This window comes from Dipteris shenzhenensis, chromosome 3 (assembly GCF_047967505.1).
Source record: "Dipteris shenzhenensis isolate YYH24624 ecotype China chromosome 3, Dip_SZ_1.0, whole genome shotgun sequence".
NCBI lineage: Eukaryota > Viridiplantae > Streptophyta > Polypodiopsida > Gleicheniales > Dipteridaceae > Dipteris > Dipteris shenzhenensis.
The window spans coordinates 51669745-51958102 of record NC_141598.1 but is presented as its reverse complement, the minus strand read 5'-3'; the positions used below and the strand labels follow the sequence as shown (position 1 = coordinate 51958102).

Genomic DNA, 288358 nt, shown 5'->3' with positions numbered 1-288358 from the left:
AAAAATGAGAGGAGAGAAGAAGAAAAGAGCAGAAAAAAGAGAGGGAAAAATGAGAGAAAGCATGCTTATGCATGAGCATCTTTCATCCTCTTCTCTCTCTTTTCATAAGCATATGCTAAAGTAGATGCTTATGCTTATGCATGAGAAAAGAGGATGAAAGAGAGAGGAAAAGAGATGAAAAAAGAAGAGGAAGGAAGAGGGGAAAAGAGAAGGAAAAAAAAAGAACCAAATACGGCTAAGGAGCAAACCAAATATGGCTAAGGGGAAAAGAAGAAAAGAGAGAAAAGAGAGGGGAAAAGAAACACACGTATAAAGAATTGTGGAAACCACCTAAGATTAACAATAGTATCATAGCATCCTTAAGAATTAAATTGGCACAAAGTACGATAGTGGCCACCAATCAAGCTCACTGATAACAAAAATCCATACTTAGGGAAGAGCGCTAACCTTGGACACTAGATGCATAATATATTGGGTTAGTAATCTTTCATATAGGTTACCAACATAAGAGATCATACGTAGGATATCAAATTGTGGTCACAAATTTGATTAAGAATGGGACCAGGAAATCAATAAAGCCATGCAACAAGAAAATCAATAATACCAACCACTTACTCCTATACCAGATTGTGTGTCAGACTCTAGTTAAGAACATATGTGTGTGTGTGTGTGTGTGTGTGTGTGTGTGTGTGTGTGTGTGTGTGTGTGTGTGTGTGTGTGTGTGTGTGTGTGTGTGAGAGAGAGAGAGAGAGAGGCAAGTATCAAAGACAAAACAACTTTTAAAGAGAATAGAACAATGCATCATTGGCTAGTTCTAGAAATGCTGTACAACATGCTTATGTGGCCTATATGAATAATCACTGGCAAGAAGCCATGCAACATGAAATCTATGCTCCCTAGTAGAATAGCATATTGTGGCAAGAAGCCAATTGATACAAATTGGCTTTATAAAGTTAAGAGGGAGTCTAATGGTACCAATGATAGGTACTAAGAGGAAGTCCATAGCACATGAAACCTAGTGGTATTGCAAGAAGCCAATTGGTACACAATGGGTTCACAAAGCCAAGAGGAATTCTAATGGCACCAATGGTAGGTATGAAGGAGACAATTGGTACAATGTGGGTTTATAAAGTCCAATCGATACAATGTGGGTTTGAAAAGTTAATGGTGACAATGATAGGGACCAATCCATACGTGCTGCCAAAGACTATGCCTAGCAAAAAGATAATGCCTATGATTTAGTTTTTTACAACTTTGCACAAGTGGAGATAACCATATTATTCCCTTATTGGAAACTAAAGTATGTGTTGTGAATGAATTTTTGGAACATTTACACACTAATTAGGTGATTTTGCATTGCCTAGGGCTCCTAAGCAAGTCCAAGTGCTAGTTTGATTTTCTCTACTTTGGGGGCTTGCATGACATGATTTAGTGATGGCACAAAAAATTTCTACCTCTAGCAAGATGATTTGAAGATGAAAACATTGGCATAATACAATATTAATGTAAGGATAAACTTCTATAATAGGCCTTTGCTATGTAAAGGGCATAGTAGCTAGCATAGATCTTTCAAAATGGGATCCACTACCACATCAATACTTGACCCCAGACTCCCATAATCCATGTTAGTACTTGAGCCCAAATTTTTGGCCTCTTGGAACACGGGAACAGGATTCAACCTCAGAGCTAGGGGTGCTTGTTAAAGTGCTGGTTGCCTCTACACTGGTATGGGTGCCAGTTGGTATTATTGAGATCGAGGTGGGTTATTGTGCATGTTGAAGATGCAACTATTTTCATCATGGCCACTGACTACACAGATATGTCACCACAACCTTGGCAGTGGATTTGCTTGTGCAGTGATCTTGGCTCTTAGGGCCATGCATTCATTAGCTGTATGATTGGCCATGTAGTGTGGACACCATAGATTTTCTCACCGTGGATATTCTGAGGTAGCGGCTGAGACGTGTGAATCTTTTATTCCATGGCCTACATCATTTATTCTTTTAGCTTCATGATCATGGCCTCTAGGCGATCTTCATTAGAGGTTTCAGCATTGAACTTGGATTTTTCCTTTTTAGAGAACTTATCTCATTCACTGGCTCTTCCATCATTACTGCTGGTGTCAGAGTCGATCATGCCATCCTCGATGACAATGGTTGATGCATGAGCAGCACTGAATGTTTCGTAAACTGCTAATCTTTTTCATGTCTTTGTGGATTTTCTTCCATAGGCCTGCAATGAACTAGACCATGAGATACTTAGAGTCAGGGTGTGGGTCACATTTGGCAATTAAGCATTTCATCTTGCCCAAGTACATGCATACATCTTCTCGGCGACCTTGTTCGAGCTTGCTTAGTTGGAGAGTGGGATCATCTTGCAGTCTCTTCGTTTGAAAGCACCTCTTGAATTATGTTTGCAATAGGTCCCATGTGGCTCTTTCTTTCATAAGGAGGTCTAGGTACCATTTTGAGGCTTCATTTTGGTTAAGGCCATGGAGAAGCAATTGACCTTGGTTTCATTGGATTGATCTACACCCGCTCGGCATGTGGCATCAAAATGCTGGAGGAATGAGCTGGATCATCCCTACCATTGTATTTGGGAAGTTCAAGTTTGCCCATGCAGTGTGGACACTATAGATTTTCTTGTCGTGGATATTCTGAGGTGGCGGCTGAGACATGTGACGCTTTTGTTCCATGGCCTGCATCATTTATTCTTTTAGCTTCATGATCATGGCCTCTAGGCAATCTTCATTAGACCTTTCAGCACTGAACTTGGATTTTCCCTTTTTAGAGCACTTATCTCATTCACTGGCTCTTCCATCATCACTGCTGTTGTCAAAGTCGATCATGCCATCCTCGATGACAATGATCATGATCATGGCCTCTAGGCAATCTTTATCAGATGTTTGAGCACTGAACTTGGATTTTCCCTTGTTAGAGCACTTATCTCATTCACTGGCTCTTCCATCATCACTATTGGTGTCAGAGTTGATCATGCCATCCTCGATGACAATGGCTGATGCATGAGCAGCAGTAAATGTTTCGTAAACTACTAATCTTTTTCATGTCTTTGTGGATTTTCTTCCATAGGCCTGCAATGAACCAGACCATGAAGTACTTAGAATCAAGGTGTGGGTCGTATTTGGTATTAATTAAGCATTTCATCTTGCCCAAGTACATGCGTACATCTTCTCGGTAACCTTGTTCGAGCTTGCTTAGTTAGAGAGCGGGATCATCTTGCAGTCTCTTCATTTAAAAGCACCTCTTGAATTCTATTTGCAATAGGTCCCATGTGGCTCTTTCTTCCATAAGGAGGTCTAGGTACCATTTTGAGGCTTCATTTTGGTTAAGGCCATGGAGAAGCAATTGACCTTGGTTTCATTAGATTGATCTCCAACCACTCAGCATGTGGCATCAAAATGCTGGAGGAATTGAGCTGGATCGTCCCTACCATTGTATTTGGGAAGTTCAAGTTTGCCCATGGGGCACCTACCTTGATTGTTATTATTGTTGCCAAAATCATTGCGAGGGTTAAAGAAATTATTGCCCTTCGCTTCAAGTTCAAGATCCCCATCATCACGATGATGCCTGGCCATGTCATGTTAAGGAGGAGTCAAAGAGATTTCCTGAATTTTAGGGGGGGCATTGGAGCAGAGGAGTTGGCTAGAGCGTAGTTGCATGCAGATTTGGCAAGCGTAGTTGTCGAAGGCATTGGCCGGAGCATAGCTGCATCCAAATTTGGCGAGAGGTGGAACGAGTGTCTTTGCCGCAAGTGCAGGTGTTGATGTAGTTGTGTTAGGGGGATTAGAGATGCATTAGTGTTGTAGGGACCATCGTGTTAATAATGTGCCTAGGATTGTCCCACGTGTGTAGGGAAATGTGCTGGTGCAAACGAATCGTCAATCGGAGGTCGCGAAATTTATGAGTGAATTAGTGCGAAAAGGGGCCCACACAAGGGCATAAATTAATGAGTGCTAGGGATGCCAAAATGGTGTAAAATGGGCTAGGAAAATGCCCCTTAGCGTGGTGTTTCTGTGTGTGAAACTGTGGTTTATTAATCAAGGTCTAGTTTTGGCCACCAAATGGGACAATGGCCCTAGGATTTGAGTGGCATTAGACTAGGATTGGTTAGTCTAACTAGCCAGTTATCCTAACTATTCAGTTACTCTATTGTTAGTTAGAGTAATTAGGTCAATTTAACTCAATCAGTTTAGTTGGCCTAATTGGATAGTTAGTTTAACTGACGATTAGTCCACCTAACTTAACTACAGTTTACCTAACTAACTAAGAGTAACTAACATGCAGTTACACTAACCTAACCTAATCAACCAAACACTAGAGTTAGTAAAACCTAGCTTGATTAACCTAAACTAGTAACCTAACTTAACCTAGGTTAGTTTTAGGGTTAGTTTTAATTTTTTTTCTTTTTATTTTTTATTTTTTTAGTTTTATTTTATTTTTAATGTGTGGAAAAAAAAACGAGGGGCAGGGGGGGGGGGGGCGGTGGGACTGTGGCTATGAGGGGGTGGAGTCGAGGGGGTGGGGAGGGGGGTGTGGAGAGGAGGGGAGGTGGAGAGGAGTGGGAGGAGAGGTGGAGAGGAGTAGGTGAGTGCAGAGGCGGGGCATGGGATTGGAGTCAAGTGCAGGCGCAAGCAAGGAGGCACGGTCTCGGCGGACCGCCGGTGGACTTGGGCGTCATCGTCGTGTTGGGCAGCGAAGTTGGCAATGTGAGAGCAAGGATGGCAGAGATAGGGCGGGGCATCAGCGCAACACCGTAGGCAAGCAGTTGCGATGGTCCCTACTATGAGGTGGGTAAGGATTTGAGATGGAGCATGTAGTTTTTAAATATTGGAAAGACTCAGCATGTGGTTTTTAATGATAAGCATAATGTATACTACAATATGAATATGGCAATGTACCAAGCTCTATTCCTTCAAAGATGGTAGATTCCAATGCACTCAACTATAGCACTGACATCTTATCAAGAGTCGATGAGTTCATTGGTACGAGAAACAAAAAGATTTCACAAGTGATGCCTTATCCGGAGTAGATGAATTCATGCTCAATGATATCATTTCGATATTCTTGGGACAACATTGACTCATGAATGAAGATGACTATATGATATGCATGCTCTCAAACTTCTCGAAACAAGCTCATCTCCCTGTATGAAAAAGACTATAGTGAATCGAATTGGAAAAGCCACGTACAAGAAAGCATTTCTATCACGATTGAAAACATAGCAAAGGGTGGAAGTGATGTCATCATTAAATGGTTTTGTACCTCATCATTATACTCAACCTCAGGTAAAGTCTGTAAGAGACCCCATTTCTTTATTTGTGTCATTGATATGGTGTGTAGTCTCCTTATAACACCTTTACAACCTGCACAATCACACAAGACCCATTCATAAAGACTCCCTTTCCTAGAAGTGTCTTCTTCGGATGTCGATGAGCTCAAAGATATCTACAAAAATAACACCATACCTATTACACTATCACAAAATCCTATATCAATGATGAAAATTTCATGAGATGAATCCAAATTGGAACAACTTATGCAACTACTATGTTTTGTCACTATTATCATTGATATAGCTGAATCTGGAAAATGTACTAGAGTTGATATTTTTGTCAATAAAAATGTTGATATTAGTGTAGATATAGAAATGGGCTGCTAACAACCCATCATCTTTCATTACTATTCAAACATTCCTATTAAATCACTAGAGAGCTGATGGGGGAAACATAGCATGTACTCACATAACTACACGTAGATCAGATATCATTATGGTCTCCTTGAGTCTACAACTAGATCCACCAGCAGGATGGATAGGAAAGTTTAGGAGGCCATGCCACCAAAAGAAGATGATGCTAAAGTTGATCTTCTTGACGTGCCGAATCCATAGTACTATAAGGTTGATCTTTTGGTAGGATATTTTAGAATGGAAGAGTAGGAAGGGATGGCAAAAAAGTTTAGGATGGTAGGAAAGTTTAGGTAGAAAGAAGATGGAGTATGGCAAGATAGTTTATCCTTGTTGAGTTCCTTAGATCTCTTGTGAAATGTGCTTTTGGTGTTTTTGTGTCTATGAAATTTGTTTGTGGGAGTTCTAGGATCTCCTTGTTGAGTTCCTTAGATCTTATACCACTCAATGTCATAATAGATGAGATGTTTCGTAATGCCTTGAAGTCATGTGCTAGACCAGGATTTGTTTTTCTAGATTATAATAAAATGCGTACATATCATCTTGATAGAGTTAAACAAACTGTGGAGGACTGCTTGAAAAAAAAGATATTGGATTTTATTCCTACATATGGGTGCACTCTTGCTTTTGATGGATGGACTAGCAATTATGCCAGACCCTTGATAAATGTAATGTGCATTACTCCCAAGGAAACAATGTTTTTGGAGAGTATTGATACGTCTCTAAAAGAAAAAACTTTAGCATATATTGTAAAATTATATGAAAGAGCAATTCGTAAAGTTGGTGGCAATGAAAATGTTACTACATTAGTAATAGATAATGCATCGAATTACAAGACCGCGCATGAGACGGTCATGGCAAAGTATCCCACTCTAACATGGCTACCATGTGGTGCTCATACTCTCAACTTATTGTTGAAGGATATTGGACAATTGCCATTTGCGCAACCAGTGCTACAAGATGCTAACGGCATAGTGAGTTTTATAAAGAGCCATCAATACTTGGATGCAGTATTCAAAGAGCACTCTATGAAGCAACTAACGCAATTTTGTCAAACTAGATTTGCCACTTCTTCTCTAATTCTTGCTAGATTGTTGGAAGTGCATCAAGCGAGACTATTGCTGATAAACAATGGGCAAATTGGCTCGAGAAAAAGATGCAGTATGCAATACCAAGCAGTAAATGTCTGCCTCTTGTACAATCATCATTATTCTAGAAAATGTAGAAAGAATAAAAGAAGGTGTGGAGCCATTTGTGACATTGTTGAGGATGATCAGCACTGATGCCTTTGTTATGGGTAAAGTGTATTGGAAGATGTCAGAAGCAATACGATAAGTTAAAGAATTTGTGCGCTTTGCACCTAGGGAAAGCAACAAGTGGTATATTTGGCCGATAAGAGATGGAAATGCACACTCCTTTGCATGGAGCTGCATTTGCAATACATCCACAACATCAAATGCATGCTCAATCACAGAATCTAGAAGTCATAAGTAGCTTTCGAGAGGTTTGTAAGAACTTGCTTCTGGAGATCAAGGCAGCTAGGGCAACGTTACACATGAGGGGATGGATAGGAGAATATGATAGGTGATGGAAGAGTCATATGCCCATATCCATCTCATCTCATTTTGTACTTGGAAGCGGTGGATGAAGCTCTAAATATGTGGGATGGTATGTTTTATGTGAGGGGATGGATGGGAGAATATGTCAAGTGATGGAAGAGCACATACGCTCGTATCCATCTCGTCTCATTTTGTACTTGAAAGCTAGAACCTTGTGGGCTACAAGTAATGTTGTTGTGTTGTACATGGAAGCAGTGGATGAAGCTCTAAATATTAATAACTTTTCATTCATAGTATCTCCTCTAATAGCTAACAGATCCATCCTAAGCCTCATCTTTCATCGTTTTTTAGTAGTGTCTTCTAACTAATGGATCTATTCAAAGTTACTGCTTTTCTATTTTTTTGTGAAACTCTACTATATGAAAACATAGAGGTAGGTAAAAATGGTGGTTTCCATTGGTCTTTTGCAACTTGTCATGAGGGCTTGGCTTGATGTAAGAGATGCTATTATAAAGCTTAGGCTCTTTATAAGAGCACCTCTTACACGAGGTTGAAGTGTGATGAATTAGAACAAAGGCTCATGGAAATGACCATTTCTATCAACCCCTCTCTTTTCATTGAGTACAACTTCACAAAAACTACATTTAAGCATTAATTTTGAAGAGCTTCTAGTTTTGCAAGGTACTACTCAATATGGATGGAGGGATAAATTTATCTTAGATTTGGTAGAGTTTGGTACAAGATTAACAAACTTATTAATGTTTAGTCTGAATATATCACCATTGATGCCATTAGAGGAGATAATACAAAACAAAATTGAACTATCATTGCACAAGAAATTGGAGAATGATAAAAATTATACAATGAAACAAATGTTTGCCATAATCAATCCACATTATGCACTTAATCCAGATCATTATATTCGAAGAAGAGTATTACAAAGTTATGTATGAAGTTTACATAATTATGCACTAGGTCCCACATCTACCATTCCCTGAGTGCTTGGTCTTGCACCCTACAAATCTATGTTAGTGAGGTCCTCAAGAACGAACGTGTCAATATCCTCAGCTGCATCCAAGTCTCTAAAGGTATGTCTATAGCATGCAAGCTTAGTCTCCAATGTGTATATGCATGCTTGCGAGCCCTCGATCTCTTTGGCTTATGATGCAAGACGAGCTTGTAACTCCTCAGCAGTAACACCCTATTGATGGAGAAGTATGGTAGATGTTGCCAAGTCAACAAGATCACTGTGTGCCTGGGGAGTTAGCACGTGAGGCCTTAGAGGCACGATCTCTCTATTCTCTGTTCTTGCTCGCTTTCACTCTACAAGACGTCCCTTTTCTATGCCTGACAAGTGATGCTTGTCGTTCCAATCCACATGTCGATGCAAGACATCGTAGACATACACCTACTGAATGAAAAATATGGGTATTTGCTGGTTGTTGGGGATGCTCCCTTTCACCTCTATGAATCACTGGAGAAGGATGTGGTCTAAGTCCTTGGTTTGGACTGAGCTGTATGCCACATCTAGGAGCAATATAAAAAACCCCACAAAAATCAACAGTGCTTGGACATCTATTCGGTTGTGCTGACTTTCCCTGAACTGCAAATCATCATAGACCCCGATTAGAGCTTCTGTGGGTCTAGTACTAGTCGATGGTGCACAAATGTCTCAGATCTTCAAGATATGATGAGACATAGCGTACACATCTTGTGCAATGTTAAAAGGTGGGGGATTGGTACACAAGCACTCTAGAGCAATGTGGCAAAATCTTACAATGCAACTCCGCACAGTGTTGGGACTGTCACTAGGTAATGCTAGGGGGCTGTCACAGTGCTTCCTAATGTTGCATGGAGTCATTATTTCCCAATCACAAATGCTCAGATACACTTCCTCGGATGACTCTGAGAAGTGTAGCATAATGTTTTGCGCATGCAAATCATTATAAAGGACATTGTGTTGGTGCATGTAATGAATAGTGCGAACTAATGAACTTAGAATGTCAAATACATGCTGGCGGACCCATGGAGCTCTAGCAGGCATTTTTGCATCTCTGTGAAACACCGGAGATGGTTGCTTTTTGTCATGTTCGAGGTAGATTAGCCATATTTCCAAATGATTTCCATTCCAGAATAGAAATAGTATCATTGGATTATCATCATGGACTAGACCTATAGCTCGGATGATGCCCAGATTGCCCAAGCATGTGGCTTCTTCCAAGGCTTTGGCCTTCAATGCATCAGTGGGCAGAGACAGCTTTAGCACCTTAGATACATAAATCTTGTGCGGATCAAATGGAGAGACAAGAAGATTGTACATGTTGACTGTTCCGCTGTGCCTGTGCCCACAGCCGCACTAGGCATGAGTTGAATGTCTCATTGTTGCTAAAGTAGTATCGGTCGCATGGGTCTTGCCAATGGTGCACGATCATGCAAGCCATGTGATGCGGGTGGTGCTTGTGCAGGCGAGAATGAAGGAGATGGAAGCCTATCTGCTTTTGCAAATAGATTGTGCATTCTTGGTACAGGCGGGTATGAAGGAGATGGAAACTAGTCTACGTGTGCGGCAGGAGACACAAAAGGAGAAGCAAAAGATGTGGCAAAATTTAGGCGTGCATGTGGTGGGAGACATAGACCGGGTGGAGGAATTGCTTATGGGTATGGAAGAACTTGGGAAAAAGGGATACAAGGGAAGACAGGTCAATGCATTGGTGCATATGTGTGGCATGGTTGTAGTGGTGATTGTGGATATGGTGGGAGCAATGCGGCATGTGACTGGAGATGTGGGTGCATTGGTGCTTATAGCTACAGTTGTGTTTGGAGGTGTGGGTCCATCCCATGGGGTCCACTAGGGTTTATCGTATGGTACCACGTGAGTGTAAGGGAGGGGGGTTATATAAGGGAAGGAAGGTACATTTTATAAGGTAAGGTCCTGTAAATAGGGGGTAGATAAGGGAAATTTTCATATTTTATTACACGCAGGTGACGTCTCCTTATTACTACTAGTGAATCCCCCGTGGGGTCCATTGATGGAAGAGAGGACGATGCAGCTCCTTTTCCTTTGAAACCTCGCCATGCATTCTTGATGTACATGACCCTGGCTTCTATAGTAGGACCCTGCCACTTCGTGTCACAGGAGTTAATGTCTCAATCTATTTGACCGACTCTCCAACATGAAGTGGTGAAAATACTGGTCTATAGACTCTACTATAAATATCTCTAGAAATCGATCACGGAAGGCCCTCCTTCCATGCACTGCCATTGTCCTCACCAAATTATGTACACCACTTTCACCATTGTTGAAAGTTGTCTCAATGATGTCCTAATCGACATTCATTAACAAGTGTACATTCTCGTTTTTCAGCACCTTCCTCTGAATCTTAGTGAGATCAGGTTGTTGAAACTTCCTCTTCTCACCCGCGTGAGCCATCTAATATGCAATAAGCTGCAACACAAAATTCAAAAAATAATTCAGTGTGAGGTGCAATAAGGAACTCATTAAGCCATAACAATTAACAATGCAAGCAGTCTAAGAAATGACCTTGGTATAACGTCTCAACTCAAGCTCACATCATGTAACAGACTATAGAAAATCAAAACACAAAAAATAAGCATGTAACCTGCATAAAAAATAACCTAGGTATAACCCTAACCATGGACTTCACCATTTAACACTAGGCTTCAACTACAATACACAACTATCAAGCGATAATTGAGTGCCAAACTAAGTGTCTAAGAGCACATTGCATGATATCTAACTTAGACTACAACACACAACTATCAAGGGACAATTGTGTCCTAGATTAAGTGTCTAAGAGCACATCACATGATATCTAACTTAGACTGCAACACACAACTATCAAAGAGCAATGGAGTGCCAGACTAAGTGTCTAAGAGCACATCACATGATATCTAACTTAGACTGCAACACACAACTATCAAGGGACAATTGATTGCCAAACTGAGTGTGCTTGAAAACATCTTTAAACTTAGATTGCAACACACAATTCTCAAGGGAGAGATGAGTGCCAGAATAAGCACCTATGAAAACATCACTAAGCTTGGACTGCAACACATAACTCTCTTAAGAGAGATGAGTGTCAGCCCAAGAGTTCCTACAAACAAACTTTTCTAGACAAACTGAGACTGCAACACACAACTCTCTTAAGAGAGATGAGTACCATCCTCAGGTGAAAAACAATTATTTATATTAAAATTGAAACTGCAACACATAACAAAAACAGACTACAGCACACAACTCTCGCAAGAGAGATGAGTGCCAGCCTGTCCACACACTAAAATACAATACAATACAAATATTAAATAATTTAAAAAGACTACAGCACACAACTCTCCTAAGAGAGATGAGTGCCAATCGTAAATAAAACAAAATAAAATAAACATTAATTACTAACAAAAGACTGTAACACACATCTCTCACAAGAGAGATGAGTGTCATTTGCAAACAAGGGTCTCGAAGGTACCTATGAAGAGAGCTGGTAGGTACTGTAAGCAAGCACGAGGTAGTAAGTAAGCAAGTAGGAGGTAGCAGGATTGGTAAGCAAGTGGCTGAGGTGCCAAGGAAGACAGGTGATTGTATTCATACGAATATAAAAAATGGTAGTGGCTGCATGTTTATACTATGTTTATTTGTACAAATGAACTGTGTTATTCATACGAATAAATTTATTCGTACGAATAGGTTATTCATACGAATAAAATAGCAAAAAATGTTTGAAACATTTTAAATCGTAAAAAATGCGTATTTGAGTGTTCTTTTTTTTTTTTTTTTAACACCCGAATTAATGCAACTTAGTGCATCAATGTTGAAAATATGCATTTGTGAGCTTCAAGCCTATGTGTGTCTAGGGATGGGTATATTGATACTTTGCATAGGCCTTGATGTGAATATGATTAAGGCGCATGCAAAGTATCATACTAATTCAAGCTCATTTGCATAGCTGGGCATTCATAATTTCTTGTTTAGTATCATGAAATACATGTTTAAAAATATTCATTCGTGTGATTCTAGCATATGTCTATGCTAGGGATGTTTTTATGAAAGCCAAATATATAAATATATGTATATATATATACATAGTAATATAGACATCACAAAATTTCGTGAGTGCAGAGATTTTGAGGAAGAAGGCCTTCTTTCTTAAAGTCTATGCCTCATGAATTATTGTGGCTTTTTACAAGGTCTAGCCTACTCCATGAATTTACATGCCCTTGCTTCATGGTGTCCATTTAATATTTTCACATCGATATTTCCATCGAGATGGCACATTTCCCATCGATATGCATGGTGCACAGTAATACCAACTAGGCCTCTTTTCTTCTTCCCTCGTTTTCTTCTAGCCTCTTTTCCCATTTGAAAATGACTCACATTTTTATGGGGCTATGCATAAATTTTTATGGTACCTCCTTTGAAGATGGCAAGCGAAAGTACGGGAGGAGGTTCGGATGGAGGGAGGAAAAGGCTCTTCGACACTACCTCAGGTAAGGTATTTGAAATGGATGATATGAAATGAATGTTTGAGAACCATAGTGAAGTAGGCTATGTTTGAATGTTCAGGTAGTAGTGGAGAGAAAGTGAGAATGTTACTATGTCGAGTGAACCCATTAGAGGCAAAAATCTCCTTTGTGAATATGAAGAGCATAGAGCATGGGTCAAGGGTAACCCATCTTCCTCCATAACTAGCTCCCACGCTACTTTGGGGACTAGGGAGAGAGAGAGCATGCATCATAAATGCTCAAGCTCAAGAGGCCAAGCCAAATCCTAGGCTTCCACGAATCTCCCCTATGACGTTGATGACCAGAACCACATCGTGATGGATTCACGAGGTAAGAATTTCATAGCAGGATGCATCAACTTTGCAGCTCAGCCTTCAAGAAGGTCATGAGTGATTTTTGAAACCAGCCCTCAAAGAAGAAGGATTGGATACTAGCTTCTTTGAGGGAGGAATTCTCTGTGCAAGAGGAGCAAGAGTTTGACTCCCGATGGATGCTGCATTGAAATCTAGAAAAGACCAAATACTCAAGGCAGCCACAAAAGGAAGGCAAGCCTGCTTAGGCCCATGATGAGGACTCTAGAAGATTGCAAAGAAAGAGTTGAATAAGGAGCCTGAGAAGTGCAACCAATAGAAGTAAGCGGCAACTGCTAACTAGGAAGGCTAAGGTGGGCCAAGCCCAATTAGGCTCGAGAGGAAACGACTCCTTCTTCCATTTCTTCATAAGTTCACTATTATTTCTCTTCTTTTAGTATTTTGGAATATAGAATATAGATCATCTAAACTAACTGTGGGGGTTAAAGGTCACTGTGCCTTTACCCCGATTATGTACAATACTCAAACACATATATAAATGAATTAAAAAGAAGACTAGAGTGGTTCTGCACCCACCAAAACTTGTGTGGCTCTCTATTTCTCTCTCTCCCTCTTCCGTTCTTGCTTCCGTTGAGAGCACTCTCAACTGGTATCAGAGCCTGGGTGATCTAGTTGAGCATGCATGAATGCTTGAAGCTTAGCAGCTCTGTGGGAGGAAGGAGAAGCTCTGTGGGAAGCTTTGTGGGTGACTTTACTTGCATTCGAGTGTGTAGAGACCTTGGAGGAACCTTTGGAAAAGTCTTTTTGGTTTTGCGAAGTGGTTTTGAGAGCCTGTTAAGTGTTTTCAAAGAAAAAGTTATTTTTTGAGCTTTTCCATGTTCCGTTCGATGATAGAGAGACTTGTAGAGGCAACTATTCTTGCTTTTGGTGTCCACTTCACTTCACGAGCTTGGAAACACCTTCATTCTTGAATCTGGGATCATTTCATTGGATTTCTGACTCATTGTGTCAGTTTCTGCGTTTTTCTGCCCGGGTGTTGGAATGCAAATTTGGAGCAACCATTTGTAGATCTATCAGTTCCGGTAGACTCAGGAGGTCCTAAAACTTCTATGTTGCTCATCATTCGCACTCTGGTGGAGTTTACAGACAGCTCTATTTCCAAAAACGTTTTTCAGTCCGTGTGTTGGACCCAGTGATTGAGACCACAGTTTCCAAAACTGTCTGTCCCATTGCGTTTCGGACGCCCAAAAACCCCTACCTGTCAGTTCTTACGCAATTCGGTGGAGGATTTTCAAAGTTATAGATCTCTGTGTATTCGATTTCGTCTCTCTGTTATGCATTTTTCATTCTAAGGTTTTAAAAGCTTAGATTTATGCCACATGGCAGTGGATAAGTATTGACTCCCATTTCTCACTCATCGGTTGGGATTTTGGAGTTTTGGCAGAAGAGAGATATTTGCACATTTTCTTGCTGAGTCCGATTATGCAATGGCACCCATGTTTTGAGGCATCTCAGGTTCTATTTTTAGCAACGGTCATTATCGTGGGACTGTGATTTCTTGAGCATACCTTATGCAGATCACTTTGGTTGTAGTTTGAGCAGTGTGCGCTCATTCATGGTGTGCATTGGGTTGCAGTGGATGATTTATAGGCCATTTGGATGCATTGCGGTCCTTATTGGATGCACTGATAGGCCCAAATTGCCTTGTGGGATGCTATTTTTATGGACGCTTTGCACATGGATGGTATTTTATGCTGAGGGACAGCTTTGACACATTGCAGGTGATGCACTGATAGTGCTATGCTCTCTTGGATAGATATTATTAATGCATATACCAATGGACGGTGTTTATGCTTGAGTTATTTGGCACTTATTGGCATTTTGGATTGCCATTGCAATTGGCATTTTCTTTTGGGCTAGATTTGCTCATATGGATGCATAGTATATGCACATGAGTCAGAAAACACATGAGTTTTGGTGATATTTCATTCTATTGTGGTATACACATTTGCGTGCACCTGGTATTTGGTGTGATTCTCTCTTGTAGGCACTAGCATTTGAGATTTTTCCTTCATTTGCATCATGGCATCCTCTTCCATGTCTGAAAATGAGTTTTTTAGCATTAGAAAGTTTGATGGGACAAACTTTTCTTTGTGGAAAGAACAAATAAGGGATGTGCTTATTCAAAAGAAGCAGATTAAACCCTTGGCAAGGATTGAAGCTAAGCCTGCAAATATGTCTGAGGATGATTGGAATGAGTTGGATGCATTAGCAAAATCTACTATTAGACTTCATCTTGCAGAGTCAGTTTATTTCACAATAGTAAATGAGCAGAGTATGGAAGATTTGTGGAAGAAACTGTGTGCCACTTATGAAAAGGAATCTGCCTCTAATAAAGTTTACCTCATGAAGAGGTTGTTTGAGCTACAGATGAAGGAAGGGGTCTCCATTGCTTCTCACTTGAATGAATTCAATATTATTTTCAGCCACCTTCAGGCTCAGAAGATGAATTTTGATGCGGAGACTAAGGCAATATTTCTCTTATGTTCATTGCCATCCTCATGGGATACCTTCCGTATAGCTGTCAGTAACTCTGCACCTGGTGGAGTATTGAAATTTGATGATGTTGTGGGTAGCTTGTTGGCCGAGGAGATTAGACAGAAGTCTATGGATGGCAACAAGTAGGATGCAGCCTTAAATGTGCAAAGGGGCAGATCACAGTTCAGGGGAAAGTCCCAAGAAAGAGGGAAGTCTTGTAGCAAATTTATGGCACGAAACATTGAGTGTTACCACTGTGGCAAGAAGGGCCAAATGAAAAAGGATTGCTACAAGCTGAAAAGAGAGCAAAAGGATAAGAAAAAGAATGCAAATTGGGGTGCAAATCAAAAGGAAGAGAGTCCAAGGGAGAACAACGTTCTCTTCATGTCTAGTTTATTTGTAGAGTTGCTTACCACTTTAGATGATGCATATTTCCAGGATTGGATTTTGGATTCTGGTGCTTCATTCCATGTTACTCCCCATAGGGAATGGTTCTCCACTTATGATAATGGAAAGACAGGTTGTGTGCATCTTGGAAATGACTATGCGTGTGACATAGTGGGAGTAGGTGACAAAGTTTTCTTTTGCAAATGGGTCTACATTTATTTTGAAACATGTGAGACATGTGCCTAAGTTGACCAAGAGTCTTATTCTAGTGGGTCAGCTAGATGATGCTAGTTTTCACACCACTTTTGGCTTTCAGAGTTGGAAAATTCAGAAGGGCTCTATGCTTTTGGCCAGGGGTGCCAAGTGTGGGACTTTGTATCCCTTACATGTATCCTGGGTATTTGATCATGTTGTTGCAATAACCGAGCAGCCAAGCACTTCTTTGTGGCATCGTAGGTTGGGGCACATGAGCCAGAATGGAATGAAACTCTTATGCCGTTTGGGTTATGTATCGCATTTGAGTTTTTTTGATTTTGAATTTTGTGAGCACTGTCTCTATGGGAAGCAAACTAAATCAGCCCATAAAAGAAGGGGAAAGAAAGAGTTTGAAAAGCTTGATTTGATGCATTCAGATGTATGTGGTCCCATGCCTACACGGTCATTAGGTGGGGCTGAATACTATGTGACATTCATTGATGATGCAACTAGGAAAGTATGGGCTTATGCTATATCTCGGAAGAGTGATGTGTTCCAGGTATTTCAAAAATGGCTGGCCTTGGTTGAGAATCAGTCAGGTAGAATGCTTAAATGCCTATGGACTGACAATGGTGGAGAGTATCTCTCTCATGACTTTCAGCATTTTTGTGATACATGGGGGATTAAGAGGGAGCTCACATCCCCTCATACTCCAAAGCAAAATCCAGTTGCAAAAAAGATGAACCGTACCATTCAAGAAAGGTTGCAATGCATGCTTTCCAATGCAAGTATTTCTGGTGGTTTTTGGGCTGAGGCAATGAAGACTGCAGTGCATGTGATCAATAGATCACCTAGTAAGAGTTTGGATGGTGGTATTCTTGAAGAGGCATGGAGTGGCAAGAAGCCCTCTTACTCTCATTTGCATATATTTGGGTGTGAGGCATATGCACATGTGCCAAAAGAGCTTCGAAAGAAGCTAGATCCTAAGTCTAGGAAATGCATCTTTCTAGGTTATGGTGAAAGTGGAGAGATGGGCTATCGTCTCTGGGATCCAGAAGCAAAGAAGATCATACGCAGCCATGATGTAGTCTTTAATGAGAAGAAGATGCATAAGGCACCCATGAGGGATGTGGAAATGAGGAGAATCACTTTCCAGGATGTGATTCCAACTGCATATGTTGATAGACAGCAAGTTGTCCATGTGCCAAATGTGCAAGAAATGGTACCACCAAGTACTCCCACAAGTATACAATCAAGGGTAGTTGATGGATCATCTATTGGTGGAAATGATGAGCCAAATGTGGCTGATATGTAGGTGGGACAGCAAGCTAAAATGCCCTTGAGAAGATCATCTAGAGTGTCTAGACCGCCTGATAGGTTTGTTCCAGGGGTAGACTATGTGATGCTTACTGATTGCGGGGAGCCTTCTTGCTACAGAGAGGCTATGATGCGTGAGGATCAACGCAAGTGGGAGTATGCTATGAAATCAGAGATGAGTTCACTTATGAAGAATAAGACTTGGGACTTGGTTTCTTTGCCACATGGAAAGAAAGCATTGCCATGTAAATGGGTCTACAAAATGAAGGTCACAAGTGATGATGTGCCTAGGTACAAGGCCCGTTTGGTCGCTAAATTGTTCAAGCAAGAGAAAGGTGTGGACTTTGATGAGATTTTCTCTCCGGTTGTGAAGATGGCCACACTTAGATGCATGCTTGGACTAGTGGCATCAGAGGATATGGAGCTTATGCAGATGGATGTCAAGACAGCTTACTTGCATGGGGATTAGCATGAGGAAATTTACATGGTGTAGCCGGAAGGCTTTGAAGAAAAGGACAAAGAGCATTTAGTTTGCAAGTTGAAGAAGAGTCTCTATGGTCTTAAGCAAGCGCCTAGAGAATTGTCTCAGAAGTTTGATGCTTTCATTCGGTCCAAGGGTTTTAGAAGGAGTGAAATTGATCACTGCCTCTACACTAAAAGGGCTAAGGATAATAGCCTGATAATTTTGGCAATATATGTGGATGATATGCTATTGGCTAGCAAGAATACTTATGAGCTAGATGCATTAAACGCCAAGTTGCATGAGGCCTTTGATATGAAGGATTTGGGACTTGCAAGTCATATTCTTGGTATGCGCATCACGCGTGATCGGAGTAGGAAACTCCTTTGGCTTTCACAAAAAGAGTATGTTACAAAAATATTGCAGCGTTTCAATATGGAGGGGGGGAAGGTAGTGAGTACTCCATTGCCTCCATATGTGAAACTGAGTCATATAGATAGTCCCAAATCAGATGAGGAAAGGGCCATGATGGCCAAGGTTCCTTATGCATCAGCAGTTGGGAGTCTTATGTATGCTATGATAGCTACTAGACCAAACATTGCATTTGCAGTGGAAGTTGTTAGCCGGTATATGGCTAATCTAGGAAAGAGGCATTGGGAGGCAGTTAAGTGCATCATGAGGTACATGAAGGGTACCCAGGAGATGTGCATTTGCTTTGGTAAAGGAGACATGCGTGTACTTGGGTACACAGATTTAGACTATGCAGGTCATGTGGATAGTAGGAGATCCACTTCTGGTTATGTGTTCACCTTCGCGGGTGGTGCAGTATCGTGGATGTCTCACGCACAGAAGTGTGTTGCTTTGTCTACCACAGAGGCTGAGTATGTTGCAGCCACAGAGGATTACAAGGAGGCTATATGGCTTGATTGGCTAGTGGGAGATTTGGGGATTCATACAGGTGTACCGACATTGCATAGTGGTTCCATGAGTCATATTCAGCTAGCACGGAATCCGGTCTTTCATGCAAAGACCAAACACATTGAGGTCAGGTACCACTTCATCAGGGAGGTACTTGAGGACAAGCACATAGAGCTTGTCAAGGTTCATACAGATGATAACCTTGCAGATATGCTGATGAAGAGTCTACCTAGTCAGCGGTTTGAGTATTGTCGTGTATTGATGGGCATTAGATAGTATGCTCACTGTGGTTGTTCCCCCTTAAAGGCACATTGTCCTTTAAGTGGGAGGTTGTGGGGGTTAGAGGTCACTGTGCCTTTACCCCGATTATGTACAATACTCAAACACATATATAAATGAATGAAAAAGAAGATTAGGGTGGTTCTGCACCCACTAAAGCTTGTGTGGCTCTCTGTTTCTCTCTCTGCCTCTTCTGTTCTTGCTTCCGTTGAGAGCACTCTCACTAACATGTGTTCTTGTAAATTTTAGTCCATGAAAAAATGGGCAAAGCATGTTCAAAAGATGAATATTGATATTACGATAATGGTACAACCACACTCTTTGAGATGCTCGAACAAGCCGAGGAATTCGTCCCATTTGTTGATGTAAGATCTTTAAACTACATGCATTTATTTTCAAATGCAAGAATAGGGTTGAACGTGTACTAACCTCTCTAACACGTTGACTTGTTGAACAACCCCGGGATGGAGATGAATTCTTGGAAAAGGCCCGCCATGAAGAAGTAACTAGAGGGGGGGAAGAGGATGAGGAGGAGGATGATGATCGTGGAGGAGACACTGGAGGGGTGGAAGAGGATGATGATGACGATGACAACCATGGTAATGCCAATGAGGATGGGAGTTCAAACTAGTCTACACTTTTATAAATGGCCAAAACAATTTTGTAAAAACACCTTTATATACAAAGGGAAAGATTAGGGCTTGGCCAGCCCTAATCTACCCCTAAAGAAAATTTCATTTCCAAAAAAAGCATCGATATTTATGTCGATACACTCTCGGGATGTTTTGCTAGTGTCAATATTACTGGCGATATTACCATCAAAAGCAGGTCTAGAAAATTTGACAAGGTTGATATTAGCATCAAAATAATAGAGGGACAATTGTTTGCAATGGAAATATCGACAAAATAACAGAGAGACAATCGTTTGCAATATCAAGACAAAAAAGTCAAAATAACAGAGGGACAATTGTTTGCATGATGAAAATATCGATGAAATAGTGTTGATATGTTCATTCATTGACACAAATATCCATGGTAATATAGACAGTAATATCGACGAAGTTGTTTCAACAGAAATATCTACGGTAGTATCAATGATTTTCAAAGTTAAAATTTTAGAAAATATAATATGCATTTTAAAAAACATCAATAATGGGTAGTGATATACTGATTTTGGAGACCTCGATCTTCATGCTAAAGATGTGTGAGACCTGGCTAGGGATGATCAAGAGGATGAGCATTAATCTCACAATGAAGATTCCAATGATGCTTTAATTGATTAAATGATGAAGGAAAATATTGATAGAATATATTTTTGATTGTGAAAACAATTGAATTTGAATTAATTTTTGCAAGGTTTAGGTAGGGTGAATTTGATTTTATTTTTGCAAGGTTTAGGTAGGGTGAAACCCCACACTACCCAAATTTAGGCATGTTTGAATATGGATGCTTGACTTTATACGTTTTTCTAGAAGCATTTTCAATGCTAATATCAACTCTTTTTATAATAGACATACCAGAACCAATACCAATGTTAATATTGATGCAAATATCGCTGGAACTCTGACATTTTAAGTCTTTTTGGCACAAATAACTTACGTAATAAGTGTCAAAGAATAGCATCGCTAATGGTAGCAATGGGAGGGGATGGTTCCATTTTACTTGCTCATCTAGACATAATCCCTAAATTGAGCATGTTTCTCATTTTATTTTATAAAAGAACTATCTAGTTTCTTTTTATAAGGCTCAACAAGGGATCCTTTCTTTTTGAAAGCTCAACGATGAATCAAATATATAGAGGGTACGTTCTTGTCTTTGGAAAACACTCCCTCCTTTCTTGAAAAGGTCAACTCTAAGATTCTAAGGTTGTAATGGAAAACAATACTCTAAATCTTCTTTTTAGGCATTGTTGAAAAGTGTTATAACCCCCATGGTCTAATGGCTTAGGCTTGGTTTTAACAAAATCACAAGTACCAATCCACATATATGACTTGATCTTTAATCATTTGGAGAGGAGATAGTCATAGAAAATCATGTAACCCTATTCGATACAAGTTTTATCATGCAATAAATTGTGGTCATGCAAAATTAAGCGAAGCCATGATTATAGCATCTTGAATATGTACGGTTCATTCATGTGGTGGACTACATCGACATCCGATTCATCAATTGCATTGCAACAATTGGGGATAAGTCATTGAGGATAATATCTCAAGCAAGCTTCAAAAGTGATAAACATGTTTAAGGCTTCATAGCTTGCAAAGGAAAGTATCTTAAGTATCCATCACCTATTCATGGGTGATGCACTTTTAGGGGAGTTAAAAATATCTAAAGCAAGCTACAATAGTGAGAGACGTGATTAAGGCATCATTGGTTTGTAAATGAAAGTATCTATCCATAACCTATTCATGGGTGATGCGCTTTCATTATAATTGAAACTTTCTAATAGCCAACTTTAGAGGCATACCTTTCTCTCAATCTCTAAGATCATTGTCTACACCCGTTCATTCTCTAGACTCTATATTTCTTATAGTTTTAGGCCTATTCCAAACGGATACTTCCATGAAGAAGCTTCTCCAATCACATATTTTCTTATTTTATAGTTGTAAGTTAAGAGAGTGGGAAAAACAAGGATTGATATCTATTGTCATGTTATGGATAACGGAAAAGCGTATCATGTGGTTTATAAATAACCAAAAAGGCTTGCAGGCTGCATTTTCATTGTCCTATAGTACGACTTTTTCGAATGTTTAAGATGGTGTGTGAGCTGTGTTGCAATTGATCTTTGACGCGTCAAAGCATAGCTCGAAAGTCTATCCTCACATACCCTGCACGCGGCTACAATGGTCCACTCTTAAATCTTACACCCTACACCTTCGGTTGGACAACGATCATAGATTGCTTAATGGCAATGTGGAAACTCAACTGCCCACCCGTTTGTCTCAGGTCTAGATTGTTCAGCCGGAAGCAGATCGTATGGTTGCATTAGGCTGCCAATAATAAGAGCAAGAAACGGCAGTGCAATTATCATGCCTGGGCAGCTCCTCCTCCCGCAACCGAAAGTAATGCAGGTGAATTCATTGTTTAGGAATGCATTCCTTTGGTCTCCTCCGGTATCGAGAATTGTTGGCTATGCCCCGCTATGTTTAAGGCAGAACCAAACCTTTCGCGCTCATTCAGAAACGCGTCTCTAAAGAAAAGCGAGTCTGCGCTGATTTGCTTGCCAGACATCGCTGAAGTAACCTCGCAGGCGTGGTTTAAGGGAGCGTAAAAAGCCTCATAGTATACATGAAGCTTTGCGCCCGTTCTCCATTCACTTTGTTGAGCAGCTGAATGAGTCGTAAATAGACCGGATCCTGTACGTTTTTGAGAAAATCATTCTGTGGAGCCTGTTTCTGATGAGATTCCCGAAGTGAGGATTCCTCGCAGGCTCACATGTCTCGGATAACGACACTGATCTCCGGAGCGGAATTCTACATCCTGCGTATAGAACACCTCTTTCGCCATCTTCGGAGAAGATACCACCACCACATCGCGCTGAGCATCCCCTATCTCCTCGCCATCTCAGCCATATTTCTGGGGTTGAGGGCCTCGCGGAACCGCAGCCAGTTGACGAAGGTGGACACGGTAGGCGTCGGTCCACGAAGCTCATGAGAAGAGGGACTGATGTGAAGACGAGGGAGAAGGGGAAATAGGATGAGTGCGGCAACAAGGACGAGGGTGGAGGCGAAGGTTGGGAAGAAATCGAAGGGAGGGGAAGCGGAGGCGTTGACGAAGATGCCGGGGGCTTCGCGCCAAGCCATGGCTAAGGAGGGGAGGAATGAAAGGTGAAAGAAAATGAGAGAGACGAAAGGTTGAAATTCTAGCTATGGCGAGCAAATCAAGCGAAGGAGCTGGCAATAGGAAGCTCCAAAAGGCGGGCTATGGCGAAGTGAAGCTCTGAGTAACACAAGGGGGGTGCCAATGGCAATGATAAGCGTGGGTAATGGCGAGCTGATGAAGCTGTGAGCTATGGCGAGGAAGAAGCTGGGGGCGTTTTATACTCACGTAAACGCATGGGCTTTGACACGGCCAAGGGCCTCTCGGTTGACTGGTCAAATTATCCATACTGGTTTTACTTATAAGCCTATCCTTGACAGCTCCCCTTTTCCGCTTATTAGAATGGGTTACTTGATCGATGCCCGCCAACCACCTTATTCACAAGATTTATTCTATGAGCGTTGCAAGTTTTTGATGGTGGGCGTTAAAAAAACACACAGCCTGGGTTGGAGAGGGTGCCAAACCCGAATCAATCCTCTCAAATCAGGCTCGTAGATGTGTGTCCCCTTCACTTGTTGTTGGATGTCGCCATTGGACATTTTGAATAGAGATTTCTAGCTCCATGGATCTTATTGGCCTTTGTGATGCATTCGAATTATATGTCTGCCTCTTCTTCTAAACTCGGGCTAAAAATGTGCTGCCCATGTGGATAACTTTGGCATTGTTGGGTAGATAGAAGTGACATTGCAGAATTTGAATGCTCATTGAAATCTTGCATGCCTCACGCAAGTCCATAAAGGCACCCATTGCGGTGGAAACACAATACGAAAACCAGATTACACCATTTTGATGTTGGAGCATCCAGAGATGAAAGCCGTAGTAGAATATAGTTGTAAGGAGAGAATGTTTCACTCACCTCGTCTAGAGGTCCATTGTTTAGCACATGACTCCGAGGACAAAAAGTGAGACACAATACAACTATAAGTGGAGAATGTTTTACTCACGTATGATGTCCACAGTTTGGCGCATATATGAGCATGAGTTGGTTCCAATGAGGCCATCCCTTTGTTACGTATTGTGTGAGATGAGGCATTCCTTCAATGAATACAAAAATGGGATCTTCTAGGGATTAAAGGAATAGGGTTTGAAGCTATACATAGGACTTCTAAGTGTCATAGCTCATAGATGAGACTAGGATGGGTTTTTTATGAGAATCTATTTGTCTCATCATTAATCCCATCCTAGACTAAGTGGATTAAGGTGGTGTTAACCCTTGGGGCACCACCCTACGAGGAGCCGATGCTGAGTTACAACAAACTAGTGAGGATAATGCAACTCTGAACTAGAAGGTTGCCAAATTATGGCAAATTTAGGCTCTACTACTGCAAACCCTCGACCAACCCCTGTGGAACACTGAAGGTTGCCTCCAAGAATATAGGAAGTAGCTGATGAAGGATACGGCACTAGGATGGGTGGACAAGCTCGCACTTCTAGCACCACTACTATAGTTTGAATTTAAACCGTGGGTGGTAGCACGAGTGCAGCCATGATAGTCCTAGTAATAGCTACAGTGAGTTCCATTCAAGGGACCTGGTGATGAAGGGCTCATGGAATTAGATTTGGTGCCTACTGGGCATTTTGTATTTGAAGAAGCATATCCTTATGCAAAGTACACCCGGTTACTTTTTGAATGAATCCAAGTTTTGACTGGAGTCACCCCCCCTTGGCCTCTATTTTTTACATATGATACGTAAAGTCTCTATTTGTATTAATTAGTTGTTGGGGGGAGGAGTGGTATATGATGGCAGAATATTTAGGGATAATGAGGGGTGGGGGAGGGCTTCAAGTAAATAAAATATTTAGGAATAAAGGGGGGAAGGAGGGGGGAGTGGTATATGATGGAAACATATTTATTAGGGATAAAGGAGGGAGGGGAGAGGGCTTCAATTAAATAAGGGAGGAGGGGAGAGTGGCATAAATATTTAGGGATAAAGGGGGGAGGGAGGCTTCAATTAAATAAAGGGGGGGGGGGAGTGGTATAAATATTTAAGGATAAAGGTGGGAGGGAGGGCTTCAATTAAATAAAGAGGGGGGGGAAAGGGGGGGGGGGGGGAGGAATGGTATACATGGAAAAATATTTAGGGATAAAGGAGGAAGGGGAGAGGGCTTCAATTAAATATAGGAGGGAGGGGGGAGTGGTATAAATAGTTAGGGTTAAAGGGGGAAGGGTACGCCTTCAAGTAAAATAGGGGAAGAGGAGGGTTTAAATTAAATAAAAGGGGGGAGTGGGAGGAGTATCAAACGTGATCAATAGGTACCTTTCCCTTGATCCAAATCAAGCTAATATGGAGGCACATAATGGGGGGCTAGAATGGAGGACCATAATGGATGGTGGAGATCAACCTTCATAGATGGAGGGCTAGGATAGGCGCATAATGGAGGGCTATGATTGAGGTGCCTACTACATTCATCTCCTCCCTTGGATCTTCCATGAAATCTATGGCCTAGATTGAGGCACCTTCTACATCCATCTAATCCCTTGGATCTTCCATCAAATCTATGGCCCAAATTGAAGCCCCTTCTACACCCATCTCCTCCCTTGGATCTGCCATAAAATCTATGGCCTAGATTGAAGCACCTCTACACCCATCTCCTTCCTTAGATCTTCCATTAAATCTCTGGCCCAAATTGAAGCCTCTTCTACAGCCATCTCCACCCTTGGATCTTCCATCAAATTATGGCCTAGATTGAAGCGCCTTCTACACCCATCTCCTCCGTTGGATCTTCCATCAATTCTATGGCCCAAATTGAAGCACCTTCTATACCCATATCCTCCCTTGGATCTTCCATATAATCTATGGCCTAGATTGAAGTAGATTTTCCTCTCATCTCCTTGGTTAGATCTTTGTTTGGATGAAGGGTAGATATTTCATCCCTTTATTCTTTGATGATATCTGTTAGATCCACCCCTTGATCTAATGGCTTGGAGTGCTTTATCTCAAATTTGAATGTATCCCTTAGATTAGAGATTAGATCAAGGGCTAGAGGTCTTGGAGTGAAGATCATGGATTGAAACTATGGGTTGGACATCTCCCCAACCTTAAATAGGCCTACACATGCCCTTTTTTTTAAACAAAACTAGTCACACACACTAGAACATGTGTGGGTCACCAACGTTAGTTTTTCATAACCATGTTACGCATCAATAGTTGAAACAAGATGAAACTTTATAGGACTCTAATACATGATCGAATGAATATTTTGGCTAGGTGGTATTGCATTTAAAGTAGCATAGCATATTGTTTTAGGATAAATAACAATTTTTGTGCCACACCATGAGCCGAAATGTTTTTTGTAGGGTAAGGCAAATTCATGGCTCTATATCTCATAATGTACCAAGAGTTGGTATTACTCTGAGCCACATCGTACCCAAGCTCTATACCAAATCTTGTTACATGATAGTGGAAGTGAGAGAGGGAGAGAGAGAGGAGTGCACACGATATAGCTACCTGTACACTAAGTGTATTGACAATGAACATGAAGATATACATGTGAACCCCTTAGGGTTAGGGTTAGGGTTAGGGCTTTCCCCTATGCCCTATGTGGATAGTGCAATTTACACTATCTTTAACACCCCCTCTTAAATTGCACTAGGTAAGTAGAGCATGCATGTACAAGACCTTTTTGTGGATTTTATTTGGTGCGTATGCTAGCATCCAAAACTGAAAAGAAATCAGAGTAGCATGTGAGCATAGTGACTACGTAGCAGGAGCATGTACAATGAATACAACTTACGATCCTATACAAGATGTGCATTTCCCTCTCTTAAGTTGTGGGTCATCCTTCGCCTTTGGGAACGAAACCCAAAAAATAGGCCAAAGGGAAGACGAAGGAAATATGCAGAAAGTCAATCTCACCTGGATCACAGAATGGTCAATCAAAAGATGACTACATGGATGAGTGCATGTATGGTTGCATGCTGAACATGTCAAGGCTGAGCATGTCATGAGTCGTCGTAGACTATGCAACTACTCTGAAGAAGAGGCATCCGGATGTGAAGCTAGTCGATGTAACTATGGTGATGTCATCAAGTAGGTTGTGACATACGAGAGTGTCACCAACCCAAAAGAGTTGACAACAAAAGAGGTATGCTGCAGTAGAATAATCTCTGTCAAATGATGCGGGTCAATAGTCGATGTGGTCTAGGGGTTGAAAATTTGGGGCCAAACGTGTAGGTATGATACACTCCTCTGCTAAAGAAGAGGCCCGTACAAATGACAAGGTATGGCAACTTGTCAAACCTGTATGCTCGACTGATGAGCTAAAGGTCGTCTGATGTGTGCATGGCTAAACATCCATCGGCATTAGATGTACCATCTGTCATAGGCTCATCAAGAAGGAGCTAATAGTATAAAGGCCTAGAAGCCTGTGATGTTGATGTAGGGATTGATCTATAATCCTAGATCAACCACTGATGTGCATCAAGTATGGACTGTATACAATAGCCCCATAAGTGCGTGATGAAACACTAAGTCTCCCCAACTTGCACTATGGCTAAACCTGAAGATGTCCACTACACTGGGGTAGGACCGCACTGATGCATAGGTATCCTTGTGCTGAGGAATGACCTATTGATCGAAAGTGGTGGTGGTGATAATTGGATCCAAGGGTACAATGTGGCATAACTGCGCCGATGCTAGAATGTCCTAAAAACTGATTTGTTTATCTATACTGCTCATGGAAAGTATGTCCAGAGATGTGATTGCTCCATATTAGAGGTGAAAGCATCGTTCATGGATGCTGGAATGGAATTACCTAAAGAGTTGGATGTACCGTGGCATGTATCTCTGCATGCGGCAAAAGATGTGAGTGCCTCATACTGAGGACTTACTTGCTGAATAATTTCATGATCATAAGTGAACTCCTGCTAAGTATCTGCATTCATGGCAAAGGATAGAGTCAGATCCATGCATAAAGATGATGGTTGTGCACCATGAGAATTAGACTGTGCTGATATGAGTGGGATTGCCTCGTATTGAAGGCTTACCATCAAATTTGCCTCGTGTTGAGGGCTTACTGCCAAATGTGCCTCATGCTGATGGCTTACTGACAAGTGTGCATGATCAGAAACTACAGGCTGATTCATGCTAACATCTAAAGCATCTGCATTTGATCTGTAAGGCCAATGAGGCTCGAGTCGACATCATACACTAGTACATACCCTGTGGCAATAAATGGTCGAAGAAAGTTATGTTTCCACTCACGGATCTAGTCTAGAGTCATGACTAGTGTATCATCAGCTATGTGATGAGAATAAATCCATGCTGGAGGTGATCTAGTGCTCTGTGCAAGAGGCTTACCTGTGTACCAGCAAGAGTGTCTACCATGATTAAACTATGTGAGAGCTGCCACTGGGCGGCTTACGTGAAACTATCAAAACCAAGTCATGTGACAGCGTATGTGTGCCAAGGATCAAGCTTGTAAAATGAAGATGATAGCTGCATGTCAAGAGTAGCCAAGAGGCTATACAAGGCTGATGTATGTGTGTAGGAACCAATGCCAAAAATAGTCAACAAATGTGATTGTACATGGGTGGCATATGTGTGTGCAAGAAATACAATAATCTTGTGAATTCGAGGAAGATCACTGCCAAGTGTCACACTGAGGATCGATGGGACTAACATCGGTGGGAACTAATCGGGTAATGTGGCAAGGTTGACTTCGCTTGGTGGAGTTGGATCTCCTCTATGGCGGTGCAAAATATAGCAAATGAATTTTGTCTTAATTCATTTTATGTGTTGGGTGCACTGTAGAGGATCAGGAGGTGGTTTCGATGATGAGGATGCAATGATGCTGGCCTATGAAAATATCAAATGTAAAATTAGAGGTGTCAGATGTGTAGAGCACAAACTGGCAAGCAATTTTGCTTTTTGGAACGTTACAAAATTCCCTCTGGAGCAAAAGATACGACCCCCGGAAGGATAGGCAAATTTTGATCCCAAGAAGGCCCAAAAATGATGATGTGGTGTAGAGGGTGATGCGGCAGACTAGTGGTCACATGCATAATACAACTGTGTGTATGAAGAGGCAATTGTTTCTGGCTGGCACTTTCTGTGCTGAGGTGGCACATCTTTAACCTATTAACCACAGACACCCAAAAAAAAAAAGGAGAGGACACGTGGCAACTTGGAGGAGAAGAGCTTGCCACATGTCATTAACAAGGAGCTCTTGGATGGAGGCTTGGAGGGGGGAGGAGGTGGAAAGACAAGAGGGAGGCTTTGGGGAGGAGGTGGAAAGACAAGAGGTAGCTTTAGGGGCAAGGAGGAGATTGGAATGGAGGAGATGGAAGGACACCTTCTAGAGGAAGGGGGAGATGGAAGGTTAATGGAATGAAAGGAGGAGAAGGAAGGTCTCAGAGCCATGGGTTTAGACTTAGCCAAAATTTAAGAATCAAAGATCCACCTTTAAATGGGGAGTGGTTGAGGATGGTCATGCATCTTTTGTTGAGATATCGAGCTCCACTCGCGATATGCCAGGGTGACAGTTGTGCATTTATGTCACCGACTTGTTAGCTACAGATGCGGTTGGTACACCGCCCACGAATAATAGCTGGATGACAACTATCCTTATCTACACTAGTTCGTGGCTCAGTTAGTATGCCACCTTAGTTAGTTGAGTTTGGTTTGAGACCCACATATAGGGTTCTTCTATTTCTTTGTACTAGAGTTCTTTTGGCTTTCACAACTAAGAAGAGAAAAACTGTTTTCAGCCTCCACCTTTGTGTGTATTCCCCCATTGTGTATGTGAGAAAGCTGCAAGTGAGACTCCTTCCCTCTCTCCCACTATCTTCACATGGTATCAGAGCCTTGTTCGTGGTAAGGAGCTCAAGAAAGCAAACCAAGTTCGCAGTGTCTTGGTAAGAGGACCAGTGTTGCTTTCCTTTTTCGAGTTTGGGAGCAAATCTCTGCAGGTAGCACAGCCGGAAGTGCAAGAGTGCACTGTCTCAGATTGAGACGCCCTTCGAGGTGTGGCGAGAGGGCATTATATGGTGTGACTTTATTTTTCTGATTTGAGATCATTTCGGGGCCCGTTTTGAAGGCGGAAGTTCTTCGCAGGCACTCAGAAAAAGGCCCTGTTTTGGCTGTGCGACCACTGCTCGGCTAGTCGGTGAAAAGTTGCCACAGAAATTGCATCGTATGCCTGTGTGCAGAGATATTGGGAGTTGCAGATTCATGCTTATGCCTGTTGATGCAAAATCGTCACTAGGAAGTGACTGTGTGGTGAAATACCACTTTTGTCAGTTTTGCAGATGTGCCCGTGTGAGGCAAAAGCTGTGTTTTTTGCAGTGACAGAATATTTTGCGGTGTTCTGAAATGGCCTCTGATTCTCTTTCACAGATTGTCACTGAAAAGCTTGACAAGAACAACTTCCAGGCATGGAAGTTTAGAATGATGAATTTCCTTATGGGAAAAGGCTATTGGGAGTTCATTACAGGAAATGAAGAAGAACCTGTTCTTCCTAATGTTCCCAATCAATAGGAAATGCAGGCATTTAAAGCATGGCATGAGAGAGCCAGGAAAGTTATGTACTGGCTGTCTATCAGTATTTCGGACTCCATGATTGTGCATATTCAGGATGCAAGTACGCCAAAGGAGGCATGGGATACTTTGGCAAAAATGTACAGCACAAATACGCAAGCCAGGAAAATGCAGCTCAAGCAGGAGCTGCACAATGTGCAGAGAGAAAATATGAGCATCAATGACTACCACATGAAGGTGAAGAAAATTGCGGATGCACTTGCTTCCATTGGGTCGCCAGTGGATGATGACGATTTAGTTTCTATGACCTTGAATGGTCTAGGAAAGGATTATGCACAGTTCCGGACATCCATTGCCATTCGTGAAAAATTTCCTGATTTTGAGGAGTTGATTGCTCTTCTAATTTCTGAAGAGCAGAGAAATGGTGGTGCATCTTCTTCAGCAGGAACTTCAAAAGAAACTGTCTTCTACTCAAAAACTGGCAGAGGTAGAGGCAGAGGTAGAGGAGGCTGATCTGCAGGCCGTGGTAGAAATTAGAATATGCAGCAAACGCAAGAAAACCAGTCCTATGCAGGAGGACGTGGTAACTCTAGAGGCAGGGGGAGCCAAAGAGGCCGTGGTGGATGGCAGAGAGGCCAAAATGCAAACAGCAATGTTGAATGCTACTATTGTGGCAAAATGGGTCATATGGCTAAGGACTGCTATAAAAAGCAGAATGACATTATAAATGGAAAATTGCAGCAAGGCAATTATGCATCTTCTAGTAGGCAGGGTGATGACAGAAATGAGCATCTATTTATGGTGCAGCATATGACCAATTCTGTGACAAGTGCAGAAGAACGAAATGATGTGTGGTATGTTGACTCAGGTGCATCAAACCACATGACAGGTCATGCAGAATGGATGCCAGATGCAAGGAAAATGGAAAAACCAGGATTTGTGGAGACTGGTGATGATACTGCACATCCTATTGTGCAGATTGGCCAAATTCCTTTGTCTATGCAGGATGGGAAAAAGAAATACTTGTCTGATGTATTTCATGTCCCGAACATCACCAAGAACCTAGTTTCTATTGGTCAAATGGTTGAGCAGGGCTTGCAGGTCAGATTCAATCCTCATGGATGTTTTGTTGAGGATATGAAAAATAATGGTCGCTTGATAGCAAAAGGAAAGAAGAAAGGCAGGATGTTTACGCTGGATGCAGACATGCCTAAATTGAGTGCAGCAATGTTTGCACATGGGACCGGTGTAGTTGCAGATATTGATATCTGGCATAAACGCATTGGTCATGTTAATGTACAGCGACTTAAATCAATGCAGGCCCAAAACATTGTTGCAGGATTGCCTAAATTCAAGGTTGCAGAAATGCATAAGGTGTGTGAAGGCTGTCAATTTGGAAAACAGGCAAGGAAACCATTTCCTAAGCATGTTCAAGAGAGTAAAAAGCCATTGGAATTAATCCACTCTGATGTGTAGACTACTAAAGCTGCATCTATTGGAGGCTATCACTATTTTGTCACATTTATTGATGACTTCAGCAGAAAACTTTGGGTGTATTTTATGAAAAAGAAAAGTGAAGTGTTTGGGCACTTCAAAGCTTTTAAAGCTATGGTTGAAAAAGAAACAGGCCTGCAAATAAAATGCCTAAGGTCAGATGGAGGGGGAGAGTACCTCTCAAATGAGTTTGCAAGGTTCCTGCAGGAGCATGGCATAAAGCAACAATATTCATGCAGTCATACCCCACAGCAAAATGGAATTGCAGAAAGGAAAAACAGGCATATTGGAGAGGTATCTCGGGCCATGCTAAATGAAAAAGATCTACCAGATTTTTATTGGGCTGAAGCAGTTGCTACAGCATTTACATAATGAACAGGACTCCCACTGCAGCAATACATGGCATGATGCTAGAGGAGATGTATACTGGTAGGAAACCAGATATTTCCCATTTAAAAATTTTTGGTTGCATTGCCTATGTTCATGCGCCAGATGAATTGAGGTCCAAGTTGTATCCAAAAGCTGAGAAGTGCGTCTTTATTGGTTATTCTCTGCAGCAAAAAGGGTATGGATGCTATAACCCTTCTACACGTAAGTTCACAGTGAGCAAAGATGTTGTTTTTATGAGATGAGCAGCTGGTATAAACCAGTAAATGTGATGATTGATGTAGATGCACAAAATGGCAATGCTGCACAAAATTCACAGCAGCAATCACAAAATATCAATGGACCTGCAGTGTCCTCTAGCAGTGGTTCACATACTTCGCCATGGACAGGTAGATTGAGATCAGGAGAATCTCCTCAAAGCAATGCAGATAGTGGTACACAGGTATCACGAAAAGGAAAAGAGAAGGTAGATCAGCCCATGTTTGATGTGAATGCAGGTCACTCTTATGTGGATGGTGAATCCAGTGGCTCAGAGCAGAGCATTGATGATGAGTTGGGTATTCCTTCTGTTGTTACACCTGGAGTAAGGAAGACTAGGGATGTTTTGAGAGCACCTAGAAGTGAGCCTATTTTGCGCAGGTCTACCAAAGCTAGGTATCCTGTGGATAGGCTGAAATATGATGGATTTACAGCCATTCACTATGCCTATATGGTCAAAGTGATACAGGAACCAGAACCCATTTCTTTTGAGCAAGCCATGGGAAAAGAAAAATGGGAGAAAGCCATGGATGAAGAAATGGATGCCTTGGATGCAAATGCAACATGGGAATTGGTGCCTTTGCCTAAAGACAAGAATGCAATTGGCTGTAAATGGGTTTATAAGGTGAAGCACAATGCAGATGGTTCTGTGAACAGATACAAGGCAAGATTAGTTGTCAAGGGGTATGCATAGACATATGGCATTGATTATGAAGAAACATTCAGTCCAGTTGCAAGGATGGCGACTGTAAGAGCAGTCATTGCTATGGCTGCATCAAAGGGATGGTCTTTACATCAGATGGATGTAAAGAATGCCTTCTTGCATGGTGATTTGCAAGAAGAGGTCTATATGGAGCAGCCACCAGGTTATGTGCATGCTGTTCATCCTGAGTTTGTTTGCAAGTTGAAGAAAGCCTTGTATGGCTTGAAGCAAGCACCTAGAGCATGGTCTGACAAGATAGGACAGTATCTTGTCACTATTGGCTTTCAGATTTCCAAGGCAGATTTCTCACTCTATGTGAGAAAAACAGAGAAAGGGATTATGCTGCTTGTCATTTATGTTGATGATTTGATCATCACAGGTGATAGTGATGAAGACATCCTTCTTGAGTGTGGTTCGGTATGCCCATAAGGCTACATTTAGTTTCTCTACCTAATCAGAATGATGTGGTTCTACTACCTTGGTGAGGATAATGCATAATATTTTGTTGGTGGATTCGGCCTGTCCATTCCCTTGGGTGTAGTAGGGAGTGCTTTTTCTATGGATTACCATAAATCCAGACAAGAGTTCTTGGATAACCTCATTGACAAAATTCGTGCCTCTTTTTGACACAATGTCAATGGGGCATCCAAATCATATGATCGCATTCTTGTATAAGGATCATGCTGTGCTTCTGGCATCTGCCTTTCTAGCTACTTTAGCTTCAGCCCATTTGGTAAAGTAATCAGTGGCCTCAATGATGTAGCATGCCTATGTTCCCTTTGCTACTAGATGGATGGGTCCCACATAATTAATCCCCCATTTTTCAAATGGTTTTTGTGCAATGACTATTGTTAGGGGATTCAAGTCCTTGTGTAGTGGGTTTAGTAGTCCGTTGGCATATATCACAGCTTTTAACATATTCATAGGCATCTGCCCAAAGTGTTGGCCACTAGTAGCCTGCAAGGACTTTTCTTACTATTGCTTCCCCTTGGAAGTGTCCTCGTGAAATGCCTTCATGGACTTCATTAAGGATTGGCATGATCTCATGAGGCATTACACATCTTCCTAAAACCTGGTCCTTGTCCATCTTGTATAGTTGGCGTGCAATGAGTTGATAGGGTGCAACTTTTAAAATTAGTTTTCTAGCATCCACTGCTTTCATTTCGGGGGGTGGTCTTCCTACCATTAAGTACCCAATGATATCTACACACCAAGCTAGAACAGCATCTATTTGAAGAATGTGGCATCTAGCAAGTCATCTTTTACTCTAGTGGCTTCTTCTCCCGACTTGACATGAGACATGTGATCAGCAATGTAGTGTTGGGCACCTTTGTGGACCACTATTTTGAAGTTGAATTCTTGAAGCAAGAGGATCCATCTGGTTATCCTTTCTGTTGTATATGGACAGTTCACAAGACAAACAATGCTTGATGGTTAGTGTAGAAGAAAAATTCATTTTCCAATAAATAGTGTCGAGATTTCTTAACACTATACACCATTGCTAGGGCTTCTCTTTCCATGGTGATATAGTTGATTTCTTCATCATTGAGTTGTCGATGATTGGCAAAGTAGAATGGGTAGTCTTTCTTATGTTCACCAGGTTGGCAAAGCACACTCCCAATTGAATACTTGGAGCCATCAATATGAACATGAAATCAATATTCCAATCGGGAGATATAAGGATGGTTGTTGTGATTAGGTGCCACTTTAAAAGCTCAAAGGCTTGGTCGCACTTTTCTGTCCATAATAATTCCACTAATAATTTGTAAAGTGGTCTAGCTATCATGGCATACCACAAGATAAATCTTCTATAATAGCCAACATGTCCCATAAAGTCCTGTACACCTTTGGAATTTGTAGGAGGAGGCAATTCCATGATGATTTTGATTTTTTCCATGTCAGTCATTTGCAATCCCATGTTGAGAAATGATAGTAGCAAATGTTGATGAAACTTAGTAAGACTCTAATATATGATGGTATAAATATTTTGGCTAGGTTTTAATTTTATTTCAAGTAGCGTAGCATATTAGTTTATGGTAGAGAACCCATGTTTTGCTAGACTACTATAGACTGAAACATATTTGATAGGGTAAGTTCAAATCCATTGCTCTATATCTTGTAATGGATCGAGAATTGGTATGACTCTCACTAATATTTTACCCAAGCCCCATACCAAATCTTGACACATAAATAGGTCTATACATGTCTTTTTATTTTACAATCCCCGTCGTGCACACTACAACACATAAGGATCACCAACGTTGGTTTTTCATAATCATGTGCGGCATCGATGGTTAGAAGAAGACAAAACTTTGTAGGAATCTACTAGGTAATTTCATAAAGATTATGGCTTGTCTCTATTGCATTTGGAGTAGTGTAGCATATTTATTTAGACTAGATAACCCTTTCTTTGCCATGATACAATGAGAATATTTTTGTTCGGGTAAGGTCAAATCCATGGCTCTATATCACGTAATGGACTGAGACTTGGTATGATTCTAATTAATATTATACCAAAGTACCATATCAAACCTTGTCCCAAATATAGATCTATACATGGCCTTTTATTTTAAAGAACCTCGTTGCACACACTAGAACATGTTTGGGTCACCAACGTTGGTTTTCAATAACCATGTTGGACATCAACGATCAAAACAAGATGAAACTTGGTATGACTCTAATATATGATGGTATAAATACTTTGGCTAGGTTTTTATTTCATTTCAGGTAGGGTAGCATATTGGTTTATGGTAGATAACCCTTTTTTTTCCATACTGCGGACTGAAACATTTTTGATAGGGTAAGCTCAAATCCACTGCTCTATATCTCATAATGGACCGAGAATTGGTATGACTCTCAATAACATTTTAACCAAGCCCCATACCAAATCTTAGCCCATAAATAGGTCTATACATGCCTTTTTATTTTACAAAGCTCCCTCGTGCACACTACAACACGTGAGGGTCACCAACATTGGTTTTTCATAGCCATGTTTGGCATCGATAGTCAAAAGAAGACAAAGCTTTGTAGGAATATAATGCATGATGGTATAAATATTATGGCTAGGCTTCGCATAACCTGTGCACTAAGTAGAATATCGTGTACACTAACAAACTACCATCGAACACAAGCTAACTAGCTTTAAAAAAATGACAACTTGGGTTTGTCATGGTGAAAGAAAGTATTATAAGGTTTTTCCTCAAAAGAAGGTTTTTTATTTATGATTTACAAATAAGACCAAAAATCATTTACAAAAAGTAAAAGAGACCCAAGCCACAAGATCTACTAGATAGCATATAGATTTTCAAGCGTAGAAGTAAGCCACATGGGTTGAACCATTGGTCCTGCTTGGGTAGGGACTCGAACAATAGGACAGAGTGTACATCACAACTTCTTGCACACGTGTAGTTTAACGACATTCTTAGAACTCATTACATCCTCTATTATGCTAGATGGGAGCTTTTGTCTATTTGAAGGTTTAAGTAGGGAAGCAAAAGTGGTGGACTTCTTCTTAGCATGGGGACATTACCATACCATCTTCAATATGGATTGCCTTTGGGTGCAAGGCGTCCTTTCCACCCGATTTTTCAGTTATAGCCAACTCCTTTTCAAGCAGCTCATTTGTAGGTAGCTCCTCTCCACAGTGTTGCACCTCCTTTCCAAGCACCTCCTTTGCAGGTAACTCTTTTCCATGGTGTTGCACCTTTGAGCTGTCCTCTTCACCATCTATAACTTCACAAGAAAGACACAAAAGTTCAATTAGCTACCACAATAAAGGACTATTATGTGGCTTTAACCATGCAATACTATATATGTGCACTCAAGTTGTCAAAGCCACATTACAATTGTATGTGAGATGATTGTGTAAGGTATACCTCTTAATTTCCTATCTATCCATACACATGATCTTTCATATACTAATAAGAGGTAATCTTTACACACCTAGATAGGATCATAGGAGGATCATTTCCACACTGGGCTTTAACTATATTGTCTAATACAATACTATCATTAATAGAGAGATATGCTAAGTTAGCATATATGCTAATAACACAAATGTGCTAATAAGCACATATGTTGATAATGGATGTGCTAATAACATATATGCTAATTAGTACATACAACATGGATATGCTAATAATACAAATGTTCTAATATTGAGTGTTAAGAATACAAAGGTGCTAATAATAGACATGCTAATTAGTACGTATATGCTAATAACATAGATTGCTAATAACAAATGTGCCAATTATAGATGTGCTAATAGCAAAAATGCTAACAACAGATGTGCTAATAACAATCTGATAAATAACAAAAATGTGCTAATAATATATGTGCTAATAATAGGTGTGCTAAATTCTAGATGTGCTTATTATAGATGTGCTAATAACAGAAGTGCTAATAATGATATGCTAATAGAAAAATCCCTTGTGCTAAATTATAGATGTGCTAACAATAGGTGAGCTAAATTATAGATGTGCTAAGAACAGACATGTGCTAATAATAATATGCTAATAATAGTTGTGCTAAATTAAAGATGTGGTAATAATAGGTGGGCTAAATTATAGATGTGCTAATAACAATATGCTAAATACACAAATGTGCTGATAATAGTTGTGCTATATTACAGATGTGCTAATAATAGGTATGCTAAATTAAGGACATGCTAATAACACATGTGCTAACAACAGATGTACTAAGAACAAATGCACCAATAACACAAATGTGCTAATAATAGGTGTGTCAAATTACAAATGTGCTAAATTACAATTGTGATAATAACATACTTGTTACTAACAACATACTTGTAGATGTGCTAATAACAATATGATAATAACATAATGTGATAATAATAGGTATGCTAAATTGCAGGTATGCTAATAACATACCTACTAACAACACAAATGTGCTAATAATTACATATGCTATCAACATAGATGTACTAATAATGGTGTATTAATAACATATGAACTGATACTAGCTATAGATGTGCTAATAATGCTATAGATGTGCTAGCACACACATATGTTAAATATTAGACCTATACTATAGGCATAAACTTGAGACATTCAAACTTGGAAGATGCTTCTTACCTAATGTCTACTTGCCAATACTAGTTATCACTATAGATTGCAGTCGACCGAAGGCTAAATCATAGTATCACAACCCAACCGAAGCCTTGCATGTATCATCGATCATGTAATCACATTTGACATCCTTGCATCTAACCCCATGGCGTAGGTTATGGCAAAGTGCAGTGGGTGATAACTATGCTCGCACAGCAAAATGAGCAGTGTCACAACATTTTTGCACTCAAGTGTCATGCCACAACCTACATAGTAGCCTGAGACAATGATTTGGACCTTTCCCTCACATCGTGCAACAGGCGGGAGTGGCACATACATGGCATGATGCTTGTTCTTCATGTAATTTAGCATTGCCAAAGCAAGTGTATGCTGGCCTTGCAGCTCTAACAACCACTCTGATTACACCTCCACTATAGCCTTTACAAAAAAAAATGACAATGGACAAGTTCAAACATTGCAACATCAACATTGGCAATAGTAAAACTCAAGGCTTCCTGCAGCAGGCAATTTATTAAAGTCAAGGATAGATGCACAAACCTCATAGAGAGACACATCATTGTCTATATCTCTAGTCTCATGGATAGATGCACAAACCTCATAGAGAGACACATCAATGTCTATTTCTCTAGTCTCCAAGCATGCCAAATTCTTGGAGATATGTACAACAAGTGTCCAACTATCACTGTTTAATTACACGTGTTTAATTACACGGCACAGCGGAATAGAAACTGAATAAAGAATAGAGAGTACATAGCAAACTAGAGATGAACAAAATTTTCCTTCAATACTGATGTAGTACAAATGATGGCTCCGTCCACCCATGCGCTCCCACAATGGAGCTTAGATGGCGATCTAGACAAATACTAAGTGAAGAGCTACTAGCTGGAAGATCTTATCTGATCTGATACAATGGACTGGGGAGGTCGCCTCTTTATAGCTATGAGGGTGGTAGTCAGATCAACGTAGTTGGTGGAATCGACCAGTCAACCTAGTCGGTGGAGCTGACCAATCAACCTAGTCGATGGAACTGACTAGTCGTCCATGGAATATTCAAGGAATATTTCCTATACCGTCGCCTCGAGGGTTCCTGCCTCCAAACCCCCACCAGGGGGGCCACTGGAGGCCAACTAGCCCCCAAGCCCCAGCAAGAATAAGGGGCTCCCACACAATCACCTTTCTACCATCAATGGTCTCATTTGATAGACCTCATCTGACATGCAAGTCAAGATCCATCTAGTGTCCTGACATGCAAGTCAAGATCCATCTAGTGTCCTGGGCTCACACATGGCTTCTCCTCATATGGGGGCCTTACAACTTGAGCACCTTGGACCATTGGTGGTTACCAGGAGGGTGGGGCATTGAGAATATCTAACAATCACTTTAAGCTTGATTCTCCACTTTGAATTTGTAGAGTCGAGTGGCAAGGATCTTAGTTCCCTCTTAGCTGCATCCATTTCTGTTCTAAGCTATTTTACAAGTCCACTTATGGACTTCCAACTCCTCTTCCTAATATTTTCATCAATAAGTGATGCCTTTTCCTTCTAAAATTTATGTTTTGGTAGTCTTTAATTTAGTAGCCAAGTGATTAACTAGGCTCTTGATCTTTACCTTTGCATTTGGGCAGCTAGCAAGCATAAAACCCCTCATTTCCTTGTTTCTTTTGCCATGCCTTCTAGATTGTCTAGTAGACATGGGGATTTCTTCAAGTAGGCACTTCTCACCTATGTGAGGAATGTCATCAAGTGGCAAAGATTCATCATATGTGGTCTCCCCTATTTGCCTTATGTAGCATAGCCATTCCTTCATTGTTAAGCCTCCACTTCATGACATGGCTATCAACATAGCCACTCTTCTCCAACTCTTCAATATGCTACTCTGCCATGCAAACACCATGATTTTCCTTGCTCAATTTCCATTGGGTTGGATTGCTTTGCATATAACGTGGCAAAATCCACCATTACCTCCATGTTGGTAGGTTGCTGCTTTTGGTAAACCTTATTGTGGAAAAGCATGAAATCCTTATACACGATAAGATCTATAGAGCTACACTTGATCATGTATAGGGAGGGATCCCTAGGCATTTTAAAACTCCAAGCCATTCCCTCTCCAATAGCTTTGACTCCTTTGAGGTCTTGGGATCTCAACTCCTATCAGGCTAAGTCCATATTCTACATAAAAGTCCTCCTTCTTGAGGCACAACCTAGATTGCTTTGGGTACTCTACCTTTGGAGCATTCCATCTGCCTCCACATAGATATAGAAGAGAAATGTTGTACATAAGCATATATACCATGTGAATATCTAGAGAGAAAATGGGTGAAAGCAAGTTAAAGATAAGGTGAAGCTGTGAACGAGAATAGGAAAATTGAGATGGCCTATAATGCTACTAGTGTACTCCTTCCAAACATGTGGATTTGGAGCAAGCGGTAGTGATAGCTAAGTCTTACAATACACAAAGGTTGAGGGCTTGGTCTAGGAAGTCATGCTTGGCTAGGTGGGGAGGGGTACATGACCTCTACACTCACTCGATAGGGGGCGAGAGTGCACCATGACTCATGATTAATGTTTTGTGCAATGTACCCATGTTTTGTGCAATGTAAGTGGAGTGTAAGTGTGGCTTTTTTATGTATGTCTCGTATTATTGTTGCATACATATATATAAGATTGTGTATTGTTATGCATCTCAATTCTATTTGAAATTTACTATACAAAGGTCGGGGTGTAGTCTAGGGAGTGGTTCTTGGTCCATTTGGTCATAGTGTAGAGGACTAAGGAGCACCACAACTTAGGACTCAAATATTTTGAATCTCTCTAAATCTAAGACATGCATCTTATTTTGACGTGCAGATGTTTCTCAATCTTTGTGACATGCTAGTGTCTTTTTTTATTGCATGTCCTCTTTCATGATTACATACACACAACATTAGCCAATATGGAAATGAGGGAAGGAGGGATGGCTTTCCCTTAATTTTTTGTTACTTACCATGAGTTCCTTAGGGGCTAGGAAGAGGGTTGATACTAGGCCAAAAAAGGTTTTCAATGGTGAGGTTTATAAGTGTGAAAATTGATGACGCATGATGGGTGCCTAATATTTTTGATTCCATGAGGCATGCTAAGGTCCTTGTAGCCTGCCATACCAATGCCCAATATTTTCCTCTATCTCCTTGGCAAAGAACAAGTTTTAGAGAAGCAAAAACCAACATAAGACTGACATAAAGAAAGATAGTAGAGAGAGAAATATCCTAAGGCATGGATAGTGGGAGAGAGAGATTTCAGATCGAGATCAAAAAGATAAGGATAGAGAAGTTACAGAGAGATAGAAGAGAGACAGAGAGAGGGAGACACACACTCACACACAGAGGAAGAGGCTCAACTTTTTGTAAATAAATATTGTTGGAGTGCCAGTCATGGACCAATCTCACTATACACATGAATGGTATGCCAAATATAATTTCATAGGAGTTGGGTTGGTTGCAAAAGTCCATCACTACAAACACACTCGATAGGTGAAGCAAAGGTTTTGATTTTAATATCCCTAAGTACTCCAACTGTGGTCAGGCATTGCTCCATCTGCCAAATTCACTACCAATGAAGTACTTTCAAGTTTGGGTTTCCCCATTTCTCCCAACATTTTTTTCTAATAATGCTAACACCATTTTCCCATCCTTATCCCTATCCCTATTCTACACTATCCTTTCCCCCATTTCCCCCTATCCCTATTCTACACTATCTCATAGCTAAACTATCCTCTCACCCCCCCCCCTCTCTCTCTCTAATCCCTCTCCCTTCACCAAATTATCATTTCACCCCCCCCCCCGGTCTGACAATGGTCCTTACGAATGGGGAAATGAGGTTCCTAGTGCAAGCACTAGGAAGTGGGGCCACACTTCCAACATCTACTATACCACACACATTTAGTGTAAGGAACAAAATGGGTTCACTTACCATTTCTATTCCCCTCTTTTAGCATTTTTGGTGTGTGGGGAGACGGTGTTTTGTGGGTGTTTCGGGGAAGGAGTGTAGCTTCCTTCATTTGAGAAAGTCTTCTTTTATTTTGAATAGTAGCCTCATAGTAGCCACTACTTTCCCTTTTATAGTAAATTATTTTATTCTGAATAGTAGCCACTACTTTTCCTTTTAAAATAAATTATTTTATTTTGAATAGTAGCCACACTAATTTTCCTTTTGTAGTAAATTCTTTGTCCTATTTCTACTTGAGGAAGTTCCTCCCAAGAATCATTTTCTTCTCCAAGCTTAGTGGTCATTGCATCGCCTTGATTGACCTCATCTTCAAAGTCCATTGGCCACCCATGCATGATTTGAATATTAGCCATATACCCTTGATTTTACAAGGCCCATTTACTAGACCCTTGTCTCTTTACCCATTAGAGCTTCAAAGGAATTCTTAGATATGATGGAAGGGGGTTCCTATTATTTCCCCTTCTCTCTTCAATTGCAACCTAGTTCTCTCCTCTAGCATGAGGCTTTTCTTGCACTATATCCTCTCTTTTTTGCCCCTTAATAGCCCATTTAGCATTGTTCACTTGAGGTGGGGCGGGGGATTCTTTGCTCTTATCCTTTTTCTAAGGGCTATTTTTGACTATGTGTGAGCCTAACCCATATAAGAAGAAATAATTATAAATATTCTTGTATATAAGAGGCTAATCCTTATACACTTCCCTATACCTATTCAAGATCACTAGAGTACAATCAAGAAGATCTAAGGATAGATCCATTTTGACATAGATCTATGGGTTCCATCTTGGGTTGATGAATTGTTCTTTTTCATATCAATTACTTCACCCAACCCCTAGCAAACTTTGGCTACTTGGTTGCATAGAGAGAGAGAGAGAGAGAGAAAGAGAGAGAGAGAGAGAGAGAGAGAGAGAGAGAGAGAGAGAGAGAGAGAGAGAGAGAGAGAGAGAGAGAGAGAGAGAGAGAGAGAGAGAGAGAAGACAACTCACACAGATATCTTGGTAGATCTACACCCATCTGGAGAAAATCCTAGAGTCCATGGCTCTAAGTATAGTGGTTGATTCCCTAGGGTCCAAAGTTCCTAGTTCAAAGCTTTTAAATCCATTTCCTCTTTTTCAAAGAGGAAGACATAAAACCCCTTTTTGAGAAATATAACATTTGTCACTACAAGTCCCTTTTTTATCCAATTATTTTTTACCCAAATTTCAATAAAGAGCATAGGGGGATAGGCTCCAAGATTAATGCATGAGAGCTCAGCCATGCCATAGATTTTAAGTGAATATCCTCATCAATAAGAGAAGAATTTTGAGTGAATATCCTCATCAATAAGAGAAGAATTTTGTTACCTAGTGCAAGAGATCCCTCCTCCTCCTCAGATTCCTGTCTCTGAAAGTAGCACTCCTATGCCACATCACCTACTCTATTTCATCCTACTGGGGACTCATCTACTCCTTGAGGGGTGGGTGGTGAAACACCCTCTTTGGTCGACTTGAGAGGCTCTCCTTTTGTATATAACTTTGTCCTTCCTTCATCATCATTTCTAGTGAAGATGCTTGAGACCCTTTGGACCTACAGAGCTATGATCATGGACCATCTTCAAAAAGGGAGTTGCAAAATATATACCCTTGAATTCCTTGAGCATGCCCAAGTATGATGACCTTGGCGTTGTTGCTAAGCCTCCTCTTGTAGGGTTTCTACTTCTTTTTGCTTGCTTCCATGCTAGACATAGGGGAGTTTAGGAGAGCAATGACGGTGAGTACTACAAAGTCTTGATCTTTGAGAGAGAAAATTCTCTCATAAGAATCATTGAGAAGTGCATGGGTGAACTAAAGTCCTTTTGCAAATTGGGAAGTGCATGGGTGAATTCATGTCCTTCTCCCAATTGAAGGGAGTGAGGGGAAACTACATGGGTGAACTCAAGTCCTTCTCCTCAAGAGAAAAAGCATTGGGAAGGGCATAGGTGAACTCAAGTCCTCCCAATTGAAATGAGTGAGGAGAGGCCTATCAATATCAAGGTTGTTATTGGGGGAAGGTAGAGGTGGTCTGGCATGTCCCACCACTAGTAGTCTCCATGCTCTCCTCAACCCCCTTGCTAAAACCCAACCTTTTGTCCAAGGGGTTTACATTACCCCCAACTATCGCTCAATCTATGTCTTCATGGCTTGGATCTCATTCTACAAGGGCAAGTATAGTGCCTCAAATTTCTTGTCCATCATGGCATCGATGGCTTGTGCCCCATTCAAATAGTAGATCTAGAAAGATTTTGCATCTGAGATGCAATGCATTTCATAGTGTTGCTTCTTGGCCATATACAAGAAGAATACCACGTTGTGCTGGCTATTCAAATTTAGGATTTTCTCTATGTTGTCCACAATTGCGTTTTGGTAATTCACCGTGACTCTTTTGGCCTTTGCAATATGTACACAAATTGCTTTTCACCATGCTTGCTCCATGTTTATGGGAATTGTGAGAGAGATTTGCAAAACCAATTACCTCATCCATACTTTACAACGTCTAGACAGGCGGGTTGCAAAAAACTTGTTGTTTAGTCCTCAAGGTAGTAGGCCATTGGTGGCAGTTCAAATTCTTTGCGGTCCACCTTGTTGGTGACCCATCTTTTGGCTTGAACTCTCATAGCTCTTGGATTATTTCCACTCTAGTAGTAGCTTCTACTCAAATGTGTGCCTTTGTTGCTACCCCTATGCCTTGGCTCATTAGGGTGCTCGTGGATGTCTTCTCAATGGGGCAGCCTTGACCATAGATGTCTTCTGAATGGGGTGGCCCCTTTTGCTCCTTTTTTTAAGTCATCTTCTCATCTGTCCTTTAGTTTGGAGGGCTCCATTGTCTTTGTGAGTTATTGCAAATCCTCTTCCACTTCCATTTAGACTTCACCTCATTGTCTCCTAAGCCCCTTCAAGATGGTGGACCCTTTTTTTATAAACTTGGCCTAGACCTTCGTGAGTTTAGATCTGAACAGAGCTTTTTACACTTGTGCTGCTAAGACTTTGACTAACGCCTTTAGCTCTAAATTTTCCTTCTTGATCTAGATGTTGTTGGTTCTTGCATCTTTGGCCCAATGTTTTTCATGCTTGTTTACGGGCTTAGGTTCCCATATTGCTAACGTTTTTGGGCTATTAGTAAGGCTAAGGTTTTGTTTTGAGATGAGGCTAGGGCTATAGCTATGACTAGGGATATCGTTGTGGTTGTGATTGATGCTCTTGGGTGGTCATGTAGAAAAAAAATGACTCTCAAGTGCATTTGATAAAAGGATATTTTTAACTCATGTTTAACTAGAAATATATTTACAAAGGGGTGCCGTAAAGAGTATTCTAAAAAAGTTATAGATTTTTATAGAAAAAGGGTGTCTTTAATCATACAATATTCATAGTAGATAAGGGATTTAAAATAAGGACTTGAATGCACATGATTTGTAGGGTATACATAGAGTGACTTGAGCTAAGGTTGGGGCGCAGGCTTATATGACTATGCTATAGCCTCAGTTCACTAAGGTGCTTTTGGTTGGTGACATTGGGATGGGGCCTCACTTTGATGATTCATTAAAGCTCTCATCTAGCATATTCATGTTCAATAGTGGTGGCTAGTCAAGCACCTCTTTGCCCCTTTGGACTAATAAGAAAATATGTGGTCCTATTCTACCACTTATAGCTTTGTTGCCTTCATCTTCTCCACTTAGTCTTGAATTTAGGTGGTCAATAACTTCACTCCCCCTCCCACTGTGTTCAATGCCTTTTTGACAAACACCTTAGGCATGCATGTGTCTAGGGTCTTTGGCTAGATTTTCTCAAAGAGGAAATGGAAGATATTGTTGGCTTTCAGATCCTTCACCTTGCTTGTTGCATAACCTTGTAACTGCAACCATGCTACTTTTGGCAAAAAGGTGATTGCATTTGGTTATGTCAAATAAATACGTCTTCACTACATCTCCATGGCCTCTATGGCCATATCTTTGTTACAAAGGCCCCATGAGAGTTTATGGAAGTCCAGAAGCCTAGTGAGATGTAGCCATTTAATGCTTGCCAAGGGTCAATTTCATGTGGGAGGGGGTTGAATGTTGAAGCCCTTTGGTTTTTGGGCCTTTTTCTTCTTCACTACTATCAATGTGCCTATCTTTTTGGCACCCGTCCTCTTCATTGAGTTGCTCACAATTCAGTCTATGAGTACAAGTTTTTGGAAGATGATGATAGTGTGCAGATTGGATGTTGTGAAGGCAAGAGAGTTTTGTGCAATTAAGTCAAATGTCAAAATGAGAAAGGTGAGTCCATTTAATTTCTTAGAAGGTTTATGTCATGAGGAATTTGAGGTATCTTTTTTTTTTAATGCGAGTTTATATTATCAAGTCAAAAATATAGACAAATGTTTTTACATCAAAAAAATTATGCCCCGTTAGAGATAGTACTATGAGCAGAAGCATCTATCAAAAAGTGGTCGTGATGGGCCACTTGACAGGTAATTTAGTTTGTCTCTTCCTTCGCGACGACATGGGTAACAATTCTAATAATTGTGCCCGGGCTATGCATGTACAAGCATGAGCATTTGCACTTCTAGGCTTTCCCCCGGGCTTCTCTGAGTGGTCATTGCAAGGACTGGAGGGATTGTTCTCTTGACAAACTCTCTTTGAGTACTTTAGCAGAAGTGCTCTCCAGGTCACAACACGTGAGACTAGTCTCTTGAAGGGGGGTGGGCATGGTGAGGCTTTCTATGGTAGGGTGGCAATTTTTTGAGCTCATGTGGGTAGCACACTTTGCGTCACAATGCTCTCATCAGGAGATTCAGGGGAATGAGTAACCTCTAAAGAAGCATCGACGGGAAAGAAAGGGGCAGCATCTTGAGGGGGGGGCGAGAGGTTGTGTTCCTTGAGGAGACAAATTGCTATTCTCTTAGCATCGAGTCTACTCTCTTTCATTTGCATCTCTCACCGCAAGATCACGTAGTTACACCAGCAAAGTGTTCTCTTCTTTTGCCAGGTTGTTCTCTTTCTAGACAAACACTTGTAGCGGCATCTAGGTTTGGAGAGTTTTTTGCAGAATATCACTTCGTTCATGGTTGCATGCATAGATTTAGAAAGAAATCAGTAGCATCAACAATGTTGTCGTTAAAAACTTTTGTACATCGAGTAAACCAATTCGACCATAGCGCAGAAGCATAGATAGCATTCTAGTTGGAGGGAGCTCTACTAGGCGTGTCACCCAGTAGTAAGTATGCATAGTTGAAAGGGAGTCTGGCATGTTGTAACTACATTGAAGAACACAAAGTTCTAGAGAGTCTACACTTAAGGAAGATGTGTGGGATGTCCTCTTGTGCACACCTATGTCTCTTGCAAGTTCCATCCCTGTGACCAATCTTTTGTGCTTGACTGGCTTTCCAAACTCCTTTGTGCAAGATTAGCCAAAGAAGGTAGGACTGCTTCTGATGAGATGTTCTTATCCCACACCTTTTTTAATATATTCTTCCAAGTTCTACTCAAGTCTCTCTTGTGCCATTTCAAGTTGAATGACCTTATTATCTCTTCCTGCCCTTCCACTCAGATAGGGATAGGAGCCATTTGATTTTGCCCTGCCCATCTGAACTCCCTCAAGGATGGCTTGAGACAAAAGCCTCCCATCCATGGTAGGTTTTCTCTTTACCATAGTAGTTGTGTCTTGTGTATCAATCTTAAGTCAAATCTATTGATTCAATACCTGGCTCTCAGGGTTCCTTCATCCAGCCAATTTCTCTGCTCTCGATTCCAGATATCCCCTCAAATTATTAATCCCTTCTTGTTAAGTTTAAAAGCTCCTTTCAAGTCTTCACACCTATAGCTATCTAATGCCTTGAACCAAAAGGAAAAGGTCGAGTTATCCCTCTCCCATATGCAAGCCACTTGTGATGATATCAAGAAGGAATTGGTGCAATTAAATGAAAGATTACTACTTAAAGAGGATCAGGTCCATGCCACATTAGACACAAACAATGAGTTGCAAAACAACCTCAAAGAGGGTGAACATCAAATTCAAGCACTAGAGAAGGAAGGCATGGCATCAAGGGAGATAGTTGTGCACATGAAAGCACTTATTTGTGCATTCGTCTAGATTTTGGGAAAACAGAGTGAGTCTTGGCTATAGAAGGTATCCGCCTTTCTTGAAAAGCCCTTCCATGTGATATACAGGCACGTTGACTCCCATGCTTGCCACATTCCCTTCCAAAGTTCAGATCCTTTGGCGATACAAGTTTCTTTACCCAGAAGTGCCACCTCAAGAGGAATCTGTTTCCAGTGTCTACATCTTTTGATTCTGACTTTTTTAAGGTTGCAAATAATTAAAGTAGCCCAAGTTGAATCGGGATTTTGAAAGGCTTTGGTTACCCCACTAATTCATGAATCTTGTCGCAGACTTCTCAATATCCATAATCCCCAATCCTCCTGAATCTTTGGGCATCATGCAAACTTGCCATTTTACTTTGGCCATTTTGTGGTGGTCAATGTCCCCCCCCCCCCATAAGAAAGACCAAAAACTATTTTTAATTTTTCCCTTACTCTTTTTGGTTGGCACCCAATGGGAGATAAAATACAGAATCTAGGGATAGATGTAGTGATTGAGTACAAACTTTCTTCTTGCCAGAGTTGTGGTTGAGGCCTTGCCACTTATTTATCCGATCCTTGACTCTATTAATTACCTAATCTCACCGATCATTTAACAAGCATCTGAATCCCATAGGGATACTAAGTAGTCTAAAAACCTCTCTTTCTCCTATGACTATGCATCCTTTACCTAATAGGAGTTGGGGAGTCAGATTCCTAGTACCGTATATGCCTATTTTTTTGTGATTCATTCTGGAGCCTAGGGCTATACAAAATACATTTAAGCAGTCCAAAACGTCAGCCTATGATTGCTCATTGTTGTGCAGGGTTAGATTGGTATCGCCAGCAAATTGTTAACAAATGATCTATCTTCCTTCTTCCACTTGTATACCTTTCAAAATTTTGTTGTCAGCCTTGTTCTAAATGAGCCAACCAAGTGAATCTGCTACTATCGTGAAAAGTAAAGGTGCTAGAGGGCAAGCTTGTCTGATTGATCTCTTTAGAGCAAAGCAGGGAGAAGCCTTACCATTAACCTCTATGTTTCCTCTAGCCTGGGAGAGAAGGATGTCCATGTGAGCTATGACGTAGGGGCCTACTCCCAAGTCCTGAAGAGAGGATAGGATAAAGTGCAGATAAATCCCCATTCCAACCTGTCATAGGCTTTGTCAAAGTCAACTTTGAGGAAGCATATATCTTGCTGTGTTTTCTCATCTAGCTTGAGACCTTCCCAAAGCATGAGAATTTCCTCTAGGATGTATTGCCTCTATATAAATCCTTTCTTGTCTTCTCTTATCCACTTCTACATCTTGATCCTTAGTCTGATGGTGGCCAATGCTTTGCCAAAAATCTTATAGCTGGTGTTCAGCATGGTCTCAGCAATCTCCAGTTTTTTATCTCTTCTTTAGGGCCTCCTTTTGGTGTTATCTTGATCATCCCTGTGTTAGTTCTTGGATCCAAGAATCCTTTTTCTTTTGAATCTTGCCAAAGCTCCATGAATTGAGGGGCCACCGTATCCCATAAAACTTGGTAAAATTCCACTGGGAGTCTATCTTCCCCAAGTGTCTTCCCTTTTGCCATAACATCAATTGCTCCTTTTAAGTCTTCAAGTGTAAGGTCTTTGTCTAGGTACTAGCGATCAAAGGGGAAGACCTACTTGATTCTAGTCTGTCGATAGCTTCTCTAGCTCTACACTTTTCAGTCTATAGAATCTCAGCCTCTCCAAGTATAGTTTGGAAGTGGGTCAAGACTAGATCCATGATCTCGTTTGGATCTTGCATAAGCCTCCCATCTTTCTGTAAGGTGTTTAGAGATTCCTTAGCATGTTCCTTTCGGAGAATTTTGAACATTTCTTTGTCACTTTTTCCTCCCCACCACTCTCTTGTGTAAATTCTGGCCTATCCTACTTCAATTTTTGCCTCAGCTTTCAAGTTGTTTCTTGCATTTCTTAGTTGTGTCTGTCCCTGAGGTGAATTTTCATCCTCAAGCCTCTTTACCTAGTCTTCTAGTGCTTGCTGCCTCTTGAGCCTAGCTTTGTCTAATCTTCGTTTAATCACCGTCAATAAGCAACCTGTGCGCTCTGTGGCTCTCACCCATTTGTCTGTCGTACTGGCTATTCCACCGAATGCCTTTTGCCAAATGGAAGTATTTGATTAACCCAATGCTATATAGTAACATGAACATAACTTCCTTGAATGCCATTTTCTTGAATATACTTTGCGACTAGGTTGTCTTCACCACAATGCATCCGCTTCTTCTTGGCCTTTCATATGTTGAATGGCTACCCTCAGACTTGGCACAAGGGATTCCATTGTTAGGATTGCTTCAAGACCAAATGCAAGCTAGAATGTGAGGTGCTTCATCGAGCTTGTGGCATGGAAGTGAAGCTCTATGGAGCAAATGAGATTGTGTTTGATCGTCAAGGCATGTTGCCAGTCGCGACTTTTGTTATAAACAAACCCAGGACTTCAACTAGAAGGTGAAAACAAAACGACCTTTAATTGGGGGACCTCCCTTTCCCTTCATCTACTAGTTAATGAATTTTTGTTTTTTTTGAATTGGAGGGACCTATGGACCTTGAAAGATATCATCACATCAGTGTCTTGAAAATTTGATGTTATCTGCTCTAGGTCATTTGTTCAAGCACCCTTTCATGTGGGGGGATGGCTTTTGTTGGAGACCATTGAATGGTGAGTTGGGACTAAGTGTCGCAATGTTAAACGTGAATGCCGGTGTGTCATGGATGTTGCCCCATATCCAGCGTGGGTGCCAAGAGTGTACGATAAGAGAACTTTGATTATCCAAGGGAGGGAGAGGGAGGCTAAAGGGAGGGGGTGACGGTTGACGGTTGGGCTTCATGGGACTGCGAAACAAGTAATCAACGGACGGTTGACGGTTGGAGTTTTTACGTGGTAATGCATGCATGCGCTAAAATGCGCTTGCACACCCTGCTCATCGCCAGCGGCGTCCTCTTCTACCACCTCTACTTCTACACTTGGCTCGCCTGCTTCCTCTTCTACTGCCTCATCTGCTTCTTTTTTTCCTTCCGCTCCCATTCACACCCTCCCTCAGATCGCCCCATACTCCTCGAAAGCTCCAACACGACTCTTCACCTCGCATCGCTCGATTCCGACTCTTAGCTTTTGACGGAAGCTTGGAGGCTGCAAACTAAACAATCTTCCAACAGGCTCTTCTTGGTGGGTCAGGCATCCTACGATTCCTCACAATCTTCAAGGGAGAGGATCTCGAACTCGCTGCTGCAATATCATAAATTGCAGCTCTTGCTGATCCGGGGCTATATGATTCCATATGCGTAGAAATTATCAACCACCAGATGGGCGGTGCTAGGTCCACCGCAATTTAGACAGCGGCACGTGATATAATTCGGAAACAGGAACACCAAAACATGCTTCGCACAGAACTGCCACCACATGTTTAGCTATAACTTGGCCTTACACCCTTTGGATTGCTGATCTCGGACAGTGGGTTGCTACTGAACGAAGTCGGAGCGGCTGATCGCAGATTTCATCGCACATGGAAGAATCACCGTTGGCGCCAAAGCACTGTATATCTCAATCGACCTCGAGTTCCCCATTGCCATGGTCTATGGGTTCTCGTTGGCGTCAACTACATTCGAAAACCGGTCCTTGCAACCCTGAATCGCTATCACAAACCGCTAATCCAGGAGACGCTGACGACGTTGCCAAGGCCCTGGCCTTTGAGTATCCCTGGCCGATTGTTAAAAAATACTCATGGGGGCTTGGAATAGTCCTTACAGTCTCCGGGTTTGTGATGTTGCTGGCTGCCAGATCGCAAAGAAATTCTCTTTCGGAGAAGAGAGCAGAGACAAAAATACGCGACACACGGAAAGGGAAGAGTCCATTGTCAGCCCTATTTAGAGTCCATCCATGCAGTCCTCTGCCCGAATTACCACTGACTCTACCGGATGGGGAGAGGTTCACTCCCCTCTCTCTTTATTCAAGTCTCGTCAGTCCATCAGAATTAACAATTCGAAGATCCATGGCATGGTCGGAACCTAGCCTGATCAGAGAATTTGAAGCTTACGAACGTACAAGAGCTTATAAGCATCCGAATGCAGAGGCGTTTGAGACTTCGTGGCCTTATCACCTTCCCCTCTGCACTATCCCAAAAAAAGAAGCCCGGATTGAACCGACCTCTGGCGTAGATCCTGCCAGGCTCGTAGAAAGCTCATCGCCTGTCATCTCAGCCCCTAGTCTTAGTTCTAAATGTGGTATAGCTGAGCATAAATGCCAGAGCTTTAACTGGACCCAAGTGAGAATCGATCTTTTCCTACTGTTCTGCATTTTTACCTTCCTGATATATTTCTTCTACTGCGGTAACGGGATGCCTAGGGGTATCATCGATGTCCAGGAAGCCAGGCCCTTCCATCCCTATAGATTTTTCCCTTAAAGTCTCACCTACTTCCATCTAAATTGGAAACTGTCTAAATTGGTAACGGTATGCTTAGGGGTATCATCGATGTCCAGGAAGCCAGGCCCTTCCATCCCTATAGATTTTTCCCTTAAGTCTCACCTAGTTCCATCTAAATTGGAAACTTTTTCCCCAGCTTGGGAAGTCCCTTCGTAGTACGTACTGTGAGTTTCAAGCTTCCCATTTAAGATGCAAATGTATCAACTGACACGAAGTAACAGGACTGCTTACTTAGGGTCAGCACAAACCGCATTTACACGAGAGAATTACCTTCTCGCAGCCATTCTTGAACAGTAAATCTTATACCATCTTCCACGATTCTCATACATCCCAATAGTACCAAGGGGATCTAGTATACTGCTCAATTTCTGTAGTTATGGTGGATATTCGTGAAAAGAGGGGTTGATCCAACTTGGATAAGCCAATGTTCTCTTTGTGTGAATTTGAGGAACCTAGTGAGTTGACGTTCTCTCATATCTTGACTACAAGCTTACGCACTTTATGAACTTCGTAAAAAGAGTCCTACATTAAGCCTCAAGAGCATTGACATCATTACGAACTCATAGGCTTATCATGCACGATGTGTGTCACATAGTCAAAAGTCTAAAGAATTAAGCTTTTTGAAGGGTGATCATAAATGTTCTGCTTGTATGAGCCATGCGTGCACTCATGTGCACTACCAGAGGAAGAAGAGTTGTTTCTAAAAAGTCAAAATAATTATTGATCTTTTGGCATTTAGATCTGCAAATGACAATGAACGACGGAATCTTTTGCAATCTAACATCACATGCAATAGATATATGGAGTTCTTAGCGATAAAGCTCATTAACACATCAAAAAATTCACCATGTGAAGACTTACAAAATTGCAATAAAAGAGACAAGTTTCAAACAAAAATGGCATGAAATAGAAGAATTTCATAGTCTTCTTTATCGCATTAACACATCAAAGAATTCACCATGTGACAACTCACAAAATTGCCATGAAAGAGAAAATTTTCAAACAAAAATGGCACAAAATAGAAGAATGCCATAGTCTTCTTGAATTCAATGCAAGAACAACACACAATGGGGATGGGAGGTGGTAAGACAATGGAACAAATCGCGATATTGGCAATTCAAGCAAAAAAAGGAGACAATAATGGTATTGTGCAAACCACATTAGGTGCAAATGATATGTAATTTTCAGGAATAGAGTTCATTAACACCTTTTTGAAGAAGGAAAGTACTAATGCCCTTCCTTGTGCAAAGAATTACACAAACACCTTAAAATTAAAAATTTCCCATAAAATTAGCATGAAATATAGAAGTTTTTTAATCTTGTTGAATTGGCTGCAAGAACAAAATAGTGAGATAATGGAATAAATTGTGCAAGTGGCAAAGAGAGAGAGAGAGAGAGAGGCGTGAGGGGGGAGGGAGAGGAGAAAATGATTTCTTTCTATTCTTGGTTAATGCTAATTTTTTATTAATTTAATTCTAGTGGCAATTGTCAAATTATAATCATATGGATGCATATCATAAGTGGGAGTTTCAATTGCTCTTAAAGTAAATATCATACTACAATCTATGCCCTACGTTAACACTTGTTCTTTTGCATTTAACTAGTGCCTAATTGCTGGAAATACAAACAAACACATGCACTCAAAGTATGCATCCCCCACATACCCCCTTATGGGCACACATACAAATGTATGTACATACTTAAGTACACACACATGTGCACAAAGTTATATAGTATGAGAGTTTAAGTCCACTCTGTGGTTAGGATCTACTTAAGTGAAGCTTATGTTCCTTTTAAAATATCTTTTGAGATTTTCTTTAATATGCTCATTTCTTGTAAACTTTTAGAATTTTAGTACAAAAAATTGGCCCTTAACGCATGGTTGGAATAAATTCCAAAAATTAATTAGGTATTCACTATCCCTTATAACATTCTCCTAATTATGGCCTTTTGTGTGAAAAAGATGTTATATTTTCAACATTTGAGGGGGTCAACATCTTCTAGAAGGAGGGATGAAAATTTGGTCAAATCCATGTTTGTTTGACTTTAGAAAGTGGTTACCTTGTCTGGCATATACCTTACACTCCAAGATGTTTGCCTTTAGAAAGTGGTTAACATGCTCCCCTTCCTCAAGTTCTCCAGTCCCTTGGATCTTTAGGTATAGTGCAAAATGTTGTTTTGCTAACATCTAGGCGATGTTGTCTTGCCTTGCAAACACCCAATGGCCAAAATGGTAGAACATTTAATGCGGTTTCCAGAAGCCCCATCTCCTACATGTCTTAAAAAGTTTGTATATGGTAGCCCGAGTATAGATTTCAGGGCCAGTAGTACATCCTTAGCATCGTCATGCAAGTTGGGGTCATGCTAATGTCAAAGTCTAGTAGGTCTGATAGGATATTATGTTCCTCCTCTTCCTTGCCATGCTTTATGTGTAAGATTATGAGCCGATAAAAATTAATGGTAGCTATAATGGTCGGATCCAAGACATTTCTATAGGCATGTCAAAACTCATCCCAGAAAGTGCACATGCTAAGTGTGGTTTTCAATCAATCTACTCATAACCATGAAGGAAGCCAGAGGCCATCTAGACCAACTTGCCATGGTACATGGGAACCATCCCCGTAGGCATGAAAGCTCCCACACATCTCAATTGCATCTTATCTTCTTATCTTATGTCTCTTATTTTTAAGACTAACGTGTAGCTCAAAGGTTTAACCATGTGGCATTCATAAGGCCCTTCTCCTCTAGCCTTGATTTTCTCCAACCGCCTCCACCCCACAGAAATAGTTTGGTTCGAATTAGGGTCCCCGCATAACAATGCACATGAACCCATTCATATCTCTCATTCCTTCCCTCCTCCCCATTTCCCCCTGTCTTCCTCCATTGCCCTCTTCCCATATTGTTCCCCTCCTCCTCCAGCTCCTTTCCTCCTCCTTGACTTGCCTCCCCTCTTCCCCTTCTTGCCCGTTCAAGGTTGTCCTTTTCTATCTATGTCTTCTTAACCTTTATTGCAAAAGTCAATCTAATCAGATTGTCTCTCAAGTTCTACATATAAGACAATTTGTTTCCTCATTGCCTCCTTTACAATAAAGAGATTTGTTTCCTTCATTTGTATGAAGAGCCATGCAATTTGCGATTGAGCATTGCTCTTTGAATTGGGATCCTTGGCTTTGGGACGCATGCCCAAAGGAGGCTTCCATGGCACGAGCTTCTCTTTGAGTCGGAGATTTTGGAAAAACTTCAAACATCCACATGTACCCTATGCAACTTCCCTCCCCAATCCAATCTTTCATGTTTTGGGCCTCCTGGGAAAGAAATTGTTGATGCCATTACACTGCCTATGTACCTATGTATCTTCTTCCCCAATTTCTATGGCTTTTCCAATGTTTTTCCCAGATGTGGTGATGCATCTTGAGGAAGTAAGAAGATAGTGCTTTTGCGTGCACACACACACACACACAGAGGAAGAGGGAGAGATCGCTTGAGCTTGGAGCTTTGATGGCCAATGGCCAACAGTCTGATGTGCCAAAACTTTCACTAAGGCTTCGGGCTTTAGCCTTCATATAGAGCAAATCAAACAGCTCCTAGAAGCAATCCTCCCAAACATAGTTTTGTGTGTGGATTTGATCATCATGGCTGGCAAAGATGCTACTCACTAGGTATAAACTATCACCCATGGAGATCCTTTGTAGCTGTATGTCGTCTACAGAGGCTCCCTCAACATCAATATAATGATATACTTGCGTGTGGAATGGATGTGTGGTGCAAAGAAGTAGTGGTTTTCATGTTTATGGTGGACGTTGCCTCCTCCCATCCATGGGACTCACCCCTCTCGTCCTTCGACACCCTCTCTTCATGCTCATCCTCGATCCATAAACCTCAGCGACGTCTTCATTTTGCAGTCACTTCCCTTATCTCACCTATGTCACCACCTAGGCTAGCTACGCTCTATTTACATTGGAGTTGTCAGATCATTTTAAGTGTCATTTTGTGCAAGGAACTATGTGTATCCTATAGATGGCTTTTAGACGGTGTTTTTTGCTCAATAGCCTCTTATTTTCATCATAGAGCCGCAACTAAAGCAATTCTATGCAGAGGTCTTTTATGTCAAGGACTTTGACATAAAAGGCATGCATTGCATAGTTTAGTGGAGGGATAGTGGGACAGCAATAGAGGTGATAGTAGATCTCAGTAGTGTAGTGAGTAGCTCTCAGCAATGAAGTGTGCAACTATAATGCATGCTCCACTTGGTTGAAATGCTAGATAGCAAAAAGCATGGTTCTAAATGTACCAAACAACATCCACTCTGGACTTCTTTGGCCTTTGTTAATGGTGCCTTCCTCCATGATATATGAAATCAAACCATATGGATGTTAAGATGGTGTTTGGTGGGTTCAATAAGAGTCCATGCATTCTTCTCAAAGCTATAAGTTGTTAAAGTATGAGCTAGCAATTCCCCTAAAAAGGACAAGCAAGGCTAATTACTTTATATTTGACTTTTAAGGAGTTTTTACCATATACTCTTCTTTCAATGATGGTGTCATTGCCAAAAGCATTACAATAAAGCAACCTGAAGGTAATGAAAAAGACAGTGGGAACAATGCTAAAACCTATGGTGTTTTGCTGACCCCACAAATTTGAACCAATTTGAAACTTACAATGAGACCGCTAAAGGAAAAAGAATGTGGAGCTTGAGAGGATAGGCCAAAGGAATGTGGAAGTGGAGGAGCATGTGAAACACATGTCTCTAGAATAGCAAAACTTGTCCAAGAACAATGTCTCCAATCTCGAAATCAATTTGGAGCAAGTATTAACACAAGGCAAGGAACCAAGCAACAAAGGATGTAGAGAGCATGATGTGGATGATATTGAATCTTGCAATTACGGAGTCACCGCCTTGCCGAGGAAAATTTCTACTCAGAGAAGGCTTACAAAAGGTGAGCTGTTGAAAGCCCTACTAACATGGCTATTGAGTGAAAGTACTACGATAGAAGGAGAGCCGTTGGAAGCACTGTTGACATGGCTACCTTGGAAGGCGGCAAAGCTTGTGAAAGCCTTAATTAAGATCTAAATGTAAGTAATCAATGACATGCTAACAATTTGCAAAGCATACGCAGTCAAATTTGTTGTTGCACAAAAAGGATGTAACGATGCCTTAAGAATTGTTTGTTTGGAGAGATATGTCAAAAGAGCATCCGGCATTTTTAAGGTGGTGTACAATGGTAGAAGAAATTGGATGACAAACTATGTTTCCTCGTGCACTCAAATAAAGCACAAATGTGTGAGAATTTCATTGCTATCTGTGCATTTTTACCTAGATAAGAGGAGAATATAGTGCATGCAAAGTTGTAAGGCATGTAAGTTATCCTATCAAAGTAGAAGAAAATAGAAATTTAATCTCAAAATCGATTGTTGCATGCTACTATGTTATGTGGACCAAAAGAGGCACCACCATTTCTCTCAGATCTTTGACAGAGCTTCAACAAGACTCCACCGGAGAGACAAGGTCAAATGGAGGAAGGGCATGATGTGGGTAAGGAGAAAAGCAAGGGAACAAATGAAGGCATGACCTATCAAAGTTGAGGTATGTAGTCCTTGGGTTTTATCTCTAGCCATGGATCACAACAAGTGTTGTAAAACTAGTTAATGCCATTGATGTAGTGAGAAGTGCAATCCACTGGAGATGGAAATTGATTGCACATCAACATTCAAAATTTTTCTTAATGTACATCACCTCTTTTATCAGTTTCTAGGCAATATTTTACCTTCTTTCTCTCATACAATAGAACTTTTAGTTAGATTATAGCATTTCAAAACCATGTTCCTATACTTATATAGTAAATAAAGAGCATTAGAATAAGAGGAGAGGAAAAATTAAGTAATATGGAATGGAATGCATGGAAACTTGGAAGGGAACAAGAAGTCCTTGGAAATTAGGCTCCTTGGAAAGTATGCCTCCATGTCCATCAAGGCTTGCACGAACCTTCATTTCACTTGCTGATGGGGGGTAGAATCTAATAAACATGATGTCAAATTCCAAAAGTCAGCTATAGATCAAAAGTTGGGCTGATGTTGTAGAAAAATGGAAGTCTTACCATTTTATCTTCTTATCTTTCTTATTTGGAAGCCTTTGCACAATTCCATCAAGGGAATAACACTCCCTTTTGAATTGCACAAAGGGAAATTTTCCATTCGAGTATACATGAGGAAACATTGATTTTCTAGGCATGTGAGAGTGTGTGTTTGTCTATTTGTGTGTGCATGTACATGTGGGTCTCTATATGTGTGGATGTCTATGTTTATGTTTGTGAGCAAACACACACAGAAATACAAATGCCCATGCATATATATGAAGACACACATAGCACACATATTGCATGCACATGTAGATAGAGACATACACACTCAAACATGCCCAAAGAATCAGAGAAGAATCAACACACATGTGCAAGTGTCTAGACACACCATGACATGTGGCATTGCAAAAATATGCATATACATGTGTAGAGATATAGGCATACACACTCCATACACATGTACAATTACACTAGCATAAATACACTTGGGAGTGTGTGCACACATGTGATACACAAATGTATGTGTGTGGACCCACACACATATATACATATGTATGTAGCAATGGGTTTCCATGATTGAGAAAGAGAGAAAGGAGAGAGAGAGAGAGCGATAGAGAGAGAGAGAGAGAGACTGAGAGACTGAGAGAGAGAGAGAGAGAGAGAGAGAGAGAGAGAGAGAGAGAATAACCAAAAGATTTTTCTTAACTGAAAGCAATGAACCTAGATCCAATTTGTAAATTTGCAAGCGTTCAAATATTTATAATCTAGAATTGTATTCCTTGAAATTCAAGGCATTCTAGGGTGACAGAGGCAAGTCTCTAACCCCCCATCATAGATGGGTCATCCTACTCATCTTGATGAAGAGGATGTGAGGGGTGAGGAGGGTGACATGCAAGAAGCCACCAGACCATTGAAATTTTAAATTTTTCAAAAGGCAGATAGGGGGGTGCACGGGGGGGGGGAGGGAGCTCATCCATATTGTTGTCTCTTTGCCAACATGGACTTAGGTAGTACAAAATGTGTGTGTAGAGTAGCGGCAAAGCTCCACTTGTACTTGCATAAGGCTAGAAATAATCCCTCTTTAAAATCCAACTTGCAAGTTCTACATACGAAATTCCTACATGTGAGTTCTACTTGCAACTCCTACATGCAAGTTCTACTTGCAATCCTACATGCAAGTCCTACATGTGATTCCTACATGCATGTTCTACATGCGAGTTCTACATGCAACTCCTACATGCAACTTCTATATGCAAGTTCTACATGCAAAGAGAGAATGTCTTACAATTCCTACATGCAGAGATAGAAGCTCTCGAACTTGTATAAATACCCCATAATGGAATGAAGTCCACACTCTTTGGGGCATTGTATTGAGTTCTACTTTGGTATTCCAAGCAATTGTCTCAAGTGTCCATGCTCCCTTGCACTCCATGTCCAAAAGCATGTCCTAACCTTGCAACTCCTCCTCCCCTCTCCTCCAACCTTGCAACCCATCCTCTCCTTCTCCTCCTCCCTCCTCCTCCTCCTCCCTTCTCCTCCTCCCTTCTCCTCCTCCTCCTCCCTCCTTCTCCCTTCTCCTCCTCCCTCCTCCTCCTCGTCCCTCCTCCTCCTCCTCCTCCTCCTCCTCCTCCTCCTCCTCCTCTCTCTTCTTTCCCCCATGCTCTTACACCTTCTTCCTCTCCCACTCCTATGCTCCCCCTAAACCCTTAGTTCCTCAACCCTTAACCTCCATGATCTACAAGGGAGACGAGTTCTCCACCATGTACTCTACCTTGAACCTTGGATCCTCCCTCTAACCTTGGAACCTCTTCTAAACTCTGGAACCTCCTTCTAAACTCTGGAACCAATTTCTAAACCTTGGAACCTCCTTCTAATCCTTGGACCTCCTTCTAACCCTTAAACTCCTCCTAAACCCCTCAACCCCCAATGAAAGTGAAAGCCTTCATTACCTCACCATGATGATACATGTTCCTTTTACACATGCATGCACTATGTTTGCTTACCACACTTAAGCCTACGTCTCTCACTGGAATATGACTCAAGGTCCTAAGCTACACGTATACTACAAACAACAACCTCGATATATCTGTAGGTGACAAAAAGCCTCGGAACCCTGCATACTAAGAATACCCTGCTCTTCCTACAAAAACCATGGGAAAGAGCCAACACATATCTTGCTATGAACCAATGTTTACACAAGGTATGGGGAGAGGGAATGCTACTACTCCATCTATATAATAGGCCCTTGCACAACAGGAAATTCGCATCCTCCTAGGTGGGGGTATGGGGATTGCTTCTTAGAGCACATTCTCACTCATGACAACATGAGCAAGATTGCTAGAAAATACCAATTTGTCAGAGATGTTCCCACAAGATGCTTGCCTACCTACCATGCTATAAACCAGCACTACTAGAGATAGGAATTTCAACTCTCCAACTATATATTTTGAGGCCAGTCTATATGGAGACCTACCTAGTCCATGGAATTCCATAAGTGAGACTGTTAGAAAATACCAATGTTGGAGATGTTCCCACAAGATGCTCGTCTGGCCACCATGCTAAAAAGTAGTGCTACTAGATATAGGAATTCTCACTCTCCAAGTAGGCATTTTGGGGCTTGCCTAAAAGGAAACCTGCCTAGTCAATTCCAATTTTTTGTTGGGGCTAGCCTATGAGGAGACCTACCTAGTCGATGGAATTCTAATTTTTATTTAGTTGGAGCTCGTTGAATGCTACTTTTCATTGCTTGCACGTTGCACTGTGGGTTGCAACCCAATGGGAAGTCAGATAATCTCAAGTTTACAAGTGGGCATTGACACAGGGAACATCCCAATGATGAGCATATCCTAGCAGAGCAAATGCCAAATATATGGTGCTAGTGCTAGCAAGAAAAAGCTCTTAGGCAATGGTCATACCACAACCCAAGTTTTGTCAAAGTAATTATAAGTATGGGGTTCACGTAGCACAAAGCTACAAGAAAGCTTGCATTAAGAATAGACATTTGATAAGCTATCTTAAGAGCTGCTTCATACATTCATTTAATAGAAGCATGTTGCACTAAAATGTGTGAAGAAGGCATCTCATTGGATGCGAAGCATGCAATAATGCACCCAAGGAAGTTGATGGGCATTGCTTCCCATTTTTCATGAACTACTTTCTTCACTTTCTTGAATTTTAGTGCCGTGTGATCATGATCTTAGAGAACATTCCCACTCATCACTTGTTGAGCTAAAACAGCAATCGAATGGAAATGCCCATGTTGTGTTTCCTTGGTCTAACAAGCTCATAAATGCCCTTTTGCATGCTCATAAAGCTAAGAACCTGACAAATTTAGAGAAAAGAATGTCCTAAGATTTGCAAGTGGCAAGGTAGCCCCAAAAACCCCAGTTAGCAAGAGAAACAAGATGTTACATTCAAAAGTCTTTCCCATTGAAAATGTGTTTGTGTGTAATTTATGTGATTTTGTTGTAAACTTTTGTAAGTGTAGTGTACATTAGGAAGGATCTAACCAATATGTATTTGGTTCCTTGTTTGTGTTGTTTGCTTGGTGCCCAAATGTGGTCAAAGGAGATGCATGAATTGTTGTCACGTGTTTGATCAGTTGCTCGATGTTGTGATTTTGCATGAATTGTTTAAGTTTAGTGAGGCTGGGACTGAGTTTATTATAGCAAATGTTCAAGTCACCTATGATTTAAGATGAAAAATGTGGTGGAATTTGACCCAAAATCATGTGCAATGCGTTAGTAAGTGCAATTGTATGTGCTTTGGGTGATTTATAAACATTTATTATTGTAATGGACCACCCAAGTCGAGGTAGTGGAATGTTGTTAGCAAGCACTCAATGCCTTCTTTATGGAAGAAATTATATTTCTCAAGGGCTATGTTGTCTTTGTAATACATAGATATCCCTAAGTTTGCGTTGTTGCAAACATGTTTGAAGTCAGTGATCTTGGTTTCCTTGGCTCGTGTGGTGCATCTTAGCCATTTAATTTCTTGCTGAACTATGTCGTCCACCTTGATTTTCTTTTGTTGCAATGGACGCAATATGTATAGGTTTGCAACATCACACACTCAAGACAATGCCATGTAGACAAGTCCATGTGCCTTGATGTTGGAAGGGATGAATGCAAGAGAGTCCATCAAAAGCCCTTGCGAATGATGTATTATTCTTGGCACCAATAGGTTGTATTGGAAATTAGGATCAATACACTGTGTTGAGATGATTTCTTCCTACTTAGAATTCTCATGCAATTTGCAAGATTAGTGTCCATGGCAAAGGAATTATGTTTGTATATAGGAAAGAGTGCTTAAGGCACGTTTGCCTCCATGTTTGGATTTTCCTAAACTCAATCCACCTGACTGGAGGGTTGTTGCCAATGTTGAATTGCTTGAAGATGCCATCAGCTCCACCGTTCATGGGCCCATCACTAATGTCTAGGTTGCCAAAGCACACCTCCACAATCATGTCAGAATTAAATTTCAATTATTTATGCAAACTAGCTCTTGACTTTGGGTTTGATGAAATTTTTATTGTCTTATTGCACATTTTATGCCTAACATTATTTACTTTAAGTATGGTTATCTATTGAGCATGCCAAAGACATCTTCATTATGTTTGTCCTAACAAGCGTTTGTGTAAAAAAGATGTGGAATGATCTAGACCTTGCAAGGTGGTGGCCAACAATACATTTGGTTAATTGTGTTAATTTCCTCAAGATTATGTGCTCCAATGCATATGCTATTTATTTTTGCTCTAGCAATGAGCCGTTCTTTTGTTGCATAGGCTTAATCAACACAAAATGCATGACATTGTCTGCCAAATAGAGGGAAGCATAGCGAATAAGGGACCTCTTAGAGAAAATCCAATTGTCTTTTATGGGAATTCCTTGGCACAAGTCCCCACATAAAATTTTGTCCACGCATCCAAAGGGTTATGCGTGGTTGTGTTTTATTTTGTGCATGTGCATTTCTATTATGATGGAGGTGTTTTGGCCTATCAAGAGATCTCATCAAACACTACTAGCTAGAGGTTTTTGTATATTTGTGACAAGGTTTGAAGCTTTTCTCCTGACAGGCTTTTGTAGTTTGATATTAATAGAGGAAAATGAAGTCGAGAATGTATTGTAGTGCATCAATGTTATATGCTATTTTCCCTGTGTGGGCAAGAAGCAAAACTTTTGGTAAGTCTAGGTCGGATACTTCATGGTGTGAGTAGTGGAATAGGATTGCTTGGACTAGATGCAATAGAGTGAATGCCTTGCCAGTTCTTACATTTTGTAACAAGAACAAACACAATGGTGATTTCTCTCCTAAGTGTTTCTTAAGAAGTATGTCTTAGTGAAAGCAGGAGTGGCACTTATTGCTAGTCTTGGACATTAGCTTGTATGTGAAATGTTTCTATTAATAGAATCAAGTCTCCCTATTACTTCAAGCAATTCATATTTGAGGCAAACTCATAGCCATGAACAAGATCTGTTGACAAAGAAGAGTTGCTTGTATTTGTGATATGTAGATTGGATGGAATCATTTTATTGAACTTCTGATCATTGCTTTCAATTGTGTCTAGTTGGTGCTTCTAGCTATCATGCCATCTTGGGAACTCGTTGTTAAGATAGTGGTTAGTGTCAGTGAAAGGCAAATATATCAGGAAAAGTTCTTTCTGATAATTCACAGAATCTTTTATTTTTATGTAGTTATTAAAACATATTATTCTCGAGCACCTAGGTTTTTTAAGAGAAGGTTATGTGTTGGCATATTCACTAGCGAATGAAGTTAAGCATATACCTTGGAGTTCTTTTCTTCTCATGTATTTGCCTATGACATCAAGGAACAAAATATCATTGTTTTGTGGATCCATCTTCTCCAGTTGGACACGATGTTTAAGCATCATTGTATGTTCATCTTCTAGACTTGTGTTGATGTAACAAAATTCTTTTGTGCTGCTTGTGAGGTAATGACAATGATAGGTATACTTCTTGCTCAACACTAATCTGTTGTGTGTTTAAGATAGTATTTCCCACCTCGTAGTCTTGTTGATAGATGATGTGAAATAAGCTATAGCTCCATTAGGTTCAAAACAAATTGTATGTCTTCGTTTTCTCCCCATGGCTTGGCCACGTTAGTGTTGAAGTTGTTTATGTAAATGTCATTTGGATGTCGTGAAATGAAGAGAGTTGGTTGTGAAATGCTAGATCACAATGAAAGATGTACTCTTCTTCTATTGTGACACAAAACTGGGGTTTGGTTTTGGTCACGTCTCAACCCACAAATTAAAGAAGAGAGAAGAGATTTGGGCACTAGATGAAGCTTAAAGAGACACTCACTCTCTATCTTCTCAGATCAAAACAAAGATATAGACATCAAAGGTGAGGTTGTACTCTAGCATTGGAAATAAGAAAGGTTGAGGGGAAGCATTGATTTGAGCTAATCGATTAGCCCCAAAAGTAAGGGTGAGCCATTGTTGGAAGAACATCTTTTGACTCAACACAATGTGAATTGATGTGAAAGGTGTGAATTGATAGGGCTGATTTAGCTGAATGGGGCGGTTGGAACAAAACATAGATCTCAAAAAGATGAAGATTATGATATCAATTTCATTCAAAATGGATCTTGGAACAGAAAGTTATGACGGTTGTATGAAAGGTTCTCAAAACTACTCCAAACAATAGACCCAACCACTCAGACAACAATAACTTTTATTCTACTAAATGGAACAAATATTTGAATACATCAATAGATAGATCTTGAAAAGACAAAGATTTTAATATCAGTTTCATTCAATACGGAGCTTGGAACAGAAAGTTATGATGGTTTTACTAAAGGTTCTCAAAACTATTCCAAACAACAGACCCGACCACTCAGACAACAATAACTTTTATTCTACTAAATGGAACAAATATCTGAATACATCAGTAGTAGATATATCTTGAATAGACAAAGATTTTATTATAAGTTTCATTCAAAACAGAGCTCGGAGTAGAAAGTTATGACCATTTTGCAGAAGACTGTCAAAATTGTCCATATCCAACTGTAGTTATGGAAAGGGCAACGATCTCCTTCAGCAGAGAAGTAGCTTCCCAGATACATGGCAAATTGAGGTCGTCTAGGGGAGTAGGGAATACTCTTAACATAGATCTAGAAATGACTCACTCATATGGGTATACTAAGCTTTAGAGCTAGGAGAGAGGAGATGGAAGAAGGATGAGGAAAAGGAAGCATGAACTTTATTCAAAACATCAAAAACAAGAAGAGGGGTACAAAGTGAGAGCCTAATGCTCTAGGGAGAAGGGAAAAGATAGGCAAAGCTAGATACAAGTGATGGCATATAACTACGAAGGGAAGAACCAGATTATGGAGAGGGAGGAAAGAGGTCTCTTTTATAGAGCAATTCTCACCCTCCTTCACCTTGTTACATTTTCAGCCAGTAGATTCCTTCACCCCCTGGTGACATAAGGACATGGGTCACCATCAAATGTCCTTTTGGGCACATTTTGACAAGTTTCCCATCACAAGATCCTCATGACTCTTTAAAAATTGAGAAAGTCAAGAGTCTTTCCCCTTGGAGCCCATAGGGACCCTCTCTTTTTCATATGTCAACATCCTCCATATACCACTCTAGAATTCTAGAAGGAGTCCTCTTGACTTTACTCTCTTCCACAGTCCTCTGCATGCCCTCTAGGTGTTTGGCATGTGCTCTCATTATTTTTATACCTTATGGAGGCCGTGCAGTCACGTGGCCCACTCAAAATACATGACTCATTTCTATTTTTCCAATTACAAAGCAAATAATATATCTCTCAAACCATTCTATCCCTATACCAAGGTATTTATAATTCATACCCGTGGTATTTACAATGATGCACTCCACTCATAATCTCATTTGCAATCATTTTCACTAATTATTTTAATTAGTGTCAAACCCACATTAATGATTACATGAAATAAAGTAGTCGACATCAAAATATTGACAAGCTGCAATGAGAGTAGCCACAAAGAGCCATCTCCTGCCACCAACTTCTTCGTCATGCTTCTTGGTTCTTTGTCTCCATGGCTAGCTTTTGTCACCTTGTAGCTTTTGTCACCTTGCGAACCCCAGAAATCCTCCCACAGGTTTCAAAACAAAATATCATTTTTTGTTGTCACGTCTTTCCCCCCCCAGCAGATCCCCGAGCTTGTCTTGGGGGTCTACTGGCCAACAAGGTGGTTGATCATAAAAGAACATATGCCAATACTCACGGGTGCATCCTGGTGTATCCTTGCCTTGATCAAATACAGTGTACCATTGGATAAAGAGAAGGATTTCCTTGATCAGAGGTACAAGATATTGCTAGAGAAATATAAGAAGGTCCTCAATCAAATACATTTTGTGAAGATGTATCATGTGCAAAACTATAAATGCTCTTTATATATTGAAGATAAGCATCTATCTCCACATCCAAGTGAGTAGATTCTAGCAACGATTGTCTATATGCACACAACAATGGATTAGTATACTTGGATACCATCCAAACTTCACTTGAACAGTGTGTGAGATTGACCTCCTTATTGACAATTTCACAATGTAGCTGGTGATTAGCAAAAGGAGAAGACATAATGCAAGCATCTTCAAACTCCAAGTACTCAAGGACCCCTGCATCAGCATCACATATTTCTATGTTCTCCTCTTCCAATAAGGCATCGTTGTTTGCGAGAATTTCATAGCATTCTTTGTCATTTTCTATCATCATCTTAGATTCCAAGTTAGCATCATTTGCAAGTGTCAACATTGCGCGAGCCTCAACATCCTTAGGATCACTAGCATAAATGTCATCCTTCGGGACTATGTGGCTCTCTTGATCAATAGCAAATATGGATTGCTTGCTCTTAAGATGGTCAGTATCTAAAAGGTCAACACTTTCATAATCACATGTTTCAAATGCAACAATGTCAAGATATTCACATGGATCTTCAACGAACAAGAATAGGATCAAATATATCACTGTCATTATCCATATGAGTTGATGCACTAGTTGTGAATGATAAAGGAACATTTTCAATATTTTCATATTCACCTTTTGCTTCACATTCATATGTGTCAACAATCAAGATTTCTTGATCACTACATGAGTCTTCAACAAACAATCCAGAAACTCCTTCAAAAGACTCATCATGTTTTGTAGGAGGAGAAACATCATCCAATAGAATAGAGGTAGAGGTATCCTTATCCAAGGATAGAAATGAATGAATCTTTAATTCCCCCCAGTTTGGCATTTCTTTGAGAAGCTTTTGAGTGGAGGATCCAAACCTACTTGAGGATTCATCTTTTGTTGGGATGACCTTCACAACTGTTAGTTGCTCTATGCTCTCTTCCATTTTCAAAGATCTTGCTTTCCTTTAAGGAGTAGAAGGCACAATTTCACTATGTTTGACTACAAGATTGCAGACCTGAAGTTCTGAATTCTTTTCCTTCACTTGTTTTATTTCTTCCATCATGAGACTTTCCTCTTTCCCTCGTAAGGGAATTTCTTCCATGATTGCTAATGTCTTTTCTTCTTTTTGCTTCAACCTAGGACACTCATTGCGATGGTGTCCCCTTTCATGGCATTCATAGCAAGTAATCCCAATTATACGAGGACTCTCTTCACTCTTATCACCTCTAGGCAACCATGCATTTACCAAATGTAATTTCAGATCGGCAAACTCAGCCATCAATTGAGACATATTATGATCTAACTTTAAGGACTTTTGTACCTGAGGAGTTTCCATCACCTTCACCTAGGAAGCCATAGTCGATGATATTGGAGTAGACATAAATAAGGATTCAGTTTTTAAAGAAGCTTCCACAAACTTGCTCATCTTAAGGTGCTCCATTACCAAAGAATTTTTAGAGTCCCCCATGGTAGAAGAAGAAGCAACAACATGTAAAGCAACCTATTTATACTTCATGAACAATGCCTCATACCTCACTGATAAGGTGGAAACTGACTCTCCTTCCTTTTGGGAAATCTAGTCCAACTGCAATAGTAAGGCATTTGGCGACTCTATCGTGTCAAATCTCTCCTTTATTGCTTTGGTCAACCTTTCCCAATCACTCTTGGGCTCTTCTAGAAAAGCCTCATGCCAAGTTAAGGCCACGCCCTCCAAGAAATTTGAAAGTATTTCAGTTCGCTCCGTCATAGACCAACCTATCAAGCAACATGCTCGATTGAACTATCACAGATAACTGCCTGGATCTTCTTCCTCTGATCCACAGAACACTGGGATGTTGAACACTTTTGCACCAAAAGATGAGTAAAAACAAAAAACTTTTCCAAAGATGACTTTCTTTCCTTCAATCTAACAGGACCGTGCGGTTATGATAGAAGGATTCCAAGCAAAACCTATTCGGCATCTCCACCAAAAGATGTGACACAAAACTGGGGGTTTGGTTTTGGTCACATCTCAACCCACAAATTGAAGAAGAGAGAAGAGATTTCGGCATTAGATGAAGCTTAAAGAGACACTCACTCTCTATCTTCTTAGATCAAAACAAAGATATAAATGTCAAAGGTGAGGTTGTACTCTAGCATTGGAAATAAGAAAGGCTGAGGGGAAGCATTGATTTGAGCTAATCATCGGTCAGCCCCAAAAGTAAGGGCGAGCCGTTGTTGGAAGAACATCTTTTGACTCAACACAATGTGCACTGATGTGAAAGGCGTGAATTGATAGGGCTGATTTGGTTGAATGGGACGGTTGGGACAAAACATAGATCTCAAAAAGATGAAGATTCTGATATCAATTTCATTCAAAATGGAGCTTGGAACAAAAAGTTATGATGGTTTTACGAAAGGTTGTCAAAATTGTTCCAAACAACAAACCCGACCACTCAAACAACAATAACTTTTATTCTACTAAATGAAACAAATATTTGAATGCATTACTAGATAGATCTTGAAAAGACAAAGATTCTGATATCTGTTTCATTCAAAACAAAGCTTGTTGGAATAGAAAGTTATGACGGTTTTACGAAAAGTTCTCAAAACTATTCCAAAAAATAGACCCGACAACTCAGACAATAATAACTTTTATTCAATGAATGGAACAAATATCTGAATACATTAGTAGATAGATCTTGAATAGACAAAGATTTTGATATAAGATTCATTCAAAACGGAGCTCGGAGTAGAAAGTTATGACCATTTTATGGAAGACTATCAAAACTGTCCATACCCGACTGTAGTTATGGAAAGGGCAACGATCTTCTAAGTAGCTTCCTAGATACATGGCAAATTGAGGTTGCCTAGGGGAGTAGGGAATACCCTTAACACAGATCTAGAAATGACTCACTCATCTGGGTATACTAAGCTTTAGAGCGAGGAGAGAGGAGATGGAAGAAGGATGAGGAAAAGAAAGCATGAACTTTATTCAAAACATCAAAAGCAAGAAGAGGGGTACAAAGTGAGAGCCTATGCTCTAGGGAGAAGGGAAAAGATAGGGAAAGCTAGATACAAGTGATGGCATAATTACAAAGGGAAGAACCAAATTATGGAGAGGGACGAGAGAGGTCTCTTTTATAGAGCAATTCTCACCCTCCTTCACCTTGTTACATTTTTAGCCAGTAGATTCCTTCACCCCCTGTTGACATAAGGACATGGGTCACCATCAAATGTCCTTTTGGGCATATTTTGACAAGTGTCCCATCACAAGATCCTCATGACTCTTTAAAATTTGAGAAAATCAAGAGTCTTTCCCCTTGGTGCCCATAGGGACCCTCTCTTTTCCATATGTCAACATCCTTTATATACCACCTTGGAATTCTAGAAGGATTCCTCTTGATTTTACACTCTTCCACACTCCTCCACATGCCCTCCATGTGCTTGGCATGTGCTCTCCATATTATTTTAGTACCTTATGGAGGCCATGTAGTCATCTGGCCCCACTCAAATTACATGGCTCATTTCTATTTTCCCAATTACAAAGCAAATAATATATCTCTCAAACCATTTATCCCTATACCAAGGTATTTATAATTCATACCCATGGTATTTACAATGATGCATTCCACTCATAATCACATTTGCAATCATTTTCACTAATTATTCTAATTAGTGTCAAACCCACATTAATGATTACATGAAATAAAGTAGTCGACATTAAAAGATTGACAAGCTGCAATGAGAGTAGCCGCAAAGAGCCATCTCCTGCCACCAACTTCTCTGTCACGCTTCTTGGTTCTTTGTCTCCATGGCTAGCTTTTGTCACCTTGCAGGCCCCACAAATCCTCCCACAGGTTTCAAAACAAAATATCATTTTTTGTTGTCACACTATCATTGATAGACTTTTCAAAAAAGTGTCAAAGTTATGCAATTGGATGCATGAGTTTTCCATGGAGAGAGTAATATGCTTGTAGTTGGTTTTGCATTTACTTGAGATCAAAAACTCTCCTAGGGGAAGTAAATTTTTTGTCTTTGAAGCGACAACCTTTGTTCTATTTTGGACATGTCTTCTTGTGCTTGTGTCTTTGTTGGTCAAGCCAAATGTAGAAATATCCATTGTAATGTAATTGTATACGAACTCCTCTATTTTTTCTTTGTAACTTTTGCATACATTATTGTGTTTTTAGTCCTAAGCAATCCATGGTCCTATTGGCTTCCAAGTTCCTCTATTTTGAAACTTAATGACAAAGAAAAGGTCTACCACTTTCCCTAAAATTGAAGGGTGTTGCCTTAACAAGCACTTCAATGATTGGAACCTATGGACGTAGTACCTAGCACTTGTCACATGATTACTTTGAAGAAGTTTTCAAATGCTCCCAAATGACGTGCTTGCACATAGGTCCCTAATCATGAGTTTCACTTTGTGCAAGCATGCTAGAAGTACCTAGCACTCATCACAAGATCAATTTGAAGAAGTTCTCTGATGCTCTCAAATGATGTGTTGGCACATAGGTCCATGACAATGGGATTCACTTGTGCAAGCATGCTAGAAGTGGCTCCCTATTAGAGTTTTCCACTGCAAAAAAAGTGACAAAGAATGATAGAGGGCCTAGCTATCTCACCATGCCAAGAAGGTTGTTTTTAAGCTTGTAATCAAATGAGGTCCACAAGCATGCAAAGTCTCAAAAACCAATTGTGCTTTAATCGCATCCCTTAATAGTAAAGTTCTCCCCTGCAATTGACCTGCAATTGACCTTTACACATGCAAAGCCAAGTGGATGACAAGACTTGTGCAACCAATCATTGTTCATGGTCTTGAATAACAAATTTGCTATTGATGTTGCAAAATTTCTATCCTTATGCGTGAGCTCCCAATGAGCTATGTCTTGGTACAATGTCCTCTCAAGTATGTTGTACTTTCTTGGGTGACCATGGAAAATGTTGGGACTGCTAGCTCCTCACAAGTTTGTCTTTGAATATACTCAAAAGCATGAAACTTTCAGATGGTGCAATTGATATTATTTTATCTTCAAAATCCACCACTTGTTGGCTTCTGTATTTGGCATGTACAAGAGTGTTTGTTGCAACTTCTTCTTGAGAAAGGGAGTCCAATGTTTCCATTTTGCTCTCCTTGTTTTGTCTTGGTTCTTTGAACTTTTTCATATTTTTACATGCTCCTCTCTTTAGAGATGAGGTTCTACTTACTGCATTAATAAATTGAATGCTATGATTTATATATCAGAGCAAACATAAGATTGCAAAGAGAGAGGAAAAATTACTTGCATTTCATTTTTAAATGGTTGATGCAAATGACATCTCATTTGAAGAATTACTTGAAACTTAATTTATTTAAATAATAAGAACAATTTATGCAATTCTTCATGGTTGCATTTCAAAGCACATGCCATTAACATGTATGTTTACTCCGTGCAATTCTCCATGGTTGAATTCAAATTTAATTCCCTTTACCTATAAAATCTTACATGACTCATTGTCCTCTACACTATATCATCAACAACTCAATTCTATCCATGAGATGTTTAGTTCAATTGAAATAAGTTCTACTTAAAAATAGAATTGTGGGGGACTTTCTCATTATGCTACATCATCAACATTTCCATTTTGTCTATAGACCTTTGAATCACCAAAAAGTGATCTTCAACTAAAACTAGAAATTGAGAGAGACCTTCTCATTTATCACAAATAACCAATAGAACTATACAAGTAGTATCAAAGGCCTTCATGTCATTTTGATTTTTAATTATGCCAATTCATAGTTTCAAAGTGAAAAAAGTACACCAATTGTAAAAACCCAATGACAGAGAAGCAAACATACTTGAGTAGAAGTATTATGTACATATATAAGTATAGGGGCCTTTCCATAATAAAAGGAAACAATGCAATAGAGTCCTACCCAACAATGTAGCCCAAAAATGCAGCAAGAAAAATGCTCTAAATGCAAGCATAGTAATCGCCCTTGAAGTAGAGGCAAAATGGACAACAAATGGCAATGAGGGGTACCAAGAGAAGGATGGAAATGAGAATTACTACAAGAAAATGTGCTCCCACAAGGAGAGCACTTTGAAATGAGTGGGGAGAATCCAATGGAGAGAATCTCATAGCCCGAGGCAAAGGGACAGCAAATGAGAGGCAATGGGCTCAAGGAGAGGTCTCCAGATGGAAGTAGCAAAATCCAAATGGCTTTAATCACATTGGCACGCTTCATGAGAGAGTACCGGATAGCCTTGAATAGCTGAAATAAACCCTAAACTGGCTAAAATGAGATCTGTATAGCATAGGAATGCACCATATAGCAGTTTGTACTACTGTACAAATCATGTACATGTGAAATTTTTAGCAGTAAATGTAGCCATAACGTACTTGAATAGAATTATAATGCACACATATAAGTATAAGTTTAACATGCATATAAAACCAAGTTCATGAATTTTTTTTCTAGGAGAAGAAAGTTGTAAGGAGTAGGTCTTTTTTATCATGTGCAAAAATTGGGACTTTAAATCATTAATGAATGAGGTATAAGCTTATATAGGCTCAAAAAAGGCAATGGATGCAAAGATTGGGAATTTAGACCATCGGGACCAATTAATTTAATGAATGAGGTATAAGCATGGAAAAGGCTCAAAAAAGGCCATGGAATTATTCCTAAGGCTAATAAAGAAGCAAAACGTCATTTTGTTTATCTAGAGAGGTCAAGGGTAAAGGCAAGAGTATCAAAAAACTGAAAGAAAAGAGATAAAAAGCCCAAGGTAAAGGTGATGAAGATGGAGATGCCAACAAACTAAACCTTATTGAAAGGCTTCAAGAGAGTCGTAATGGAAGATGCTAGAAATGCTAGTGTATCATCTAAGGGAGGGACTCATAGAAGCTAGAAACAATCATATGAGCATGGTACCTAGCATATAAAGTTCTATCTAGCATATGATGCTATTACTAGCAATTACAGGTGCTAACTAGCATAATATGATAGTGTTCACTTTCTGAATTTATGGGGGGGAGGGGGGGGGAGAGACAGAGAAAGGGTAGGCTCTCCAAAATAATAGTAAAGGAACTTGGAACATCAGTACATAAAGAAGAGAGCACGCCCAGTTTCAATAAGGTAAAATAGATTTAGTCAAAAAAAAGATTTTAGACAAATTATCTTTTTTCTAAGGGAAAATTTTTTTGAAAGTGAGGCGTAAAAGGCATCTAATCAAATACTTTGTAATGCCTAGAAGGAATAACATTTAAGAGAAATAATGAAACAATTCCAAACATCATTTACATCAAAATTGTTCGTGGCTTAACCTAAGGTGGAAATTGTTTGTGGCTTTGCATCAAAATTGTTCATGGCTTAATCTAAGGTGGAAAAATCTTAAAATGCCATAACAAGAAGGACCTCAAGAAGTGGTTGCTATATCAAAGGCTTCTCGTTCCAAAAATCTTAAGTAGGAACCAAAAAGCTTATAAGTCTAGTGGTCAGAACAACCCATAGTGTCATAAGGGGTAGGGCAGAGCAATTAACTTTCCAGTACTAGATATTGATAACAAGTGTGGCAAAAAGTATAAAATAAAGGGGTTGTGTTAGGAAGCTCAGCAAGCCTTAGGTTAGTACATCCGCAACCACCATCTTCAAACAGTGAAATAATGGGAAAAGCCACCATCCTAAGCCGCCATCTTCAAAAAGTGAAACAATGGGAGCAACACATAAACTCACCTACCTATGATCACATGAGGATGTTAGAACATAAAACCCTTAAAAGTGGCATCAGAGGCTTTGTAGAATGTACACGATTGATATTTCTATCACACCCATCAATAAGGGTATGCAGAGGTAGGTGGGCTGAGGATATTCACATTTAAAATGCCTTAGGGTCAAACCAAAGCTTAAGGAAAGTTCTAGACTTCTAGTTTGAAAAACTTAATGGGATATGAGATTTAGTCATGCAGATCTACTTCTACTAATGCGCAAGTCATAATTAGGAACCTTAGAGCAAGCTTTTTCTTTTAAAAGAGCAACGATGCACTCTTTGTTAGGTAGATTAGAGCATAAAGTAGTTTGAAACTCCTAACGGGAATTTAGGGGAAAACCCGTGTAAGGGAAGAATTTTTAGTTTTAAAACTCCTAAGGGGGGAAAACACCTTGTAGTGCAGTTCTCCTTCTATTAAAAAGATAAAGGAGAGGAATTTAAAGTAAGCTTCACTAGTTTTAAATGAGAAATATTTGCTAGAGATCAATGTCCCAACCTGATTGGAGGGGATAAGGGGGCATTAGATCATAGGGGGCTTGGGGGGGCAACTTGATAGTAGTAGGGTAGGAAGGAGATTGCATGGTAGGGATAGATTGTGTAGGAGCAATAGGTGGAATGGGTCCCCTAGCATCCCCTTATATAGGCTACTCAAGGGGGGGTTGGTTGGGGCTAGGAAAGGGCGAACTACCAACTCATCTAGCTAGCTATAAAGGGCTAGCTTCCATCCCTAGGAGTTGACTAGGGGATTGGCCATTTTCTCGACCTGCCTGCCCCTATTAAAGCCCCCATTCCTCCTCACTACACTCATCCAAAAGCTTGTTGAAGCCTTCCACCACAGGTAGTGCATCTAGGAGGAGGAGTAGTGCTCATTGTTGGATGTCCTGTAGTGCTCATTGTTGGATGTCTTGTAGTGCTCATTGTTGAGCCTATTTTTCCCATTGATTGGTGGATGAGTATATTTTGAGTTCTCTCCTTTCCTTTTATATTTCCTGTGCTGTGTTTTCTGAGTGAGGTGAGCATCATTGTGATCAAGAGAGTTAGTCTACTTGGAGCTATAGGTTATCCTAAGGATTGAGTGGTTCTATCTTCTATTTCCAACATGGCATCAGAGCAGCCTTAGATGCTCTCATATCAAAGGAAGGAGTTCTTCTACCCAAATGAAGTTAGAAACCTGTTTATTCACTACTCATCCTTCCTCCTCCTCTAGTCATCTTCCTTCTTATACCATCCCTAACTTTGGAGAGTCCAAGAAGCTAGTAGGGACCAATTATCCCATCTCGAAAGTAAAGATCTGGAGTCATCTTGTGGCTTGAAAGTTGTGGAAGCTCACAATGGGGATGGAGGCAAAGCTGGAGGATATAGTATACACCCAAGGGAAGGATTCTTGAGCTAGTAGATCTACATGAACTCAAATCATGGGAGGATAGAGATGCCCAAGACTTGGCATTGATCATAGGAACAATGGTGGACTCTATGATTCCTCATATCCAGATGGCAAATATGTCAGTGGAGGATGGGCCACTCTGAAGGACTTGTGCAAGATATATATAACTTTTTATATTGACTCTATAGCACCACCTCTTCAATATGGGCATGGACGAGGGAGAGTCGATCCATCACCACTTGACAAAAGTCAAAGTGATGAGAGATAGCGCAGTTTCCATTAGCAAGAACCAAGTAGAGCATTTGGAGGAGAACGTCCACACTCTTAGAATGAGGTAGGAAGGAATCAAGAAAAACTTGCTCATGTTTGAGGTGAGACTGTGATATTAATAGCCATATTAGTTAAATCAAAAGAATGTCCTCTTTGATATGGAGTAGGATCATACATACCTAATCCATCGTGGGTGCATTATAGATGAGTGCAAGATTTGATGCCCTTAGTGTGGCCTCTTTGTGCATGTGTTTTGCTTTGTGGTGTTTGTGCATGCAACCTCTATGCATGTGTTTTGCTTTAGGGTGTTTGTGCCTACAACATCTGTGCATGCGTCTTGATTTGGGGTGTTTGAGCATGCAACCTCTATATGTAGAGCTTGTTATTTGCCAAAGTGAATGATCATATCATGGAGACATCAACTGTGCTTGCCTGCTACAGCTATCTATCTAGAGAAAGTAACGGCTTGCATGTGCATTGGCCACAAAAAGAAAGACTATTTGATCGAGGGAAGATGTAGGAGCCTGAGAAAGGGAAGATGTAAACCACTTATGAATGGAGGAAGAAGCTTGGTCATTTTATGACTCTTTTTTAAGATGTATATGCTTCTTTTTTTATGAAACCATTCTGCCATAGTTATTGTATGTTTAGCAACACAATTGTCCTTTATACATGCTATTTTAGGATAAATTGTAGCCATCACATTGGTTGTAAAATATAAGTGGTTTAGGACTAACCACACCCAAAATGGTTGTACAAGTTAAGTGATTAAATGCAACCAGTGTGATGTTTTGATAGGATTTGAAATATTTTTTGAGTACTTTTTAGCAATTCTTTTTAGTGCATTTCTAGCACTATTTGACCACTTTTTAACACTCTTTTTGCAATATTTAATCGCAAAAAGTTTAGCACCTTTTTTGCACTTTTTTGGTGCTTTCTAGCATAGATAAATCATGGGAAAATTTGGCAACGCACATCTGGAATTGCTTGTCTTGCCAGCAAGTTGTGAAATTGTGAAGCAATTATTTTGGGATGCATTGTAACCTAGTTATCTATAAGCTTCTTTAGTTGAGTGTGTCTAATCCTTCAGCATCAATATGTTCAAATATCCTCCATTCTAAAAAATAAAAGGTTGCCTTTCCACATTTCATTGGATAGACATGTTGCTTCACCTTCACTCTCCCATGTTTGCATTTGCCACCACAAATGCATTCAATAGAGTTCCACTCTAAGTCTCCCTTTGGACAAAGCGCTCACTCCCACATAGAGCTTTTGCTACCAAACTTAGTCTCCCTTGCAACACATGATGAGAATCTAGGTGGCCTACAAACTAAGCATTCATATGCAATACATGGACATCTATCTCTATGAAGCAATGTTCCCATATCAATGCTCTAGCATGACTATATCTCAACTCATTCAAAGCTTGCCATGATATCAAATTCTATATGTGTTTTACAACAACACACATTCTTATCTTTGAGTTTTTTAATGTACCGGGGCTTATAATGCTTGAAGCTACTTTACCCGATTGAAAGGTTAAGATTCTCAACAATAAATAAGATTATTAATTAAACTATAAGAACATGTTGTTCCAACCACTAAGCTAATTCAACCATGGACTGGTGGCATGCTAAGAACCTAAACTAAACTATTGAAAAACAAATATTTCAACCATTCGTTTTAAACTATTGATTAAATTATAACAATGTGCAATTCCAACCACTGGGTTGCTTTACTAGTAGGTTTTAAAGCTGCCCAATGGCCTGATAGCACGCTAAGAACATAAATTAAAATATTAAGAAACATGGTTGTTTCAACCACTGGTCTACTTGAAAAATCTATTTGGGCAATCAAAGAACATTCATTAAGCTATTAAAAAACATAGCACATAAGAAATCATTGGGCTAGTTTAGGACAATGACATTAACCTAGTAGGAAATAATATTTCATGCACACAAATCTCTTGCTCTTTTCCGCCCCTACTCTCCTTTCCTCCATGCTCATCAGTCTACTTTTCTACCCCTAATGTTATAACAAAATAGTAATACATGTGAAATATATTGTTGTTTATTTTTGGTAGGTGAATGATGCCACCGGGACATATATGGCTTTCAATATGTCTCTTAACCCTAAAGGGGACCCCTTAAGGGCTATATTGACTTTGGACCCATGCAAAACATAGCACATGGTGCAAAATATGTGTCCTTTGCTTGAGGGGAAGCTGAAGTAGTGCAATTTTGAATGATTACATGGTTGCATGTATGTATAGAATAAGTTTTTGTGTTTTTATATAAATTGTTGTATCCTGTAGTGTTCATGATGCATGCTTCACATGAAGCATAGCACTTGAAATGATTTAACGATCTCATGCAAAATGTTAATTCCATATTTTTTTGGTCTCATGTTCAAGTTTGAAATGTGTACTATTGCTTAGAGTCCAAGTTTGTCAAATTTCGTTGGGCAATGCATAACCTATGGATCAATCAAGTTACCTATATACAATAAATTTCCTAAACCTTACAAAAATGGCTATATCCAAGCTTGCATTGGCCCAATAGTACAAGCTCTAAATGATTGGACTATGTTGAAGCACTTGATGGTTTGATTCAAGTGTAAGATGAAGAACATTACTTTTCATATACACATTCAAATCAAAATGCAAAGGAAAATGTTAATGTGGGTGATATTATCCCTCACAAAGTTGAAGCAATTAGAATTGCTAGCAATCAAGGCATTGCAAGAAACATTTTCCCTTTATGTTCTAAAACTGGCAAAAAAATATTATTAATTGGTCAAATGACAAAGATAGATAGATAGATAGATGGATGGATGGATGGATGGATATGAAATTGGCCTTCAAAAATTTTAGATTTCCATTACAAAACTAGCTAAAGTTAACAAAGTGTTCAAGTTAACATTTATCATTCCTTTTCAAGGAGCACTTTTAACCACTCATCATGACCAAGTTGCTTATTTAAGTAGGTTATGATAGAAGAGATTTGGACACCTTAATTTCCAAGTTAATATCATTAAAAAGTCCAACATGTTGCAAAGCCTTCCATGTGCCTCCTTTCAAAGAGATATTTGTGAACCATGCTATATGTGTAAGTGACATTGAAAACCATTCCCAACTTCATGTCTAGTACACACACACTCGAAATCATTCATTCCAATATCTGAGAGAATGCTTTAACAAAATCTCTTAGCGATGCATTACACTCACTGTTACTCGAGTAAGACTTGGATCTATTTTTTGAAGCAAAAATTAGTTGCAATTAATGCCTTCAAAATCATGAGAGTTGAATGAGTATTGTAAACATCATGACATCAAAAGGCAGCTTAAATAATCTTTAGCAAAATTAATTTTTATAAATAATGTTATTATAGAGTCATTTGGATACATCTTGATGAAAATAGGATTCCTCTTTCTTATAGTGGTTTAGTAAATGATCACCTAGAATTTTGCAAAATGTTGATGGTGCAATTCTCTTAGTTGATCATTTTGAGAGTTTTAAACTCTCCCTCTTATGCAAATATTTTAGATGATCTCAGAAACAAGTTGGATATGGAACCCATAAAAAGTGTTTTCACATGCTCTAATGAAGGATCATATGCATAGCATCTTTATAATCCAAGTTTTTTGATGTTGTGATCATGTGATGATGTGATCAAGGGTGGTAATCACATTTGCAAAATGCATGTTCACATTAATATTCATGGTGGTGACCAAATGACTTGCCCAATTGTAAATGTGGGTTTTATTATAGTAAATGAAAATATATTGCCAATATATCGCTTTTTTATCAATGGTATAATCCAACCCTTATACTTGTGGTTAATTTAGGTCTTCTATATGCATCGGTCCAGCAAGGGATCACTATCTACAAAAAGAATGAGTGATGGATTAATGTGAAACTCATTGGGACTATAGCACCTTGCAAATTAGTAGGAAACACTAAGATATACACAATGGGCCTTGCCATGAACAAAGGAAATAGCAAAAAGAATCATGGCAATACCATGGAAACAACAAGGAAAATGCACAAACAACATTAGAGAACGTAGGCGAACATATCTAAAGAATACAAGTCTATTGTATTGATTGATTACCTCATAAAGAGACCCAAGAAGGTGAATGCAACCTTGCTATTAACCGCAACCATTAACTATTCATGCAAGCACCAAGAGATTGTAATGATATAGTGGAGAAGTAGGAGAGGATGTGAGGAAGGTTATATGCTATCTGCCTTGGAGCCATTTGGCCCAAGTGCTTGTAAAAAGAGAGTGAGGGAGGTGAAAGAGAGAACAAGGGTTAGCCCTCCCTTCAAAAGGTGGATTGCATAAAAGGCCAAAAGGTCGACTTGGTCTTCATTGTGTACTTGCAAAACATTGGAATACAAGCTCTCTCATTGTCTTCATTGATATTTCTTTCTTTCCATTCTATGTTTCCTTGTGATTGCCACTACTCTTCCCTCTTCCCTTCTCTTCCATATTCCTTCCCCTATGCTCTCTTCCCTCTTTCTGTCTTCACTCTTGTGGAATCACACTGACACAATCCGGTAGACACTTGAGTGACATAAGTGTTAGGTGCATGCATACAAAGCTCTCACAAGGAGTTGCTCGGGAGTGGAGACTCCATCAGCATCCCTCCAAGATCCCTACAACACATGGAGTCACATCCGGGGCTACACAAATTTGACACCATTGCTAAGGAGTTCGAGGCATGCCTTTGCTATGCATAATCTTTCTATCATTAACCACCCCTTACACAATGACTTCTAGCTTGACTAGGAGTGTTGTTAATGGAGAATAGGATTGGTGTGAGAAGAAAAACAGCACGTTTGGAGTAGAAAAAGTGGGAACTATCATTTATATCCATAGAGTGATTTTGATGCATTTGAACTTGTTTTGGAGTGTTTTTTTTGTCAAATCATAGGAATAGTTAGTTGAAAGATTGCTAAGGTGTGTATAGTGTCAAATCTCATTGAAAACAATAAAAATGGAGTTTGAATCAGATTTGGTTGAGATGTGAGTGAGTTCCCAGCCACCCCCTAGTAAAATCACCCATTTGTCCACTTTAAGTTGTTGTTTCTTGTGGTTTTTTTATTTGAGTAGGTAGAATAATAGGATAGCACCCTAGTGCTCACAAACCTTGCACAAAAACTCAAAAATTCACAAGGAGCACCAAAACTAGTTGGTGACATAGCTAGACTATATTTTCATTATGTTGTAACGTAGCGCAACTAACTGCATTAATTGACAGCTAGTCAACCACCACCCCCAACCTCACCTAGCTGACATGTGGCATTAAATGGACTCATAATTATCACATCAAAAGTCTACCCACTACTTTAAGGCTAATGCAGTGACTTTGAGGTTGCCATGATAAGGAATCCTTGCTAAAAGTGGTAGCTCGCTACGTTAAGTACCCATTGCATTATGAGGTCGTTTCCTCACATTATCACCCATTGCATTAAGAATCATAAAGCTAAGGAACCCTCATGTTAAGGAGTCACTGCTTTGAGGCTGATGTAACGATCGTTGCTTTAAGCCAAAAAGACACAATGATGACTGATTTTGACTGGAGCAGCTAGGCTAAGTGAGCAACACATGCACCTTAGGTCTTGTAGGGTGATAGGAAAGGACCCAAAGCCAAAAGATAGTGCTTCAATAACATTCTAACTGGCCCATCACATACCGCATTGCCCCCGCATTATCAGTTCCATCTGAGATCTTGACCTTGAGTTCTTATTCAATGCATGGTCTTGTATACACAAAGTCCTCAAGTTCTGAGGACGCAAGGAGATTTGATGCCAAAATGGGAGAAAACCCAAATCCAGGGGCCCCCATGGTTCAATCACGCCCGGATCCCCCACACCTTCAACCATACAAGGACTAAGGAAAATTAAAAGTACCTCCATAGTCACCATGAATAGCGCTGCATCTGGAAGTCATCTACAATGTCACTCAGTAGCTCTCACGAATCTAGGTATGATGAGTAATCCACCACCAAATGCTGAGAACCTAGGCGATGCACCACACCAAAATCAAATTCTTGTAATAATAGCATCCATCTTGCTAAGCACCCTGTCATATTATGCTGCTTCAACAAATATAGCAATGTAGAGTGATCTACATGAAAGACAAACGAGCAGCCTAGGAGATAATGTCTAAAATTTTTCACTAAGTAAATGATGCCAGTATTTGAATAATTCTTTTCCACTGATGACAACCTTTATTTGGCATAATAGAACCAACCAGGGGTTCCTTTTGCATCAATACCCAGCTGATCGTGATGACAAAAGCATCAACAAACACATGGAAGTCTTTCTCCCAATTAGGAGGTATGAGCACCAGAGCTCAACTAATTATAGCTTCAATAAATGATGAGCAAAATTGCCATATAAGCCAAAAATCACAAATGCCGACCATGACATGGTGACTCAAAAATCGTAGAAACTCTTTGGGATTAGTCAAGCTAGAAGCTTACATAATTGTGGCCACTTTGTTTGGGTCTACCACAATACCATCAGTAGAAATTACATGCCCCAACAATCGATCGCTCCAAACCGCAAAGGCACTTCATGGGATTGAGGCTGAATTTTTATAGCATAAATAACAAGGCATTTATGGATATGTTTCTACAGAAGTTAAAATTACTATAAAATAGTATTAACTTGGGATTATATATCTACTCTCGCAAAATACGTGTAATATTTAGAATTATAAGCAAGATTTTGCAAAATATAACCTCATAGATATGCTCAAAATGCAAATTTTGGTCGGTTTGAGTGGTTGAATGACTATATTTGGACATTGGATGTGAAAGTTATGTCACTTTAAAAAGTGCTACGCAAGGTAGTTTCGCCAACAAAGCTTCAAAGGGGTTTCACTAGCAAAACTACCTTGGATGGCTTGCTTCAATGAGGTTTTTTTGGGAAAACCCTTTCATGAAGATAGGTTGAGAGAGGGTTTCAATGTCACCCCCATTAAGTAAAAGTTGTAAGAAGGATCATAAGGGAATTTTCATAGAGAAATCTACTTGCTATGTGGGTTTCTTCAAAAGCCATCCCATTATGTTATTCACCATCCCTAAAGATTCATGTAAAGATTTGTGTATAAAATAGGCATTCCTATAATACTTGGCATATTTTTAAGTGAAACTATGTTTTCTTCCGTTCCATTTTTGCCATATTTCCACATAGTTGGAAGCTTTTTTTTTTCCTTCACTCGAACGCTCAAAAGATTTCACTCGGAAATGGTCATCCCCTTGGTGTGGTAACCACCTGGGATGATGCATTACTCATTGTTGATGGGGCTATCTAGGACTTTCTTAGAGTGGGAGCAAGAATTTGAAGAATGAATGAGGCATGTCACTCCTATTCAGGAGGATGTTCTAGATACGGTCTTTTTAAGAGCTGATGGGAAGTCAAAGCTGGTGAAGATAAGCACATTGCTAAATGCAAAATTTTGGATTACATTGATGACCCTGTTGACCGAATTGATAGATGTCTTTGCATGGGATTATTTTGGTATGTAGGGTCTAGGTCCCAAGTTTTACCAACACCACATCAATTTGAAAAAGATGCTACCACTACAAAGATGCAGTGTTACCGTATGAACCCCCACGTGCCCAAGCAAGCAAAGATGGGTTGGAGCACTTGTTATAGGTGGGCTCCATTCCCCCAATCGGGAACCTAGAATGGATTTTACCAATATTGATTGTGCCCAAAAAGAACAAAAAGTTGTGAATTTATATGGACTACCACAAACTAAATGCCACAATTGTACCTAATCCATTCCCACTACCATATATGGATTCAATGTTGGATGAAGTTGTGGGTCATGAGATGTATTCCTTCCTAGATGCCTTTAGTGGGTACAATCAGATCTACATGGATCCTAAAGATCAACCAAATTCAACCTTTATCATGGCTTGGAATGTTTATGTCTTTACAATCATGTGATTTGGATTGTGAAATGCTCCTCCCATGTTCCAATGGCTGCAGGTAGTGGAAGAAATTTTTGATCCCTATCTGACAGAGTTTATGTGGATTTTCCTAGATGACAGAGTTTATCTGATAGAGTTTATGTGGATTTTCTTAGATGACCTAAGTGCTTTTGGTTCATTGACCAAACTTCTAGAGCACTTGAGGCTCTATTTTCAACAATCTTGAGAGGTATCACGCTAGAAAGGTCTTGTCAATATGATATAAATATGTTTAATAAGTAATTATATATGTATAATATTATTACATTGAGAGTGATTGTGAGGGATGTTTCTTAAAGAAAATATATTTCAACACTCTTTTTATGTAATAACAAGGGTACAAAGGATGTCTATAAACAAGAAAATTTACATTATGTGAAAGTGAATGAGTGACTATTCTATATATTTTTATGATAAAGAGATCTCACTCTAGTGAAAATAAAAGTGTTAAAAACATGTTTCCTAAAGATAAACCATTTTTTAAATCTCTTGAAAAACACACTTGGATAAACCTACTCATAGGTTTTTGCTTGTACAAATGACTCATTCCCACACCAACAAAAGGCTCCTTGATATATTACTAGGCCAAAACCTTTTCCACATCCACCAAATAAATTGGAACCGAATCCCAATTAGCTTTTAAGAACTCCTCTTCTTCATTATCATCGAGACCATATACCATGTTGACAATTAGCACCAAGATAGGTTCACATTGCATCATCGAGCTAGCGCATTGCTCCCATTGGTACCTTGACTCTCTTCTTAGCCTACCATAATGATAGTATGTTATGCTCCCATTTCTAATTAACCCAAGCTTGCTATAACCAAGGCTTACCCAACAGGCAACTGTCGTCCAAAACCATCGCCTCCATGTTGAAGACCACCCACTCGAGCCATCCAATCTCCTGATAGGACTTGAGCATGACAATATTGACACCAGATTGCCATCGATCAAAACTTGCTCAAACTGTCCACCCTAATATTTTGTTGTAATCATTGGAATCTGCATATCGGTTAAAGGTACTACCAAAACAAGAGTGAAAACTATATGGAAAACATTGACCTATAGAGTGTTGGTCTCCATTGGAAAGAACTAATTGCTTATGAAATTGTGGCACCAACCTCAACAACTGACCTAGTTGGATTTGAGTGGTTGTGTCTAAAAGAGATTCCATCCCCGCATAATCAAGATTTGTAACTTCCGGCTAGGCCTCCATGCTCACCTTCAAATTGCTCACACCAACCAATCTTGGATTGTCCCAATGGGACTGGATCTGCTTCGCATTTTGGACAAGATTTGGCTTTGAGAAAGTTGGCACATTGAAAAAGTGAACCTTATGTGTCAGACTTGCTTTCTAGTTCAATGCAGGTGCCCTCACCCATAGAGCTTCCTCCATCACTTACCATTGTTTGCTTTCCTATACTAGCCCCACTGAATGAGGGTGCTCTACTTGGTTGTTGGACCCCACACCTTTGTGTGAGCTCTGGTAACCACATTGACCTCTAGAGATATCCACCGATCATCATCCACTATTTGGAACATCAAATTGCTTGGAAATTCTCCAACCAGCTTTTGTCACTCAGCATTTTGACGATCTCATTCTTGAGCTTCCAAGCACTCATGCCCAAGTTCAGATAGAAAATGAATTTCTTCTATAAATTTTTCCCTCTGCCACCACCACCACATCCATGATCATGACCCGCACCACCACAGCCTCTTAGGGAAGGTGCAATTTGTGAATCTGAATTCCCTTGAGTTTGTGCAAAGGAGACACCTAGATCCTTCTCTGCTGTAATTGGCCATTGAGTCTGCCCTCAAGCTTGCTTGTCGCATCCATTAAAGTGATAGTTCACCATGGTATGCATATTGGTCATGCAAATTGTACACCATTTTGTGAAGATAGTGGGAGAGAAGGAAGGAGTCTCACTTGCGGCTTTCTCACATTCACAATGGGGGAATACACACAAAGGTGGAGGCTAAAAACAGTTTTCCTCTTCTTAGTTGTGAAAGCCAAAAGAACTCTAGTACAAAGAAATAGAAGAACCCTATATGTGGGTCCCAAACCAAACTCAGCTAACTAAGGTGGCATACTAACTGAGCCACGAACTAGAGTACATAAGGATAGCTATGATCCAGCTATTATTCATGGGCGGTGTACCAACCGCATCTGCAGCTAATAAGTCGGTGACATAAATGCACAACGGTCACCTTGGCATATCACGAGTGGAGATTGATATCTCAACACTCCCCCTCGAGCTCAATCCCAATTCCTGCACACCAAGTAGGTCTCTGAACTTGCGCAGCTTCTTTGCGCCCAATGCCTTTGTGAATATGTCAGCTACTTGATCCTCTGTGCTAACATAAACTAGATCAATAAGACCTACTAAAACCTTCTCATGCATATAGTGATAATGCACCTCAATGTGCTTTGTTCTAGCATGATAGACTGGGTTATTTGCCAAGTGTATATTGCTCATGTTGTCACGGTAAATGAAAATTGGCCCATTTGTAGACTAATGCATATCATAAAGTAGCTTATGCAACCAAGCTACCTCACATGCAACCATTGCTACACCCCTGTACTCAGCCTCTGTGCTCGACAAGGCAACTGTAGGCTATTTCTTGCTACTCCAAGTGACTGCAGCACTCCCAAAAGAGAACACATATCCACTGGTAGATCGTCTATCAAAAATACTACCAACCCAATCAGCATCAGTGTATCCATGCAACTGTATCTGAACCCCAGCCTCATAAAATAGTCCATACTGCAATGTGGACTTCACATACCTGAGTATGCATCTAGCCACATCCAAAAGTGGTTTCCTTGGAGCGTGCATAAACTGACTTACCAATCTAATAGCATAGCTCAAATCTGGCCTGGTAATAGTTATATAAATCAAACTTCCTACTATGCGCCTGTACATAGTAGGGTCTTCCAGAAGCTCACCTGCATTTGCACTCAGCTTCACATTCTGCTCCAAAGGAACTGAAATAGGCTTACAGCCTGTCATCCCACATTTGGACAGCATGTCCAATCCATACTGCCTCTGTAAGAGCCGTATCCCACTTAGTGATCTAATCACCTCAATGCCCAAGAAATAACGTAGCTCTCCCAAATCCTTCATCTCAAACTTCTGCTTCAATAGCATTTTCACATGAAAGATATCTTCATCACTATCACCTGTGATGATCAAATCATCAAATAAATGACAAGCAGCATAATACCTTTCTCTGTTTTTCTCACATAAAGTGAGAAATCTGCCTTGGAAATCTGAAAGCCAATAGTGACAAGATACTATCCTATCGTGTCAGACCATGCTCTAGGTGCTTGCTTCAAGCCATACAAGGCTTTCTTCAACCTGCAAACAAACTCAGGATGAACACCATGAACATAACCTGGTGGCTGCTCCATAAAGACCTCTTCTTGCAAATCACCATGTAAGAAGGCATTCTTTACATCCATCTGATGTAAAGACCATCCCTTTGATGTAGCCATAGCAATGACTGCTCTTACAGTTGCCATCCTTGTAACCAGACTGAATGTTTCTTCATAATCAATGCCATATGTTTGTGCATACCCTTTGAAACTAATCTTGCCTTGTATCTATTCACAGAACCATCTGCATTGTGCTTCACCTTATAAACCCACTTATAGCCAATTGCATTCTTGTCTTTAGGCAAAGGCACCAATTCCCATGTAGCATTTACTTCCAAGGCATCCATTTCTTCATCCATGGCTTTCTCCCATTTTTCTTTTCCCATGGCTTGCTCAAAAGATGTGGGTTCTAGTTCCTGTATCACTTTGACCATATAGGCATAGTGATTGGCTATAAATCCATCATATTTCAGCCTATCCACAGGATACCTAGCTCTAGTAGACCTGTGCAAGATAGGCTCACTTCCAGGTGCTCTCAAAACATCCCTGGTCTTCCTTACTCCAGGTGTAACAATAGAAGGAATACCCAACTCATCATCAATGCTCTATTATGAGCCAGTGGATTCACAATCCACATAAGAGCGACCTGCATTCACATCAAACATGGGCTGATCTACCTTCTCTTTTCCTTTCCGTGATACCTGCATACCATATCTGCATTGCTTTGAGGAGATTCTCCTGATCTCAATCTGCCTGTCCATGGCAAAGTATGTGAACCACTGCTAGAGGACACTGCAGGTCCACTAATATTTTGTGATTGCTAATGTGAATTCTGTGCAGCATTACCATTTTGTGCATCTACATCATCAATCACATTTACTGGTTTATACCAACTACTCATCTCATCAAAAACAACATCTCTGCTCACTGTGAACTTACAAGTAGAAGGGTTATAGCATCTATACCCTTTCTGCTGCAGAGAATAACCAATAAAGATGCACTTCTCAGCTTTTGGATCCAACTTGGACCTCAACTCATCTGGCACATGAACATAGGCAATGCAACCAAAAATTTTCAAATGAGAAATATCTGGTTTCCTACCAGTATACATCTCCTCTGGCGTCATGCCATGTATTGCTATAGTGGGAGTCATGTTCATTATGTAAACTACTGTAGCAACTGCTTCAGCCCAATAATAATCTGGTAGGTCTTTTTCATTTATCATGGCCCGAGATACCTCTCCAATATGCCTGTTTTTCCTTTCTGTAAGTGCATTTTGCTGTGGGGTATGACTGCATGAATATTGAGCATGAAGGCCTCCATGATTGTTGTGTCATAGGCACCAACAATGCAGGAGGTCCTTGGGAACGCATGCACATGCATTACGACACACAAATACTCTATATCAGGCCCCTTGCTACAAGAACAAGAACTCAAGTAGAGAGTTGTGGACTGATGCATTTGGATGCACAACATTACATGATGGTAAGAAAACATAGCGGTTGCCAATGTGTAGTGCCTTCGTAGATTAGCAAGAAACACTACACTATACTCAATAGGGCTTGCCACCATGAACAAAGGAAATAGCAAGCATAATCATGGCAATACTATAAAAACATTATGGAAAATGCCTAGACAACATCAGAGAATATAGATGAAGTTATTTGAAGCATCTGAACCATACAAGTTTGTCATATTGATTGATTGTCTTGTAAAGAGACTCAAAAAAGTGAATACATAGGAACAACCTTACAACAGACACAACCACCATGCGAAGCATTTTTGCCTCATGAGATCTCCATGGTGGGAGTATGATAAACATGTATTGTTTGTGCCATAACAGTGACTCAAAGTTGGAGTAAAGTGAAATTGTTAAAGATAGAATACGTAGAACCCTATAGCACCTTGAGTCTTGAATCTTGATGTTTGAAGGCAACCCCATTTGGGACTGAAGGATTAAGTCCTACTTGATAAAACATACATAAGTTGAGCATGATCTACAGTTGTTTATGACAATCCACTTAGAATTAGGTCACCTTGTATACATAAATATTGTAATGTATCCTCACTTAAAATAGAGTACTCAACGGCAAAGAATTATCCTTTTTAGCATGAATTGCACACTATGCTTGTTTCTCAAGTCTCCCAAAAATTCAAGGGACACATCTCCTTAAGTGTCAATAATATATAAGCAATCGAATGAACTTAAAGTTTGAACACGATATTGAATTATGACTAAATTTGTTCTTTCAAATTTCAAGCTTGGGCCAAAACACTCAAGTGGTGGTCTTATAGATTTATAGATTGATGAAGAGCACAAATAGATGAGTTTGGACACATGCCATAGATGCATTGGACATCGTGAGTATCACAATGCGTATATTTGAGCTACTCAATTTTGAATTTATTACGTAACTTTCCTCCATCATTTGAAGCCGTATTATTAAAAAGAGCTTCTTGCACCTCCTCCTTTTCCTCTCTATCTCCACTAAGCCTTTTTTGTTTGCATGATTTTCTAGATCCAAGGGATTTTCTTATATGCGCTACTATAGCTACTTCACCATTGCATAAATAAATTTCTTCACTAGAATACTGTACAACCTACTTTCTCCCTACTTTGAAGGAACTTGGCACTTGCACACAAAACATGTTTTCTTCCTTCTAGCACTTTCTCTTATCCAATCGATCAAGATTGTGCAATATACAAGCCCATGGCCATGCTTCCATATCAAAGGCCTTTTTTCTTTTTTGTTTGAACTGAATTGCTTCTTTTCTCCCTATTGCAATATGCAGTTTCTAATTATTCTTCTCTTTTTAGGTCTACTTAGAGCATAGGAAAGCAAGCAAGGTTGAGTGCAACGTTGCTATCCAAGAGAAAGCAACTCTTGAGATGCAATCACCACCAACAACAATATTGTTGAAAATGTGCTAGTAGCAATTGTAATTTGGCTAATTGGACACACGATATAACACAATTCCAATGAGATAATTGTCTTGCATATGTCATTTTGTTGACGCTCTTCAATTCTATCCATAGAATCAATAGACCTTGCAACATCTAACCTTCTACGTAGAAAAGTTACCACAAAATAAGAAAATCATAGTCTCCAATCTAATAATATTATGGAGGAATATAGATAGCTGATGCACCGAATAAAGAAAGGTGGCAATGAGCATAAACACACAAAATCATTGTGAAAATCATTAAAGAGGCATTCATCTTTCTCTCGTAGGTTTGTGCCATTAATCTCGATCTTGCTAGAGCATGTATGTGCATTATCATCTAACATCATTTACTTATAACATTGTTGAGTAAATGATGGAAGGAAAATGCACTTATGCTCCACTAAGATTGAGGTTAATGCCACAAACTTGAATTAGAAAGATGAATGCCACTATGATGCTTTTTGCAATTGTTTTGTGTGCTTGTCATCACTTTTATTTCTTTGGCACATCAGCTATTTGTATTCCTTTGTACTATTCTTAGTCTTGACATTGCGATTTTCTTATATTGCCATAATTGTGTTATGTAAAAGATGTCGACTAAATGTTACAAGGTCTATTGATATTGTGGATAGGATTGAAGAACGTTAGCAGAACAACATATGCAAAACACTTACTCATTGGAATGACATTGGATCATCTAGCCAAGTAGTCAATTGTAAATTGCTATTGATGGCTTTTCAATATCTTTAGTAGTAAGATTATGCCTAGTGCAGTATTCATAGGTGCTATTGATGATGATTGCATTTTAAGAGTTGCTTTCTCCTAGGTAGCAGTGTCACACTCAAGGAAACTCTCACTTTTTCATGCTCCAAGAAGACTTGGAAGGAGAAGACTAATTAGAAGGATACACCAAATTGCATATTACAAAGGGACAGAAAAATAAGTGATTTGGTTTGAATAAAAAACTAGAGAAGGTTCTGATATGAAAGCATGGCCATGGCCTTACATATTGCACAATCGTAAGCAATTATATAAAAGAAAATACTAAAAGGAGGAAGATATGGTTCATATGAAAATGACAGTTCCTTCAAACTAGGTCGTAGAAAGCTCCTTAGATGTTGAAAATCATTTAGATGATATGGCTTAAAATGATCCAAATGGAAGATCATCAAGTGAGAAATTCAAAATTGTGGAGCACAGATGCCCCACAATAGGCATAAAATTTTTTCATTCTAAAAATTTCATTCCAGCTTTCCATTGTACACCAACAAATTTTCATCTAGTTTATCAGATGTCACTTCATTACTTCATAGTTTGTTTCACCCAAGAAATCTATCCACCTCATTTCCCATGCTGGAAATCTTTGCTTTGGGAAGCATACCAACGTTACAATTAATGATGATGTTGTACAAAAAGAGGAAAATGAGGACCGTTTTCCTCTTTGTAGGGCATTTTTAGAGCATACCAATGTTACAACTAATGAGGATGTTGTGAAAAAAGATATGAGGGTTGTTTCCCTCTTTGCTAGAATTACTGATTTTACAATGAAAGATGTTTATGTCTATTATGGGATCAATGTCCCATCTTTCAATATTTTGAAATTACAATGAGATGAAGGATGAATTAATGAAATATGTTTAAAACTGAACAAGATTAAGTAGTTTACATTGTAGATACCATCTGATGTCATGTAAACCTGGTCATTGAGTAGCTTAACTTAATTTTGCAGGGGGGGAACCAAACTAATACTAGTGCACTTACCTTAATGAAGTTAATGTAAATTTGAAAATTTTATTGCAAATTGTGGTTTGGGCATGGCAATTTTCAATGCAAAAATATAAAAGGTTGGCATATTTTTAATTGAAAGTTGTTATTTTATAGGAAAGTCGACCCATTATGTGCTAGTTTCTATCACATAAGTTATATGCACAGAAGAGGGATAAATAATTGTATAAAAAAGTGTTAAATTTAAAATATAGGGGTATTTTCAAAGTGGTTCATGCCAAACAAACTTCGTTGAAAATGAAATATCATGGTCTATTGAATACAGCAATTCTTAAACCATAATTTTTACCTAACTAATTATAATGAATCACATGCCTAATGAGACACTTGTTGAATTCATCAACTATTAGTCGTTCTTCATTCAAGTTACAAAATGTATGGTGGTACTCATTGTTGGGTTGTAGTTTGTATGTAAGTAAATATTCATTGCCAAATTGATTTGTTTTAGTGGAAATGTTCATGTCTAGGCCAATGTCATATGTTTCCTTGTTGTTGGACATTGTTTGGTTGGATGAAGATGTAGTTGTATTGGATTGTGATGTTAATTTTGAAGGAATTTTTGGAATAAGTTTGTTGTATTTTTGTTTGTTTGGGTCGATGATATGTTTGTTACAATAATACATGTCATGCCATGTAGTTGTATTGTCATCAAATTTTGGTTCTTCATTTTGATAGGGCAAGAACAATGTACACAATTCCCTGTAGTAGTTTTCAGGGTCTGTTTTTTCACTGTAGTTGTTGAAACGAATGATGCATGGTTTTCTCCTATGCTCTGAGCATGTTCTAGAGAATGTGTATTCACTAGCGAATGTTGCCAAGCAAACGTTTTGTAGGTCTAGGTGGTGTTTCAAGTACTTTGTGATAATGTCATCGAAGAAGATGTTTGTGCTTTCTAGATGTAGTTTTTGGAGTTGGTCACGCCTTTTCAAAAGTAGTGTTCTTTTGTCAGGAGGATTTGTGTTGATATATTGAAATTGTCTTGTGGATGTTGATAGTGTTCTTTTGTCAGGAGGATTTGTGTTGATGTATTGAAATTTTCTTGTGGATGTTGATAGTGGCAGAGATAGAGCTAGGCATACTGCTTGTTGAGAACTTATATGTTGGGTATTCAAAATTGCATTCCCTATTTTCCAAATGCGTTCATTTGTAGGTATATTATCAAATAAGCTTTGATCATTGTGGCTTTAACGGCCTCTATTGTTTCCTTGTCTATCTTAGTCATGTATGATGTGTAATAAGAAGCTGCTCCATGTGGATTTAATATGAATTGGACATCTGTGTTTGCTCCCGAAAGGTTTGACATAGTTGTATTGAAACTATTTGTGTAAGCATCTTTTGGTTGTCTTTTAAGAAACATTGGTGGTTGTACGATCTCTAAGAGCTAGGATGTATTCTTCTTCACTCATTTTAAGGGAATGTAAGAATGTTTTGTAGTCCATTGATAATGTGATGTCCTGGTTTAGGGAATTTTTTATTTTTTTTAAGTTCTTTCTAAGATTGTTGTCTTTGGAACCTTCTTCTATGGGCAACAACACTTTTGTAGATGCCATAAGTGGCCGTGGAAAGCCAAATCTGCACATAGTTTTTTCCTTGAAACAAGTTTTATGATGCTTGTGGGTTTGTATATCTTTATGTCTTCATTTGAGGATACACCATATGTTGGTGCGTCTTCCACCCATAGTAGGCCGTGATCATGTTGACTTCCTTTGTTTTGGAATTTGGTTACGAAGACAAAGTCAAGCACATTGCCTAAAATAGTAGGATCTTTTTTTCAATAAGTTTTTTAGTGCTTGGAATCTATGAACGTAGTATTGTGCAGTCGTAATAGGGTCTGATTGTCTCAAATCTTTTTTGTAGTTTGGGTCTGATGGTGTTAGTATGGATGAATTCATATTTTGAAGGCAATGGAGTAATGGTTCCCATAGTTTTTCAGTTGTAGAAATGTGACAAAGAAACTTGGACGTCCCAATTGTCATAACATTGCAAAGAGATTTTTCTTGAGGTGGTACTTGTAATCAAATGATGTTCTTAGATTTGTAGTGTCACAGTAACCTATGTTGGATTGGAGGAGTTTTTCCACGTTTGTATCTAGAAGTGCATGCTTAGCTAGTATTGTTTGGCCTCTTGTTTGGACCTTGCGCATTCTTACCCATGATGATGACAGTACTTGACGTACTAGGATTTTCATTGTCTTGAAGAAAAGATTATTGATTGAAAGAGCAAATCGATGATCTATATTTATTAGCTCCCAACGCGCAATTGTTTGATATGAAATAGTGCTTGGAATATTGTATTGCCGTTGTTCTCCAAAGAAAATTCTAGGAAATGCTAGTTCTTTGTAGTGCTTGTATTTGAATATACTTAACAGGGAGAAGCTGGAGCAATTGCAATTGTTTTGTCTTCGAAGCCGACTACTTGTTGGCTACTATATAGGCCATGGACCAAAGTATCAGTGTTAAAGTAATCGTCATTGGTGGCTTCATTATGGTGTTCAAAGTTGGGATGTGGGTGCAACATTTTTTATGTGGGCTTCCCAAAGAGGATTTACATTTACGTCATATTGCAAGTATAGTGTGATTTCATCAATTCTATGAGAGCCATCATAGTGAATGTTGGGCGTACGACTCCACTCATGTAACTATGTTTGTATGATAGTTTGCATTTCTGTGCTATTGCTACAGTGTTGTCTTCTGCCTAGAAATGAGGAAGTACTCGTTCTGCTTAGCTTACATCTGCGAGTATGTTAACTACACTTCCGTGAAGGCCATATTGGCCTTCATATGTTAATTCATGGATTTGTGCAAAAGGAATTCTAATGGATATCAAGCCAAGGTTAGTCTTTTGTTAAATTAACGAGAAAATATTTGGTGTGATGATAATTACCTTTGTTCCATAGCCTAGGCGAGAGACTTGGGCCATGAAAGCTTGTTTCAATTCATCTTTTGTTGGACTGTCAGGCACCTCCGCAAGAATAGTGAAGTCAAAAACACAAATAGTATTCTTGGCCTTCAAGAATGATACATTCTTCAAGATGTACATAACCACACCTTCTTCGCTGAATTCTTGCACTCGTTGAGTGAGAGTGTGTTTTCTTTTAGTGACGAAAGAGAGCTGCAAGAATGGAGAACAAATTTTGAAATGACCCAAGTTTGGAAAGGAAAATAAATTAATATGTATGATTTAAGATTTGCAATTTACCACATCTCTATCCTCATCGTGTGGTCCATTAGCTGCAGTGATTTGGTCGGCCATACCTTCATTGCTTGGAACTTTGATTATCACTATTGCAATTGTCCCCATGACATTGGGAACATTCAATTTGCCGAAGTTGATCATCTCTGCTGCCCAAGGAACATACTTGCAAATTGGATGGTCAGGCAATAATCAAAGGTTTCCTTCAAAAGGTTCTCCTCGGACGATGCATGTTGTTGCATCAACAAGTAGAGAAAACTTTGAAGTTCCACCCTTGGTTATCCCCCTTGGAACCATAGTTGCTCCCTCAATTCTATAAAACTCACCAATTTGCAAGAAATTTACAAATTGATGAATATATGCTGAGGGAATGAGTAATGTCACTATGTGAGAACAAAACTTGTCCGTGAAGTCACCTTTCAAAAAGGTTGGGTATTTGGGATTTGCAACTTTGTATGTACCATACTTGCAAAGCAATTTCCCCTCAAAAACAAATCTACGAGGAGTGCCATTAGATAGTTGTGTAATGCATAACAATACTAATGAATTTCCCCCCCTAACAAAATGTTCTTTTGAAGGAATTATTGCTTTAGCAATGGAGGGATAATTATGTGGAGATGGTTGGAAACTCTTAGCATCATTTGGGCCATCATAAGAATTTACTTCATCATTGGCGTCGATGGGTGCTGCTTGTTGCAAAGACAAATTTCAAGTGCACTAAGATTCCACAATATCAAATATTTAAAATGTATTTGGAAAAACTACTTGGAAGTACTTAAGTTATGTAAGAGATAGAGTATGCATTTTATATATGAATTGAAATCGTTGTAATATTTCAATGTTTAAATGTAAAGGAAAACATAGAATTTTTTCTACTATGAATTTATGGAAATAACTCAATCATAAAATAAGGAAGTACTTAGTATTCTTTGATTAGAAAATGATAGTAAATTGCAATGGTAACACTTCAAATAAGAAACATCATCTTTCAAAGTAGAAATTTCAGTTTTACTTAGACTTGGAATACACTTCCAAGTTAAAAAGCATTTTGACTAAGACAATAGTTTTGGTCCAATAATTGACCTAGTGAGAGTCAATATTAATTATGTCCACAACATCTCCTCTAGGCGAGGATTTTTCTCCACTTGTACCACGTGCATGGGTTGATTTACTTGAACATTGAGTGTGTGTAGTGATTGTGGATTTAAAGTTTACATACTTTGGATATTCTCGCATGAGCTTCTTTGCTGAATACAAAACAAAAAAGGAACACGTGAAACTAGTCAAGGAGAAATTGTCTTTTAACTTGAGCAAATCTATGGCGAGAACTAACCTTGAGTGTAAGCCTCCTCCGCAACCTCCTTGAAAGAAATTTTCAAAGTATGGTGAGTTGGTTTCTTGATGGGAGAATTCTTCAACAAATTTTCTTTAGGTGGCTTGCTTGGTGAAGCAACTACAAATGCATTTTGTTTCGAACTAGGTGGAGAGGTACTATTTTGCATGTAAGAACATGCAGAAACAGCAACTGCTCCTACAAATAATTCACCAAATTTTTATTGTATTCTAACTCATTAAAGTTAAAGGAGTACATATTGGTATAATAATCAATTAAAGAAAGAAAAAAAAAGGTAAAGAAAACAAATTACGGTCATTAGGAAAAAACAAGTCTGAGTCACTTTTCAATTGCAGAGAAAACTTAGGAAATTGCAGTCAAATCGTTGGTCGTGGTGCATGCAACGAAAATCCTTCTCATGAACAAAACCATAGATTTAGCCAAATGTTACTCCAAACGAAAGCGATATGCAGCAGTGAACTATGAATTCGCAGGTGGTCAGTATTCCCTAATAACGTAATAGAGTTCGTACTACCAAACCAAATCAAGCGCTACATCTGCACTGGAGCTTATAAGAGGCACTACTGCTACACTAGAGCATGGCGCCACTACTGCAATAAGAATGAACTAGGAAGCAAAGAAGGCGTACTAATTGTGGGGGTTAAAGGTCAGTGTGCCTTTACCCCAGTTATGTACAATACTCAAATCGATATATAAATAAATGAAAAAGAAGATTAGGGTGTTCTACACCCACCAAAACTTGTGTGGCTCTCTGTTTCTCTCTCTCCCTCTTCCATTCTTGCTTCCGTTGAGAGCACTCTCAACTGGCATCAGAGCTCGGGTGATCTAGCTGAGCGTGCGTGAATGCTTGGAAGCTCAGCAGCTCTATGGGAGGAAGGAGAAGCTCTGTGGGAAGCTTTGTGGGTGATTTTACATGCATTCGAGTGTGCAGAGACCTTGAAGGAACCTTTGGAAAGTTCCTTTGGTTTTGCGAAGTGGTTTTGAGAGCCTGTTAAGTGTTTTCAAAGAAAAATTCGTTTTTTAAGCTTTTCCCCATTCCATTCGATGACAGAGACTCCGTATTGACTTGCAGAGGCAACTATGAGGCATATGCACATGTGCCAAAAGAGCTTTGAAAGAAGCTAGATCCTAAGTTTAGGAAATGCATCTTTCTGGGTTATGGTTGAAGTGGAGAGATGGGCTATCGTCTCAGGGATCCAAAAGCAAAGAAGATCATATGCAGCCATGATGTAGTCTTCAATGAGAAGAAGATGCATAAGGCACCCATGAGGGATGTGGAAATGAGAAGAATCACTTTCCAGGATGTGAATCCACCTGCATATGTTGATAGACAGCAAGCTGTCCATGCACCAAATGTGCAAGAAATGGTACCACCAAGTACTCCCACAGGTATACAATCAAGGGTAGATGATGGATCATCTATTGGTGGAAATGATGAGCCAAATGTGTCTGATATGCAGGTGGGACAGCAATTTGAAATGCCCTTGAGAAGATCATCTAGAGTGTCTAGACCAGCTGATAGGTTTGTTCCAGGGGTAGACTATGTGATGCTTATTGATTGCATGGAGCCTTCTTGCTACAGAGAGCTATGATGCGTGAGGATCAACGCAAGTGGGAGTATGCTATGCAATCAAAGATGAGTTCACTTATGAAGTTGGGACTTGGTTTCTTTGCCACATGGAAAGAAAGCATTGCCATGTAAATGGGTCTACAAAATGAAGGTCACAGGTGATGATGTGCCTAGGTACAAGGCCCGTTTGGTCGCTAAAGGGTTCAAGGAAGAGAAGGGTGTGGACTTTGATGAGATATTCTCCCTGGTTGTGAAGATGACCACACTTAGATGCATGCTTGGACTAGTGGCAGCAGAGGATATGGAGCTTATGCAGATGGATGTCAAGATAGCTTTCTTGCATGGGGATCTGCATGAGGAAATTTACATGGTGCAACCGGAAGGCTTTGAAGAAAAGAGCAAAGAGCATTTAGTTTGCAAGCTGAAGAAGAGTCTCTATGGACTTAAGCAAGCGCCTAGAGAATGGTATCAGAAGTTTGATGCTTTCATTCAGTCCCAGGGTTTTAGAAGAAGTGGAATTGATCACTGCCTCTACACTAAAAGGACTAAGGATAATAGCCTGATAATCCTGGCACTATATGTGGATGATATGCTATTGGCTAGCAAGAATACTTATGAGCTAGATGCATTAAAGGCCAAGTTGCATGAGGCCTTTGATATGAAGGATTTGGGACTTGCAGGTCATATTCTTAGTATGCGCATCACGCGTGATCGGAGTAGGAAACTCATTTGGCTTTCGCAGAAGGAGTATGTTACAAAAGTATTGCAACGTTTCAATATGGAGGGGGGGAAGGCAGTGAGTACTCCATTGCCTCCATATGTGAAACTGAGTCATACAGATAGTCCCAAATCAGATGAGGAGAGGGCCATGATGGCCAAGTTTCCTTATGCATTAGTGGTTGGGAGTCTGATGTATGCTATGATAGCTACTAGACCAGACATTGCATTTGTAGTGGGAGTTGTTAGCCGGTATATGGCTAATCCAGGAAAGAGACATCGGGGAGGCAGTTAAGTGCATCTTGAGGTACATGAAGGGTACCAAGGAGATGTGCATCTGCATTGGTAAAGGAGACACGCGTGTACTTGGGTACACAGATTCATACTATGCAGGGCATGTGGATAGTAGGAGATCCACTTCTGGTTATGTGTTCACCTTTGCAGGTGTTGCAGTGTCGTGGATGTCTCGCGCACAGAAGTGCGTGACTTTGTCTACCACAGAGGCTAAGTATGTTGCAGCCACAGAGGGTTGCAAGGAGGCTATATGGCTTGATCGGCTAGTGGGAGATTTGGGGATTCATACAGGTGTACCGACATTGCATAGTGATTCTATGACTGCTATTCAGCTAGCATGGAATCCGCGGTCTTTCATGCAAAGACCAAACACATTGAGGTCAAGTACCATTTCATCAGGGAGGTACAGTCTTTCATGCAAAGACCAAACACATTGAGGTCAGGTACCATTTCATTAGGGAGGTACTTGAGGACAAGCGCATAGAGCTTGTCAAGGTTCATACAGATGATAACCCTGCAGATATGCTGACGAAGAGTCTACCTAGTCAGCGGTTTGAGTATTGTCGTGTATTGATGGGCATTGGATAGTATGCTCCCTGGTTGTTCTCCCTTAAAGACACATAATCCTTTAAGTGGGAGGTTGTGGGGGTTAAAGGTCACAGTGCCTTTACCCCGGTTATGTACAATACTCAAACACATATATAAATGAATGAAATAGAAGATTAGGGTGTTCTGCACCCACCAAAAGTTGTGTGGCTCTCTGTTTCTCTCTCTCCCTCTTCCGTTCTTGCTTTCGTTGAGAGCACTCTCACTAATTAGGTAAATTGCAAGCAACAAGTTTGCCACAAGTGACGAGTTCAAGTCAAGAAGGAAGGGCCTCGTACTGGGTCACGGACTGCCGCTGCCGCGGCACAGGAAAGAGGGACTGTCAGTTCTACAGTGGGGAAGCAAACAGTAGATACTAGTAGATTGTGAGCATGGGATGAGCGCAATCAAGGATTTTGAGAAGAGAAAATAGATCATCCAATGAAATAATTGACTTCAACAAAAAACGCACCAGGCGTCTGTTTGCTTTCACCAGTCTTCAATCATATCGTCCTTTTGCATGAGTTTGGCAGAAGTTGGTGTAACAGGACAGGAAATTGCACCTGGGCAGACTTTGGCAAGCCCTACAACCACAAGAAGTCAGATACATTGAAGGGTTTATATAAAGAACGATGAAAAAATCGAAGTCAAATGAAATGCAATAGAACATAGGACCTTTAGCGGACACGCCACTATTGGTCTCCATCAGATCTGCGGATACTTCCATTGAAAGGGTCTCACTAAGAACAACACGAATCAAGGGCAACATATGTTCACGACTTATGAATTTATAGGCTTCAGACTCATAATATGCGGACGTCATTCGAAATATGTGAATCTCCCAAGGAATGAGCTCACAATATTCACGATTAATGTATTGAGAGTCTGAGACAAACGCGCCAAAGAATTGTTCTAAAAAGCAACAAAAATAATAAGACCACTCTAGCCGCCATCGTAAATTGTCATTCATTCTGTTTTCCACTAATCATGCTTTGCAACAGGAAAGGCTAAAGTAAGCCATTCAGATGAGAACGGTGCACAAACTCTTTACAGAGAAATGAAGTACTTATTCAGCGCACTAGATTTGCTGGTGAGCTCGAATTTTTGCCATTAATCATCGACGAAGAACCATGCAGAAAGGACTCTCCTCCACTAATGAAGATATCTCCTTCGCTAATCACGCTTCCACCATCAAAGATGACTATAGAGCGCCATCGAGAGCGGTTCAAACTTCGTCGTTCCATTCGACACAGAAAACGAAAGCTCCCCATGCATTAATGCATGCAATGAATCAAAGAATTTGCAGACTATAGAATCAATGTCCACTGAAGAAGAAATTAGAAAACGTCCGCTGTTGAGTGAGAGAGATCCCTGAAGATGGTCTAGAGGTGCAATAGATAGACGCGAAACGCTACCACTGAGCCATGTATTAGGACAAGCAAAAATCATACACGTGGACGTGAACCAACACGGACGGACACGTGGATGTACAAGGTAGACAGCATTGAAGTACTACTCACTCTTCAAAACATGGACGAATGACAATAGGGCACAAAAGACGTGGACGAACAGCACAAGAGCACTCAAGGGCAACATATGTTCACGACTTATGAATTTATAGGCTTCAGACTCATAATATGCGGACGTCATTCGAAATATGTGAATCTCCCAAGGAATGAGCTCACAATATTCACGATTAATGTATTGAGAGTCTGAGACAAACGCGCCAAAGAATTGTTCTAAAAAGCAACAAAAATAATAAGACCACTCTAGCCGCCATCGTAAATTGTCATTCATTCTGTTTTCCACTAATCATGCTTTGCAACAGGAAAGGCTAAAGTAAGCCATTCAGATGAGAACGGTGCACAAACTCTTTGCAGAGAAATGAAGTACTTATTCGGCGCACTAGATTTGCTGGTGAGCTCGAATTTTTGCCATTAATCATCGACGAAGAACCATGCAGAAAGGACTCTCCTCCACTAATGAAGATATCTCCTTCGCTAATCACGCTTCCACCATCAAAGATGACTATAGAGCGCCATCGAGAGCGGTTCAAACTTCGTCGTTCCATTCGACACAGAAAACGAAAGCTCCCCATGCATTAATGCATGCAATGAATCAAAGAATTTGCAGACTATAGAATCAATGTCCACTGAAGAAGAAATTAGAAAACGTCCGCTGTTGAGTGAGAGAGATCCCTGAAGATGGTCTAGAGGTGCAATAGATAGACGCGAAACGCTACCACTGAGCCATGTATTAGGACAAGCAAAAATCATACACGTGGACGTGAACCAACACGGACGGACACGTGGATGTACAAGGTAGCCAGCATTGAAGTACTACTCACTCTTCAAAACATGGACGAATGACAATAGGGCACAAAAGACGTGGACGAATAGCACAAGAGCACTCAATTAAACCAAGAAAAAGCCTTGATTTTGCCAGTAATTCCGAATTTTAGCTTTCCTTTTTCTTCAAAGTAGCTAAAGAGGATACCGGAGGGGCATGCTAAAAAAGATTGGAAATTAATTTCGCTTCTCAGGCTTCCCGTGAGGAGTGGCAGGCCAAAAGTGAAGCCCCGCAATGCCCGGGAGGAGAGGAAGGAAGAAAATTCCGTCTCCACCAGAGCATTTGCAATGCCAAAAAGCTGTTAGCGCTGAGCTGGGAACGCAGCAAAGGTTGGCAACTGTTGGAACATTGCCTTTGTTAAGTAGTATCACAACTACTTCAGAGTCGTTTTGCCACCTTTGTTCTTATTAAAAGGTGTCACCAAAATTGGCGCCCGTTCTAGAGTTGACCTAGTTCAGAATGGAGCTCTCAGTCGGGGGCCTTTCGTGGGCATCTTGGAGGGCGAAGCCGAAGGAGATTTAGCTGCACAGGGGGTCTTCAAACCTTAACCATGCTTGCCCAGCGTTGCGAGCTTTTGGGTCCTTCTGATCCGCTTTCAAATTCTGTTTTTTCTTCGAGCATATCGTACCGTCGAGGCTTCTCGCACTTTGCTGCACATCTCTGCGTATGTGAGCGGCCCCCCTGAAATTTTTCAAATATTTTTTGGTAGAGGTCGCCTTTCTACAGGCACATTGTGCAAACTATGGTTGCACTTTAAAATTTGACTTTTTTTTGCGATACTTGTTAGCAACTGCATATCTGCTTGATGATTTCTTTTACTAATTGCGAGTGTACAGTCTATCCAGAATCGAAGCTACAAGGCCGTTTGGACAGCAGTTGCAGTGGATACGACCTCCGCTGGCAATTACATACCTGCAGCACCTATTTTTCTTCCAAAAGGACCATGGGTACAGGTAAATTAAGAGACATAAACTTCACATGAAAGCCGAGAAGGAAATTCTAGCGCTTGGCAAGGGCGGCAATGTACGTGGATGTATGCTAGCATAAGCACAGAAAGTAGCATGTACAGCTTGAAGCTGGCAATACGCTGTATTTAGGGAGAACTGTTGTCATTTTCATTGCAATTCGGGGCACTAAATCATTCAGGTGACCATACTACAGACGGCTGAACTTGCAAGATAAAGAGAGACTTTTCTTAACCCATTCTTACATTGCTGGAAAAAGTTATTTGTTTAGAATGATTGATGTGCCTCAAGTGCATCATTAAACATATCAAAAGGAGGCATGAAGGTAAATCATTTACTCTCTGCAAAACATAAAGATTGTATGTTGAATAACTTACCTAGTTCCATGGGATATCGTGATCTTTTGTCGTGGTCAGGCTGGAACTATAAACGTTATTTTAGAACGCTGATAGAGGTTTGAATTAACAATGTGCCAAAGCTTTTCAGTATAACAGAGTCGGCTTTGCCAAGTGCACTCTCCAGGGTTACTAAACGTAATGCGATAGTTTTCCATGTTGGAGGCCATTCTCATAGACTGGAGGGGAATAGATGGTCCATGTGGCTGACTTTTTTGGGTCCCAACTCTACGAGAAAGGCTAGTTATCATGACAATAATGTGGCAGATGGAGGGGAACAGGGTCAGTGGTCAACCGTGTGGCTTTTTAAGACAAAGGCTAGTTATCATGACAATAGGATCCTGGCCCCACGATTGATAATTTTGGAGAGCTCAGTACCTCGGTACAACTGGAGGCATGTGGCAGGACATAGAGACACTCATCTATGCTCAATGCATAATATAGAGTCCATGACAGCGTCAGTACAGTATGACATCGATGATATGAGCATTGCCTGGCTGTGTATGCAGGCCGTAGGCAAAGCCAAGGCAGGGTACAAGGGCTTCCACATAGCGGGCATGAGTAAATCTAAGGGTTACAGGTACCCAAGGTAGGGCTTCCCATCAAGGCCTACTCAAGGTTGCAGCAGCAGACCACAAAAGAAGTCAAAAAACTCAGCTGCATGGACTTTTTGGTCAGCATTGACTTTTAGGCCAGGCCAGTCAAAGCGAACCATTGACAATCGAGTATCCATTGTCTTGGCCAGCTTGGTGAAGGCCCTAGCCCTAAAAGGCCCCAAAGCCCCTAATTCTTGATCAAGCAGGAGGGCAAAAAGTACAACAGCAAAGCTCCTGAGCAATAGCCAAGCCTCATCGTGTTGAGTAGGGGAGAGGAAAGAAGCAGCAGCTTGCCTCCGTCCAATGCCATCAGAGGAAGACTTATATTTCACCACCCGTGTTGGATGAGGGCTTGTTCTCTTCTGGAAGTATTACGGGAGGCCTAAGGGCCATCCATGTGAGAAGACTACTTCCTACTTTGTGACAGTGAAGGAACAAAGAGCGATGTCGTACATGTGAGGAATGCACAGGTATAGGAAAGATGTGGATGCAATGGGAAACAAAGTGAGTGTACAAGGAGTGTTGCTGTACGAAGACACGGGAAGGACACAATGAGAAACGCTGTGATGTGAGTGTACAAGGAGTGTTGTGGTATGAAGGCACTTGAGTACAAGAGGACCAAGAGGTGTTGTGGAATCAATGCATGAGTGGGCAAAGTGATGGTATGTGCGAGAGTGAGATGAACGTAAGAATACACCCAAAACCTACAAACAGTATGAAGAACTAGTGCTTTCTAGACATAAGTTAGTCTCATTCATTGGTACAACTTACACCTTCACCAATACACCATTACACGATGAGCTTGTAGTACTATCTTGTCTCCTCTCCCTTGTTGAATGATACTCTCCTCTATTTCTACCTTTGCTTTCATCCTTGCTGATTGCTTCCCCTGGTGATGATCTGAGACTTCTCTCATTGGTGAAATCTCTTCCCCTCATTCTCATTGGTTATCCTCCTATCTTGTCACGGGCATCCACACGCCCGTGGCCATGCTAGCTAATGTAGCGTAAGCAGCTAGGTCAAAGTCACACAGGTGTTCGTATAGACATTCAGGTAGCCTTGCGCAATCAGCAATCAGCACACAGTCAATGCCACGTCATTGCAGTTCAAAGAACGCATAGTTGACTTTTTGATCAAAAGGCAATGTGTTGCCTTTTTGGTCAATGTTGACTTTCTTGACCGGCTTGGTCAATGGCCGGCGTTGACCAGCCGACCAAGGTCAACGGTCGGCATTGACCAAGTCGGCCAGGCTGACCTATTAGCCTATAAAAGGGCAGCCTTTGGCCCTCATTCTTGATCCACTCCTCAGGCCTTCAAGCCTTCAGAGCAGTAGAGTTAGGCCGCCTCGCAGCAGACCAGCAGGGTAGCCTCATCCTCTTCAAGGATCTAGTGAGGATTCACCTCCTCTAGGTAGTCTAGTCTTCCAGTTTTGCTGTATTCAGCCCTTTGGGCATTCATTATTCAGTTGACTATATTCTCTCCCTCTGATTCTCACTCACATCCACAACATCACTTTGTGTATGGAGTGCATCATCTTGTAGTTTTAGTTAGTATTGAGCATGAGAGAGAGTGAGGATAGTCTATCTCCCGCTACATATCTTCCTTAGCCATTCCATTTGCTTGGTCTCTTAATGACTTCGGCGACTTCGGATATCTTATTGTGCCATCCTTTTACTCTTTGGTGCTATCTTAACTCCTCCATGTGCACCTCCAGTGCACTGAGCTCAACCAAGTGGCCTTAGGGTCAGATCACCTCGGATGTCAGCATTGTGTGCTGTCACCTCTAACTATCCCAATGGGTGCTTGGTCAAGTAGTGAGGTTGCCTATTCAGTCCCATGTCGAAGTAATCCTAACACCATAGGTCACATGCTATCCCTTGTACATGGTTTGTTCAGGTCATTGACTGATACAAGGCTAATCTAAGACATTCATCATAGGAAACCCGGAACAAGGATAACTTGCGGGCTATAACCTCTAGATCCCTATAGTAAGTTCCCCGTCCGCTATCATTCATTGTCCATGGTGAATAGGAAGGCTAATGTGTTAGAAATGAGGAGGGAATGAATCACTCAATCCTCCACTCAAGATCTCTCGAACTCTTACACACTCAACTTAGATAGATGATCACAGATGCAACAAAAACACACTTAGATGTGTTAGAAACGAGGAGGGAATGAATCACTCAATCCTCCACCCAAGATCTCTCGAACTCTTACACACTCAACTTAGATAGATGATCACAGATGCAACAAAAACACACTCAGAAATAACAGCAAATATAGACGGAGAGAGAGAGTATATTCATCCACCGGATGGTGGGCAGAAAATGGCTCCAAGGGAGCAATACAAATCACAGCAGGGTGCTGGAGAAAACTGATGAACTCTCTCTCACAAAACTGTCCCAGATCTGAGTGCTGAACACGGCCTTGGAGAAGGGCTTTCTGTATTGCACTGGATGCCAGGCTGAATGCAGAAGTGGGCCTTTTATAGGCTCTGCCCAGGCCCCTTCCAATGACCGACCAGCAGGGTCGGTTACCTTGTCTGGTGGCCGACCATAGGGGCCCCATAAACTGACCAGGGTTGGCCCTGGTCGGTGGCCCTGGTTGGGCCAACTTGGCTAGCCACAGGCCCCTATATAAGGGTGCCCTGGGCGGCCAGTCTGTGCTGCTGCTGGTGCCTCCATGTGAGGCCTAGAGCCCCCTCATACCTGCTGTTGCAGGCTGCGACCAGCCTGTGTGCTGGTCGCCTATATTTACCATGCGATCCTCCCTCTGATGCCGGCCAGGGTCTCTCCCCAGCCCTTCTACCTCTCACTGCACCTTGTCCCCTCAAATCGGGGGCTCACAGGTGGGCACAGTGAGATTCTAACATAATGGAGGGTTGGCAATTGAGGAATGGCTAATTCTATGCTTTATGCTTTATAAAAATACAGAAATAAAATGAACTGGCTCTTGGCCTTATAACGGTGTGAAGAAGAACGGTGTGCACCCTTTATATATACAATAGCTCAAAGAGTTCAAATTGTCGAAATTGAAGTGTAAAGCTGTAAAATTGTTTGCTTGCTGCACCAATGTGAAAGAAAATTCCAGATGAAAACTGTCAAGGAGCTACCGTGACACCGGGTTGTGCATCGTCTTCCTCCTCATAGTATCCATGACATTGTGCAAGTCCTCATGCTTCTCTGTGTGTGGACCGATGTGTAGCATGCCACATCATCAGATGTGCTTGTAGCCAGACTTGTACTTCTCGTACTTATCTTTAGGAGAGACAGTTCAGCTTGAAGGGGTAGCAGCTTTGTCTGTAAAGCCTCATGGGACATTTCTAGATGTGTATGTTGATCACAAAGCTAGGAGAGCTCTACGTGTTCCTGCTCCATGGTTGCAAGTTCATTTTGAAACTCAGCCACCCTAAGATCAGCTTTGGCATGTTCAGATGAGATGTGTGGTCTTCTTGCAGCAGTGTCAACTTGTGCTGCAGCCCAGCGTTTTGATCTGCGTGCTGCATTGCATAGCCCATTTTTGTGTATCCCAGTCCTGTCTGTGAAGGTCAATGTTGCTGCTGCAGCTCATCCTGCTGTTGTTTCCAGTGTCTTCTCCTGATCTTGAGAGAGTAGGGGGTCAGCCCACATGACCAGCTGACTAAAAAGGGGGGGGGGGTTCCTGCCTATATAGAGGCTCCCCTTCCCTCAGTTATGATCATCTAACTGTGGAGCAGTTGTGCCTATATGAGCAGAGGTTTTCCCCAGCAGTAGTGGGGTTTTGTCCTTGCAGTCTGTCTTGTCTCTCTCTCTCTCTCTCTCTCTCTCTCTCTCTTTCCAGTTTGCTCTCTGTCTCTGTCTCTGTCTCTCTGTCTCTCTCTCTCTCCATTTCTATTCAGTTCCGCTGCACTTCTCACATGGTATCAGAAGCCACGGTCGGCTAGAGACCCGAGACGTGGAGGGAGTGTTGAGCCAGCAAACTGAGAGGAGGTTTAAGGCTGCTGTTTGGAGGTGTTCGTGAAGAGTGTGCAGAGGTGTGGACTGTACGGGTGCCATGGTTCGTTTGAAGGGTGTTTTCAGATTCGAAAGGAGGGATTCTCAAGGGTCGGGACAGCAAAGGTGGGAAGACACTTAGGCCCGAAGTCTCTTCATCATCTTCTTCAGTCCTCTCCTCTCCTTTTTTCCATCAATCCCCTTCTATACCTTCTTTTCCATCCACTCTCTCTTCCAGTTTGATTCCCTCTTCACTCCGACATGTCAACCCTGGCTGAGACGGCGGAGAGCAAGGCAAAAACTTCAGTTTTGCCCACCTTTTCGATCAGCTGTCAATTGAATGGCCCCAATTATGGTGTCTGGCGGGTCATGATGGAGTCCGTGCTAGTCATATGCTTTGGCAGACTTCATATTGGTGGGAGTTGAAAGGCTTGATCCCCTTGTGTCCAACCTAGAGATCCTATAGCAGGAGGAGGCTGAGGCCCTGTCTCAGCCGTGGGACTGTGTCAATGCGAGGGTAAGGTCGTTCATATTTCTAAACTGTACTTCTCAATTGATTAATCATGTGAAGCATATGACGGTGGCCAAAAGTATACAATTGAACCTCTCCCAGGAAAAGGGTCTCTTTGGAAGTCCAGATGAGGTTGTTGGATCCCACGAAGTCTACCTCGATGCGGAAGCACAACAACAAGTTACAGAAAATTTAGCAAGAGATCCTCCATGTGGGAAAGCAGATATCATCTGAAGACATGACCATAATATTGCTGTCCCTTCTCAGGATTTTGCATTCTATTCGTTCTTGATAACCAGTGGAAGGATGAATATGTTGACCTAGGAGGAATTGGTCCCAATGGTGCTCGACCAGGAGGAGAGATTTATAGATCGTACCTATGACAGTCAATCAAAGGCTTTATGATCTCAGCCGAAGGGAAGGAAGTTGAGGAAAGGGAAGCATTGAAGGCCTCATGTACATGTAATCGTTGTGGCCAAAAAGGTCATTATTGCTGTAGTGTCCTCAGAGAATCAAAGAGGGGACTAGTGAGCAGAAGGAAGGATCTGTGGCCATCACATCAATTGTCCCAGCTTTCTAATAGCATAAGGCAGGATGCGATGCCAATAGGCTTTTTGGTTTCAGATGGAGGATTGCTTGCTTGTACGTGGTAGCGGGGACCCGCTCGACAGATGCAGTAGGAGTCTTTGATTGAGGTAGGCTTTTAGGCAAGACCTCGCGACACGAGGAGTAGTTCCCGTTGACTCAGGTGGGCAATATGTTTACCAATGTATATTTGTTTGGACGTCATGACTTGGCAGATCTAGAGGGGGTTTCCTTGTGTTGTGCTAGGCAGGATGTGATGCCAACAGGCTTTCTGGTTCCAGATGGAGGATTGCTTGCTTGTACATGGCAACGGGACCCACCCGACAGATGCAGTAGGAGTCTTTGATTGAGGTAGCCTTTTAGGCAAGACCTCGAGCCACGAGGAGTTGTTCCCGTTGACTCAGGTGGCAGTATGTTTACCAGTGTGTATTTGTTTGGATGTCATGACTTGGCAGATCTTGTGGGGTTTCCTCGCGTTCTGCTGCAGCTATTGTTTGTTGAGTTGCTGGAGATCCGAATGGGTTAGATGATGCCAGAGCAGGAATCCAGACACCGCAAATTGATCCAAGTGAGCAGTTAAATGGCCATTGTTACTGGAGCACCTTGGTTCATCGATCTAGGGGGCAATGTACTAGGTTGTACTTGAGAAGGGGCTATATATAGCTTTGAGATACAATTGCCCATACATGGAAGCAGACCTTGCACTGATGGCAGTATCCGTTGGATTATTATACCAATACTGGACCAGAGGAGTATGCCTCGCAAGTCACACTAGTGGCCTAGGAGCATTCCAATGATTACACTAAGATGGTTTGTGCCAAGAGGGGGCTTCTTCTATAGTAACTGTGGCTGTCTTCAGTGACTGAGCATCACATGACGGATTCCTCCCATTGTTCCAGCGCACACCCAACTCCCTAGAGATCATGTTCCATCCAGGAGTTGAGAAGGGGTGTTGGAGGTCAGCATCTCCTGATGCCGCATAGATAGAGGGCCTTGTTGTGGGTGTGCCTGCCCCCCCCCTTTAGCCTAGTGTAGAGTAGGCCAGATCTACTTGTGGAGGTGGCTCAGGGTCCTATGGGGCCACTATGGTGGCACACTATTGCTAGGGCTCCCAGGTCCAGCTTTGTCTAAGGCTCCTTATGGCCTGCTGGTTGCTGCAAGCCAGCCCCTGTTGTGGCGCTTTGTGTTGGCCAGCCTTGGGGGCTTGCATGGCCACTCTTTGAGGAGACTTGCCCCTTTTATAGTTTGAGGTGGCTGACCTGCTGGCCGACCACCTAGGCCTGTTGGTTGTGTTGGAGATATGATAACCAAAGAGTGTGCGAGATGTGTTGTACTAGAGATCTAGTAGTGGGTCGATGTGAGTGCCACGTGTTACCATGGGACTTATCCCATATGCACTTGGTGCTAGTATGTGTGTGCATAGCTTATAAAGGCTTGTACTTCACTCGTCATTTCATACTTGATGAATAAATACGAGCCTTTCTATTATGTCTTCATTTGAGTATCATTTCCTTCCTCCCTAGCCTCTCTCTCTCTCTCTTTCTCACTCACACACACACACACACACACACACACACACACACACACACCATGTTTCTAACATGGTATCAGAGCAGGTCATCGTCTTGCCAGGTCATCTTCTCCAAGATAACCCTAATTCTGCTTAGCTCTCTCCTTGCAGCCGCCTCATTTTCGCCTCTAGCTGCCTCTTCTTGCAGCCATTTGCATCCGTCTCCGCCAGTCCACAAGCCTACCTTCATAGCCACCTCCATCCGGATTGCCTAGAAGCTGTTTCGAGTGCTCTAGGTGCTCTTAGGCGCCAATTGCTTGCTGGTCGGCACCCTGTTCTACAAGCGCCTGCACGTGTGGAGGTTTCATCGCCAAAAACAGCCCTTCCATTGCTACTGCAGCATAGCCGACCGACTGTGCACGTCGTTTGCAAAAGTTCCAGGTCATTGAAGGCATTTCCGAGCTGTTCTGAGGCTCCTGCAGCATAACCGCCTACAACAGAGGCATTTTCGGGACTGTTTCTGGCCTTCCAGCACACCTACAACAGCTGTTGTTCACTGTGGTGACCTGCTACAGCAATTCAGAGTTGTCCTGGTGAATCGATGGACCTGCTGTTGCGCTTTGGAACACCTACACACCTGCTGCAGCACTTTGAACAGTGCTACATCATTTCGAACTGTCCTACTGAGTTGCCTTGCTCATTTCAGACCCACTGCAGCATTTGGAGCTGTTGTCTCGACCACAAGGGCTCCTCTACTGGTTCAGTTCTGCATTTCAAATCATTTTCTTGCTGTGTTTTCATTAGGGAGGCCTCCGAGGTCATCGACCAGCTGCTGGACATGTTTATTCAAGCATTTCTTCAACCGCCTTGCATTTGTGAAGGCGGCTGTTCCATTTTAGAGCCCTAAATCAGACCCTTCATTTGCTGGTTATTCATTTCAGCTTGCTGGCTCTTCATTTGCTGCTGTGAAATTTGTTACCTCAGTTTGCTACTATGGAGCCTCATCCTTGTGGTGAAGACCCATCAGCACAACTCTCAGCTTGGGATGAGCAAAATGACAAAGCACTGGCGTTTATTAGTGTGAAGCTTGCTAACAAACTACTTCATCATCTTGACCTCACTACTTGAGCCAACTCAAGAATATTTACACCACATCTATTGGACCTGAGCAGCAAGCTTTATCTGCTATATTGCATGATCTATCCCTCTCTGAGGTGGTAGATGATGATTAGTGGTACTAGTCTTTTTGTGTTGAGTCAATAAAGGTTCTCAGCCTTGAGTTGTCCCTCTAAAATGAATGTATTTGGAGTCAATAAGAGGTACTTTGCCCTGGGTTGTCTCCCAAAAATGATTGGACGGTTTTTCACTTTGGTATCATGGTATTGACCAGAGTAAGGGGGGGTGACGAGTGATGGTTTTCCCTTGCTGGTCGCAAGCTAACTGAGAAGTCACTATCACACGGAGGTGTTGGATAGTTGGACTTGCTCTTTGCAATATTGCGGTGGAGGAGGGATCGGTCTACTCCTTGCGTGTTGGGTCTCACACTCTTTGCTCTGAAGGGGGGTGTTGGAGATATCATAGCCAAAGAGTGTGTGAGATGTGTTGTACTAGAAACCTAGTAGGTGTGATTGCCACGTGTCACCATGGGACTTGTCCCATACGCACTTGTGCTAGTATGTGTGTGTAGCCTATAAAGGCTTGTACTTGTCATTTCATACTTGATGAATGAATATGAGCCTTTCTATTATGTCTTCATTTGGGGTGTGTGTGTGAGAGAGAGAGAGAGAGAGAGAGAGAGAGAGAGAGAGAGGGAGGAAATGATATCTAGAAGCCTCTTTATAGGGTTGAGGGGGTCGGCTCCTTGGAGGGCCCTGTAGACAAGGTTCAACCCATTTATAGGGCTGTGTGCCAACCCCCATGTGCTGTAGGGGTCGGCCCTATACAGTAGGGGGTTGGTCTGCCTAGGGCTGTGGGTCGGCCCAAGGGTGGCTGCCTATATATAGGCCCCCCTTCCCTCACTTGTGACCATCTCAGTGTGGAGCAGTTGTGCCTATATGAGTAGAGGTTTCCCCCTATTGTCTCAAGATCCCTTGCAGTCTCTCATCTCCTTGCTTTGTGGATTTTCGCAAAACCTTTGACACGGTCCCACGAGCCCGCCTCATAAGACACATACAGACATTGGGGTATGACGAAGACATCATATGGGTTGTTATGGCACTCTATGAGAGTCTCAGGCAGAGTTCGGACAGGTGCTGGACATATGAGATTATGAACACGATTGGGGTCAAACAGGGTTGCCCATTGTCACCAACCTTGTTTGGCCTCTACATAGACGAGCTCGAGACCTTTATGGGATCACTGGGAGGGGCTGGCTGCTCTCTCACTAGCACGCTGATTCAGATACTCTTATACGTGGACGACGTGGTTCTGATGTCATCCTCCGTTGAGGGCCTCCAACGACATCTGGATGCACTATAGGTTTTTTGTGAGTCACGTGATCTGAAGGTCAACCTTGGCAAGACCAAGGTAACGATCTTCAACACATCTCGAGCCGTCATGTGCAATGAGCAATTCACATTTGATGGATCGCCGGTTGAGATCGTCTCCTCATATACCTACTTGGGGTCGTCTTCTTTGGCCCGATTTTCAAGATGGGACTAGTGATGCAGGCCTGCTTGAGCCGGGATATGCCTCACTTGCTCACCTGGAGAGACAGTGCTTCCACTTGCACTTTCAGGACCCTTGGACCAAGGCTCTTCTTTTCGACTCCTTGGTTCGACCAGCGGGCATGTACGACAGCCCTTGTTGGGGGCTGGATCTCTCAGACACAGAGTGGGCTTGGGTGGAGCGATTATAGATCCTCTTGCTCTTGTGGATGATCCGAAGCAAGCCATCAGTACCATAGCACATCATTCAGGCCGAGTTTGGCGCGTCCCCACTGTAGCTAGATGTGGCGTTCCAAACCATTACCTATCTACACCGCGTCAGACCGTACGGGTCCAGTACAGCGAAGTGATGCAGGTTGCCATGGCTGGCTCTATCTTCATCCATGGGCCTCGCAGATGGGGGGGATGAGAGAGGTTGGTATGCACAGACACGTAGGTGGTTCGAGAGATTGGGGCTTCACATAGACAGGCTGCCTCCCTTTCAGTACAGCTTAGACGCTCCATCTATCCCACTAGGATACCACGAGGTCAACCAGGTCATTCGAGAAGATCTACTACAGTTACACACATTCAGGACGTGGTTGGAGCCGAGGGAGCTTCCAGTGAAGCTTAGTTTCTACAAAGACCATTGTCTGCACATCTCTGAGGAGGGTTTCATTGTCCCACTAGAGTACACTAGGATCCACTTGCCACACTCACTGAGGATCTCTATTGGGCAATTTCAAGTTTCATCACACTGACTCCATATTGAGAGCAGGCGAGTTGAGGGGATACCCAGGGAGAGATGCATATGCGCATTATAGGAGGTGGAGTCAGAGGAGCACTTCGCGTTCAGATGCCCCTTGTACTACGAGATCCGCGGTCGATACCATTGCCTTTTTATGGACGGGGTCTTGGGCCATTTTCCAGACTTCTCTCATACCCAGACCAGGAATGTCTCGCCACCTTCATCCATGAGGCTGTCTGCTAAAGGGAGCACTTACTCAGGATGCAAAGACAGTCCTCAGACACAGAACCCATTCCCTTTCAGAGCAGGATCACAGAGTTCTTTCAATCAGACCGCACGCACCCTACAGTCACTGATAGCAGACGCAACAGAGACCCAGAGCTTGAGGCACGCCGCACTCGACAACGGACGAACATGCAAATGACACTGAGCGACCTCCCATCCCTGTTCAGGCTTGGGGCTCGGCCCATAGGGGTTACTATAGCCCTAGTTAGAAGCAGAGCTAGGAGATCGAGACAGGTGGCACCCACAGAGAGGATTACCAAAAAGCGAGCGACAAAAAGCGAGCAAGTCAAAAAAAGCGAGCGATAAAAAACAATAAAAGATTTATAAATCCCCCATTTTAGTAGCAAAAAATAATAACTTATTCAAAAGTGCATATGTTCCCTCAATGCCAGAAGGTTAAACATGCATATAACTTTAAAGCCATTAACACTAATTTCACATCATCCATGAGACAGTTTGTATGTTTAACTTCCAAGTCATTGTTTGTATCAAAGACAAACCCTACTGCAATCAAGTTCTCTCTTTCCACTAGAGTAATTGAGATCATCTTTCCAAGGACTCCTTGCATGGATTAGTCTAGATTCCATGCATATGTAAATGCTTAGGTTTTTTAACTCTGTTCAGTCTTGGAACAAAACCCATGTTTCTTTGTTACTGCAAAAATATCCTTCCCTAATGATTTATTCTTACCTCCCACTAATCTTACCAATGCAGCAAATTGGCCACAAATTCATTTTTTGGTGCATTAAATTTTACTAGATGGTGCACAAAGACATGATAATCGTCTAAAGTACGCCTTGCCATTTGATTTGATATGTAACATGACCCCGTTTGGACTTGTAAATCAAAAGATACAAGGATGTGAAAATGTCCTCTTTTGGGCCAAAATAGGGAGCGCGTTAACGCGCTCCCTGTTTTGGCCCAAAAGAGGACATTTTTACATCCCTATATTTTGGCAAGATGTCAACATTTGATTGTTTTGGCCCAAAAGATGAGTTTTTAACATCCCTGCATCTTTTGATTATCAAATATAAATGGCATAATGTTACATATCAAATCAAATGACAAGGCATGATTTAGATGAATATCATGCCTTTTTGCACCATTTAAAAAACTTGTGTGCATCAGAATATAAATTTTGTGACACATAACCACCTTTTTGAATACTTTGTACTTGAAGCAATTATTTTATAAAAAACTTAGATTCTTTCTTTGCTTGCTTGATTTTCCAACCACTTCAACTAATTGTCGCTCGCTTTTTTGGGCTCGCTCGCTTTTTCTCGCTCGCTCTATTGACTGCCTCACCCACAGATAGTCGCAAGTGCTCCATCACTGGCTACATATCAGTACCCCCTTGACACACATGTAGTTCTGTGGGGCCGCTTGCATGGACCATGCCAACCAGCCTTGATGGTGGCTGACCCGAGTATGAGGATGATGATGACGTTGATGACAATGTCACTACTGATGATATGACTTTGTCCTTTGGTGTCACTTTGTCCCATAGGCCCGCGAGGCCTCCAGTGGACGTCTCTCTCTCTCTCTCTCCTCGCCTAGCCCCTCCCTCCCTCCCTGCCCAGCCCCTCCCTCCCTGCTCAGCTCCTCCCTCCCTCCCTCCCTGCCCAGCCCGCTCATCCTGTCGCTGCTCCAAGCCCCTTTGTGGGTTGCTGGTTGTTGCGCCACCCTCTCCATACTGCCACCCCGTGCCTTTGTGGCGCCTCTTGCGCCACCCCTGCCACCTGGGGAGGCTGTTGCACCACCTCAGCTGCAGCACCTGCAACAACGCAGGCCTAGGGGCTTTGCGCTGCCTCTTAGCTGCATGTATGCAGCAACGCAGGCCATTTGGGCCCCGCATAGGCTGCCAGGGCCTCCCACACCTCTCCTACAGCCTGGGTGGACCGTGCTCCAACCAGCTCCAACCTGCGGACAGTCAAGAAAGCAAGGATTTGAATCAAGAAAGTTCAAGGAAGGCCAAGAAAACAGCAAGCTCACACAATGCGATCTTGAAAAAGGTCAAGAAGGATAGGGAGAAGGCACCAGCATATCTACAGATCATCCAAGGTACACTTGAAGGTCCCTAGATTTCTGGAATATGCAATAAACAATGAACAGCCCCATACACCGGATAATGATGACACGAAGCTACATGAAAGCTCTTGAAAGTGCAATGACAGCTTACATGGCAAGGCCACCACCCAAAAATACCTCCGAGGTTTTGACTCACCTTAGCAAAATATGTATGGCAGCCTTGCAGACTACCATACAAGAAAAACATGTTGAGTTTACACAACAAATCACCAAAGGGGAGGCATATATGCTAGAATGGAAGAATGTGGTTAAGAAGGGTGCGGCAGTCCCCAAGAAAGAGATCATCTCTGAGGCTCTGGAGGAAGAAAAGAGGAGGAGCAACAAGGTTTTGAATGTCTTGGTTAGAGGCTTAACAATTGGAGATACCCCTATGTCAGATGCCAAAACCTTGTTCACCAAGATGGGAGTCAACCTTAGGCAAAGCCGAGGCCCCAACTAGACCCCTTATAATGAAGTTCCGGACAGCAATGGACAGGTCTACCCTCATGAGCATGAGGGCAACCTTGAAAGGGACAAGAATATATTTGGACGATGACCTCACATTGCTACAACAAGAGCATCAAAGAGAGGGAATGGTGCGTGTTATGGCAGCAGGAGATGCAGGTAAATGGGCTGTCTATAGAGATGGGAAGGTGATTATGAGAGAGAGATCAGAACGGGAGGAAAGGGAAGAAAGAGAAGAGGGAGAGCACATGACAGTGTTAGACCCAGGAGATGAGGGCACAAGGGGGGTTTGGAATAGCAGTGTGGAACTGCAATGGTACCCTTTGGTCCGATCTTGGGGGTTTCTTGGAAACATACATGGACAGAGGCATGATCTTCTACTCCGAGACCTATGAAAGCCCAGAAAGAGGGCTGTCGACAGTGACGGGATAAATCTGGGAATCAGTCCACAGGAAGGAGATGAGAGGAGATAGTGGAATACAGGGGTCAGGAGGTGTGGCTGTCCTTTTCAGAGCACATCTGAGACCACTCATAGTGGTGATCTGGAGAGAGGAGCATGCACGACATATGTGGGTGCGAGTTCAGCTACCAGATGCACGCCCGATCTTAATTGCAGTGTGTTGCTTTCCCCTAGATACATCATCTCATGCATGAGAAGTCACCGCTAACGGGCACAACCTATATGAGACTATTCATGATGAGATCACAGAGCTTTCTAGACAGTGGGACACTCTCCTCATTGGTGACTTCAATGCACGTACTAGGAACATACAGGTTGGCCTATTAGATTTTGATGAGGATTCCCTCATAGTACCGGAGATGGATGCAACATAGCTGTGGATCGTGAGGCAGTCGGCAGATGCAGATGCACCAGTGACAGCATATGGGAGGCATTTACTCGAGTTGGGGGCTATCAATGACTTGATCATATATAGCGGTCTCTGGAGATTGCCATCATCTGGTGGGCTTGTGTCCTACATGGCGGGGGGGGAAGTACAGTGGACGACCTGTTTGGTCCACTAACCTTTGTCCCACGGATATACGATTTTATTGTGCCTCCTTCTCCACTCGGGGCCGACCACTCATACCTTGCCTTTTGTATATCGGCTGCCATGCTAGCCATGAGGAGGGCCCCCCTGCCACCCACTTGTGTTTAGATCCATTTTGACTGTGCTCTTGACCCAGTGTACGTGAGCCACCTGGCTTTTGAGCTTCCAGTATTACTTGGAGAGGGGATGGATCTCGCATATGCATCGGATACCCTTGTCTTAGTGATACAAGATGTTGCCACTAGATCCTTTTCCACGACACGATCTACACATGTCCCAAATGGGAAGATGCCCCAAAACTCTTGGTTTGACGATGAGTGCAGAGACATGAGAGCCCATGTCGCACGTGAGCGAGCTTTGGGACATTTGACTTCACGAGAGGCACAACGGATCTCACGCCGAGTGACACGGCGTAAGAAGCGGGCTTTCCTCATACAAAGGATGGATGAGGTGATTAGATCCTTTCATGGAGGAGATCCTGCTATGGGATGGGGGCTCTTATTGGAAGGGAAGTCGCCCATCCCCATCACAGATCCAGCAGTCTGGCACACATGCACGCTCTCTCTATGATGTCCTAGCAGGCACACTTGATATGGCCTCTATGCCCAGACCCACTACGTGTCACTTGTTTACTGCGCAGAGTGTATGGGCTGACCTTTTTCGGCTTCATAACCGGAGATCACCAGATCATGAGGGACTACACACTGAACACTTTGCACATGGATAGGAGATCTTGACCCTGATTCTAGCACAACTGTTCAACCATGCCGTATGCCATGGCTTCTCGCCTACCTAGAGCACCACCACCATAGTATCGATACACAAGGCATGCAATCCCACGTATACTGGAAACTCCCACCCTCCGCCACTCCACTATGTCCTAGGGCTTACTCAAAGGCAGTCTCCCACGGCGCTATCATCTCCTACTTTTGTCTCATCTACCTCAGTAGGGTCTCTCTATGCTGTTGCATCTCGATCAGGTAGGGGCCAGTGTAGACATGGTCATGGTAGTGTATCAGCCAAGAGAGTGGTCCAAAGCCGTGCCCATCTTGAAAGAAGCTGTGGTTTTTCCCTGGATCTCATAATAGACTGGGTAGGTATAGAAGAAATGCTCCTCTGTCTCCACCTCCTTCAGCGTGCCTGTCTTAATCCTTAGCTGATGGGACGAGAGCCACATCTGTCCAACGGTAATCCTCAATGCATGCGAAACTCCTCTGTCCTCTAGGTACTGGGGTTTGATGATCACTCCATCTTTCGATACCCTCAAAAAGTGGTTGCAGTATAATCGGACTTTGGTGGGGAACTCTTGCTCCCCCCCTCAAGTCCGTAACGTATAGAGCTGGAGTAGATCCAAGCGTATCTTACGGTTGATCTCATCTCGTGGGATCAGGGAGTGCGCTACATCCAAGTTGTACTGAAGGGGGGGAGTCGCTCCATCTGAATATCCTGACAGGTGAACCATCTGGATACCTGAGCTACTATGGTGTGCTAACCCCTCTATTTATAGTCTCCTGGATGACTCTAGTGCCGAACCTCTGTAATCTCCATCTAGGCAAAGTCTAGACCCAAAGAAGAATGTCACTGTCTAGAAGATAGCATCTGTCATGGGCACATGAATTTCAATGTGCAATTAAACCTGTGGACATTTTGGCCGCGAGGGATCGGCCTAGAGGAAGCGCCAACTTCCTAGAAGTCCCTCGTCTAGTTCGAAGTGCACTTCCTAGGCCCAAATGCAGGTCAAGGCAAGGCTAGGAGGGGTCTAAATGTTGGGCCCAAGGAAACCAATGTTTCATTGGTAAAAGAGGGTTAGAGCTTTAATGTGGGGGCAAACCAACAGTGTCATTGGTAAGGAGGGTCAGGGGCTTTAATGAGCCACGTGGCATCCCCCAAGGTGCATGGTCTTGCATGCACCCCTCTTTCCCCCTATACCCAACGTTTGGGCTATTTTCCTCATGGGTACGGATTTCCACGTCTCTTCTTCTTCTCCCCGTCACACATTTCGAGGTGTTTACCTCTCTCTCTTTGGCACACATTTCCTAAGGCTGCATTAATTGCTGTGTGGGACTCATTAATCGCTGTACGGACCTTGATCACTGCTGTAGGGGCCTTTTTCAATGCTGTATGGACTGTTACGAGGATGAGTTTGGGAATGTTCCTGGATTCATCTAGGTATATGCTTCTGCCGTAGCTCATGTTGTGATTTTGAAAGTGTGCAGATGGAAGGGACGAGTAAGCTCGTTAGATGAGGTGCTAACGCCGAGTGCCATGTAGTTTCTGAAAGATTTCGTTTGAGCTTCTCCAAATTTTCTTTTAAGAAATAATCTCTTTTTGTTTCTCACCACTTGTTTGTATGCTTGAGCTTTGTCCTCTTTCTTGGCTGTTTCTGCTGTAGGCTCTATTTGCATTTTTACATTCCTGGTCATACAAGTGATTGCATGGCATTCCAATGCTCGTTCCCTTGCTTTTATCAAAGCATTTTTGGGCTGTTATCTGGAACAAATCTGTTATGTATTTGTCCATTTCATGGTAAGGAGATGGCATTTGACATTGTGGTAGTGCTGTCTCTTTTCCTCTCATAAATATGAGCCTTTTTGTAATCCATCCTCAGCCTTGGTTGCACAGTAATTCTCTGTTTTTTTACAGCATCTTTTCTTCCTATGATGCCCAGAGACATTGCTTTATTTTGAGAAAGAAAGAAAGAAAGAAAGAATGTATTAACGTCTGCAGGAGGCCTCACAGGCCTATGAGACAAAGTGCAAAACCAAAAGGTAACTCATACAAGCCGCTATGGGCTGAAGCAAAGGGCTCACTAAGGCCCTTGCTGAAAGGTAAAGTGCTAAACTAGTGAACAAAATAGTAGAGTAGTGCTCTAGTCCCTCTCCGTGTCGCATGTGGAGTGCACATAGAGAGAGAGAGAGAGAGAGAGAGAGAGAGAGAGAGAGAGAGAGATCATTGATACCAGATTCTGTAGATACCTGGAGGAGTGACAGCAGCAAAAGGATTCAAAGCGTCTGGATTGTATGGTGGACTTAGAGCATCAGGGGAAAAACCTGATCTTGCTCTAGTCGCTTGTGATATGGATGCAATTGCTGCAGGTAATACCTTGCTTGAGAATGGCAATTAAAACAATTTTATTTGATTCTTATCCTCTCTCCGTGTGTTTTTCTTCATTGTTTGAATAGGTAGTATGAGGTGATACTGCTTGCTTCAACAGGATGACTTTGAACTTGGGCAGCAAGCTTTAGTTGCAATTGTTTTTTGTTGGATTTATTGAGGGTTTTGGAGTACCGTGAACCTTATGGGATTGCCATTAAAAGATGCTGCAAAATATTCTGGAAATGTAAAAGTTTTGCAAGCTACCTTTTTTGAGGTCTGTTTAGAAGGAAGGGGCCCTGTGGCACGTCCCAGCACTCCTGAAACCTCTGATCTGCAAGCAAACACAAGAACACACCAACGTGAGGAAACTGAGCAGGATGCTCACCACCCAACCATGACATCTACGAGATGTGATCCCGAATTAGGAGATGTCCCCTCCGAGCCACGAGCTGAGCTACTGGCACGAACTCCCAACCAGATCCTAATCAGCCTAGTGTCCCATACCACCAGGTGGTGCTGTGAAGCCTGGGATCTGCTACTGGGCCTTGGGCTACGCTATGATGCAGGCGCTTCCGCGACTCAATCCAGGATCAGACCTAGCACCTGGGAACGAAACTTGCTCCCATCGGCTCTCTGAGAACTGAACCTCTGGGCCCCTTATATAGACTCGGGCCCCAAGCGCCAAAAATAGCGAAGACCTCTAACTGGTTCATACCCTTGCCACTCAACCCGAGAATCAAGCTTGCCTAGCTCTAAGCCTCCCCAGGCTACCTGAGCTAGTCTTGTGTACCCAATACACGTCGGATACCAATCCGTGCACATGACATATGTTTGTCAGGGGTGTCGTGATGTGTGAATAATCACGCACAGACTTTCGTAAAAATACCGTAAATCTTAGGAAAGAACGAAGTTGTTTCATAGTTTGAGGGATAGGCCATTCTAAAACCTTCTGGATACGATCCAAATCAATGCTAATACCTTCAGAAGAAATCTTGTGTCCTAAGTAAATGATCTCCTTCATAAAGAAGTCACATTTACTCATCCCTTGAGGAAAGTTGTGATAGGTTAGACCTCAATATAATGTGCTTTGGGTGCTCTTTGTCTCGCGTACGGTCTCTGCGACCTCTCTCGGTGGTACCGTGTCGGCTCTCCCCGCTAATACAAGTTCCCTCATATCAGCTAGCTGCTCCTCCTTGACTCTGCTGGGTCTTGGAGCTAACTCAAATGTACAAAAGTCTGTGACGCGTCGCTGTGCTCGGTTAGTCTCTATATCGTGTGGCCTAGTCGCCTCCTGCTGCTCTCTGATATGTCGTAGTAGTGTCTCCCTATGTCAGCACATCTCCATCAAATAGAGCCCAATGTAGACTTGATCATGGAAGTGGATCAATCGTGATAGTAGACTGAAGCCGTTCCCCTCTAGATAGAGACAATGGTAGCATCCCCGGATCTCATAGTAGGAGGTGTCATACACTGTGCCGCATTACGCTTCACTCTCCCCTCTTCCTCTCAGTCAGCCCACCCTCCCACACCCCGTTGGGATTGCCTCATCCATTCCACTGTCATCTCCGTTCCACACTCAGCTACCGTCCAGTTTTCGGACTCAGTCCCACTCTTTCATGCCACAGCTTCAGCATGGACATGGTTGGATTGACACACAAGAGGCCCGTGAGACCCTACTCATGGAGATACATAGTTTCCGTGAGCATGAGATGGAGCTGGCTCGCTTCGCACGAGAGCAGGTCCGCTTCAACCAGGAGCAGAGCCGCATCATACAGGAGCAGGCTAGGGCCATTCGGGAGCAGGCAGGTCTTATTCAGGGACTCAGACAGGATATCATGCAGCTCCGACAGGAGGTCACAGCCATACACACTGCCCTAGGGAGTACCCCGGTGGTCGAGGCACAGATTGCGAGCATGCAATCTGCTATTGAGGAGACCTTCAGATGGGTTGACGTGGCCAAACGAAAACCGGCAAGGGTCACCGTTTCGGCTATCCTCATGGAGCAGTAGCAGAGAGCCAGTAAGGCTCTCAACATCAGAGTACGCGGGATCCCACGCACTGAGGCTACACCGATGGTAGATGCGACTGTGTTCGTGACTGCTACCCTGGGTGTGGCTGAGCATAGGATAGAGAGGGCATGGCGGGTGGGGAGAGATCCCAACCGAGAGCAACCCCTGATCAAACGATTTCGTGACACTCAGGCACGACTTTCAGCTCTACGACGTAGGTCAGTCCTTCGAGATCAGCCAATGATCTCTATGGATGAGGACCTCACACCTCTACAGGTTGAGGAGAGGCGCTCTTTGCTGCAGCAGCGGGATCAAGCCCGAAAGGAGGGAAAGTGGATAGTGGTACGAGGACGACTTCTTACAGGCCCCCGTAGGACACCTGCCCCCTCCCCTACATAGGGAAGCGGGACCTATGAGACTCAGATATCCGAGACCCTGTCCTACACCATCTAGAACTGTAATGGTACCTTATGGTCAGAACCAGGGAACTTCTCGGAATCCTATACAGGCCACGACATAGTCTTCTATACAGAGACACATCAGAGTCCAGAGCGCCCTCTCCCAATAGTCAGTGGATATACATGGGAGTCTGCCTACAGAGATGAGACGAGGGGTACAGGAGGAGTTCGAGGTTGAGGTGGAGTTGCAGTCCTTTTCAGATCCACACTTTGGAGAATCATTTTAGTAGAGCAGAGAGATACACATTCCAGATATCTTTGGATCCGGATACGACACATGGACAGCCAGGATCTGTTTGTCGCAGTTTGCTACTTCCCCCCGGAGACCTCCCACTTTGCCAGAGATATTCGAGGTGATGATGAGACATCCCCATTTGCTGCCCTTTATCAGTCCATCGTTGACTTTTCTAGCCACGGAGAAGTCCTAGTGGGGAACTTCAACGTGAGGACAAGGGCCCGTCAGGTACCACTTCTTGATTTCAGAGATGATTCCACTCTACTGGCAGATGTTGACCTTGAGGAGGCAGGTATGCTACGGGTTTTGGCTGACAGACGAGGTCCATTCTCATCCTATGGGCAGGCCCTATTAGACCTAGGCAGAATACATTATCTCATTATCTATAATGGTCTTGATAGATGGCCCGCTTCAGGTGGTTTCACATGCTTTCCACATTGGGGGGGCTCCAGTGTTGTTGATTACATCATGGGATCCCCTGTCTTCACATCTCGCATTACTGACTTCACTGTAGCACCTCTCCCCCCAGGGGCTGATCATACATACCTTTTCTTTCACATCTCCACCTCCCTTCGCACAGCACCTTCCACCCCACTCAGTGCTTACTCCATCGACCACGATATACGCTTTGATCAGGATCACTCACCTTCTTACTCTGGCCATCTGTACATACTTCTCGCTTATATTGACTTCATACCCCTTTTAGAGGATCGTGCTGCCCTTGTCACCCGCTCACGACGAGGCTGCCATTCACGCTTTTTTCCACACCACCCGCTCCACCCGCCCACCACCCCCTGGAACTGTACCCTGTAATAGTTGGTACGATGATGAGTGTAAGGCCTTACGCCGTCAACTGAGATTCGAAACCAAAAACAGTCTTCCGAGCGCACTAGATACGCTACGTGAACACCGTAGACTGGTACGGAGGAAGAAACTAGACTTCGTTTGTCGAAACGAGGAGGAGCTACTGAACATTTTGTTGAGTAACAACTCTAAGGACTTTTGGCGGAGATTTCTAGAAGGACGGTCCCCTCCGCCACTCACTGACACCCAGATCTGGTTTGATTATGCACGCACACTTTTTGACATCCCAAATCAGCCAGTCCCTAGTCTCTCACACATGCCTGGTCCCACATCCTGCACCCTCTTCACTAGAGGAGGGGTAAAGGATGCTATAATGAAACTTCATAATGGCCGAGCGAAGGATCATGAGGGACTATGCACTGAGTTCATTGCATATGGGATTAACCTCCTAGCCCCGATCTTAGCCAAGCTTTTTAATGAAGCGGTTTGTTTGGGATTTCCACACTCTTGGACCATTAACACTATCTTACCCATCCACAAGGCAGGGGATCCCATGAGCCCGGAGAACTACAGGACCATTATGATTGGACTTGTCATGTCCAAAATTTATGCATCAGTACTTGACTCCGAGGTTAGCAGACTTGCAGAATGTCGAGGACTCAGAGTAGCAGGACAGGCCGGATTCCGGCGTGATCATGGAACCATGGACCACATTCTGATGCTCAGATGTATCATCGAGGAGGCGAGGTCACGGAAGCAGAGGATTTATTGTTGCTTTGTGGAATTCGCAAGGCATTTGACACAGTCCCGAGAGCCTGCCTCATACGGTGCCTACAGGACTTGGGTTATGACCAGGAGATCATTTGGGCTGTCATGCACTTTACGAGAGAGTTTTTGGCAGAGTTCGGGCAGGATCCGGGTGGACAGGCGAGATCATGAGTACCATTGGGGTCAAACAAGGGTGTCCTTTGTCGCCTATCTTGTTTGGCCTCTAATTGACGAGCTTGAGACAGTGATGCAGACACAGGGGGGTGTAGGTTGCTCTCTTGCGGGCACGTTGATCCAGATTTTGCTCTATGCAGATGACGTGGCTCTCTTGTCTTCCTCAGTAGAGGGGCTTCAGAGACACCTAGACGCACTACAGTCCTTTTGTGAGTCTCATGATTTGAAGGTCAACCTGGGTAAAACGAAGGTCATGATCTTCAATACATCTCGAGCCATCATGCGTTAGGAGCAGTTTACATTTGCAGGGTCATCTGTTGAGATAGTTTCATCATACACTTATCTTGGGTTTATGTCCTTCGGACCGAGCTTCACTATGAGACCCGCGATGCAGGCACGCTTGAGTAGAGGGTATGCCTCATTGGCCAGGCTAGAGAGGCAGTGCTTCCGCTCACACTTTTAGGATCCACGCACCAAGGGGTTGCTTTTTGACTCCTTGGCTCGCCCAGCGGGGATGTACGACAGTCCTTGTTGGGAGTTAGACTTGTTGGATACAAAGTGGGCCCGTGTGGAGCGGCTATAGGTTCTCATGCTATCACGGATGATTCGTGGTAAGTCATCCGTTCCTCACCAGATCATTCAGGCTGAGTTTGGGTCACCCCCTTTACAGCTAGATGCTGCATTTCAGGTCATCACATATCTGTACTGAGTTAGGGAATATGGGGATTACACCTCGGGGCGTAGCAGGCTACCATGGATAGCTCTATCCTCTTCTATGGCACTTGCAGCAGGAGGAGATCAGAGGTGCTGGTATGCACGTACAGAGAGATGGTTTGAGCGACTGGGGCTCCACATGGATAGACTACCTCCCTTTCAGTATAGCATGGATGCTCCGTTCTCTCCCCTCTTATCACACGAGGTCAACCAGGTTATCCGTGAGGATCTACTACAGCTATACACTTTTCGGACCTGGTTGGAACTGAGTGAACTCCTAGTGAAGCTTAGCTTCTATAGAGATCACTTCTTACATATCACAACGGAGGGTTTCATTTACCCACCAGGATACACATAGATTCACCTACCCCACTCGATGAGGATCTCTCTTGGGCAGTTCTGGGGCTCTTCACACAGACTTCGCATCGAGAGCGGCAGAGCAGAGCGACTACCCAGGGAGCGGCGGATATGCAGACTATGTGACATACAGGAGATTGAGACAGAGGAGCATTTCATCTTCAGGTGTCCTGTGTACTATGAGATCGGAGGACGTTTCCACTGCCTCTTCAGAGATAGTTATGGGATTTTAGCCCATTTCCTCTCCTACCCAGACCAGCGGTGTTTGGCAGGTTTCATTCATGAGGCACTTAGACACCGCGAGAGGATACTCCGAGCACGGAGGCAGGAGAAGACTTCTTCCTTGGTTGATCCCTCTCAGAGCTCTATCACGGAGTTCTTTCAGCTAGATCACATGGACCCCAACGAGACGAGGCCTCAACATGACCGTGACCCGACAGCTCAGACAGAGGGTCGACACACAGATCACACTTGGAGACATCCCCTCCTTGTTTAGAGTCGGAGCCCGACCGACGGGGGTTACAGTAGCCCTGGTTAGACGCAGAGCTACGACCAGGAGACGTGCCAGGACCGCATCTCTGAGTGGCTGACAGCACTCTATTGCCGACTTCATGTTTCCACTGCCTCATCCATCCTGATATCTTGCTGTTGCTGGGGATGATGATGATATTGATGATGATGCTGAGATTGATATATAGTCGACCATCGACATGACTATGTTATACTTAGGGCGTAGTATTGCCATTCTGCATTTTTTGCATTTGGATGCTTGTTTAGTAGCTCCACTACCACAGCTCGTTGTATCAGGATTTTCACAGTCTCATAGACCCGTCGGTCTTCCGAAGACTTTAATAAACTTTCTTTCTTTCTTTCAACCACCCATAGTGTGCATAACATGCAGATGCGCTGCTCTCTGGGTATACCCGTGTCTCTCCCCGCCTTGGTCCTCAGCTGATGGATGGGATGAAACCCGCATCTGTCCAATGGCAATCCTCAGTGCATGTGAGACTCCTCTGTCCTTGAGATATTGGGGTCTGATAATGAATCCCTCCTTCGGTACTCTCTCAGGAAGTTGTCGCAATAGAATTGGATCTTGGTGGAGAGCTCCTAAGTTCGAGATGTATGGAGCTGGAGAAGATCTAACCATATGATATGGTTGATCTCATCTCCTGGGATCTACTCAGGTGGCGCGTCCATACTGTATTGAAAGGGGGGAAGTGTGTCCATTTGGATACCATGCTTGGCAAACCATGCGGATATACGTGCATACCATGTGTCAACCCCACTCGTTGCTAGGCGTCTGGTTGACTCCAGGGCCAGCCTGAGCAATCTCCATTGAGGTAAGTCCCAAACTCTGTGAATGAATGTTACTCTCTGAAAGATGGCATCAATCTGGAGAGGTGTCATGGCGAACTTTGCTTGTACTATCTCATGTGGGACTGAGGGCTTACTCTGAATCATCCTAGATCCCATAGTCACCTGTAGCCGCTCAAATCTCCTCCACTTTGTCCTCGGGAGATCATGCCCCACGAAGGGTGCTGCATACATGGCAGTCGGCCGCACTAAAGTGTCGAAGAGCTAGCTCTTCGTTGGTGAATCCTGAGAATGTGCCTGGCGACAATCTCTCTCTAGTTGGGCCTCTGAGACAAAGTAGAATCCATGATAACTCATACAAGCCACTACGAGCTGAAGCAAAGGGCTCGCTAAGGCCCTTGTTGAGTTCTATGCTGAACTCAAAACTCAAAACTAGTACTTGATCTCAAAATCAAAAGACACTCATGTGGGCTGCGAAAATTCTCGTACTCGCAAAAGTCGGGAAGGTTAGTAGCTCACAAGATAGGTGGCTCACGATGATTGCATCAAGAGCATGGTCAAAATGTATTTGCACACGGGTGGGCTCAGGTGGGTCCTGTCATATATCTGACATGGCGGTTGATATACTGAATGCTAGGTAGGAGCGGTCTGTGTGGAGTGGGAGGGAAGGAACAACAAACTCATGTAGTTGCAGTATGAACCGGGGTAAAGGCATAGTGACCTTTAACCCCATATAAATAATGCACTCGACCATGAGACAGAGTTAGATGTATGAATAGAGAGAGAGAGATGGAGAGAGAGAGAGAGAGAGAGAGAGAGAGAGAGCAGTCAGGGACACAAAGGGAGGGGGAGGGAAAAATAGAGATGGAGATGGGGATAGAAAGAGGGGGATGGAGAGTGGGATAGAGAGAACATCACATCTTTCATAGACTACCTAGGGGGTGAAGGATCGCTTCTAGCTGACCTCATGATATAGATATTGCTATATGCCGATGACATAGTCCTCATATCATCTTCACCAAAGGGCTCGCATAGGCACTTAGAGGCCCTGGAGGTTTTCTGGAGAGAGAGCGACCTGATAGTCAACCTTGGGATGACCTTCAACACCTCATGCACAGTGCTTCATCGACACAGCTTCACCTGCTGTGCTGAGCCAGTGGAGATAGTGCAGTCCTACACATACTTGGGAGCAATTTTCACAAGCCCTATCTTCACAATGTCTCAAGCAACTACGGTACGACTCACGGTTGGGGAGCCTATTAGGTATTCCCTTGTGCTGGTCCCTCCTCCATGTGGGAGGTGAGTCCTCTGGATAATGGTCATCTCTAAAGACCGTTATGCCATGTACTGCTCCCATCTCCAATAAAGTGCCGCACATACCTTGCCACATGTGGTGCATCCTTAGAGTGTCTCACTATCCCAAGCTCAACCGGGTAAATCTCTGGTACTCCAAGGGGATTTGATCCAAAGTCAAGTAGGCCCACTTGTTTGCTCCCCTTTGCAGAGAGAGAGAGAGAGAGAGAGAGAGAGAGAGAGAGAGAGAGAGAAAGTATTATTATTGTCCTCTGGGGGCCTGAAATCGACCCATGGGACCCAATGGAATGTTACAAAAAGTCTCCTTCTTTGAAGAAGGGTGGAGTGGACAGCTAGCATGTTGCTACCTGTGTAATACATTGGTCACGGTATGCAAGGACCTTGGTAATGTAATTGCCCAAGGCTGCGAGGTGAGGATGGGAAAGCAAGCTCTCCAAACTGTTGTGATGCTGCGTGACATTGCTGAAATCTTCTCTTAGATGCTCATATCGTGGACATGTCAAAAGAACATGTGCCTCATTTTCCACTTCATCTAAGTTGCATAGCTGGCAGAGTCTTTGTTCCCTTGATACTCCTTCCCATGCTTTTTTCTCCACTTCTAGGGAGTGTGATCGAGTTCGGATGATTGCGATGCTTCTTCTTGCCTTGAGAGAGATAGGTGTGCATATATATTTGTGTGCTTTGTTCTCTTTCTGAGAGTATGTGGTCCAATAGTTGGGGTTGATATTCTCACAATAATATTCATATTTGGTCCTTTTCTTCGATGATTGCCATTTACTGTGTAGTGCTTCTAAAAGGGCTGTAGAAAATGTCCTTTTCTCCTCTTCCCTTGGCATTGCATCTAGGTAAGAAGCAACTTCCCATCTTTGGAACCAGCCTTTAATGTCATACCCCCATCCAGATGATAGCATCTTGCTCTTGTTTGTTTTTTGAGGTCTCTTGCTTGCCTCCCATGCTCTCTTTGGTAGCCTATGTGCTTGCATATCTTGAATCCTCTTTATATATTTGAAGACTCTTTCCAGTGCTCTCAGCTCAATGGGTCTGGAACCAGTTTCAAGAAGCATGATTGAGTATGGTGTGGTGGAGAGAGAGAGAGAGAGAGAGAGCGAGAGAGAGAGAGAGGGGTATTAACGTCTTCAGGAGACCTCGTGGGTCTATGAGACAAGATACAAGATATATGTGCGAGAGATTGCGGAGAGAGAGAGAGCAAGAGAGTGAGAGCTTGAGAGCTGAAAGCTTGAGAGCTGAGTTGCAATAGAAGAGTGTAAAGAGTACAACTCAAAGAGTGAGAGATAAGGTTTTGTCCTAGTGACAAAACCTTAGTAGTCACTAACCATAGTTAGTGAACTAACTGCGGTTAGGGGGAAAAACCTCTTAAAGAGGGAAAAGTGCCCCTAACTAGCTTATTAAATTACATTGGTCACTGCTGAATTATATCTATAATCCTAACACCCCCCTGCAGTGCCAATGTCATGTACAAGGCTGATCAATCACCAAACGGATATAAGTTCAGGGCACTGCGAAATGCCTCAAACTTTTCACGTGGTAGTGCTTTGGTGAAAATATTTGCAACGTTGTCATGTGTGGACACAAAGATCATACTGATCTCTCCTGCATGCAACTTCTCTCTGACGTAGCGATAGTGAACCTCAATGTGCTTCGTGCGAGCATGAAACACTGGATTCTTTGCCACTGCAATGGCACTCTGACTATCAGTGAGAATTGGAGAAGGACCCTCCAAAGACAGATGAAGATCAGCAAATAGACGTCGCAGCCAGACACATTCAACTGTTGCTGTGAAAGCTGCCCTGTACTCAGCTTCACATGATGAGGTAGCCACTGTAGATTGTTTCTTGCTTAGCCAGGAAATGCACGATTTACCCAAAAAGAAACAATTGCCACTAGTGGACTGCCTAGTGTCATAATCACCAGCCCAATCTGAATCACTGTAGGCATGCATCTGCAAGTCACCCCCCCTGGGAAATAGCAAGCCAAAAGACTTTGTGCCCTGCAAATAACGGAAGATGCGCTTAACTGCCTGCCAATGCATAGTTTTTGGGCTGTGCATGTACCTGCTCACCTGAGATACTGCAAACTGAATATCAGGTCTAGTGTTGCAGAGATATATGAGGCATCCAACAGCCTGACTGTAAAGTGTGGCATCAACTAATTCTCCTGCATCATGCATTGTGAGTTTCAGCCCCGGCTTCATGGGAGTGGCTATGGGCTTACAATCATGCATGTTAAATCTGTCCAAGAGTTTCTGCACATACTTGGACTGAGTCGTAACAGTGCCACGTCTCTCATGAGAGAAATGGATCCCCAAATAAAAGTGAAGCAGCCCCAAATCTGACATGTCAAAGTTGGTCTGCAAATCAGCTTTGAAATCTGCAATTTTGTCTTCATTGGACCCTGTGAGCAGTAAGTCATTGACATAAAGAAGGATGACTAAAATTTCCCCCCCATCCATCTTGATGTAGAGGGTGCTCTCAGTAGGACTATTGTGCAGCCCCTCGCTGGTCAAAAAGGCATGAATCTTGGCATACCATGCACGAGGGGCCTGTTTCAGCCCATATAAAGCTTTGTTTAGCTTGCATACTTGAAGTGCATTTGCTGTAATTTCAAAGCCTGGAGGTTGTTTGACATACACCTCTTCCAGCAAGTCTCCATTTAAGAAGGCTGTTTTTATGTCCAACTGATGAACATTCCACTCAAAATGTGCAGCCATTGCAATAACTGATCGGATGGTGGTCATCCGGGATGTAGGAGCGAATGTCTCCTCATAATCTATGCCCTTTTTTTGAGCATAGCCTTTAGCAACCAGCCTTGCCTTGTATTTTTCAATGGAGCCATCTGGCTTCCGTTTGACCTTGAAAACCCATCGTGTGCCAATGGCATGTTTACCTGGTGGCAAGTCTACAACATCCCAAGTCTGATTTTTTTCAATGGACTGCAACTCATCGTGCATGGCATTCATCCAATGCACATTGTCCTTTGCTGAGTACCTGCATATGCTGATTCCATTGAATTAGCACCTTCCATGTGCCTTGCTGCACTGCGAGTCCTGCCAGGTAACGGAGCATCAATTTTACTCTCCCTAAGAGTCTGTAACAGCCAGTTTGGGACTGTTTTTGCTGCATGTATGTCTGCAATTTCTTGCTGCACCACCTGTTCCACTGCCTGTGGAGGTGGCAAGACATCCTGTGGCGGAACTAAAGCATCGGGAGGTGGCTGTAAATTCTGATTTGCATCAGAAATATCAGCAGGGGAACCCAAGGCATTGGGTAGTAACCCCTCAAAGACATCCTCTGAAGAAGAAGGCATTTGAAATTCAGCCTGAGTGTGAGCTGAATTTTCTGCAAATATCACATCTCTACTGACTATGATCTTGTGTGTAGCAGGATTGTAGAGACGGTACCCCTTGCTTTCTGCACTGTACCCAACAAATATGCACTTAATGGCTTTATCTGACAACTTGTGCCTAAATTCAACTGGCACATGAGCATAAGCAAGGCATCCAAAGACTCGGAAATGATCCACTGAAGGCTTTCTCCCATTCCAGACCTCATAGGGAGTTTTTGTTTTTAAAGCCTTAGTGGGAGCCCGATTCAAAATGTAATTGGCACACATCAAACCCTCAAGCCAGAATTTGTGAGGCATGTGTTTGCTTTTCAGCATACATCTGTCCATCTCCATGAGAGTTCTATTTTTCCTCTCAGCTTTGCTATTTTGTTGAGGGGTCAGCCTGACTGTGAGCTGATGCAAATACCCTTGCCTTTTAGAAAAGCATCAAAATCTGCAGACAAGTATTCCCCACCTCTATCTGTGCGCAATGTCTGTATTTTGAGTCCGGTTTCATTTTCAACCATGGCTGAAAAGTGTTTAAATACCATGAACACTTCTGATTTGCGCTTCAGCCCAAAGACCCAAGTGAAACTGGAGTAATCATCAATAAAGGTAACAAAGTAGAGATGACCACCCAATGATGGAGTCCTCATGGGACCACAGACATCACTGTGTATAAGCTGTAATTTGCAGACAGCTTTAATTGAACCATCCTTTTTGAAGGGGAATCTATGCATCTTGCCTAAAATGCACCCTTCACAAGCATGTGGAGGAGGTATCTCAAGAGGTGGAAATGCATCAACCATAGAATGCTTCTGAAGTGTCATCAAGCTGTTGTAATGCATGTGGCCATATCGGGCATGCCATAATTCTGCATTCTGCATGGCAGCAGTAGGGGTAGAAACTGCAAGAGCATGGGCTGCTCTTTTCTCAAAAAGATCAAGCTGAAAAAGCCCACGCAGCAGAGTACCAGATAATCTTAAGGCATAATCATCTTCCCTGTCTCGGACAGCACATTTGTCATCCTCAAAGATGACCTGAAATCCAGCTCTGTTAAGAGTGGACACTGAAAGAAGATTTTTGGTGATACCAGGCACATATAAGACATCTGAAAGTCTGAAAATTGAGCCATCAATGGCAGTAAGCTCAACATCTCCTGTGCCACGTACTGAATGTGATGAGTTATTGGCACAAGTGACTTTCTTACCAACGGGAGGTGGATGCAAGGAAGTAAAAAGAAACTTCCTAGAAGTGATGTGCTTGGATGCACCACTGTCAAAATACCAAGTGTTCAGTGTTTCATTGACACTGAAAGCAGTTGCATCCATAGAAGAGTCATAACTACAAGTCAAAAATGCATATGTATCATCATTACAAGTGGCCGTACTATCCCGAGCATCTAGAGCAGCCAGCCTAGGATCTGAAATGCAAGATAAAAAGGCATAATCCTGTCCAACAAAGTTGGCTGCAGCATCCCCACTGTTAGATGCATGAGGAGCTGAATCTGAAACAGCCATACCGGAGCTGTTTTTCTTGTCTTTTGCAAGCCTTTTCCTGCATTCTGCAATGTGATGACCTGGCTTTTTGTAGTAGTGACAAAAACCCTTCTTCTTGGGCTTACTTGCATCATTTTTAGCCTTTTGTGAAGGCTGTCCTGACCCACTGGAAGGCTGATTTACTGATGTCTTTGCCTGTCCCATTGTTTTTGATTTAAACTTTGAGAGCATAGCTTGTTCACCTGCACGTGAAGCCAAGTTTTTCCTAGTCTGCTCTTCCTGAAGCAGAAGTCCTATCAACTCATGAAAAGTGAGAGGATTTGCACCCCCCCTCAATGATAAGTTCAGCGAGGTATGAAAGCTGAGATAAGACTCAGGAAGAGAATTCAGAGTGGTAGTAATCATCTCTGAATCAGGAATAATCTCATCTATGTTTAATAATTGCTCTCTGAGATCCTGTAGCTTTGTGAGGTGGACTGACATGGAGTCACCCTCTTCCATATGTGTATTACTCAACTCTCTTTTCAAGAAAGATACCCTTGCATCATTCTGGGCTGCATACATGCTTTCTAAAATATCCCACGCTGCCTTCGAGGTCTTACACGACCGGATATGCGGAATGATAAATCTTTTCATTGAAAGAGAGATGCATGACAAAGCTAAGGCATCCCGTGAATCCCATCTCTTTTGCTCTGGAGTAGTGGCTATAGCTGCACCAACAACTTGTTTTGCAGCTGCACCCTGTGCACGACCTCTTCCACCTTGCTGAGGAGGGGTATTAGGTGCCATACCTGCTGGTTGGATCTCACCCCCATTCACATAATCCCATAAATTGCTAGAAATCAGAATATTGCATACCATAAAACTCCAGAGGGAGTAGTTGGTACCATCCAACTTGTCTTCCTGTGAAAGACCACTGAACTGGAAGTCATTCTGATTTTGCTGGGCCATATCTGAGAAAGAGATTTAAGCAGATACAAAACTGAATTCCCTTACTGGGAATGAAATGCACAACTCCCAAAAAACACAGCCAAGCATTGGCTGTAAATGCAACTCAGATTTTTATACTTGCACTGTCAGAAATCTGTCCAAGCATAAAAAACTCTCCAGAATCTGCCAAAAGTGCTGCAAAACACTTCAAGAAAGGTAGTATGAACTGAAATCTCCAGAAATTGCTCTCCCAACACAAAAGCCCCAAAATAGGCCCGAAATTGCAACCAGAAAGGGGCAAATTGATCAAAAGCCCCAAATGTTGCAAGAATTACCCTCTGTTTGCAAAAGCCCCAAATTTTACTGCAAAATTGCAGTGTAATCACAAAATCCCCAAATTTCTTCAAGAAATTGTACTGCAGAAACAAAAGCCGCAAATTTTGAGCTTGAAATTGCAACCAGAGAGGGGCATAAGCTCAGAAAGCCCCAAATTTTGCAATTTCAGTTGAAAGCCCCAAATTTCAGACCAAATCTGCAATGTTTGCTCCAAGTGTAGCTCCGAAACTACAAATTGATTGCAATGTCTGCAACAAACAGGATGCCCCAAATTCTTCCAAAAAACTGAGCCAAACAATGGCTGTTTGCAAGATGTGCCTGGCTAAGATCACTTGCAAACTGTACGGACAGATAGTACGAAACTGTCAGTCAGTCTGTACGGCAGTTTGTATGGAAATGTACGGAAGATTGTGAACAACCGTACGTACTGTAGGGCAACCGGCATCCATCGATGTACGGAGGACTGCAAATGTACGGCGCCACACGTGCGGTATGGAAACACAGATCCAGTACGGAAGAGGTACGTGCTGATGCGGACTACGTATACGCAAAGGCAATATGAAATGTATGGCGAACGTACGGACGACGATGCGGAAGGTACGATCGGTACAGAATGTGCATGTACGGTGGGTACGGCTGAGTACGGGCAGGTACAGGCGAGTGGCGCATGGTACGGACTCCGTACAGTCGTACGGACTGTATGGACAGTCGTTTGACTGCTTTGAGCAGGTACGGGTCAAACTTTGAGCTGGTACGGACGGCAGGATGAAGCAGCAGGTGCACGAACTGTACGGGCACAAGGAGCTTGGGCTGGAGGCAAGAGCTCAACGAGGAAGGAGTAGGGAGTAGGATCAGCCTGCTCTGATACCAAATGTGAGAGATTGCGGAGAGAGAGAGAGCAAGAGAGTGAGAGCTTGAGAGCTGAGTTGCAATAGAAGAGTGTAAAGAGTACAACTCAAAGAGTGAGAGATAAGGTTTTGTCCTAGTGACAAAACCTTAGTAGTCACTAACCATAGTTAGTGAACTAACTGCGGTTAGGGGGAAAAACCTCTTAAAGAGGGAAAAGTGCCCCTAACTAGCTTATTAAATTACATTGGTCACTGCTGAATTATATCTATAATTCTAACAATATGTAACCCATACAAACCACTGGGGGCTAAAGCAAAGGGCTAACTAAGGCCCTTGCTGAGTACTAAGTGCTAAAATGCAAATGTGCAAAAAGCTAGTACAAAATATAGTAGGAAAAACAAGAGCAATCAACTGTTAAGAACCAGAGCTCCAAGTACATCTGGAGGCTCTATATAGCCCGGCTCCGTGGTGGTCCTCTGATCTGATGCAAAGAGTATCTGTGTCTGTTGGGCCATCTCCTGCAGTGGCGGGAGGCGCGATCTCATGGATCTCTGTATCTGATGGGCTACATTAAGAGTAATGCCTCGTCTCTGGCGGTCTCCTTTGAGGAGGGCTGAGATAGGTCGAACCTCAATCGTGTGTGCGCTAGTCGTCCCACGTGTTGTGTGTGGTCTTCGTGTCTCTCGCCCAGCCACATCCTTGTGATGGGCCTCGCTGCTGATCCATAGTGCTCTCATCTACTCGAGCTCCTCCCCCACGATCTTATCTGGTGCTAACTCGGATGCGTAAAAATTAGTGACGCGTGTCTATGCTCGGTCTAGCTTGATGTCCTGAGGCATTGGCTATAGCTGATCTCTTGCTTGTCGACACGAGGGAATCTGTGTCTCCGCATCTCAATTAGATAGAGACCAATGCAAACCTGATTGGGGAAATGTATCGGTCCGAAACCGAGTCTCTCCTGAAAGAGACAGTGGTATCACCCTCGGATCTGATAGTAGGCTGGCCAAACATAAATGGTCCAGTGTGGAATGCTGTCTCTGGAAGCTCGCCTGCCCAAGAGCCCGCTGTCCATGGTCCTTTGTATAACTGTTGCACCCTCTCCAATATCGGTTCGTAAATCTTAGCCAAAGTGTGGCCAATCATGATAGTGTGGTAGTTCCCAGTATCCGTGGGGTCTCTTGCCTTATGTATCGGTACAATGGTGGTAGTGCTCCAAGTAGGTGGAAATCCGTGACACGCATGGTTGAACAACTACGCTAGAACCGGGGCCAAGGCCTCCTGTCCATGTGCAAAGTGCAATGTACGTAGCCCCTCATGGTCTGGTGCTCTCCGGTTGTGCAGACGAAGGAGGGCATTCCTTATGTTTTGTGCAGACGAAGGAGGGCATTCCTTTGCCTATTTCTGAGTCCATTTGGTTGGAGGTTTTTTCAAGGACAGGTATCCCTCTGCAGGTTATAGCCTTGCGGGATGCACATGAGGATACCCTTGTCTTTCAGGTTCATGCAGGAGGCAGACTCCACAGATCTTTAGAGGACATTCTTTTGGAGGCTCCTTTTCAGCCTGTCAGGATTGCAGGATACATGGAGATGGGTAGAGACTCACAGTGGTATCTTGATCCAGACCCCGTTCTCCTGGCTATTGGATCTTGGAGGCTTTGGTTGTATGGAGGTTCCCCTATTAGATCTTTGTAGTGGGATCCAGGGGAATGGGAGTGGATAGTTGCAGGGCACCGAGAGAAGAGCATCCCCTTCTTTTGTTACATGGTAAGAAATGCGAGGAGATTCCAGCTCAGTTGTAGACGTTGGAGGCCCTCTAGAGCTCCTCATTGGGATACTTTTCAGATTTCTGCAGAGATGCAGAAAAACTTTTAGAGGAGACTTTGGAAATCCCTCAGGAATAGGAAAGTCACGTTATTCATCTGGCTTACTATTCATGGAGGGATTGCAGTGAACCTGTGGAGATCCAGGTTCAGGGCTGACCCTACTTGTCCTCGATGCCACTCAGCAGTTGAGTCAGTTCAGCACTGTCTTTGGGAGTGCTCTCAGGCGAGGATGGTTTGGAAGAGTGTTGCTAGGATACTTTGCACTTTTCATAGAGCACCCTTCTTCATGACCTGGGGGTCAATGGCTTGGTTGTCACTCATTGGTCCACAGGATTTCTTAGAGGGACATGACACAGACACAACTTTCTTTGTTCGACGACATCTTGTGGAGTCATGCTCCCTCTGAGATGTTCGGTTTACTCCATTCAGAGCTCCCCACGCTTCTGTAGACACATCTTCGGAGATTCTGGCTAGTATCTTAGCATGGCATATTTGGAGAGCCAGATGTACAGAGGCTTTGGAGGACTCCCAAGTTCACCCTTCTTAGACTATGGCCAATATCTGGGCAGATACTATACACACTTTGATGGCCATTTGGGCGATCATACAAGGAACCTCCGGGACTGCTACTGCTAGGAGGGTTGCTTTCCTCAGAGTCTGGAAGGATTGTCCTTTCTTCTCTAACTCTCCTTCAGGGATGAGGTGGCATTTCCGGCCGCCACTTTGGCTTTTTGTTTGCTCATTCTGAGCTGTTTTTTTCTCATGCTTGACATGATGTACTCCCGCACTTGAGCTTGCTCTGTGGTTTTTATTCATACTTAATGAAGTACTTTTCTTGAAAAAAAAGAAACAAGTGACAAGTAGTGGGTATGGGCATAGAGGACATATCTGGTGGCATCTGACCTGGGATATTGTTTGCCCTCTGATAGGAGTCCCCAGCCGATAGTCGGGTCCGACCCCCTCGAACGGATCCGACCACCTCATCAATTCTGCGATCGACTGAGGAAAGTTTGCTTACGTCGTGTCATCCGACGTGAGATGCGATGCGCTTTAGATGAGGTCAGGTGTCCCAGGGACTGCTTGCGTGTAAGGTGAGCTCTCATCTCCTTACACCACCTTATCAATCCTGTGACCGACTGAGGAAAGTCCGCTTACGTCGTGTCATCCGATGTGAGACGCGATGCACCTCAGATGAGGTCAGGTGTCCCAGGGACTGCTTGCGTGTAAGGTGAGCTCTCATCTCCTTACACTCATCATCATACTAGGGGTTCTGAGGCATCTTCCTAGGCTGGGCATGTGTGGGGCGAGTCGTAGGGAAAGATATGATGGCAGCCTCATGTACCACTGAAGCCAAAGTGGCTGAAACCTGAGCAAGGTCTACCTTCGCTCCGTGTAGGGTTAGGAGCTCTCGAGCTAAGTGACTCACGTACACTGGATCGAGAGTCCGATCAAAGTGAACATGGGTCCGAGTGGGCGCATGGAGGACTCTCTCTGTGACTGGCCTGGTGGTGGAAATACAGAATGTCAGGTATGAGTGATCTGCACCGAGTGGGGGAGGGGTACTGCAAAGTTGTGAATCTGAGATGCGAAGGCAAGGGAGCCCATCAGGTAGTCCAGTGTGCTTGCAAACCAAGTGAGTCCATCTTTGGAGGCCGTTGAATATGATCAGATCATATACTGCTTCCATCACCAAGTAGGTGCCGCCCATACCCTGTCACGTGTGGGGCATCTGTTGAGTGTCTCACTATCCCGAGCTTAGCTGCATCTAACTTTGGTACTATGAGAGAATCGGATGCAAAGTCCAGTAGTCCCACCTGGTTGTACCGTGTGCGTGCATTGAAGTCACCAAGGAGGAGGGTGTCACCTTGTCTAGAGAACTCTATGATATCATCATGTATACTCTCATACGGGCTGTTCCTTTTTGTGGCAACCTCACGTGCATAGGATGATGTATCCGGAGGAAAGTAGCAAAAGTCCTCATGGGGCTACAAGACAAAGCACACACAAAAGGATAAACACCAACATTAGTTATACACTGAGGGTCTCTTGGAATTGCATATACTACTCCCAAAGTTATTATAGATTAGCTACAATATACTAAGTAAGATAATTGGCCTGTGTTACATTAGTTTAAGAACGATAGTCCTTGGGTTTGGATTTAAACTCTTTGATAAGTGCTTTTCCATCTCTGTAGACATCCCATTTTCCTTCTTTGCAGACGTCCTTCACTTTGTTCAATTCTATGGCTTTCATCTTGAGTTGAGTTGGGGTGAGCTACTCCAAGATCCATATCTTGATACCTCTCAGCTGATTGGTTTACATGAGAATCTTGCTTCGTGCCCTCCTATCATTGAGAAGCATTTCAGCTTATGTCCCAATTCGTGCAACACTAGATATTTCCTTCAAGTCCCACTCAATCTGAGGGGTTGCTGCTATAATAATAATACTATTTTTTGCCAGGTTCCTTTCATGCCAATCTTCAGGTAGTCCTCCAATGCATAGACACCGGGCATTAGCAGACCTCTTTTCTTGCTCTTGGACTTCTCCATATACTTTGCTTTGGTTGATTTTATTGTCCATTGTTGCTGAGAATTCTTCTTTTATCGACTTGATTTGATTGGTGACCATGTCCTGGACTTTGGTCACCAATTGTGGTGCAGGTGCTGCTTCACTGTGTATCTGTATACCTCCTGTATGATCTCTTTCTTGCCATTGCTTTCCATCTCCTTTACTTTCTTCCCGAATGCTGCAACCATGAGTTTGAGTTCTCTTATTTCCTGTTGTAGATAGTAAATCTGCTCATGTGGATCTGTACCAATGCTTCACTTATAAGTCAATGTGTAGGGGCTAGGTGTTGCTCCAATAGCAGAGTATGATGGCTTGCTGGTTGGGGTAGAGGCTAAGAGTTTTGTCTTGGGAAAATTCCATATTGACCTTCAACTGAACAGATGCCCCTTTGCTAAGGCTAACCCCCCAGCTGGGCCAAGGGTTCAGCCCAGCCTGAGGTGACTGGATCCTTCGACGGAGACCCGTCACTTGTGCTGTATAACGCCTTGTTGAGAGACGATCTGCCTGAGTCGATGGAGGTTATGGGAGGGCTACGGGAGAGTTTGTGACAGGATGAACAAAAAGTCGACGGGATGAGTAGATGATTGAGTAACGGGTTGAGTGACGGCCTAGTCGACGGGATGGACGGGCGGCTGAACGGCAGGCTGAGTGACGGGATGGGCAGACGAGCTAACGGAAAGGCTGAACAACGGGCTAATGGAGAGCTACAGTGAATGGGGGGGGAGGGGGGGAGAGAGAGAGAGAGAGAGAGAGAGAGGGGGGGGGGGGGGAGGGAGGGAGGGAGGGAGGGAGGGTTTATTAAAGTGTTTGGAAGACCGATGGGTCTATGAGACTGTGAAAATCCTGGTACAAACGAGCTGTGGGGGTGGAGCTACTAAACGAGCATCCACACCAATGTAGAGTGTAAAAAATGCAAAATGATAGTACTAAGTACAACATAGTCATGTCAGTTGTGGACTACATATCAATCTTCTCCTCCTCATCGTCATCACCAACATTAGGGCATCACGGTGGGTGGGAGCAATGGAGGCATGAAATTGGCGATAGAGTGTTGTCGGCTGCTCACGGGTGTGGCCTGTGATGTCTCTGGTCATAGCTCTGTGCCTAACAAGGGTTACAATAACCCTTGTCGGCTGGGCTCTGACTCTGAAGAGAGAGGGGATATCCCCAAGGGTAATCTGTGCATCAACCCTCTGTCTAAGCTGTCAAGTCACTCGCTCTGGGTCACGATCATGTCGAGGCCTCGCATCATGGGGGTTCGTGTGATCTGGCTGGAAGAACTCCGTGGTAGAAATCTGAGATAGATCTGCCAAGGAAGAAGTCTGCTCTTGTCTCTGTGATCGAAGTAGCCTCTCGTGGTGCGTGACTGCCTCATGAATGAAGGCCGGCAAGCATCTTTGGTCTAGATAGAAGAGGAATCGGGACAAAACCCCAGAGATATCGCTGAAGAGGTAGTAGAAACGCTCTCGGATCTCATAGTTAACAAGACATCTGAAGATGAAGTGCTCCTCCGTCTCAACCTCCTGTGTGTCACATAATGTGCATATGCGCCTCTCCCTGGGTAGGCCCTTTGCTGTGCTGCTCTCGATATGAAGTGTATGTGAAGAGACCCAAAACTGCCCAATAGAGATCTCAGTGAGTGGGGTAAGTGGATTTGGTGTATCCTGGTGGGTCAATGAAACCCTCCTCTGTGATATGCAAGCAATGATCTCTGTAGAAGCTGAGCTTCCTTGGAAGCTCGCTCGGTCCCAACCAGGTCCGGAATGTGTGTAGCTGTAAGATACCTCACGGATTACTTGGTTGACCTCGTGTGACTGAAGGGGAGAAATCGGAGCGTCCATACTGTACTGGGAGGGAGAGAGTCTATCCATGTGGAGCCCCAGTCGCTTAAACCATCTCTCGGTACGTGCATACAAGCATCTGTGGTCACCTCCTGCTGAGAGTGACATAGAGGAGGACAATGCTAGCCATGGTAGTTTGCTGCGTCCAGAATTGTAATCCCCGTACTCCTTGACTCGATACAGATGCACGATGACCTGAAATGCAGCATCTAGCTGTAATGGGGATGGCCCAAACTCAGCCTGAATGATCTGGTGAGAAACAGATGGCTTATTGCGAATCACCCGTGATAGCATGAGAACTTGTAGCCGCTCCACACAAGCCCACTCTATATATGACAAGTTCAAGGGCTGCCATACATCCCTGCTGGGCGGACCAAGGAGTCAAAAACCAGCCCCTTGGTCCATGGATCTTCAAAGTGCGAGCGAAAGCACTGCCTCTCTAGTCTGGCCAATGAAGCGTATACCCTACCCAAGCGAGCCTGCATCGCAGGTCTCATAGTGAAGATGGGTCCAGAGAAGACAACCCCAAGATACGTGTATGACGAAACTATCTCAACAGGTGATCCATCAAACATGAACTGCTCCTGGTGCATGGCGGCTCGAGATGTATTGAAGATCATAACCTTGGTTTTACCAAGGTTGACCTTCAAATCATGAGACTCAGAAAAACTATAGCGCGTCAAGGTGTCCATGGAGCCCCTCTGCTGAGGAGACAAAAGTGCCATGTCATCTGCATACAACAATATCTGTATTAGCATGCAAGTAAGAGAGCATCCATCCTCCCGTGTCTGCATGCTTGTTTCGAGCTCATCAATGTAGAGGCCAGACAGGGTAGGTGATAAAGGACACGCTTTTTTGATCCCAATAGTGCTCATGATCTCCTCTGTCCACCTAGACCCTACGCGGACTCTTCGTGAGACCTCTCGTAAAGTGCCATGACAGCCCAAATGATCTCTTGGTCATAACCCAAATCCTGTAGGCGCCAAAAGAGACTGGCTCTCGGAACTGTATCAAATGCTTTGCGGAATGCAGAAAGCAACAGTAAACCCTTTGCTTCTGTGCCCTCGCCTCCTCTATGATACACCTGAGCGTGAGAATGTGATCCATGGTTCCATGATCACGTCAGAATCCAGCCTGTTATGCTGCTCTAAGACCTCGACACTCTGCAAATCCATTGACTTCAGAATATTGCACTGATGCATACATCTTGGACATGACATGTCCAATCATAATGGTCCTGTAATTCTCCGGGCTCATGGATCCCTAGCCTTGTTGATGGGTGAAATAGTGTTAATGGTCCAGGTGTGTGGAGACCCCAAGCAAACAACTTCATTAAAGAGCTTTGCTAAGATCGGGGTTAGGAGATTAATCCCATATGCAATGAAGTCAGTGCATAGCCCCTCATGATCCTTTGCTGGGCCATTATGAAGTTTCATTACGGCATCCTTCATTGCCTCCTTAGTGAAGAGGGTGCAAGGTGTGGGGCGTGGCACATATGAGAGGTCAGGAACTGGATGATTTGGGATGTCATAAAACATGCGTGCATAGTTATACCAGACCTGCGTGTCAGTGAGTGGTGAGGGGGACCGTCTCTCTAGAAATCTCTGCCAAAAGTCCTTAGAGTTGTTATGAAACAAATTGTTCAGTAGTTCCTCCTCGTTCCGCTGAACGAAATCTAGTTTCTTTCTATGTACCAGTCAACGATACTCGCGTAGCGTCTCTGGTTCGTTTGGAAGATTTTTTTTGGTTTCGAATTTGAGCTGACGGCATAAAGCTGTACACTTATCATCGTACCAACTATTACACGGTACACCCCCAGGTGGTGATGGGCGGGTGGAGCGAGTGGTGTGAGGGAAAGCGTGAAGGGCAGCCTCGTGTAGTGAGCGGGTGATCAGGGCAGTGCGGTCCTCTAATAGGGGTATGAAGTCAATATAAGTGAGAAGTATGTACAGACAGCTTGCGTAAATAGGTGAGAGATTGCCGTCGAAGCGTATGTCCTGATAGGTGGAGTAAGAAGCTGAGGCTGATCAGAAAAAGTTAACTCATTCAAGCCACTATGGGCTGAGGCAAAAGGGTTGCTAGGGCACTGGCTGATTGTTATAATAAGAAACTCAAAACTCAAAACTCAAAACACAAAAACTAGTATTCAAAACACAAAGACTTGGAGATCTCGAGATGACATGAGATGTGATTGAGTGTCATATATGATCCTGGTGCCATGGCAGCTCGCTGGTAGGATGCAAAAACTTACAGATCTTGAGATGACACGAGATGTGATCGAGTGTCATATATGATCCTGGTGCCTTGGCAGCTTTCCTGCAGGATGCGAAAATATCAGGCTGTCTCTCGCTGCAGTGGGGAGTGTGTTCTCTGTGGTCTTTGTGAGCCATATCGAGTATGACACCTCGACTCTTGAGGTCCCCTCTGAGTAGAGCTGGGATGGCCCGCACCTCCATCGTGTAAGCTCTGGTCAGCCTCTGGTCTCTGTTTCTCTGGCTTCACGCCTCCACATCATCTCTTCTTCACATCAGCTAGCTCCTGCTCCTCTACTCAACTATGTCTTTGGGCTGACTCAAATGCGTGGAAATCTATGACATGTCACTGTGCTTGATCTGTCTGTGTCTCTCGTGGCACTGTCACCTTCCTGTTGTCTAATCTGTGTCAATAGGGTCTCTCGGTCTCGTTGCATCTCAATCAAATAGATAACAATGCAAACCTGGTCATGAAAGTGCTTGGAATTTTCTACAAAAGACTATTGATTATTTTAGGAACCAAAGCTACTTGGTTGCAATAAGTTAAGAATAGTTTTATGTTTTGCTGCCCAGATGTTGTTAGCTCATCTGATTTCATTAATAGGACATTTCATTTCATTCCATGAATATTTTAGGCAGTGTGGAGAGAAATTGGGGAAACAGGAAATCCTCGAAAGAATTACTTTTAATCTCAACTTTTCCAAACTTCCAGGAACCTTCACGTTGAATTTGATGGCAGCAGCACCTGTTCTCTATTCACGGAAAATTTTAAAGGAGTCACATACGGTGAGTCCTAATGATGCTAATGTGTTGATGTAAATGGTTGTTTTTTTGATTTCATGTACGTGAATGCAAGGGAAACTAAAAATCTAAGATTAAACATATGTGAATTTTCTGTGGAGTGCAAGATTCCCATTTGTTTGTATAAGCATTTGACATGAAGAAATATAGATACACATGTTCTTAGAATTTAAGGTAGTTACTACATTTATTTAAAAAAAAAAAAAGGGTAAGTGAGATGAGCTGCTGCTCCTCCCCGTGAGCTACTGCCCCCCCCTCTCCCTCTCTCAGCCAGCCCCCTCTCCCTCTCCCTCTCCCTCGCTGCCCCCCCTCTCCCCCCCTCGCTGCTCCTCCTCTCCCTCCCCTCTCACCAGCCCCCTCTCCCTCCTCCCTCACCCTCCCTCTCCCCTTCCTCCTCCCCGCCCTCCCTCTCCCCCCCCCCGCTGCCCCCTACCTCTCCCTCCCTGCTGCCCCCTACCTCTCCCTCCCTGCCCTACCTCTCCCCCACCCGTCAGCCCCCCGGCCCCCCCTTCTCCTCCCCCGTCCCCTCCCCCGTCCTCCCTCTCCTCCCCCCTGCTGCCCCCCTCCCCGCTGCCCCCTTCTCCTCCGCCCTCCCTCTCCCCCGCCAGCCCCCCCGCCCCCTTCTCCTCCCCCACCCCCCTCCCTTCCCCTCCCTCTCCCCCCCCCGCTGCTCTCCCCCTCCCCCCTCCCTGCTGCCCCCTTCGATACCACATGAAGGAACATGGTGGAGAAGGAGAGGGAGATAGATAATGATACTCATATGGAAACATAATGAAAGGAAAGAAAAAGAAATGGAAATATCAAAATGAAAGGACTCACATTGATAAGCTTGATGTAGACTCCTTGATGTGTGTTGATGTGACACACAAGCACAATCATATATACAATAGGTACACACACTAGAATACCAAAGTGTATATGGGATTCTCCCAATATGACATGTGGCTCTCACACATAAGACTCTACTAGTAGAACACACTAAAACACACTCAACTTGACTTCATGTTCTAACATCTCATGCTTGAATTCTCCTTTTATGGTCATCTATTTTTTGCACAGCTAGTCCCCTCGTGTTGCATTGGTATCTGATCAATTTTGTATTTTGTCCCTACCTCGGACTAGTGGTAGTACCATACTCCATAGCCTCTCCGTCCCTTCCTTCATCATGCATCGTGCCGGCTCCCATCTTCACCCATATGCGTTTACACCTTGCCGGCAAGGTTAGGGGGATCCCCCCCCCCCTCCAGCAATCATTGTTGCAGCAGTTGATGGGTCTATCAGTCTTCCATCATGGACCCGTCTAGTATAGTAGTTATCAGGAAAGCATTCAGGGAGGATCGTCTCCTTGAGCGGCTCTTTTCTGAGCAGCCCCGGCTGTTGGATGAAGGAGGATGCAATGACCTTGGATTGTTTTCTCGGCTTTTGTTGGAAGAGGAACACCTTGAGGCGGTTGTACATCAATCCAGATGTCGTGCCGACTTGGTAGCATACGAGGCCCAGCGCAGGCGAGACCGAGAGCATATGCTTTTACAGGATTAGCAGTTTCTCACGGCCTACTCATAGTTCCTCTTCTCATCAACACCCACCAGTGTAAGTCCATCATCCACTCAGGGATCTTCCACGAGTGTAAGTCCATCATCTGCTCAAGGATCTTCCACCCTAGAGCACAGTCTAGTGGACTATCCTTGCGGGGTTACCCTACCCATAGACAGTTCATCCACAGGTGGTCCTTTACCTGATCAAGGGTCTTCCATCTCCGAGCACAGTTCAATGGACTATTTTGGAGTAGGTCAGCCATGGGCTTCCCTTGGGTCTACCAGCCCAAGTGACCATTCAGTTTCTACAGTAGCTACATGCAGTTCCTCAGGGTCTTCCACCCATGGGGATATTGCAGCCATTTCTACATCCAGCTCTCAGGGGTCTTCCATCCTAGGGGCTAGCTCAGCCGAGATGATGAGCCACTTGGATCTACTACCCTTGGGGAACATCCACTTACACTTGGGATTCCCACTCGAGGGGATCATTTCGTCAGTACAGTTAAGTCAGATGGGTCTTTCACTTGTCCATCAACTTCATCATATCCAGTTAGTTCAAATGGGTCTTCCATCCATGGATTTCAGTCAATTGGATCAGCTCTATTAGGGGAGCAGATAGTTTTCACAGTTGTGTGTGATGGGTCTTCCATCCTTGGAGACATCTCAGACTTATTAGCAGTTATAGTAGATGAGCCTCTCAGGCACCAGAGGGGGTTGTCTAGTTTCCACAGTTAGTTCCCTTGGGGCGTCCACCCCAAGGGACACCTCGGATGCATCGGATAGCTATGATGGGTCTTCCACCCATCAGGCCTCTTCATCAGCTATGGTCAGTTCCCATGGGGTTTCCGCCCTTGGAGCTCAATTGGCCACATTAGCTTTAGTCGGGAGGACTCACCTTTCACCTTCTTGTCCATAATGTTCAGGACTAGTGGGCTCTATTTCCACTCCCACTGGCCTTGATGCTCAGTAGGAGGGGGCATCTCGGGAGTTTGTAAGACTAGTTTCAGGCCAAGAAGGAGGAAGTACCCTCACATATGGACTCGCATGGTTACCAAGGAACGGTGTTCCGACATCTGGAGACGCCATTCCAGGAAGCAGGACGGAACCGGAACGGCCCTGGAACGTATAAAAAAAAATTAAATTTTTTGGCTCTTTGAAAGTTGCAAATGAGTATTTTAGAGCTAATATAGAAAGTTTAAAGCTGTAAAATGTAAGTTTCTTTCATTCCCTAGTAACTATGAGATGGAGTAGTAGGTGTAGCTATCAGCAGTATGGAGATTGACGATTCCTTAGAGGTCTGTGCAGTTTCCTCCGCAATTCTTCTTTCTCCATCTTTAGGGAGGCAACAGTTGTAGCACCAGTCAGTAGAGAGGTTGACGGGGCCTTCCCATTATTATGTCCTTCACTCTGGGAGGTTAGTTGCTTTCAGCTAGCATCCCATTAGATATATTCATTAGAGAAGTGCTGTCATGAGGGCGTGAGTTTGTACTTGCATGTGGGCAGGACTTTGGAAAACTAAGGGGCAGGGCCTTAGGATGTGGGTGTGCAAATTCTCCCTAGGAATTAGTGCCTTGGGGTGATTTTGGGGGCAAAGTACCCCTAGAACCCAAGTTGCAGGCAATTGAAGAGGGGAATGCCACATGGCATTTCCCCATGCCCTGATGTATCTGGCAAGGAAGACCATGGAAGGCTCTAGGCAAAGAAGAAGAAAAAAAGGGTTGACACAGACGTAAGGGAGGAAGTCAATGGGATCACGTACGATGACTTGGCCTCGAGCTTAAGAGGATGTTCGCGGCCCGAGTACAGACTGTTGTCAGCGTACGGACGTACGTGAGTGTACGGATGGGGCCTACTCCTCGATGCATGTGTGGGTGGCTGACAACATGCGGGTGTACAGACTTAGTACATGCTATTGATAGGTTGCTCTTGGTCCTTGTACGGGTGTACGGACTTAGTACGGGCTGTTGATAGGTTGCTCTTGGTCCTTGTATGGGTGCTCACGGGGCAATGAACACTTTACAGGGAGAGTTGTTCAGAGGGCCTGCGTAAGCTTTGAGTAAGGACGCCCTCTCCCCCGCCCCCTTCTCCTCCCCCGCCCCCTCCCTCTCCTCCCCCCCCCCCCCCCCCGCTGCTCTCCCCCCCAAGGAGAAACCCCCCCCCCCCCCCCCCCCCCCAAAAAAAAAAAAAAAAGAAAAAAAAAAAACCTCCTCCCTCTCCCTCCCTGCCCCCTTTCTTCCTAACTCAGCTCCCCTCGCCTCCCCCTCAGCCTACCTCCGTCTCCTCCTTCAGTCTATCCTCTCCTTCCCTCCCCCCTCTCCTACCCTCTCTTTCTCCTCCTTCCTCCGCCCGTGTTCAGGGCGTCTTGGGCAGTAGTTTCACGGACGGAGCTTTTTCAGTGTTGGAATCGGCCTTTTCACATCGATTGGCGAATGGATCCCCATTTAGTCAATCTCCATCTGCCTCCACTGGCCGTGAGAACCGTCATTTTTTTAGAAGACGAGTTGCAACAGCTCATGAAAGATGTGGAATTAGAGGGCTCCACATCACTTTTCGCCTGCATCTTTGGGTCACACCCTTCCAGATCACACGCTAGAGACTGGATGCTGGCGGCGTTACCAGGAGACCTCGTCCCATACCTCAGGGATATTCAACTTTTGGAACGTGGATTCTTCCAAGTGGTTTTCGACTCCCACGAGTCCACAACCCTTGTTCTCAAAGCTAATCCCCTGGCTTTGGGTTCGAGGAGGATCTTTCTTTTACCCTACACCTTGGGTTTTGATTCAGTCGAGGAGGACATGCATGTCACATCACTGTTCATTAGATTTCGTGGTCTTCCTCAGGTCTACCATCGACTGCTTGCCACTATCGGAGCCACATTCGGAGTGGTCACTGAGATCCCCTCCCTTCCTGGCATGCCTTCTTTCTCGGCAGAGGCAGTCAGTGCAGACGGGAGAGTCGAGATTTCAGGTAGACAGGACCAGTGCAGGATTTGCAGGACCCTTGGGCACTTTGCTAAAGACTGCCTAAGGAAGAGAAAAAGACCCAAGAGGTCTTCTGGTGTGGCTCCTTCATGTACTACCATGATTGCACCTCCCCAGTACCTTGTACCACGCACTATAGGACCCCCAAGAGCAACAGGGCGCCCTGCTTCGCGCACCCCAGGACCACTAGGGGCAGCAGGGCGCCCAATGCCCGCAGCACACCCAGTACCACGATGGAGAGCTATCAGAGCGGCTCCCTTACCTCAGGAGGAGACTTTTGATCCTGTTCAGACAGACGCCATCCAGACTCCAGAGGTGGATGTTGCTGCAGCCCCAGACATTACAGTTCCACATCAGGAGGGGCCTTTAGATCCACCAGCCCCAGTCACTTTGGTTTTTGACCCCTTGGTTTTTGATCACAAGGGGGCTACAGGTACTTCTTCCCCGCAGACTGTTCCTGCCACAGTCAGGACAACCGAGAAAGTATAGGCGCAGATGAGGGCTCTTAATTCCTCTTCACCCCAGCCAAAGACCTTCTCAACCCCCAGCTCCAGTTCTACTGATAGAGGCCTGGTAGGTCCTTCTCCTCCATCTTCCACGAGTGCATGTCTTCTTCGCACTCCTCGGCCACACTTGCTTATCAGGAATTCTTTTTTGGCACTGGCAGATTTGGCGACTTTCATGGATGATGAGGAGTTTGTGCCCTTCACCTTAGGGGTCGCGGTCATTGGGATTCCTTCTGACAGGGCCTCCCTTTCAGCAGGTGTGGGGATCCTTTCACCTGTTGAGTTTCCTGCCCTCAGCAGGAGTGTTTCGGCCCAAGGGAAGCTGGTCTCCTCTACTAGGTTGGGTAAGCCTTTCCATCCAGCATCCTCCTGTCGATGAGGATAGTCAGCTGGAACATACAGGGCCTAGGCGGAGTTCCACACCGTTGCCGTAGGCAGCTGATCCGGAACTAGCTTCATCCAGGCGTCACTGGAGGTGCTATTGATATCCTTTTTATCAAGGAACACAAGCTGGATGCCAGTGATTGCTCTAAGTATGGCAAACTGCTTTCAGGACATACCTTCTGGTCGCCTGCTATGGGCACAAGGGGAGGTACTTGCATTTCGGTCTCTCTTTCTATTCTCCCCTTGGTTGCTGGTCATGGTATTATCTCCCCTTCTAGAGCTCAATGGATCATTATTTTGATTGGAGGGTGTAAGATTGGTCTTCTCAATCTTTATGCTCCCAACAACAGAGGGGAGCGGATCTCCTTTTGGAAGGAGTTACTCTCTTGGGTCCCCATTGCAGATTCTTGGATCATTGGTGGCGACTTCAACATGGTTGAGTTGCCTTCAGACAAAAAGGGCGGCAGACAGGGTGGAATTCATTATTTGGAGAGGGCAGCCTGGGATGCCTTCCTCTTTCAGTTCAGTGGCAGGGATACTTGGTTGGATGATGCCTTTCATATTATGCCACAGTAACACTTGTACTCTTGGTCGAACAGGAGAATGCACATGCCCATTCATGCACGGATTGACAGATTTTATGTAGACGATTGGGCACTTGACAGAGGAGGATCTGTATGCATTTCTAATGGGGTTTCCACCGTAGATCATTTTCCAGTGGTGTTGCAGATTCTTGAGCCTCATCGGAGAGGACGCTCTGCCAGTGTCAGGATTCCGGATGGATTTTATGCAGAGGAGAGCCTCACGGAGGATATTTTACAGATTTGGGTTTCTCACATACAGGGTGGAGCTGTCCACCCATCTCAGGTAGTTGCAGCCTTATTCGGAATTAGTGACTATTATCATACAGTCGCTGATTCTAGGAGACGTGAGATTCTCAGATGTGAGATTGGTATACGCCAGCAGTTAGCGTTCCTTCAGAGGGAAGAGCAGAAGAGGCCCATACATGCATGGATTCAGGAGCGCCTTGCTGCAGCAAGGGCTCATTTGCAGACATTGTTGGATCAGAGAGCAGAATATGCCTTTCATGCACGGAAATCCTTTTGGATTCAGAGGGGTGGCAGGGTCAACAAACACTTTTTCTCTACTCATGGGCCCAGACATAGTAGAGATAGTGTTTCGCAGCTTGTTGACTCAGACGGGGTGTTACAGTCAGATCCTGATGCTGTCATGCGTGTAGCTTCATATTTTTTTGCATCCCTTCTTACTGCAGATCCAGGTACACAGGCCATTGATGATGCCAGAGAGGTGATTTGGCATTGTATCCCTGTATTGGTGAAGGATGAGATGTATGTTTCTCTAGATGCACCTTTCACCAATGCAGAATTCAAGACTGCATTACTTGCCCTTCACAAGGGCAAGCGCCCAGGTTCAGATGGACTTACTCCCTCCTTTTTTATTACTTTTTGGGAGCAGATTGGTGATCACATTACATCAGCCCTGCAGGGCGTGTGGGACTCTGGTGAGATGCCGGACTCACTTACAGATGGTCTCATTCATCTCATCCCAAAGGGAGTAATAGGAATCTTGTGTCTCAATGGAGACCCATCACTCTATTGGGCACTTTTTACAAGATTCTGGCGAAAGCCATTAGTCTACGGCTACAGGTTTTTCTTCCAGGTTTGATTCATGACACGCAGACAGGTTTTGTGCATGGCAGAAGTATTTGTGATAATATTTTCTCATTTTGGGAGGCCTCAGAATGGGCCATGTAGAGCCGCCAGAGATTGGCCATTCTACTCTTGGACTTTGAGAAAGCTTACGACAGAGTAGACTGGGACTTTTTAGAGGGTACTCTATCTCGCTTTGGTTTTTCAGATGCATGGATTAGAGGAGTATCCTCTCTATACAGATCAGCCCATAGCCCAGTTGCTCATTGGGGGGGTAAGAGGGGACAGGTTTCAGATTTCCAGATTCGTCCGCCAGGGATGTCCTCTTGCCCCGTTTCTTTTTCTGTTTGTGGTGGAAGCTATGAGTATCTACATTAGATCTCAAGCTGATATTTATGGGCTGAGGCTTCCTATCCGCCGGGAAGAAGAGCTCCTGGATATTTTTTGAGAGACTTCATTCCTCTTGGGCTCTTCACATCCGACGACACCTTGTGGAGTCGTGCTCTCTAGAGGATGTTCCGGCCACTCTTTTCAGGGCTGCTCACTCCTCGGTCGCTCCCCGTGGGAGATCCTAGCTAGCATTGCAGCATGGCACATTTGGAGAGCCAGATGCACTGAGTCTTTGGAGGGTTCTCAGGTTCACCCTTCTCAGATCTTGGCCAGTACTTGGATAGATACGATACACACTCTGATGGCCATTTGGGCGACCATGCAGGGATCATCTCGAGCAGCCTCCTCCAGGAGAGTTACTTTCTCAGAGATTGGAGAGACTCTCCCTTCTTTGCTGAGACTTCTACAGGGTTGAGATGGCATTTTCAGCCTCAGCCTTGGTTTCTTTCTACCTCATTCCTCTGAGGTGTTTTTTATTACATGCTTAGCATGATGTATTTCCGCACAGAGCTTGCTCTAGCGGGTTTCTTTCTTACTTAATAGAAGTCTCTTTTTTGAAAAAAAAAGAAGAAGTTGTCAAAAGGATCTTGATTTTGTAGTTCAAAACAGGTTTCTACGATCTTTTATGTTTAGTTTGTAACTAGCTTTCTGGCATTTCTCATTGCATGTTAAATGTTGAATATGGCAGTCTCATTAGGCTGTTGCACATATGACACTCACATTCACATGCTTGAAATACACTTTGTGTACGCCCGTTCCCTCAAACTGGGGGAGGAGATTATATAGTCTTTGGGATATTGCCTTCATTTGTTGTAGTCATTTTCATTATTTTGTTTGTTAAACACTAGGTTTCATTGATGACTATGATTGAGATTTGTGTTAGTGTTTAGGGTCTCGTAGCTGTATGTCAAGGCATGTGATATAGAAATAGACGTGAATTAATTTGCGTTCATCAGCTGGTACTGGTGTCAAAGCCCATTCACGCCTCGTGCATAGCCATCAGCCCGCACCAACCTATGAGCCTGGGAAACAACGTACGGACGAAATTGCGATACTCAGCGCTTGGCCAAAACCTCATACAGAAAATGTTTGCCTTCATTTGTCGATGCTCACGCAACTGCCCAAGATTCCAGCCCGTTCTCTTGACCGCACGTCCATTTCTAGAACTTTCCAGGAATTGCAATCCCACATGCCATCGCCAACTCGCCATCCAGAAGCATGGAGAACAGAGTCACGTAGCCACCATGCTTGCAACAGGCACGCCACGCTTCATTTCCAGATTTCCAGCCACGTAATCAGATTGATTTTTACCACTCTTCCATTCCCTTCTCAAAACCTTAGGCCAAGACAATTAAACCTCACTTTAAACCTTAGGCACTAACCCCACTCACAAACTTCACGCAGGGCAATTAATGTATGAATGTCCACATTTGACCACACAATCACATGACAACGGATAACAATGATAGACACATGTCATCCCAAAAACAACACCACATCACATTGGATACCATGACGCTCTGGAAGACTTGGTGCACCCACACTGCGACTCATCATCTCCCATAGGAGTCCCTCAAAACAGATTTTCATAACTTAGAATATTTAGATCAGTCCGTAATTTCTAGCAAAAAAACACCCACTAAATCCAAAAGCCCCCAGCTACACTAGTTGTGTACATCTAAGTGTCTACCCCCTATATACATCCAGTGCACTACATTTTTTAGCCTATCATATTTTGCCCACCCACAGGCTGCAGACATTCTTGACTTGCAGCTCATCATGAACATGTGCTTCAGCTCACATGAAATGTCTTCATCCATGAGATTCTCTGGCTTGCCTACCTTCATCACAGTAGGTCCACGCAAACTCCATTGCATTATTATGACAATGTGCCTCGTCAGCCTTAAACCATTCGCTCTGTTTCTATTTATCCTGCCATCTAAGCTCCCCAACTGATAAGAACCATTTGAAAACTTCTTCAGAACACGGTAAGGACCTTCCCATTTTGTCACAAACTTGATCTTAAAAGTACTATCCAGCTTGCTATCATAGCGAAGAACCAAGACACCTTCCTTAATTTCCTTATCCTTATATTTCAGATTTGCTCTCTCAATCTTTGCTGGAGCTGCTGCTCCTCCCCGCTTGACACATCCCAGCACTCCTGAAACCCTTGATCTGCAAGCAAACCACACACACGTCAGATCTGAGCAGGCTGCTCACCACCCAACCATGACATCTACGGGATGTGATCCCGAATCAGAAGATGTCCCCTCCGAGCCACGAGCTGAGCTACTGGCACGAACTCCCAATCAGATCCAAACCAGCCTGGTGTCCCATACCACCAGGTGGTGCTGTGAAGCCTTGGATCTGCCACTGGGCCTTGGGCTATGCTAAGATGCAGGCGCGCGTCCGCGACTCAATCCAGGATCAGACCTGGCACCTGGGAACGAGACTTGCTCCCAACTGCACACTGAGAACTGAACCCCCTGGGCCCCTTTTATAGACTCGGGCCCCGGCGCCAAAAATAGCGAAGACCTATAAATAGTTTGTACCCTTGCCACTCAACCCGAGAATCAAGCCTGCCTAGCTCTAAGCCTCCCCAGGCTAACCTGAGCTAGTCCTGTGTACCTAGTACACGTCAGATACCAATCTGTGCACATGACACCGCTCCCTTGCTGCCCCCTCTCCCTGAGCCCCTCCCTCCCTCCCGCTCCCTTGCCCTCAGCCCCTCCCTCCCTCCTCCTTTCCCTCTCAGCCTGCTCTCCCTTCCGCTCCTCTCCCTCTCAGCCCGCCCCCTCCCCTCTCAGCCCGCTCCCCCTTCCCCTCCTCTCTCTCTTAGCCCGCCCCCTCCCCTCGCAGCCCGCTCCCCCTTCGCTGCCTCTCAGCCCTCTCCCCCTCCTCCGCCCTGTCATCCTGCTTCAACATGTATCCACTTGCTTGGTACTATTTCTTTTTGTTTTTCAATAGTATGCTTATTAAGAAATGAAATGTTTTCCTACTGTTCAGTTACGGACAATGGGGACTAGGTCTAGCATTTGAGGGTGGACCCCCTTGCTTGGGGTTATGGGCATTAGTGACCCACAAGAGTGATGGCCTCTCTTTGAGAGGGACATCTGGAAACCACACCCCACCTGAGTACCCAAACATGGGACCAATCAAATGCACAGATTGCATACCGACCTAGGAACCATTCAAGAGAATGTTCCCTGAGCTTTGGGTGTGGGCCTGGTAGCATGCCAAGAGTAATGGAGATACAAGATAAGACGACAAACAAATGAGCTCAGTATGGCTCAATTATGACCTTAGAGTACGTCAATAGATAGTCTAAGCTTTTAGGAACCCGTGGGTGCGAACAGAATTGAATTCTGACAACTTTGGAATTTTAGGGTTTTTGGGAGTGACACGTGGCAGCTGACACGTGGCAGACTGCCACATGGAATCTGAGCTGGCAGGTCAGTCGACCTGTCCCACACATGTGGCAGCATGCATGGCAAGTGGCAGGGCATGCAGGCCAAGTGTTTGGTTTGGGGCAGGTTGTGGGCTGTCCTCTTTGGGACTGCAGCCCACCAAAAATCTGGGACAAGTGTCCACCTTCCACTCTAGGCCTTGGGGGGGGGGGGCTGAGCCTATAAAAGAAGGCCTCTCCCCCTCATTCCTCACATGAAAATTTTGTGACTTTTCTTCTCCCTCCTTTTGGATGATGCAACAGAACCTCTCCAGCTCCTTGGGTGCAGCCAGCTTCTCCCCAGGCCATTCTCTCACCTCAGCAGCACTTTCTCTCTCTACAATAGCACATTCTCTCTCTACAGTTCCAGCCCCTCCTCTCCAGAAATCTCCCCCTCTCAGCTCTTCTGGAACAGCAGCAACATCCTCTCTCCTTCTCCTAGCCTGGAGCAGCCACAGCCCCTTTCTCTCTCCTGCTGCAGTCTTTCTCTCTCTACTGCAGAATTTCTCTCTCTACTGTTCCAGCCCATTTCCCTTGCAGAAATCTGCCTTTCTGTGCACCTCTGGAACAGCAGCAGCTCCTCTCTTACATCCCCTCCCTTGGGATCAGCATTGGCACTCTCTCTCTACAGCTATCACTCCATAAAAGCTTTCTCTCAAGCTGTTCTCATTCCAGCCCCATTTCCACACTCTCCTCACCCAAGGTAGCTTCAGAGGTATCAAGGACTTCATCTACAAAAGGGTCAAGTCACGAAGGGAGCCTGTATTGTCAAGTTTATCTCATTTACAGCACTATTTCATGTTGTTTCTACTATCTTTCTAGAAACTAGTGCTTGTCTCTAATGTTGGACGTAAGTGGTGATTGTTGCAGGCTTCTTCCTTGTGGATTGGGCAAGCCAAGAGTTGAAACCTGAGCTTGGAGTCCTCCTTTTTGTTGTCTACCTTACACATATGCTCTTGAGTCTTGTATCTAGGTCCTAGGTTTTCACTGAGTTCATCAGTTTGGAAGGTGCATTGCACCTTGGTCTTGTATCTCCATTTTCAAGAATAAAGTGAGCCTGGATAAGGGAGGGGCCCCGTCTTGGCCCCTCAATCATATTGCATTTTCCAATGATGTCACTTTGTGTTTAAGCTGTATAAGTCTTAATTCCAGCTTAATTGCAAACTCTTAAGTTCAAGTATATGTGTTTGGCAACTCGCAATCATCTCATTCAAATGCCTCTGCAAAATCCCCTCTCCTCTACCCCGCTCCCTACCCCCGGCCTCTACCCCCCTCTTCTCTACCCCCCTGTCCTCTCCCCCACTCCCTATCCCCCCGCCTCAGCCCCCTCCTCTACGCATCCCCTTCTTTTGCTTCCTGTCTCCCGCAACGCTTTTTGGAACGGACGGAGCCTCAAAAGTGTTCGAATGGGCCTCCTCACCTCGATTGGCGATGGATATTCCGTCGGCCAATCCTATTCCATGTCCATCAGCCGCGAAAACTATTATATTTTTTGAAGACGAGTTCAACAGCTCAAGAAGGACATAGAGATTGAATGCTCTACCACGTTGATCGCACGCATCTTCGGGTCTCACCCTTCCAGATCCCAAGCAAGAGACTGGATGCTTGCGGCTCTTCCCCCAGACCTCAGTCCATGACTTTTAGATGTTCGTCTTCTAGGACGATGTTTTTTCTAGGTTGTCTTTGACAACTTGGAAAAGCTGAGATTTTACACCTGGGACATATGAAGATCTTCTTTGACGTCTTCAATATTGGTTACGACCCAGTGGAGGCAGACAAGGAAAAATTTTCGCTCTTCATCAGATTTCTTGGGCTTCCCCAAGTTTACCATCGACTTCTTCCTATTATTGGGGAGCATTTCGGCGTGCTTGCTGAGATCCCCCCCCTCCTTGGGTTGCCGTTGACTGCAGCAGAGGCAACCAGGGCTGATGGGGTACCTAGAGTTAGGGTCCTCCGTAAGGTTCCTAACCTCATAATGGACCATGTTATGCTTCAATGCCCGGATGGTTCTTTTTTTTTGCGAGAGAGTAGAGATTGCAGGTAGGCAGGACCAGTGTAGGATATGCAGGACCATTGGACACTTTGCCAAGGATTGCCCTAGGAAGAAGAAAGGCCCAAGAAGCCTTCTGGTACAGCAACCGCCCCACGGCCTCGACAGGGTGGTGGTACAAGTCCAACACTTGCTCCTTGGCCTCGACAGGGTGGTCCTCCTCAGGGTGATGGTACAGCTTCTACCGCCGCCTATTGCCTCCGGTGCCTCACGACCTTCAGGGCCATCCGTTGCACCTCGTTGGGTTTCGGTTCGTGTGCAGATTCCACCTTCAATTCACGAGGATGCATTAGTTGACTTTGCTTCAGCTCGGGCTGTCCCTCTAGTCTCACCTCACAGTCTAAGACGCTTCAGCTTCGACCTCCTCCCCGGTTGTAGCTTCTCCCCTGGACCCAGCAGGTCCACCTTTATTTGGTTCGGTGCCAGACCCTCTCCCCGAGATAGGAGAGGTCTCTGCGGCCGTTCAGACACAAAGTCGTCTTGAGCAGTCCTCACTTCCTCCCTTGGATAATTGATCCTCTTCCCTCAGAAGGGATCCTTTGCACTTCGGTGTCTGGCCTAATTCATAGGAACTCATTTTCAGCTTTGGTAGATGCTTCAGATTTCCCAGAGGAGGTGTTTGTGCCCTCTACTTTTGGTGAGCCAGTGATTGGGTTTCCTATTGACAGGGCTTCTTCGTCAGCTGGCAGGGTTCTTTCCCCTATTGATTTTTTGCCACTTGGTTCCATTTCTCACTCCTCGAGCAGGAGGCCTTCCCTTGTTGAGGGGTTTGTTTCCGCCACTAGGTTGGGTAAGGTGTTCCATTCTACATTCTCCCGTTGATGAGGATTGTTAGCTGGAACATACAGGGCCTAGGTGGAATCCCACATCGCCACCGCAGACAGCTGATCCGGGATCAGCTTCATCCAGGTGTTACTGGGGGTTCCATTGATGTCTTTTTTGCAGGAGCACAAACTGGATTCTAGGGATTGTGCCAGGTCAAGCAAGTTGCCTTCTGGCCATACGTTTTGGTTGCCTTGCTTGGGCACTAGGGGAGGCACTTCTATTTTAGTTTCATAGTTGGTTCTTCCCTTAGTTGTTGGACATGGAGTCATTATCCCCTCTAGGGCTCAGTGGATTATTCTCTTGATTGGAGGGCATAAGGTTGGTTTCCTTAACCTGTATGCCTCCAACATTAGAGTGGAACGTGTCATTATGTGGAAGGATTTGCTTGGGCCCCCATTGCAGATTCATGGGTGATTGGAGGTGACTTCAACATGGTTGAGCTACTGTCAGACAAAAAAGGGGGTAGAGAAGGAGGATTTCACTCTTCGGAGAGAGCGGCTTGGGATGCCTTCGTCTTTCACTACTGTGGCAGAGATACTTGGTTGGACGATGTTGTTCTTATTTAACCACAGTCCCTTTTGTTCTCTTGGTCGAACAGGAGACAGTAGATGCCTATTCATGCACGCATTGACAGATTCTATGTAGATGATTGGGCACTAGACAAAGGTGGATTGGTATGCATTGCTGCTGGGGTTTCCATTTCAGACCACTTTCTTGTTGTGCTAGCTATCTCAGAGCCTCACTTGAGAGGTCGGTATGCCGGCATCAGGATTCCGGATGCTTGTATACAGAGGAGGACCTTAGTGAGGCAGCCTTGCAGATATGGGTTTCTCATGTCCAAGGTGGGCAGCCATCTCCATCACATGTAGGTGTTGCCCTTTATGGTATTAGCGACTTTTACTGCTCAGTTGCTAGTACTAGGAGACGAGATATTCTCAGACGTGAGATTGGTATTCGTCAGCAGTTGGCAGCTTTGCAAAGGGAAGAGCAGAAACGGCCTTCAAATGCTTGGATTCAGGAGCGCCTTGCTGCAGCAAGGGCTCATCAGCAGACATTGCTTGATTAGAGAGCAGAGCATGCCTTTCATGCACGGGAGTCCTTCTGGATTCAGATGGGTGGTAGAGTCAATAAACACTTTTTCTCTACCCTTGGCCCTAGACATAGTAGAGAGACTGCATCCCAGCTTATTGACTCACACGGGTTTTTACAGACATATCCAGATGACGTCCTGCGCATAGCTTCAGATTTCTATGCCGCCCTTCTTACTGCAGATCCTGACACACAGGATAGAGAGGATGCTAGACAGGTTATTTGGCAGAGCATCCCTATGTTGGTGAAACCGGATATGCATGTTTTGCTTGATGCACCTTTCACCAACACAGAGTTCAAGACTGCACTTCAAGCAACTCCTTCACAGCCTGAAATACCTCCTCACACTCATTGGTCCACTTCAAAGGATCATGCTTTGCAACTGTTGAAAAGAAAACAACACTTGAGACAGCATGCGAATAAACCGGGACAAATACTTCACCTTCTGCATTAAGGTATGCAACTGCTTGGTATTTGATGGAGAAGATAGCACAACCAATGCTTTGACGTTGGTCCTGCTCAATACCATTTTCAGATACTACGTTACCCAATACTTTGATACTAGTCCTTGCCAAGTGACACTTTCTTGGATTTAACTGACCTCCATTCTCATCTTACTTCTGAAAAACTTGATCCAGTTTCTCCATGTGCTCCTTACGACCACTATAAATACAGATATCATCAATAAACACCTTGTAGAATTCATCCAGGAATGATGCCAATACCTCATCAAAATTTTCCTGATAATGAGATGGAGCATTCGTGAGACCAAAGCACATCCGCCTATAGCTAAAACAACCCCATGGAGTAATGAAGGTGGTCTTCACTTGGTCTTCTGGAGCAATAGCAATCTGAAAATAGCTGGAATAACCATCAAATAAGCTATACATCTCATGGCCAGCTATCCTATCCAAGATATCATCTAGATGTGGTAAAGGTTAATGTTTCCTTTTGGTAACAGCATTCAAGGGCTTGTAATCCACACACACCCTCCACCTTCCATCCTTCTTTGGCACAACTACCACTGGGCTGGCCCAATCTGTATGAACCACTGGATAAATGAAATCAGCCTTGAGTAATTTGACAATCTCCTCTCTCAACACCTCCGTTTGCTCAGGGCTCAACCTCCTCATCTTCTGAAATATTGGTTTAGCATTCTCCCTCAATTCAATCCTCGATGGCCTCCCCTTGAGTCCTCTTATCTGCTCATATGATGTGATAAATAAATTAGAACACTTCCGGAGCATCTTACAATATTCTTCCTTCTCCTCTGCAGAGAGATCTGGACTCAATGTCTACTCAACCAATTCCTTGGTGGACTCCTGAGGGTTCTTGGGCTGCATAAACCTCTCTGTCACCTCATACTGGTCCTCTTCTTCCTCATTTACAGCAGCTGCCTCTTGATCCAATTGCAAATCTTCTGCACCACCACTGAATGCTACATCAGCCTCATCACATTCTGAAGTTAAACTGCTCTCCTCTTCACTGGATGTTTCACTTTCCTCTTCCCATTTTTCTGCATCTGAAATTTCTGGATGACTAACCATATCAAAGCTCATCTTTTGACCTGAAGAAGCATGCACAATGATGACTCCATTACCCCAATTTTGAATTGCTTCCACTTTTCACAGCCACGGTCTCCCCAAGATCAAAGGATATGCTCCCAAACCAGCAGGCATAACATGACAGTCAACCTTACAATGCACATTAAAAACTTCAACATCCAGCCCAATCACTATTCCCAAGCTCTGTACCTTCGCATGTTTGGCCATTCGAATGCGGAAACTTGAGGGAGAAGATCTTTAAGCCCAACTTCTGAACACAGGACTGAGTGATGACACAAATCTGAGTACCACCATCAATGTATGCCTCTCCAAGCCCGAAACTTTTGTGCTAGGCCTCCACAGAGGGCAAATATCAGGAGGTTCAGAAATAGACATTACCTTTCTAGCTTCCTTCTAAGCATTCTTTTTGCTATAGGATTCACTGCACGCCGCCATTCCTTCTTCAGCTTGGGACATAGACCAATCATTTGCCCAAAAGTAATATACGGATTCCTTCTAGAAAGATCCTCCACCAAGTCATACTCTCCTTGCTCCCTACCAATAGGATTATCGAGAGTCTTATACTTCCTCCTTGGCTTCTTGGTCTTCTTCCTCTGATAGGTAATGACATCCTCAACATGCTTACCCTTTTTTGTACTTGGCCTTGCTTCTTCATCATGGTCTCTCTTTCCTAAAGGCACGATTGTCACATCATCCTCTTCCAACCCAAGTAAATTTACAATCTTTCCTTTTCCTTTCTCCTCTGCAGTAGCCTTGACAGCTCCACTTGCACTTGGTTGGCCTACATCTTTCACTTCCACACTATGGTCATTAGCACGATTATTTAATCGAGATGGCAATGGGTACACATCCCCACCCATACAAGGAGGCTTATCACAATGAGAGCTGTAGTGGCCCCAATCACCCCAATTAAACTACTGCACATTAAGAGCAAACATACCTCGGCCACGGCCTGCGTGTCGTGAAGATGGGGCACTAGAAGAAGTCATACCTCCTAGTCCTCGACCACTTGGAGCTCTGCCTTGTCCTCTACCACCTTCGAGTTGAGGCTGAGATTCTTCATGAGCTCAGACGTCTCATGGATCTCCTCTTTAATAGACTTCTCATGGATCGCCTCTTTGATAGGCCCCTCCTCCTTGGGCTCTGACCTTGGTGGCTCTTCTACCATATAAGGGGTAACTTCAGGTGTACTCTTCACCACATACATCTCAAAACCCAATCGGGTCATCCTCCTTTGCTTCCGTTCCTTCTCTTCGGCTACTCTCAATGCATCTTCATAGGTAGACAGCTCCTTACATTCCACCTTTACTCGAATGTCAAACTTTACCCCAGCTATAAAACGGTCCTTCTTAATCACACGAGGAGGGACCTCTGGCAACAAGGCAGATTGCCACTTATTCCACACCACAGTAAATCTGCCCAAGTATTCATCCACTGATTGAGTGGGCTTCTGCTGCAAGACACACAGATCTCTCCACAAACCATTAGCATCTCTAGTGAAAACAAACCGGGATCAAAGGCAGCCCTCACCTCAGCATACCTCGGGTTCCTTTGTACGCCCTGCCCATCAGGAAAATCAGCAACAAAATTCTGCAACTATGTATGTGCCTATCTCATGAGGCAGAAGGACAATATTTGTAGCAGCGCCTCAGGGGCATTTCTATCCTTTATCAATGCTGTGAACTTCAAACTTTCAATGAATCTCTCTGGGTTCTCATTAGGCAGACCATAAAAGCAAGCAAAATTCTGAGCCATTCTTCCTGGGTCTTCTTGTTTCGGGCTCACACAAATCCCTTTTCAAGGCACAACTTTCCCAGCAGGATCGCCAAAACAGATGATAACAAAAAACAGAGGAATGACTGGACTGCCCTCAAGCAATCATAGCGTAGCTCTAGTCTGACCAATCTTCTTCACTCAAATAGTCTGCTCTCATTTAACCATCTCACAGACAAGCCCACAGACGTCCAGCCCGTTCTTTTCAGCGCATGACCCATTCCCAGGACTTTCCAGCAATTGCAATCCCGCGTGCCATCACCAACTCGCCATCCAGAAGCATGGAGAACAGAGTCAGGTAGCCACCATGCTTCCAACAGGCACGTCACACTTCATTACCAGATTTCCAGCCTCGTAAGCAGATTGATTTTTACCACTCTTCCCTTCCCTTCTCAAAACCTTAGGCCAAGACAATTAAACCTCACTTTAAACCTTAGGTACCACCCCCACTCACAAACTTCACGTAGGGCAATTAATGCTTGAATGCCCACATATGACCACACAATCACATGACAACGGATAACAATGATAGACATATGTCATCCAAAAAAAACACCATGTCACATTCGATACCATGGCGCTCTGGAAGACTTGGTGCACCCACACTGTGACTCAACATCTTCCATAGGAGTCCCTACAAAACATATTTTCATAACTTGAAATGTTTACATCAGTCCATAATTTCTAGCAAAAAAGTACCCACTAAATCCAAAAGCCCCTAGCTACACTAACTGTGTACATCTAAGTGTCTACCCCCTATATACATCTAGTGCACAAGAGCCTCCTAAATTTTTTATCTTGTCAACGTCTTGGACAGCAGCACATTGAGAGCAATTTACTTTTTTTTTTTTTTCCCAAAAAAGAGACTTCTATTAAGTATCAAAGAAAACCGTTAGAGCAAGCTCCATACGGGAATACGGGATACACCATGCGATGCATGAAAAGCTCAAGAGCCAAAAAGAAAGGATTGGGGCTGATAGTGCCATCTCAATTTGGTAGCAACCTCGGAGAAAAAGGGAGAACCCCTCCAAACTCGAAGAAATACAGTCCTCCTAGAAGAGGCTGCCCGTGAAGGGCCCTGCATGTTAGCCCATATGGCTATCAAAGTGTGAACCGTGTCACTCCAAATACCCGTGAACACCTGTGATGGGTGTATCTGGGTGCCATCCAAGGCCTCTGTGCATCTGGCTCTCCAAATGTGCCAAGAGGAAATGTTAGCCAAAATCTCCCAAGAGGTGTCCACTGAAACATGTGAAGCTCTGAAAGGAATATGTGGTACCTCTTGAAGAGAGCAGGGCTCTATCACCTGTTGGCGGATCGAGAGTGCCCAAGAAGAAGGCTCACCCTCATAAAACACCTAGGGCCCAGTAAGGGATAACCATGCGACTGAGAGCAATTTACTTTTGATGGGGCACGACAATCTCACAGGTGCTCCAATATAGCTATGGGGCACCTATGAGATTGTCGTGTCTTATAGCTATATTGGAGCTTTCTTCTCAAGCACGTCTTCGTGATGAGACCACCATGCAAGCCCGATTGAGCACATGGTATATTGCACTCGCCAAAATCAAGCACAAGGTATGTTGCACTCGCTCAAACTTGAGTGCAATGTTTTTCAATTCCACTTTCAGGGTTCCAGGACCAAGTCTCTTCTCTTCGATTCCCTTGTTTGCTTAGCTGGGATGTATGGCTAACGCCCTCTAGGGCCTAGGCCTATTAGCGGCATATAGGTTCCGAGTAGAGGTAGGTTTCATTTTTCGCACAGATGAGCTGCAGCAAGTCGTCGGTCGCAGCTGGGGACTGTTGACATTAGGAGCATGCTACCTTGGTTGGCCTTGACCTTGTCTATGGCATGAGCGGTAGAAAGATAAAAGAAAGAAAGAAAGTTTAATAAATCTTCAGAAGACCGATGGGTCCATGAGACTGTGAAAATCCTAATACAACAAGCTGTGGTAGTGGAGCTACTAAACGAGCATCCATACCAATGTAAAATGCAAAAATGCCGAATGGCAGTACTAAGTCTGAAGTACAACATAGTCATGTCCATGGTCGACTATATATCAATCTCAGCATCATCATCATCATCATCATCATCATCAGCAAGATATCAGGATGGATGAGGCAGTGGAGGCATGAAGTCGGCAATGGAGTGCTGTCAGCCACTCAGAGGTGTGGTCCTGGCATGTCTCCTGGTCGTAGCTCTGCGTCTGACCAGGGCTACTGTGACCCCCGTCGGTCAGGCTCCGACTCTAAACAAGGATGGGATGTCCCCAAGTGTGATCTGTGTGTCGACCCTCTGTCTGAGCTGTCGGGTCACAGGCTTCGGGTCACGGTCATGTCGAGGCCTCGTCTTGTGGGGGTCCATGTGATCTAGCTGAAAGAACTCCGTGGGAGAGCTCTGAGAGGTATCAGTCGAAGAAGAAGTCTGCTCCTGTCTCCGTGCTCGGAGTATCCTCTCGCAATGTCCAAGTGCCTTATGAATGAAACCTGCCAAATATCGTTGGTCTAGGTAGGAGAGGTAACGGGCCAAAATCCGATAGCTATCCCTGAAGAGGCAGTGGAAACGCCCTTGGATCTCATAGTAAACAGGACACCTGAAGATGAAATGCTCCTCTGTCTCAACCTTCTGCATGTCACACAGTGTGCATATGCACCTCTTCCTGGGTAGTCGCTCTGCTCTGCTGCTCTCGATGCGAAGTTTGTGTGAAGAGACTTGGAACTGCCCAAGAGAGATCCTCAGCGAGTGGGGTAGGTGAATCTGCGTGTATCCTAGTGGGTCAATGAAACTGTCCGCTGTGATATGTAAGAAGTGATCTCTGTAGAAGCTAAGCTTCACTGGGAGTTCACTCGGTCCCAATCAGGTCCAAAATGTGTGTAGCTGTAGTAGATCCTCACGGATAACCTGGTTGACCTCGTGTGATAGGAGTGGAGAGCAATATTTGGATTAGCGTGCCCGCAAGAGAGCAACGTACACCCCCCTGTGTCTGCATCACTATCTCAAGCTCGTCAATGTAGAGGCCAAACAAGGTAGGCGACGAAGGACCCCAATGGTGCTCATGATCTCGTGTGTCCATCCAGATCCTGCCCGACTTTGCCTGAAACTCTCTCGCAAAGTGCCATGACAGCCCAAATGATCTCTTGGTCATAACCCAAGTCCAGTAGGCGCCGTATGAGGTGGGCTCACAGAACCGTGTCAAATGCCTTGCGGAAATCCACATAGCAACAATAAACCCTTTGCTTTCGTGCCCTCGCTTCCTCGATGATACATTTGAGCGTGAGAATGTGGTCCATGGTTCCATGATCACGCCGAAATCTGGCCTGTCCTGCTGCTCTAAGTCCTTGACACACTGCAAATTTGCAAACCTCGGAGTGAAGTACTGATGCATAAATCTTGGACATGACATGTCCAATCATAATGGTCTTGTAGTTCTCCGGGCTCATGGGATCCCCTCCCTTGTGGATGGGTGAGATAGTGTTAATTGTCCAAGTGTGTGGAAACCCCAAACAAATAGCTTCATTAAAAAGCTTTGCTAAGATCGGGGCTAGGAGGTTAATCCCATATGCAATGAACTGAGTGCATAACCCCTCATGATCCTTTGCCCGACCATTATGAAGTTTCATTACGACATTCTTTACCCCTCCTCTAGTGAAGAGAGTGTAGGATGTGGGGTGAGGCATGTGTCAGAGATTAGGGACTGGCTGATTTGGGATGTCATAAAGTGTGCGTGCATAATCAAACCATATCTAAGTGTCAGTGAGTGGCGGAGGGGGCCGTCCTTCTAGAAATCTCTGCTAGAAGTCCTTAGAGTTGTTACTAAACAAAATGCTCAGTAGCTCCTCCTCATTCCGACGAACGAAGTGTAGTTTCTTCCTCCGTACCAGTCTACGGTACTCGCGTAGCGTATTTAGTGCAGTCGGAAGACTGTTTTTTGTTTCGAATCTGAGCTGACGGCGTAAAGCCTTACACTCATCATCGTACCAACTATTACAGAGTACGGTCCCAGGGGGTGGTGGGCGGGTGGAGCGGGTGGTGTGGGCGAAAGCGTGAATGGCAGCCTTGTGTAGCGGGTGACAAGGGTAGCACAATCCTCTAAAAGGGATATGAAGTCAATATAAGCGAGAAGTATGTACAGACAGCCATAGTAAGAAGGGGAGTGATCCCGATCAAAGCGTATATCGTGGTAGGTGGAGTAAGAACTGAGTGGGGTGGAAGGTGCTGTGCGAAGGAGGGTGGAGATGCTAAAGAAAAGGTATGTATGATCAGCCCCTGGGGGGAAAGGTGCTACAGTGAAGTCAGTGATGTGAGATGTGAAGGCAGGGGATCCCATGATGTAATCAACAACGCTGGAGCCCCCCCCATGTGGAAAGTATGTGAAACCACCTGAAGCGGGCCATCTGTCAAGACCATTATAGATAATGAGATCATGTATCCTGTCGAGGTCTAATAGGGTCTGCTCATAAGATGAGAATGGACCTCGCCTGTCAGCCGAAACCAGCTGCATACTTGCCTCCTCAAGGTCAATATCTGGCAGTAGAGTGGAATCACTTTGAAGTCAAGAAGTGGTACCTGACGGGCCCTTATCCTCGCGTTGAAGTCCCCCACTAGGAGGACTTCTTCGAGGCTAGATAAGTCAACGATGGACTGATAAAGAGCAGCAAATGTGGATGTCTCATCATCACCTCGGATATCTCTGGCAAAGTGGGAGGTCTCAGGGGGGAAGTAGCAAACTGCAACAAATAGATCGCGGCTGTCCTTGTGCTGAATCCAGATCCGAAGAAATCTGGAATATGTATCTCTTTGCTCTACTGAAATGGTCCCCAGAAGGGTGGATCTGAAAAGGACTGCAACTCCACTTGAACCTCGAACTCCTCCTATACCCCTCGTCTTATGTCTGTAGGAAGACTCCCATGTATATCTGCTGACTACTGGAAGAGGGCGCTCTGGACTCTCATGTGTCTCTGTATAAAAGACTACGTCGTGACTTGTATAGGATTCCGAGAAGTTACCTGGTTCTGACCATAAGGTACCATTACAGTTCCAAATGGTGCAAGACAGGGTTCCTTATGCACAGATGTACCATTAGAGGTAGATCAGAGGAGTTGTATGCTCGGATAGGCAAATGGTTTGCAAACCCTGGTTCCATATGCACAGATAGCCAATGTTTTAGTATAGATTGGACTCCCCACCCTTCCATCAGGTCATCACGGAGGATCCCCTACAACTTCACATGTATAGGACCTCTTAGCACCCTAAGAGCTTTCAATACAACTTGCCTTGAGGATCTTAATTGGGCAGTTTCTGGAGTCTGTCGCATCTAGATAGCACATGCAGAGAACATCCCCGGGAGGGTTGGCTTTGTGCGTTTTGCAACGTGCAAAGGCTGATTCAGAGGACCACTTTGCCTTTAGATGCCCTGTATATGATGAGATTCAAGGACAATGCAGCAGCATTCTATCATTGACTTCATTCATCGGCAACCCAAATCGAGAGTCATTGTTTACCGAGATTGTTTTCTCTATCCTTCACCGAGTAGTGGCCTTGGTCCCGTGACAACAAATAGAGGATCTGACACCTCGGTGGATAGATGAGCATTTGGTTCCTCAGGAGTGATCTTCTGGACTCATATGTATGCTATGTACACCCTCTTGCAGACACATCATGGTGTATCTCTACTTGTATTTTTTTTTTGGGGGCGGGGGTTGCAGGTATCGCTTTTAGGTGTGGATGCCCGCTTCAGTGGCTGCACTTTTTAGTTTTATTGTATCTGGTTTTCTTCAATTTCACAGACCCACATAATTAGTTCTCTATGTATGGCAAAAATGTTGAAGAAGCGTGTGCTTTGGGAGTCGAGGACTTCTGGTTTCTAATCATCTTGAATACAAGAAAATTTGTCAATTCATATGTTGCATTATCAGTAAATATAATGTCAAGTAAGTATGCTAACAATTAAATGATATTTAAGCAAACGGATAAGTATATGAACAAATTAAAAAACTAAATACATAAATAATTGAATAATGAATGTTTATATTGTAATAAATGTGCATGCTTATTTACTATTTAAACACCGAATATCATCTGTTAAGGATTGGATTGACTGTGATCCTATTCCTCCTGCTTTTCTGACTATAGTTCTTAATATGAACTCCAAGATTTGAATCATATGTGCTATTGGCTGAAAGATATTCTGACATAACTGTGGTTGTGGCAATGTTGAAACTTGATTAATCAGGCACGTGCAATTCTAATCAATGCAGGGCAAGCAAATGCAGCTACGGTATGTTGTCAGGTTGCTTTAACTTTGTCATGTTGTCATCTCTGATTTGTTTGAAGGTATTAGTCACAGAATATAATATTAAGTCCCAGTTTGTTTCATATAGGGTGATGCTGGATATCAGGATACACTAGATTGTGCGGAAGCAGTGGCAAAGGTTCATCCATCTAGCTGAGCTGCATAATTCTGATGTGTTGGTGTAAATATTTCTGAAGTTGTTATCTTTAGGCTGTAGTCTTTAAGTTTTAATGGACATACAATCATATGTTGGGAATAAATACAGCTTCTTGGAGTACCACTTGAAGCAGTGCTAATAGAGTCTACTGGGGTCATAGGACATCGTATAAAGAAGGCAAGTATGAAGTACTCGTGTTCTATGAACATTTCGTTGTTGATATTCATTCACAGTAATCAATGGTTACCCATGGCGTTTCTAGGAGAGGTGGATGTGTGCTGCTCTGATATAGCAGCCATTGCCTGTAATCTTGTAAAAGTGTTTCTTAAATTTTGTTTTATAAGGGGGTGTGCTGTCATCTATTTTACTAAACATCATAGTCAAAAACACGTAGTGCCAATGAATGCTTGAAGTGGCATCTGATACGTTCATCGGATTGCATTTTAACTCATCATAATGACAATATGGTTCTTTCTCTAAATCTGGACATTCCTAGCACTGATTCTGATTATGGAGTGTACGGTTCATCTTTACGTGATAGTATAATGCAAAGCAAAGCATGAATTCTCACTCGGAAGAATTGTGGTGAATCAAGGTTTGGTTGCTTTGTGCAGGATCGTCTGTTTGATGCCCTTCCAGAGCTTGTCTCCTCTCTGTCTTCTGACATTGATAGGTAAAATCTCTTTTTTGCCAAGCAGCTCATACTCGATACTCTAATCTATTGGCTCATTATAGGCGTAATGTCATTATAGCAGAAGGATTCTAGTTAACCTGCAACTTCATCATCAGTTGTCAAAAACCACCATGCAGCCTCAGAAACATCAGACATCATTGTCAGCACCATAAACTGAAACGATGGACTCTTTTAATTGTTCAGTCTTTCCATGTCATGCAGAGCTGATACAAAATAGTAATGCAATTCATCAAAGAGTTTGATTCACTATATGAGAAGCTGGATTCTAACTGTCCATTGCACCTCCAGCTCACTGGTGTAGGTCAAGTTAAAGTAAGGGATAAAGGTTTTAACTGTCCGTAGTATTTTTTTAAAGGCCTCTTTCCCACAAAATAGAAGATCTTGGAGAGTGAACTTCGGAAGCTTCTAATAATATCTGAAGCATGAAAAACATTGCTTCCAAGAGAACCACATAAATGTGCACTGTGCATGAACTCAAACTTCTGTGAGCTTTTGCATTGGTTTTAAGCATTCCAGATTGCATTCTCTCTCTCTCTCTCTCTCTCTCTCTCTCTCTCTCTCTCTCTCATTCCCAGCCCTACTCGACGATGACATAGACCTCGCACGTGCCTCGGACGCCGTTGTCTTAGTGGTATAGGACGCTGCCACCAAATCCTTTGCCACAACCCGATCCACGCGAGTCTGAGATGGGAAGATGCCTCAAAACCCTTGGTTTGATACCGAGTACAGAGAGGCGAGAGCCTACCTCATACGGGAGCAGACCTTAGGGCGTCTGACGTCATCTAAGGCACATATAATGTTTCGACGATTGACATGCCGCAAGAGGCGGGCCTTTCTCACACAGGATGGATGAGATTATTAGATCTTTTCGAGGAGGAGACCCGACCACTGAGTGGGGGTTCCTAGCAGAGGGGAAGCCACCTATCCCCATCACTGACCCAAATGTCTGGCACACGTATGCATGTTCCCTCTATGATGTCCAGAACTTTGTATATACTCAGTATCATTGCGAAATCTATTTGAACTTGAGAAGGGAGATTGAATTTAAATAAATTTGAAGCATGTGTTTGTGTTTTGAATTTCGTTTTTGGTGACTTGTATTTCTCTTTGTTCACTCTAATCTAAATATAACATATCTTATCCACCCCTATAAGGGTATATATTAGGTATCAATTTGAAACCTATCCGATGTGTCTAAAAAATCGAATCAAAACGAAATGAAACTTGTCGAGATGAAACGTCGAAACGGATGAAATCTTTCTTGTGACTATGATTATCATTATGTGAGAGAGAGGTTACATGCAGGAGAGATCTATTTGATCTACTGTCTAGCACATCAGAACGTTGCAGATCTTTTACAAAGGCACTCTCTAGAGAATAGTTTGAAGCTTTCCGCAAAGCTTTGGGCTTACTTCCATTTGGTGATTGAAATCATTCCCGAGACGAGGGGTACAGGAGGAGTTCCAGGTTCAGGTGGAGTTGTAGTCCTTTTCAGATCCACACTTCGGGGGATCATTTCAGTAGAGCAGAGAGATACACATTCCATATTTCTTTGGATCCGGATACGACACATGGACAGCCAGGATCTGTTTGTCGCAGTTTGCTACTTCCCCCCGGAGACCTCCCACTTTGCTAGAGATATTCGAGGTGATGATGAGACATCCCCATTTGCTGCCCTTTATCAGTCCATTGTTGACTTTTCTAGCCGCGGAGAAGTCCTTCTAGTGGGGGACTTCAACGCGAGGACAAGGGCCCGTCAGGTACCACTTCTTGATTTCAGAGATGATTCCACTCTACTGGTAGATGTTGACCTTGAGGAGGCAGGTATGCTATGGGTTTCAGCTGCTGACAGGCGAGGTCCATTCTCATCCTATGGGCAGGCCCTATTAGACCTAGGCAGAATACATGATCTCATTATCTATAATGGTCTCGACAGATGGCCCGCTTCAGGTGGTTTCACATGCTTTCCACATGGGGGGGGCTCTAGTGTTGTTGATTACATCATGGGATCCCCTGTCTTCACATCTCGCATTACTAACTTCACTGTAGCACCTCTCCCCCCAGGGGCTGATCATACATACCTTTTCTTTCGCATCTCCACCTCCCTTCGCACAGCACCTTCCACCCCACTCAGTGCTTACTCCACCTACCACGATATACGCTTTGATCGGGATCACTCACCTTCTTACTATGGCTGTCTGTACATACTTCTCGCTTATATTGACTTCATATCCCTTTTAGAGGATCGTGCTGCCCTTCTCACCCACTCACTACACGAGGCTGCCATTCACACTTTTTCCCACACCACCCGCTCCACCCGCCCACTACCCCCTGGAACTGTACCCTGTAATAGTTGGTACGATGATGAGTGTAAGGCCTTACGCCGTCAACTCAGATTCGAAACCAAAAACAGTCTTCCGAGCGCACTAGATACGCTACGTGAACACCGTAGACTGGTACGGAGAAAGAAACTAGACTTGGTTCGTCAAAACGAGGAGGAGCTACTGAACATTTTGTTGAGTAACAACTCTAAGGACTTCTGGCGGAGATTTCTAGAAGGACGGTCCCCTCCGCCACTCACTGACACCCAGATCTGGTTTGATTATGCACGCACACTTTTTGACATCCCAAATCAGCCAGTCCCTAGTCTCTCACACATGCCTGGTCCCACATCCTGCACTCTCTTCACTAGAGGAGGGGTAAAGGATGCTATAATGAAACTTCATAATGGCCGAGCGAAGGATCATGAGGGACTATGCACTGAGTTCATTGCATATGGGATTAACCTCCTAGGCCTGATCTTAGCCAAGCTTTTTAATGAAGCGGTTTGTTTGGGATTTCCACACTCTTGGACCATTAACACTATCTCACCCATCCACAAGGCAGGGGATCCCATGAGCCCGGAGAACTACAAGACCATTATGATTGGACTTGTCATGTCCAAGATTTATGCCTCAGTACTTGACTCCGAGGTTAGCAGACTTGCAGAATATCGAGGACTTAGAGCAGCAGGACAGGCCGGATTCCGGCGTGATCATGGAACCATGGACCACATTTTGACACTCAGATGTATCATCGAGGAGGCGAAGTCACGGAAGTAGAGGGTTTATTGTTGATTTGTGGATTTTCGCAAGGCATTTGATACAGTCCCGAGAGCCTGCCTCATACGGCGCCTACAGGACTTGGGTTATGACCAGGAGATCATTTGGGCTGTCATGGCACTTTACGAGAGAGTTTCTGGCAGAGTTTGGGCAGGATCGGGGTGGACAGACGAGATCATGAGTACCATCGGGGTCAAACAAGGGTGTCCTTTGTCGCCTATCTTGTTTGGCCTCTACATTGACGAGCTTGAGACAGTGATGCAGACATAGGGAGGTGTAGGGTGCTCTCTTGCGGGCACGTTGATCCAGATTTTGCTCTATGCAGATGACGTGGCTCTCTTGTCTTCCTCAGCAGAGGGGCTTCAGAGACACCTAGACGCACTACATTCCTTTTGTGAGTCTCATGATTTGAAGGTCAACCTGGGTAAAACCAAGGTCATGATCTTCAATACATCTCGAGCCATCATGCGTCAGGAGCAGTTCACATTTGCACGGTCATCTGTTGAGATAGTTTCATCATACACTTATCTTGGGGTTATCTTCTCGAGACCGAGCTTCACTATGAGACCCGCGATGCAGGCACGCTTGAGTAGAGGGTATGCCTCATTGGCCAGGCTAGAGAGGCAGTGCTTCCGCTCACACTTTCAGGATCCACGCACCAAGGGGTTGCTTTTTGACTTCTTGGCTCGCCTAGCAGGGATGTATGGCAGTCCTTGTTGGGGGCTAGACTTATCGGATACAGAGTGGGCCCGTGTGGAGCGGCTATAGGTTCTCATGCTATCACGGATGATTCATGGTAAGTCATCCGTTCCTCACCAGATCATTCAGGCTGAGTTGGGGTCACCCCCTTTATAGCTAGATGCTGCATTTCAGGTCATCACATATCTGTACCGAGTTAGGGAATATGGCGTAGTAGGCTACCATGGATAGCTCTATCCTCTTCTATGGCACTTGCAGCAGGAGGAGATCAGAGGTGCTGGTATGCACGTACAGAGAGATGGTTTGAGTGACTGGGGCTCCACATGGATAGACTACCTCCCTTTCAGTATAGCATGGATGCTCCGTTCTCTCCCCTCTTATCACACGAGGTCAACCAGGTTATCCGTGAGGATCTACTACAGCTACACACTTTTCGGACCTGGTTGGAACCGAGTGAACTCCCAGTGAAGCTTAGCTTCTACAGAGATCACTTCTTACATATCACAACGGAGGGTTTCATTGACCCACCAGGATACACATAGATTCACCTACCCCACTCGATGAGGATCTCTCTTGGGCAGTTCCGGGGCTCTTCACACAGACTTCGCATTGAGAGCGGCAGAGCAGAGCGACTACCGAGGGAGCGGCGCATATGCACACTATGTGACATACAGGAGGTTGAGACAGAGGAGCATTTTATCTTCAGGTGTCCTGTGTACTATGAGATCTGAGGATGTTTCGACTGCCTCTTCAGAGATAGTTATGGGATTTTAGCCCATTTCATCTCCTACCCAGACCAGCGGTGTTTGGCGGTTTTCATTCATGAGGCACTTAGACACCGCGAGAGGATATTCCGAGCACGGAGACAGGACCATACTCCTTCGTTGGTTGACCTCTCAGAGCTCTATCACGGAGTTCTTTCAGCTAGATCACATGGATCCCAACGAGACGAGGCCTCGACATGACCGTGACCCGGAGCCCGTGACCCGATAGCTCAGACAGAGGGTCGACACACATATCACACTTGGAGACATCCCCTCCTTGTTTAGAGCTGGAGCCCGACCGACGGGAGTCACAGTAGCCCTAGTTAGACGCAGAGCTACGACCAGGAGACGTGCTAGGACCGCATCCCTGAGTGGCCGACAACACTCTATTGCTGACTTCATGCCTCCATTGCCTCATCGATCCTAATATCTTGCTATTGCTAGGGATGATGATGATATTGATGATGATGCTAAGATTGATATATAGTCGACCATCGACATGACTATGTTGTACTTAGTACTTAGTACTTAGTACTGTCATTTTGCATTTTTTGTGTTTTTTGCATTTTGCATTTTGCATTGGTATGGACGCTTGTTTAGTAGCTCCACTACCACAGCTCATTGTGTCAGGATTTTCACAGTCTCATAGACCCATCGGTCTTCTGAAGAGTTTAATAAACTTTCTTTCTTTCTTTCTTTCAGCTCCACAGTTTTGAGATTTCTTTTTCTCCTCACCTCACAGACACGAGTGTGCTTGCAAAGATTATATGGAATTGGGAAGCAAATATCTTGGCATTACCACTAGGAGCGGCAGCCTTAGTCATAGTAGAGCATCATCACAAGTAGGAGAACTTAGACACAAATACCTTCACCATAGGAGAGCATCATCACAAGGAGGAGCGCTGGACAGAGAAATAAATTATAACAAAAGAAGAAGTGGAGAAATTAAATGTGAGCAACTCTTATGCATGATACATGTTGAAAAACAAGGAGATACACATTTTTAACCATGCTAATGATATTCGATCCACATGAAACTTTGCAAGCACATGGATCTTACCTACATTAAGGCCTTTGTAAATAATCATATATACAATACAATAGAAGACCACCAATCATCTAGGAAACCTTATTGCCTTATGAACTAAGTAGGTCATGATGATGATAGTGCATCGTTGGCCCCCCCTCCCCCCCACCCCCTTCGATGCTTTTTCCACTTCCTTGCTATGCTGCCTTGGGATCCTTCTTGCCCTTTGACCCTTACATTTTGGATGCCTTCAATCAAGATTTTGTTTAGTGAGTGTCATATACGTTTTAAAAAGTTTTTATGTATATAATTAATTTGGTATATGACATTAGAGTTGATGATTAATTCACAAGCATAGACGTGGATATCCTTGAATACTAATTAATTTGCTATATCATTTGGAGCATATGTTTGTTTTAGTCATATCATTGCCTTCAAGGCATTCTTGTAAGATCAATACATGTGGGCAGAAGAATTGGCTTAACAATCGTTAGCATAATGTGCTCCATGTCTTGCCTTATCTTGTTGCAGAGCAAACGCAGCAGCTGTTGCGATTACAACAACAGATCTTGTGAGCAAAAGCGTTGCTATTGAGACCAAGGTATAACTTTTTATTCCTATGGTACTACCATGATGCTCTTAACGGCTTGTGTTGGGAAGATGGATTAGTGTATTGTGCCTCCGATTCCTAATGGTTCTTGAGTTCATGTAAATGAACAAAGATTGGAGCTACGACTATTAGGCTTGGAGGGATGGCGAAAGGATCCGGGATGATCCATCCAAACATGGCAACCATGCTTGGGGTACAATCGTTTGAAACTCTCTTATGCATTGGCAGATGGACCAATATGCGTAGTCCTTTTGATATGGAGATTCTTTATATATTTTTTCTAATGGTATGATGTGGGTATTTTCTAAAATGCACAAGCTTCATTTCAAGGCATTTGATCATGATGCATAGGTAAATTAGGGTTGAAATGTACTAATGTGCTTTTATTTATGTGAAGGTTGTAACATGCGATGCTGTTGTAGCTGTGGATGTTTGGCGAACAATGGTGCACACAGCTGTCAAGCGAAGCTTCAATCAAATCACGGTTAGTTATCATTGTCATATATTATAGAGGTTCAATATCTCTCCCATCTGCCTGTGCTTCGTCTCAAGGGGCCATGGAGTTAGGTTTGTTATTTTTCCTTCGTTTTTGAGGTTCTTCTATGCTACAAAATAATGGAAGGACAGATAATTGCAGCTCAATGATATGAAATAGTGTAAATGCTCTATTTTTTGGGATGGTGTGCCTAACTGGGTGTTAGGTAGGATGGCGCTGAGAGTGAATTGCACTGTAGGAGTAAATTCTTGTGTATAAGGGAATGATGGTTTACCGTCGCCTGTTTTTTTGGCTACACATCATATCTGCTTCAAGCACCTTAGTGTTAAAGCGTCGTTTATGAAGGAGCTGTAAGACTAGAAAGAAAAAGCTTGTAATCTTAGGATAGTGGGCTGGAAGAATAGGAAATGGAGTAATACCTACAAGAGCCTCAGTAAATTCTTCCAGGACACTATGCACATCTTCGAGCTTGGATGGCACACCAAAGCTGAAAGCTCCTCAAGGATTGTGCGAAGCCGTACGGAAGTTTTACAGGGGAGCATAAGCTGAACTGACAATACTTCTAGTAGTTGGTTGAGACTTGGATGAAAAGACAATTATAAGCAGTGCCATTTGGTTACTTTGCCTTGTTTGGGCAATGCCTCAAAGCAAGCACTTTGCCTTGAAGAAGTGCCTAATAGGCAAAAGAAGAGCTAAATCACTTGATCTCAAGGTGGAAACAAGCAGATGAGAAGGAATCCCAAGAGAACATTGGATTGTTGAAAATGCCAAAAAGATGAACTAGAAGATTAAGACAGTTTGCTCTTTAAATGGTGCGTTGCCCTATCAGCTAGATTTAGATTTAGATGCTCGTTGAGGAGAGACTAAAATGAAAATGTTTAGACTTCACAAGCAGTTGTAGCTTGAATGAAGAGATTTTGGACTACCTTTTGATTAGCCTTCTCCTTTAGTGCTAGCCTTCATCATGGCTGAGTCTGCCCTTCACCTCCGGAGTGCTGACAGAAACTCAGTACGAAGACTTTGTATAAATGGATGCTCAAGTATGTGTGGGTGTGTGGATTTGTATGTGTGAGAGTATATTTTTATACTATGGTCTACACCCACTGTTGGGCGCTGATGACGTCAGTGGGGATGTCATAGTAGCTAGTCCCTGCTATGCATGATGGCGTTTATGGTTTTCAACCTTGTGAGTGACTCTCATGAGATTGAAACTGCACTATGTTGTGTTTTTAGAGGATGAGTTTGGGAATGTTCCTGGATTCATCTAGGTATTTGCTCTTTAAATGCCTTGCATATCTTGTAAGAGCCATGCTACAGCACTGGCAACCTACACAACAATTTTGCATGTGAATTAAGTTTTTAAAGGTTGTGCATATCAACACATCAGATAGGTATGCAACATCTGTGTCATGCAAGTTAGTGACTTACGTGTCTTGTGTACACCGAGTAGGACAATCTAAAAGAAGCACGTTCAAGTACAGAAACCAATAGGTTTGTAGGAATTGGTCCCTTCACATGCAGTTGAAATTGAAGTAGGAAGATTGCAGAGAAATCTAGTAGACAAGGAGCATGCATTCCTCTCTTATGTCATAACTTTCGGAGCCTAAAATGACCACATCAAATAGACCTTAGAATCTTTGAGGCTTTCTTAGATACTATTGATGTAATTGAGCAATTATAGACGTAGTAGAAATCTAGCTGGAGATGTTTTTCCTCAGCTCTACATACAAGTACTCCGACTTGCTTATTTCAAGGTTTTGAATGCAGCTTTTTTGTGAGCCATGTCTGCAATGGACAAAACACACCTTATAACAAGCTTGCCGCAATAGGCTTTTTGTCCTCCTCCCCCTTTTTGTCTTCACGTCATTTGATTTTGATAATGTGAAGCTTCTCTGCCTTTGTGACTGATTGCAACAAATTTGGGAAAGAGTGATCGTTGCAAATCGAGAAAGAAAGAAAGAAATAAATTTTATTAGAGTTTTCGGAAGATTGATTGGTCTATGAGACTGAGAGAAAACCTGATACAAACCACAGTAAGGATGGAGCTACTAAAACGAGCATCATCACCCGTGCTGAATCCTAAGTCTGATCATACATAATCAAATACATCTGAGTATGACAATGAAAAGAAAAAGACTGGAGCGGAATGGAATCCTCCGTATGTCATGTCGCCCTAGCTGGTGCATAGCCGGTGATGGAACGTTGGCGTCCGTCAAGGGGTCCCGTGCGTCTCGGTCTCCTGGAGGAGGCTCGACGCAAGACCAGAGCCATCGTGACTCCTGTGGGACGTATGCCGGGTCTAAACAATGATGGGATGTCCCCCAGAGTGATCTGTGTATCCCCTCGATGTCTCATGTGTCGTGCTGTGGTCGTTGGGCCGGGGTCTCGGTCACGTCTGCGGCTAGAGACTGGATGATCAATGTCACTCGATGGGAAGAACTCTGTGATCTTGCTCTGAGAGGTGTCTGATGGTGTGGCCAAGCCCTGTCGCCTGAGTAAGTATTCTCTGTGTCGGACCCCCTCGTGAATGAAGGCCGCAAGGCATCTCTGATCTGGGTGATGGAGAGTGTGAGGGAGAGATGGAGTAGGGAGTAGAGAGACACACTCACAGTAGTCACACACCAGTGTGTGGGGATAAAGGAATGAGTGGTACCTCCCCAAGTACACACACTAGTATATATGGATATATGGATAAGACTAGGGCCACTAAGTACCTAAGTACAATGTGTACTTAGTGTACTTAGTAGTACTAGATTAATACTGTTACAAGGGTGGCCAGTGCCTTTACCCCAACAACCTCCCACTTAAAGGCAGTGTGCCCATAAGAGAGAGTAAAAGAAAAACAGCAATATACATCATCATGTACAGGACCAGTTGGTCTGCTTATCCTATACCCATAAGCCGTCTGCAGTGTGCAAACCGCTCAGCAGCCAATCCTTTTGTCAACAGATCTGCTGGATTGTCATCAGTGTGAACTTTCACAAGCTGAAGTTGCTTGTTCTCAAGCACCTCCCTGATAAAATGATACTTCACGTCGATGTGCTTCGTCTTTGCATGAAAAACAGGATTTCGTGCCAACTGTATGGCACTCTGACTGTCACAATGCAACAATGGAGTATCACTAGAGTAGCCCAAATCTGCCACTAGCCGAGATAGCCATATAGCTTCCTTGCACGCCTCAGTGGCTGCAATATATTCAGCTTCTGTAGTAGACAAAGCAACGCATTGCTGCATTCTAGATACCCACGACACTGCACCTCCAGTGAAAGTGAAAACATAGCCGGTAGTAGACTTCCGGGTATCAGGGTGACCGGCATAATCAGAGTCTGTATAACCCTGCACTTTTGCATCTTGACTGCCGAAACATATACACAAGTCCTGTGTACCCTTTAGGTATCTCATGACACCTTTCACTGCATTCCAATGCTTCTTGCCAGGTTTAGCCATGTATCTGCTAACCACTCCCACTGCAAACGCAATATCGGGCCTGGTTGCAACCATAGCATACATGAGACTGCCACAAGCTGATGCATACGGAATCTTTGACATCTCAGCTCTCTCAGCATCTGTCTGAGGGCTGTCCAAAGCGCTGATTTTCACATAAGGAGGTAATGGAGTACCAATACTCTTCCCCCCCTCCATGTGAAATCTCTGCAAGACCTTGCCAATGTATTCCTTCTGAGATAAGTACAGCAACCGCTTTTCCCTATCCCGAAGTATGCGCATACCCAATATATGGTTGGCATCACCAAGATCCTTCATATCAAAGGTCTGGTGCAATCTCTTTTTCAAGGCATTCATTTCCTTATGAGATTTTCCAGCAATTAACATGTCATCCACATACAAAATGAGGATAAGTAAACTGCCATCTGAAGCTTTCTTGGTATATAAGCAGTGATCAATGTCACTTCTCCTGTAACCCTGGGTTCGCATGAATGTATCAAACTTATGATACCATTCCCTGGGTGCTTGCTTTAGACCATAAAGACTTTTCTTCAGTCTGCATACAAGCTTCTCTTTGCCCTTCACTGTAAAACCCTCTGGCTGCTGCATAAAAATTTCCTCATGTAAATCACCATGAAGAAATGCTGTTTTGACATCCATTTGGACCAAATCCATATCTGCATGTGCAACCAATGCTAATACAGTTCTGAGTGTTGTCATCTTGACAACGGGAGAGAATATCTCCTCAAAGTCAACACCATATTCCTGCTTGAACCCTTTGGCAACCAGTCTGGCTTTATGCCTTGGTTTTTCACCAGGTGTGACTTTAAGTCTATAAACCCATTTGCATGGCAGTACCTTCTTACCAGTAGGCAAGGGTACCAATTCCCAAGTGCCATTCTTGTGAAGACTGTCCATTTCAGACTTCATAGCAAGATCCCATTGAACCTTGTCTGCCCTCTGCCTAGCCTCTTTGTAGCATGAAGGCTCTCCACAATCAGTGAGCATCAAATAATCAATGCCTGGAACAAATCTTTCTGGCTGCCGCGTCTGTCTGGTTGACCTTCTAACCCAAAGACCATCATCTTGAGCTGGCTGTCCAGCCTGTTCATCACCCAGATAAGGTGGCTGTTCCATGATTCCTGGCTGCATTTGCATGTCAGGAAGATCACCTAACTGTGCCTCATCCATTGGGATGTTTTCTGCCATAACTGGCTGTCCATTAGGATCTGCTGCAGCATCATTTAATGGCTGATTATGCTGCTGTTGTGGCTGATTTACAGCCTGTCTGTGTTGCCCATGATGCCTGTCATCATCAATAGTTACTTTTAAAGGTTCCTTCTGTACAACAGGTTCCTTGAACATGATGGTTTCATCAAACACGACATCATTGCTGCGTATAAGTTTTCTGTTCTTGGGATCCCAAATCCTGTAGCCCATCTCACCTTTGTCACCATAACCTAGGAATATGCATTTAAGAGACTTTGGATCCAGTTTAGTTCTGTCCTCCCTGCGTACATGCACATACGCGACACAACCAAAGACCCGTAGGTGTTTGTAAGACGGAGGCTTGCCCGTCCATGCTTGTTCAGGCACACCACCACATAGTCTCTTGTTTGGTGACCTGTTAATAAGGTGCACAGCTGTCTTTACAGCTTCAGCCCAAAATGTGTGGGGCAATGCAGCATGTGACAACATGGATCTGACTTTCTCTTGAATGGTCCTGAACATTTTTTCAGCTGTACCATTCTATGGAGGATCATATGGTGCAGACAAAACCCTTTGGATACCCTTTGCCTCACAGAATTCTTGAAATTCTTTGGACAAGTACTCTCCACCATTGTCAGATCGTAAGGCTTTCAGTTTTTTGCCTGTCTCATTTTCAACTAGTGCAACAAACTTAGTGAAAGCCTTGAACGTATCACTCTTCTTTCTGAGAGTGTAAACCCACACTTTGCGGGTGGCGTCATCTATGAATGACAGTATGTACTTTGAACCTCCTAAAGAGAGTGTAGGCATCTCACACACATCTGTATGTACTAGCTCCAAGAGCTGTAATTTCTGATTTGACCTTCTCTTATGAGGTATTTGTACTTGACGACCGTAGAGACAAAATTCACATTTCTGCAAATCTGAATATTTTAGACTCGGCAAGTAACCAAAATGAGCCAATTGCTCCATTCCCTTAATACTCATATGGCCAAGCCGGCTATGCCACAATGAAATCTTTGGCAGCTCGGTGGCATTTACATCAGAATGCGGACAATGTCCAGCATGAAGTGAGTACAAAGTATCAACCTTAGGACCCCCGGCAATAGCCATTGCCCCTTTGCTGATTTTCCATTTCTGACTTCCAAAGGTGGTATGATAACCATCGTCATCCAACAACCCTGTGGAAATCAAGTTTTTCTTCACCTCAGGAACATGCCTGACCCCTTTGAGCATTAACTGCTGGCCATTTTCAAGCACAAGCCTGACATCACCTATACCAATGATAGAACATGCATGGTTATCACCAAGAAAGACAACTCCCTTCTGCCCTCCTGCATATCTGACAAACAGATCTCTGTAGGATGTCACATGAAAGGAAGCTCCTGAATCTATAATCCAGGAAAACATATCTGATCCATCACCAGCATGAAGTGTATGAGCCTCAAGTGAAGAGGTGAAACATATCTCATGTCCACTGTCACTGTCACTAACATAAGTAACATTCAGCTCCTCTTTTTCTTTGCCCTTAGACTTGCCTTGAGCCTTGCCTTCTTTGGCTCTCTGGTCATTCTTCTTTTGAAAACACTTTTTCTCAATATGTCCCTTCTTGCCACAATAGTTGCATACAAGATCACTCTTAGAGCGGGACTTGCTCCTCTCTCTTTCTTTGTCTTTACCACGTGTTTTGGACCTGCTGCGTGCATTCAAAGCATTTGACTTCCCAATAGCATTGTTCTTTCTGTTCATCTCTTCCTGTAGAAGAGCACTCTCCACATCTGCAAATAACAGAATGACATTTGAGTTGCTGGTAGAAGTCCTGAATGTGTCCCATGACTCAGGTAGAGAACATAAGATGAGTGTAGCTTTCAGCTCATCATCGAGCTTCAACCCCTGGTTGATCACCTGGCTGAATATGCTGTTAAACTCAATAATATGAGTGGACATAGCTGTCCCCTCCTTCATTTGAAGACCAACAAGCTTTTTCAGCCAGTAAGCTTTTCCCGTGGCACTTTTCTTGGCATAAGTATCCTCAAGGCGTTGCCACATTTTCCACGCAGTAGGTTCATCCCTGATGCCTACAACCAGTGAATCAACAACTGTAAGCATAATGGTCGACCTGGCCAAGCCGTCCATCTTCTCCCACTGCTCATCAGTAATGTTGGAGGGCTTAACACCCTTCTCCTTTATAGGTTTGTACTGGTCCTTCTGCATCAACACATTGTAGCACTATGTCCTCCATATGTCGTAGTTTTTAGCTCCTTCGAGCTTCTTTATCTGGAACAAGGACGACACGTCGCTGCTGGAGCTCATGGTAAAGAAAATAGAGTTTGACTCCCTGTAGTCGTGCAATTAAGCACTAGTTACTCCAAGAAAATTCCCCCGCAGCGGAAGTACGATCAGAAAATGAACTTGGTACTGTTTCAGTGGCATAAAACCAACTGAAAGTCTGTCTCCCACTTGCTGCAGAAACAGTACAGCAATCTGTTCCTGTCTTGTTTGCTGGCGAAAGTGCGGTACAGCTCCTTCAAAGTGCACAGAAAAATCCCAGAACTGTTTTCTGAAAAAAATAGCAGTACTTTTTTGACTTCTTTGACAGTGAAATCTGGTCAAACTTGCTGGTTGACAGTCCCGGACTGTCAAAAAACAGTGAATCTCAGATTGTGGATGAAGATCTCTGATTTTAGACCTCCATATGCTCCAGAAACTTCCCCCCCAACTGAATTCACAGTTTGGAAGTGAGATTGCTCAAAAGCCCTTTGAATGCATGAAGAAAATCAGAGATTTGACCTCCAATTAAAAGATTGACCTTTGACCAAAAAAAAACTGTAAGTCAAATTTGCACTTTGAAAGCATAGTAGTGCTTTACGAGATAGCCTGATGCATGTTGAGTGCTCCCACTTGACAGATTTCTGGTCAGGCTACAAAAGCCCCAAATTTGACTAAAGTCAAACTTGGTCAAAATCGACCAAATCTGTACCAAATGTGGATGTACTTGCAGCAACAAACTAAAGCATTTGGCCCAAGCATAATAGCATCAAAAGCCCCTTGAATTGACTGCACATTCCGTGCATTAACACAGTAAATGGCATCAACTGCTACTGCTCACAAGGCATGTGCGGGTACACACTGACAAAAGCATAAACCTCTGCCCAAGTGTCAAGCATACACACTGCGAATCTGACAATGCATACACTGCAAGTATCAAGTACAGATCTGTGCTGGCTGTACTTGTCACTGACTGTCTTCAAGAACAGCTCCCACTGCTTGTTTTCGGTGTCCTCTCAATAGGCGATACTTCGGGACCTTGGCCTCTACGTCGACGTCAACCGCATCGGATTCTCCGATGAGTTCGTCGCTGCCATGGAGCCCCGCTTCCAGCGCGCCTTACGCTCTATGGCGGATCTCGAGGGCGGGGTTATCGCGAATCTGGACGAGAGGCGCCCAATGTTCTCTTGACCTCCGCCTCTGGCAGCCGCACCGATGCAGCCGCGCTATTCACGATCTTGCAGCCGCCGCTGCAGCCACGCCTTTGCGTGTCCTGGTCACGCCCAATGAAGCCGTGGCCTGCGACCTCCACGCCGATGAAGCCGTGGCCTGCGACCTCCACGCTGTTGAAGCCGTGGCCTGCGCTTGCGCCCTCGCCAATACAACCGTGGCCTGGCGCTTGCGCCCTCGCCGTTGCAGCCTTTGGCTGCGTCGTGCAGCCACGCGTTGGAAGAGTCGCCCGCGCTCCCGCCTTTCAGCAGCTCCAGCTACGCCGTAGCTACCACGCCCGCGCCTCGCCTTGGCCTGGCTATCGCTTGCTTGAGATCCCGCCTTGCAGCCGTTGGCTGTCGCGATCCGTCCGTACGGCTGTACGGACGATGTACGGCCGTACGGACTTGTCCGTACGGTAGGGGTAGGCTAGGGAGAGAGGGAGTGGAAGCAAAGGGAGAGAGCCCGTTGGCTCTGATACCAGTTGATGGAGAGTGTGAGGGAGAGATGGAGTAGGGAGTAGAGAGACACACTCACAGTAGTCACACACCAGTGTGTGGGGATAAAGGAATGAGTGGTACCTCCCCAAGTACACACACTAGTATATATGGATATATGGATAAGACTAGGGCCACTAAGTACCTAAGTACAATGTGTACTTAGTGTACTTAGTAGTACTAGATTAATACTGTTACAAGGGTGGCCAGTGCCTTTACCCCAACACTGGGTAGGCGAGGAATGTGGAAAGGAGCCCGGATCCGTCTCTGAAGAGATAGTGGTAGCGACCTCGGATCTCGTAGTACACTGGGCACCTGACGAATGTTGTGGCTTTCGAGCTTTTGGATGGCTTTTCCTCTCTGTATGATGAGGCTTGCTCGATGCTTGGATAGGAAATCATGCGTAGGGCTGAATGGAAGGGACTCACGGAGGAAAAACTCGATCGTTTGTGAGATGCCCTTGGAGGTCATCAAGCCTGAGTTGGAAATAATGGAAAAAAGGGGAGTTTATTTGTTCTTCACAAGGGGGATTCTTTCCATCGCTGAGATGGAATAGTTTCTTAAGTATGAATGTGATATCCCATTGTCTGGCTTTGTGGCTAGGTTTGTTGGGAAGGGGCTTATTGTGCCACTGAAGCAATTTGGAATAAATTCATTGGGAGATCATTCTTCTTCTATGGTGTGATGGTTTTGGTTATTCCCAAGTGTCGACGAGTTTATTTTTCATGAATGCCCAGAACTTTGTACGATGGTCATGAAGAAGGAATGCTCCTCCGACTCAACCTCCTGACAGTCGCACAATATGCATATGCGATGCTCCCTAGGGATCCCCTCTGCTCTGCTGCTCTCTATGCGGAGGCGGTGTGATGATACCCGAAACTGTCCGATGGAGATCCGTAGTGAGTGGGGCATGTGAAGCTCAGTGTACCCCGGTGGTGTGATGAATCCCTCCTCCGAAATAGGAAGACAGTAATCTCTGCAGAAACTCAGCTTCACTGGAAGCTCCATCGGCTCCAACTAGGTCCTAAAGGTGTGTAGCTGGAGGAGATCCTCTTGAATGACTTGGTTGGTGTGTGGGCCGGTCGGGATGGTGGGTGGTAGTACTGGAGAGGCATCTAAACTGTACTGAAAAGGAGGTATCCTATTGATGTGAAACCCTAGTCTCACAAACCATCTGTGAGTCTGTGCATACCAGCATTGCTCGTCTCCCTTTGCTGCCAACCTCATGGAGGAATCGAGAAAGAAAGAAAGAAAGAAAGTTTATTAAAGTCTTTGGAAGACCGATGGGTCTATTAGACTCTGAAAATCTTGATACAATGAGCTGTGGTAGCGGAGCTACTAAACGAGCATCCATACCAATGCAAAACGGCAGTACTAAGTCCAACCATGGCAACCTCTGTCTCCCTGATGTGCAGTCCCCATATGATCTAACCCGGTGTAGATATGTGATGGTCTGAAAGGTTGCATCTAGCTGGAGTGGATAAGCACCAAACTCGGCCTGAATGATGTGATGTGGTACAGGTGGTTTCCCTCGGATCGTCCGTGAGAGCATGAGGATCTGCAGGCGCTCCTCTCGTGTCCACTCTATCTTTGACATGTCAGGTCCCCAACAAGGGCTGCCATACATACCGGTTGGTCGGACCAAGGAGTCGAAGAGAAGAGCCTTGGTCCGAGGGCCTTGAAAGTGGGAGTGGAAGCACTGTCTCTCTAGCCGAGCTAGTGAGGTGGATCCCCTACTCAGTCTGGCCTGCATCGCTGGTCTCATCGTGAAGATCGGGCCGGAGAAGATGACCCCCAAGTAAGTGTATGAGGGTACGATCTCAACTAGTGACCCACCTAAAGTAAACTACTTCTGTTGCATGTTTGCTCGAGAGGTGTTAAAGATCATGACCTTGGTCTTGCCAAGGTTGACCTCCAAATCATGGGATAAACAAAAAGCCTGGTGTCGTTGAAGCCCCTCGAGAGTGGACGACAAGAGTGCCACGTCATCTGCATAAAGAAGAATCCTGATGATGATCCGGGCAAGTGAGCAACTGATCCCTCCGGAAGCCCCCATGAAAGTCTCGAGCTCATCGATGTAGAGGCCAAACAGGGTCGGTGATAAGGGACAACCCTGTTTGACCCCTATGGTACTCAAGATCTCATCTGTCAAACCTGCGCCTGTCCGAACTCGACCTGAGACTCTCATAAAGTGCCATGACTGCCTAGATGATCTCCTGATCAAATCCCAGTGTCTCAAGGAATCTACGCTCAAGGAATCTTCTTAAAAAATCCTTAGAGTTGCTGCTGTACAAGATGTTAAGCAGCTGCTCCTCATTTCGACAAAGAAATGTCTGCTTCTTCCGACGTACGAGACGTCGGTACTTGCGTACCGTGTCTGATGTGTTCGGGAGGTGACATCTGTTTTCAAGTCGGAGTTGTCGGCGATAAGCCATGCACTCCGCATCATACCAGTTGTTGCAAGGTACAGAACCAAGAGGTGGTGGTCTAATGGACCGTGTGGTGTGGGGAAAGATTTGGAGGGCAGCCTCGTGGAGTGTGCGACTAATCAGGGCGGCACGGTCCTCTATGAGTGGTATGTGATTGATGTAGGTTAGGAGTCTGTTTAGTCATCCAGAGTAGGTCGGGGAGAGGATGTGATCAAAGTGTATGTGGTGGTAGGTGTCGTGCTTCCTATGTGGTGTGTGTGGTGTGGCTAAGCGTGTGGTGGCGATAGTGAAGAATAGGTATGTGTGATCAGCTCCTGGAGGGAGTGGTGCTACGGTGAAGTCGGTGATACATGAGGTGAAGGCAGGGGATCCCATGATGGAATCTACTACACTAGTGCCCCCTCGTGTGGGAAGTAAGTAAAACCACTTGAGGAGGGCCATAGGTCAAGCCCGTTGTGGATGATGAGATCATGCATCCTACCTAGATCAAGGAGCGCGTGTCCATATGGTGTAACAGGCCCGTGTCGGTCAGATGAGATCTTGGTCATACTTGCTCCGTCTAGGTCCATGTTTGGTAGCATGATAGAGTCGTCTCGAAAGTCCAGGAGTGGTGCCTGGCGCGTGCTCATCCTAGCGTTGAAGTCCCCAACAAGGAAAACTTTCCCGCGGGCTGAAAGGTCTGGGATATCTTGATGTAAGGGTGCATATGGCGATGTCTCACCCTCCTCTCGTGCCACTGTGGCGAAGTGAGATGTGTCTGGCGGGAAGTAGCATATTGCTATGAAAAGGTCACGAGTGGCTGTACGTCGGATCCGGATCCACATGAATCGGGAGTGTGCGTCCTACCTCTCAATGGAGATGGTTCGAGCGAGGGAGGACCTGTACAATATTGCAACCCCGCTTGATCCTCGAACTCCTGTATCCCTCGTCTCATCCCTGAAGGTTGACTCCCATGTGTAGCCACTGACTATCGGTAGTGGACGCTCTGGGCTCTGGTGTGTCTTCGTGTAAAAGACTATGTCTTGTCCTGTGTAAGATCTCGAGAAGTTTCCTAGGTCTGACCATAAGGTACCATTACAGTTCCAAATGGTGCAGGCTAGGGTCTCGGAAACCTGAGTCTCATAGGCCCCGTCCCCCTAGGGGGTACGGGTGGGAGCCCGACGGGTGCCGGTCAACAACCTACCATCTCGGACCACAGCCCATTTTCCCTCCTTGCAGGCAATATCCCGTTGCTGGAGAAGAACTCGTCGCTCCTCAATCTGTAGCGGTGTCAAATCCTCATCCATGGATAGGGTGGGATGCTCTCGTAGAGCGGCTCGACGTCGGAGTGTCGCTAGTCGAGCATGTGAATCTCTGAAGCGAATGACTAGGGGCTGCTCTTGATTGGGGTCTCTCCCAACACGCCATGCTCCCATTATGCCATGGTCGGAGACTCCCATGGTGGTGGACACAAAGGTGATCGCCTCCTCCATGGGCGTCATAGTGGTGCTAGTGCTGTCTCGCATGATCCCTCATATCCGGATGTTAAGGGCCTTCGAAGCCCTCTACTGCTGTTCCTGTATGGCGGCTGAAACGGTTGCCTTTGCGGGGTCCCGTTTCGCCACGTCCACCCACCTAGTTGTCTCTGCTATAGCTGACTGTATCGTGGCTATCTGTGCCTCCATCTCTGTGACCGGGATCCCTCGAGGCGCTGCTCTCAGGGTTTCGAGCTCCTCTCGAAGCTGTGTGATGTTGTGTCTGAGCCCCTGGATAAGAGTGCCCTGCTCGTGTATAATGCGGGCGTGCTCCTGGGTGTATCGGCTGAGTGTAATGTGTCAGCTCTGCCTGACGGGCCCAGATGCTGTGTATCTCAGCCAATAGGGAGTCCCAAGCATTTGGTGGGGGCCTAAGGTATCTTGGTCCAGGTGGGAACTGGGTCTCGAAAGGGGTTGGAATGAAGGTGGGCTGCTAAGGTTGTACTGAGGGTGGGGACAGCGTGATCTGGACGGGGGAGGGGTATGTAGGAGTTGCGAGGCCGGACGAGGTGATGAAGGGTGGCTGACTGAGAGGTGGAGGGGATACGAGGGAAAAGTACTGTGGAGCCGTGGCCGGTTGGGTTAGTGGTAGGGCTACTGGAGAGGAGACCTGTGATGATGATGCAGGAGAAGGGGAGGAGAGAGGTGGCATAGATGATGAGGCGGATGATGGTGGTGAAATAGTGGTGGTAACCATAGAGGTCGAGGATGTGGTGAGCGGCATGGGCTTCGGGTGGGCCCCTTTCTTCTGGGCCGCAGTGCTGTCCACTGTCAAACCGCTCCGGTTGCTGCGTTTGTTGAAGTCCTCCAGGTTGAGTTGCTTTTGTGTTTTCCCCTTGTCACCGTTCCCCTTCCCCATCTCCTCACGTATGTAGATTTGGACCGAAGGGTCTCCCGTCTAGTCCCCGGTCCTCATCCCCCTTTGCCATTCATTATGGGGGAAGCAGCAGTGGGCAAAGGAAGGGGTTGCAGGAGGGCGGAGCTGCAGGCGGATGGGGCAAAAACAGGAGCCAGCTTGGGAGGGGTAGCGAGAGAGGGGAGTAGGTGCAGGTCGGAGAGGCAGAGCGAGAGGGCTGAAAGGCTAGCGGGAGGGAGTAGAGAGGCTAGTGGGCAGGGCGGAGAGGCTGGCGAGGGGGCGGAGAGGTAGCGGAGGGGCTAGTGGGAGAGGGCGGAGGGGCAGGGCGGAGAGGCTGGCGAGAGGGCTGGAGAGGGGGCGGGTAGGGCAGAGAGGCCTAGTGAAGTAGAAGTAGAAGTAGAAATATTATCGTCCACGGGGGGCCGAAAACGACCCATGGGACCCGAATGGTGTACAAGAAAAGTCTCCTCCGGTGTGGAGGGGTCAAGAATTTTCAAGTTCTTGACGGTGCAAAAAGAGGCGGGTAACAAAAGATCCTAATGCTGCCGGTGAGGCAGTGGAAAGGACTGATGTTAACTGTGTGGAGTCTCCCAGTAACTTCCGGTAGTCCTCCCTAATGTGTGCATAAGTGGGACACTGCAGAGCTATATGTGCCTCTGTCTCCACTGTTTGAGAGTCACAAAATCTGCATATTCTGGCATGTCACGGAAGATTCAACCACGCTCCCTTCTCAATTGCAAGCATGTGAGATCTAGTCCGGAATCTTAGCAATATTTCTGCGATAGAGCAAGGGGATGGAAGTGCTGATGTATGCCTGAGCAGGGGCCTCTTTTGTCATATATGTGGACCAACATGTGGGGTTGATGTGATCTTGGTAATACTCCAGCTTCACCCTCTTCTTTGTTGTTAGCCATTGAGTCTGTAGAGTGCTCAGTAGGGACATCTGAAACTCTTGGATATCAATTCTTGCAGGTGGCATAGTCAGGTATGAGTCTACATTCCATCTGCTGAACCACTTCCTTATATCTGTCCCCCATCCTGTACAAATGATCTTGCTCTTATGGTTCTTTTGAAGTTTCATGCTGGCCATCCATGCCCTATGAGGTAATCTATCTGTTTGCATTTGTTGTACCTCCACTAAGTATTGCAGTACTCTAACCAAAGCATGGAACTCGATAGGTCTCCTGCCTGTTTCATGCTTTGGTTAGAGTACTGCAATACGTAGTGGAGGGGGTGGAGGGGAGTGGTGGTGCTGGGCGGAGAGGCAGGGTGGAGAGGGTTGGAGAGCGGGCAGGGCGGAGAGCAGGCAGGGAGGGAGCTGCGCAGGCGGGTAGGAGCTGCGCGGCTGGGAGCGGGAGCTGCCTGCGAGCAGGCTGTCAGCAGAGCGGGGAGCTGCAGGCGGAGCAGCAGCGAGCAGGAGCGGAGGGGCGGGTGGAGCAGCGAGTAGGAGCGGAGGGGTGGGCGAAGGATCGGAGGGGCGGGCGGAGGAGCAGGAGCAGAGGAGCGGGCTGGGAGCAGGAGCAGAGGGGCGGGCAGGGCGGAGGGGCGGGCAGAAGAAGAAGAGAGAAGAGTTAGAAACTTATGACGATTTTGGTATTGGAAAGAATGAATAGAGATGACACAAACCACCCTCGAACTGAAGGAGTTGCCTTCGAGTACGGGGCATGAAGAAACAAAAATTACTATGGTTAACAAAACTTATGTAAACAAAAGCCGTGGTTTGTTGTCTTTCAGAGTAAGAAAGAGAAAGGTGCAATGTAAATAATAATGTGGAATTAGTAGCAGAATGCTTGAACAAACATCCCATTGTTTGTGAATGGAAGGCAAATTTGACTTGAACGCATCGTGGGGTGTCATTGTGGTACTTGAGCATCATGAGGATTTCTATATTTCAATGAGCAAGAACTTTGATAAATGCTCAGTTTGGAATGAAAAGAAGAGACAAGACAAAAAAGCATAGCATTCATAGGCGTTGAAGTCTTGGAGGCAAAAGTGGTGGTAGAGTACATAATTAAGAGGGAGGAGAGTGTTTGACTATGCCCACCATGGATTGGAGTTTGTATATTGAGGTTACAACATGTGTAACCAATGTATAAGGTCCTAGACAATTTTGTAGAGTTCAAATCTAAAATCTTGAAATGGCCAAAAACCTCAGATTTCTGCATTTTAAAGTACACCCAAATCTTCCTTGAGAGTTCATCAATAAAGGTCACATAAAACCTGCTCTCACTTAATGACTGCATATCATACATAAGAATGTATCAAATCTAGCGGCTTTGGACTCACATGTCTTTTTTGCGGAAAGGGTTTCTTGGCCTGCTTCCCAAACTAACATGTTTGGCATGTCTTTTTACGTCTTCAACTCTGAACTTGGGCAAACCTGCAATTATTCCTTTGGATTGCATCAACTTGAACTGCTGCACATTCACATGGCCAATCCGCCTATGCCACATCTCTCTGTCTGCAACAACTCCCTATTATAAAATTTTGCACCGTACTTTGCTACGTGTCACTCAGTCCCAATCTAGGTCTAGGTTTTAGAGTTTGCCACAAAGCTTTCTCCAACGTCGTAAGCATTTGTGTTTGTGAATCCCTCAAGGTGAGCTGCAAAAGACACCAGCAAGTTTGGAAGTTCCATTGCTGGAACTTGCTCTAAACTAAAGGCACATTGTTCCTGGTAACATGGGAGTTCTTCGCACAGCTCGAAGCATCGATCATAGCTCGAACAACTTCCAATGCCCATGTTTGATTCTTGATTGTATGGGAGCTCTTTACACAGTTTGGAGCATTGAACGTTCATAGCTCGAACAGCTTGGATGCACTCCAATGATCATGTTTGATTCTTGATAAAAACATTGTATTCTTAATTCATTGCATGTTGCCATCTTTTAAGTTTGTATAAGAACAACAACCACAAAGCATTCAAGCGTATAGAGAAAGGACAAGAACAAATTGCATCTTTAACTGACTTATCTCAAGAGCTAATGTGTTTCTTTTGTTGTCAATGTAATATACCAAAGAAGATAAAACATACATCAATATATTATAATTTCTAAAAGATTAGGTAGGAGAATTGAAGCATTGGTTTCAGATTTCGATAAGTCAAGAGAACTACAGGACCATCTGCGGATAATCATGGAGCAAAAAAGGAAGGTACAAGTTTTTGTACAAAATTGTAAAATCATGCAAAATTGTCCATATAGGTGTCAATGTTGAAGGACAAATTGATGTAATGGATTATACCAAGGTCTATGGTTGTGAGTGATCATGTGAGTGAGTGTGTGATTGAGAGATTCTAGGAGACATTGGTGGTCTTCCTGATTGAGATAATTGTGGATCTAGATTCCACCTACTCATGGATAGTTGCTTATATGTACTCCATTCTATGCATGAATCAATTGCTCATTGCCTTCATGCTTGTGCCATTGTCTCTACCTCTTGTCTACCTCCATCATGCTTCCATGCTTGCTCCAACATGTGGTATCAGAGCCACTCAGCCTTCATGATCCTACTTGAGCCATTTCTAGCCACGTCATCATCTTCTTCCTCACACTCTCTTCTTCTCCATTTTTTCCTCTTTTGAGTAGAATTTCCAAGCGCTTGTTCTCCCACAATTACCACGTCCAAGCAATTAGTGAAATATTGCTCCAGTCGCCTATGCTGACAGCGTCTTCAATCGGCGAATTTTTGCATAATTCCGCGTGCTAGAGTCATATTTTGTCAATTCCTCCTAGCAACAGCTGGGCGACCCTATGAGCTAGCTCCAGTTTAAATTTGAGCGCAAATGCTTTAGTATTCGAGGAGAAATCGACGAAAAACCAGTCGAGAATGGCGCACTTCTCATAGATAAATTGATGCGGCATTGCGCATTTCCTTGCTAGTGGATTATCTCTGGTACAAGACCTTTCTTTCTACCTAGAAAGCCCTCTCAAAGCTGCTTGCTGCTGGTCGAATTTCATCCTCCAAGTTGCTGCTATCTCTGCTTGCTATTTTGGATAGTTTTAGCTTTGAAAAGGTTAACCAAGTCAATAAAAATTGGGGCTTTTGACCTTGACTAGAAGTTTTCAGTATATTGATTCTTCTTGAGAAATAGAACTCAGTTATGGAACTCATGGGTGTCATTGTACTTTGCATTTATGGAGATGACTTAATGGTCTATGCAATATATCTGATGATGGATACTCTTCATAGGTTCTTTGCCTTGGCTTTGCCTAAAATGCATGTAATGATGAAAGGTTATGTGTTTCACTTGAGTAGTGATTTGATGAACATAGATCTGAAGATCAAGGAAGACATTATGTGCCTCAATGGTGATATACTAGCTATACTAGCTAGTGATTCTTTTATGGAGATATGTTCTTTGATGCATGACAAGAAGATTATGAAGGACAATACATCAGAAGGTCTGGTGATCAAAGGACATGCTGAAGACATGATGATGATCACGTTTGATACTCTAGGTTCTGTTGAAAAGGACAAGAGAGGCATCCCCAAAGGATACCCTTCAACTTCAATAAATTAATGAAGACATTCCACATTAGGTTTAGGGTTTGTGTGTGGTCAATAATGGTTCTCTGCCATGGATAGTCCATCCTTAAATGATTGTTAGTCCTTTGTTTGAGGTTTTACCTTGTTGGACCCATACATAGTCATTGTCCAATCCTCCAGTTGTAAACCAAGAGTCCTAGGAGTAAGTGTGTGTTGCCACATGATGGTGGGCAAGCCATGGAGCATCCCATGTACTACAGCTGAGGGATGAGGTCATCAATTTGTGGAGGGGAATGAAGGACAAATTGATGTAATGGATCATACCAAGGTCTATGGTTGTGAGTGATCATGTGAGTGAGTGTGTGATTGAGAGATTCTAGGAGACATTGGTGGTCTTCCTGATTGAGATAATTGTGGATCTAGATTCCACCTACTCATGGGTAGTTGCTTATATGTACTCCATTCTATGAATGAATCAATTGCTCATTGCCTTCATGCTTGTGCCATTGTCTCTACCTCTTGTCTACCTCCATCATGCTTCCATGCTTGCTCCAACAAGTATAGTCTTTTAAGTCTGTACGACACTTCGACAACATCGGGGCACACAAAATGGTCAAGATAGCTTCAAAAGGGGCAAAACTTTGTTTCTATGGGAAGCCCAACTAGTGAACCTATGTATTCTCATCTTGATGTATAGGGATATAGTGCATCAATTGCAAGGTGCATTTGCAAGTGCCTCGCAAGTCTTAGTGGTAGGGACACACTTGGGGAATCGTAGCCACTTGAAGACTCCAAGCGCCCGTCGGCCGCTCTCCCACTACATGTGTACTGAGTAGGCGAGCGGATGTCCTAAGGAATGAACAAAATCCATTCAACATGATGGGTTGCCTATTCTTATCATCCCAAGTTTGAGGAAGAACCAAGGAAAGGGAGTGTTTTGGGAACGTTTGAGGCCGGAGTAGGAATGTTTTGTAATGAAGGGAGAAGAAGAGACTATAGGAGTAGTCTAGTGAGGATGAGAGGGGATTGTGAAAGGGATTATATAGGTGTTGGAAAGGTCACCTCCCCATCTGTAAGCCCCCAAATGAGAGAGTATGGGGGAGAGAGACCTAGGGCAGAAGATGCCCAAAGAAGAGAGAGGGAGGGGGCTGCCACATGGGAAGCACCTCACAAAAGAAAAAGACTGCAATAGATGGTGCCAAGTGTTAGAATTATTGGCATATTCTAGGCAGTGACCAATGTAATCCATAAGTGAGTCCCCCTAACCATAGTTAGTGGGTTAGACAAAACCACCTCCTCACTTGTAGTTCTCTTATCCTATCTATTCCAGCTTTGAGGTTTTGCTCTCTGCTCTCTTGCATCCACTCTTGCTCCATCTTCAACATTTGGTATCAGAGCACAAGCTGCTGCACCTACTTTCTCCTCCACGCCCGCATCCAAGAGCTACATCCCACATTCCTGCACGTTTGTATAGTTCGTACGACTGTAGGGATTTCTGTGAGCCCTGCAATCTAGCACCATCCGTACACGCCTGAAGAAGCCGTTCGTATGCAGCCCGAGCGTTGCTTCGACTGTATGCTTTCTCAACTCCGTCTGTACAACTCATGTCTTGGCGCAGTCCGTTCGTATTACCTGCCCATCGTTGTCCGTACAATAGTATGGAGCCGTACTGTTTGCTTTTCGTACAAGAGACTCGAAGTTTTTGTCTACCAATGCGTCGTCGATCTGATCATCCGTATGTCGTAAGTTCAGTCTGGTAAACGTACCTGGTACGGATTTCGTACGCTGTCGTACATCTCTGCGCACATGTCATTCCGTACACCTGCAGTTCCGTACAGGTATCTGTACACCTGTTCTGACCATGCAGTCCGTGCATGGCCATTCGTACTTTTGCAGGCATCGTACCTTTGCAGGTTTTCCTTGCAGAATCATGTTACAGGTGCCCTCCTTTACAGGTGTTTCTTTTTGAATAGAAATTGGGGCTTTTGAGTCCTTTGCAGGCGCATTGCAATTTTGGAGTGTTTTGGTGCATTCTTGGATAGACATTGCAAGTAGATTGCAGATTTTTCCAGAAATTGGGGCTTTTGTCGGCAAATCACAATTTTGGTAACATTTGGGGCTTCTAGTCAATTTGCCCTCTTTCAATTGCAATTTCTTGCAGGAATTTGGGGCATTTGCATTTTGGATGCAATTTGGCAGTGGACAGATAATTTTATAGTTTTGTAGGCAATTTTGGACTCAGTTTGAGTCACAGGTAGGATGTTGCGGAAGAAGACGTTGGCAACCTTGAAGAATACACTTGAGACTTATGATGAGAGATATAGTACTCTTGACCCTGTTATGCACAGTTACATAATTATATGTGTTTGCAATGTAAGAACTTGAAAGTGAACTACCTTGCAACTTGCTTAATTTAGAAATTATCTTATGGTTTTCACCATTGGACAGATTGATAGGATGTTATTCTCTTGGATTCACCGTTTGAAATGCAGCTAGAGTAATCAAATGGATTTCTCTTTTCTTGAGGATTTTCTCTAGACTCTGTTGCACCCTTAAGCACTAACGTAGATGTGAACATAGTCTTGATGAAGCTATGGATTTCACTTCATTAGGAGACAATGATTTCATAAATATCGTAGGATCACACTCACAAATGTTGTGCGCATTTAGAGTGTGTCCCGGAGGCTAGGTTTGACGATGGCATGCTCATTCATACTACAAGATACATCAAAAGATTAGTTCGTTTGTACAAAATAAAAATAATGAAGGTAAGGAATTATACAACACAAAATAATGAAAGAAAAAAAGGTATCAAAGTACTTACGAATTCATGCGCTGTAGGCGAGCCAATAGAACAATCTCACTTATTTTTATAGGATCAATTATTGTGCAAACCACTCTTATGTGTCGTTTTTTGTTTGTAGGAAAGATATCCTTTATAACACTCATCCAAGCAACAGTCCTATGATTTTCCTCCCAAACAAAAAACATCATTCTTGACATAAATTTAAATTCATGACTTGATAGTAAGTCATTCTCAAACTCTTCATCAACATCTCTCCAAGTGGGAGACCACCTCTCCATCATATCATCTGTCACTACTACCTTCTTTCCATCACTTTTGCAAACGGACACTATGAAAGATCCTTTCTGTGGAAGGTAGCCCTCCACTTGGAATGCGCTTTTTAGTGAAGACACATTATCACGCAGTCCTCGTACGCACTCATTTGCTAATGGAAGAGACTGCATCTTCAATGCATATGTTTATATTTACAATAGACTTCCATATATACATCTTGACATTTTCATACATGACATATGGACACAAATAAATGTACAAATAAATGTATAACACACATACATGTCTATATATACTGATATATAAACATTTCTATGAGTACTTAAGCATGTCTATATATATACATGTATTGTGTAATACATGTACATGTGGCGATCTTTTGGGGGATTTCTCCCAATATTCCACAAACTCTCACCCCCTTCCATCAATAACTTTCCTCAATCAAGGAGTTCCTCCTTTAACTTGAGGCATGATTCAAGAATGTAGATTAAAAGCAAAAGCATACAATGTGTTGGCAAAATCATGCTTGTGGTCAAAATAACTTGCAGAATTGAAAGCTACATAGATGACATTTATGTCGATCTTATATCTACTTCACTCTTCCTCTTTGAGATCTTGGAGAGGTCTTGGAAGATTGAAAAATTGGAGGATGAGGATGTGAGGAGTAGAAGGATTCACAATTTCAAAATCAATTTGAGGTGCATAGACAAAAATCGATGAAAGTGTTTTAAGTTTTTAGTATACCCCCAATGCTTTTTAGTATACCTCCTTTGACATGATTTTGATCTACTTTCCATGAGAAAGGGCACCATGTCAACGCGCTGCCCTTTCTCATGGAAAGTAGATCACAGAGGACCCAATGATTTTGATCTTCTCATGGAAAATAGATAAAAAAAGGATGTGTGTAGCTATCGAGACGAGAGATATTTCAGGAAAGGAAGTTTAACTTACGTTTAGCTTTTATTGAACTCTGTGGGTGAGGATGTCTTTGAGCTCTCTCGAGGAAGCAAGATCTTTTGCAAAACGATCTCGGAGGAGGATGAGAGGAGTAAGAGCTGAGCCCGCCGGAGGAGACAGAAGGATCGTGGAGAAGGAGGGTACAAGGTGAAGAAGTCAGGGGAGTAGAGAGGAGGAGCAAAGACCTTCGAGGCTATAGTGAAGAGGACGATAGAGAGTTCTAAGAACCATTGTTTTGCAACGAGCGGGGAGCGTTGGGCTGTTCAGAGCATTCAGAGGGAGCATGCGATGTAGGGAGCATGCAACGAGGAGAGGCTGATCAACGAGCGGGGAGCGTTAGGCTATTCAGAGCGTTAGGCTGTTCAGAGTATTCAGAGCGTTAGCCTGCGAGATGGAGGGAGTACGCCTGCGAGTTGAATTTTGGAAGTACGCCTCCAGAACGTTAACTGGTTGAGAAGCTGAAGTTCGGGCTCTACTTGGTTGGCGACGGCTTTTTTATGCTCGTCTTGTTGAAATGCAATCAGGATGGCGGAATCATTTGTCCTTTACTTTGGCATACGAAGAGGTTTACCAAGGTACGTTTCTCTTAAAGAGAAAATTGGGTTGATTGAGATTATGCCGTTTTCCAGTCTGATATATCGAAAGCTCTACGTTTGTTGTCACATAAAACTCAGGTTTTATGTTTTTGAAAACTCTACGTTTTTCGACAGCTCTACGCTTGCTGTCACATAAAACTCAGGTTTTATGCTTTATGCATATGTACACAGTGAAGGATCTTCAGAGTAATGCTTGGAGGAAATCTAAGGCATTTTCTAGAGGGCGCTACTTGCAGTGGAATCCATCCCTCGTGAACTATTTCGAAGGAAGGGCGCGAGTGCGAATGAAGGAAGGGCGCCGTAAATTCGAAGACTCAGCTGAAGCTTTTTTGAAGCCGTGGCGCCACGCTTCGAAGGGTTGAAGTTGGAAAAAATATCTAAATAGTTTGCATGCGAAGCACCGAGGACATTCATCAACTTGAATTTCCATGGCTCCTATCAAGAAGAAGAAGAAAGAAGAAGACCAAGGATGAATATCTATGGCTCCTATCATGAAGAAGAAGAAAGAAAGACGTTTGCATGCGCGGTAGCGAAGAGCGCGCGCTGATTACGAGGAAATTTAAGCGAGTAAAAAGGACTTGTGAGAAAGCGCAAGGTTGTGACTCGTGAGCACGTAGAACAGGAGCAGGAGCGTGATGAAATTGTCGAGCGAGTGCATGGCGAGGCAGACGAGAAGAGCGACCAACCAGACTAGAGACGAGAAGAGCGACCAACCAAACTACCAACCGTAAGGTTTCCCCTCCACTTTGAATTCTGCACCAAACTAGAGACGAGAATTCTCCACTTTGAATTCTACACCGTCGTTTACCTCCGGTAGAGGATGAGAATGTGGCCGTAAGGAATCCGAGCAATTCGCGAGAATGCTGGTTCAGATAGATCGAAATGCTCCTTGGGAGAGTCGCTGTGACATAGATTGGTAGCAGTGACCACTATCGGTGGTTGTCCAGGCAGGCAGCCGCCGCTGGTGCATTTGACTTGGAAGCAAGCTCCGCAAACGGCACCGCTCTCAAGGAGGGGCCACTCAGCGCTGTGGTAAGCATGCCGTAAGTAGAAATCTGGTTCCTGTATCCATAGGCACCATCTATTGCAGCGAATTTGCGCGGCAACATGAAAGGTAAGGTCGTCAGGGACCAAGCGACCTCCATAGGCATGGCTTCCTCCATAGTCAGTCGCGTGGGCATTGCCCCATCCGTAGTATCCAGCAAGCACCGTTGGTAGGAAGCCACAATTCAAGGCCTGCGCCATTGATCTGCAACTCCAATTGCAACAAGATATGTTAAAAACCAATCCTCCACTAGAGACCAACCAAACTACCAACCGTAAGGCATTGGCTTGCTGCGCTTGCCACCCTGCTCTCTTTAATGTCTGCTGTGCTTGCCACCATGCTCTCTTTAAAGCCCTCTCTTCAATGTCCACTGCACCAAGCGTTTGTAGAGATTGGTGGACTGTTAATGAACTCTTGCAAGTATAAAATGCCTGCCTTCTTGAGGTCACTTCTTGAAGGATTTCAGATGATACTGCTTGTGATTGTGGCTGGCTGGGTTCCGTCACATAATATTCGTGCTTTCTAAAGGACTTCAGATGATACTGCTGTTAATTGTTCAAAGCGCTCAATCGTCACTTACGATTGACTGCGCATTCCTACCAGTGCATTCAACGCTTAGATGCAGACGAATTTCTGTAGTGGATTCTCTGATTCCAGTATTTGGCAGAGCTTGTGAAACTGCGAGCAGCCGAGTCTATGGCAAGCTAGTTGTCGATCCAACTAAGCTTTTGGAAGAACTGGACAAGCTAGTTGTTGATCACGGGTTTCTTGCAGTCCACTCAGAGTAGAGAAGCTATTGCTTGGGCGTTGGAGCTCTAATCTAACGCCTTTGCATGTTTCTCCATGTTTGCCTTTGCATTGTTTTTGGGAACTCGCATTCCTGTTGTTACCTTGGATTCTTCCACTCATTTCAGGAGATATATGACAATCATATCTCTGACAACAAATTCAACACTTCATAGCGCCAGAGCAATTCACCTATATGATGGAAAATGAGTACAGGGGAAAGAAGAACTAGCTTGTAGCTTGATGGGAAATAAGTACTGGGAAAAGAAGACCCAGTAATCTTTGACGGCCTACTTGTCTCCTCGCATTTTAATGAACGTGAGAGCCAGTACACTGTACATCTTTGCATTTCATCTTTGCAGTGCAATGTACACTGAGCATACTGAATTGCACTATGTACAGTGCAGTGTACACTACATATACTGTACACTAGTGCAGTGTACACTATAGCCCATCTTTGCAGCTCGTCTTTCATAACTGTGATCACAGCCAACCTTGCATGACTAACCCAAACGTTACTAACTAATGCTATCATTACTAAAATTAACATTCTTACATGACTAACATTTCATGCGTAAATGTATGCATTAATTAACATTCTACCATGAAAGTTACAACGTTCTAGTTTTGTAGGCAAGGATATTAAAATTTTCCTCTTACTAGATTCGTGTTTGCAAGTTATGGAGCCTTTATTCAGATTACCATTTTGTGAAATGATTACCATTTTCATGGAAAAGAAACAAGATATTATGAACCATGTCATGGAGACTTTATGAAGATAATTGTGACGGTGTCATCTAACGCGCCACCTTTCAAAGACAAAATTTCTTCACGTCTTCTCTTCTTTTGTCATCTCTTCATTCTATCAACATCTTCTCTTCCGCTGCCATGTCCTCTTCTATCAACCTCTTTTCTTCTATTGCCATCTCTTGTGCTTCCATTTGCTCTTCTGATGCCACCTCTTCTCTGGCAATGCCATTTTTTATTACACTCTTCTACTGGCTACATCTTCTTTTGTAAATGAGGGGCCGCTAGCTATTCTATAGCTCTGTCTTCTTTCGTGCCTGCAAATTGATGAAATTGTTCTCGTAGTGGGTGGCACCAATCCTTCAGTGTTCATTTGTGCATCTAAAACATGCCTGCATCTATGTTCATTCGCTTTGGAGAAGCAAAAACATTGTCCATTCGTTATGACACTCCTTTATTGGAGGTATCCCTAGCAGATCTCAAGGAACACTTTCACCTTGCGGATGAGGAGATTAGTCTGCATCAAGAAATTGGAGTGGATGACATTGCCATAGTGCGTCCCTTGGTAGACTTGGAGGACGGTCAAAAAGGGTTCAAGATCAATGGAAAACAACATTCAACCTTCAGAGTTGAGGTGATAAGAAGGAAAGATTCTCAGTGTGACTTTCAAAATGCTGAAGTGAATAGTGTTATTTCACTTATAGAGAAGATGCCTTTGATTAGTTCTTTGCATGTTGCATAACTTTTGCAGTTGGGGTTGAGAAGGTTGCTGAACTGCCTAAAACTTATGATGGGTATGTTGTCTTTGAACTCCCTTCTTTGCCTGATGGATCTCCAATGTCTGGAATGGAACAAAATGCCGATGGCCATGTATGGACAAAATATTCAACATGTTCACAAGACTTTTTCAATGGAATTGTAAGGATAAGTAGATGTTCTGGATACTTGACATGCTGTAACGTTCATTGTCCTTACCTTGAACGAATGGGAGTTTTGAATGATACACAATGAAAGGAAAAGCTTAGGAAGCCACCTGTGCTTGGTCCAATTGATCCAACCTTGGGATCAATTGTCTGCAAGCATTGTTTGGAAATCCCAGAGTGTGTTTATCAATGCAATGCTATCATATATTATTGCTTGCCTCATGAAAGAGCGAAGACGACAAGATGTGCGGTGCATGTTGGGTTCCATGACCATCCTGTTGAGAAAGGAAAAAGTCGTGTAAAGGAATTGCAAGTGGATGATCTTGTTTCAATGCATGCTAGGCTAAATGCAAATTCATCTTGCAAAAACATTGAGGTCTTAGTTACACAAGACCTTATGATGGATATGTTGCTTGCAAAGGAGGGGGTTGCTATGGGACCTCTAGATTACCAACAATTTGAAGAGGTTTTGGATACAGTCACACCAATGACACGAAGGAGAAGGCTTCAGAGAATAGTGCAGAGTGCAAGATGTGATGCTAGAGGAGGAGATGGTGGAATGGATTCAATACTAGGTTTGAAAAAGAGATGCAGATATCCATATGTGCAAGGTATCTTGTTTCCTGGGCAGTTGCAAGATGAACAACAACCACATATTTTCAAAATGTCGACCATTGGTCCAAGATCAAGGGTTGATTTGGTGAATCGAATGCAGTCAGGAGGTAGCCTTGGATCACAATGGGTGCATTTTGACCACGTCCATCGAGTAAAAGGATGGTCAACTATGGGTGCTCATGTGTATGACCCTTACATAAGGGAACTCTTAACAATAGCCATATGTGAATTTAAGGTGGAAGATACCCATGCACAAGTGCAATTCTGAAAGCTTTTGAATAGTTAGATGGAGAAGAATGGTTTTGAACCACCTGAATTTCGAGGATTCATGGCAGATGGTGGAGCAGGAGCAAATTGGCTTGCTATCCGCACAGGTTACAATGGTGGGCTTGAAAATGTAATGGAGGGTAAAGAAAGGACTTGTGGTTTTCACTGCGAGATGAGCATGGTTGAGCATACCAAAAGGTGCATTAAGCCACAATTTCAAGAGGAGCATAAGGTTCTATGTAGGAAATGGAGGGAGGCAACGACAGCTGCTTCTGTAGACCAATGCAAGAGAACATTGACCTTGTATTAGTCTCCATTGCATGTGAAAGAGGGTGAGTTGCCAGCACTCCACACATGGTTGGCTTGGTGGGATGTTAGAGTCAACCAATGGGGGGTACTGTTTTTGTAGCAAGAGAAAAATTCTGGGTTTGTTCCTACAATAAATCTTTCGGAGACAAAACACTCTAGCATGAGAGTAGCACATGGGTATGCAAGACACATAACATTTTATGAAGCTTGTGCTGCAGATCTTGCAATGAGTGCCCTTCAGAGTGCTCACTATAATGCCTTTTTGAATGGAAAACACTTGGGAATAGGTCCGAATTTGGATGTTTTACAACAAAGAATACTTGATGGTGGTGGATCTAGTAAAGGAGACAGAAATAGGCTTGTTGATTTGTCACACACTGTGATTGAAGAGGCTGGGTTACACTCTCCAGAGATGGATAGACCGATGAAAGAACCGATAAGTATGAGAAGAAAGAGAAGTTCTACATGTTCAACTGTGGTCCATGCACTTGATAGTCATGGCCCTGAATACATCATTGTCACGACAAAGAGAGTGATTGGAAAAAGACGACAACTTGATTTTTTAAATCCTACAAACAAAGTAGTTTGTACAGAGGCAAATATTCATGATGCCAATTGGGCAATTAGGAGAACTGAGCACATAGTGTTGTCACATACTTTGGTTACTTAATAGAAGTTGGAGACGGTGTGGGGCAATGATCAATGCGCTTGGTAGAAGTGCAATAGTACTGTGACCCATACGTGGAAGGTGGATAATTCCATTCAGGGTGCTCTTGGAAACTCTCCAGGTGTGTGGAAGGTTGCATGTGGGACATCAATTACTGTGGATGAGAGGGAGAGCCTGGTAAGGGCAGGATTTGTATTTAAGACGGATGATGCTATTGGTGTCATGAGCTTCCCGTCTCGTATGCAAAAAATCTGTACGCCAAGCTATGTGTGCCCATCTTGTCGTGATGGAAAGCTTGTGTCATGGAGAACTAAGTTGAATAAAGAATTCACGGAAAGGATAAGCAAGGCAGTTACAGAGAATGGGGAGGTTGTAAGAGAGAGCACTATTATTCCAAATGAGGTACGTCTTTTCCACATTCGTACATCAGGTTCAATTTCCAAGGGGCTAACATATTGTGTCTCAATTTCAGAATTCCCACGTTGTACATGTCTTGATTTCACTCAAAAGGAGACAAGTAAAACTCCTTATATGTCTTGCAAGCACATATACTTTGTGTTCATTGTAGTGCTGGGATTGAGTGATACAGTGCATCAGTTTATGCATCAAGTAGCCTTGACTAAGGTTGAGTTGTTTCAAGCACTGGCTGGAAAAAGAAATCCATCTTCCATAGACTAGATGATGTGAAAGACATTCTGTTGTTCTTTGCTGAACATGCGGATTATAGAGGTAGGGATCCTTCTATGTTTTTGTAATGGAAGTAAGGATATACTTCTGCAAGCATTGGAGGCAAGATATGTCAGCCTTTAATGTGAATAATAGAAGATGCAATAGATGTAATGTGCCTTTTTGCTCTACATGCCTTCCATTTTTTGGATCAGATGTTTGGAAGATGTACTTCTGCAAACATGGAAGGCATGATATGTACATGTAGAATATGAGCACGTTTCGGCTATTTTGAATCATATATTCTACCTGCTCCTATGTTGTTGTCTCTCCATAAGGATTTCAGTGTGAAAGTAAGGAGAGAAAGGTATTTAATGTGATGTGTAGGCTACTCCTTTTCTTTGGATGGGTGTATGGAGGAAGATACCAAGTATGGGGAGGAAGGAGATGTGTAGCCTGATATTTGTCTTCATGATGCATGTATGGAATATGTAATCATATAAGCATGGCATGCATGATATGTAATGTAAAACTTGCGTGCAATGTTAGTTTTTTTTCAAATCTTGTATTCAATACCACTATGTGTTTGTTTGCCAAATTTATTGTAAGGTAAATATATGAGAAGGAAGGAGATGTGCAATTCCAACAATGTGCCCTCTGAGTAGTTTTTGTATTTGTGAATCATATATTTTATATACTATTGAATCTCTCTTCATAATGAGTCTAATGTGATAGCATGATGAGGAAGGAGGGAAGCAATATCATTTTGGGGCATGACTCCTCTCTCCAATGAAATTTGATTAATCATATAGTGGATGAAGGGCTGCTCGCTTGCCTGTTGTTTAATCACGCTCGCTTAGTTGGGCTCGTTCGCTTTTCCTTGCTCCATCTTTGGTAATCCTCGCGGGTAGGCACTTAGCCTTGCACATAGTCATATAGTTCTGATCTTGGGGATCTGTGAGCACCCTTTTGTCAAAAGAATCTACTCTGATGTAAAAAAATTCTTTGAGCTTATGAATGTTTTTTTGCAAGGTTTCAATGGGAAATGATGAGCCCAAGGTGTGGGTGCACCAGGCACTCCAGAGCGTGGTATCCAGTGTGGCGGTGTTTTTGTTGTGGGATGACATATGCCTTTCATTGTTGTCCTGTGTTGTGTATTATATCTTGCCATGAGTGGATTCCGGTTTGTAAGGCATGTGAGCATCCGAGGTCATGTGATTGTGTGATTAAGTGTAGGCATTTATGCATTAATTGCCCTATGTGAAGTTTGTGAGTGGAAAGAGTGCCTAAGGTATTAAGTAGGGTTTAATGGCCTTGGTCTAAGGCTTTGAGAGGAGAGGAGAGTGGTAAAATGCATATGATGACGTGGAAATCTAGAAGAGCATGCCCATGCAACCTGGCTACGTGATGAGGAAGCAATGCTTCTAGATCGATGAGCAAGGATGGTACATGGAGATGGCGGCTTGCAGAGTTCTTGGAAGGGGATCGTGGGCACACGGAGGATCATCATGCAAAAAAGGAGCTGCTGGAGAGTCTTGGAGGGAGAGACATTGGATCATGTCGCGTGAGGAACTACAGGTAGAAGCAAGGATCTGGTACGACGATTTTGGCTGCGGGGGTTGAGGTCATGTTTTGGGGCTGTCGTGAGCTGCTAGCTGGTCGAATTCCACCGTATGGGAGCTTCCGAATTTGGATGGATCTCTACTGTGCAGGCTTGGAGTGCTTTGGTGAGGGAGGTGGGTGCTCCATGAGTAGGAGAAGCCGTGAGATAGTTCACAGCGAGCTCGGATCCTGCTGGAAGAGGTCGAGTGTTGCTTTGCTGGGAGCTTCTGGATTGGGGTGGTTGCATCTCTATGAGGTGGGGTGTCGCTAATATACGGGCTGGAGGACCTTGGAAGAGATCCGTGAGCAGAAGAGAAGAAGATGCTGAGTATCATCACGTGAAGGGGAGATAAGCGACGTAGATCTTGCTTGGAGGACGGGCTGTTGATTTTATTGGGTGTGGGTGGACTTGGATGTGGTGTCGCTACTATGCAGGCCAGGAGTGCCTTGGACTGGAAGGCGTGTGTCCATGAGTAGGAGAGAAGATGCAAGGTAGCTATCATCATGCGAAGGCAGAGATGGGCAACGGGGGTGGTGCAGGCGAGCATATGGGCGGGCTGGTCATCACAGGGATTGATGGATGGGCCGACAAGCAGTAATAGGCTGATGGTGCGCGGAAGAGCTCACAGGCTAGGCGTTAGGATTGCAGTGCTAGCTGGGAGATCACTGCTAATGGCGAGTTGCTGCATGGAAAGGCATATGGCATGAAGCTCATGGACTGGAGAGAGCTGACAAGCAGAAGGTTGGTTCCAGGAAGAGAGACAGTATAAAGCACGGGCAAGAGTAGGAGATATGGACTGTGGGCAGTGCCATGAAAAGGAGAGACCAACCATGTGTATGAAGAGGAACTGGGGCGGCCAAGTGAAGCTTGTCACCATAGAATGTGAGCAGCCTTTGCTCATTTGAAGAGATTAAGGGTGGCAGTCAGGCTTCAGTTGTTTCTACTGATGCAGTTAAAGTGAATGATGATTTTAACTCTTGAGTTTTGGCAAGAAGTACTTGGCATTTTGTTTGAGGGTTTTCATGTTGAGGTTATGCTTTCCTTGGTTCATGGAGATTATTGGTTTGTGGTAGTGCATGTGAACGATGATGAGTGGGCTGAAGTAGAATGGCTTGCTGAAGACATGTGGCTTGAAGATGTACTGAGTGCTGATGTGTGCACAGATGAAGACTTTGTAAGAGTTTTATTGTGCTCTGTGTTTTGTTTTCCAGTAGCATATTTAGTGGATGAGTGTGGCTATAAAGGCAGGATTAGCTCTATCAATTTTGTGCATCCAACGCTCGAACTCCTCTCTGCAACGGGGCTGAGCACGGATGAGGCCCCCTATGTAACATGCAACGGTAATCTGATCGTGTAATTCACAGCAAGACCTTCTTTAAACCTTTAGCGAGGAATTAGCATTGTACATCATAGAGAGAGAAAGGAGATGAGGGTAGAGAGAGAGTAGAGTCGACAACGGATTGGGTCCCTGTATCCACCGAGGGCCCCTTCCCCCAATCAGGGGAGAATTCGCTTTATACTTGGAGAATTGAGAAATACAAAGAACACTCTTCGAAAGAGCACGGAAAACGCGCTTCTGAAGAGCTCACTGTTGAGAGGCAATGCTGACCAATACTGAGACCTTGATGCTGTCCACACTGATGATGATGGACGCTTCTGCAAGGCAAGGGAGAGGCTTGTGCTGTCCACCGGAGTGCAGGGTTACTGCTTGAGTGAGAGAGTGAAAGCTAGGAGTGATAGATCCTTTAAGAGAGCTGAGAGATGACTGAAATAAAGAGCTGAGAATGAGCTGTGTAAAACTGTAAAAGATAACTGAAAAGAGCTGCTGAAACAGATCCCAAAGCTTACTCCGTTCGCTGTCCCGACTCCCCCGTCTGATGCGCTGCGTGAACACCTTCCCAGAGGGCTGAACTGATGCCAAAGGCTGAGGCTGGTCAGAGGGCCACTGGGGGTGAGTGTTAGGCTGTTCAGAGGGGCTGAGGAGGAGCTGTAGGAGGCTGAAGTGCTGGGAGAACTGAATGAGGAAAGAGGGCCTGGAGGTCCCCTATTTATAGGGCTTTTGAGGCTGGTTGGCTGGTCCCTTGGCCCCATAAAGGCAGCCCTAGGCCCCATAAATGCCAGCCCTAGGCCCCATAAAGGCAGCCCTAGGTCCCGTAAATGGCAGCCTAGGGAGGGGTGCAGGGTAGTCTATAAAGGCAGCCCTTCCCCTGCCATTCTCTTGCTTGTTCCAGCCCTAAGGAGGCCCAAAAGGGCTCCTATCGTAGGCTGGACCTAAACCTATCCCTAAACCTAAGATGGAAACACTAGCCTACGGTTCTCCGCTGACTTGACCTAAGGCTGAGAGTGTGACTTACGTAGCTTGTGCATGAGTGTCCCTGGACAAGGGCTAACAAAGGGGTCACAACATACGTCTTATTAGGGAACTATTACACACTTGTCGATGTAGCCAGTGTGTCACTTTGCACCCAAGTGCAAGGGTGCATGTGACACCCTGCCAATCTCTGCCATACCTTGTGGAGGCTCCTCATCATGGGGGAATCCTTCCCCGTAAGGGGGGGCTTTGAAAAGATCCATCTGTGTGAAAAGATCCTCGTAAGGGGGGCCTCTGAAAAGATCCATGATGAGGACCTTGTGGGGTTCCTCATCATGGGGGAATCCTTTCCCGTAAGGGGGGCTTGTGAAAAGATCCATCTGTGTGAATGATCCCACTGCGGCCCAGTGCGTGGGGTGTTCCTGAGAAGTCCTCGCTGTAAGAAGAGCTTCCAGGGTTCTACGCTAGGGGTGAGGCTGCACACAATCAACTTGCCCAGGAGGGCTCTGCTCTGCATCTCCGGATCAATGATACCCAAGTCTCCCAGCCTGTGGCATGATCACTGTCTGCCAAGCGACACGGGCTCTGATATTCCTCATGCCATCCAATCCTACCCAAAGGAAATTTCAAACCGAACGTCGGAGCTGTCCAATGCACCCTCTGTGAAAGCACTAGCAGGAGGCAATGTACCAGGCCGTGGCAAGAAGTACTTGGTTTGCCACTAAGGCATGGCCCGCTACGGAGAGTTTGGCCGAGCTCCTGTAAAGAAGTTTGTGTTGAACACTCTCAAGGACTGAGGCGATCTGCTGCTCTGCTGTAATATCAATCCCCAATTGGCATCCGAGGTATCTCGCTATCTAACCCCGAGGTATCTAGCGAAAGCCAAAGGCACTCTCCCACTCTCGAATCTCTTGGGTCTCCTTAGAGCGTGTGAAGAAATTGATGGATTTTGCCCAGTTCATCCGTGCACCTGAGGTCTCGCAGTAGATGGCCAGGGCTCCCTTGACTTTCTGCAAGTTCAAAGTGGTGCCCTCGACGTATAAGGATGTGTCATCTACAAACTCTGAGTCTTGTTTGATTGGGAGCCTCAACCCTATGAGGCCCGCCACCTACGATCTCAGGTAGTATCCCAATGCCTCCACTATAAAAAGAAAAGAAAGGGAGCTAGGGGACAGCCCTGACGGACCGAGCGAGAGAGAGGAAAGGCCCGTGTGTCCACTGATAAGCATCTGACTAGAGCTCCCCGCATAAAGCGCACAGACTCCTTTGAACCATTTGTCTGAGAAACCCAATCTCTGCATAGTGCCCCATAGGAAGGACCACTCTACCCTGTCGTAAGCCTTCCCAAAATCCAAGAGAAGGATGGCCAAAGGTTGTGACTCTTCCCTGGCCCAATCCACTACCTCCCAGAAAGTGAAAATATGAACAAAGCCAGTCTGCGTGTCATGAATGATGTCAGTGAGATGGGGCCGCAACCGCAAACTCAAGACCTTAGCTAGGATCTTGTATGCGGTGTTAAGCAGGGTGATTGGTCTCCATTGCCGAATTCCTTTCAGGATCAAACAAATCCACCCCCTACTGAGGACCGAGGAAGGGAGCCTGTGTCAAAGATCCCCTGGCAAGCTAAGCGGAAAGGGGTGGAAATGATCTCCCAGAAGTTCCGGAAGAAGACCGGAGTCAAGCCATCTTCGCCAGGACACTTCTGGGAAGGGAGGGCCTTGAGGGCTTCCCAGAGCTCCTCATCCCTGAAAGGCTCCTCCAAACTCCTACACAACTTTGGTGAGACTATTGTTGGCATGTGGTCCCAAACTAACTCACAGGACACAAGGCAAGCTGGAGTCACCCCCTCTGCCTGAAAGAGCTGGTAGTAGAAAACCATGGTCAGCTCAAGAATGTCCTGAGCATCGGTGTGCATAATGGCCTGCGGATCCTGTAACCGCTGTAGCTATGCGCCTGCCAATTCAGGTCGAGTGGTCTAAAAGAACTGCTTCATCATCCTGTCTCCCTGTTGTACCCAACAGGCCCGAGCGGAGTGGTATGAGAATTTAGCCCGTCGAACCTCCGTGTCCTGGAGCTCAAGGCGTGGGCTCTCATATATGTCTCTAAGCCATTGTGATCTTGGGTCCTTCTCCATGAGCCTCTCTATGGAGGCAAGATCTTGTCGCAGTGCACGCTCACACTCCTCCACATCCCTATTGCTTCTAAGGGTGTGAGACTGCAACTCCTCACTGCTCCTCTAAATCACATCCGCCACCCATGAAGCCCAGCCCTTGCAAGGTGCTGCCTCCGGTTGTTGCTAAATCTTTGCCAAAACCTACTGAACCTCCTAGTCCTATAGGAGGTCCTCTGGAATGCGGCCCCCCTTTTGGGAAAGACGCCGGCGGGGCTGCTCAAGGTAGAGCATTGCTGGAGAGTGGTTTGACATCGTGGTGCTTGCTAGAATCCCTGTAGAGCCGCCTATGTGGAGTGCCTAGTCCCCAATGCAGAAGCGATCAACCTCTCAAGAAGTCCATCATGTCTCCTCTTGCCAAATGAGAGGAGGAGGCTGCGAGGTATCCTGCTGAACTGTGGCTCTCGCCACAGGTCTCTGTCGCTAATCGTGAAGATGAACTGCTCCCACGTGCTCTGCTCTGTCTGCTGGCATCTTAGAGAAGGAGGCACCATCCTGCTTGTCCTCCCCAAACTCTAGGTTGTTGAAGTCTCCTCCAACGATCTAGGAGTCAACATCTGGCATGCACTTTGTCAGCCGCCTCCAAAAGGTTGGCAGATGTTGTCTGCACGATGGGGCATACACATTCAGGATCCCAATCGTGGACTCTCCCATCCTGACTCCCATCTAAACTGCTCGGATAAGCTCTCCCTGATCATAGACCTCAGGGGCCACCGTCTGAGAGACCGAAATGTTGACCCCTCCGCTCCGTCCTACAGCAGGAGAGCATACGTGCGGGCCTCTCTTGGGAAGAAGGTGGTGCCGCCGTTTGATGTTTGATGCTGAAAACATGTGCTCCTATATCAAATGGAAATCCACTGCTTGCCCTACCACTACCCTTTGCAACTCCTGTCGAAGGATCAGATACTGCGGACGGTTGACTACATGCGCAGTCGTGGAGCCCGTGCACGTTCCAACTCACAATGGTCCAACTCATGAGGACGGGGAAGCTGGAAACAAGGCTCGCCTGTGGGAGCGTGACTGTTCCTAAAAAACTGCCTTCTATGATCTTGAGGGGGGTTTTGAGGGTGAGTAGTCCGTGTTCGTGCGAGGGCATATCAGGGTGGACATTGGCTCTATGCCTATCTTCCGTGCCCACTGCAACACGAAGGAAACATCCACTCTGAACATCTCAGCACACGTTTGGAGGGGCCAGTAGTGTGCCGGATCAATCCTTGCCTCAGGCGGGAATCTGATAACTCCTACTGTAAAACCTTAAATCGGCTTCTCTTGCGTGAAGCTCAATTGGAAGTTCACTTCAGCACCATGAGCGTGCCAAAGATCTAGTCCCAGGGGATCCATCCAATCTTCCATCATGCGTGATCCCCCATCATAGCATCAAATACCCCTAGTGTCCACGTCTCCACAACCTTGTGGAGGCAAAGTAGAATCTCCAAATTGGGTGTGTTTGGGAGCCCACTACGCTGATCAAACCCCTTTTCGGGGCTGCAAGATCATGAGCGTCACCTCCAGTGGTAGAGGGTAAGAGTACAAGATCTCCATGTAGTTCGAAGGCCCCAACCTCCAAAAATCTCTCAGGAGAGGGCACCGAGGCTGAAGAATGGGAACTGCTGATCGGGAGGACCAGCCCCTTCCCCCTGAATCCCCCGTGGAATGGGAGGGCTACGAAGGGAGGGGGACATGCCGCTGTGATGAGGAAGCGGATGGGGAAGTGGTCGTGCCTTTCTCTACTGACAAGGAAGCGGGGGTGGGACTGATATGCATGAGAGAGGGGGGGGGAGCTGAAGAAGCTGCTATGGGGGGGGGAGGCCGGGGTGGAGGGCAGGGGCGGGTGGTGAGGATGACCATAGTAGGAGTGGCAAGGGGGGAAGCAGGAGGAGCTTAGGAGGAGGGGGGGTGGAGGGGGAGAGGGGTTCGGCGGGGGAGGGGAACAAGATGGAGTAGGGGCAGCCACAGGCCCGCCTTGTTGACTAGGCACATATGGGCTCTGAATCCCTGTCTCCTCAAGGCTACCCTACGCAGCTTGTGCCATCGCAACGTCAGGAGCTTCTGAGGCACCTTGCTGATGCGAGGGCTGTACCTCCACTGATGGGGGATCAACTGTAGGCCGTGTTGCTGGAGGGGAAGGATCTCCAACCAAGGGCTCCTGCGGCTGCTCCTCCTTGAGTACCTCTCGACCTGCTCTCTCCCCTTGCGTCTAGCCTGTTGTCTGCGGCACTTTTGAGCCAATTTACTTCGCTTCTTTTTCTTTTTGCCCACTCGGGTCCACTCTTCCTCTGAAGGTGTCACCCAAGGGGTCTGGGGCCCTTGTTGCTTCTATCTGCGGGGGTGTTGGATTTAGGTCTGCTGACTCTTCCTGTCTTGCCGCGGGGGGGGGGGGGGGGGAGGAGTCCGTCCCTGACCACTGGGGCAGTTGCGGCCTAAATGCCATCAGCCTGCAACAAAGACACTGGCGAGGCGGAGTGTACCCCTCCTCGAGGGTCTCAAGGAGGATCAACTCTGGGAGGGACTGTGGGCTCTCAACCACCAATCTGATCCAGGGGACCCCATCGTTTGCTACTACTGAATCTGTCGAGGATTCTAACACCGTGCCAAATGCTCTACCGATGGAGGGAAGGATGGCTCTATACTCCTTTTGAAGCCCCGAAAAGCGGAGCGTCACCAGGAATTGGGGAACATGGTGTGTCATGTCCATGTCCTCCACTGTGCAGCCATGGTACCAAGGGAAGAGGTACACCAGATGCGGGCCAAGGAGGATGGGACTCTGCTCCACAAGTGTCAAGGCGGTAGCAGGAGAGTTCAGCTGGATGAGAAAAGCGCCTCTTCCGTAGGTGGTGACCTCTTGGAACTGGTCCCCCTCTAGTGCTTTAGGTTTCGAGTTTTAAGTTTCAAGTTGAAAGTTTTGTAGCGCTATGTCAATGTAATGTGCACAATGCATATATTTTTAATTTTTTTGGGTCACGTATGTTTCAGCCCTAGGGGCTGAACCATACTCCAATCATACTTCCGTACTCGTGTGAAGTATGCGTATGGTAATGTATTTAACACATGGTATTGCCTTGTGAAGCAGCATAGCTAGCCCTGTTGAGCAGCTCTAGGGCAGGGTAGTGGAGCAAATCATCCTCTCGCTTGTGCTCCCAGTCAGTGTGGTGGTTGAGCTGTCCAATTGAGCTCTCGAGCAGCTTGTTTGTTCAGACGTTTTTCCCCAATTGTAGCAAGGGTGGTAGATGAGACTTGTGTTGAGCCCAAGGACATCGAATTAGTAATGACACAGGTTGGAGTGTCAAAGGCTAAAGAAGTGGCTACTCTGAGTCAAATTGGATCTCGTGCCTATGCTTAGAAGTTGTCCATGGCCGAATTCTTTAATAGATTTTTTAAGTAACCTTAGATGCAAAGGGGGTGTAAATACACCTTTCTTTTGTTACATCATGAGGTCTCTTTAACTAAAAAGTTGTTGAGTCCTCTTTAACAGAATACAAGGACAGCCGCTTCATTGTTCATAGAGGTCAAAGAAGGGTGTTTGACAATTGGTAGTGGATTTGAGGTTATTTGAATACATTTATGCCCATTTCGTGTGAGATCTAGTAGGTGTTCAGAGATCACTTGCAGTTCTCTTGTGCCTTTTTCTACTTTCTCTCATCCAGCGCACCCAGTCACCACCCACTATTCGGCCTCATCCTCATACTTTTGTGCCACAGCTAACCCACCAGAGACATGGGAGACCCTGACCCACCAAAGCTGACCCACCAGAGACGGATGAGCTGACCTCCCAGAGACATGGGAGATTTCTATATTTGGAGATACCCAGTATCTGTGTACGTGAGGTGGAGTTGACACGCTTCACACAGGAGCAGGTTCGCTTCACCCAGTTTCAGGTTCGCGTCATACAGGAGTAGGCTCGCGCCATTCGGGAGCAAGATGATCTCATTCAAGGACTCAGACATGATATTTGCAGCTCTAGAAGGAGGTTACAGCCATACTCACAGTCCGAGGGAGCATTCTAGTTGTTGAGGCATGGATTGCGAGCATGCAATTTGTAATTGAGGAGACTTTCAGATGGGTTGACGTGGCGAAACAGGAACGTGCAAAGGCAACTGTTTCGGCTACCCTCATGGAGCAGCAGTAGAGAGCTAGTAAGGCTCTCAACATCTGAGTTCGTGGGATCTCGTGCACTGAGGCTACACCGATAATAGATGCGACGGCTTTCGTGGCCACTACTTTGGGTGTAGCTGAGCGTAGGATCGAGAGGGCGTGGCGGGTGGGGAGAGACCCCAACCAGCCCTTGATCATACGTTTGCATGACGCTCAGGCACAACTTTCGGCTTTATGATGCAGGTCAGTCCTACGAGATCAACCATCGATCTCCATGGATGAGGACCTCACTCCCCTTCAGGTTGAGGAGAGGCGCCCTCTGTTGCAACAGTAGCAGGATCAGGCCCGCAAGGATGGGAAGTGGGCGGTGGTACGAGAGGGAGGACTTCTTACAAGCCCTCGTCGGACATTGGTCCCCTCTCCCACATAGGGAGGCGGGGTCTATGAGACTCAGATCTCCGATACCCTATCTTGCACCATTTGGAACTATAATGGTACCTTACGGTTAGAACCAGGAAACTTCTCGGAATCTTATACGGGTCGTGACATAGTCTTTTACACAGAGACACATTAGAGTCCAGAGTGCCCACTACTAGTAGTCAACGGGCACACATGGGAGTCTGCTTATAGAGATGAGACGAGGGACACAGGGGGAGTACGAGGGTCAGGAGGAGTAGCAGTTCTTTACATATCCACTCTTTTGGGGACCATCTCAGTAGAGCAGAGAGATGCACATTTCAAGTTTCTTTGGATCCGGGTCCGACACATGGACAGCCAGGATCTGTTTGTTGTAGTATGCTACTTCCCTCCCTAGACCTCTCACTTTGCTAAAGATATTCTAGGAGGTTGAGACATCTCCATTTGCAGCTCTTTATCAGTCCGTTTTCGACAAGAAGTCCTCCTAGTTGGGGACTTCAACGCCAGGACAGGTGCCCGTCAGATACTACTCCTTGACTTCAGGGATGATTCCATTCTATTGTTAGAGATTGACTCCTTGAGGGAGCAGGTATGCCGGTCACAAGTGCAATGTGGCCTAAAATGCTTCAAAACACAAATAGGCCAAAGGGCACGCTATCGGGTTTAATGCTATGTATTATGAAATGCAATGACCTTTGGCATACTTATGAGCCATATAGCAAACAAGTGCACGGAAAAAGAAACAATTCAAAATTGTAAATAGTGTTGGATTTATTAAAAGATCTTTGCACATGCACAAATTGCCATTTTTCAACTTCTTCCATTTTAGGGTGAAACTAGATACCAATACTTACAACTATCAATGTTTTAAGACCACCATGCAGTAGTCCCACTAGTTTGGATTCTGAATTTTCAATGTGTTTTGGTTTTCAACAAATCAAAAAAAGTTATGGAGCATGCCCTTAAATGGGTATGCATCACTTTAGCACAACAATGGAGACCCCCTATTAGAGGACGGCATTGCCCTGATCATCCGCTCACTACACGAGGCTGCCCTTCACGTTTTTCCTCACACCACTCGCTCCACCCACCCCCCACTACCACCTGGGACCGTACCTTGCAATAGTTGGTACGATAAAGCTTTACGCCGTCAGCTCATATTCAAAACAATCTTCCAAACAAACCAAAGACGCTACGCGAGTATCGTCGACTGGTACATAGAAAGAAACCAGATTTCGTTCGTTGGAACGAGGAGAAACTACTGAACATTTTGTTTAGTAACAACACCAAGGACTTTTGGTGGAGATTTCTAGAGAGATGGTCCCCCTCACCACTCACTGACACTCAGGTCTGGTATAACTATGCACGCACGCTTTATGACATCCATATCATCCAGTTCCTGATCTCTCAGATATGCCACGCCCCACATCCTGCACCCTCTTCACGAAGAGGAGGGGTGAAGGATGCCGTAATGAAACTTCATAATGGCCCAACAAAGGATCATGAGGGGCTATGCAGTGACTATGAGTATAACTATGGCCTATATTACTTCAAGCTGTTCGGTTCTTACAGTTTAGCCTTATTTAGAGAAGGCGCACAAATCACGGTGGCAAGGCGTGGAATGGAGAGGAATTGTTTTCCTTCTGCTTGTAGAAAAAAGATCTTAAAAAGTCGATGGTGGCAAAAAAAAGAGTTCGTCTGCCCCCACAAGGTGCCTCCAATTGTGTTTCTATAGGAGATTTCGATATATAATGCATCCGTGCTACTTTCTACCTTATCCCAATGAGCATGTACGGAGATAATGCCTCTTGCACCCAATGACCACGTCGTACTTGCATTGTAGCAAGAATTTGGTGGCGAAAAAAAAGAGTTTGTCTCCCCCAACAAGGTGCCTCCAATGGTTTTTCGACATGATATAACATATCCGTGCTACTTTCTATCTTATCCCAATGAGCATGTACGAAGATAATGCCTCTTGCACCCAATGACCACGTCGTACTTGCATAGTAGCAAGAATACGATTTTTTTGAACAATTTTGGGGACAAGGCATAATTTGAATGCAAACACAGCTCGTAGCAAATGTCGCAGTAGAGAATAGAATGGATATGGCTGGGAATGAATGTATAAATGACTATCTTTGGAGGTTGTATTTGACGTTGGAGTGCTAGGATTTTGGTAACAATGCAACGTCACTACCCTCCATCACTTCCCGTGACCAATGCTTTTATGCTACAGAGTAGTGCTGCCTCCCCTTGTTGCACTCCCCGTCATCGCTGCGTTACGACAGTAACTTAGGTCCTTTCGTTTAGGTTAAATTAGCTAGAGTTAATAGTCTTGGCCTATTTTAGATAGCTAAAGCTTACTCTAGTTGGGTTAGGCTAGATTCTCTCGGGTTAACTTTGATTTGGGTTATGGCAGGTTAGGTAGAGGTGTCTTTTCCGTCCTCAGTGACCTAGTGGTCATAGTTTAAATGTCGTACAGTCCTATCAATCTTAGGTAACTCGGATGCTCCCAAATAAAAAACTAGTACTTTTTCAAACCTTTTTCAAGGCCTTTCACAACCCTAATCAGGTCCATTTGGACATCATTTTGCAGCCCCTTCATCGACCATTATCTTGAGCATCTCCATGTTGATCCATGCACATTTGGGACAGCCATCTCTATCAAATTGGATCAACCTGTAGGGATCAAATTGGATCGATTTTTCCTTGACAGCTCACATGGCACCCAAGTGTGTGCCTTGTTTTGAGAAGTCATTACTTGGCAGTGATCCACCATCTCAGGCTTCTTAGCATGAACCTTCCACAATGGGCCGCACCCACTAGTGGCACGTAACTTCCTATTCGGCCCTTGTCTTTTGCATCTGTTGATATACAGACACAATTTCTTGAGGCGTTGTCCTCCATGCTTTAGGGCACATCTCTACGATTGGGGAAGCAACTCGGTCAACAAGTCTCCTAGCTGTTAAATCAAGTTGCTGAACATGTAGTTCAGAACAAAGGCAACGGCCTGTTCCCTAGCATGGGGATCATTTGGACAGCTAGGATGCATTCTATGCAATGTGCATAGGTTTTATGGTGGCAGATGTTTCAAAGTACTTTTGGATTTCAGTCTTTTAGGTCATTTGAGTTTGAGCAGTTTGCCTAGTATGGGGATTACCTTAGTGCTGAGGACTCATTCTCTGCACCTCCAAGCACGCTCTTGTCAGTCTTGAGGCCACCATCTAGCTCACATGTCTCTTCACCCTTGCAGATGGAGCCATCCAATAGAATTGCTTCGGGTTTGCATAGGAATTCACAGCATTGGGAGAGGCCCTCTTAGTCTTTTGGTACGCAATTTCCACTTCGAGATGCATTTGGCCTACATAGGCACGGTCATCGTCCTATTTTACCACCAATGAGCACATACAGTCATACACAACCTGTGTGCATTTAACAAGGATTTGGTTATGGATAGCAGCCTGCTATTGATGATATGATGCCCCAGGCTTTGCCCTCATACCGTGCCTTACCCCTAGACATCCATGACAAGAGGTGGTTCAATCATTATGTGAACCTTGAGCAGATTTGGGGGTGGGCAAAACAGAAATTCTACTCCGAAAGATGTCAAGGATAAGCTCATGGTGCCAAAGGTTAAAGGTGCTGCATGCACCTCTAATGAGCTGAAGGAATGGGTCACAAAACTGGAAGATTACTTCTGCTTCTATCCCAAGTAGAATGTAAGGAGCCATCATATCTACAAGGATGCATTTGCAGGATTATGCTCACACATGGTGGCGATACATGAGGGACTCTCACTATGTGGGCACAGTTTGTGGGGCTGATGGTCACCATCTTTGTATCTCCACTAGTATTGGAGCATTACTTGACAAATCTTTACTCATTATCATAGACTGGCAGCATTTTTGGAGGCTTTCCTATTTGTACATGATGTTTGAGAGGGCAAGGTTGCTGCATTTTATTCAGGGCTTGCATCCCTCCTTTGCCCCTGACCGAGGGCCAGCGTGGCATGACAGAAAGGCTAAGCATGTAGCATCACTTTCCATCTTGCATAAATTTTCAATCGACATAGTATCTTTGTAGTCTTAGATTTTTTGGATAGGCGTTAGAAAACCTTCCGTATGGAAGAATGTAGATTGCCAACTTCTGAAACCAAAGACAGGGTTGCGGTATAATTTCCATGCGTCTTCAAGCATGGGAGGAGCTAGTCACTGTTTCTTTGCAGTCGTCAACTCTTGCAATTTACAATGCGACCCTTAACAGTAATGATGCCCCGAATTCTGAAATTCACTTGGTGGGCAGCTATTATATTGAGTGGTAAACTGAGAGAATGGCATGGTGTTGAAAATTTATTTGTTGTGTGATGGTTTATTGTAATGCGAACATTTTTATTGTAAATAAGACGAATATACATGTGTATGAGTTCTTATGTCCTAGATTGCAGATTTGAAAAGGTTGGCCCTTGGCAAGCTTTTCAATGAAGTGCCTTGATGGTTAGGAAATTTTGTTTATGGTATTGCAGCTGTCTGATGCTAACGACTCCTTGGTAATCTAAACCTTCATGTCAGTAGGTGGATGGAGATACAAGCACAAATGATACCCTTCTGGCCTTGGCAAGTGGTGCTTCTGGAGGTGATTTGATTTCGAGACTCAATTGTGCTGAAGCTCAACAACTGCAAGGGGCCCTTGATGCTGTGGGAATCTGCTACCTTAGCTTGCTTGTATTTGTTAGAAAAGTATTTTGTAACCTACTGTTGGTATGGGCCATTGTAAGTCGTAAGTATGCAACTCTAACCAGAGGCCTATGCACTGTATCAGGTATTGCAAGGGCTAGCGAAAGCAATCGCTTGGGATGGTGAAGGGGCAACCTGCTTGATTGAGGTAAGCTGTGTGTCACCCTACTTATAAGGAAGAGTCATTTTCTATTGGTCTCTTTTTGGGAATAGGTGAAGTGTGTAAATCGAACCTCATGGTGTGTGCAACTCGTTTCAATCTTCAGCTTTCTAAAGCTTTTTCCAACCTTGTGTGTTCGTTCCACCCTCTCAAACTTTACAAGTGGTATTAGAGCCAACCTCCAACCGTAGTCCTGTAGAACCTTGTTGGAACATGCCACTAACCTCGGGGCAGCAAGGACATACCCTGCCAAAAAGCTTGGCAGGCACTCCAAGGTGCATTTGCAGTGGCAAATCTTTTCATGAGTAGGAGCCAAAATTACATGGTTTTTTTTTTGTTTAGAATTTTCATACCGATTTTCCTTATAGATTTTTTTTTGGGGGTCCTAGAATGTTCATACGAATTCTGTATAGGCATATGAGATTTGTCCTTATCTGCATCTGTACGGTTTGTGATTTACCATTTCACTGCAAGAAAGTGAAAACAACTTTGAAATTACAAAAAATTATGGAAACAGTTTACTTGGACTGTGTTGATTGTTTTTCAGTTTCAGCAGCAAAATTTCATGTGTGGAAGTACTTTGGCAGGCAAATTGACGTCTTTTAATGCATCTATGATAGTTTCAACAACAAATTGGGTTTTCCCAAAATTTGTGAGGCAGCTTTCTAACCTTAATCAAACATCTGGCCATCTCCATCAGACATCTATCATCTATTTTTTCTCTCAGTGATACCTCTTTACTCGCCTCCTTTGTCTGTGCTCAGAGTCTACATCTTACACCTTGTCTGGGTTTTCAAGCCATGTCAACAAAACACTGAAAACACATAAACACAGAGATTTCTCCTTCAAGGATAGACCCATGGAAATCTGGAAAAGTCATCAATAAGGGTCTCAAAGTATCAATTTAATCTCAAGGAGGCTTTCCTCATGGGACCACACACATCACTATGTATAAGCTGCAATTTTATAACAGCCCTAACTGGTCCATCCCCTGGAAAGGCATTGCTGTGCATCTTTCCCAATATGCATCCTTCATATTGGAGGGTCTCCGGTATATTCAATATCATATTATGTTTCCAGTTGCATGGCATGGATTCAAGCATCTATTACTCAATAGATGCCCCGTACTCACTAGATGCCCCCTTCTTGTTTGCAGTTGGCATAGTAGGAGATTCATCTTATCAGATGATCTATGGCAGCTGTATATATATAGGACATGGGGCAGCCACGTGCGATCAAGATGGCCTTTTATGGAGAGCATTCCCTCCATCTAAATGAGGATGTCTTCATGTAGGTACCTGGATACATATAGAATCAGCTTTCTCATGCAATATGGATCACCATGGACCAGCTCAAGACCTCATCCCATTGTAACATGCTACGGTTAACGATTGTGTAATGCACAGCAAGACCTTCTTTAAACCTTTTTGCGAGGCGTATGCATATGCACCATAGAGAGATTAGTGTTAAAGAGAGAATGTAGACGACACCAGACTGGCTCCCTATACCCACTAAGGGCCCCCTTCCCCAAATAGGGAAGAATTGGCTTTATACTTGGAGAACTGCAAAAGATAAAAATAACACTCCTTCAGATAGGGTAGTCAATAAATATTCATAATGAATTATTGTTTATCATTCTCTTATATGTATAAAATAGAAAATTTGATTAGACTTTCATGTTATGGTCTTCTTGAAGAGGTTAATCTAAATAGTTTATTCATTAGAATGAAGGAAAGTACAGTTAGGAATTGATCACTCGAGTATCTTTTGTTAACTTTGTACTAGTAAAGTATGTGGGCTTCCAATAATGATGAGTTAAATTTGATAAACTACCATTTAGCATTTTTTGCATTTTGTTTTGCATTTAGCATAAACTACCATTTAAATAAACTACCACTTAGCATTTTCACATCATGTTTCACTAAGCACAACTTGTTCTGCCACCAAAAAGCTCATAATAAAGTTGGTCAAACAAAAATTAGATTTTTTTCCGAAAAAACAGTGCTAATTATATTACTTCGAGAACAAGATACAAGAGGTCAGCCTTGTAGCTGACGGGCTGCGTTCATAAATCGGACGCAGCCCAAAAGGTAACAAAAAAGTAAAGCACTCTCTCACGGAGGGATAAGGCGAGTGTGAATGAACAGCTAGAGAGGTGGTGAGTAGCGCCACCGAAGGCCCTGCGAAGTCTGCTCGAAGAAGAGGCCCTGTGTGTCCCAAACCCGAAGGAAGCGTCTCTGCTTCTCCCGACCGGCCCGGGAGTCCCCCTGTATCTGGTCCCACTGGCCTCTGAGGGTATGAATAATCTCGCTCCAAATATCAGTCATGATCTGGGCAGTTGATAAGGAGGTGCCACCGAGGATCTGCGCGCAGCGCGAGGTCCAAATGTGCCATCCTGCGATGCTGCTAATAATCTCCCAGACTGGCTGCCTCTCCTGAGCTCCTATATCAGCCTCTGCTAGGTGCTGCGGGATACTCTCGAGCGGCCCCCACGTCCCCTGTGTGATAAGGAATGTGGGGTCCTGCTGACATGCCTTGAATAAGTGATGAAAACCAAGTGCGGTGCTGCACCAACAGAACGCGCCCCAAGTGATCAATCCTAGCTCCGGTGCTGCGCGAGTAAGAATCCCGAAAGTCCACCTCCACACTTCCTGGGCGCGAGTGCAACTCCACAGGCAGTGTTTTGGTGACTCCTCATCCTCATGATAGATCTGACAACGTCCGTCCTGGCCTATCTGCCGCAACCAGCTCCCCACTGGAAGACCTTTGTGGGCAAGAAGCCACAGGAAGTAGGAGATCTTCCGCGGCCTCCAGCTCTCCCACAAGGCCTTCCAGAAGGCCTGCAAAAAGAACCGGGAAATACCCTGTGCATACCAGCTGGGCCGCTGGGTGGGAGGGCGGCTCTGCATCCTCCCAAGAACTCGCCTGCCCAAAGTCGTGCTATAGGCAAAGAAAGAGGTCGGTCCCTGACCTGTCACAGTCTCTGGCCATCTCCACTCTCCTGGATCCCAGTCAAGCTCTGACAAGGCCCGCCCCTCCCAGAGCCAGAGTCGCCAAAGCTGCAGCTGATCCTGCTCTATGCTAGGATCGGTCCACCAGACCTTCCCCATGAGGCCTACGACCCGAACCCTCTGCCATGGGAGTAGGGGGTCGATGAGCGCATCCTCTCTCCTGAGTCGTCCATCCCCCAGAACCGCGAAGAAGGAAACAGAGGAGTCGTCCATACGTCCTGCGACCACCAGCGGGATGCCACGGGGGGTGAACTGTCCCAGCCAACGGTCATCACCAGGCATGAGGATCTGAAGCTCAGGTGGAACCAACCAATCCGCTTGGATCGCGCCGTCGATCTCCGTACGTCTCGCCTGGGCTCCACGGGCACCTCCAGCTGCGTCTGCGAGATCAGCCGTCTCCAAATGTCTGTACGTGTCCCTCCAAACTCGAAGGGACCGGGCTGGCCCCCGCATCCAGCCATCCCACTTGATGTGTGATCTCTCCCCCAACTGAAGGCCCTCGGCATCTCTGACCTGATCATTCCAGATAAGCGGCTGGCGATCGATCTCCTCCTGACAGCTAGGAGGGGACTGAATGAGACTGAGGCGGAGCCGCCTCCAAACCATGAGGAGGCTACGAACGAGTGGGGAGCGGGGCGGAAGTGAAGATCCACCTGAGGGACGGAAGCCAGTCTCCACCTCGGCGCGGGACACAAGAACCGACCCCCTGCTGAAGTAGCATCTTCCACGTCTGCCCCCCCGGGGTCAAACCGCGGATGACTAGCTTGCCTAACAGGGCCTGACTCTAAAGCTCTGGATCGATGATCCCCAGGCCACCCTCAGCCTGCGGAAGAATGACTGTCTGCCAAGCAACCCTGGCTCTGGTATCTCTGAGGCCATCCTCCCCGGACCAAAGGAAGTTCCGAACCAACCTCCTAAGCTGTGCCACGCTGGATCTCGAGAAACACCAACAGGAAGCGACATACCAAGCCGTGGCTAGGAGGACCTGGTTGACTACCAGGGCACGACCTGCAAGGGAGAGCTTAGCAGTGCTCCAGAAAGCCAGCTTCTGTCGGATGGAATCTAGCACCGGGAGAAACTGCTGAGCTGGCGTGATATCCAGGCTGACCTGAAAACCAAGATATCTAGCTGTTTGTCCCCGCGGGATCCACCTGAAACCCAAAAACCTCCCCCACTGAGAGCACGCCTCGGGATCTGTGAGAAAACCAACTGATTTGTTCCAGTTGATTTTCGCACCAGCAGCCGAACAGAAGACCTCTAGGGCCAACCTCACCCTCTCCAGCATCATCTCATCGTCCTGGACATACAGGGCTGTGTCATCCGCATACTCCGAGTCCAGGAGCTCCGTGTCCTCCCGGAGTGGAAGGCGAACACCCCTGATCCCAGTAGACCTCGCTCGAAGGTAGTAAGTCATGGCCTCAGCGAAGAAGAGGAACAGGTAAGGAGCAAGGGGCAGCCCTGACGCACTGATCTCTCCAAACTAAAGCGCTCACCCATCCTGGCGCCAATGATGACCCTGCTAGAAGCTGTCCTGTACAACGCTGAAATACCCTGAATCCATCCTGCTGGGAAACCTAGTCGCTCCAAAGTCCCCTCCAGAAGGGACCAGTCCACTCGATCGTAGGGCTTCTCAAAGTCGAGAAGTAGGATGGCTAGGTGTGATCCACTGTGCTGAGCCCACTCCGCCGCCTCTGAGAAGGTGAAGACATTATCCAGGATACTGCGATCCTGGACAAAGCCTGTCTGAGTGTCATGAATGAAGTCTGGAAGTAGAGGCCGAACTCTGGCACTGATCATCTTGGCAAGGATTTTGTAGGCAGTGGTAAGGAGGGTGATCGGGCGCCACTGACGGATCTCCTGTCTATCTCCTCCCTTCGGGATGAGGCAAATCAGTCCCGAGGAGAGGCTCTCTGGCATATAACCGCTGCTGAAAATCCTCTGAAAAGCTGCTAGGAGGGGCTGATGGATCTGATCCCAGAAGGAGGTGAAGAATGCCCGGGATAGCCCGTCCTCACCCGGGCATTTCTGCCCGTCGATGGCCATCAAGGCCTCCAACATCTCATCCGTGGTGAACGGTGCCAACAACGTCGCCTGCATGCTGGGCTGGACCAGGGATGGAGTGTGCCTCCACACCTCCTCACGGGAACGTCGAGTGCGAGGGGCAAGCGGCTCCTGCTGGAAAAGGGTCCTGTAGAAGTCGGTAGCCAACCCCAAGACCTCACCCGGATCCGTAACGATGTGCCTCTCCGCTGTCCTGAGACTTCGAAGCTGGTCACCTGCTGCTCTCTGGCCATGCGTCCTGAAGAACTCCCTGCACAGCCGGTCACCCTTCCGAGCCCAGAAGGAGAGAGAGGCGTGATAGGAAAACTCTGAACGGCGCTGGAGGGTCTCCTCAAGAAGGGCTCTGGCTCGAAGGGCCTGGATCCGAAGCTCCTCCGAGCCCGGGGCTGCCTGCTGGAGTCGCTGGATGGAGGCGAGGTCCCTCTGAAGATCTCTCTCTCTACCCCACCATTCCTGTCGAACCTGTAGGGCTGCGAGCTGGCAAATCTGGCTGGACTCCTGTAAAGCCTGCGCCACCGAATCAACCAGATCCACGCACTCACCCCAATCTCTGTCCCATAGATTGCAAATTCTGCTGCGCACGTCCACCCTCGAGAAAATGGAGTCGGGAATCCGGCATGAGCGGGGGGGAAGGGCCTGAACTGCCGAGTCTAATGATAAGAGCACGGGCGCATGGTCGGAAAGTGTCGTCCCTGGAACTATACCCGCCTGACCGCCTGTGCTGATGGCCCAATCACTAACATAAAATCTATCCAGCCTCTCTAGGAGTCTGCCTCCTTCCCTGCGGAAGCCCCACGAGAAGTCCAAGCTCCCGTGCCAACGCCGGAAGGACGGGTCTCTCCAACTGTCCCTACCTCCTGTCGCAAAGATAAAAGAGTCCCAAGCGGACTGCTCTGCCTGAGACATACCTGTAAACTCCGGTCCTCTGCCCTGCTGGTCCTCCACGGTCTCCAGATTGTTGAAGTCACCTCCAACAATCCAGGAATCCATGTCTGGGAGAATCCCTGTAAGTGTCCTCCAGAAGGTGGCTCTGCAACGGAGGTCTGTGGGAGCATAAATGTTGAGGATTCCTACTCTGGAACCCTCCAGTTCCAGGCCTACCCAAAGGGCACGGCCTGGGATCAACGTGCCATGACCGAAAACTCCCTGGGCTAGTTGCTCGCACACGGAAGTACAGACACCACCACTCCTCCCCAGTGCGCCGATCGAGGGCTCCCAATAAGTGTGAGAGCGTCCAGGGAGAATCTTCCCGCATCTACGGGAGTGAGCCGCAGAAAGCTTGTGCTCCTGGAGCAGAAGTACATCCAAACGACCAATCACTGCTGGCTGAAGTTCCTGTCTCAAAATGAGCTTCCTAGGACCACGGGTGCCAGAAGAGTGAAACCCGTTCACATTCCAGGATACGAGGTGTAGGCTCATGGTGAGGACTGGGAGGATGCGAACAACTGTCTGCTCGCGGTCGAAGTCGAAGAAGAAGCTGACATATCGGAGTGGAGGCGCTGACGCTTATGAGAAGGTTTGGAGGGGGAGGCGGGGTCGTCCTGCCCGTTCTTCAACACCTTCAGCAAAGGCGAGAGGCCTTTGGTGCCATGAGCGAAAGCTTTCTCGAGCCAGCTCGAGATCTCTGAAGTAGTCATCCCGTAGAAGGCTCGGAGTTTCTGAGGAGTCCAGGCTCTGACATCCTGGGGGAGGGGCCAAGATAGGGGGGGCCTGAGGATCACAATCAGTCTGAAGCGTTTGGCGGCGCAACGCCACCGCAGGCGCACGTCACCCTCGGACCACTGAGTCTCGAGAAGCTGCCCACCGGACGGGCCTATCCAGGAGCAAACTTGAGCGTGCGTTTGCTCCCTGAGAGCCTCCCAGACCGAGTCGTCTGTCCAAGTCTCGGTGCCGTCGCTGAGGAACGTGAAAGCAAAGCTAGGGCCATCCCTAGGAGCCAAGGCGGCTATCTTCCCATCCGCCCCTTTGCGGAGCAGGAAGATACTGATGTCGAGGCAAGCAGGGAAGGTCCCGAGGTCGGCCACATCCAAGTAGTCCCAGGGGCCAGATCTGTAAAAGTTGCGAGGAAGCTCTCTCTCCTGAAGCTGAGGCCCATCAGAGTCTGCCACTGAGAGGCTAGCGGACAGAGAAGCCTGCTCCAGTGGTGGTGTAGACTCAGGGTGTCCTGCCAGTGGAGGGGGAGGGGGAGGAGGCTGGGGGATAGGCGACTCAGACTCCTCGGGGGCGACTAGCGGAGGAGGAGGAGGAGAGGGAGCGGGGGCTGCCCTCGGCTGAGGAGCCGTCGGTGCAGCTAACTCTGCAGGAGAGCTGAGAGAGGCGGGGGGGGGATGGGGATGCATCTGGAACTGGGGCTGAGAAGGAGGAGGAGGAGACTGAGGAGGAAGAGGCGGGGGTTGAAGCTGCGGGTCGGGAGCAGTGGGGTGCAGCTGGGGGAGGGGCTGAGACTGAGTGGAAAGAGGCTGGGGAACGGAAGAGAGGGGGACCTGAGGCTGTGAAGGGTGGGCTACCGTCGAAGAAGAAGCTCTCCCAGGTCCCTAGGGCGGCTGCCTGTCAGGTCTCTAAGGTGCTGTTGCAGGTTGGGTAACCTCTGCCTCCTTGCCTTTATCAGAAATCTTCTTGTTCTTTCCTCTTTTCCTTCTAACCTCAGTCCAACCGCCCGCTAACTCTGGACCGGACTCCGGCTGCCTCTGCTCCTCCTGACGTGGCTGCCGGGAGGGGGGGGAGGGGGTGGAGAGGGAGGGGGCGGGGGAGGCCGAGAAGAGCTGGCGAATCGTGGACAAACAGCCGCCAGGTGCCCAAAGCCGTGACACCTCAGGCACTGGCCTGGCTGTCCGGTGACTACCATGCTCTAGGTGATGCTGCCGGCATCTGTCACGATCTCGATCACTGCAGGGAGAGTCGCAGGATCCGCCACAGCCACACGGACTCGGGGGGCTCCTGCCGTAGTCACCGCATCGGCGAAAGTGTCGTGCATAACCCAGCCAAAGTGGGAGCCCAGGTCGCTGACAATCGGCCGCAGCTCAGCAGCAAGACCTGGAAAAACTAGCGTCACTGGATGGCGAGGTATACGGAACCGAACATCAAAATCCGCTGCGCTGAATCCACGGTGCCACGGGACTATCATGATAATCTTTCCATCCACCGACGTGGGGGAGCCAGCAATCAGGTTGCTCGCAGCTTTCGCATTGGAGAGTTTGAGCCAGAAGATGCCCCTTCCCATAAGGGCCACCTCCTCGATATGGCCGTCCTCTAGCATGAGAGTGGACTGGAGCCAGTCCCTGATGGCTGATCTGGAGGGGGAATGTCCAATGACTCTGCCATACACAGAGGTAAGGGCAAAGTCTTTGGCAACCTCCTGAACCCGAGATGATTGTTGCTCTGTCAGGATGACGCGGTAGGCATCTGGAGAGGGAGGGTCCGACTGGGCCTCCGGTTCCGGGCAGGGAGCCGCCATACCGCCAAGACAAACTGCGAGGCTTCCGATGAAGAAGAGGCTACCACCCAGAAAAAGGGGGGATAGATGCGGGAGGGTGGAGCCTGGGTGTGAAGAAGACGGATGGTGGCGCGGGATGGAGGAGTGAGGACGGAGAGCGGGTGAGGTGAGGAGGCGGGAGCGGGAGCGGGGGAGAGGCGGAGCGGGGCGGGAGGGCGGGAGGGGGGCGGAGTGGAAAAGCGGGGCGGAGGGGACGGGGTGGAGCGGGACGGGGTGGAGCGGAAGGGCGGGGTGGGCGGGGGCGGAAGGGCGGGGCGGAGTGGAAAGGGCGGGGGTGGAGCGGAAGGGCGAAGGGGCGGGAGGGGGCGGGGGTGGTGTGACGAGGGGCGGGGGGGCGAAGCGGGGGGGCGGGGAAGGGCGGAGTGGGCGGCGGGGAGGGTGGAGCGGGGGGGCGAGGGGGGGGTGAGACGGAACGGCGAGGGGGGGGTGGGCGTAGCGAGGGGGAGGCGGTGTGAAGCGGGGGTGAGGCGGTGATGCGAGGGGGGTGAGGGCGGAGAGGCAGCGGCGAGGGGTGAGGTGGAGGTGCGAGGGGGTGAGGCGGAGGTGCGAGGGGGTGAGGACAGAGAGGCAGGGAGTGAAGCGGGGGGGGGTGAGGCGGAGGTGCGAGGGGGGGGCGGCGGCAGCGGCGAGGTGAGGAGGAGGAGCTAAGGGAGGTAGAGGTGCGGGAGGGGAGGGGGAGGCTCGCAGGAGCTTACTTCTCAGAGGAGCTCAAAGAGAAGCAAACCAAAATTAGATAAGAATGCCCTATACATATTTTTGCTACCACGGGATGCAACTTTGAGGATGACCCTTTCACACTAAAGAGCCGAGCCACGAATGTTTGAGAAGCAACCCCATCTCAACCAAGACCAACACTGCCCACATGGAAGATGTGGACCACTGTGCAAGGCTATTGAAGAGGCTTGTGTTGTTCCCGGGCATGCAGCGGAGCTGCTCTTCACTTCGCGCGTCCCTATCCGTGTAGATCTCTGCCGGCACGTGCGCCTCTTCCTGCCACGCATGCGCCTTTTTCACGCGGCGCCTTCCCGCCTGTTCTTGCTCGCACAGCTCCCTCCCGCGTGTGTAGTCTTCTTCTACGCTCACGCTTGCTATCATGGCTCTGTCTTGCACGCTCTTCTGCTGTCCCGGTGGTGGATTTCCATTGCTCTGATACCAAATGTGAAGAACTAGACTTCTTGAGAATGCGAATGTGTGCAATGCATGCAAAATTTGAATGCCAATTGGCCCTCCAATGGGGGAAGAGCGACCTCGTGAGAGTACTTGTTTCTCTTTTCAACCTACATGGAAGGTGGAAGAGAGATGGCGGATGAATGCAAGGTGAATATAGAATGCTATGTGAGATTCACAATGAAGGGTGATACCCTTTCATTAATGTCCCTTGGAGATCACTCAAGTTCTATCTTCCCATTTACCCCTACCCTTAGCCTATGACCCATGCATCTACCATTGAATGCATCTTAATGTACCCTTCCCTTCCTATTGCCCCTAGGACCTAAACACGTGTGTGCACATTTTTATTAATAGAAAAAGTGTCACATGTCCAAATTTGATGCCGTCTAAAGCAGTGGCTACAGCTCAACTAGCTCTATCTACTGAGATGATCCACCGCAATAACAAATCGGTCGGTGTCCATCATAAATACAAATACATGCTACACCATTGGCATATAATATGTAATAATGCTTTAATGTCTACTAATCACGGAGTAGTGATTTCTCTTGTCATGACATACATCATAAATGGAACTACATAATACATAAAGAGATTCAACTCAAAACTGAAAGCTCAAAGTTGAAACCAATTACTAGATAGATTGTAGAATATACTAGAGCATACTATATAGTTTACGGGGGTGTGGTTCATGGGAGTGACTATAGCTTCGAAGGGAAGGATGTGCAAAGGGGGCTATGTGGGCTCAAGTAGGGGTAGCAACCAGGGCAAGGGGCAAGAAACAGATAAGGAGGTGGTGCAAGGATGGGAGAAGGTATTGAGACGACTTGTCCCAAGTGCAGATGATAGGAGGAAGATACGAGAGGAGCTGCCATTTTATAGGCAAGGAAAAGGGTTATTTGGATTGGAGGATGCACAGGAAGACAGGTTCAAGATTTCCTCCGCTCATTGTTGGGAGGACTATGGGGCAGATACTCCATTCTTGCAGGGTATGGCCATTCGTATACTCAGCCAGGGGGCTAGCTCTTCGCCTGTTGAGCGGTTGTGGAGTAATTTTGGGAACATTGCAACAAAAAAGAGGAACATGCTTGGGGTTGAGAAGGCAAATTATCACCACCTTGGGTGTCAGACAGAGCTAATCAGATCTGGGCATTGCACCTGCCAAGTGGGAAAGAATATGCTTCCAATCAAAAAACATCTGAGAAACCATAGGGAAACCTTTGATTTTGCCTTCAATGCAGCCCAAAAGAAAATCCCACTGCGTGGGTTGCCAAAAAGCAACTGTAGTAGTGGTGATGTGAACCAGTAAGGAATGCATCATAGCATCCCAAGGCTGATCATCTTGAAGAAACTGAAGCATCATTTTGCCTTTGTGAGCTAAAATGTGCACATGTATATTAAGAATATTCAACCCTCCATGCAATTTGGGCGAGCACAATCTCTGTACTGGAAGAATCCGCAAGCTTTTCTTCCCATGCTTTGACCACCAGAAAATTCGCATAATCGTGGACATGAAGGAAGACAAATCCTTCTTAGTGAAAAAAATCAATGGCAGATAAAACTAAATATAAGCCACCAAGATAGACTGAACAATGCGAAGTCGGACATGCAGCGGCGGCCAAGTAGCCAATTTCCAATATTCTAGTTTTTTCTTCAATTTAGCAAGAACCTAGTCAATCTGTTGACGGTGAGTAATGCTCCAACCTAAAGGATATCCAAGATGATGAATCAATTGAGTTGGCGGAACAATTTCCCCTGGCCATAGCAGCCTTTGCCAATCCTGGGTGTGCAATGGCAACAAACGGGATTTCTGAAAATTAATGTGTAGGCCAACAGCCAGTCCATTCAAAGAAAGAGCCTGCATTAGTGAAGAAAGATCCCTTGGAGTGTTTTTTGGCATGAAGAAAGAATCATCTGCATAAGCCTGAGCAACCAATGAGTGACTTGCAGGAATTTCCAGCCCATGTAATATATTTGGCGCCACCAAATGATCAATATATTGAAGCATTGGATGCATGGCTATAGAATACAAAATAGCAGAGGGCAACCTTGCCGAATTGAACATTTAAGTGTCCAAGGCTTTGATAAATCTCCATATAATATGCATGCAGCTTTACTATCTTGATAAAGCCAAAAGATAACGTGTTGCAATTTTTGACCAAATCCCAAAGCCTGCATAGTTTGAGCCATAAAGTCCCATTGAATGGTGTCAAATGCCTTTGCAATATCTACCTACAGGATAAGCACATCTTGCTCTGTATACCTGGCATACTCAATCCCAACATAAGCATTTGAGTAATATGACGTCGTGGAATAAAGCCATATTGGGCTGGGTGCAGGCCATCATGTAAATATTCCTTTATCCGATCAACCACCATTTTGGTAATGATCTAATATATTACCGCCATCAAAGTAATGGGCCTCCAATCAGCTAAGGACTTACAAATGGGCTTCTTGGGAAGAAGTTTAACCAACCCTTTCTTCCAAGCATGATTAGAATGTGTGAACGTGTAATCCACCCATAAATTGATAGTGAGAGAACTGTAATGTTGATAAGCAGACTGAGCATTATGTTGAAAGGTAAAACCAGGCAGCATAGGCTGTGATTCTTTCCACAAATCAATAAGCTAAAGTAGACCAATGCTGACGCTCAGATGCTAACATATGAGTATGACCTGATGTGTTATCACCTGGTTGAGGAGCATTATTAAAATCTCCACAAATAAATGCATGTTGTTTCCAGGGATAACTTTGCATATCAGCCCAAATCAAACCTTTGCTACGAGAGGATTGTGGCGCATAAACTGAAGCAAACTCAAAACTTCTCCCTGTGTAAGACATTGGATAATCAACCATCTACCTTGACTATCATTTAGAGCAACCACTGGCTGTAATTCATGTTTCACCAAGAAAACCACTCCTGAAAAGTATGCTCTCCTGCATAGAAGATATCATGCTATTTGGGTCATACACCACTATTTCTAGACTAGGATGGCTTGGACTTAATGTGATTGTTCTAAACTAGCCCGATGCCGGTTCACGACAAGCATCAAGCAGTTTTACTGACATAAATTGTGATTGAAATTGTGAAATTCAAAAATGAAAAGCACTATATTGTTATTTTGTAATGGTGAAATTCAGAAATGAATAGCAATATACTTGTTATTGTCTAATATGTGAAGGGTAGACCGTCAGGCTAAACCATCCCGGTGGTTGAAATTGTGACAGTGTCCTGAACCATCCCAGTGGTTGAAATTGTGACTGTCCTAAACGTGTTCTAAACCAGCTCGATGGTTGGCTATCTCCTAAAGGTGTCCTAAACCAATACATTGAGAGTAAGACACTCTATGTACAACAGCATATTTACAAAGTATTTACATTTGAGAACCCAAAAGCTGAAGTTTGCATGTCAACCTCAGGATCCGGCCCCCAACCCTGAGATGAAACTAAAGTCACACACACACATTTTTTTTTTTGGGTGAAATCTTTGATTAATTATATTATATGAGTAGCAATCTCAAAACAAGGTGCTACAATTACATCAACTGAAAATTTCAGTATATGCCAGAAAGACCTCATGATCTATGCAGCGGGTTTGCAAGCAATGAAAGAAAGATTGTTGCAGAGAACGCCTAAAAAAGCCAAACAGAGAGAAAGTAGGATCACCAAAGACTACACAATTCCTATATGTCCGTAAAGTCCATAGTGCTTAGTAGCGAACCCAAACAAAGAAAAGATGAAACTCCGGTCTGGATGGATGAAACCCAAATAGCTAGAAGAACTTCCCAAACGGAACAGATGAAAATCTCGCTTGCAGGTGCTGTCAAAGCAGATCAAAAAACTCACGAGAGCACAGACAATGCCAAAACAAGTGAGGCACAGTCTCCGAAGAAGCATAACATCTATGGCAAAGTGCAGGAGCAATGTGTCGATGAGCTAATAGCTGTCTAGATGGAAACACTCCCAAAAGAACTCGCCAAAAGAAAACCTGTTGCCGAAGCGGTACTTTATAGGCCCAAAGTTGCTGTAATCTTTTCCTCCACCACTTGGCTGGGCGATGCATTCGCCAAACAGAATCACCTCTCTCTGAAACCAAGGTTGAGACAAAAGGATTTTATACAATGCAGGTACAGTAATCTGAGATAGCCTCAAAGGACGAGAAGAGGACCCTGGAGAAGTGAAAGTCCAATCTTCTAGCTGGTCCTGGAGTTCCAAAGGAGGAATCGGAGCAAAAGGCGAAATAATAGAAGTAATTTGTCGCCACAAAGGATGATAATGAGAGCCCAATCCATATGTAGTGGCTGCTAGAGAAAAGGGAAGCACAGTACCAGCATCATCTATAACATCAGCAACCGAGGTGATGCCTTTAAACGAGACAAAGTAGGAAAGTCGAGGTTCCTGTAAAGCCAAGGGAGGCTGAAAGACTTTCGACTAGTGAATGCTTTCAGCTCTCAAAGAATTCCCAAGCAAAGATTGCCGTCCATTCCATTCCGGATGAGAAAGAACATGCTTTTAGTCAAGAAGCAAACGGGAGACAAAAGGGCAGCCAGGCAAAGTGCCATCAGTGCAGCTAAAAATCCCAGTGATTGAGTTGCCAATGACCAAATGCAGAAATACTGATATGAGTGACCAGAGTCCTAATCATAAGAGCCCAAGGCTGATCACCTTGCCGAAATTGTAGCAACATTTTCCCCCTGTGGGCAAGAATATGTACATGAATATCCGTGATGTTCAATCCACCATGCATCTTGGGAGAACAAATGTGATGCATCGAAAGAAACCTGAGACTTTTTCTGCCATGTTTGGATCGCGAGAAGTGAGAGAGAGAGAGAGAGAGAGAGAGAGAGAGAGAGAGAGAGAGAGAGATGTAGGGAGAGAGAAAGAGGTAGGGAGAGAGTCCATTGCTGCGGCAGCGCACGAGAGAGACAGAGAGAGAGAGAGAGAGGGAGAAAGAGAGAGAGAGAGAGAGAGAGAGAGAGAGAGAGAGAGAGAGAGAGAGAGTTAGGGAGAGAGAAAGAGAGGGAGAGAGTCCGCTGCGCACAGAGAGAGAGAGAGAGAGAGAGGTAGGGAGAGTGTCCGTTGCCGCGGTAGCATGAGAGTGAGTTCACTTGGTGATTGGAGGCCAATCACGCTCATGCCAGTCATTTATAAGATCATTGCCAAAATGGTAGTTGATCGGATTAAAGGTTATTTGCATGATGGGTTGCATCCCTCCCAATATGGCTTTGTTCCACGTCGCCATATCACAGATAACATTGCCAATGCTTATATTGGGATTGAATATGCCAGATACACGCAGTAGGATGTTCTACTCTTGCAAGTAGATATTGCAAAAGCCTTTGACACAGTTCAATGGGATTTCATCTCGCAAACTATGCTAGCTTTGGGGTTTGGATAAAAAATGCAGCAGGATATTTACTGGCTTTACAGAGATAGCAATGCGGCTTGCATTCTTTTTGGGGATATCTTTGATGAGTGGACTCTTCGTTGTTCGGTCCGCGAGGGATGCCCTCTCAATGCTTTACTGTATGCCATTGCTACTCATCCTATGCTGTAATATATTGATCTTGTGGCCACAGGATAACTTCACGGCTTGGAATTGGATGCTAATCGCAACATGGTTGCTCAAGCTTATGCTGATGGTTCTTTCTTTACCCCGAAGAATACGCCTCATGATCTTGGTGCCTTGATGCAGGCCCTCTCTGCTTATGGTTTGGCAGCTGGTCTTCATGTTAATTTTCAAAAGTCTAAGCTGCTGGCATAGTCTATTATGGCCCGAGGATATCATTCCACCCACTCAGTTTGTTCGTCATCTTGGTTACCCTTTGGGGTGGGAACTCACTCGCCAACAACAAACTGATTGGGTTTTGGCTAAGCTTCGGAAAAAGCTTGAGTATTGGAAACTAGCAACCTGGCCTCTGCACGTTCGTCTTCGAATAGTGCAGTCCATCCTTGTGGGTGGCATATATTCAAATTTACTTGCCATTGATCATGTTCACTAAGGCAGATCTTACATCTTTCATGTCTGTCTTTATGATATCACATAGCTGCTTTTTTGGAATCAGCTTGAGAAGACCTTTTTTCCATGACACAGGCATCTGCTAATTTTGCCATGCTGTATTTACCATTTGCAGCAAGGTGAATTTAGGAAAGATCCCAGAATGCAAGAAAAAATTCAACAGTGAGACCATCCCACCTTGGAGATTTCCATCTGCCACAGGATCTCAGTGCATCAGAAAATTCCCTTTCAATGAAGGGATGTTCAAGTTCCAAAGCTTGAGCATCAGACAGAATTGGATGAATATGCTGCAAAAGAAGCTGATGTGCAGACACGACCCTAGGAGAAAGAGTATCCACATGCCCAAATTGAGTGGAGAAGTGCTGCACACGTAAATCAGCAAGCTCTGAACGAGATGTTGACCAAGAACCATCATGCATCCGGATCCGACAGATATTGGCAGCCTGTCTTTTGTAGTGTAAACTCTTAAAAAATTGCTTGGAAGAGCAGCCTTTATCCAAAAATGCCCATTGTCTGGATCGAGTTTCCCATTTAGCAAGCTTTCTGCGATCATTGGATTGAAGAGAGAATTGAGCCTGACATAAGAGCATGCTTTCCTCTGAAGGCAAAGGGCGAAGATAAGCAAGCTCAGTCAAACTCTGACAAGTAAATTTGGCATGTGCTACAGTCTCCCTTGTGGCTTGCATATAGGATTTGCCATAATCTGAAATAACTGATTGCATCCGAGCAACAAAAGCCTGCCAGGCATATTCCAAACCAATGCATATCTGACGAGAGAGAGGCTGAATAGCATCAGAGACCAAGGCTTTAAAGTCAGCATGCTCTAGATAACTATTATTAATCAGCAAAAGCCTTCGGCAACGTTTTGTGTCTGTACGCTCTGTCAGAAAATTCAAAAAAAAAATTTCCCGTACTGTCAAAAATCTGTACGATTTTGTCTGTACAGTCGAGGAAATCCGTACAGTTTTGTTGTCAGAAAAGTTCCCTCCCCCCCCCTCCCGGCCCGTACTATCAAAAATCCGTACGATTTTGTCCGTATAGCCAAGAAAAATCGGTACAGTTTTTAACAAAAAGTGCTTTCCTTCTTGTAAAGCGTTGCTGCTTCCAAGCCTTTTCCTTAACTTGAATGGCGGATTATTCATATGAGAAAACCTTTCACAAAGACAAGTTGGTTTCCAACAAGAAACAAAAACAGGTGATGGATTCAGATGATTCCCTTCATGACTCTACTGAGGCTCAGCTTGTTCATGAGGTTATGCATGAAGGGTTCGAGCAAAGGTTGGAAAGATCCACTTCCCACCACTGGCATTATGGTGAAAGTGGATGATATATTTGATCCAGTTAAGGAGTATGCAAAGTATGCCATTATAATTTTCTCTCGAGGACGGATGCTTGATGCAACAGATGTTGGGAATTGGTTGACTCGAACCTTGGGTGGTTCTTATGTCAAAAAAGTTCGTTATGCAACGAGGGGCGTTTTTGAGATCATCATGGCTGATGAGGAGCACTGTCAGGTTTTGCTGGAGCACTCTCCTCTCTTCTATGGCCAACAGATGGTCCATGTCTTGCCGTGGTCTCCCACCCGAGATTATCAGGCATTGATTCGGCATTGTTGCCCTGTTTGGATAGAAGTTGTGGATTTTCCTCAATGCTTGTCTTCTCTTCTACCTAAAATTGCAGCTTCCCTTGGTAAGGTGGTATGTCCACCGCGACCCAATGGAAATTTGAATCGCTTCCGCAATTTGTGGGATACGGACCATCCCACTCCAGCTTCATATTTGGTTACTGTGAATAATGTTTCCATGGGGAGTGCCTTTTGCAAGCTCAAGTGGGAGCTGTTTGCAGGTGCTTGCTTTGAATGCAAGCAATTTGGGCTCATGGCTTCACAATGCCCTTCCCTAGCTCCACAGATGCCAGTGCAAGCTGAAATGGTTCAGCCTTTGAATAAGAATGCAAATGCCTCTTCTGTGGTAAAAAACAAAGGGGTTAAACAGTATTTCTCTATTCAAGACAAAGGCAAAGCCCTGACTGTCTCAAATGGTAATGCTTCTTTTCCTGTGCCTTTGTCCTCTCCACCTCAGGGGAAGGGTGAGAAAAGAAAAAAAGCCACACACACACACATTTTTTGTGTGGAAAAGAACCTTTCTTTAATGTAGTGTCTCAAAGTGAGACAGCTAGCACTCGTATGCTAAAAAATTTGGAAAAGAAAGCATATTGTAGCTGCTTCAGTAAAGAATAGCTAGTACAAAAAAAGTGTTCACATATTGTAGCTGCTTCAGTAAAGAATAGCTAGTACAAAAAAATTGTTCACACACACACACACACACACATTTTTGTAAAAGGAAGTATATTATTAAAAGAAAATGTACATTCAAAGTTGCTCTAAAGAGGAGCAACTTCTACTAAAGCTAAAGACACTTTTTTTTAAAAGAGTAGTGAAATTTTAGAAGGCTTTATATTAGAAGATAGCTATTCCAGAAAAACTGGTAAGCCAAAAGATTACATCAAGAGAAGATCTCCGTGTAGGACAAATATACATGATGCTCTATGTAGTGAGTTTGCAGACAATCGAAGAGCGATTGCTGCAAAGCACAACGGAAGAAAACAAAAGTAGAAAGAATTGGATCACCAAAGACTCTGTGATTTCTATCTTTCCAGAGAGTCCAGAGTGCCCAGTGCGAACCCAGGTAAAGAACAACCGTCGAGGATACATCCCAAACAACCAAAAGAGCTTGCAAGAGAAGCCCGAGGAAATCTCAGTCTCAATCTTTGTCGAAGGATGCCCAAGAAAGTCTGTGTCTCGTGGCAGTACCAAAAAATTTGAGATACAGATTCCCTTGGAGCTGAACACCAATGACAAATAGCTAGAGCAATACGTTTGCGTGATAAAAGATGTCCAGATGGAACAACCCCCAACAAAACACGTCATAGAAAGACCTGCTGTCGTAGAGGAACCTTGGAGTGCCAAATCAGTTTCAATCTTTTTCTCCACCATTTTGACCGGACGATGCAAACACCCAAAATTGATTAGCCTTGTCTGATGCCCATGGTGGAGATAACATGACTTTATATAAAGATGAGACAGCTTCAAAGGACAAATGGACGAGTGTACTGGAAGAAGAGTATAATCCTGAAGCCTATCTTGAAGTTCCAAAGGGGGTACTGGCTCAAAGGGCTGAAGCATCCGAGTAATGATCTGCCATACAGGACGATAATGCATTCCTAAATCATATTTTCCAGCAGCCAAAGGAAAAGATAAAGGAGTGCCATCATCATGAATGACATCTGCCACAGAGGAAATTCGTTTTGAATTAAGAAAATACGAGCGTGTGGGCTCCTGTAAAGCCAATCGTTGAGAAAAAACCTGGGACCAGTGGATGCTCTTAGCTCTCAAAGAATTGCCATGGAAGGAATTCCGGCCATGCCAAGCCAGATCTGAGAGAATATGTTTACAATCCAAAAACATTTGAGTAACAATAGGGCAACCTTTGACCTTGCAATATTCCAGGTTGAACCCAATCAATCTATTGACGACGAATAATTGACCAACCCATAGGATAACCAAGATGGCGTACCAACTAATTGGTCGGGACAATTTCCTTCGGCCATACTAGACTCTGCCAATCTTTAGAAAGCAAAGGCAATAAGCGAGATTTCTGAAAATTGACATGAAGGCCAGCAGCCAGACCATATAGAGAAAGAGCCTGCATAAGGGAAGAAAGGTCTCTTTTAGTATTCTATGGCACAAAAAAGGAATCATCTGCATAGGCTTGAGCAACTAAAGGACGACTTCCAGGAATATGCAAGCCATGTAACATGTTAGCCGCCACCAAATGGTCGAGATATTGCAGCATAGGATGCGTGGCTATAGCATATAAAATGGCACTAAGAGGACAGCCTTGGCAAACTGAGCAATGGAGTGTCCAAGCTTCACAGGTATCCCCTGACAAAATGCATGCGGCCTTGCTGTCACTGTAGAGCCAAAAGATGATATGCTGTAATTTCTGACTAAAGCCCAAACCTCGCATGGTTTGAGCTATAAAATTCCATTGGATGGTGTCAAAAGCCTTTGCAATATCTACTTGTAAACAAGAGAACATCCTATTCAGTATATTTGGCATACTCAATCCCAATTGCAATATTGTCAGCAGTAGAGGTTGGAGGCCCTGTAGAGCCCCTCATTGAGATAGTTTTCAGATTTTCGCAGTTGTGCGGAGAAACTTTTGGTGTAGGCACTAGAAATCCCTCAAGAATAGAAAGATCACTCTTTTCTTTTGGCTTTCTAGTCATGGAGGGATTGCAGTGAATCTGTGGAGCCAAGACGATCTGGAAAGGTGTTGCTAGGATTTTCAGTATCTTTCATACAATACCTTTCTATATGACCTAAGGTTCAGTAGCTTCGTTATCTCTTACTGGCCCTCAGGTGTTTTATGAGGGACAGGATCCAGATCTAGCTCTCGTTATACGGCGACACTTAGTGGAGTCTTGTTCTCTCTAGGATGTATCCTTCAGTCCTTTCAGAGCTGCTCATGCCTCAGTAGACACTTCTTGGGAGATTCTGGCTAGCATTGCAGCATGGCATATTTGGCGAGCTAGGTGTACAGAGGCGATGGAGGTTATCTAGGTTCACCCTTCCCAGGGTATGGTCAGCATTTGGACCGACACAATACACACTCTGATGGCCATATGGGCGAGCATGCAAGGATCCTCCAGAGCATCCTCTGCTAGGAGAGTTACTTTCTTCAAAGTTTGGAGAGGATCTCCTTTCTTCTCTGAGTCTCCCTCAGGGTCGAGGTGGCATTTTCAGCCTCCGCCTTTGTTTTTTATTAGCTCTTTTTAAGCTATTTTTTTTCCCTCATGCATTGCATGATGTACTCCCGCATTTGAGCTTGCTCTCTTGGTTTTCATTCATACTTAATGAAGTAATTTTCTTGATTTTTTTTTTGTGCAATATTGTCAGTTATGTGCCTACGAGGAATAAAACCATATTGTGCCGGATGAAGGCCCTCATGCAAATACTCTTTGATACGATCAACCACCATTTTGGTGATGATCTTATGAATAAATGCATCAAAGTGATAGGTCTTCAATCAGCCAATGATTCATAGATTGGCTTCTTGGGCAGAAGTTTTACAAGCCCTTTCTTCCAAGAATCCGGCATGTATTGATCGTGCCAAGCTTGAAGCGCTATTTATCATTCGCAGCAAAGGAGATTTTAGGAGATCCCAATATGCCATGAAGAATTCAACTGTGAGACCATCCGAGCCATCTACCACATGATTTAACAACATCACTCAGCTCTCTTTCAATGAAAGAAGCTTTCAAATCCAAGGCCTGTGTGGGTGAGACAGTGCCTTTTATAGTGCTCTTGTCTTCCATTTAGAGATTTTTCTATTGTCATTGCATTGCAAAACATGTTAAGCTTGGCATAAAATCTGATTTTTTTCCATAGAAAGATTTCTAACATGACTCATCTCAGTCAAGGATTGACAAGTTTGTTTAGCCTGAGCAACAGTTTCTCTCAAAGTCTTCATGTAAGTTTTGCCATAGTTGCGAATAACTGCTTGCATTCTAGCAATGAAAGCTTCCCAAGCATAATCAATGCCAAAGCGAGACTGTTGTGAGAAAGGGTGGACAGCCTCATACACCATGGCCTTGTATGCATCATGCTCCAAATAACTATTATTGACAACTAGTAGCCTTCTTTGTGGAAGTCGATCATGAGGCATGTCATGAAGAGAGATCCTCAACCACAAAGGGGCATGATCAGAATTCATAAAAGCATAATCCACCCATAATTTAGCAGTGAGACAATCATAGCGCCGAGGATCCAACAATCTAGACGAGCCCGATAAGAAGACTGAGCATTATGTTGAATAGTATAGCCTGGCAACAGTGGCTGTGATCTTTCCAAAGGTCAACAAGACTGAGCTGAAGTAAAAGATTCGACCAATGTTGACGATTAGAAGCCAACATATGAGTATGGCCAGAAGTAGTATCACCCTGCTGAGGAGCATTATTAAAATCCCCACAAATAAAGACATGTTGTCTCCAGGGGTAGCCTTGCATCTCAGCCCAAATTGAACCTCTATTGCAAGAAGATTGAGGTGCATAAACCGAAGAAAATTCAAAGATTTCTCCCTAAATGAGACACTGTATGATCAGCCATCTGCCCTAACTGTCATTGAGCGCAACAACTGCCTCAAACTATGTTTCACAAGAAAAACTACACCTGAAAAAGAATGCTAACCCGCATAAAATATATCAGACCCAGCAAAATGCCCATAATGACCAGCATACACATGCTGGTTATGCTCTTGCAATGCCACTATGTCAGGCTGTAATTGATTGAGAGAGCCCCATACAAGTTTCCATTCCCTGGGATCACATAACCCCTGTACATTGAGAGTCAAACATTTTATACGTGACAACATATTTACAGAATATGTACAGCTGAGAACCAAAAGTATCAAGTCTGCATTTCAATCTCAGGATCCGGTCCCAAACCCTGAGATGATAATAGGGTTTGTGGAGAAGACAAAAGACCCGTAATTTCGTCTTCAGAGAAGAGGGTGCAAATTGCTATCACAGCAGCCCATGTAATTCCAATTCCTGAATTTTCTTGAGGAGAATGACCATTTGAGGATGAACCATTCCATGTACGAGGAGGGAGAGGTCTCCATGCTGTCACAGTTTTTCTTGGACTCTGCCAAGCTTCTTGCAAAGTCTTTTCCTTTACTTTCGATTGAGAAGTAGAAGGCATCAAAGAGGAGGCATTTCCATTCGAAACCACCGGATCTTTTCCCTTATCCTAGGCTTGTTTGACTTATTTTTAACCAGGGAAGAGGCAAGAGATCCTTAGAATGCATTTGAGTAGGCATAGCATCTGCAGGCATTTTGTGTAAGACCTGAGGGCATTGCAAAGCCATGTGCCCAAACTTCTTGCATTCAAAGCAAGCTCTTGGAAATAATCCCCATTAAGCTTATAGAAAGCACTTCCCATAGCAACATTGTTGACAGTAGCAGCATACGATTTTGGAGTGGGATTATCTGTATCCCTCAAAATACAAAATCTATTAGAGTTTCCATTTGGTCTTGGTGGACACACCACCTTACCCAAAGAAGCTGCAATTTTTGGCAACAGAGAAGCAAGGCATTGAGGGAAGTCCACTACTTCCACCGACACCGGACGTCGATGTCTAATCAAAGCTTGATAATCCATGGTAGGCGACCATGGGAGAACATGAACCATTTGCTGTCCATAAAGAAGAGGAGAGTGTTCCAAGAGCATCTGCTTATGTTCATCCACCATAATAACTACAAAGAAGCCCCTGGCAGCATAATGCACTTTGCGTACAAAACAACCACCTAAATTGCATGTCAACCAATTACCCACATCAGCTGCAACTGGCATACAGCCTGAAAAAAAATAATCATTGCGTGCTTGGCATATTCACGCATCGGATCCACAATATCATCAACCTCCACCATTATCCCAACAATGGGAGCAGAATCTTTCCATTCCTTGCGAGTATCTTCAAATCCCTCATGAATTACTTCAAATACCAATTGAGCCTCAAGGGAGGCATGCACAGGGTCATCGTGACCCGAGCTCTGCTTTTGCTTCTTGTGCAAATAAATCTTCACTGAAGCCAGAAAAATTGAAGACAAATTACAGCAAAGAGGAGAACGTAGAGAAAGTTGGAAAAGAGGGAGCAGAAGAAATAATTTACAAGCGAAAAGGCCCAGGAGAACAGAAAAAGACAACCAAAGCAAAAGCTTATGCACAGGAAAGGGCATCGAGAGGACAACAAAGGAGAGCAAATGACAAAGGCGCTTGTGCAAAAGGAGAGAGGACGAGGAGAATTGCGCGACCAATAGTAGAAACCGCGAGCAGACAGCTGGCCAAAGTCCGTACAGTAGGTACGGAAAGAGCAGGGGCCTACACGAAAATTGCAGGAGGCTTGGAAGCCCATACGGAAAGGCTGTACAGCGTCTACGGATGGCCATACAGCTAGCACGAAAATGTGTAGGTAGAGACGGGAGTCACTGGAGGGAACAAAGGCTGCGGGGAAGGCGGGGGGCTGCAGACGGACCTGAGGTAGGAGTATGGAAGCCCTAGACGGGGCTGCAGCAGCCGGTGGACACCATGGAGCTCCTCTCTCACACACACACACACACACACTACTACACACTGACTAAAAAGCTAAACACACACGCACACGCACCCACACACACACACACATACACTTTTTTGGTTAGTAGAACAAATTTTGCATTAAGAAAGCATTTACATTCATAGCTGTCCCAGAGTGAGACAACTGCGCGTGCGCGCGCACACACACACACACACACACAATTTTTTTGTTGTAAAAGGTAGTATCTCATCAAGAAAAAATGGCACAATCATAGCTCCTCCAGTGACGAGCAATTACTACTAAAAAGCTAAAATCAATGGAAAAATACTTCTAACCGGGCCGGAGGAAGATCTCCCAGAGAATGCACGTCCTAAAGAGAGCAATGTAGGGAGGAACGGAAAAAACAATTGACACCCAGAGAAGAGTGCTCGTGCAACTGAGTGTTATGGGCATGATATAAAGACCATAGAGCTCAATAACGACACCAACTTAAGAACTGAACGTAGTCCGGTGTAGAGGTGTAACTCCCAAACAACCAAAACTACCTACCAAAAGAGATGCCAAGAAAGTGAGCATGAGGATAAGTCCCCAGTCTGGGAAGGAAATCATGGGCAGCTGGGCAAGTCCAGAGCAGATGCAAGGCTCTCTCTGGGATGTGAACAACATGGGCAAGCTAAGCAAGCTATACACTTGGCAGCCAAGAAAGAGGCCACCAGTAGTGCGCCCACTAGACAACGCCATAAGAAAAGTCTCTGTCTAAGAGGGAGCTTGTTGTTCCAAATACAGTGGAGACAAACCTTTCACCAAGCAAGAGGTTTGCCAAGATGGCAATTATGAATCCCACGCTCCTGTATCCACGGTTGTGGGAGAAGAAGATGACTAGCTTTCTTAGAAAGCTCTATAGAGGATAATCCAGGATGCCCCGATGAAACTTCCAATCCATTAAAGGAAGGGTAGTAAGGAGAAGGGGGACAAGTTGAAAGGGTTGCAACATGGCATTGAGTATATGCCAAATAGGCAAGTGATGCAAACCCAAACAAATTGTCTATTGGCTTTTGGAAAAGGAAGATTGAGACCTCGGTAGGGCATGTTCATGTTCCACCCCTCCATGTAAGAGGACCCATGGGTGTTTGATGTATATATTCCATAGCAATAACAATTTAGGTGGCAATGCATCTCTATGTGCCACCCTTCCACCCCATATAGAGTGTTTCTATATAGTCCAAGGAATAATAGTTCAATAAGTAGATAAGAAGGATTAGGTGGCAAGCATCCTTGTGCCAGCCCTCGAGTTGTCCTCCTAGATGCTTGTGTATATTATTAAGAAAGAGCCATGAGGTATCTTAACATTAGGGATAAGGGGGTATGATTTATGCAGAAAAACTGACGCATGGAATTGTCGCATACAATTGGGGTTGCTTGACCTGCTTGCTCATATGGATGGTGCCTCATTTGGGAGGGATGATGTATTGAGGAGATCTTGGCTATAAAAGAGGATCACTCTTTGATGTTTTGGAAGCCTCTACATTTGACGCCTCTCCATGTAGATACCCTCTTCCTTAGTTCCTCTCTTTGTATATAGACTTGGTGCCTTCTATGAATATGATGATCCTTCTTATGCCCCCTTTCCTTCTCCCTTTGCCCCCTTTGCTTATTCTCTCCTCCCTCCTAATGTTCCCTTGTTATCGTGAATATTCTCCCTTTGTTGTGGAGTCCAATAGGCTCTGATACCAATGTTAATCCACGTGAAGCATGAACAGAATGATGCACATACAATATTGCATTTGAACAACAACGAAGAATGCAAGCGATTTATAATCGCTGAGAGAAAGGAATATGTTCCTACATCTACGCATAGAATAGTGGGGATGAATGCTTGCAACAGCATTCTGTCCATCTTCCACTTCGGTGGAATAACTCCCATGAACGCTATGATCCAGATCGGTGGAGTAACTCCATGCATCCTTTGAGCCGTGTAATGCGGGATCAGTATAGGGATGTGGTTGATCTAACACTTTTTGTCCTTACGCCATGCTCGTTTCACGAAATGATGAAAATGCTTTTGTTGTTAACACCCTTCCACTTTCCCACCATAGTAACTAAATACATCAGCTTAACAAAGTCGAATGGAAATAACTCTGTCTCCTACTACAACAGTGTTGTTCTTGTAAGCCCAAGTTGATTGATCATGATTGATCTAATACCGCATACTACGTAGAATTCATGTGGCTGCCTTATAGAAGGACCGATTGCGATATGGTGCGGGTCGCGTTGATTGGGTGTTGAATTGTGAGTGGGTGGAAATTCACTAACTTTTCTATAGAAGTTGACTCCACAAGTGAAAGGAACATGCCCTTATGTCCTTTGGTGCAGACTTTGTAAGATGCAACTGGATTGATCACAGTTAACTGTTTATTTAGGGATTCATTCAATTTCTTTCCTGATACAGGTTCAAGTAACAGGTGCAGACACAGAAGCTGATGCAGCCGCTGTTGCACGGACAGTTGCAGCGTCCTCTCTCACAAAGGTTAGGAAATGTAGATTTCTTAATTTGTTTTGATGCATCATTGAAACCCGAATGGTAACAGTCCCCGTCTGTTTCTCCTCCTGCCCATCCAAAAACAAGTTTCAAAAAAGGGGGAAAAAGGCAGAGTGTAATGACATGTGAATTTACAGGCTGCGGTGTATGGGAGAGACCCCAATTGGGGTCGTATTGCTTGTGCTGCAGGTTATGCTGGGGTGGACTTTAATCCAAGCCAGCTGAAAATTCAACTTGGCAGATTTTTACTGATGGAAGGAGGCCAACCTCAAGCATTTGATCGGTAACTTAACTTGTTCATGCAGATGACTGTGTTGTGGTGAGCTTAGATTATAAAAAGATTTTGTTAAGACCCTTAACAGATTCTGCAAATATTTTACAAGGCATCATGCTTCTAGGGTATAAACCAGCTGTACATTGCTACTGACCCTAAACCCTTGGATGTAGAGGAGGAATAGGATTAGATTTTACTGTAGCATATGTGTGTGTGTGTGTGTGCACACTTTTTTGTGTGGTGAAAATACTTTTATATTACAAGAGGCTGTCCCCAAAAGAGAGACCAGCAAATATATACACTGGACGGTGCATATATATCTTTGACAGTGTGTAAAAGCACACACACTTTCTTTTTTTGGGGGGTAAAAGCTACACACACACACTTTTTTTTTGGGTGAAGATTGAGTTGCTGTTGAAGAAGACTCAAAAAGTCTCTGTTGTGTGGACACACACACACACTTTTTTTTGGGGGGGTTGAAAACTTTGAAGGCTTTATGTCACAAGAGAGCTATCTCAGAAAAACTGGTAAGCCACAAGTTTACATCCAAGAGAAAATCTCCATGTAGGACACATATATATCATGATCTATGTAGTGATTTTGCTGACAATCGAAGAGAGATTGCTGCAGAGAACGACGGAAGAGAACAAAAGTAGAAAAAACTGGATCACCAAAGACTGATTTTTATCTTTCTAGATAGCCCAGAGTGCCCAATAGCAAACCCAAGCAAAGAACAATTCAGAATTTGGTCGTTGAGGATAGATCCCAAACAGCCAAAAAAGCTTGCCAAACGGAGCTTGAGGAAATCTCTGTCTCAATCTCTGCTGAAGGATGCCCAAGAAGTTCCGTGTCTCAGGGCCGTGCCAAAAAATATGAGATATAGATTCTCTTGGGCTAATCAAATTCGGTGTTTGCATCGTTGTTTCATCTGGATAGCTTTTATGGCGTGCACGCATGTGTACACACACACGCGCGTGCATATATATATATATATATTTTTTAAAGAAGGGCTAATTATATTACTTCGAGACAAGGAATACAAGAGACTCAACAGCAATGCTGGAGCACAGGGATAACTCCCACCTGCGAAACTACAAGCCACACAGGGCTAAGCATATAACTGTTGCAAAATGCTGTCAAAACAAAAAGCCCTAGTCTGGGTCTTCTGAAAACCAGTAAACGGCGAAACCAAAAAAGCTACGGATCCCTGATGAAGTGAATCCTGGAAGTACTAGAAAGTCTTCGAGACAGTGAACCATCAACTGATATGACTCCTGTGAGTCAACATCCAGCAATCGAGGCCGACCAATAATCCCTGATGAAGTGAATCCTGGAGATACTCGTAATCCAAGCATGTATGGATCCCTCCTCAGCTGAGCTCCCGTCCATCGTGCCCGCCCGAGGGTGCCAATAGGAAGAGACCTGCCAGCATGAGCAACCACCACCTGATGGGGGGCGAGTCCGCACTCAAGTAGCCCACTCCACGCACCTGCAGGCCTCAACCCACATGGGGAGCCTCCTGGTATGACAAGAAGAAGTAGAGCCAAAGGAGAAGGGATCCCTGAGGAAGGAGTCGAGGGCCGCCGCCCTGTGGGAAAAGAATCTTCGAGAAAAACTCTTGAGTCTTGAGAAGCTTGGAGACCCAAGCAAGGAGGCCACCAGCTGACACGACCCCTCTGGGTTGTTGTCCAAGGGCCAGGTCTTTCCAGCTCCAGTGCACCACTCGCGGCCAGGAGATGCTGATGGGACGAGGGCAGCACAACCACCACCACGAGGAGGCACGAACTGGACGGCAGGGGGATGGCCATGGCCGATGTCGCCAGGGCAAAGCTGCGAGGAGAACTCCAACTCTGGAAGAGCAGGAGAGTGCAGGGCAAACCTCCTCCCGCCAAAGAAATGCCACCGGGAAGGGAGAGACGCTTCTTGAAAGATGAACCTACTGCTGCTGTGAAGGTGCAAATGTGGAGGACCGCCAGGGCAAGGGAGACGGCTGAAGCCGAAGATACTCCCCTCCGAAGAAGTGCAAGGCCCCATGCCACAAGTGGCTCGACACCTCCAAATGCCCGAACACCCCCAACCCAGACGCTTTCTACTCCATGGAGAGGGAGAAGGGTGCAAAAGACCAGCCTGGAAGACCACACTGCCACGGGAAGGAAGCCACCAACAAGCAGGCCAAGGCTGGTGATGCGCCATCCAGGAGAGGCTCATGGCTGAACCGGAGCAGGGGGGCAGCCAGTTAGCAGGCGGGAGCACTCAGCCAGCGGAGGGGGCTTGTAGCAAGGCGAGCAGGGCGGCGACCAAGGTGCGAGGGGAGGGCACGGGGAGAGAAGGGTGGGAGTGGTAGGGCGGAGCCTAGGCAGCGCGAGGGGCGGGGGCAGCAGCGGGCGGGGTGAAGGTCGCGTCAGACCCCGCGCGTGCATATATACGTACGTGTGTGTGTGTGTGTACACACTTTTTTGTTATACACACATTTTTAGTGAAGTCCATATGTAATAGATTACAAGGAACTATGAAACTGTCCCGGCAAAAACAGGGGACAAGTACTTACAACATCAAAAGATCTCATTATAGGACAAAAAAGCAGGATAATCTAGATCCCATGCATGCAGGCAGTCAAAGAATGATTGCCGTAGAGAAGCGTGAAGAAATGATACTTAAACAGGTCAGGGTCACGAAAGACTCTATGATTACAGGCCTTCCATAGAGTCCATAGTGCCCAAAAGTGCGCGCGTGCACACACACGTACGTACGTACGTATACATACATAAATAAAAATAAACAAACAAATATGTGTATGTGTGTGTGTGTGTGTGTAGATAGATATGTATGCATGCATGTATGTATGTATGTATGCAGATATGTGTGTGTGTGTATGTGTGTGTGTGTGTGTGTGTGTGTGTGTTGCATCGGGGTGCATTCTATGTACATAGTGCCAAAAAAGTATCCACTTGTTGACATTGCAAAGACCTTGGACGTTGTATGTAATGCAAGTAATTGAAGCAGACATAAGAGATATATACAGCCGAACCGAGAAACACAATAAAGGTACAAGGTGTCATGCATCAGCCATGACATCAACATCCACCTGGCCTCCTGGATCAATAGCTCTATCATCCTCATCATTGTCACATACATGAATACCCTTCTTGAGCACATCAACCCACAGTCGAGAAGTCAGGCTATCAGCAGGGGTAGAGGTCTGGCCAAGGGTGGAAGTAGAGGCATCCCAATGCCGAGATTGTAACGGTCGTGGCTTAAGCGCAAACACCTTTTTGGGCTGCTGCCTTCCTCCGTTGTTTGTACAGGACAGATTACTGGACTGGAATCTGACTTCCTTGTCTCCTGCTACCAGTTCACTTTCAATGCATAATTTGACATCTTCGATGGTCTATAGATTTCTTCTTCCACCGCCATGGATTGATAAGCATGCCAACACTCTTTGGAATTTGGATAGGCCTTTATCTTGGTGGCAATCAAAACTCAAGAAATTTTGGAAAGCTAAATTGCCACTGAAACAAAGGCTTTTCTTTTGGAGATGTATAGTGGGAGCTTTTTCCATTGGGGTGAAATTGGAAGCACGTCGTATTGCTTCCTCTTCCTGCCCCCGTTGCTCTCATCATCGTGAGACAGTTTCCCATCTGTTATGGTCTTGCCCGCACTCTCGGATATTGATCACTCATGTCTCTCATTTGCTGCGGCTTCGGTTTCCCTCTATCAGATTCGGGAAACTCTTCTGGATGTTTGGATGCTTCTCATCTCAGATGTCTCCATTCCTCCTTTTCTTTCACTGGGCTGGTCACGCCATAGAAAGAGTTGTTGTAATAGAAGGTTCCTTTCTTTTAAAAAAACAAAAAAGAAAGAGTTGTTGTCGTAGAGGGACCTTGCAGTGCCAAATCTGTCAATCTTTTTTACCACCATTTGACCAAACGATGCAACACACACACTTTTTTTTTAAAAAAAAAATGAAATCAGTGACTATAAAATTAACATAAAATCAATGTACATGATATTAGACTCCAAAAGAGAGCCTAATGGAAGCACTCAAAAGCAGTGAGAAAACACTTCAAGGCTAGTAGCATCCAAATTCCTCACAGCATAACTATCATTTAAAGATTGCTTCAGGGACATTCTGAAGAAAGCATATGCCTAAGGGAACTGTTGTCCCATCCTAAAATGCCATGCAGATGTATTGCTCGAGCTATTTGTCGTAGGTGTTTAGCTTCGAGGGAATCTGTATCTCATATTTTTTGGCATTGCCTCGGGACACGGAGTTTTTTGGGCATCCTTCAATAGAGATTGATGAGTCTGAGATTTCCGCAGGCTTCTTTTGGCAAGCTTTTCTGGCTGTTTGGGATCTATCCTTGACGGCTGTATTTTTTGAGTTACTCTTTACCTAGGTTCGCTATTGGGCACTCTAGACTTTTTGGAAAGATAGACACCACACAGTCTTTGGTGATCCTGTTTTTTCTACTTTTGTTTTCTTCCGTCGTTCTTTGCAGCAATCGCTTAACTCACTACATAGATTATGATGTGTATTTGTGCACCGGTTCTATCGTGTGGTCGGTGGCCTATTTCGGGACCGACCCCCAGTCGATCGTTTTGGGCGGACTGGGTCGGTCACCCAATTGGTTCCAACCGACTACTTGTGGTGGCTATATAAGAGCAAGCCCGTGAAGCCCATTTCATCAACTGGCTACAGCAACCCTGATTCCTTAGCATCTAGCCTCCGTCTTCTATTGTTTCCAGCTCGCCACCGAAGCTTCTTTCACAGGAGCGCACGGCTGGGAGGTAGCGCTATCTATTGTATCAGTTCTACGGTAATCAAATTTTTTGATTCTCCATACTATCTGGTTTTCTCTCTTGCGTACGAGATCCTGTTATCTGTTGAGCACAGACGTTGTATCGTTTTCTTACATGGTATCAGAGCCTGGACTCTAGCAAGAAGATTTGGTAGTGTGTTTCTGTTTGCGAGCAGATTGTGAGAGATGGCCTAGCCTGCAAGACTGCGAATCCCACCGTTCGGCGAAAGCGGAAAGTTGGACGGCACTAACTATCCACTCTGGAAGTTCAAGATGAAGATCATCCTAAGCGCATACGAGCTTTGGGATACTGCTACTGGGGTGGATATGAAATCGGTTCCGAGTCCGAATCCGGCCAATGCAGCACAACAGATAGTACCAACTGTGGATGAGATTCTCGCGTGGACAAGAAGAAATGCATATGCGCTGTGTTCTATTGTCTGCAGTGTAAGTGATTCTGTCATGGCGTTAATTCAACATGTCACCACAGCGGAGGAGGCATGGAAGGACTTGAAAAATCAGTACGAGACGAAGAATCAGACGCGGATTCAGAATCTGGAGACGTAACTCGCGAACGAGAAACTGTCTGAGTCTGAAGCGGCAGAGAAGTTCATCACCATGGTGAAGAATTTGCGCGATCAGATGACTGCGATTGGCATCACCATCACTAGCGAGAATCTAGCACGAAGGTGCATACGGATTCTCCCATCAAAGTATGACGGTCTTGTTACAGCGCTAAATACGGAGAACGGAAATCTGTCCCTCAACTTTGAGGATTTCAGTGCGATGCTTCTGGAGGAGGAGATGCGTCAAAAGTCGAGGACTGGAGAAGATTCGGCTTTCTACGCTGGATCAAAGAAAGGTAAGGGTAAGAACTCTGGTAACCCATCTTCTTCTGATGATAAAAAGAGAAAGAAGAAGATCAAGTGCTTTTATTGCAACAAGGCAGGGCACAAGCAGAATGAGTGCCGGAAGAAGATTGCAGATGAGAAGAACGGAGTAAAGAAAGAGTCCAGCAATAGCGCGCAGGCAGTACCAGTAGAGCTGTTCGTAGCAATTGAGGAGATTTGCGCGGAGGCAGTTTATGTACCTGCGGATGAACCGTGGATTATAGACAGTGGTGCATCGCGTCACATGAGCAGTCGGAAGGATTGGTATACCTCTCTACAGCCGGTAGGGAATGACATCCTGGTAGCAGTCGGCAATGATGCAAAATGTCCAGCAAAAGAAAAAGGTACGATTTCTCTCAAGTCAGATGGAGTTGTAAAACAGTTGTCCGATGTTCTTTATGTACCAGATATCAAGAGGAACTTGTTGTCCGTTTTTGCGATCACGGATCGGGACCTCAAAGTTTACTTCGATAAGAATGGCGCACAGATTCTGGATCCTCAAGGGAAGGTCATTGGTAAAGATACACGGTGCAACAACATCTACGAACTCTCAGCTTTCAGTGCTCGAGCCAAGCTGTGGCATGAGAGGTTTGGTCATCTAAACCTTAGTTCTTTGAAGGAGATGCATAAAAGTGGAATGATTGCAGACCTACCAGAAATTACAGATCTGTCCGATGTATGTGAAGCTTGCATGATGGGCAAGCAGCATCGGCATTCCTTTCCTAAAGAGGCTAGCAGGGCAAAGGCTCCTCTAGAGCTCGTTGACATGGACCTCTGCGGAAAGATGGAGAGGAAAGCTTTGGGTGGTTCCTACTACTTCATGACGCTGATCGACGACTACAGTAGAAGGATATGGATATACTTCCTGAAGACTAAAGACGAGGCTTTTAGTAAGTTCAAGGAATGGCATGTAATGGTCGGGAAAGAATCGGGAAGGAAGATGAAGAAATTGGGATCAGACAGAGGTGGAGAGTTCACATCAACTGAATTCTTACGTTACTGCAAAAGTCACGGGATCAAGAGGCAGAAACCCCCGCGACATACATCACAGCAAAATGGAGTAGCAGAACGCAAGATGTGCATAATCTGCGAAATGGGCAGGAGTATGATGAAAGGGAAAGATTTGCTAAACACTTTCTGGACTGAAGCATGTAACACGGCAGTTTACACTATGAATCGTAGCTACACGAAGGCTGTGAACGGGATGACTCCATTGCATGCCTTTTTTGGTAAGAAACCTTCAGCTGCATATTTCAGAGTTTTTGGATGTGACTGTTTTGTGCATGTTCCTGATGCTAACAGGATCAAATGGGAATCAAAGAGCCGGAAGTGTATTTTCTTGGGCTACAGTGAAGAGGCGAAGGGTTACCGTCTCTATAACCCTGTTACCAAGAAGGTAATTGTAAGTCGTGATGTGGTCTTCTCAGAACAGCCGCATCAATTGGAGGAGGATGCTTTCTTCCCATACAACCAGGACCAGGATATCCATCCAGTACAACCACCAACAGTAGACGGAACTCCCCCAACGGTGCTTGGGAGGATTCAAGATAAAGAAGAGGAAGAAGAGCCTACAGAACCACAACGGCAACGGTCATTCTCGAAGTGGGTAAAGCAGCTTTTGGACGGCAGAGAACCTCCAGCCATTGAGGAGGAACCATCCGAACACCGCCGGTCCAAGAGATTAGAGGAGCAAAGAAGGGCGCATGAACACTTGGTCAACTACGCGTTGATGACAGAGGTGATCCGTGCTGAAGAACCCAAGTGTCTTGAAGAGGCACAAGGTGATGATAGGTGGATGGAGGCTATGCAGTCGGAGTATGGCTCCATAATGAAGAACAACACTTGGGACCTTGTGGATCGACCACCAAAATGTAAGGTAATCGGTACCAAGTGGGTGTACAAGACCAAGTACAAGTTCGACGGCACGTTGGATAAGTACAAGGCTCATCTCGTGGCAAAAGGATTCGCACAGGTACATGGTTTTGATTATCAGGATACTTTTGCTCCCACAGCTCGACTAATCACAATTCGCAGTGTTTTGGCTTTAGCTGCCCAGGGAAGTTGGCCCGTGTTTTAGATGGATGTAAAATCCACCTTTCTGAATGGAGATCTCAAGAAGAAGGTATACGTGGAACAACCACCAGGTTTTGAGATCCCCGGTTCAGAAGGTAAAGTTTGCAAACTGAAGAAGATACTTTACGGGTTGAAACAGGTCCCATGAGCGTGGTACCAGCGAATTGATGCCTACTTTTTGCAAAATGGGTTCAGGAGAAGTCCATCTGATGCAAACTTGTATATCTCCAGAGAAGGAGGCATGTGTATGATCGTGGTCCTTTATGTGGACGACCTTGTCATAACAGGGAACCATGAAGAGAAGATCTCGCAGACAAAGCATTTGCTAGGAAGAGAGTTTGAAATGACAGACCTCGGACTGATGCATTTCTGTTTGGGGATTGAAGTTTGGCAAGAGCCGAAACAGATCTTCATTTCACAGCTAAAGTATGATGGAGAGATACTGAAGGCATTTGGCATGGCTGAGTGCAAGACAGTTGGTACCTCTATGGAGGTTGACGTGAAGTACGAGGATTCATCACCACTGGTGGACGAAGCAAAGCATAGAAGGCTTGTGGGCAGCTTGATTTACTTGTGCAACACGCGGCCGGACATCAACTTTGCGACTGGTGTACTAAGCAGGTTTTTCAATAATCTCCGAGAGAACCATTGGAGGGCAGGGATGCGGGTGTTGAAATACATCAAAGGCACACTTGATTATGGCATCACCTATACCAAGGGCAACATCTTGACCGGATTCTATGACTCGGATTGGGCAAGAGACGTGGACTGCAGGAGATCAGTGACAGGTTAGTGTTTCTCACTTAGATCTGGAGCTGTGTCATGGGTCAGCAAGAAGCAACCCACAGTTGCTCTTTCTTCTACCGAGGCTGAGTACAAATCTGCATGCTTTGCTTCTTGCGAGGCAGTGTGGTTGAGGAGGATTTTAGGGGACATGGGTGCAGTGCAGAACAAGCCTACGCAGTTATCATGTGACAATCAGAGTTGCATGGCGATTGCAAAGAACCCTGTGTTCCACGCTTGCACAAAACACATTGAGATTCAATATCACTTTGTATGCGAGCTCATCATGGATGGAGAGGTCGACTTGGTGTACTGTCCGACTATAGAGAATGCTGCGGACATTTTCACGAAGGCTCTTGGAAGAGACTTGCTGGAGAGGCATCTTCATCGACTTGGCATTGGGCCGAAAAAGTAAGTTCACTTGCGGGTGGACATTGAGGGGGGTGTTAGATATCAATGCTCCACTCTCGTGTAACTACGCGGGAACCAGCTAACTCTACTTGTAAGCCCCCCATATAAGGAGAAGGCATTTGAGTAGTTCAGTTATCTGGAAGGTCATGGTTTGGACACCAGATGGGGGCCATGTGTGACCTGATGGCTGGACGGCTTCAGATAGAGTTGGCACACTGCCAACTAGGCTACATGCAAGTGCGGGAAGGCATTCCATGACTGACCGCACTGAGGGTAGACGGAGTATTTCCCGGGGCAGCCCACTCTCGAGTTGCGGGGTCCGTTTGGAGCCTCAAATGATCCCGGTTCTATCGTGTGGTCGGTGGCCTATTTCGGGACCGATCCCTAGTTGACCGTTTTGGGTAGACTGGGTCGATCACCCAATTGGCTCGAACCGACTACTTGTGGTGGCTATATAAGAGCAAGCTCGTGAAGCCCATTTCATCAACTGGCTACAGCAACCCTGATTCCTTAGCATCCAGCCTCCGTCTTCTACTGTTTCCAGCTCGCCATCGAAGCTTCTTTCACAGGAGCGCACAGCTGGGAGGCAGAGCCATCTATTGTATCAGCTCTACAGTAATCAAATTTTTTGATTCTCCATACTATCTAGTTTTCTCTCTTGCGTACGAGATCCTGTTATCTATTGAGCACAGACGTTGTATTGTTTTCTTACAAGAAATATAAGATTTCACTAAAAAAAGTGTATGTATGTATAATTGATAATATTGCAAATGCTTACGGGCCGGCTCCCGTCTTCACCCGTAAGCGTTTACCTCCTTGAAAGGAGTAAGGGCTTTGCAGTTGATTGCTTTAGGCCCAGTCAGGTTGATTTAGTGGGGTCAATTCTCCATCTCCCACATCATGGTTTCGGAGGGGAGTTCAGCTACCAAAAGGCCCAGTTGAGCTTCTAGACAATACAGTAAGAAGCATTCGAAGGGATCTGAAGACGACCTTAGTGAAGGATTTGTGAAAGCAAAGATCATGGAGTTTCAATCTCTGAAGCGAAAGCCTCGATTTCAGCATCTATTCGAGGAGATGATGACCAAGCAAGTTTCAATATCTCGCCAAAAGAAAGGGAGATCAAGAGCTTTCTCTCACTTCTCCATCAAAAGACCTCTCTAAGCAGTCACATACTTCAAGGAAGTGTTTCCGGAGTCCTGCATCGCACCAGAAGCGTCATACTAAAAGAAAAGGAGGGAGGAGCTCGAAGCCTCACATGAGTCGAAGCCGAAAGCATGGAAGGAGATCTCCTAGTTCAAGCCCATCTTCGTCTAGATCTACTACTTCTTCTTCTTCTTCTTCTGCATCCTGGGATGCTCTCCTCATAAGCGCAGAAGAAAGAGATCTAGATCCTGAAGCAGAGACTTCAACGAAGGTGGTAAGTCGGTCAAGTTCAGTACTTTTAATGGAAAATATGGAGCCACTGAAAATGCTTTACAGTTCATTCGTGAGTTTCTGGAACTGAACTAATCTTGCCTGTGTTTGGGGTAGAAACGTCCACAATTTCCTGCTTAAAATGACGCGAAGTGTCCACGAAGTGAACAGAGGTGAAAACAACCTCAAAAACAGGCTGCAAACAAGCTGTGCTTCTCTCCTTGAAAATCTGACGCAAGAGAAGGTCACAAATCTGCCCCTAAATGTCCACGAGCTGCACAAGAAAGTCCACAATAATGGCAGTGAGGCTGCCGACGAAATGAACAAGGCAAGGTGCTTGGGTTGATGGACACGACATGGGCGAGAGGAATAGCTCTGATACCCAATGTTGGAACTGTAGGGAGGCAGGTAAGTGGACACAAGATACGAGAGGGTAATCCACCTTCAAAGCTCCATTGAATAGTTCCACATGAAAGTACAAAACCGGGGCTATATATGAAGCCCAGATAAGAAGCAATAAAATAGACTAGAATAATTAATCCACATCTAGCCTACATAAGCATACCATAGTGATATTCCTACAAGAATTGTAGTGGCTCTTCTTTATGAAGGGCCCTTGTAACATTGATGGAATGTGTTCTATTTTATCCGTCATCTAGGAGAGACTCTAATACCCGTGTTGGCTCTTCTTTGGCAAGGTCCCTTGTAACATTGCTGAAATGTGTCCTATTTCTACCTACTTCCGAATAAAGTATATTGGAAGGAGAGGCTGTGCATTGATTTTTGTGCTGCATCCTCATGTATCTTTTCAATTCATGAACGAGAGTATCTAGTAGTTTGGCCAGGGTTAAAAATTGTTTTTCTTAGTGCAATTCTACCCTCTTTTTCTGTATAGACAGAAATCTTCCTTGATGTTTGGTATCTCACTTGCCTATTTGTTGAGCATTTTGTTCATTGTCTTGATATGTGCACCCTTTGGTCAGCTATAGATGGCTTATTGCCATTTTTAAGAGTTTTACTGTAATTCAAAATTCAAAATTATTGGAAAATTAGCTAGTGTTAGATCATTGCTGCTGTTGAACTGAAATTAAGTACCAGAAGGCCCTTCTTCAGGATAAGAAAATTTCCAAGATCTTCCAGAATCTTTTTGTCATTCAAATGTGTAGGCACATCATTTGGTCTCTCCAGCTTGTCGCAATAAAATTCCATTTCATTTCACATCCTTAAGAATTTACATGAAGCTCCATCGAAATTCCCAAGCATTGTTTAGCCATGTGCCTCACCTCCATGATCAACAAATGGAGTAGAACCAGGAATGTGGAATATGTTGCCCATTGTCCATAAGGCCTTTGGAGTTTTGTGCCTGCTTCTTGGGACAGTTATGTGAGTGTGTGGGTGCATGCATGCATGAGTATGTGTGTGCTGATAGAGTGTGTCAGAATGCATGCATAAGAGAGAGAGAGAGAGAGAGATCTGGAATACAAGTGACATAGATGTGCATGATCCTAATAAATATTTTGCATCAGACATAACAGAAGTGCTACAAGCCATATTTAACAGAAGTGACAGAGATGTGCATGATCCTAATAATTTTCCATCTGACATAACAGAAGTGCTGCAAGCGAGTATTTAAGGGCAGCTGGGGAAACGCATGGCATTGTTCAAATATTTATCACAACTGGTATTGTGAATTTGTTTTCTTTTAAAATTGGGTTCCTTATGTTCAGCAATTTCATAACATACTTCTGTTATGTGTCACCTTGTGTTGACACTTTTCATAATTTGCTGATTCTATACTGGCAGGCTTAGGAAATGGCTCTAGTCAAGCTTGGGGTTGTGACCTGAGTTATGACTATGTCAAAATTAATGCCGAATACACAACCTGAAAGGACTTCCTTTACAGTCATATACAAGAATCTCATCAGGTATGACAATTGGTATGCCATTAGGGTTTTAAGATTGGCTCTGTAACTGACTCTTTTGCAAGTATCTGATTTGATATTCAACATATATTGCAGTGAGGTTAGGGCAATTCATGCTGCATCAGAAGGTGCACTTAATGCAATGTTTTTAAAGGGATTTATCAACAAAATCACACAAATACAACTATGTATTTCTTTTTGGCCATGATTATGAAGAATTAGCTGTTCTCGTCCCTCTGCAATACTGAATGCGATCTTCACATGGGAAAATCTTATTTGATGATACATAAACATGTATTACTCGATGCTCTGGGTATTCCCAAACCCTGCAACCACAACATGGGGAGTGGTGAGTGCCCATCATGCGAAACCACAAAAATAAGGAACGTGGTTGGGTCTCAATTGTGAGGAATATCCCAAACAAAAAACCAAAGCGGCATAGTTTAAGTCAAAGGAAATGCCACAATCCCAGAGTGAGGAAAGTTTCGCTTTGAGTCTATCAGCCTGAGAGGAAGATTTGTCCCATTAGCTCCTCTGTGATCTCTGAATAAATTTATGAGAAGATCTCTCTGTTGTCTTCTAGGTTGAATGACCATCCTGCATTAGCTTTTAATTGAATTTTGTGATAAGATCTCTGCAGGATTACCTGTAGTGACTTGTGTAGGTTCACTAGTCTTGAAAGATTTGGTTGAAGTCTATTGAAATGATTAGTGAACCAGTTAAGTAGAATACAACCGAAACTTCAAAGACGAGCGAGCACCATTGGTGAATGAAGGACATGAAATTAAAGGTGCTTAGATTGTGTTGTTTTGATTTTGAAAAATTATCGTTTGCAATTAAATAAGCCACTAACCTGTCTTAATGGATTCTCTCCCCAGCCCACCCGCAATTAAATAAGCCACTACCTGTCTTAATGGATTCTCTCCCCTCAGCCCACCCGCCTCCCTGCTCAGCTCAGCCGCGTCCCTGCTCCAGCACACCCTGCCTGCTCTAGCCCTCTCCATTCTTCTTGATCATGCCAGTCTGCTCTAGCACCATTACTCCAGCCCTCATCGAAACCCGCTGCATTGTGCATTTCTTGCTCCCCTGCCCCAGCCCTCCTGTCCATTGCACTGCTGATATCCTCCATTCATAAAGCCCTGCTCAGCCCGTTCTGCATATCACATTTCGCCTCTGCTGCACTCCTTTCCTAGATAGGCTGCATTTTTCCATTGTGCATTTGCCTCTGCTGCACCCCTTCCCCTAGCCAGGCTACATTGCGCATTTGCTGCTTGCATTAACCTCTTCTTGGATTGATGCATTGGATGCACAGAAACCGAGGAGTGCTATTTTGAAGGTCCTTGAAGGCTTTTGAGAGGTTATTCTAATCCGAGAAAGGTCTCCCACCTTTCAGCCCAAGAGCAGAAACGATAGGAAGGAAGGGCAATGGGGCCTTAACCCCCTCTGTAATTGAAGGAAAATTCAAGGAAAAAACAGCAAAATGCCATGGCAACAGGAGAGAGGAGCCAAGAAGGAAGAGAAGCAGAAAATAAACAGTTTCCCAAACAGCCATCAAAAGGAGAGATCGATGACATCAAAAACCGTCGCAAACCACATCGGTTTGCAAGTAGATAGTGCGACTGTACAGAAAGCGGCCACCACATCCTGAGTGTCAGTAGCTTTGACATCATCATCATCAGCATCAGCATCGTCGTCATCTTCATCAGCGCCACCAAAGATGTCATACCAGTATTGGCATTAGCATCGGCATCAATATCACTGCTGGCCTTGACATGCCTCTGTATCCCATTGCCACCATACTCCCTTATGCCTCCTCACAGTACTCTTTCTTGTCACCCTTATCCCTTGGCCAGCCACCATTCCCCTCTTCAGTCGGACTCACCTCTCTTAGATGTCCTCAGATCGGAATACTCCCACGACAGCTTCAGAGAAAACATCTATCTACGCAATCCCACAACTACTATCAATGTAAGTGAACCTTTCATGTCTACCCAAGAATCGGCCATGATCGCAATCACATCTGCTTTGTCCCAAGGAAATTAGCATGCGCGATGACGTTCAGGATGACCTTCTCCCCTCTCATAGGCCAGCACCCACTAGCTTGCGATTTAGACACTCTCTGTCTATCAGAATGAACAGCAACCAGTCGTCTTCTGAAGTCAATCACAATTCATTGCTTTGTGATTAGGGAGCATCCAGTTCCCAAACAGCGCATGCCTTCATGAAAAACAGCTTATTCTCCGTCTAGACGACTCTCCTCCTTGCGTGCAGCCAACTTCCTGGAATCAACTTCTGCAACCACCATGTCCTCGAATTGCAGCTAGCTCCAGAGTCTTTTCATACACTCGTCCCACACCCAAAGACTTCCACGACGTGTCCAGCCACCTGGCGGAGCTCCCTAGAACCATCTCCATGCACGTATTCTAGAAGCATGCCATTCAAGGTTACATAGCCAACTAGCATGCAATCTCTACACATGTTCGTCTTTTTCACATTCCAACCGCGTAGTTACCTTGCATTTTACCACTCTTCTTGCACACATAAAATAACACCATGGCACATTTACTCACCCCCCTAAGCTCCACACATAAAAAAACACAACAATACACAAGTGACTTCAATCACAATGGATATCCCTTTGGTTTGAGAACCTAGTGTACCCACATTATCGAATAAGAGTGCTTGCAAAATAGCCATCAAAGGGGGGGAAAACACAACTACTAAGTTGAGACTTCCCCACCTATGTACATGTATATGTATCTTTGTGCCTAACCACATACATGGTGTGCTCAAAAAACAAGATACCAATTTTATCCCATCATTTTGCCCCCCCTCCCCTCAGTTTGCAAACATTTATGTCTAGCAGCCAGGCATTTATAAGTTCTACAACTGCTTTGAGATATCTCCATCCATGAGGTCTTCTAGCTTGTCTTGCTTCATAGTAACAGGACCACAACTGCTCACACTCATGATCCTAACAAGATATTTCTCGAGTCTGAAACCATTTACTCTATTCTTGTGTTGCTTTCCATCCAAGTCTTCAAGGTGGTAAGAGACATTCTTAACCTTCTTTGTCACACGGAAGGACCCTTCTCATTTAGTCTTGAACTTCTTCCTGAAAGTAGAATCCAAACTACTGTTATACCTTGAAGCTAAATCACCTTCTTCAATCCTTTTCTCTCTAAATTTCTTATTTGCCCTCTTTCAATTCTCTTTCTGGGCTAAGGTGTATTGTTCAATTTCCTTTTGTCTATCAAGTTGTGCTTCTTGTAAATTTAGTGATTCTTCACTCATCTTCATCAACATTTGTAAGGTTGTAATCTCTACTTCTAAGGGTAGCAAAGCCTCTTTCTCATAAACAAGATGAAAAGGAGAAAACTGTGTGCCATCCTTGATTGCAACCTTGTAAGCTCATAATGCCCAATGCAAAGCAAGATCCCAATTATTTCATGTGTCCTCATGATCTTAACTCTGCATTCACCATTAAAATGCTCATTCATCCCATTACACTGGGGATAATAAGGGCTCGCATATCTGTGTTTTATTTTCATCTTATCACATATCAAGTCCATCAGTTCACTTCTGAAAGAGACCAACTCTAATGGTGTACCAAATCTGCACCAAATGTCTTCATACACAAATTATTCACAGTCTTAGCATTCACAGCCCGCATCACACGTGCTTCAGTCCACCTTATTAAATAATCTACATGTCAACATATAACAATTTCATTTGGCAATCATGGGCATGGGGCCAATAGAATCTATTCCCCACTTTTCAAAGATATTGTATGCAACTACCATTCATTAGATTCAGACTTAGATTCTTCGCGAGCTTAGACATCTCATGTATCTCCTCCTTAATCTCAGGCTTTTGTGCTTCTACCTTCACGTCAGGAACAATTTTAGGATCATGCTGAACTGTTGGCATCTCACAACACATCTATGTCAACCTCGTATGCTTCCTTTCCTTCTCATTGGCTATTCTGAGGGAATACTCACAAGTGGGCAACTCTTTCCATTCTACCTTAATCTTGATTTTTTGCTTCAAGCCAGTAACAAATCTGTCCTTGATGATCCTTGGAGGAGTCTCAGGCAACAGAGCCACTTGCCATTTGTTCCACATCATAGTAAATCTACCAACATACTCATCAATTGATTGGCTTGGTTGTTGCTGAAAGGAACATAACTCCCTCCAAATGCCATCAGGATCTCTAAAACACATAAACCTATCCATGAAGGCTGCCCTCACCTCAAGATAAGTCGGGTTCCTATGAGCACCTTGATCATCATCACGAAACCCCACTGAGAAAAGCTGCAACCAAGATCTTGCCTCCCAAGAGACAAAAGGACAATATCAGAGAAGAACTTTTGGAGCATTCCTATCCTTAATTAGAGATGTAAATTCCAACTCTCCAAAAACCTCTCTAGGTTCTCATTTGGTTACCCATAGAAACGAGGAAACTCGTGAACCATCTCTCCTCCTTGACCTCCCTATCTTTGGTTTCACTCCCACTTCAAAACATTGAATTCCTCTTCCAATCACTAATATCCTGGAAACTCTATTCTTTAACAAAAGTATACCCTCATGAAACACTTTAGCATTCCTCTACTTTAAGTAGCTTCCTTGAGGACTCTGTTGATTATTTCTCGAAGACGAATCACTCGAAGTAGGTGGTCAATGCAATCTTTTTCTCGATGTCCACACCTACCACACTCCTTGCAGATGATTACTCTCATACGAGCACTGTGCCCCATTATATAACATGTTACAACCAAATCGAAGAACAAGTAACCCATTCTCCCAAGCCTCTGGGATACCATATGTCGAGTGCACACACACAATCTCAATCCAGGACATAGGGGATTCTCGACAGGATCGCCAAAACAGAATGATGGGGAAAAAACAGAGAGGAGGATAAGAAGCTGGAATACTCAAGAACCAATTTTAGATACCAAGAAGACACAATCCTCTATTCAAATAAGATCCACTTCAGCAGGGAGAACCACGTGTAACCATTCTTGGTAACTACCTGTAGACGTAACTCCTGAACGACCAGAAAATGACACTATGGGTGCCCGATAAAAAGAGCTTTGTGCACCAGCCCAGAGCAGAGTATCCACGACACAAAGACTCTTGACTAGTTCCCACAACAACTGACAGGAAGCAAACACATAGACACACAGTTACCACGATTCACAACATCCATGGAGGAAAACTTCTTTAGATTGGAATACTCCCACGACATCCTATCCAAGAATCGGCCACGATCACAATCACATGTGCTTTCTCCCAAGGAAATTAGCATGCGCAATGACGTTCAAAATGGCCGTCACCCCTCTCATAGGCCAGCACGCTCTAGCCTGCGATTCAGACACTCTCTCTGTCTATCAGAATGAACAACAACTAGCAGTCTTTTGAATTTAATCACAATACATTGCTCTGTGATTCGGGAGCATCCAGTTCCCAAACGACACATGCTTTCATGAAAAACAACTTATTCTTTATCCGAGACGAGTCTCTTCCCTGCGTGTAGTCAGCTTTCTTGAATCGAATTTTGCAACCACCATCTCCCCAAAATGCAGCCAGTTCCAGAGTCTTTTCATACACTCTTCCCACACCTAAAGACTTCCACGACGTGTCGAGACTGTTTAGGGTCCCCAGGGACTTCTTGGGATACCATAAGGGACCTTTCTGGTACCATAAGGTGCTTTAATTTAAATTGGAAGGTGCCCTACTTGCAAACACATTTCAATGACATGATATTGACTTTAGTATCTCGTATGCAATTAAATAATAAATAATTAGCCTTTTCAAAATTTAGCAAGATTTGATTATTGAGTGTGCATGCAAATAAAATTTGATTTAGAGTTCACATTATGTGAGAAGAATATTGCTACATTGTGAAATGGCTTTGTAAACTCTCTTTTTATTTCCTACTTTATTTTGCATTTGGTTTCAAATTTTATTGGTATAAATAAGAGAACATTGTGTGTGTGTGTGTGTGTGTGAACACATGAGAGAGAGAGAGAGAGAGAGAGAGAGAGAGAGAGAGAGTCAATGTCTAATAATATTTTTGAAATGATGCTTTCTTTTTCTTCATGGATTTCCACATTGCAATGATTTTCGTACATAAAGACCATCATCATTGAGGGACACAAATTCTCCTCATGGAATTTATCGTAAATCATAATCACAAGACATGAATTTTGCTACAAACGATTACAAAATAACTTTATAAAGGAAATAATATTATCGTATCAAAGCTATATAATGTCAGATAATAGATTTGATTTATTAAGATCTCAAGGAGAAATATAACCCATGCTCACACCATCCACAAATTGCGATCCACAAGACGGTCTCTAATTTGGGGATCTAAATTATAAGTCCCAGATATACCCCACACATCATACAAATCCTTTGATAAGCGTGTATTGCATAAGACACATGCTCTTCTTGCCTTCAAATAATTTGCCAAGCATGCCAAATGATAGTTATGCTCACATGAAACTGTGTACCATCTAGTGCTACTATCAAAAGGATCATGGCATATTGGACATATAGGACCATCTAAATTGATCACTAGTGCAATTGTAGATTGGATGGTCTTCTTATTGCTAGTCCCACCATGTCAATTGCACAACTATTTCTTGATGTACTTGATCCTTTTTTTAAGCTTCACTAGCCACTTCATGGAGTGCATCGCGTAACAAGATAGAAGGAAATGTAAATGTTGTTGTATTTGGGGATGTTTGCATACTTGCATAAGTTAACTCTTCATCATCATTATGTTGTTCAATTGTGGCATTACATATCTCATCCTCCAATCGCTCTGTGTATGGTGTATCATGGGTTGTGCCTGTTTCATATATGCAAAACATCAAAATGTAAAAGATTTCAAGTTAACTTGTCAAACATCAAAATGTAAAAGATTTCATGTTAACTTGTCAAACTCACCTCCCTTTGATGTACTTGTTGGCTCTAGACACGTCTTCTCTTATAAGGAGCCCTCTAGAGAATTCTACCTCCCTTCCCATCTCAAACTTTGCATACAAAAGTTGTGCAAAGAACATTGAAATGCAACCCGAATTTGCTATTCTTCCATGGACTGAAGTAAAAATCTCAGAAGCATGCTTTTGTATCAATGCATGTGTGTAGTCTTTTATAGTCCAATGTGCATGCCCAGCGCAACCCTTTATCCAAAGTTACTGGATAACATCCTTGGGGGCAATCTTTTTAACTTCTGGCCATTTGAGTCCATTTGGATTGGAAAAAGGACTGGCCCTTGTGCGAAAACACTTTCCACATCCATATCAAGTCTTGCAGAGCAAGCAACTTCCCCTCAGCTTCCACTTTAGAATGCAATAGGAGAAGAGAATTTGTACCATCGTGTATGCTATGATTTTCTCCTACTTGGCTAGATGAACTTGCCACGACTAATGCCTTGTAAGAATCAACAAGTTTTTGACATGATAATCAATTCATACGTAGTTGTTAATATTCAAGGTATAGATACACAATTTTAAGGATGCCTGAGAAATAGATACATGAACATTAGAAAGATTTTATCACAAAAATATTTTTCCTAATTGAAGCATAATACTATTTGCCTTATCATTTTAATATTTATATAGAGAATATAATATTTCAAAAACTCAATCAACATGTCAATCCAACCAAAATGGAAAAATACCAAATATTTATAGTATCACATATGATAACATCTCAAGGAATGTTTTTCATGATACCAAATAATTCAGTTACAAGTATTTGCTCCCAAAACCATTGCAAGATCCATTTCATGTCGAGAATGCATGGCAAGAAACCCTTTGAAACCAAGACCTGCAAGGAAGTTGTCCACTTATTCTAAAGAGTAACGAACACGTGGATGTCCATTCATCACATTGTCTATATTCCATTCTTTGACCTTATTTGTAACCTGGATATCTGGAATTCTAGATACCTTCTCAAGAATTATTTATAACTTGGATATCTGCAATTCTAGATACCTTCTCAAGAAGGTATCTAGAATCCTCATAAAAGAGACACATCTCTTTTAGAATCCAACCTAATGCATGGACACCCGTTGCTCAAGAATAGCATACACTTTTCAATGGATTATGTAGTTCTGGGGCTATCCACTTCATTCCACACCTCCTTTGTCCTTCTATTCCGACTTGAGCTTGGAAAGTCTCATCACCCTCTTTTTCATTTTTCTGGTCGAGGATGATGTTGCTTGCATGTAAATCAGTATGCATCCATTGTCCGTCATGTAGTGCGTGCATCCCTTGTACAAGGGCATGCAAGAAGCTTGGTAAAGCCTTACCAAAATTAAAAATTTGCTCAAGGTCCTTTGGTGCAATCTCTAGTTTAGGAAGCTTCCCTTGAAACCTTTTAAACTTTGTTTTTTTCAATTCCTTTTCTATGGATGTATATGATGTAACTCCCCTTTCTAAATGGAAGTTTAAGTATGAATTGGTGTAAGATTCCTCCACTAAATAATGGTGTAATATTCCAAAAAGGTCTTACACTAGTGGCTGCAATCACACAAACAAGAACAGGATGCATAATTTGCATCGATTGTTCTCGTCTTACTTCACTAGCTTGCCTTGTTGGCTTGAATTGTTTTCTTGCATACCAAGTAAAATCCATAAGCCATGGATTTCCTATGATTTTGACTTTATAAGCATTCCGATATGCTCCCTCACCAAGCTTATCTCCCTTTATAATCTCCTTTTTTATCAGAAATACCATTATATGGCAATTCTCAAAGAGAATAAGATGCATGTAACTTCTACTTTAGGCTATGTTCCTCATCTCCAATGCTATCATTTATTCTTTGAGACTTAGAATAAGCCATCCTAGCTTTTGCAAGTGTTGCATCAATGTCCAATAATATTTTCTTAGTTGCCTTTGTTTTTGCTTTCATATTCTTCCATGCTGAATCCCACAAATACAAGTTAGAAACATTTATCAAGTTCTCTATTGCCGTTGATGATTCCTCATATGTGGTGATGCTGCATCCTATAAAACTTTCAATCCAATTCATGACTTGATTCTTCCAATCAAGCTTTTCTTGAAGTTTTTTAAAATCATCTTCTATGAATTCTCTTTGGGTTATAGCTATAAAATTATCTTTGAAGAGATGCAAGTTTGCTGAGTTGTTTATTATTTCCTCCATTTATTATTGACTTAGTAACCCAATCTCCCTAAGTGTCACCATAGAAGTCAAGCATAAAGGCTAAGCCATAATTTTCATGAAATTTACAATATGTAAGATAATGTTATTTTATCTCAATTAGTGTTAACTAGAGTTAGGTTAGGTTATACTAACTAATAGGTATCTAACTAGACAATTAGGCTAGTCAGACTAACCGAGACTACTCTAGTCCATTCCCCTCAGTTAGACTTAAAGTCCATTCACACCAAAGCTTTGACCAAGGAGCTCCCCCCCCAAAAAAAAAGACCCCATTTTACCCCTACTTCAACACTTCGTATCTCACCCATTTGGGACCCAAATTGAACCCCGTTTGAACCACGATTTCACACACGGAAACACCATGCTACAAGACATTTTTCCAACCCATTGCACACCATTTTTGCATCCTTAGCACTAATTAAGTCATGCCCCCGTGTGGGCCTTGTTTTGCACTAATTCGCTCATATCTTTACACCGTGACCTCCGATTGACGATCTGTATGCACCGGCACATTTTCCTACACACGTGGGACAATTCTAGGCACATTATTAACATGAAGGTCCCTACAACACTAACACATCTCTAACCCTCCTAACACAACTACATCAACACCCGCACTTGCGACAGAGACACCCATTGTACCTGGATGCAGATGCACTTCGACCAACGCCTCCGACACCAACGCTCGCCAAATCTCCATACAACTCCACTATGACCATCGTCTCTGACAATCCTCTACCTTGATTCCCCCCTTGAAATTTAAGAAATCCCTCTGACTCCACGACACAACATGCTCGGATGCCGTTGCCATGATGGGGATATTGACTTCGATGTGGAGGGGAACAATTTCTTTAATCACAACAATTTTGGCAATAATAATAACAATCAAGGCAGGCACCCCTTGGACAAACTCGAACTTTCCAAATATAATGGTAGGGGCGATCCAACCCGATTCCTCCAGCATTTTGATGCCGCATGCCGAGCGAGTGGCAATCAATCCAATGAAACCAAGGTCGCTTGGTTCCCTATGGCCTTAACCGATGAAGCATCAGAATGGTACCTAGACCTCCTAGTGGAAGAGAGAGCCACATGGGATCTGCTTCAAACAGAATTCAAGAGGCGCTTTCAAATGGAGAGACTACAAGATGATCCCGCTCTTCAACTAAGCAAGATCGAAGGTCGTCGAGAAGATGTATGCACATACTTGGGCAAGATGAAACGCTTAATTGCCAAATGTGACCCATGCCCCGATGCAAAGTACCTCACGGCCTGGTTCATTACAGGACTAAGGAATAAAATCCACAAAGACATGAAAAAGATTAGCAGTTACGAAACCTTTAGTGCTGCTCATGCGGCAACCATTGACATCGAGGATGACATGACTGACTCTGACATCAGCAGTGATGATGAAAGATCTAGTGCACAAGATAAGCGCTCTAAAAAGGGCAAATTTAAATCCACTACCGAAACGTCTAATGAAGATTGTCTAAAGGCTGTGACCATGAAGCTGAAAGAAGAAATGATGCAAGCCATGGAACAAAAGCTTCACTTGTCTCAGTCGCCACCTCAGACTTATCACTGCGAGAAAATATATGGTGCCCACACTCTATGGCCAATCATACAGCAAATGAATGCCCTGTCCTAAGAGCCAGGATCACTACACAAGAAAATCCACCACCAAGGTTGTGGTGTCATATCTGCGTAGTCGGTGGCCATGATGAAAATAGTTGCATCTTCAACATGTGCAACAACCCGCCTCAACCTCAACAATATCAACCGGCACCCATGCCAGTGTACAGGCAACGCCACTTGCACAAGCGCCCCTAGCTCTGAGGCTGAATCCTATTCCCATTCGGACACAAGTCCCACAATTACTCAAGAATCCGAATCCACGACCATATCCAAGGGCGCCAAATCCAGCTCCTTAAGCAGTTCCAATACAACAACTGCAAGTCGGGGAAGTAGACTCGCCATTCGAGTATGAAGCTGAGTATCCAGTGTACTATGTAGAAGCGCAGAAAGTCTAATACCAGTCTACACAAATCAAGTTCGACCCAATATATATTGAGCGCCAATCAAGTGCTACGGTTGTGGAGAAAATCACTGGATCGTAGAGTGCCCTCATCGTGGTAGCTTCACTACTTTCCAACCACTCTGCGGAGATTGTGGCATAGTACATGCCTATATGGATTGTCCCATGAAAAATAAGGTCCCACAACAAAATAGAGGTTAGGCCTAACATCCCAATCAGCATTATTAGGGTGGACCATCAAAATCTGGGGCCGGCAAGCGTAATATCACAACCTATAAATGTAATTACACGCCAGCAAAAAGAGGCCACCAAGGATCCTAATATTCTACTCCAACCAAGATGACTTCGTAAGAAGAGAGTTTCAAAGGCTAGATTTGAACCCGCAAATCCCCCTCCACCTATGGAAGACATCGAAGATATCCCTATGCGGATGGGTGAGAGAGATGACATACACAACATCATAGTGCCTTTAATCCACAAGGCATATAATGAAGTCCAAGCCATAGTGGATGGTGGAGTGGGTGTAAATGTCCTATCAAAGCAGCTCTATGATGAATGGGTCTCCCACCAATGCAAAAGGCAAATTTCAACATACACCTTGCCGATGATTCACGGCCAAAACCCTTGGGAATAGTGAATGGCATCTCAACAAAAGTCATAGGAGTCCACTTTTCCCTACAATTCACAATCTTGGATCTCCCCTAGAAATCCAATCAAAGCTTACTAGGACGTCCTAGGTTGCGAGAAGCATCAGTCCTCCATGATTGGGGAACTAATAGATTGACAATCCAAAATCATGACACCACAATCAGGATGAATGTGGGGACAGGAGCAATAAAACCAATTGTACCTAGAGCGTTGGATGAAACATCTTCAATGATGATCTCAAGCAAATCAACTCCCTTGCAACACCATGCGATAGCGGGCGATTCACAAAGCAATGTCAATAACTGGATACAAACATTGGCAACCATCGACAACTACCATTCATTAGACCCCATCTTCTCATAGGTAGATGCTAAGGTGATACAGGTAGATCCTGAACTCACACATGGAGAACCAATCGATCTAGAGGTTCCATTCTTTATGGCTGACCTCGAGTGGGATAATGAACCTAAAGAAGCTACCCGTACCAATGATGACTCAAATTTTCCTGGGGATCTTGAAACTGATGCTGAGAATGCTGAAATTGAAGATCAAGTCTTTGACAATGACTTAGCCATTCTACATGCCCTAATGGCAGTCGAGCTTCCAAAAGTTGAACCTCCAAAGTTGAATAATAGCAAAAGATTCCGCAAGAAAGCTGAAGGAGGAAATTGCCGAAAAACCAAGGCCGAACACTTGAATGAATTCAAATGAGTCTAAACAAGGATCGTCAAATTGTATCTTACAAAGCAATCTCCCTCAAAATCTAAATCACCTCCTCTTGAATGGTTCCTTGAGGGACTGGAAGGAGTATGCGCAGCAAATGAACCCTTACTTGGGAACACCTTATCAGTGGAAAATTTGCCCCAGAGTTCCCAACGTAAGAAGTTTGGGAAGTATAAGCCACATGTGTAGATGAAGCTCGATCAAGAGACTTTAGAAAAAGAAAGTCACCAAGAGCTTAAAAAATTGGTTAATGATACTATGCCACCCAGTACCCATAGCACATGTCAAGCTAGCTCAATACCATCAGAGGCTGATCTTTGAGAAGTGTCGGAGTACTTCAAGAATTAAACAAGTGGCAATGTCCCCATAGCAATGGCAAGACCACTAAGAGAATCTGAAGTTCAAGAAACTGATAGCATTGGAGAAAATCCAATCTATGAGGGACCGGTAAAAACTTGCATAATAACCCTTGCCCTTGAAGGGGAGAAAGAAAAATTGGTTTTCATTGGAAACAACTTTGACAGGAAGATGAAACCATGCTCAAAGCAATCCTAATGGAATACCATGACTGCTTAGCATGGTCATACAAAGAGATGAAAGGAATTCCAAAGGTGCACAAGTCTTTATGGGACATGTAGGCTATTATAGAAGATTTATCTTGTGGTATGCCATGATAGCCATACCACTTTACAAATTATTAGTGAAATTTTTATGGATAGAAGAGTGTGACCAAGCCTTTGAGCTTTGAAAGTGACACCTAATCACAACACCCATCCTTATATCGAAATTAAGGAATTGCCCCATGAGATGCTACAGCTCGATGCGCAACTACAACCAACATATCTCCAACAACATCAATAGCCAAAGCCTAAGGCAAGATTGACACCAGAGCTTGAGGCAAGATCGGCAATAGAGCTTGAGGCTACGTCGACACTAGTACCGCCCATTGATGCCATGCCAGTCCATGAGCCACAAGGGGAGCTAGTGCTAGATCAACAGTATGACTACTGTACCCAAGTGAATAAAATACCATTGGAACAACCCCCAACAAGTACCAAAGAATCATCAGGAAGTCTACATGGGCACCAATTGTATCAGCAGTATCGCCAGTCCTCTTCACCATCTATCATTCTCCACCGTCATCAAGCTAGCCAAATGATCCAAATGTCTGAACTATTCACTAGCTTGGCCAAGGAGGAACATGCACAAGAATTGGACAGACTGACTGAGCAGCAATCGAAGACCAATTATAGGCAATCGCCAAAGAGGTCAAGGCACTTCGGGTGCAAATAGATGAGAGTGAGGTTGAAGAAGTGCGCATGAACCAAGCTCTCCAAGCTCAAGAGAAGGTAGTGAGGGATGTGACCTCCAACCTCCACCAAAGCCAAACACAGTTAATAGCAGCAATACAAGCAACGGCAATCCTACAGACCTACTATAACTCCTTGACCTCTGCACATGCTTAGCAGACGGAGGCACTGGCACAAGCTCGACTCACTCTAATTCACAAAGAAGAAGAGCTCCAGGATTGCTAAGGCAAGCTTGAAGACATGCAACAGTCTTTGGTAATACGCAAATTCAGCATTGAAGAGCTTACAAGGGACTGCAGAAACTTAAAGGACCAACTTGCTGCCAGTAAAGAGGCTAGCACTTCACAAGCACAAGTCTTGCACCAATGGTCCAATACCACTGAAGACATTTCTCAACAGGTGAAGGTCACCTTGCAAATGAGAAAGCTTAAGGAGGCATATACATCCACCTACCATAAATATAAAGAAAAAATGGATGAGTTACAATCCAAAAAGTTAGTCATCTCCAAGCTTGAACTCCAATTGCTAGTGCATAACAATGAGGCAATGGAAGACAACACCAATGAAGTCCCACTACAATGCACAACAGTGGTATACCAAGAGCTTATGGCCGCTCTACAAGCGAAAGATCACCTCAATGCACGAGTGCTTATCCAATGGAAGCAACTCCAAATCAGGATCCTATCTGCTCATCCAACAATCAAATGGGAATGTTCCATAGGGACCAAAACTCTACTCATAAATTGCCAAGGCTTGTCCAAAGATGAGAAAAATATCTTTTGCCTGTCTACACATGTCGGCGGGTTTATAGCACTCAGGACGGATGCTTTCATTGCATATGTATGCCTCATGGGTAGTCCTCCCCTCAGGGTTATTGCTGGTTTGTTGCCATTTTTACAAAGGCTATCACTATTATTTGCAAGGCATGACATAACTAACATCCCACCCTTGTAGTAGATGATCCCATCGCACCAGCAAAAAGAAGTGTTGAAAGATGACAGGGCCTATCTCACATCCAACTTTCCATATCTAACCACTATCTGCGAACCTCACAGCCTCACTTCCCCTTACTACTACCACCCTCTTAACCTTCTGTGAGCTCTATCCTAACATCTATTCCCTTCATCGTCTCTTTGCTCATGCCTCTCACCATTTTCAACTAAGCCAACAGTCACAAACTTAATAAGCCCCTCACACCTAGCTTCTTCCCTTCCCGTGCTAATCCTACCCTCAATGATTACCAAGCTGCTTAAACCATTTGCCCAGTTCTTGCCCCCCTCCCCTCTGCGCCCCCTTCCATAACTAATACTCTTCCATATTTCTCCCCCATGTCCCCAAATTCTCTCCTTGCCCCATCTCATCACCTCCAATACTACTTGTGCTGCCATTAGCAGAAAATGACACAGTATTTGATTTTGAATATCAGGATCCGAATAATCCAATTCATACTCCCATGCCAAATTCCAATGATGGGTATGATTTTGATGAGATACCACTTCCCAAAAACCCCATCAAGGAATTTTGGAGCAAATATCTTGATATGAGAACTCAAGGTGGATGGACCCTAGACAACCCTTGACAACTTCCCTACCAACCTTCGTCAGTGTTAAATTAGTGACTATTGGATAAGCAAGTTGGATCCACAACCTAATTGGCGCCATCCCAATCTCTTTGATGTAATATTCTTGAAAGAGTACCTGCATGCACCTCCATGTCTAAGAACCCATCCCAAGTTCTATGCAGTCACAGATAGGAAGCCAACATACACACTTTGGGTGAAGATCGCACCATTAATTGGCCAATTATTGAACCATACTCTGGTGTAGAATGGAATATCCAAGGCATAATGATCCGAGCACTTCAGTAGCATGAGAAAATAATGCGCGGCAACATTGACCACTTCCTTCGCCAAAGTGCTATCTTCTGCAAAACATTGGAATACATTCGAGAGGTCCCGAATCCCCTCGATCACCATTTTCCTCCACTTAGTTTCAAACCCAATGAACGGATTGGTGCTCAGATTACAAGCCGACTCTATCAAACAGTCATCTTCTTAGAAGCATGCCACGTATCTCTGTTCGAACAAATAGTGGATACAGGGTACCTGGAAACTGAGTAAAAATTGTGTGGTGCCAAGGCTTTACAATAGGATCGACTGGCACGACACAAGTTCCACAGCCACTGGATTACATGCATGGCATCCCAACTCCGTGATCACAATAAACCATAACTCGAGGATGGGTAATAAAATGGATCTGAGAGTATGTTGTCTCTGTTCCAACATGAACTTAGGTAGTATAGAATGTGTGTGTAGAGTAGCGGCAAAGCTCCGCTTGCACTTGCATAAGTCTAGGAATAATCTCTCTTAGGAATCCTCAACATGCAAGTTCTACTTGCAAGTCCTACATGCAAGTCCTACATGCAAATCCTACATGTGATTCCTACATACATGTTCTACATGTGAGTTCTACATGCAACTCTTACATGCGAGTTCAACATGCAACTCCTACATGCAACTTCTACATGTAGAGAGAGAATGTCTTACAATGCCTACATGCAAAGAGAGAAGCTCTCCAACTTGTATAAATACCTCATAATGGAATAAAGCCCACACTCTTTGGGGCATTGTGTTGAGTTCTACTTTGGTATTCCAAACAATTGTCTCAAGTGTCCATGCTTCCTTGCACTCCACGTCCAAAAGCATGTCCTAACCTTACAACTCCTCCTCCCCTCTCCTCCAACCTTGCAACCCATCCTCCTCCTCCTCCTCCTCCTCCTCCTCCTCCTCCTCCTCCTCCTCCCTCCTTCTCCTCCCTCCTCCTCCTCCTCCTCCTCCTCCCTCCTCCTCCTCCCTCTTTTCTCTCTCTTCTCTCTCTCCTTACCCCCCATGCTCTTACATATTCTTCCTCTCCCACTCCTATGCTCCCCCTAAACCCTTAGTTTCTCAACCCTTTACCTCCATGATCTACGAGGGAGACGAGTTCTCCACCATGTACTCTACCCTGAACCTTGGATCCTCCTAATAACCCTTGAACCTCTTCTAAACCCTGAACCTCCCTCTAACCCTTAAACTCCTTTTAAACCCTTCAACCCCCAATGAAGGCAAAAGCCTTCATTACCCCAACCATGATGATGCATGCCCCTTTCATACATGCATGCACTATGTTTGCTTACCACACTTAAGCCTATGTCTCTCACCAAGATATGACTCGAAGTCCTAAGCTACACTTATACTACAAACAACAACACTGATATATCTGTAGTTGACAAAAAGCCTCGGAACCCTACATACTGAGAATACCCTACTCTTCCTACAAAATCCATGGGAAAGAGCCAACAATCCTATCATTATACTTTAAATTTTCATTGCCGCATCATCTGCTCTACTTCACATGAACCTATAGATAGTTAGGTGGAGTCCAGAGTAGCTATTCAGTCAGCCAAATTTCTCAATAGGGCCCACAAAATTGAGTCACTACTATAAGGATAATGCAGCGAGTCTAACAATGCGACAACTGACTCAGTTGCTGCTATATGACCAACATAACGACTCCTCACCCACTGCACTAAAAATAACAGCACTCATGCCATATTAATACCACCCATTGCTTTAGATAATATGCCCATCTCTATCGCAATGACATGCTATCCAACTAATGCCATTACCGTTGCTTTAACAACATCAATCAATGCTATAATAACACTTACCCGATGCTTTATTAATGCTAAGTTGCTACATTTTTCACTGCTCATGCTAGTCAATGCTTTATTAACACCAGTTTTTTTATTGCACTAATGCTAAAACTGACCCATTGCATCCCCTATATAAATAGCCAGCCTCATTTTGCAAGTCCTCACTTGTCATCAGACCAAAACTCTACCGAAATTTCTTTCGAATTCCATAGCCCTCAAATGCTCTCGGAATCACTCCCGCTCCCCATCAATCTACATTCCACCACCTCCTCACACTCCATTAGTGTCCACAACCTCTTTTGTAGATGGGATGATTTCTCAAACCTCACAATTCCAAACAATCTAATTAGGAGCTATTACACAAAGATTCAGTACCATCCCTTTCATTGACCCTCCACTTGTAAGGTTGCAGCTTGTAGAAGAGTTCACCAATGAAGCTTCAACTTCCATCCCCCACTCTACTACACCCTCTTCTTCATGTACCATTTCCATTCAACTACATGACCAGATGGAGCAAGTACAATTCACCTAGTAGGCTACCTACGAGCTCGAATCCTTAGCTCAGAATTTGACCACTCGTACTCTCTGCAAGCAACGCATCTTGGATTCCACAGACGTGTAGAACCTCTTGGAGCATGCAATCCAAGTCACCCATCACCCCTCGAACAAGATTGGATTGAGTAGCTCTAGGGGTTGGTGATCCATTCTCAATTCAAATGCAATGCAAAGGATTATCGGCTATACTACCACAATGCCACATCCTACCAGGCCCTCTAGACCCTCTGGGACCCAGACATGGTACTATACCTCCGATCAATTGGTTTGCAGTCAGTCTCGCCAATAGATTTCCCTACCACCTTAATCTCTGCCTAGAAGTAGAATTCATGGACCATTACAATTAGGCAACATGCACCACTAGCTAGATACACGTAGATGGGGACTATCACTACATGCACCAGGCAACATGCACCACTAGTTGGATACACGTAGATGGGGACTATCACTACTACTCCACTACTACCAATTCATGGTAGAGATGGTTCAACGAGCATTCAGTCTCCCAGCACTCTCCCAACCATTTGCCAAGCTACAGGCCATGGAGAAGAGGTTGGCCATAGTGGTCGACTATAACTCAAAAGGGCATAGGCAGGTGTCCCCATCAACCTCATCAAGGATGCAACACCGAGCAGCTCGCGCCATCGCCTTGCTCACACAGATCTAGCTTACCAAGCATAGTGTGGTCCTACCCAATTTTCTAGCTCACCTCCACAAGCCCAAAGACACAAACTGGGTGGATTTCTTCTACTAAGAGATCATCAGTACCACATGGCAAAAAGCTCGGCAACGTGATGTTCTTGATGCCCATCACACATCACCTGTCTAACGACCCCATTTTGGAAGGTTATGGAGTTGCAAAAAAAGAAGTCAGTTTATTTGCATCCCTCTCCACCAAATCCACACCGATGAAGCCCTCGCTGAAAAGAAGGAGAGAAGAGAAGAGACAACACGCATAGGAGGAAGCAACTGGTAAAAGGTAACAAGAAAAAGAAGCTGCACAGAGACTCCAGGAAGAAGCTAAAGCCCAAAGATAAAGAGAAAAGGAAGTAGCAAAGAAACAATGACGGGACCTCCTCCAACAACAATAGGAAATCAAATGGCTTCGGACAATGGATTTGGGTAAAGGAAGAGAAAAAGAAAGCGGCAAATAATGTTGAATGCCTCCACCATGAGCATTGGTTAAAGAGGAATATTAGCCAGGGAGAAGAAATCACTAATCTGACACAGGAGCCACAAGAGCCCAATCCCTCTTAACAGCCTACAACTAGCCTGGGCCAATAGCCTCTCCAAACCCCATCCCTTCCCAATGTATAATAGTAGGCCATGGAGTTCTGCACCTCTAGTGCCTATGCTTCTAATGAGGGATACTACAACAACTCTTGATGGAGGATAGCTAAGTTGGGCAGAAAGAGATGGATTTTATGGAATCCATCATAGGATTGACAATCGCCGCTAAGAACATTCTTCAACAGTGACAAGAAATCTTCATGAGACACAACTTGATGGCATTTTAGACCACCCAGAGGCTCCAGTATATGGAAGTAGCCCCCCAAAAAGAGAAAGCAAAGTGCCTAGTGGTAGAGGCTAGTAGAATCCAGGCAATTGAGATCAACAAGAAGCAAGAGCAAGAGTTGCAACAATGGACTCAAGAATTCATGGCCACGGAACGCTCCTGAACCGACACCCTCTAGGTAGACTTTGAGGCTTTGCAAAGACATGCAATGATGAATCAAGAGCAGCATGCCCAAATAGAGGAGGAAAAAAGGGCCTTGGAGCTTCAAGTATAGTAGAGCATGCCGGACTAATTGACCAATTGCATGCAGGACCCCAACAGCATGAACATCAAATTCTCTCACCCTAGATGAATCTGCATGCAGCTCAAGCATCAACCCCTCCCCAACAAGAACTAGGTCTCATTCAGAAGAGACTATTGGAAGGATCATCTTGTGCTTGCACCCCTTGCTTCACTTCGTGCACCGTCCATGACACATCCACTAATTTTTGCACACAATAGCCACCATAGTCCTCCCCTCGACATACTTTTTGACAACAGCCTCACACTGCATGAACTAGACAAGGTTTTTCTCCACACTACCACCCAAGCCCATCCAATCATTGCCATGGTGAATATTGTCTTGGATGTCAATATGGACATCCTTACACTCTTTACCATGCCATTGTATATAATTTCATGGCGTGGACTAGAGTGTTACAAGACTTTGTAGACTTCACCATGGCTATGTCTCTTCTAGATCTTATTAAGCCACCAACCTTAGAAGACCAACCTTGGAATCTCGATATCCTCTGCAGAATTCTAGAATGGATGAAAAGGTATGCTAGGAATGATGCTGAATATATATTCCACCTTGTGTTTAGGGTTGCTAGTGAAAGATATCCCCTTGTTGCTGACATTATAGTACTGTACAATAATATGCTCCTCACCCTTCAAAATATAATTCAAACTGGCATAAGTTAGTTTGAGGATTCACATGTGGCATACCCAATCAATGTACATCCCAATGATAGGCCAATGATATGAATGCAACTTGGAACCTTTTTAATTCTGCACAACCACCCATCGCCCTCACATCCTAGCACAGGTCCTAGCTCTACTATCATGGGCACCCACACAAGCACATGCACTGCCTCATAACCCTCCACATCACAGCACAACACAACAGACATGCAATAGCAGCCTCTCAAACAAGAGGGACCAGAAGACATGGGTCATCAGGCCACGTCACGAGGCCACGTCATCAGGCCACATCACCAAGCCACATCATCAGGCCACATCACTAGGCCACGTCATCACTGCCACGTCATTTTTGCCACATCAGCAGTGCCACCTCAGCACTGACCCCTGCAGGCACAGTCCCTTGCCAGGCACACTGTGCACACACTGCATGTGCACACTCCTGCCACCTCAGCACAGAGCTTCACTGGCACACCTCTTGCTAAGCACAGTGCCACATCATCATTGCATGTGACTCACAGTGACACATCATCATTGAGCACCATTTGCACTCCTTTTGCCCCTCCACCTAGATCAAGTCATATCTCTTGATCCAAGAAGAATTTGAGTGCTCCAAAAAGGAAAGTCGCTCGGTTTTTCGTGCTCTACGCGCTCGTTACATCACGCACACATTTCGGCGCAAGTTACACTCACATTTGTGCCTCGTCGACAAAACCACTTCCTTCATGCACATTTGCCTCTACATCGACGCATCTGACCCAGCACTTAAAAAGAACAAAAGAAAAGGAATTATTTGCTGCTCTTTCATCGATCGACGGTTGGTTTAGATCTAGATCAGAGTAGACTAGATCGCCATAGAGGGGACGCTTTGAATTTCCCCAAGTTGCCAATCTAAGCCATGCCCGAAATTCTCGACTAGTACCTACTCGGAGTCAGTCCATACGCTCACATCCGATTTCACATCATTACATTACCTGAAACCTTACGTTCATCAGTTTAGTGAGCAGACTTCAGAGTTCAGAGGCATTGCAGATTGATTCAGTGGGCAGATATCATTTGATTTCACACACACATGCCACCATTGTAAAGCCTATTTGGCTATCTCACGGCATCGTGCACATCATTTTTAGCCTTGTAAAGCCTCTTGGCTATTCTCGGCATCATTGCCACAAGCCTTGTAACACAGATCAGATCTTATATACTGCAGTTCTATCTTCACCGATGGTACAGAGATTTCACTTGGCATCTTCAGTGTATTTGCAGTTGATTCATACAGAGTTTTTCAGGACACTTTTTGAGTACATTGTTTGCACTATGTCGACTAGCAACCTCAATCTGGAGGCATCTGCGAGGCATCTGCTAGGTTAGACAACTCCAATTACGGTACATGGAAATACCGAATGGAGACCAGTCTTGTGCTTCAGGACAAATGGGAGTATGTCGATGGATCTATACCTAGACCATTGGCGGATCCAGCCACCAGTAGCTCTACTCCATCTGTTGTCATAGCACCAGCAATGGGATCTACATCGGGATCTACATCTACACAAACAGTTTCCGCACCAGTAGCAGATCCTGCCATTGCCCGAGCTCAAGCAGAATGGGATAAGAAAGACAAGTATGCCTATCACCTGATCAAGCAGAATGTGCAAGATGTCATGCTAGGACAGCTCAACACAGTCAAGACATCAAAAGAAGCATGGGATATGTTCGCAGCTCTCTACGAGTCCAAGAACACATCCAAGATTCTCACCCTGAGAAACCAGATCAACCAGAGTTTCCGCAATAGCAATGAAACCGGTCATGCTTATGTACTCCGCATCAAAGACTACAACAATCAACTTGCAGCAGCAGGAGAGACTATGAATCCCGCAGAAATGGTTCAAGTAATCCTGAATGGACTAGGAGAAGGATATGAGAATCTAGTCCAGAGTATTGCCATCCAACGGCAAATTCCAACAATGGAAGAACTTCAGTCAGTTCTACTTGGTGAAGAACTCAGGACTCAGGCCATTCAAGCACGTAAAGGTCATTCTAATGATCAGGCATTCACAGCTTCAGACAGAAGTAGAGGCAAAGGCAAAAACAGAGGTAGATCATACCAGAAAAGTGGTCATCATCAACAAAATCAAAGTCAGAATCAACATCAACACCAGCATCATCCTCAGCAACATCAAAATCAGCAAAGAGAAAATCATTCCAACCGAGGAAGATTTCAAGGACGAGGGAATGCATCCACCAATGTGTCAAACATTCAATGCAACTACTGTTACAAGTTTGGACACTATGAAAGAGATTGCCGCAAGAAGCAGTATGACCAAGGCGGTCAATCCAGCAATAGGGAATTCCCGAGGAAGAGGAAATCATCGTGGTGGACATTCTAGTCACAGTCATTTTGCAAATGAACATGGAAATATGTTTCTTGCAAGTGAGCAATTGCATCAGACTGATACAATGCACCTAGACACTGATTTCAAAGAGGATTTCAGCTATCAAGTCGACCAAGTGGAACAGGATCCTTGGTACATCGACAGCGGTGCATCATCTCATATGACAAATCATCAGGAATGGTTCACAGAAATGAAGCCATTAGAAGGTCAAAAGAATGTCATCTACACAGCAGACAATACACCGAATCCGGTTCAAGGGACAGGTGTTATCCCTATGAACAATTTCACTGGTACAAAAGGATTAGTCAAAGATGTGATCTATGTTCCGAAGCTCAGCAAGAACCTTTTGTCAGTAGGTCAAATGACGGAACACAACTACAAAGTCATCTTCGACGGTGATGAATGCACTATCAGAGACAAATCCAAAAGAGGTCAGCTAGTAGCAAAAGGTGTCAAGGAAGGACGCTTATACAGGATGCTAGCTACAGTACCAGATAAGCATGCCATGTCAGCTCAAATGCAACAGATGCCACTATCTGCAAAATGGCACAAGAGATATGGTCATGTCAACTTCAAGTACTTGTTAGATCTCAGGAATCAAAATATGGCAATTGGGATTCCGAAGCTACAGTTTCTTGGAAAGGTTAGTGAAGCATGCTGCTTCGGCAAACAAAAGCGAACCAACTTTGTCAGAAGTACCTCTCGTGCACGAGGTATTCTTGATTTGATTCATACAGATGTATGGGGTTATGCCCAGACCCGCAGCATCAATGGTTCACTTTATTACTTGACCTTCATCGACGACTACAGCAGATATTGTTGGGTCTACTTTCTAAAAGAGAAATCTAAAGTGTTTGCCAGATTTCAAGAATTCAAAGCCATGGTAGAAAAACAGACAGGCAGAAAGATCAAGGTCATGAGATCTGACAGAGGAGGTGAATACATGTCTTCAGCATTCATGAACTTTTGCAAAAATCACGACATTCGAAGACAATTCACATGTGCAGATACTCCTCAGCAAAATGCAAGAGCTGAAAGGAAGAATGGGACTTTAGTAGACAGTGCTAGAGCAATGCTTAGTGAAAAGCATCTTCCGAATCAGTATTGGGCAGAAGCAATAGCTACAGCTAACTACTTGCTTAATCGGCTTCCTACCAAACCGATACAAGGTATGACTCCTTATGAAGCATTCACTGGACACAAGCCACGCATTGGGCATCTCCGCATATTTGGTTGCATAGCATATGCCCACATACATGATGATCATCGTAGGAAATTGGATGCGAAGTCACGCAAATGCATCATGGTTGGCTACAGTGAAGAAAGCAAAGCATACAAATTGTATGATCCCATCAACCACAAAGTCATTATCTCCACAGATGTAATCTTCGATGAGGAATCAGAATGGAAAACCTCACCTACATAGGAGATAGAAGCATCAACTTCACAGTCATCTACAGAACAGGTTGATGAAGAAGAGCAAGAATTGCCAGCAACACCCCAAGCAGCGCCACAGCAGCTCAGACGGTCTACTAGGGAAAGCAGACCACCAGCCAGATTGACATATGCTCAGAAAGGCAAAGCGATTCAGGTGGAAACCACCAACTATGCTCTTATGACTACCATCATGGCTACAGAAGAGCCAGTGTACTTCGAAGATGCAGTAGATAAGCCAGAATGGCAAACTGCTATGAATGAAGAAATGGATGCTTTGTATAAAAATAACACTTGGGAATTATGCGACCTTCCACCAGGAAAGAAGGCCATAGCCAACAAATGGGTATACAAAGTGAAGTACAATCCAGATGGCAGTATTCAGAGATACAAAGCCAGATTAGTTGCAAAAGGATTTGCACAACAATATGGCCAAGATTATGATGAGACTTATGCTCCAGTAGCAAAGATGGATTCCATACGGTTCTTGATATCACTAGCGACACTCAGTAAATAAAATGTGTATCAGCTCGATGTCAAGAATGCATTTCTCAATGGTTATCTAGACGAGGAAGTCTACATGCAACAACCAGCCAGTTATGTTGAACCAGGAAAGGAGAACAAGGTTTGCCATCTAAAGAAAAGTCTCTATGGCTTAAAGCAAGCACCCAGAAGTTGGTATAGCAGAATTGACAAGTATTTTGCTGATCTCAGATACATGAAGTCCAATGCATATCATACTCTCTACTACAAAGTTCAAGGGGACGACATTACTATTGCACTTTTGTACGTAGATGATCTGATTGTGACAGGAAGCAAGGATAGCTTCATCAGAAAATTAAAACAAGACTTATCTGCAGAGTTCGACATGAAAGATCTTGGACTTATGCACTATTGTCTTGGAATTGAGTTTTGGAGAGATTTAGATAGCACATTCATGAGTCAACTCAAGTATGTTGATAGTCTCCTGAAGAAGTTTCATATGGCAGATTGCAAGATTGCAGCCACTCCCATGGAACAGAGTTTGCTCAGAGTTTGAAACTTACGAAAGATTCAAAAAAGCCTACAGTCAATGACAGATACTACAGGCAACTCATTGGATCTCTTATATATCTGACAATCACACGGCCAGATATTTGTTATGCAGTAAGCTCACTAGCACAATTTATGGCAAATCCAAAACAGTCTCACTGGAATGCAGCCAAAAGAGTCTTGAGATACATCAGAAGTACAAGACAGTTTGGGATAGAATACAGAGGAAGTCATCCACGGTTGCATGGATACTGTGACAGTGACTATGCGGGAGATCATGAGACCAGGAGATCGACACAGGGATATGCATTTTTCCTTGGTCAAGGTGCTATATCATGGTTGTCAAACAAACAGCCAACTGTTTCTTTGTCTTCGACTGAAGCAGAATATAGAGCACTCACTACAGGTGCATGTGAGGCTATATGGCTCAGAAGACTATTGTCAGAAACAAATTACTTTGATGAGTCAAAGCCAACAACAATATATTGTGATAATCAATCGGCTCAAGCATTGGCCAAAAATCCAGTATATCACTCCAGGACAAAGCACATTGATGTCAGAGAGCACTTCATCAGAGAAAGAGTGTTACTTGGTGACATCACACTGCAGCATTGTGATAGCAAAGAGAATGTTGCAGACATCTTTACTAAACCACTCGATAAAGAGCTATTTGAGAAACACCGACTAGCTCTTGGTTTGATGCAGAGGAAGGACATTCCCATTAAAGGGGTGTGATGGAATGTAATGCTCAGTCCTTCTTCGATTCCCCAGAATCATCATCTTGAGGGAAGGCCTACTTCATGATGTTGATCTTGAGGGAAGGTGTTGAGAGTTCACGCTCAACATCATGTGATCATGTGTGCATAGCACCATCACGTGATCATATGTGCATAGCACTAACCTTATAGAGTGCTATAAAGGAAAGGGTTAGATCCCCTAACCCTAACCCTAAAAGGGTTTGTATATATTCTATTTTTTCAACTAATTCTAGTGTACAGTTAGTCATTTGTGGTGTGCTCTCTAGCTGTGCCCTCTCTCCTCATCTCCACTCTTCTCCTCTCCCCTCTTCATATTTTGTCATCTTTGTGCATCCTCAATGTTTCAATGAGTTCCTTCTTCATTTCATAGTTGGTCGACTTGAGTCTTTTTGCTTTTTGTGCTTTCTTTGTTGGCTAGTTTTCTCCTGTATAGACGGGTTAGCAATGTGATCTCTCTCTTTGCGGATGTTTGAATAAGACATTATCATTCTTGCTAAGGAGATGACCTTCGTGCTTGTATAGTTTTGTTGGTGACTAGAGTGGGGTGTTCATCATCTCTAATAGTTCAACTTGCCAACTTCTTAACTGCCAGTGTCTTTGGTCTTTTGGAACCCAAAGTCATGGCAGTAGTTCTCTGTGGAAGATTCGTGTAATAGTGCACTTCCAACAAGAATGTGAATTCTTCTTCATTGATTTAAGCTATTGTTAGTCATTTTTCCTAATCGTTGTCCATTAGTCATTTCATGAGTGCAGTTTGTGGTGATCTTTCTCAAAGGTTGT

At 44.0% G+C, this 288358-nt stretch overlaps 1 protein-coding gene across 3 annotated transcripts; it reads left to right on the top strand.

The window, feature by feature from the left end:
• Positions 1–103100: 103100 nt before the first annotated feature.
• Positions 103101–261921, top strand: LOC147903974 (arginine biosynthesis protein ArgJ family). Of its 3 annotated transcripts, XM_087369657.1 has the most exons (18): positions 103102–103607; positions 103780–103896; positions 121707–121830; positions 146130–146203; positions 170665–170709; positions 170813–170863; positions 170990–171058; positions 171496–171554; positions 177698–177767; positions 177889–177969; positions 178174–178260; positions 222008–222130; positions 222255–222317; positions 248671–248748; positions 248898–249043; positions 261014–261084; positions 261207–261328; positions 261422–261921. In XM_087369657.1, the coding sequence occupies exons 1-17, from the start codon at positions 103494–103496 to the stop codon at positions 261287–261289; spliced, it is 1455 nt and encodes a 484-aa protein (XP_087225783.1). In that variant the 5' UTR covers positions 103102–103493; the 3' UTR covers positions 261290–261328; positions 261422–261921. The 3 variants fall into 3 exon arrangements, with proteins under 3 accessions (XP_087225792.1, XP_087225783.1, XP_087258593.1); XM_087369666.1 differs by having other exon boundaries at positions 103101–103607; positions 103789–103896; positions 261207–261921; XM_087402467.1 differs by having other exon boundaries at positions 261207–261921.
• Positions 261922–288358: the final 26437 nt, after the last annotated feature.

Excerpts from the sequence above, each read along its gene's own strand:
- LOC147903974 (XM_087369657.1), top strand. The coding sequence starts at position 103,494 with ATGCTTGCCCAGCGTTGCGAGCTTTTGGGTCCTTCTGATCCGCTTTCA. Across the intron at positions 146,204-170,664 it reads TTTTAAAGGAGTCACATACG|GCACGTGCAATTCTAATCAA; the intron begins GTGAGTCCTAAT and ends TTGATTAATCAG. Across the intron at positions 170,710-170,812 it reads GGCAAGCAAATGCAGCTACG|GGTGATGCTGGATATCAGGA; the intron begins GTATGTTGTCAG and ends TGTTTCATATAG.